General features: G+C 50.2%; 6 protein-coding genes, 1 long non-coding RNA gene and 1 pseudogene across 9 annotated transcripts; 3 read left to right on the top strand and 5 right to left on the bottom strand.

The window, feature by feature from the left end:
* Positions 1 to 17,502: 17,502 nt before the first annotated feature.
* Positions 17,503 to 79,881, bottom strand: Clip2 (CAP-Gly domain containing linker protein 2). The gene is made up of 17 exons (XM_032886362.1): positions 79,501 to 79,881; positions 62,097 to 62,287; positions 50,498 to 51,054; positions 45,852 to 45,976; positions 44,842 to 45,055; positions 44,135 to 44,332; positions 42,984 to 43,087; positions 38,034 to 38,094; positions 32,591 to 32,695; positions 30,427 to 31,362; positions 27,755 to 27,812; positions 26,689 to 26,772; positions 24,717 to 24,873; positions 22,512 to 22,671; positions 20,722 to 20,907; positions 20,357 to 20,419; positions 17,503 to 18,900 (listed from the first exon to the last, which is right to left on the bottom strand). The coding sequence occupies exons 2-17, from the start codon at positions 62,218 to 62,220 to the stop codon at positions 18,889 to 18,891; spliced, it is 3,144 nt and encodes a 1,047-aa protein (XP_032742253.1). The 5' UTR covers positions 62,221 to 62,287; positions 79,501 to 79,881; the 3' UTR covers positions 17,503 to 18,888.
* Positions 79,882 to 85,898: 6,017 nt separating this feature from the next.
* LOC116885917 (syncytin-A) lies at positions 85,899 to 87,755 on the bottom strand. Its single transcript, XM_032887230.1, has one exon. The coding sequence runs from the start codon at positions 87,753 to 87,755 to the stop codon at positions 85,899 to 85,901; it is 1,857 nt and encodes a 618-aa protein (XP_032743121.1).
* A 7,627-nt stretch (positions 87,756 to 95,382) lies between these two features.
* LOC116885915 lies at positions 95,383 to 96,379 on the top strand (annotated as a pseudogene).
* Positions 96,380 to 102,586: 6,207 nt separating this feature from the next.
* Positions 102,587 to 104,526, top strand: LOC116885632. Its single transcript, XR_004386028.1, has 2 exons — positions 102,587 to 102,673; positions 103,125 to 104,526. It is a non-coding gene; the product is annotated as an uncharacterized LOC116885632 (long non-coding RNA).
* Positions 104,527 to 109,684: 5,158 nt separating this feature from the next.
* Rfc2 (replication factor C subunit 2) lies at positions 109,685 to 122,683 on the top strand. Its single transcript, XM_032887021.1, has 11 exons — positions 109,685 to 109,828; positions 112,665 to 112,734; positions 113,518 to 113,559; positions 113,963 to 114,069; positions 115,306 to 115,407; positions 115,545 to 115,645; positions 117,544 to 117,701; positions 118,294 to 118,359; positions 119,514 to 119,594; positions 121,149 to 121,262; positions 122,115 to 122,683. The coding sequence occupies exons 1-11, from the start codon at positions 109,731 to 109,733 to the stop codon at positions 122,223 to 122,225; spliced, it is 1,050 nt and encodes a 349-aa protein (XP_032742912.1). The 5' UTR covers positions 109,685 to 109,730; the 3' UTR covers positions 122,226 to 122,683.
* A 5,118-nt stretch (positions 122,684 to 127,801) lies between these two features.
* Positions 127,802 to 134,577, bottom strand: Lat2 (linker for activation of T cells family member 2). 2 transcript variants are annotated; one of them, XM_032887059.1, is made up of 11 exons: positions 134,002 to 134,577; positions 133,375 to 133,414; positions 131,691 to 131,734; positions 131,484 to 131,544; positions 131,280 to 131,311; positions 131,000 to 131,035; positions 130,886 to 130,916; positions 129,759 to 129,814; positions 128,579 to 128,638; positions 128,257 to 128,328; positions 127,802 to 127,884 (listed from the first exon to the last, which is right to left on the bottom strand). In XM_032887059.1, exons 1-11 carry the CDS (start codon positions 134,099 to 134,101, stop codon positions 127,802 to 127,804), a joined length of 615 nt encoding a protein of 204 aa, XP_032742950.1. In that variant the 5' UTR covers positions 134,102 to 134,577. The 2 variants fall into 2 exon arrangements, with proteins under 2 accessions (XP_032742950.1, XP_032742951.1); XM_032887060.1 differs by lacking the exon at positions 131,000 to 131,035.
* A 10,272-nt stretch (positions 134,578 to 144,849) lies between these two features.
* Eif4h (eukaryotic translation initiation factor 4H) lies at positions 144,850 to 161,312 on the bottom strand. 2 transcript variants are annotated; one of them, XM_032886527.1, is made up of 7 exons: positions 161,192 to 161,312; positions 152,007 to 152,194; positions 150,868 to 150,932; positions 150,685 to 150,781; positions 149,721 to 149,780; positions 147,063 to 147,200; positions 144,850 to 146,622 (listed from the first exon to the last, which is right to left on the bottom strand). In XM_032886527.1, the coding sequence occupies exons 1-7, from the start codon at positions 161,248 to 161,250 to the stop codon at positions 146,483 to 146,485; spliced, it is 747 nt and encodes a 248-aa protein (XP_032742418.1). In that variant the 5' UTR covers positions 161,251 to 161,312; the 3' UTR covers positions 144,850 to 146,482. The 2 variants fall into 2 exon arrangements, with proteins under 2 accessions (XP_032742418.1, XP_032742419.1); XM_032886528.1 differs by lacking the exon at positions 149,721 to 149,780 and having other exon boundaries at positions 146,317 to 146,622.
* Positions 161,313 to 182,013: 20,701 nt separating this feature from the next.
* Limk1 (LIM domain kinase 1) lies at positions 182,014 to 215,759 on the bottom strand. The gene is given in 17 exon segments (XM_032886820.1): positions 182,014 to 183,343; positions 183,453 to 183,610; positions 183,935 to 183,990; positions 186,015 to 186,171; positions 188,694 to 188,759; positions 189,027 to 189,086; positions 190,294 to 190,425; positions 191,381 to 191,467; positions 191,987 to 192,170; positions 195,098 to 195,264; positions 195,384 to 195,489; positions 196,384 to 196,406; positions 196,408 to 196,591; positions 198,948 to 199,057; positions 199,276 to 199,414; positions 213,713 to 213,809; positions 215,510 to 215,759. Coding segments are annotated over 17 exon segments (1,944 nt in total). The 5' UTR covers positions 215,565 to 215,759; the 3' UTR covers positions 182,014 to 183,180.
* Between the last annotated feature and the right edge of the window lie 6,803 nt (positions 215,760 to 222,562).

Below are 222,562 nucleotides of genomic sequence, written 5' to 3'. Positions count from 1 at the left end.
TGACACCCCCGGTGGTCGTTTCATTTTGTTTTTGTTTTTTGTTTTTTTTTTTTTTTTGGTTCTTTTTTTGGGAGCTGGGGACCGAACCCAGGGCCTTGCGCTTCCTAGGCAAGCGCTCTACCACTGAGCTAAATCCCCAACCTCATTTTGTTATTTTGAGTTAGGATCTCACTAGGTAGCCCAGGCTAGCTTCAAAATTACTAGATAGCCAAAGATAGCCTCGGACTCTTTACTTTCCTCAGTCTGTCTTTCAAGTCCTAAGACCATCATGCCTGGTTTTCTAATAATCTTTGGTGGTTTTTGTTTTTGTTTTTTTGACAAAGACCTCACTATATAGACCAGGCTGGCCTTGAACTCAGAGATCTGTCTGCCTTTCTCTCCAGAGTGCTGCCATAAAGCCCCAGGCCTCTACCCTTCTTCAGTGAGGAGCTGGGACAGTGCTGGGAAGGATATCGGAACCTCGCGCATGCTACGCAGGTGCCTTACCAACTGAGCCACACTTCCTGCCCCACTTACAGATGGTCAGTGTTCCAGGTCTGGGTCAGGCTGGTCTCTACCTGGAGATCTAAGATCCTCTGAAAGCCAATCTTAAAGTGCCTTTTCTTCTCTTAGCCAGGAGGATGCAGCCCTGTTTCAGCGGAGGCATTGTGCTTGAATTTAGGTCAGGTCTATTTTAATTCTACTGAGGACTCAGGTCGACTGCCTGCCGGGCTGAGGAGGAGTGTCGGCTGAGCTGCCGAGGGTATGGGGAAGATGGGTAAACAAAGGGAGGAGAAAAGGGACAGGGACTCAGAATCCCCACCCCATTGGGGCTCCTTCACGTTCTCTCTCCTTAGTCTGGTGTGGAGGAAGCAGTCACGAGACTGGGGAGTCCACTTAGTTGGCAAAGTGCTTGCCTAGAATTCATGAAGCCCTGCATCCTGTAGCCCCAGTATGGCATAAACCAGGCACGGTGAAGCAAACTGACAGTCCTAGTACTCAGAAGTTGGAGGTAAGACAATCAGAAATTCAGGGTCATCCTTGGCTACAAAGTCAGTTTTGAGACCAGCCTGAACTAAGTGAGACCCTGTTTCAATTTTAAAAAAAGACAGGGGGTTGGGGATTTAGCTCAGTGGTAGAGCGCTTGCCTAGGAAGCGCAAGGCCCTGGGTTCGGTCCCCAGCTCCAAAAAAAAAAAGAAAAAAAAAAAAAAAAAAAGACAGGCTATAAACCAGGCATAGTAGTAGCCTAGACCTGTAATCCCAGCACTCAGGGAGGTAGCAGGAGTTCAAGTTCATTTTTAGCTACACAGCAAGTTTGATATCAACCTGAGGACATGACACCCTGTCTCAATAAAACATCAAAAATAATACAGACTAAAGCAAGGGCTGGTGTGAAAAGCTTGGAATGGCTGAGGCAGGAGGATGGCCAGACTCTGTCCTGAGATGGCATATTAACTAACAGCACGGGGTTGGGGATTTAGCTCAGTGGTAGAGCGCTTGCCTAGCAAGCTCAAGGCCCTGGGTTCGGTCCCCAGCTCTGGAAAAAAAAAAAAAAAAAAAGAAAGAAAAGAAAGAAACTAACAGCACATACAACCCAGAACTGATTGCTACCCTCTGGCTGTGTGACCCAGTTTAGCTACAAAACCTCTCTGTGCACCACTGTTGTCCTCGGTTGTAAGATAGATTAAAATAGGGCCTTTCTCACAGGGTATTAGACACTCAATGATGTAAGCGTGGACCATGGGCCCTGGCTGGGAGTCGGACAGGGTAAACAAGAGTGTTCAGGAGAGGACTGCGGTTTTGTGGTCCTCCCCCTCCCCTCCTCCTCCCCCTCCCTTCTCTTTCCTCTCCTCCCCCTCCTCCTACTCCCGAGTGCCTGGCACTGCCTGCAGCCTCTCCTCAGCCTTGTCTAGGCCCTCATTGAGATTCTTAGCTGCTTGAGTAAACAGAACCCTTGTAAATTGCCAGGTCTAGTGATTGATCCCCTAAATGGGCGTTTATTGGAACCAGAGAAGCTATGCACATGCCTTGCTTTATAATTCATTGAGTTTGGGTCGGGAGGTCGCTTCAAGACAGGGTTCCTCTGTGTAGCCCTGGCTGTCCCGAAACTTGCTCTGTAGACCAAGCTGGCCTGGGACCCACAGAGATCCACCTGCCTCTGCCTCCCCAGTGCTGGTGGAGTTGCTGCCACCACCACTCACTGATTTATAATTTGTAAGTAGCCTCCCTCAACACCCCCGCCGCCTCCCTCTACCCCCCCCCCGCCTCCTTCTAACTCCCCCCGCTGCCTCCCTCTACCCCCTCCCCCACCACTGCCTCGGTCAACCTCCTCCCCCGCCTCCTTCATCCCCCCCCCTCCCCTTGTGACTTTAAGGAGGGGCTGGGTGGGAGGTCGGTGGGAGGGCCCAGAGTCCCATCTCTTTTGCTTGGTTCAACCACCTCTGTGAGGTAGGGCGTCTGGCAGGAACACAGACACAGCCCGTGCCGTTAGTCTTTAGACCCTAGAGTATTCTCCACAGTAGCAGAGTTGGTAACCAGAGCCTCATTCGATCCTGGGTGATTCATGGAGACAAAACCAAGTCTGGATAATCACCGGAGGGGTGTGGGGTGTGTGTGGCTCAGCAGATAAAGTACTCAGCTGGCTTGCACGAGTCCTTAGATTCCACCTCAGCACCGTGTAGATTTAGCATGGTTGTGCTCACCTCAGGAAGTGGAGGCAGAGAGGTTAGAGGTTCAAGGCGATCCTCAGCTCCAGGGAGTTGAAGGCCAGCCTGTGCTCTATGGGACCCTGTCTCAATACCCGCTTGACAGGACTGAGAGATGGCTCAGCCATTTGGAGCATGCAGTGTTCTTCCGGGGGACCCCCGAGGTTCCCAACGCCCACAGTGGGTGGCTCACCACCGCCTGCATCTTCAGCTCCAAGGGATCTGACAGGCTCCCTTTCGACCTCCACAAGCTCCTGCATGTTCATGGTCCATATACATACACTCCAGTACAAACACATAAATAGTAAGTAAAGAAGTCTTAAAAATTAGCGCGTTGGGGTTGGGGATTTAGCTTAGTGGTAGAGCACTTGCCTAGCAAGCGAAAGGCCCTGGGTTCGGTCCTCAGCTCAAAAAAAAAAAAAAAAAAAAAAAATTAGCGCGTTGCTGGGTAGTGGTGGTCCATGCCTTTAATCGCAGCACTTGGGAGGCAGAGGCCAGCTTGAGCTACAGAGTGAGTTTTGGGACAGCTTGGGCTGTCTCAGAAACACAAAAACAAACAAACAAACAAACAAACAAACCAGCTTGTCTCAGAGGCCTAAGGAAGCACCCGTGCCCCAGTACTTAAGAGCCGCCGAGGCTCAGTGGGAAAGACCGGACATCTCACTTGTTCCAGGTCGATCGAGGCAGCAAGGGTGCCTCTGTGGGGCAGGCTCTCAGTCAGAGCGAGGCTGCATGAACAGAATAAAAGTAGCTATTGTTGGGGATGTCAGGAGAGGTGGCTAATGGACCAGGAGACTCCATAGGTTACACACAGAGGAGAGACAGTCAGAAGCGACTTTCAAAACCTTTGTTCGGTGTGTCAAAAGGTTGCTCCCCAGGAGCTAGAGGGAGCAGGACTGTACTGAAGTCCCAGGCTATTAGAACTAGGGGTTCCTCTCCCCACGGACAGGACCCTGGTCCCAGGAGCCTGGATCTTCCACAGGAACGTGTCTGGAAGGCTCACTTCAATCCCAAAGTTAACTTCTTCTTCCTGCTATTTTTAATGTAGCTACCTCGTTAACATGCAAATGAGCATCTCTAGTCTTTGCATAATTTCCCCCAATTAACATTTACGAGGAACCAAAGAAGGCAGGCAGATACCCCCTAACCCCTCCCCCCCCAGAGTGGTCCTCACTCCTCGAGTACAGGCTCCGCAAGCAAGGAACATGGTCCCTTTGTTCCAGAACTCTGACACCGGCGGAGACCTGTTGAGATCAATCGAACACGCGAGTGTGTGGCCTTTTACCTCGTTGTGAATTCACAGGGCACGAGGGACATATGCGGTATCGTGACTTAGGAGATGTGCGCAGTTCTGGGATTTAGAAATCTCCCGGTCTGGGAAAGTGGAGAGGCTGGGGAGATGGCTCAGTGGTTTAGAGTGGCTTCTTGTTCTTGTAGAGTTTGGCTCCCAGCACCCAGTAGGGGTGCTAACAACTGTCTCTTAATCCCGCTCCAGGGGATCTGATGCCCTCTGCTGTCTTTCTCTGGCAACTGCACACACATGCACATTACACGCAATACACATACAACCGTAAATAAATCTTTTTTTTTTTTTTTTTTTTTTTTTTTGCGTGGGGCAACTGCGCTATAAAGAAACCCTTTCTGCACTTCTGCACTCCAGGTCTGCGTCACAACCTGCCCCCTACAGGAATCTTACCCAGAGTTCCAGTTTTTCTAAGATGCTTCACTCCTCAATCTACCAGGCAATGGACTCTCTCCTCCCAGGATGCTCTGGTTTTCCAAGCTGGTCCATGAAGTCATCAAAAGCATATAAAACCCCTCCATAATGTTCCTTCCTGTTCTCTGGTCCCTTCTGTGACCTGACAGGAATCTGGGCACACAGAAGCAGCAATCTCCAAATGTCTCGTTTTGAAATAGATAATAGGACCCCTGAATACAGACTCCCTCTCTGCTCTTTAGTTACCCAGCATCCCTCAGGCCCCATGGAATATCTGCCTCTCAAATATCCTAAGAACAGGATGTAAATTCTCTTTAACATAGTGTTGGGGACGAACCTAGGGTCTTATGCACAATGGGCCACGCCCCAGCCCCTCACTGGGGATCCTAGGCAGAGGCTCTACCAATGAGCCACGCCCCCAGCCTCTCACTGGGGGATTCTAGGCAGGGGCTCTACCACTGAGCCACGCCCCCAGCCCCTCACTGGGGGATTCTAGGCAGGGGCTCTACCACTGAGCCACGCCCCCAGCCCCTCACTGGGGGATTCTAGGCAGGGGCTCTACCACTGAGCCACGCCCCCAGCCCCTCACTGAGGGATTCTAGGCAGGGGCTCTATTGCTGAGTTATACCCTTAGCCTCTCCCTTGTAAAAATTTTTTGAGATGAGGTCCATGCTTTGAACTTTCTGTTCTCTGCCTCTGCCTATTAGGTAGCTGAGATAACAAGCCTGGGCTACCCCTTGAGTTGTTTGTTTGTTTTTTTTAAAAAAATAATCTTCCTACATAGCTCAGGTTAAAAAAAAATTCTTTGGATCCTCCTGCCTCAGCCTCCCAATACTGGGATTACAGTCTGGCTTCCAAATCTGCGTGTTCATAGAAGACCGTCTCCTGGTCAGTAAAATGTAACTGTTTTATATGTGAGAACTCTGGAATATTCTTTTTCTCGTGTTTTTCATTTTGCCACCTAAAATATAGGTGTGATGGCTGGAGTGCCACCTTTTATTGTGGACTTTGAGGTGAACTCAGTTTGAAAGAAACATACAAATATGGGGGGACATATAAGACCATTCTCTCTCTCTCTTAGGGTCCTCTAGAGTAACAGAATATATAGAATATATATGATTTATTAGAATAACTTACAGACTGCTGTTCAGCTAATCAGACTTGGGCTAAAGATGAACAGAAAGCCCAAGAATGCAGCAGTTGCTCAGTCTGTGAGGCCGGAGGTCTCAGCTGGTTTTCGGTGTGCATTGGAATCCTGAGGAAGACGTCTCCAATGCCTGGGAAGGAATGGACCAGCCGGCCAGGCAAGAGCAAACAAAAAGCAAAAGCTTCCTTCTTCCAGGTTCTTAGATAGGCTTCGAGCAGAAGGTGTGGCGCAGATTAAATCTGCATTAAAGTTGTGTCTTCCTGCCTCAGATATCTGGATTAAAGGTGTGTGTTACCTCAGAGAGCTGGATTAGAACTGGATCTTCCTGCGTCAAATCAAGCAGGAGTCCCTCACGGGTGTGCCCTCCATTTTTGGGTTTGAGTTCCTTCCAGATGTATTCAGGTTGGCAAACAAGAACAGACGTCACACCCTCTCCTTCTTGTGTGTGCATGTGCATGAGTGTGTGTGTGAGTGTGTGTGTGAGTGAGTGTGTGTGAGTAAGAGAGTGTGAGTGTGTGAGTGTGTATGTGTGAGTGTGTGTGTGTGTATGTGTGTGAGTGTGGGGTGAGTGTGTGAGTGTGTGAGTGTGTGTGTGAGTGTGTGACTGTGTATGAGTATGTGTATGAGTGTGTATGAGTGTGTGTGAGTGTGTGAGTGTGAGTGTGTGTGGGGAGTGTGTGTGACTGTGTGAGTATGTGTGTGTATGCGCGTTCCATGGTTAGAGAACAACTTACTGGCATTTTTCTTCAACCACATAGGTTCTGAGATCAGAGTCGGTCACGCGGGTAGGTGGCAAGAACCTTAACTGCAGAGTTACCTCTCTGTGCCCCATCTTGTGTTATGATACAGGGCTTCATAACAGATATAGGGACTGGAAGGATGACTTGGGGATTAAGAGCACTTGCTGCTGGGTTGGGGATTTAGCTCAGTGGTAGAGCGCTTGCCTAGAAAGCACAAGGCCCTGGGTTCTGTCCTCAGTTCAGGGGCGGGGGGAGCATTTGCTGCTCTCGCAGGGGACCTGAGTTTCCTTCCCATCTTCCCATCACCCAGATCACGGTTCACAACCACCTGTAACTCCCAGTACATCTCAGTTCCCGGGGCTCTGACGCCCCCTGTTGGCCTTCATGGATACTTGCATGACACAGTACTCATACAGACAGGCGTGCACACGTGTGTGTATATAAATAAAAATAGAGAGAATGTTTGCCGGACATAGTGGCACACTATGTCCTAGCACTCAGGAGGCAGAGACAGGAGGATCTCTGTGAGTTCTAGGCCAACTTGGTCCACAAAATGGGTTTCAAACAGCCAGAGTTCTGTTACACAGAGAACTCTTGTTTCAAAAAAACCAACCAACCAAAAAATTATATAAAAATAAAAATAAAAAAATATATAGCAATATATGGATATACATATATACATGTATATATACACATATCTGCAAGTATGTATAAACATATATATATACCTATGGATATATGTGTAATAGAAATGTTAAGCATGTGTGTAAATATATATGTGAACATAATACAAAATGTAAGATAAAAATAATATATATATATATATATATACACACACACACATATGAGTTTTTTAAAGAGGCCGTTTGAACTGCGGTGTTTGTTTTTTCTGGTCACGTCCACTTCCCTGTTCTACATTTTGTTTTGAAAGTTTTACAACTTTACTTTTTCACACATACTCTCTTGATCTGGGGACGGCTTTTGCTTACGTGGGAGGTGGGAATCTATTTCCATTCTTTTCCCATATGGACACCTAATTGTCCTTCGACGATGATTCGAGGAGTCCAAAACAAAATAGAAGGTGTTTTAGAATAAATTGACGAAAGATCTCGAAGGCTCGAGACCTTGATATCTAGCACTGTAAAATTAACTTAGGAATTTGCATTTATTATAATTAAAAAACACCCACTTCGCCAGGCACAGGAGCTCACATTCAAAATTCCAACAGCGTTCAGATGGCTGAGAAGGATGTCATGAGTTCAAGGCCAACCTGGGTTATGGAGTGAGAGACCCTGTCTCAGAAAGCCAGCCATGGGAGCCAGGCATGGCACTGGGGTGCACATCTTTAATCTCAGCGCTTGGGAGGCCAAGACAGGCAGATTTCTGTGAGTTCGAGGCCAGCCTGGTCTATATAGCAAGTCATAGGACAGCCAGAGCTACATAGTGAGAGTCTGTCTCAAAATGACTGGAAGGCCCTGTAGAGGGCTCGCAGTTAAGAGTTCTTGGGGTTCTTGAAGAGAACGCAGGTTTGGACCTCAGCGCTCATGATCAGTGTCTCACTGATGCCTGTAACTCCAGCTCCAGGGCATCCAGCACCCTCTACTGGGCTGCATGGGCATCAGCACCCACCTGTACATATACACGAACATGTGCATGAATAGAAATAAAGTAAACCTTTAAAATAGGGATATTAGATCGAGAAATGAGGGTTGGAGAGATGGCTCGGCACTTAAGAGAGTGTACCAAAGGGACTGAATTCAGTCCCCAGCACCCGCAGTGGTGGCTCACAATCACCTGCACCTCTAATTCTAAGAGATTCAGTGTATTCTCTTGAATTCGACTGTATCTGCACATATCCACACAGAGACACATTGTATTAGTCAGGGTTCTCTAGAGTAACAGAACTTACAGAACTAACCTCTCTATCTGCATCTGCATCTGCATCTACATCTGCATCTGCATCTACATGCAACTCTCTTTGACATAGTCTTAGAGACTTTGGGACTGAACCTAGGGCCTTACATTGGATGGACCATGCCTAAGTGCCTCACTGGGGGATTCTAGGCAGGAGCTCTACCACTGTGCCACGCCCCCAGCCCCTCACTGGGGGATTCTAGGCAGGGGCTCTACCACTGAGCCACGCCCCCAGCCCCTCACTGGGGGATTCTAGGCAGGGGCTCTACCACTGAGCCACGCCCCTAACCCCTCATTGGGGGCTATATATGCTCCCAGCAAAAGGTCAGACCCAGGTTAGAGGTGAGTTTTCTCGGTTCAAGTGATTGATTTAATCTGCATTAAAGGTATGTTGTTTCCTAGCTCAAAAGGTGTGGATTAAAGGTGCATCTCCCTACTGCAAAGATCTTGATTATGTGATTACTTCAAGTTAAGCAAAACTCTCACAGGCTTACTCTCCATTTCTGCTTTTTAGTTAATTCCAAGTTAACAACCGAGAGTAACCATCACACACAACAGCAACAACAACAGCAACAACAACAATAATAAGTTTTTTCGAGAGAGGGTCTCTCTGTATAGCCCTAGTTGTCCTGAAACTCACTCTGTAGACCAGGCTGGACTCAAACTCACAGAGATCCACCTGCTTCTGCCTCCAAGTGCTGGGGTTAAAGGTGTGCGTCACCACCACCCAGCTTCTCTTTTCTTCTTTTTATGTTCATGTGTGTGTGGAATGCTGTGTATGTGTGTATGTTTGAATGTGTATGGGGTCCATGTCTGTGCGTGTGCGTGTGTGTGTGTGTGCGTGTGTGTGTGTGTGTGTGTGTGTGAGAGAGAGAGAGAGAGAGAGAGAGAGAGAGAGAGAATGAACCCATCATGCGTGCCTGCATACAGACACCCGAGGTTGACGTTTGGAATTTCCTTGACTCCTCTTCCACCTAATTCTTTGAGGCAGGGTCTCTTGGTCCAACCCAGAATTCACCAGTATGGCCCCTTTCAATACCCAGGTTGCTCTGTGAATCTTCTCTCTCAGCCATCTGAGGGAAGAATTACAGGTGAGCCTCCACACCAACCCAGCATTTATGTAGGTTCTGGGATCTCCGCCCACTTCTTTTTTGCTTCTAAGGCACATACTTTCACTCCTAAGTCAACCCCCCAACCTTTGTTTTGTTTCTTGGAGACAGAGTCTCAGGGAGCCCATGCTGGCCTGAAACTCTCTATGAAGCCCACACTAGCCTTGAAGTCCTGCTCTTCCTGTTTCTGCCTATAAAGTGTTGGGGTCGAAGCTGTGTCACATCACACTAAGCTTGCAAATTGGTTTGGGAGTTTTGCTTGCTGTATTTATTGTTTAGTATATGTGTGTGGTGTATGTATATGTTCGTGTGTGTACTGTACATGTATGTACCTACATGTGTATATCATATACATGCATGTGGAGGTCAGAGGTGGATATCACGTATCTTTCTTGGTCACATCCAACCTTAGTTTTGGAGGTTCACCAAATTGGCTAGGCTGGCTGACCAGCGATCACCCAGAGTCCTCCTGTCTCCCCCTCCCTAGCGATGGGATTACAAGTGCATGGTGTCACGTCTGAACTTTTTTTTAATTTTTATTATATATAAGTACACTGTAGCTGTCTTCAGACACACCAGAAGAGGGCATCGGATCCCATTACAGATGGTTGTGAGCCACCATGTGGTTGCTGGGATTTGAACTCAGGACCTCTGGAAGAGCAGTCAGTGCTCTTAACCACTGAGCCATCTCTCCAGCCCTGAACTTTTTTTTTAATGTGGGCACCAGGATCAACCTCAGGTCCCACGCTTTTAGAACAAGTCCTCCACAGACGAAACCATATCCCCAGCCCCATTTCTGTTTATTTTTTGAGACACGGTCTTGCCATCCCTGCCTGGTCTCGAACTTGTGATCTTCCTGTCTTCCCCAAATCGGTGCTGGGATTACAGGTGTGCTCCATAGCACCCAGTCTCCGAACGCTTTGCTCAACAATCGGCATTGGCTCAACAATAGGCAGATCCTATTCCCAACGATGAAAGGTGACTATTTGCCCAGAAACACCCCACTACCTCTGGCGGAACAGATGGGGTGCAGCTGGGTGGTGGCTAAGGCGCGAGGAGTTTCTTTTGTCAGTGATGAGAATGTTCTAGAATCATTGCAATAAGTGTACAACTTGTGGTTTATAATAAAACCCTTTGAATTTCTTACTTCCAGTAGGTGAATATGTGATATAAATACATTATCTAAACTAAACAAAACAACAAAAAACAAAGCAAAACGAAAACAAAAAAAGAGAAGAACAACAACAAAAAGTAGGTGCCTTTGTTTTGAGTTGCTTTAGGTAGGATCTCCTGATCTCCTGTATCCCAGACTGACCTCCCCCATCCACAGATCACCACCATGCCTGTTCATGCATTGCTGGGGATGGAACCCCAGGTTGTGCGCACGTTGGGCAAGCGCTCTACCCACTGAGCTCAGTCCCAGGAGTTTTCTTTCCACAGAGAAGAGGAGGAGAGCAGATGAAAGAGACAAGAACAATGTCAGCAAGATGAAACGGTGGAAACCGCAAGGGATCGGGGCGACGTCTGAGTCTCAATCAGCCGCACGGGGAATTAAAATTAGAAGCCAGGCAGAGAGGGACTTGAAAGTTCCTCTCGCCGGATAAAAGTGGGGAGATTTAAAATAATGATAAAATTAAGTGACAGATAAAGATGATTCTAGAAGATAGGAGATCAAAGCCTGGAGCCTGGATTAAAAGATGTTTTAAAACTATCAACGGTAAAGATTCAGGCGAGGTCTAATTGGACGCAGGAGGCCACCCAGGAGATGAAGTCTTTTTGGGGGGCCAGCCCAGGGAGGGGAGACTACCATGTTTATTTTACAAACACGGTAGGAGCTCAAAAGGCAGGAGGACTGAGAAAAACCTGTCTCGAAAGAAGAAAGCGTCAAGCCCAGGGCTGGAAGATTCTAGAAAAAAAAAAATGGCCGGAGAAATCAGGTGTGATGGTATACACCTGTCATCTCAGCCCTTGGGAGGTAGAGTCAGGAAGGTCACAAATTTCAGGTTATTCTTGAAGTTGAGGCCAGTTTTGGATGAGTGAGACCCTGTCTCAAAACAAACAAACAAACCAACAGTCAACGAAACAGCGAGAGACAGACAGACACACAGAGAGAAAGAGGTAGAGAAAGAGGCAGACAGATACAGAGACAGACACAGAGATAGACACAGAAAGAGACACACAGAGACACAGAGATAGACAGAACGAGAAAGAAACAGAGACAGGGGTTGGGGATTTAGCTCAGCGGGAGAGCACTTGCCTAGAAAGGCCAAGGCCCTGGGTTCGGTCCCCAGCCCCAAAAAAAAAAAAAAAAAAAAAAAAGAAACAGAGACAGACAGACACATGCAGAGATAGGTAGGTAGGTAGATAGATAGATAGATAGATAGATAGATAGATAGATAGATAGATAGATAGATAGATAGATAGGCAGGCAGGCAGGCAGGCAGGCAGGCAGGCAGGCAGATGGTAGATCTGATACCTCCTCAAATACATGGACAGGCAGCACTGGGCTGAGACAAGGCAGCCCTGCAGGGAGCAGTCAGAGACATTGCCTGTGGACGTGAACTTGATGTTGCAAAGGAAGAAGTCTGAGACATAATGGCTTTGCCAACAGGGCATGAAGAACACTGCAGAAAGTTTCTAAGTGTGCACTTGTGTACACATGTGTGTGTATAAGTGCATGCTTGTGTGCCCCTGTGTATGAATGTGTGTGAGTGCACAGGCAATGTATGTGGGTGTGTATGTATATGCATGTATATACACATGTAGGCAATGTTTATGGGTGTGTATGTATGTCATGTATATTCACATGTGTGCCTACATGTAACATTGTGGCTGTAAGTACACCTGCAGATGTGACTGCCCACATGTGCTTGAGCAAGAGCATGTGTAAACACATATACACATGTTTATGTGCCTGCAAGGTGTTTGTGTGTATATGCATATATAGGTATGTTTGGTTTGTATATATGTGGTAAGTGTGCTCAAGTCTATATACAAATATATATATACGAATATATATGTGCAAGTGTGTCTATGTGCATGTGAATATCCTTGCATGCATGTGTATTGTATAGGCATATGTTATGTGTGGGATGTGTGGAAATGTGCTATTATTATGTATATGTATGTTTACATGTATATGCAATGATGTGCAAGTGTATATATATATATGTACAAGTATGTATATATGTGTTAATGTGCATATATGCATGTATTAGTCAGTGTTCTCTGGTCCAGCTATGCTGGGTATGAAAGGAAAGCCCACGGATGCAGCAGTCGCTCAGTCCGTGAGGCTGGAGGTCTCAGCTGCTCTTCAGTGTACACTGGAATCCCGAAGGAACCGTCTCCAATGCCAGGGAAGGAATGGACCAGCTAACAAGGCGAGAGCAAAAAGCTTCCTTCTTCTGGGCCCTTAGATAGGCTTTGAGCAGAAGGTGTGGCCCAGATTGAAGGCATGTTTTTTCCCAACTCAAATGATCTGAGTTAAAGGCACATCTTCCTGCTTCAAGATACAGATTAAGGGGTTGGGGGATTTAGCTCAGTGGTAGAGCGCTTGCCTAGCAAGCGCAAAAGGCCCCTGGGTTCAGTCCCCAGCTCTGAAAAAAAAAAAAAAAAAAAAAAAAGATCCAGATTAAAGGTGTGTCTTTTTCTACTTCCAATTAAGCAAAAATCCCTTACAGGTGAGCCCTACATTACGGGGTTTTAGATAATTCCAGATGTAGCCACGTTGACAAGCAAGACTAGCCATCACAATGCATGTATATATAAAGTATGTGTATGTGTAGATACGCGTGCACAAGTATGGATATTTAAACACATATGTGTATAGTGTTGTGTGTGTGACCGTATTGTAAGTATCAATGTGTGAGTATTTCAGTATGTATATGTGTGCGTGTATCAGTGGGCGTCCATGTGAGTAGGTGTGCCTATGTAGGTGTGTATGTATGTACACGAGTGTGGGAAGCATGCATACATGAAAAGGCTTCTCTTGGGGGATAAAGCCTGAGTTAGAAACTCAGGACCAGGCCAGAGTGGGTAGTGGTATGGAAAGAGGTTAGCACAGGTTAAAGGGGTGTCCTGATTTGCTTTCTGTTGTAATAAAAAACTGTCCAAAATCAAATTGAAACGGAAAGGGCTTATTTGGCTCATTAAGGGAAGCTGGGGCAGGGACCCGAGGCAGGAATCGAAGCAGGGGTCGTGGAGGGATGCTGCTTCCTGGCTCTTGGCTTGCTCTTTTTTTTCTATAGCCAGACCTGCCTGCCTAGGAATGGTACCGCCCACAGTGGGCGGGGCTCTTGCACATCAATCAACAACCAAGAAAAGGCCCCTCCTGCATCCCCACATGGTCACCGGCAATCTGATGGAGGCAATTCCTCAGCTGAGGTCCCCTCTCCCCAGGTGTCTTGAGTTGGCAACTCTGTGCGACCAAGTGAGAGAGAAAGGGAGATGCGCCTGGTGTACTGAACAGTCTAGGAAATCCAGTGCGACGTGGTCCGGTGGGGCAGAGGGAAGGGCAGCTGCTGAGTGAGAGAAGGAGCTCTGAGGGTGACTCTGAGGACAGTGAAGGGGACGGCTAGCTCTGCCCTCTTGCTGTCACTTGAGAGAAAAGACAAGACACCTTTGCCCAAGGTTCCAGACAAGAGCCAGAACTCTGCGTCCTCAAGTCAACAAGGACCCCAGCGAAGACGTTTTGAGTCGCTCTCAGTGGCAGACAAGGATCTGGGTATGGGGAGCGGGATCTGAGTCCAGGGCCATCAAGTCCTACCAAAAGGGTTCCCAGAGATGGATTGAATGTCCCCTCTCCTGCTGGCTTCTGTTGCTAGGATGGATGGGTGGACAATGGGTGGACAGATGGATACCTACACAGAGGTCTGAACCAAGATTGGTGACTTCTTGGGACCACCAGGGAGTTCTAGGGCCGTGTGTGTGTGTGTGTGTGTGTGTGTGTGTGTGTGTGTGTGTGTGTGTGTGTGTGTGTGTGTGTGTGTGTGTGTGTGTTTACCTGTTGTCCTGTTCTCGTGCTGGCTTGCCAGTCAGGGTCTATGCCCTCTGAGTGCCATAGAGAAGCCGCCGAACCAGAAGGTGCAACAGCTGAGGGCGACACCTTGTGGTGGGTTCTGCGCATTACAGGTGAGGCTTACACTAAGTCTCGTATATGTATATGCGTACCTTACATATGTGCGTGCCTTACACATGTGTCATCTCCCCCTTGTCCTCTTCACTGCTCCCCACTCACCTCCTTTCTCCTTCTGCTCCTTTTCCTCTTTCTTGTCTTTTCCAACACCTTCTTCTCTCTCCTCACTTCCTTACCCTCCTTCATGCTACCCAGGCTGGCTTTACATTTACTGTGTGTGCTTGTGCTAAGACCAGGCTGTGGCCTGCTATTGGGTAAAACGTTGCTTTTTTTTTTTTTCAGGCTGTGAAAAGAGTCTCCCCAAGAGTCTCTATTTTATCACCTTTTGACTCCGTTTCTGGGGTGGAGGATAATGGCTCTGGAATGGATCTGCAGACACTGTCATCCACGCAGCATAGACTAGTATGTGACTTATTCTTGGGTGTAGAAAGCTGGGTGCGGGGCTGGAGAGATGGCTCAGTGGTTAAGAGCACCCGACTACTCTTCTAGAGATCCTGAGTTCAATTCCCAGCAACCACATGGTGGCTCACAACCATCTGTAAAGGGATCTGATGCCCTCTTCTGGTGTATCTGAAGACAGCTACAGTGTACTTATATATAATAAATGAATAAATCTTTAAAAAAAAAGAAAGAAAGCTGGGTGCGGTGGCGCACGCCTTTAATCCCAGCACTTGGGAGGCAGAGGCAGGTGGATCTCTGTAAGAGAGGCGTCCAGGACAACCAACCCACAGTGGGACCCTGTCTCAATAAGCAAGCAAACAAACAAATAAATAAATAAGTGAAATTTAGTAAGGGTGCCACCCTTCAGGTGAACGGCGACTCTGGGGGCATATGGATGATTGAAAATGTTATCAGGAAAATATTTCTTACTAAGCACACCTGGAGCCCTTAAAGTGATGGACGCCAAGCAGTGGCCCCACACCTTGTCATCTGACACCCAGTGTGTTAGGACCAATATATAGGACACCCCAGATTGGCTGGGGGGGGGTCTCAGCTCAGCTTGGTCCCTGGCTTGGGACTTGGGACTAGGAAAACATTAAATGCTACTATAAGCGAGGCTTAATAAACCATCCTAGGAGAAGCATAGGGGACAGTCATGCTGACAGCTGTGGACTATGCCCAGTTCAAGAACTTTCACGGGGGACTAAGGAACCATTCTTGGGATATTTTGACAAACGCTGTGGCTGCTTTTCCCTAAGAATTTGCCTGACACTAAACTGTAGAGTTTGGTTTTGGATTTTGGAGACAGGGTTTCCTCTGCGTAGCCTTGGCTGGCCTAGAACTCACTCTGTAGACCAGGCTGTCCTCAAACTCAAGAGATCTTCCTGTGTTGGATTAAAGGTGTGGGCCACCATGCTTGACTTAAATAGAAAAGTTTTGGATTTGGTTGTCAGGGGAAATTTTAAGACACCCTAACCAGCGACTCTGTCTCATGGGTATTAGTGATCGATACTCTGTCTTGTGGGTATTGGTGATCAATACTCTATCTCGTGGGTATTGGTGATTGATCTAATACATTAGGATTGCTATCCAGAAAGCAAACAAACTTTAAGGCAGGTCCTGTGTACCGGGAACTACCCTTAGCCCTCCAGAAATCTCCCATAACTTCCACCAAGGTCAGCTCCTCGGAAAGAGCATCTAGTTCCGGTCATCCTCAACAGCCTGTGTCAGCTCAGGTCCCACCCTGCTGACTTTCAGTCTGCTTGCTTTCCCACCAGTTTGCTTGTCTTTCTGCTCCATCCCCACCCCCAGCTCCCAGAGACAGGCTTGGCAGTTTGTTTTCCAATAAATCTTTCTTTCCACCCACGGAGAGGTCTAGTTCAGTAATTTCTCTGTGCCGTCGCTTACAGGACATATATAATTACCTTTTACAGGGGGTTACAATTAAGAGATTGCCTTGAAGGCTCAGGAGAGTCCTGTGAATGTTGTTTTACTGAATTCATTTTGAATTATGATATGGCTACAAGCTTATGGGGGTGGGCAGGGAGTGGATGTGGTGGGTTCTAATGTGAACGCCCCTGTAGGGTCATGTTTGAATCTTTCGTCCCCAGTTGGGTTGGTGGAACTGTTTGGGAAGGATTAGGAGGTGTGGCCTTGTTGGAGGAGGTGTGACTAGGGGGTGGGCTTTGAGGTTTTTTGCTGTTGTTTTTTTTTTAATTTATTATTTTTTAAGATTTTATTTTATTGTATATGAGTACTCTGCTGCTGTCTTCAGACACACCAGAAGAGGGCATCAGATCCCATTACAGATGGTTGTGAGCCACCATGTGGTTGCTGGGACTTGAACTCAGGACCTCTGGAAGAGCAGTCCGTGCTCTTAACCGCTGAGCCACCTTTCCAGCCCAGGCTTTGAGGTTTTATTTTTATTTTTATTTTTATTTTTATTTTCCGGAGCTGGGGACCAAACCCAGGACCTTGCGCTTGCTAGGCAGGTGCTCTACCACTGAGCCAAATCCCCAACCCTAGGCTTTGAGGTTTTAAAAGCCCACACCATTCCCAGTTAGCTCTTGCTTTCGGCCTTGCGTCTGTAGATCAGATGTAGGCTCTCAGCTCCTGATGCAGTCTCCTGCCTGCCTGCCTGCAGCAGTGCCTCTCACAGTGAAGGTCACACACTCATGCTTGGAAACTGTACGCCTTAATTAAACGCTTTATTCCGTAAGTTGCCTTGGTCACAGTGTTCTGTCACAGCAGTAGAGAAGTAACTAGGATAGGTCCTCGACTGAGAAAATGAAGCCCTTTCTTCCCCAAGTTGCTTTTGGCCATTTACAGCCACAGAAATGTATGACACCCACAGACTTAAAAAAAATATGCGTGTGTGCGTGTGTGTGTGTGCACGGGCGTGCATGTACACACAGGTGGAGGTCCAAGGACAATCTCAGGTGTAAAGCCTTAGGGACATAGTCCATCTCCTTTAAATCCAGCCCCTCTAAAACATCCCCTCCCCCACCTCCACTGACCGTTCACGTTTGAGTCGAAATTAGCTGCACTTGAGAGCAAAGTTGGGACCTCCCCCCTGTCCCTAAGGTGTCCAAGACAGAAGCAGGCAACAGTAGGAGTCCTGTACCTCAATCACAAGCTTTATTGTCCGAACATGGACTTGCCACACTTCCACAATTCCACTGGGGGGAGGGGGAGGGGAGGGAATGGCTGAGCCACCGCTGGGTGGCCACACCGGGTAGGCTGAGGGGGCCGTCAAAGGCCAGTGCTTATGGGGAAATGGCTTCTTGCACACCTACCAGGTGCAAGCCCACTCCAGGGTGGGGCTCAGCCCCTTCTGGTCCCTACTGTGGGAGCCTTTGGCTGTTAATTCCTAATCTGTGAGCTGCCCGATTGTGCTGGAAAGAGCGATATACTGGCTCTGCAGTTGGGCCACTAAAGCGTCAATTCTAGGCTCTAGGCTGCTGTTGTTAACGGCAAGTGCTACCCAAAAGCCAACAGGAAGCAGGGGGTTGGGCTGTGGGGCTGCTAATTCAGCTCCTCCCTAAGGACAAGAGCGTGAGCGCCACCTGCTGGTGTCTAATGGTGCTCACAGAGGCCACCTGGGCCAATCCTAAGGACTTACCATACCTGTCACCCACTGTGGTTCCCGCCCTGGGAAGTTAGAGGCGGGACCCTCTGTGGGTTGCTGGGGTCTTTGGAGTAACATGGCAGGGGTTCCCGGAAATAAAGGGAACCAGCGTGATTCCTCTCACCCAGCAAAACACCGCGTGAATGCTTTGTTTAAAGAGTTTTCTTCCTGCTCTTGGCTGTAAGCCCCCGAGCCAGTCCCAGCTCAAGGTCAAGGTAAGAAGAGTGGGTTTGCGCGCTCACCTAATACTGAAGCTGTCTGCTCAATGCTTTCTGGGCAGCAGAGGGGAGGTGGGTAACGCATACTAGCGTGGTGTCGAGGAATAAGGAACCTGTCACCCCCAAATCTTCCCTGGCTAGAGGCCCAAGCGACCTTGTACCAATGTGTTAGAGGCTCAGCATCCCCTCCCTAGTTTCTGAAGACTGAAGCCCTTCTTGGTGTGTTACGCGTCCAAGCAGGGGCCCTGCTCCACCCCTCAGGGGCCTGCAGGGGACCTGGGGACACCAGAAGGAAAGGGAGGTGGGGAAGTACCCGGGTGCCCAGACAAGCCTCGGGGGCAGCCTGCTATAGCCAAGAGAGGCCCAACTGGATCGCTTCAGCCTCCACAAATTCAAGAAGCTCCTTGGGACAAGAGAGGTCCTCCAGGGCTGGGCCCAGCTGTACCGCGCTCTGTGGAAGGCCGTGTCTGTGGGAGCCTCCTGGTCCGGCAGGGGGTTCAGGTGGGACATGTCCACGGCAGTGAGGACAATTATCGTTACAAACACAGTCTCATCTCCAAAGGGAAAGTTCTGGCTCCTGCCTGAAGGTGGCGCTGCTGGGAAGCCTGGCAGGGCTTCCGGTGTGAGTAGGGCCGGTCCGTGGTGTCCCTTGGGGGTCAGTGTTTGTCCTAGAGAGATGAAGAATGGGTTGGGGAATTTAGCTCAGTGGAAGAGCGCTTGCCTAGCAAGTGCAAGGCCCTGGGTTCAGGGAAAAAGAAAAGAAAGAAAGAAAGGGAGGGAAGGAAGGAGGGAGGGAAGGAGGGAGAGAGAGAGAGAGAAAGAAAGAAGAGTGCTGAAGAATGAATGGGCAGATGAGGGAGGGAAAACGGGGAAGAGAGCTGGGTAGAGGGTACCGCATGTGTCAAGGCCCTGTGGCAGGAAAAGCCTGGACTCTACAAGGAAATCCAGGCATCTTTGTAGAGGATGGATCTGCAGAGGTATGAAGTAATATACAAGCCTTCATTCCACATCTGGAAGTTATGATGAGCATGTTTCTTACAAGGTTGCTGGAAAAACAAACCCTCATGTGGTCTGGACAGCAGTTCCCAGGGTGGTGGCTACTCTGTCGCACCAACCCTGCCCACATCAGCCGCGCCAGCTGCCTGGTCCTCGGCTACCTGGTGAAGAAGGGCCTTCCAGATCCTTGCTCCCAAGCCTGGCCCTTGTTAAATGCAGAGCGACTGGGAAGCCGAGGGGCAAGCTGGGTTTTTCTTCACTCCAGCCTCAACTGCATGGGTCACACAGCAAGCTGGGGACACGGATGTTCCTAGATCAGGTGCTAAGTAAGTCATGAGCATTTGCAATAACATGGGTGGATGCTGAAGGAAGGTTGGGAAACTGGAACACTATGTCTCCCAAAACCAAGGGCTATGGGCATGGCTCAGCAGTAGATGACTTGCCTAGAATCCCCCAGTGAGGGGCTGGGGGCGTGGCTCAGTGGTAGAGCCCCTGCCTAGAATCCCCCAGTGAGGGGCTGGGGGCGTGGCTCAGTGGTAGAGCACCTGCCTAGAATCCCCCAGTGAGGAGCTGGGGGCGTGACTCAGTGGTAGAGCCCCTGCCTAGAATCCCCCAGTGAGGGGCTGGGGTGTGGCTCAAGAGCCTCCCAGAATCCCCAGTGAGGGGCTGGGGTGTGGCTCAGTGGTAGAGCACCTGCCTAGAATCCTCCAGTGAGGGGCTGGGGGCGTGGCTCAGTGGTAGAGCCCCTGCCTAGAATCCCCAGGGAGGGGCTGGGGGCGTGGCTCAGTGGGAGAGCCCCTGCCTAGAATCCCCCAGTCAGGGGCTGGGAGTGCTAAGGCCCTGGGTTCCATTCTCAGAACCAAGGAAAAACCAAAAACAAAACCAAACAAACAAAAGAAGAGAGAAAAAGAAAGAAAAGAAAGAAGGAAGGAAGGAAAGGAGGAAAAGCAGGACCATTCCTGCAATGGGTACACTAGTGCTAGAATCTTCCTAAGCAAGCAACCCGGCTGGGACAGGACAGACACAAACAAAGCATTCTCATCCCTTTGTATATTTAGTGACTTCCGGAGGGTTTTTCTCAGAGGCCTGCTGGCTTGGGTGACTTAGGGAAGCTGCTGGTGCACTTACCTCCTGTTTGTGGGCCTTGTCTGGCTGGTGGATACCATTGGCAGAACCGGAATTGTTGATGGTCTGTGAGGGGAGAGGAAGAGCTACTGAGCATGCGGCCAGCGTGCAGTTCCACACATAACCACAAGGGGAGCGATCTTCCCAGTGGGACCAGTCAGGCTTGGAACCAAAGTCCTTTAGCCTGGGTCTCCCAGGACAGCAATGTTTACTTCCTTTTCAGACTGGGGTTTCAAGGATGGGGCCACCCTCCTTCAGGCTGGGGATCCAATGTTGGGACATTCTCTTCTGTCAGACTGGAGTCCCCAGGATGGCGCTGCCTCCCGTTTGGGACTGGGGTTCCTGAGGCTACAGACCCGTGTGCTCACCTGAGTCCTATCTGAGCAGCCCCTCAGGGCCTCCACCAGCCTCTCCACCTGCTGGGCCTGGTCTAGTGCGTCCCGCAGGGCATCCTCCGTGCTCACTAACTGATGTTGCAGTCTCAGCAACTCGGGCGCTGAAGCTGGGTCAATGAGGGAGTAGCGTTTCTGCTCCGACAGGGACTTCTCCTTGTCCTGGAAGGGTGGAGGTGTGGGAGTGTGACCTGCTCGTATGGGTGCTAATTGGAAACTGATCAGGCCCCACCTGCCTTTTGAGTGGAGCTTGTGCCTTACTAGGACCTCCCTCCCCCAGACTTCACTTTCCAACTTTTTCAAGCTCCAGAATCTAAGACCCACCGCCCCATCCTTACCAGAGCCCTTCTGTTCTAACCCATAGTCAGCTGACACCCAGTGTTCCTCTCACTTCCAAGTCTATGTGACCCTCCCCCACTGTGTCTCCTCTCTCCCCACCATGACGGTCAGTGTCCACACACCCCACTCTGGCCTCCCACCAAAGCATTCTAAGACGCACCTGTCAGGCCCCGCCTCCTCAATGCTTGCGCTCCAGCCTGCGACTCCACACCAAGCTCAGAGCTTCTATACAGACCCCCCTGTGACTCTAGGACCCCCCCCTTCATGTACCTTCTAGATTTTCACTATGCTCTTCCAAGCGCAGGGCTGGTTGGTCAACCAGCAGGGAGCCCCAAGGTAGAAATCTGAGCTCCCCTTTATCTGGACCTGACATTTCTGGGAAACCCACCAGTCCAGGACCTCATCTCTGTGTCACAAAGCCACCGAGGCAACAAGGACCCTGGGGTGCATGTGTGCTGGCATTTAACCAGCCAGACATAATGCTGGCAGGGTAGTTAGGGCTGATGACCCCCACGCCCACGCCTAAGGGTAGATGCAAGACAGATAGAGCCCACATGGCTAAAGAGCTCTGTGTCGGATACAGGGTCTCATGTAGTCCAGGCTGGCATGGAACTAGCTGAGGGTAACCTTGAACATCTGATCTTCCTACATCCACACCCGCAGTGCTGGGGTCACAGGCACAGGCCACTGCATCTGATTTTATGTAGTGCTGGGGACAGAACCCAGGGCTTGCTTTCTTCAAGCACTCTATCCACTGAGCCACACTGCCTCAGCTCCCTAAGCATCTTTTATTAGTCTACCTTCCCCTCCACCCTGTGGATCCCCAAGAGCCCCAAAGCGTGGGAGTAAAAGAGGTCTATCCTCTTCGATCCACCCAATCCATATACCAGAGACGGCCATCTCTGGCCGGAGCATCGGGCTGTAAATGTGAAACTGAACGGGAAGGGTGGGGCCAGTTCTGTCCTCTGCTGCCAATGTGTGTCCATTCCCACTCATGGCAACTCAGCTCCAAGTCCAGTAGTTTCCCTTGGAGAAGGCCCTTTGGTACCCTGCCTTGAACCTCTCACTACTGACACAACCCCCCATACACCACTTAACAAGGAGCCCAGACTTTGGCTTCTGGTTGGACATCTCCCTGCATGGGTTTTTTTAAACCCTCTGTGCATGACTGAGTTTTGCCCTTCAGGCTCTGGACAGAGCAGACTCTTTGTGTTGGTGTTGGGGCGTCTCTGGTTGAGATGTCTAAAAAGGGGTTGCTCAGGGCCCTTCAAATGCTACATGCTTGAGAGCCTGGAGGACTGAGTTTTCAAGCCCCACGGCGACTCTAGGAGTTCGCTAGTCTCTTTGGTCCCGGAGCAGGGCAACACCCCCCCCCCCCCACCCCTGCAAACCCCTCTCCCCTGCCCCCACGCTCTGCCTGCACGTACCAGCCCGGTCAGCTTTTCACGCAGGCCCCGGATGTCATCTTTCAGTTTTTGTTCCTTTATCCGCCATTCAGCTTTGTGTACCTCACGGCTCAGGTCTCTCTCGGGCCCTGGGGAGTGCCGATTGGCTTCTAACAGCAACACCCTCAGCTCATTCAGACTCCTGGAGTGGGCAGACAGTCACAGAACCAGGGCATCAATTCTGCAACTCTGTAGTAGGAGCCACGTGGCTGGAGGTCCGTTACCACCAGGGGGCGCCAGCCACAAGGCAATGCTGACCAGAGCCAAGCAAGAAGGATGTGGCACGGGTCGGCCACACCCAAGAGGAACAGCATTTGGATGCGAGATGACCAAGAGGATTTAGCTGTTCTTAGAGCTTTTTTTTATTCGTTTGTTTTGAAGATTTATTTTTATTTTACGTATAGGGGTGTTTGTTCTTCATGCATGTCTGCGCACCGTACATAGGCTTGGTGTCCTCAGAGGCCAGAAAATTGTGTCAGACCCTTTGGAACTGGAGGTACAGATGCTTGCGAGCCACCATGTAGATGCTGGGACTCAAACTAGCATCAAATGGAGAAGCAGATCTCTCCCCAGACTCAGTAAAATATTTTAGAGGGTTTTTTTTCCCCCTTTTTCCTTTTTTTTTTTTTTTTTTCCGGAGCTGAGAACCGAACCTAGGGCCTTGCCCTTGCTAGGCAAGCGCTCTACCACTGAGCTAAATCCCCAACCCCCCCTTTTTCCTTTTTATTTTGACACAGAGTTTCATGTAGCCTGGGCTACCCTCCAACTCTCTATGCTGTACCTTGAATTCCTGACCTTCCTGAGTGTGAGGATTACAGTGTGGTGCTGGTCACAGGATTCAGATTGCCCTGCATACCAGGTAGGCTCTCTACCAAGAGAGCCGCATCCCTCAGCCTCAGGGAAACCTCTTGAATGCTGGGATCACATGCACAAGTGTGCTAGGCAGCAAGGCTGGATTTAGATATAGATGAGAATAGTATTTCAAAGTCAGAAAAGGCCAGGCAAGATGGCCCAGTGGGTCAAGGTGCTTGCCACCGAGGCTGAGGACCTAAGTTCAATCCCTGGGGCCCATCTAGTGGAAAGAGAGCTGACTCCTGCAAGGTAAGTCTTCCAGACCCCACATACATTTTGTGGCATGCACAACCTCCCATGGGCAAAACAAACAAACAAACAAACAAACAAACAAGTGCTGTTATTATTATATTTTTACAAATGAAAACAAAACAAAATAAATCTGAAAAGCATTCTGATTAGCTGGGCATGACGACTCATCCCTATGACATAGCACGTGGGGAGCTGTGGAAGGAAGACTTGGGGGATCCAAGGCAAGCCTGGGGTAGGCGTTAAGAGCTTGTCTTGAGAAGACTAAGTTAGGGCTGGAGAAATGGCTCGGTGGAGAAGGGCACTGGCTGCTCTCCCAGAGGACCTGGCTTTACCAGCTCCCCTACGGATGTTTGCAACCACCTGGAACCCCGGATCCAGGGGACCTGATATCCCCTTCTGGTGTCCACAGGCGTCTGAATACACACCATGCGGATTCAGGCACAGGCACAAAAAACCGTAAGTAAACAAATCTTTTTTTTTTTTTCTTTTTTCTTTTTTTCGGAGCTGAACTCAGGGCCTTGTGCTTGCTAGGCAAGCACTCTACCACTGAGCTAAATCCCCAACCCCAAGTAAACAAATCTTAAAAATACATACACACACAAGTTCCCTGACTAAACTTAATGACTTTTAAAGTGGGAAAGACCTCCGTAAGACCCCACCTTAGGGGAACACGCATCTCTACCACGGGCCGCCTGGAGCGTGGCGGTTAGGACCCTGAGGGGCTGGAGAGATGGCTCAGCGGTTAGGAGCACTGGATGCTCTTGCAGGAGAAGCCAGGATCGGTTCCCAGTGCCCATGGCTTGGCTCGCAACCATCTGTAATTCATAGTACCTGACGTCCTCTCCTGACCTCTTTGTGTGTGTGACCACTTGGGACACACAGACATACACGCAGGTGAAGCACTCATACACATAAAATAAGTACATCCGAAAAAGATTGAAATAATGATAGCACTAGAAATAAGTATTTAAAACGAAAGAGAGGGGTTGGGGATTTAGCTCAGTGGTAGTTTGGTCCCCAGCTCGGGGGGGGGGGGAGAAAGGACTCTGCAACCTTAGGAGTCAAGCCCCCCGGGCAACTCACCTCTCCTTCCGTAGCAACTCTTGGCTGATGTGGACCAGCTGGCCAGAGGCATCATGGGTCTTCCGAGACACAGCCTCCAGCTCTGCCTCTAGCCGCCTCTTCTCCTTCAGGAGAGAGTCTATCTTCTTCTCTCCTGATTTGCACTTGTTCTCAAGAGCTGGGGGAAAGCCGCAGGGGAAGGAGAGAGTTCAAACACAGACAGTAACGGGGGGAGTGTGGTTCAGTGTGCAGCGTGCTGGCCCCAGCAAACCAGAGGCCCCCGGTTCTAGTCCCAGCACTGCTTAAACTGGAGCGATTCCAAACAGACCCGTGGCTAAGCACTTCAGACGTGGAAGCAAGAGGATCAGGGATTCAAGGCCAGTTCTGGGACAACCTGGGTTTCAGGAGACCCTGTCTCAGACACCAATGAGAGGCTGGTCTGGCCGGGGTGGGACATGAAATGATAGGAATGCCAGCCTAAGAGGCAGGCAGTGCCAAGCCTTGTGCACAAGTCTATCATTCCAGCACCGGGGAGGCTGAGGCGGGAAGCTCATGATGAGTTCAAAGCCACAGTGGCTACATAGTGAGTTTTAGGCCAGTCTAGGCTAAAGAGACCGTGTCCCAAATAAACAACAAGAAAAAGCGTCGCCTGGGTGGTGATGTGGTTCAGTTAGTGGAGTGGTCGCCTAGCATGCACGAAGCCCTGGGTTTCCATCCCCAGCATCACGTAAACTGGGCATGGAGGTGCACACCTGTCATCTCAGCACTTGGGAGGCAGGAGGAGGATTAGATGTTTAAGGTCATCCTCAGCTACGCTGGGAATTCAGGACCTGCTGTGACCTCATGAGACTCGGCCTCAGAAAAGAGAAAAAAGAAAAAAAAAGGTAGTATCCTAGTTAGGGCTGACTGTCAGCTGGAAACAGCCTAGAACCAACAGAAAATGGAGCTGCAATTAGGTGATCATCTTTACCAAGTTGGCCTGTGGTGTGTTCGTGAGGATTGTTCTGATTGTGAATGGATGCAAATGAGCCCAGCCCACTGTGGGCGGCACCATTCCCCTGAGCAGGTGGTCCTGGGCTGTCTAACAAAGCTCAAAACACAGCAGACAGCTAACTCTCCCAAGCCAGCATCCCAGGCTCTGCGGGATGGGCATGCACAGCAGGTCGCTGGATATTTCCATGGTTATCCAGGGAAGGTAAGAACTAAAGCTAAGCCTTCACATTGGCCTTGGGAGGGTCTAGAGCCCACTGACCTTTGTGAGGTCAAGTAAATGTAACCAAGACTGGAAGAAAGAGGGGTGTGGGACCAACACCAGGAGTGGGGTAGCGGTGTCAAGGGATCTTTGAATTAGTGAGTCCCATAGTCACCAATTCCAGACTTCTGACCTCTCCTGGGCCTTCTTTGTGTATTTTGCTTTTGGCTGTGGCCCAGGTTCTATGATCTATTTCTTTTGAGACATGGTCTTATGTAGCCCAGGCTGGCCCCAAAATTTCTTCTATGATCTATTTCTTTTGAGACATGTTTTTTTTTTTTTTTTTTTTGTTTTTCTTTTTTTTTGGGCTGGGGACTGAACCCAGGGCCATGCGCTTCCTAGGCAAGCGTTGAGACATGGTCTTATGTAGCCCAGGCTGGCCCCAAAATTTCAAGGTAGCCTCGAACTTGAACTTCTTGATCCTCTTGCTTCTACCTCCTGAGTGCTGGAATTCTAGGTCCACATCCCCATGCCAGGCTCCCCGCAGTTCTTGCTATCTGTCCTAGGGATTAGGGGCTGTGTGGAAGAGGCCCGTGAGGAATTCAACTCTTCAAGAAGGCCACGGAGACAATTTGATGGCAGCTAGAGGCATGACCTCAGTTGGCTCTGGGAAAAAGGCAGTGCTCGTGTATCTCTGCCCACTCAGATCTCAAGCAGGTAGCCCAGCTCAGCTGGACCTACAGAGCCACAGTGCCAACCTACCCCAACCCCCAACCTCCGCCCCTAGGGAGGGAGACTTACCACTTACTTGGGCCCTGAGCATGTCCATCTGGGATGTCAAGGCTGCCACCTCTTTGTCCCTCTTGTTCAGCTTGTCCTGCAGGCCTAGGAGAGAAAGGAAAGATGGGGGCCCATGAACACCCAAAGGCCAGCAGTGAAGGCAAGGGGTGACCCCTCCTGGGGAAATTCTAAAAGCAGTCAAACTCAGCCTCTAGGTCTAGGTCTCATCTCCCGAGTCACCTACCCAGAGGACCCAGGAGTGTGTGGTTTAGGGAACATGGATCTCCACCTCTCTGGCTTCCTCCATCAAAGGATGGGGGTGGGAAGGAAGGAAATAAAGATAGTGTCCACAGAACCAGAAAGAGGACCCCTTGTTGAGTTGCTTCCCAAGCCCTTCAGCCCTGAGCTTCTGGTCCTCCTGCCTCTCCTTCCCAAGAGCTAGGATCACAGACATGTATCACCAGGCCCAGTTGTACGTGGTACTGGGGATGGAACCCAGGGCTTCATGCATGCCAGGCAAGCCCTGTTCCAAGGCACACCCTCAGCCCCCAATTTATATCTACTTGGAAATTTATAATATCCTGGACATAGAATTTGGATCTGATCAAGTTAGATCTGATCTCATGGGAATCCTATCTCACATGATTATTTTTTGAGACAGGGTCTCAATTTGTAGCCCAGGCTAGCCTTGAACTCAGGGCAGTCTTGCCTAAGCCTCCCTAGTATTGGGATTATAAGCATGTGTGTGGGTAGTTTATATCTAATTTTGCGGGGAGGAGGTTTGAAGCAGGGTTTCTCTGTGTAGCCCTGGTTGTCCTGAACTCATTCTGTAGACCAGGCTGGCCTCAAACTCAGATCTCCTGCCTCTGCCACCCACGCAGGAGCTGGGATTAAAGGTGGGTGGGAAGGTGGTTCATGAGACGCTGAGATCCCTGTTCTTTCGGTGATCGCACAGCACCCACTGTGGAGGGGTGACTGCACACGGCAAGCACCTCTCATGGAGACGCTCGAGGCAGACCACGTGACTCAGCTCCAACGCGGCACCCAGCTTCCCACAAAGTCTGGACTCCTACCCGAGGCTACTCACCCTCCAGAGTCTCCTTCATCCGAATCTTCTCCTCAGAAAGGTCATTGGACTTGATCACCTGAAAGGACAGTCCTGTAAGAGGACATGCCTGCCACCAGGCCACACCTCAACCTGTGAAAAGGAACCTTGGGGGGGATGCAGGGACCCAGTGTGCCAGCAGGGGGAGCAGACATACTTGAATCCCTCTCCATGAAAAAAGGGAAGCACCCAGATGGCTTCCTGTTGCCTGGTAGAAGTTCCCTGCTGCCCCTGAACTGCTATTTGGAAAGTAAGGAGCAGAGGATGAAACTTAGGACGTTTTCCGTATTAGGCAGCAGCTCTATCACTGAGCCACGCCCCCAGCCCCTCAATGGGGGATTCTAGGCAGGGGCTCTACCACTGAGCCACGCCCCCAGCCCCTCACTGGGGGATTCTAGGCAGGGGCTCTACCACTGAGCCACGCCTCTAGCTCTTTCCCTATTGACTTATAGAATGGTTTATCAACTTATTCTGCAGCTCAAGGAGGCCTGGAGATTGCGATTTTCCTGCTGCAGCCTCCTCAGTAGCTAGAATTTATGGTACTGAGTCACCAGGTCTGACTTGGCTATACCCTTGGTTAAGAAGATATTAAATAGGTGTCTTTTTTTTTTTTTTTCCTGAGATCTGCCTTGGCAATCTTTTGCAGGACACCAGCCTTGACGCTCCAATCATAAAACAAGCTCTCAATATATACAATAGAGCGTGGATGGCCCATCTAGGGGCTTCCTTAACTGCCTTCTTCACAATGCTTATTTAATAGTAAACTCAGAAGCCAAGGAAGAAGAAGTTGATTGAAAAAGAAAAATGGAGGAGCTGGTGAGACGACTCAATTGGTAAAAGGCTTGCCTTGCTACTGCTTGAGTCTGGGCCCCAGAAGCTACCTAAAAAGCTGGACACAGTGGTGCACACTTGTAATCCAAGCACCGGGAAGCAGATACTGGCTGATCCTTGGTGATGGGTGGCCAATTAGCCAACCTACCTACTTCAGGTACCCCATGTCAAAAACAAATAGATGGTACCCAAGGTTGACCTCTGACCTCCACACATATGCACCCAATATACACATGCATGTGCACACATGTGAGCATGTATGCACACACAAACACATGTATCAGCAAGGTGGAATATGGTGACACAAATCTGTAATCTTAGCACCTGAGAGTTAAAAACAAGAGGATCAAGAATTTAGGGTTAGGGGGCTGGGGAGATGGCTCAGAGGTTAAGAGCACTGACTGCTCTTCCAGAGGTCCTGAGTTCAAATCCCAGCAACCACATGGTGGCTCACAACCATCTGTAATGGGATCTGATGCCCTCTTCTGGTGTGTCTGAAGATAGCTACAGTGTACTTATATACATAAAATAAATAAATAAATCTTTTTAAAAAAACCTAGGGTTATCCTCAGCTACAGAGTGAATTTGAGGCTAGCCTGGGCTATGCAAGACCCTATCTCAGACAAACAAATAAGAAAAGGAAAAAAAAAAGAGTTTCCTCCTGAGAGAAAGGCAACTATAGAATGCTATAGCACAAGGCAGGAAGAGGTCCTTTCTTACAAGACTTGGACCTACAGACAACTGATTCCCTGAATACCACACTGCAGAGCGATATCGCGCATGGACTAATTATCACGGTCCTAGCTGACCCTTTGTAAGGCTATTTTAAATGAGTTATTGGGGGCTGGAGATGCGGCCCGACAGTTAAGAGTGGGCACTGCACTCGCAGATTACCTGGGTGTAATTCCCAGCACACAAGCCAGGTGGCGCACAGGCACTCGGAACGCTGGCTCCATGGTTTCCGAAGCCTCTGGCCACCATGGGCATTGGTGCTCACCGTGTATGGCTAAACACAATACATCTTGAAATGGACCAATGCAGGACTCAGAAATGTGGAGCTCGGAGCCGGTGAAGCATCCTTGCTGGACTTGCTACAATGGACAGGGCTCTCTATACTCCTTGACCCCCCCTCAAGGACTAATGGGACTAATGCTCATCCGGAGCAAGGATGATATAACTGGGTACTTCTAGACTTGGGACAAAGTGGGTCATGGTGGCTGGGACCTTTCTGGAAGATAAAGAGACATCTTTGAGTCCCCGGGGAGGTGTCTGATGAGACAAGGACCTGGGAGGAGCAGGTCCTTTTTGTGGGTGCTACCTGAGTACTGGGTACCAGAGAGGAAATGGGGGCTCTGAGCAGCCCGGTCAATAGACTTTGTGAACTGTTTTGTCATGCTGGGGATGGAACTCAGGACCTCGGCTAGGGTGGCAATTCTAGTGCTCTGGCACTGGGCCACACACTCAGCTCATTTTTAAAAATTAACTTTGAAATAGAATCTCACTAAGCTACTGAGGTTGGCCTCGAACTTGCCATTTGCCAAGTCTCAGCCTTCCAGTCTAAGCCAGTCAGCGTTCAGGGGCTAGCCAAATGGTGCCTTCAATGGCTCTCAAAGCCTGTGTATGAAGGGTTAAACAGGGTCCTCTTAGACTACAGTGGTCCCAAGAATCCTCATGGCTCTGATGGAGGGAGACGGAAGCTCCTCCTCTGGGCCTCCCTTGGTCAGCTCTAGGCACAAGGAAAAAGCTCCCCCAACTGGCTTGCAGAGGCCACGCCCTCCCTGTCCCTCCCCCAGCTGGGCCCCACAGAAGCGAATGCAGCCTACATGGCTGTGCTGGGCTGAGCACAGGGACTCGACAGCCTGCAGTCTATTCTCAGCCACCAGAAGCTTTTCCCGCAGCCGCTCGGCCTCCTGCCTGCTCTGGGCTTCCGCCCTCTGCAACATCTCGTAATCCAGCATCTTCTTTTCGGCCAGCGAGATCTGCTCTTTGAGGAACTCGATGGCCTGAGCCTGGCCGCGGTATTCCACATCCAGTCCCTCCAGCTCCTGTACACGTAGCTGGGCGTCACGACATTGGTCCTGGGCTTCTTGTAGCTCCAGCCGGTGCTGGCTGGCCTGCTCCTCCAGCTGTGCCCTCCAGTGCTGCTGCAGCCCGGCCAGCTCCTCCTGGGCCTCTTGCAGTTTCTGCCGCAGGCCCTCCTTTTCCTTCCCATGCATGGCCGTCTCTAAGTCGTGCTTGGCCTGCAGGTTCCCTAACTCCAGTTGGTGCTCCATTTTGATGCCCTCCACCAGGGCCTTCAGCTCACCAATCTCCTTCTGCTGGGCGCCTGGGCCAGAGTTCAGCGTGGCCTTCAGGTCTTCTAAAGATTTCTGGTGATCGGAGGCCAGAGAGTCCAGCTTGGATTTCCAGTTGTCCATGAGCCCCATGTTCTCGGTGGTGGCCTGCTGGACCTTGGCCTTGAGGTCTGCCACTTCCTGAGCGTACTTCTCGTTGGCTGCCCGGAGCTTGTCCACTTCTGTCTGGTACGTCTTTAGCATGTGCTCATACTTGTCCTGGAGCAGGGTGCTGTCCCGCTGGTGCTCCTTGCTAGCCGATAGCAGCCGCTCTCGCAGCCGCAGGGTCTCAGCGGCCTCTGGGTGGTCCGCAGGTGGTGGACCTGACTGAAGGAGGCAGTGTTGCAGCTCTTCGATCTCGCCACGCCGCAGGCTCAGCTCTTCTTCTAACTGCAGCACCCGAGACTTCTCAGCCACTGTGGTCAGCTAGCAGGAGAGAGAGACAAGTCAGTGACCATGGATCAGTGATGGGGACATGCCAGCCAGGATGGGGGGACAGTCAGATGATGGGGAGGTGCCTATCCCTAGCTGTTCTCAGGGACCCTATTGTACCCCAAATGATGGATGGGGTGAACCAAATGTCCTCATTGCTTAGGAAGCTTAGAACACACCACTGCACAAGAGAGGTTTGAGCTTAGAGGACTTTCTAGAAGCTAATAAGTTATGTGTATGCATATCTCAGCAATCCTCCTGCCTCAGCCTCCCATGCCCAGCCAGATAACCATCCTCTGACTTGCAGGTGGAGCTGTAGATCAAGGGGTCTATCTAGTGGGTGCTAAACCATCTCGTGAGTTTCCTGCACACAGCGTTCAGGCACACCAGTGCCTGTGATCATCTGGTCATGGCCGGCGTGCACATGAAGCCATGTGTCTCCAGATACCCACATGCCCTGCACAGTGCTTCGGCCACTATGCACAAACTGAGCCCTTGTCACAAGCCTCCGACTGTCTGCGGGGTGGTTTTCCTAATCAAGGCTTGCTGCCTGGTCAAATTCCTCCCAGCAGAACTAGAGGTAGGCTGGTCAGCCATTTACAAAAGGTGTGGAGAGGCCAGCGGGGCCTGGCATACGGGACATAGAACCACACCCTAGAACTGACTGGACCGTTCTCCCAAATGAGTTTCTCAGGGCCTCCCTAACACACTATATAGCTATGGCCAGACTCTGAGGCCAACATCATCCCCACCTTTGGGGATATCCCAACATATAAAGCCCCACTTCCTGAGCCTCAGGTCCTCCAGGTTGGCTCTGTTGCCACCTTAAGAGTCTCTGGCCTAGAGCATTCTGGGTCTGCCTTCCTGTCAAGGAAGCGGTGTCCACCCAAGTATGGGGCAGACCACTCCCAGAAGGCTTCTTCATGGCGGTGCACAGGAGGGAGGCACAGGGAAGGTCACAGAGACACCTGCGTTCAAGGAGCCACGAACTTGGAAGTAATCCCAGAGGACCAAGACCCCCATCCCTAAGAGCATCACTTGGCCACAATGAGCCTGACTCTAAATTTCAACTTCCTCCCAGAGGGGAGCACAGAAGGACTCGAGAAAGCAGCCATTATGATGGCAGAGGAAATGATTAAAAAAAAAAAAAAAAAAAAAGCAAAGGGGGCATGGAAGGGCCAAGGCGCTGGCTGGGTGGGTGGCAATGGTGGGCACGGTTTACCCTGTTATCCGCTAATTCTCTGAGCAGCCGCTCGGCCTGCGCCTTCTCCAATAGCAGACTCTGCTCCAGCTCCCCAATGCGCGCGTGTTCCAGCTGGGTCTGGGTCTGCTCCACCCAGGGGGGGGTGAGGGAGGGATGGCAGGGTGGACAAGGAAGGCAGGGACATGGGGAAGGGGGTACAGGGAACAGGAAGCCGGAGAAAGAAAGAAAGGGCGTGAGAAGGGAAGAGAGAGGAGAGAGAGAGGAGGCGTCATCTTCCATGAACAAGACTGAAAACAGATCAATGAGCCGGAATTGCTTAGGGAAGAGAGAGAGGTCTCAGAAGTGGGGTACATGAGGGGGCTGGGTGCCCTCCCATCATTGAGGCCTAGCTGGGCGGGGTGGTTTTCAAGGCAGAGGAGGCTGTGGGACCTTGCTAGCCTCTGGTAATGCAGTGGCCGTGGGTACCCAGTTCCTTCCCTTGTGGGATTTAAGGGTCTTTTTCTTCTTTTGTTAGGTACATTTTATTTCCTCCATGTGGGTCCCAGGGATCAAATTCTGGGCGTCAGGTTTGGCGGTAAGGCCCGTTACCTGCTGAGCCATCTCCCAAGCCCTTCTTTTTCTCTTTTTCCTTCTTTCTTTAGTCACTATACAGCTCCCAGTGGGCCTTGGATGTCCTATGTAGGCCTTGAACTCACCCATTATCCACGTGTCTCTACCTCCCGAGTGCCAGGATTTAGGATGTGTACCACTACATCTGTTTTTTTCTTTTTTCTTTTTTTCAAACAGAGTTTTTGGCTATATAACCAAGGCTGTCCTAAAACTCACTGTGTACCCCAGTCTGGCCTTTGAACTTGTAATCCTGACTCTGGACTTTCGTTTGGATTTTCCGAGACACGGATTCACTATATCGCTAATAAATACCGTACCATGCCCGGCTTGGCCTGGAACTAAGTATGTATCCAGGATGCCCTTGAACCTGCGATCCTTCTGCCTCAGCCTCCCTAGCACTGGGATGTCAGGTATGTGCCACCATGCCTGGCCAACTCAACTCACACCATCTTGATTCTCCTCAGGCCTCCTGGGTGGGGACTGGGCTAACACCCATTGCCCTTCCCAGAGCCTGGCTTGGTCCATATCCCTACCCCCTCCCCCATCCTTCCCAGATTCTGCGGAGGACGCCTGGTCTCTGGAAATACAAGGGCACTTTTGTCCCCTCTTTACAACACCCGTTTCATTGGAGAACAAAGCATGACATTCTCTGGGTGGCACAGGGCTGGCATTTGGATGGCCCATGATGGATCTCTGCAAGTAAGCAGGGCGGTGGGGAGGACACGTCCCCCTGGGGTCCTCTAGAAGACCAGACTGGAAACCAGGTTTGCCTCCTGAGAGAGGGGAGGGTGCCGCTCACCCTTAGAGAAACACAGGTTAAAGCGCTCACCACCCTGGCCCCAGCACACACACAACCCGACAGCAAGTGCGGAAGGGGTGGGCGGGGCTTAGATGGCAGGGATAACACTCAGATGCCAGCAAGAAGTGGCAGCCATGGAGACTGAAAGATCGGAGCCTAGGCTGCCCATCTGCAGCCTAGGGAGGCTTTATGAGCAATGCTGAGTTTAGTCGTGGAGACAGTAGAAGATGGGGTGACCCAGCCCAAAGGGACGAGTGTTCTGTTTGGAACAGAGTTTAGGCTTTCAATTCTGACTTTGTGTATTCATATGCATGTGGAGACCAGAGGTAGATGTCGGAAAACTGTGTGTGGGGTCCGGGGGAGTGGGGTTCAAGGCAAGGTTTCTCTGTGTAGCTCTGGCTGTCCTGGAATTTACCAGGTTGCAGACCAGGCTGTCCTCCAACTCAGAAAGAGCGAGACACCCTCCTGCTTTGCCTCCCGAGTGCTGGGATTAAGGGCGTGCACCACTCTAGTATACGTCAGATCTTAACCACACTCCACCACGCCTTCTGAGACAGGGTCTCCCTGAGCTATGTCAGCTGGCCAATCTCACCACAGGGTTAGACAGGTGTCACACCCATTTTTGTTTTGTTTTGTTTTTTTGAGACAAGATTTCTGTATGTAGCCCCAGCTATCCCAGAACTCACTCTGTAGACCAGGCTGGCCTCAAACTCAGATATCCATCTGCCTTTGCCTCGAGTGTGCAGGGATTAAAGGTATGTGCCACCATGCCTGGCTGCTACACCCTTTTGTAATGAGAGTGCTAGGAGTCTAAACTCGGGCTCTCACTGATGAGCCTCATCCTGACCCCCTAACTGGGGAGTTCTGGCCAGGTGTTCCCCTCAGTCATCTCCCCGGGTCCCCCAGTTTGAGTTTCTAGGTAAGTTATCTACTGTCGAGCCATATGCCCCAACCCTTGGTTTTAACTTTTATGTTTTTAGATTTATGTTTTTATGGGGTTGGGGATTTAGCTCAGTGGTAGAGCACTTGCCTAGCAAGCGCGAGGCCCTGGGTTCGGTCCCCAGCTCCGAAAAAAAAAGAGTAGAAAAAAAAAAGATTTATGTATTTATCTTATGTGTGTAAATGTATTTCCTGCATGTGTGTATAATACCATGTATGTGGAGGCCAGAAAAAAATCAGATCCCCTGAAACTGGAGTCACAGATGGTCGTGAAGTACCACACGGGGGCTGGGAGCAAAACTTAGGTTCTCTCTGAGAACAGCAAATGCTCTTAACCACGGAGCAATCTCTCTGGTCCCAGTTTTGACTTTTTAGGAGAAGATTTGTTTTTATTTGTGTGTGTGTGTGTGTATGTGTGTGTGTGTGTGTGTGTGCGTGCGCGAGCACACACGTGTTTCCATGGGTGCATGTGCAGGTGTCTGTGGGGGTCAGAAGAGGGGGCTACAACTCTTGTAGCTGGAGATCTGGGAGATGGTGAGCCATCTGGGATCCGAACACCCAGTTCTCGGAAGTGTTGTGAGTGTTCTTAGCCACTGAGCCATTCCTATAGCCTTCTGGTTTGTCTTTAAAGATGGTTGGGGAAAGTAGGCAAGGTGGCTACAAGCCTGTAATCCTAGAACCTACTGGCTGAGGCAGGAGAATTCTGAGTTCCAGACCAGCCCCAGGTAGTGTAAAAACCCAACCCCAACCAAGTATGTGGGGAGATAAATTGACTTTAGCATAATTCACATTCTGATTGCTCTGAATATGGTCACAGTTTAGTCTTTGTAATAATAATATAATAAGTTATAATTATAACTATAATTATAATAAAAATCAAAGCTGAATGTGACAGTCTTTCTGGCTAAACTGGCTGTGTAACACTGTCCTGTCCTGTCCCCCTGTCTCAATGCCTGCCAACCTATTGGCAGCCCCAGGACCAATCAGATTCTCTCTGAGGGATAATGTGTGGTGGCCAATCTGGCAGGCTGGAATAAGGAACAGATGTAGTAAAAGACACAGACAGACAGGCGGCAGACAGACAGGCTGACCCGGAGTTGCCAAGGGCCTGTGAGCACCTGACACCATCCTGATTGCAGCCCCTTGAACTGCCGGCCAGGGGTGGTGTGCGTGTGTGAATTTCCCCACAACTGACTGTTGCTAAGCTCTGTTGATGGGAGCAGGTGGAGAGGGCTCAGCTCTGGCAGCCCCTCTCTCCCCTCAAACCCACCCATCTGTCCCCTGCAGGGAGATTGCTGCCCTTCAGATAAGCCAGACACAACCACCTGTGCTGTCCCTCTGGCTGTAACAAAAACGCAGATCACAACAGCTTCAGGCTGGGTAATACTTGTCTTCTTTTCCCCCTTCCTTCTTTCCCTCTTTTCTTTTTAGAGTCTCATTCATCCATGTATCCAAGGCTATCCTCAAACTCACTGCATAGCCAAGGCTGGTCTTGAACTCCTGATCCTCCTGCTTCTGTCTCCTGAGGTCTGGGATTACAGGTATGCACCACCATGTCCATTTTTTTTTGTTTTTTTTTTTTTTGTTTTGTTTTTTTTTTTTTTTTTTTTTTTGCCAGCCCCACCATGTCTTCCTAATTAGTCCGCCTGGCTTAAAACTCCACTAACCAGACTAGCCTTGAATTTGCCATGTAGCCAAGGATGACTTCAATTTCTAGCCTCCTGCCTCCACCTCCCTATGGTGGGGTTACCAGCATGTGCTACCATGATTTGAACCCAGAGCTTCACGCATGCTAAGCCAGGCAATTCTACTGACTGAGCTGTATCTCCTGCCCCCTTTCACTTGTTCCCAGACAGGGTCTTGCTAAGAAGTTTGGGTTGACTTAGACTTGGTATATAGCCCGGGCCAGCCTTGGGTTTGTAACTGTCTTGCTTCAGCTACCTTAGAAAGCTAGGATGCTACCAGGCTCAGATCAACCCGAGTTGAACCCAGAAATGACCTATGGCTATGCCTTCTAAGGTCCCTCAGGAACTTGGGAAATAGTCACAAACGCAGACCACTGGGTCTTTGTTGTATTGAAATACGCTCCCCTGGAGATAGACACCTTGGGCCTGAGATCCTGTAATAGACATCTTCATCCTACAGCGGAAGAAGCTGGGGCCTGCTGAAGGGACAGGACCAGCAACACAACAGGAAGAGCTTAGCTCCCTGTCTCACCTGGCCATCCCAAAGAGTTCTTCCTTCTTTTTTTCCCAAGGATCAACAAGAGACACAACAGGAGAGGTGGCCAAGGGTGGCCTCCTGACCCCAGAGGTCTCTGCAGGTCTCAGGGGCAGGGCTAGATGCCCCCTCAGTGCCCTCTGGTCCCTAAGTCAGCGTGTGTGTTTATGAACTAAGAACAAACCCATTATATCCACACCATGTATACAGGTGGTAAAATGGTGAGATACAGGCCGGGGCAGGACCTAACAATCGCTGTTGGTTATAACCCTTGTTGGTTGGTTATACCACTGGGGGTAGTCTCTGCCTTGAGCACTCTCTGTCTCTGTCTCTCTCCCTCTCTCTGTCTGTCTGTCTTTCTCTATGTCTCTCTCTCCTTAATTCATGTAGCCCAGGCTAGCCTTTAACTTGATATATAGCTGAGGATGACCTTGAACTCGGACCACCCACCTCCCCAGTGCTATGGTAACAGACTTGTGCCACCACTCCTGGTTTACATGGTACCAGAGAGGGAACCCAGGGTTTCACAAATGCTAGGCAAGTGCTCTGAGATACAGCCCCAGCCGGTGAGCTCTAGCTCAGTTGCGTATCAAATCTTGTGATCCTAACTGCTTCTAGCCAGTCCTGTGTCTGTGCTCCCAGGAGCCTGGCTCCTATGTTGTTAGGCAAAGACCTAAAATCTGTCTTGATTCGATCTTCAACTGCCAACATAGGATCCCCTGGAACACAACCAAGCCCACTTCTAATACCAGATGTCTTAAGGCCTGCCGCTCCTCCACTCCTCCAAGGCAGGGGCTTTTGATTCTTCCCAATATTTCCATTGCAATCACCCAGGCCTCATGGCAAGGATTGGGCCCACAGTGCTAAATGAGCAGTGGAGAACTGCACTGTTACCTCCAAGTCTCCTTTGGTGATGGACTCTTCTTCTACCCGGAACTGCAGGTCTTCCACCTTCCTGCAGGGGGGAAAAGAGGCAGACGTGGGCTTTGGGGGCCAAGGATATTGCCCATAGTGCCCCTGCCAGTCCCCCAGTAGAGACTCAGTGGTAGAGCTCCTGCCTAGAATCCCCCAGTGAGGGGCTGACGGTGTGGTTCAGTGGTAGAGCCCCTGCCTAGAATCCCCCAGTGAGGGGCTGGGGCGTGGCTCAGTGGTGAGCCCCTGAGAATCCCCAGGGAGGGGCTGGGGGGGTGGCTCCCAGAGCCCTGCCTAGAATCCCCCAGGAAGGGCTGGGGCGGGCTCAGTGGTAGAGCCCTGCCCAGAATCCCCCCAGTGAGGGACTGGGGCGTGGCTCAGTGACAGAGCCTCTGCCTAACACAAGAGGTCCCTTGGCTTCACCCACAGCACACACACAAAGACATTCCCCACACACAGGGATGCCTATGCATGAAGGCAAGTAGATGTGTACCAGGCCAGTTATGGCTCAGACGATGAAGGCATCAGAAGATGTCAGGGATCAAGATTAAATCACAGACGGGGCTGTCCCCACAAAGCCAGGAACTACCTGGAATCCTGTACTTGAAGAGGGGGAGAGCTTTTGGGAAGCCTACTGTGCTGAACACAGCCTCATTCCTCTCAGGATGTCCATGGAGAACATAGGTGTACTGGCTGGTTTCGAGTGTCAACTTGACACAAGCTGGAGTTATCACAGAGAAAGGAGCCTCCCTTGAGGAAATGCCTCCATGAGACCCAGCTATTGGGCATTTTCTCAAGTAGTGATCAAGGAGGGAGGACTCAGCTACTTGTGGGTGGTGCCATCCCTGGGGTGGTAGTCTTGGGTTGTATAAGAGAGCAAGCTGAGCAAGCCAGGCAAAGCAGGCCAGTAAGTAACATCCCTGCATGGTCTCTGCATCAGCTGCTGCTTCCTGACCTGCTTAAGTTCCAGGCCTGACTTCCTTTTGTGATGAACAGCAGTGTGGAAGTGTAAGCTGAATAAACCCTTTCCTCCCCAACTTGCTTCTTGGTCCTGATGTTTTGTGCAGGAATAAAAGCCCTGACTAAGACAATAGGACAGTAGTCTGAGCCAGGTGTAGTGGTGCACAGTTCTGGGTGGTGAAGGCCAGCCTAAGCTACATGGTGACACCTTGCCTCAAGACACCAGGTCAAGACAATGGCTCTTCAACGGGCACACTCTGCCATGTGGCCCTGTCTCAGCAAACAGGGGGCTTCTACATCAGGCCAGGGGGCTTCCTCTTCATCAACTGTACTCTCTCCTCTTCCAGGGCTGCCCACAGATGTAGAAGGTCCCTAAGGCTCCCCACTGTAGGAGTCAGACACTCCCCTCAGGGACACATGTTCACCTATACACATGCTAAACAAGCAGAGGACAGGGACACGGCCCTACCTCATATTGCCATTTACAAGTGGGGTTCACTGACAGCTTATATATGTATTCCTATAAGGTACCTGGGGTGCTAAAGCAACATTATACAATGCTAGGACCTGCACCTAGGTCCTTGGTGAACACAGCTCCCGTGATGCCTTATTTTGAATTAAAAAAAAAACCTGTTTGAGCTTGTACACAATATATGTATGAATATGTGAGCGTAGGAGGCCACAGTTTGATGGTATGTCTGTGTTCTTTTTTTTTTGTTTTTTTTTTTTTTGTTTTTTGGAGCTGGGGACCGAACCCAGGGCCTTGCGCTTCCTTGGCAAGCGCTCTACCACTGAGCTAAATCCCCAAACCCGTGACTGTGTGTTTATTTGTGTATCTATGCACATAAGTGTGCATGAGGCAGGCTAGTTTGTATATGCACATGTATGTGTGTATATGCACATGTACACACGTGTGCATATACATATACACACAGAAGCCAGAAGAGGATGCTGAGAGTCTCGCCCTATCATTGTCTGCGTTATTCCCTTGAGACAGGGTGTCTTGATGAACCTGAAGCTAGACTGAAGGCCAGGGGCTCCTAGTGATCCTCCTGGCTCTGCGCCATCCCACCAACACCAGGATCACCACCAGCATGTAGCCATACCCAGCTCTACATGGGTGGCGGGGATTTGAACGTAGGTCCTCGTGCTTGTGACAGAAGCATTCTTACCCACTGAGCCATCCCGCCAGAACTACATCAGGGCAACTTCTTCGTCTATTTTACTCGCCCCTTCTTTTTGTTGTGGCGGGCTCTTGTTAGTTGGTTTAGTTCGTTTTGGGCGTGACGTACAAGATCTTACTATATACCCCTGCCTAGCCTGGAACTCTTAAGTAGACCAGGGGGTTGGGGATTTAGCTCAGTGGTAGAGCGCTTGCCTAGCAAGCGCAAGGCCCTGGGTTCGGTCCCCAGCTCCGAAAAAAAAAAGAAAAATTTAAGTAGACCAGGCTGGCCTTGAATGAACAGAGATTCACCCGCCTCTGCCTAGCCAGTGCTGGGGTGAAAGGTGTGTGCCACCATGCACAGGGTTCACCTTTCGAGGCAGGATCTCTCACTGAACCTGGCGGTCCTAACTGGATAGACTGTCTGGCCAGGGAGCTGAGGGGATCTGCAGGGCTTGCACAGCCTGTGGTGGCGGTGGCGTTACAGACCCGTGTGACCATGCCTGTCATGTTGCTAGGGGGCTGAACCCAGGCCCTGGCCCGGCGGGCACTTAGCCAACGAGCCGTCTCCCACCTCATGATGCCTTAAAAGACTTGTTTTTGTTTTCTGGCATGAGATGCATCACCATGGGAACCAGATGTGTGGGCCAGGACTGCCATCTCACGCGGATATAAATAAACCCTCATTTCCCGCAGTGAGACAGTAACTGTGGGGACTCGGCTGAATGCCCAAAACAGATGCAAATCGGGGTGTCAAGATTGGGGGCTGCTGCCAGAATTGGGGAAGGAAGGGCCATACAGAAATCCTCATCTTTTGGGAAAGACCAGCTCCAGGAGCCTGGGCCTGTGTCTCTAGTAGGAGCTGAGGGGGGGTCATGCCTGTATCTTTCCAGGGCTGTCTGAGTCTGCATCAGTGGGCTGCTGTCCCTGACCTTGGTTAAGGGCTTTTCTAGGAAATCAGGAGTGGGAGAACTCCTAATCCATCCCTGGGGCAGTCTCAAACACCAATGTATGGGCCAGCAAGATGGCTTAGCGAAGTAGTTGGTGCTGAGCCTGGTGACCTGAGTTCGATTCCCAGGACTGGCACAGTCAAAGGAACCCATGCTCCCAAATTGTTTTTTGATGCTCATGTGTATGCCTCCCCCGGACAATTAGATATAAAAAAAAAAAGGTTTTTAATTGATAGACATGCCAGGTGCAGTGATACACCCCTGTTATCCCAGCATTCAGGAGGCTGAGGCAGAAGGGTTGTGAACTGGAGGCCAGTCGGAAGTGACTAAGAAGACCCTGTCTCATGCGTAATAAAATAAAAATAAAAATGGAGACGGAGAGAAAATTCATTCAGTGAAGTCCTTGCCAGGTGTGATGGCTAAACTCAGTGGTCAACGTGACCCAGGCCTCTGGGCACGCCTCTGAGAAGTTCTCCTATCTGGATCACTGACGTGGGAGGACCCGGCCTATATTTCTGGGTCCCATCTCTTGGTGGCAGCCTGGATCAAAGGACAGGGAAGAAGAAGACTTTCGGGTTTTGCCTCACTCTTGCTGGCAAGTTCATCTATCCACTGCTGAGGCATTCTCTCATCGGAATTAGAACCTACTTCCTCAGAGTTCCCACACTGACTGAAGACCAGTGCGGCTCTCCAGGAGCCCTCAGGGACTCTACACACACACACACACACACACACACACACACACACACTCAAATATTAACTTTAAAACAAAACAAAAACTCCAAGGCCACAATTCCTGCCCAGGGATTAATATCAGCCCTGTGCAAGTTGAGTAGACACCCTAGCACTAAGCTATAGCCTAGTCTTTTCTTTAGAGGGGTAGGGTTTAGATAACAACTTGCTATGTGGATCTGCCTGGCACAAAACCTGCTATGTAGACCAGGCTATCTCCTGCCTCAGTCTCCTTAGTGCTGGGCTTATAGACCTGAGTCATTATACCTGGCCCAAGCCCTTGCTGTAGCACTCCCCATCCCTCTCCCTCTCTCCCCCTCCCCCTCCCCCTCTGACAGGGTCTCATGTAGCCCAGGCTGCTCTCAAATTCACTGTATAGCAGATCATGACTCTGAACGCCCAATCCTCCTGCTTCTACCATCTGAATGTTGAAATAACACCCCTCTGTTCATGTAGTACTGGGACTCAAACCCAGGGCTTCATGTGTCCTAGACAAACACTCTACCAACTGAGCTACATCCCCAGCCCCATTTTTCTTTTTGTATCTTTTTTTTTTTTTTTCTTTTTTTTCGGAGCTGGGGACCGAACCCAGGGCCTTGCGCTTGCTAGGCAAGCGCTCTACCACTGAGCCACGCCCCCAGCCCCTCCCTGGGGGATTCTAGGCAGGGGCTCTCCCACTGAGCCACGCCCCCAGCCCCCATTTTTTGGTATTTTTTTTTTAAAGATTTATTCATTTGGGCGCCCCCAGCCTCACTGGGCTGTCTTCAGATACACCAGAAGAGGGCATCGGATCTCTTTACAGATGGTTGTGAGCCCCATGGGGTTTGCAGGGGTATTGAACCCAGGGCCTCTGGAAGAGCAGTCAGTGCTCTTAACCACTGAGCCATCTCTCCAGCCCTGTTTTTGTTTTGTATTTTTTTATTTGAAGGCTGTTGTACTAGGTTGCCCAGGCTGAAATTGAACTCGGTACGTAGCCCAGGCTAGGCTGGAACTGCTGATCCCCCTGCTTCGGTTCCAAGTGCTAGGATTAGAGACAGGTCTGTCTCTGCTCCCATGCCCGGTTTCCCCGTGCTCCTTCATTGGGCTCGGAGAAGACTCACTCTGGCCCAGCAGATGCTCACCACGTACCTCCTCTCCTCCTCCAGCTGATTGGACAGATCCACCTTCTCCTTCCTCACGTTTTCCACCAGCAACCGTGCCCGCTGCAGCTTCTCCTCGGCTTCTGCAACATACTGACCCAGAGCAAGGCCAGGGGAGGGCCAAGTCAATTCCAAGCTCTCTTGGGGACAAGACGGAGGCAGAGGAAGGAAAGGAGTCCTAGCTCCCTTTTCCCTGATGGTCGCAACCAGGCAGGGCTAGTTATCCAGACACAAAGAGGGGACTCAGGAGGGAAGGATGCAGAGACTCCACCAGGGAAGGGGATCCTAGGCTCCTCTGAGCTTAGCTAGAAGCTGGTTATATGATGGCTTTGTTTTGTTTTAATGCTGGAGATCAAACCCAAGGCTTTGTATATGTTAGGCAGGTGCTCAATGCAAAGCCACAACCCAGCCCTCACTGGAGGATTCTAGGCAGGGGCTCTACCACTGAGTCACACCTCCAGCCCTAGATGATAATGGACTGAACCTCTGAACCTGTAAGCCAGCCCCAATTAAATGTTGTCCTTGTAAGAGTTGCCTTGGAGAAAATATATCTGCTTTTTTTTTTTTAATTAAAAAAAAGAGTGTACACATTGAAAAAAAAAAAAAGAGTTGCCTTGGTCATGGTGTCTGTTCACAGCAGTAAAACCCTAAAAGATAGGGTCTCTCAAAGGAATCCTATCTTGGAGAGAAGTCTGTTAATATGCAGGATGTTCTACAAGGAAGTACATAGTCCATCTTGTAGAGAAGCTTGTTAAACCTCAGGAAATAAAACTCAATAGTTTCAGGAAGTCCCAGAAATTGACAAGACTTACTCTGGCCCTTCCTCCTAAGCTTATATAAGCAGGGGAGAGCTCCCAAGCAGGACATGCTACCTGTTAAGAGGCTTGAATCAGGATTGGGGATTTAGCTCAGTGGTAGAGCGCTTGCCTAGTGCTTGGGTTCAGTCCCCAGCTCCGAAAAAAAAAAAAAAAAAAAAAAAAAAAAGGCTTGAATCAACTGAACTCACTAACAGAGACACTTTCTAAGCTGCTGAGCTGGTTGTAGGTTGTGCAGTACACTCGAGGTTTCCAGCTTTCATGAGTGTGTGTAGCCCTGTGGGAAGAGGTAGTCCATGCAGCCCAGAGTCTGCCAGCCACCCACCTGCTCATGCTGTGCCTTCAGCAGGGCGATTTCCTTCTCCACCTCACAGATATGACTGGTAGCCTTGGCTACTTCTGCCCTCTCCAAGTCACGCTCAGCCAGCAGCTGTTCGATGTGCTGCTGTTTCTCCTTCAGTGCCTCCTGCAGGGCTGTGGTGCCTGAGATCTTCCGGGCATAGCGTGAAGAGGTCTCTGTGAGCTGTAGAAAGCGGGCATGGGCAGGACTCAAGACATTGTATTGTATTGAAGCTCAGCTTGCTCCCTCTGGCCTCACTAACACAGTCTTGTTCCTTCCCTGTCAGTGCCCAGGATGACCTAAATCCACTGCTGATTCCCCCTCAAAGGCAACATGATGGCTAAGAGTCAGCCTTCAACAGGAACCACAGACCGAGCTCTACTGAAGTCCCTCTGCCAAACCCGAACGGCCTCCTCTTCTCTCCTTACCTAGGATCCATATGGATCCTTTGGAATAGTCTTTCTGTATCTATCCCATACTGTTTACCCAGAGAATGTAACCAAGGAAGCAGTCACGTATATAACAATAAATATAAATGGACCAATTTTTCCTATAAAGAGATCACACTCGACCATCCCCCAACCCCAGCGGAAGGATGCCTAGAATCAGAACAAGCTGGGCACCAAATAGGATGCTTGATCCTACCTTCACCCCTACATTTGAGTTCTCCAACTCCCCAGTTCTATCCTTACCAGGCCACTACGGCTCGGCCGGCCACCAACAGAGGAGGCCACAGAGCTGACAGAGCTGATGGAAGAACTGCTGGGGCTGTGGGTCAAGGCTGAGACACCCATAGCCATGCGCTTGGTCTTCTTGGCCTTGGCTGGACTGGTAGATGGGAAGCCAATTCGGATGACCTTGTGAATTGGTGCAAAGAGACCGAACTTGGGTGGGCACTGGAAGTACCTGGGGAGCAAATTAGAGCCACAGTAATGCCATCATTATTTAGAGTCTCCCCTGCTTATTAGCCCAAAAAATACAAGTGTCTCCCGGCCCTGCCAGTCAAGGGGAAAGTTCCCGAGATGGAAGAGCAAGGAATGATGGGACACACCTATACCAGCACTTGAGAGGTGGAGGCAGGAGATTAGCAGGATGGAATTGACAAAAAATGTACAGCTATGAACAGCTCTGGATACTGTTATGAAACTTATGTGTATCACATACCAAATACAGCAGCAAAATTAGGGTGGGACCTCCCAGACTGCGTTATTCTAAAAATCCACAAACTATCCTGGCTTTAACTTCAGTTGTTGCTGGACTATCCCCCAAACTGGCTCTCTCTGTGTGCCTTGCACAGAGAAGAAAAACCCTGAAGGAAGGAGAGGGGCATGGTAGTAACAGGATAAGGAGTTCAAGGCCAGCTTCTGCTACATAGCCATTTAGAAGCCACCTTGAACTACACAAGGCTCTCAGGAAAAGAGGAGGGACAGAACGTGAGAGTGCAGGACACCTGCAGCCCTTCTGCATCACTCGGGAAACACAAGGTCAGTAGAGACTGAGGCTTGGACTCTCAGTGCTTGCCTGTAACAATGAGCTCTGGCCTTAGTTCTCTTGTCAGTAAGATGATCATTCCCTCTGCCTAGCCTGACAGGCTGTTAGGAGGAAGAACATGTTCATCATGGTGTCTGGCACAGCATGCCCAGGGTTTCTCTGCCACCCTATCTCCACCCCTTCTGAAGATCCTTAAGAGAGCCCCTCGTACCTGGTGCCTGCCACTGCCCCATCGTTCTTCCCAAGGGGCTCGTCCAGCTCCACACCACACCACTCGCCTTTGGCAAAGTCCGTCTCCCCAACATATCGTACCACACCGGTCTTCGTCCCACCAACCTGTTGGCACATGGAGAGAGGCAGGTCCAGAGGATGCAGGGGACACAGGTGGAGCCTGGCAGAGGGCAGATGAGAAAGAGGAGAATGCCCACGGACGGCTGGGAGGGACATGGGTTCTAATAGGTCACATGGCTGCTACAGGGAAGGGCAGAGGCTTGGACAGAGACACAGACCTGAACTCAAACCATGCTGGTACATTGCATAAGTTTGACCAAATTACAGAACCTCTCAAAATCTTAGCACCTTCATTTACCAAAAGAATTTTCGTGATAATTAAGTACTGTATGAATGTAGCATCTGCATGATGCTAGAGCCTTGGTAAAGCACTCAGTAAAAATACAAAAGCAGTTTTCAGTGGTAGGGCCCCTACCCAGAATCCCCCAGTGAGGGGCTGGGGGCGTGGTTCAGTGGTAGAGCACCTGCCCAGAATCCCCCAGTGAGGGGCTGGGGGCGTGGCTCAGTAGTAGAGCCCCTGCCTAGAATCCCCCAGTGAGGGGCTGGGGGCGTGGCTCAGTGGTAGAGCCCCTACCCAGAATCCCCCAGTGAGGGGCTGGGGGCGTGGCTCAGTGGTAGAGCACCTGCCCAGAATCCCCCAGTGAGGGGCTGGGGGCGTGGCTCAGTGGTAGAGCCCCTACCCAGAATCCCCCAGTGAGGGGCTGGGGGCGTGGCTCAGTGGTAGAGCCCCTGCCTAGAATCCCCCAGTGAGGGGCTGGGGATGTGGCTCAGTGGTAGAGCACCTGCCTAGAATCCCCCATTGAAGATTGGGTGCATGGCTCAGTGGTAAAGAGTTTGTGTAGCATACATGAAGTCCTAGGCTTCATTCCAACACTACATTAAAAGTAGGGCTGGTGAGATGGCTTAGCAGGTTAACACCTTGCAACCCTGACAACTTGAGTTCAGTAGACAGAGAAAACTGATTTCCAAAATAGCGTTCTGACTGTAGACCCATGATATGACATTGGTATCCCCTCACCACACACACACACACACACACACACCAACATACAAACACACATATACACACACACATACACATAATACATAAGCACAATACAAACAAATGTACACACATAAACACACAGATACACACATCATGATAATGAATAAATAAAATAGAAGAGAGACTCCTGAGCCCAACTGAGGAACTAGGCTGCTGGAGAAGGAAGACTCAGTTTCCCTCCAGGATGTGGCTGCTGGTGGGTTACCCAGGTCTCCATTTCCATGAGCACGCTAGCTGCACTAACTGGAGTCAGCATATTGTATTATAAAGAGGACACGGGGGTGGGGGTGGGAGAAGAACCTGTTGGGGAGGGGTCAGAGGAGCAGGAGGTGGTCAGGAGGGGTGGGTGCTGGGGTCCATATGATCAAGACACATTGCATACACGCATGAAATTGTTGAAGGATAAATCAAAGGGTTTTTTGTTGTTTTGTTTTAGGACAGGGTCTCACTATGCAGCTCTGGATAGCTTGGAACTCACTCTGTAGACCAGGCTGGCCTCAAACTCAGAGAGAACCACTTGCCTCTGCCTCCCATGTGCTGGGGTTACAGGTGTGCGCCTCTACATTCAACCATAAAATGGATTCTTAGAGATTGGAGAGCTTGCTCACAAGATTGGTGCTCAGTTCCAAGAACTCTCATGGGAGCTCACAACCACCAGGAAAACTCCAGGCTATACATACACATAAATTAGAGGCCCTAGTACTTGCAAAATCAGGTCTGTCTGGTCTAATTTTCTGTTTATTGTGATAAAACACTGCAACAGAAAGCAATTGAGGGGAGGAGAGGGTTTACTTAGCTCACAATTCCAGGTGATAGTCTAACACTGTGGGGAAGTCAAGACAGGGAATTAAAACATCCCATCCACAGTCAAGAGCAGAGAGTGAACAAATGCACCTGTCTTTTGCTTGCTTCTTATACTCAGTTAACTTTCTCTGTTCTTATGCAGTTCAGGATTCCCCTGCCTAGGGAATGGTGCCGCCCACAGTGGGCTGGGTCTTCCTATACCAACTAATAACCAAGACAACCTGCTTCCCAGACATGTCTACATACTAGTGTGACCTGGATAATTCCTCATTTGAGACTCTCTTCCCAGCTGACTCTAGATTGTGGCAGTTAAACCAGGCTAGTAGGAAAACAAAATAAAACGAAAGTTAACTAGTAAACCACTCAACTTTCCTAATATTTTTAACACAGTTCTTCATGTTGTGGTGACTCCCAACCACAAAATTATTTTCCCTGCGACTTTGTAACTGTAATTTTGCTACTGTTATAAATTGTAATGTAAGCATCTGTATTTTCTGATGCTCTGACCTGACCCACAGGTTAAGAACTGCTACAGTATACCTTCCAACGCCCAGAAGTTTCTCTCCTCGCTCTCCCCGACCCCCTCCCCCAAACCCACCATTTCCTCTTTCAGTGGAATGATTCCGTAATCAGGCCCATCTCTCTAAATAGTAGTCTGTCTGCTGTAACTTCTGTTTTAAACTTTAAGGGTATTTTTAACTGACTCATAAGAACGTTCACACTTCAGTGATCCTCATTTTTCTTAAAACTGACAAGAGCTGTACTTACAAGTGGGGCGCTGTGTGATTTTATGTACAGGGTCCATATGTCTACAACGTGCGTTCTTCAAGTCAGAACCATTGTTCCCATTCCTTGATATAGCCATCTTTTTTGTTGTTATTGATTTTGGGGTTTTTGCATAGGCAGCCTTTGAAGACCCTTCAAGTCTTCATGATAAAATACAGACAGGGGACTTGGGCTCAGATACAGACAGGGGACTTGGGCTCAGTTGGTAGAGTGCCCAGCTAGCATGCAGGAGGTCTTAAACTCCTACCCCAGCACTGCCGCACAAGATATACATGCTGTAATCCCAGCACTGAGGAGGGAGAGGCAGGAGGATCAAGAGTTCGAGATGCACAGCAAGGCTAATCATACTACTTTGTAGCCTAGGCTAACCTCAGCCCCACTGTCCATGCCTCACTGCTCCTAACTTAATTTTCTAACACTTCTGGGCATTTTCTTATCCAGTATTCATATTTTTCTCTCGCCCAGAGCCTTCCTGCCCTCATGAATATTCATGTACAGACATGAATATGCACACAGAGACATGAATATTCATGCACACACATTTGTCTCCACAGGAATATCTGTAGTGCTATGAATATTCATGGACCTATATTCACTGGTTGTCTGAAGTGCCTTCTCCTGTTTCCCAGATGACTGACCCTACGGAAAGTTCTGGATGCCTCTATCATGAAGACTGCAGTGTTGGCCAGCAGCCTCAGGAGGGTGGAGTAGGAAGAAGCTGGAGGGAAATTAGGGCTTTGGCCTGGAGGACAGAAGTAGTCAGCCTAAGGTTCACCTAGAGCGTCCATCCTCATGCCTCTACCTCCCACAAGCTGAGATGACAGGCATGTTGGCTTATGGGGTGCTGGGGATCAAACCCTGGGGTTCTGTGTACACCAGGAAAGTGCTCTAACGACTGAGCTACAGCCCCAGTCCAAAATTGCCGTTTTGTAAAAAACTGTGATTTCTGGGTGTGGTGTCTGAGCGAGACCATCCTGCTGTGCATAGCAAGTTCCAGGTCAGCCAGGGTTACACAGTGATACCCCACCTGAAAAGAAAGAATGGGGGCTGGAGAGATGGCTCAGTGGTTAAGAGCACTGACTGTTCTTCCAGAGGTCCTGAGTTCAAATCCCAGCAACTACATGGTGACTGGAAACTGTCTGTAATGGGATTTGATGCCCTCTTCTGGTGTGTCTGAAGACAGTGACAGTGTAAATAAATCTTGAAAGAAAGAAAGACAGACAGACAGACAGACAGACAGACAGACAGACTGGCTGAACTTAAATACTGCCACCCCTTCCCCCAAAGAAGGCTGGTTAAAGGCTCGGTTCCCAGCTGGGGCACTACTGAGAGGAGATTAAATAAGGAAGGACCGGATTCGTCCATGTTAACCGACCAATGAGTTCAGAGCTGGATAGGCTGTTGGGAGGCGGGGCCTGGTCGGAGGAAGTAGTCTCTGTGGGTGTGCTGAGGTCTCACCCCTAAGCTGTGCACTCAGCCTGAGCTCAGATCCTCCCTCTCCCCCTCCCTCTCTTTCTAGAAACCACAAGGTTACTTTCTCTCTCCCTCCATGCCCTTCGGCCCTGTTGTTTCCGCTGACTACAGGTCCAAAGCAACGGAGCCAGCCAACTTTGAACCGAACTCTCTTATCCTCCTGTAAGTTCTTTTCATCTCAGGTATTATCACGGCCACAAAAAAAGCTATCACAGATGGGAACGGAGACCCAGAAAGGTTAATACACATGCCCAGGGTCACACAGCAACAAGCTGAGTCCTCTCCACTGTTATTTATTCTACGTGAGTTATTCTAATGAGTAACGTGGCCTCAGCCTGGAAGTTGTTCAAGTTCCCTTTTGGTCCCTTCCCTGCTCTGTCCCTGGGGTCCAGCTTATTCACCAGGGAATGAGGGGTAAAGAGAGTTGAGATACCCAGCCAGGTGCCACCCACACTTACCAGCACACGGTCTCCCAGGTGGAGGTCCTTGTCACCACGCTTCACAGAACCACTGTCGGAGAGGTTGGAGCCAGACTCATTGCCCGTCTTCACGGAGCTGTTGAGAACACTCTCCCGCAGGGGGATGACTCGGCCGGTGAGTGGGGGCGTGGCCGTGCCAGAATGCAGGGACAGGTTCTGGGCGGTGAGGGATTCCACTGAGTGGGCGTCACTGCCGGAGCCCTCAGCCGTGGGCTGGCGGGTCAGCTTGGAGGGCCGCGTGAAGATGCCCTGTAGAGCTGGGCACTCGAAGTAGCGCACGCCACCCACAGCTCCATCGTTCTTGCCCACCGGGTCATCCAAGACCACGCCGGCCCACTGGCCTGGCGCAAACTGTGTCTCACCCAGGTACTGCACCACGCCGGGCTTCACGCCATTCACCCACACCCTCTCGCCCACCACAAAGTCTCCCAAGAAGTCATCACCCACTTCGGCTGCCTTTGGACCTGGCTTCTCGGAGACAGTAGTGGTGGCTCCAGCCGAGGAGGGGCCCGACGCCTGCTTGTGCAGGGGAGACCCTGTGGATAAGTTAGGGAGGAGTTAGGGCTAGCCTGGGAACTAGAGGATAGACAGACAGAGCTGGAGGGAGTTGGTGATAGTTACCTTATTGGGGAACTGAGGCAGGCATGCTCAGCAGTTATGACCTGTGAAAGGTTTAGTTCCTCCAGAGAGTGAGGACTTATTTCCTTATTCTTCTGACACCCACCCAGGGGTGTCCAATGTTTGAGTTTCTCCAGGACACACTGCCACGGGCAAAGTCCACACTGGGGTGGGGGGTGGGAGTGGGCCTGACAGTGTAGAAACTTGTATGAGGCTTGGTTTCTACCCTCAGGACGTCAGAAACTAAACAGAGGTGGCTCTGTGGGTAAAGGAGCCCTAATGATTTGAATTCAGTCCCTGGGACATACGTTGGGAAGAGTCATCTTCCACAGGTTGCCCTCTGATCTCCAGTGACCTCCAGACATGTGCCACGGAACGAATGCCACCCCCCTCCCACAATAGATAAATGGATATAAAATGATTCTGTGGGGGTTGGGGATTTAGCTCGGTGGTAGAGAGCTTGCCTAGCAAGCACAAGGCCCTGGGTTCGGTCCCCAGCTCCGGAAAAAAAAAAAGAAAGAAAAAAAAATGCTGTGAAGCATGCTTGGCAGGCCTAAGCAGCTATGGGCCATGACTCCAGAGTCCTTACTGGTGACAGACCCCGTCATCGAGGACCGCACGCTACCTGTCTTTTTGCATAAAGAACAAAAAGGGGGTCCGGGGTTGTGGGGACCCAGAGCGACTATTCTTAGAAGACAGCTACCAGCTCAGCTGTCCCTACCCTCAGCTGTCCCAGCCCACAGGACCCCCAGATAATCTCTCCCGACCCCCGCCTCTCTCAAGGGTCACAGGTCCCTCCAATTGCTTCGACAGCTGCTACAACTCAGGTCTCAAGTCTGTGATGTCAACAAAGCTGCCCTGATTTATTTTTCTTTTTAGCCGTCAACCTCCTTGGTCCTCCCAGCTGCCCCTGCCTCACAGATATCAAACTCTTTTTTTTTAATTCCTCATGGAGGCAGGCAGGGAAATTTCAGCTGCCTGGGGATGGGTGAGCACAGGATACCCCTAACAGAGATAGCATCCTATCCTCCCAGCAGAGTTATTTGTAAAACACTGGCCAGGCTTGGCTAATCCCCCTCTCTAAATCAGCGTCTCAATTTCCCCATGAGACAAGCATGCGTGCGTGTACACACACACACACACACACACACACACACACACACACACACAAGGTTCTGATTTTTACTTTAATTTTTTTTTCAAGTCTGGGTTACTCCCGATAGCCCTGGCTGTCTTGGAACTGGCTTTATAGACCAGGCTGGACTCAAACTCAGAGATCCACCTGCCTCTGCCTCCCGAATCCTAGGAGGATAAAGAATCAAGGTTAAGCTATGCACAGAATCTGGAGCCAGCGCTCTACCACTGAGCTAAATCCCCAACCCCAAAAGAACATTTTTAAAATAGGTTTCAAGTTCAAACTAAACCTAGGGTGCTAATGCTTGCCTTTAATCTTTAATCCCAGCACACGGGAGGCAGACCAGACCGGGCCAACTCAAGGCCAGCCAGGTCTACCTACTGAGTTCGGGGCTAATCAGGACCACACAGTGAGACTGTCTCAAAAAACGTTCAAGTGGGGCTTTGATGCAAAGGGCTAAGGCTGAAGTGAGGAGGGAGACCGCCATGAGTCTGGTTCAACAGCGGGTGTAGGCGTGGTGTGGGGACCCAGATGGCACTGTCCCCTGCATGAAGAGGACTCGAGACTTGCCTTGTCTTGGGCAAGGGGCGAGCTTTTTCTTTTCTCTCTCTGCCTCTGTCTGTCTCTCTGTCTCTGTCTGGCTCTCTCCCTGTATGCTTGCATATGCACCACACGCCATGTGTGTGCAGAAGCTAGCGGAGGCCAGAGGAGGGTGTGAAGTCTTCAGAGCTTACTGATAGGTGGTTACGAGCTGCCAACTGTGCTAGGTTTGCTAGGACTTGAGCTCTGCAAGAGCAGCCAATGCTCTCAAGGACTGAACCCTCCGTCCAGTCCTACCCTTGCTGGCTCACACAGGCTCTCACTGGGCTTGCCAAGTATCTGACTCCCACACACTGGGATTGCAGTGGTTGTGAACCACCTCACCTGATTCTTCTTCTTTTTTTAAAGCGTATTGCATGACTGAGGCTAGCCCTGGATCTGCGACGGAGCCCAGGATAACCCTGAACTTCTGATCTTCTGCTGCCTCTCCCTCTGAAGTGCTATGATCTGGGGCATGGAACGCCATGTTTATGGAGGGATGGGAATGGAATCACGGCTTCCTCCATGCTAGGTCAACAGGGTCACATCCCAGTCAGTCCCAACCTGGTTTGTTTAACCGAAGGTTTTGAGGCTTGAATGCAGGTCCCTATGCTTTCCAAAGCAAGCCGTTCATGGTCTGAACCGTTTGCCCAGCCCTGACAGGGAGTTTCCTTACCTGCCAAGACTCAGTCAGGAGGAACCCCAGCTCAATGAGCATCTATTATCTGGCCAACCCTGCAGTCACAAGGAGGCCACAAGGGAGGACAAGCGAGGGGCAGCAAGGGGCGGGGGTAGGGGTGGAACGGCATAGCCTGAGAGATTTTCCCTGCCTACTCTGCCAAAAGGCTGGCACGGGGCCAGTGAGGTGGCTCAGTGGGTAAAGGTGCTTGCTGCCAAGACTGACCAAAATTTGATCTCAGGGCCAAAATGGTGGAGGGGGAGAACTGACCCACCCCAACCTATCCTCCAACCTCCCTTCATGGTGCACATGCACGGTGCATACCTGAGCACACACAGATATATAGATACATATCTTTTTTTTTTTCTTTTTTCCGGAGCTGGGGACCGAACCCAGGGCCTTGCGCTTGCTAGGCAAACGCTCTACCACTGAGCTAAATCCCCAACCCCTAGATACATATCTTGGTTTAAGGTACTGGAAGGACAGCTTGGCGATTAAGGGCACCGACTGCTCTCACAGAGGAGCCAAGTTGGGTTCCAGTTCCCACACTGTGTGGCTCACAACTGCCTATAACTCCAGCTGCAGAGGCTCCAACACCCTCTTCTGGACTCTGTGGGCACCTGCGCCCCTGTACACACCCACACACAGAGCAGACACATAATTCGATAAAAAAAATACTTTAAAACGTGTAATATTAATTTTTGGAGGGGGAGGGGGAAGACTCAAAGACAAGGTTTCTCTGGGTAGCCCTGGCTGTCACTCTGGAACTCACTCTGTAGACCAGGCTGGCCCTGAACTCAGAGATCCACCTGCCTCTGCCTCCAGAGAACTAGGATCAGAGGTGCGCACTGCTACAACACCCATATTAATTATTAAAAAAAATCTAGTGTGATCCTCGCCTCCCACATTCTAAGTTGGCTTTGCTCACTGAATGGTCCCTCTCCTCTTGAAGGGCTTTGATGGGATGGAAATGTGGCTCCGCCAGTAAGAGCGCATTCGTGAAGCCCATTCCCAACACCCCAGGCGTGTGATGGCACACGCCTCCTACCACAGCACTGGGGAAGTGAAAGCAGGAGGGGCAGGAATGCATGGTCATCTCTGATTATATAATGAGCTCAAGGCTAGCCTGGGCTACATGAGACACCCCTCCCCCCCACGTTTTGAGATAAGAGAAAAAGAAAAGGCGGCTGGAGAGATGGGGCTCAGTTGTTATGCACGTGTGATTGTTATACAAGCCTGAAGGCCTGACTTTGGATCCCGGAACCGCCATAAGTACAAGGTGGGCCAGGCTACCCACAAAAGGTAGAGAGGGAAGAGCCCTGGAAGAGGATGGGTGTGGTACCAGCCGTATCGATGAGCTTGGGGTTTGACCGAGAGACCCTGCCTTAATGACTACAGTGAAAGAAGAAATGAAGAAGGATCCCGCAACCACCCCAGGCCAACAAGGCACACCTGCACATACAGATGCACCCCAATGTGCACGAGCCCGTGGGCCTTACCAGAACCTACAGAGACAACACACTATAAACTCTGGGATGAATTTGACTCTGCCCTGATGGCCTTGGAGGAATGAAAAACATCCTATGCCGGGTCCTGGGCCTTCTAGGAGATGTCACTTCTCTAGACGTTCTAGTAACACAGGATGCTACCAAGTGGTATAATATTAGCTTCCAAGTTCAATTAAGAAACTCCTTACACAAAGTTAAGGGTACTTATCCTGTGGGCTTCCCCAGAGCCTTTAATCTGTTAATATGTGCCATGAACACACAAGAGGGGTTAGGAAGAAAATGAGTCTATGATGTATTATTGAATTTGCAGTCTCTACCAGTGAGAGATACTGAACCATGTGACGTGGGTCAGCCTGCCATGGACCCTACAGTTTCTTCTTGTGCTACCTAAGGGGGCCTACATATCCACCTGGGCCAACTCTAATAAACCCTCCCACGGCAGCCACCACAAGCCTCTCACTTGACATCTTCCCCCTCCTCCAACGCCAGTTTTCTTAGTTCGCACAATCTACCTGCTGGGCTCCTCAACGTCAGCCCCAGGAACTATAGGTATACCAACTCCCCCCTCGACAGACCGTCCATCCTTAGGGAGGTCCATTTCCCCCCACCGCACTCCCAGCAAGAAACACACACACATGCTCTGAAGCCCTGAGTAGTTTTCTGTTCCAAGCCCTTTCCTCTTCCCAGGGGCTCTTAAAGGTCATGAAGGAAAAAATAACGGACCTCTCTAGAATGACATCCCCCTTCAGTCGGCCTTTGGACAGTTCCCACCCCTATGGCGCCCACGGAAGGCTGAGTTTGTCCCACTACAAAGGAAGAGTCCTCTGTAGTTTGAATGCTGCCCCCCCCGCCCCGTGGCACTGAGCCAGCAAGGCTGCCTCTGTAGCCTGCTTCCCCCAAAGGTATCCTCCATCCAGAAGGGCTCAGTATCCTTCCGGAGTCGAAAGCTATTCATAAGCCCCTTCCGTTCCCCCAACTCAGAGCCGGCAGAGAGCTGGGGAACCTGAGTAGGGTTGGGGAGGGTGTAACAGGCTTCTTACCCCGAAATGAGCAGAGCCAGTTCCCCATGGAGAAGCGTCAGGCACCGGCCGGCCATAGAGCCTGGCAGGAAGGCAGGCAGGCAGGCATGCACTGGCCTTGGTCCCTGCCTCCCGGATCAATAGTGGACAGAACATCGAGTGTTCAGAGGCAGCCCTGCCCCCTGCCACATAGCCCCAGAAAAGCTCATCTTGGCTTCCCCATCCTGACGCCATTAACAAGTTTAGGATGTGGTTAGGGGAGGGAGTGGAGGAGCCAGCCTTAAAAGAATCCTCTTGACCTTGGCTGACTGAAAGTAGCAAGGGTAACAGGGAGGCCTGGTCCCCCCCAATGCCTCAGACAACATCTCAGACTAAGCACCGAAGTGATGGGCAGGGAACAGAGGAGCAAGCCTGTATCTCAGTCCCAAGGAGGGTGAGGCAGGAGGATTGCCACAGGATCTAGGCCAGGCTGGATTACACAGGGGAACGATCTCAAACACAAAAGAGGAGAGTCAGCAAGATGGCTGAAGGATTATTCAGGGGCACTTGTAGCCAAGCTTGACAACCTGAGCTCAATCCCTGGGACCTGCAGGACGGAGGGAGAAAACTCATTCTTACAAACTGTCGTCTGACCTCCACACCTGCTGGGGCACATGCGCCCGCACACATATGCATATGAAATAAATAATATAAAAATATATTTAAGGGGCTGGAGAGATGCTTCAGAGGTTAAGAGCACTGTCTGTTCTTCCAGAGGTCCTGAGTTCAATTCCCAGCAACCACATGGTGGCCCACAACCATCTGTAATGGGATCTTCTGGCCTGCAGGCATACATGCAGGCAGAATGCTATATACATAATAAATAAAATAAATCTTTTAAAAATATATTTTAGTAAATAAACATACATCTGAGGGGCTCAGAAGTAGCTCACTGGCAAGAGTGCCCGAGAATTTCCCAGTGATGGGCTCGGCTATAGAACTGTCACACTGGGTTATTCGAATGCGGTAAGATGCATATCTAACACGGCGGGTGAGAAGCACAGTCGAGGAGAGCCCTTCAAGGCTTGCCTCAGTGATAGAAGTTCAATGGCTGCCTTTGCCATACTCTCTGCTCGACAACCCCAGATCCCAGCTATCCAAAACATCTTCCAAGGGTCCTCTTAGGCACAGAATTAGAAGGAGACTCCTGAGGCTGGGGAGATGACTCAGTGGTAAAGTATTTGCCACCCACACATGAGGACCTGAGTTCAAATCCCGGGACCCATATGAAGCTGGACATGGTCATGTACTCTCAGTGCTTGGACAGTCACGTGTATGAATGAGACAGGAGAAGCCTCTGGAAGCTCATGGGCCAGCTACGCTGGTGTAAATAGGTAGATGGAAAGACAGCCAGTATCCTGGGAGTTCTAGGCCAGCTAGGACTACACAGTAAGATCCTATCTCCAAAAGAGAGAGATTCGAACACTACGGAAGCTTCATGAACACCTGCAGTCCTCTGACCTCTGCACTGCGCTGTGCGCACGGGTACCTGAACACACACACGAGATTAAAGGAGACTCCAGAGAAAGGCTGCCTTTCTCTGTAGAACCGAGTGGAGTCCACACCCAGTAGGTCCACACCCAGTAGGTACCTGGAGTCCTGAACCCCTTTTTCCTGTCCCCAGTCCAGAACAGATGCTAACACTGACCTGGGTCTTCCCAGAGCACCCTCTGGGAGCGCTCCATCCTATCGACACTCCTCTGCCTACTCCACACCCCGCCCACCTTTCCAACCACCTCTACTTGCATTCCAGGGAGCCGTTGTCGCTACCACCACCACCACCACCACCACCACCACCACCACCACCACCACCACCACCGGTGGTCTCCCCTGGGACCCTGCTGCATCCTGTGTCCTGCTTCTGGGTACCAATACAGGCCTTCCCTGCTACACATGGCGTCCATCCAGGCTGTCTCCCGTGCCAGGTCCTCTCTGCCCAAAGTTGACATCACGCCTTGGGAGGGAGCCACAGCCTAGCTTCCCAAGGCATGCGCCAACTCGCACATGGATCTCTCAAACCACCCTGGGTGTCCCCCACAGAATCCCAGTATCCCCCCTCCCAGGGAGTCCCAGGATCCCCCCACGGAGTCCCAGTATCCCTCACGGAGTCCCAGTATCCCCTGACTGGTTGATATATTTGCTTTGAGACAGGGGCTCATATGTCCCAGGCACCAGCCTCAAGGACAACCTTTAACTTTGAACCCTTTCCCTATTTCCCAACAGTCAGGATGACGGATATGCATCATGCCTGGTTTATATAGTGCTGGGAATGGAACCCAGAGCTTTGTGCGTGCTGGGTCAATACCCTACCAATCAAGCTACATTTCCAGACAATGTCTGTTTTTGAGGCAGTGTTTCCTATATTTAGTCCAGGCTAACCCTGATCCCACAATCCTCCTGCTTCAGTCTGAGTGCTGGAATGACATCATGCCCGGTACCTCCACTTTAGAGAGTGGATGGTCAGTCCCGGGGGTGAGTGGGAACCTGAAGGGCCAGCAGGAATGGGGGACAGTATTCCCTAGACCTCCCATCTAACCTCATCCCCAAATCTCTTGGCACTGACATCCCAAAGCCTGGTAGAGCCTTTGCCTAAAATCTCCCAGTGAGAGACTTGGGTGTGGCTCAGTAGTAGAGCACCTGCCTAGATACACACACACACACACACACACACATACACACACATGCATGCACACACACATGCACATGCATGCACACACACATGCACACGCACATGCACGTCCCCCTCAGGGGCTAGAGTTGTGGCTCAGTGGCGGAACACTGGTCTGGCGTGTGTGAAAGCTCTGGATTAAATACCAGACACTTGGAATAAAAGAAATTGGGTCCTCACTTGATGAGGGCCAAAGAAGAAAGACTCCAGAGGAGACAATAGGCCTTTCTCTCTGAAGGTCATGTCCTGGCCTGGGGCCAGGCTGGCGGGTACACTTCCCCAGCCACTCAGATCCATGGAGCCACCCCTGCTGGAATGAGCACAGCCTATTGGGAGCCTGTAGCTAATCTGGTCTCTTTGTACTTAAAATTTCTTTTCTTAGAAAAATATTTACTTTTTTTTTTTTTTTTTTTTTGGAGCTGGGGACCGAACCCAGGGCCTTGCACTTGCTAGGCAAGCGCTCTACCACTGAGCTAAATCCCCAACCCCAGAAAATTATTTACTTAATGTGTATGGGTGTTTTATTGCATATAAGTGTGCACACTGCATACGTGCAGTGCCTGACCAGAAAAGGGCCTTGGAGTCTCTGGAACTGGAGTTCGAGATGGTTGTTTGCCACCGTGTAAGTGCTGGGTGCCACACTTGTGTCCTCTGCAAGAGCAGCAAGAATATGTGTTCTTAACCATTGAGCTATCTGTCCAACTCCTGGAATTCTATAATGTTGGTTATGTGCATGCCTGGGGGACGGGGTGGGGCATATGTCGGGGAGTGTCATAGTTCTTGGAAGACAACTTATTGCAGTCATTTCTCTCTCTCTGCGCCACGTGGGTCCAGAGACTGAGGTCACCAGTCCAGCAATGTGGTTTTCCCAACCCTCCTATTAGTCAGCACCCTCGAGCTCCTCCCAGGAAGTGAGTGACCCGACTCAGGACAGTGGCCCTGTGGTCGCCCTGTGACAGGCAGTGAGCATGCACCCTTCGCCTGGATGACTATACATTTCCTCTCTGGCCTAGTCCTCCCCTCAGCCACACGGTCCGTGCTCACGGTGGAGATAATATACCTTGGGGCCCCTTAGGCCACACCCTATACAGTTCTTCCGGTGTTGGGAAGACACCTGAATCCCTGCCCTTCACCCCCTACTTCTGATCCCCCTGGACATGAGCTCCCACTCCATTCCACAAAGATGTGACTTTGTACATGAACATATTCATGCACATATGCACGGACATGTGTGCATGCATGCAGCAAGAGGCCAGAGGTCAGTTTGTCATAGTTTCCCATCTATTTCTGTGATAAGACATCCTGACGAACTCAACTTAAGGGAGAAAGGGTTTATTTTTAGCTCACCCTTCCGGGTCACAGTCCGTCATGGCGGAGAAGTCAAGGCAGACACTTAAACAGCTGCTCACATCACATACACGCACAGGCAAGAGCAGAGAGAAAGGAACGCCTGCGTGCTCAGTGACCCGCTGGCTTTGTCTACTTTCATATATTCACGGCTGCAAGCCAGAGAACAGTACTGTCCACTTTCAGGCTGGGTCTTCCCAGGTCAATTAACAATCAAGCCAAATAGACAAGCTCACAGGCCAACCCAACGTGGACAATTCCTCCTGAGGCTCTCCTCCCCTGTCGTCCTGGACTGTATCAAGTTGACAGCTGAAACTAACCACCACATTGGGTGTCTTGCTTTATTACTTTCCACCGCATTCTTCAGGACAGGGTCTCTCTGTTTGTCTGCCTGTCTGAATCTAGAACTGACCAATTCAGCTAGGCTGGCTGGCTGACCAGCAAGCATGGGGTTCCTCCTGTTGCACTGCAAACTCAGGCCCTCACACTTGCATGGTAAGTGCTTTACCAACCACAAAATCTTCCCAGCCCCGAGACTGATCTTTTTCTGTTCCTGGACTAGGGCTTTTATATCACTTTTCCTACCCCCTGCAAGATCACTTCCTCTGCGAGATCAGTCAGTCAGTCAGTCAGTTTGTCTGTTTCTGTCCTTCCCTCCCTCCCTCTCTCCCAGCTGGCTTCTGGAATGCCTCCCATGAAAATGAAGGGATCTGGCACCTTACAGAGGAAACTGGGCTGTACTGGACCAGCAAGCCTGTCAGGAATCTGCTGCTGGCTCACCTCACGTTGCAACTTCCTTGGCCGTTTTACCTTCTTTGGCTCGTATTTTCGGCAACACCTACCCCTCCCCAACCCCACCTCCACCCTCACCCCCCTCACCCACACCTCAAACCCAGCTTGTGAAGTCTCATCTCTACCAGGTGTCTCCAAAACTCTGAGACAACCGAATGAGGTGAATGGAGTCCTACACTTCTTGGTGGAGGGTAGCCTAAGCAGGGGCCTCGTGGAGCTGCCCCTGTGAGTTACTCATCAAAGAGAAAAGGAAGGAGCAATCAAGATTCCCACAGCAAACACTACAGAAAGTCAAATCTCCACCTGGGCATGGTGGCTCTCACCCTGTAGGATGAGGCAGGAAGAACATGCGTTCGAGGCCAGCCTGAGCTATAAGACTGAGAACCTGTCTCAAAAACTAACCAAACTATTTCTAATTCTAGCATGCTCTCTATGATACTCAGTGTTCACCGTCAACTTGACAGAACCTGGAATCTCCCGGAAGACAGGCCTCTGGGCATGTCTGTGGAATTATCACGATTTGTTTATTGGATATTGAAAGACTCATTTTAGTGGCGGGTAGGACATTCCCTGAGGAGGAAAACCTGTATGGTATGAAGTAGAGACAGCTGAGAGGCAGGAAGGAGCGTACATGCCCCTCTCTGTTTCTTGGTGTGACTAACGGTTTCAGATTCCTGTTACCTAGACTTTCCCCACCAGGAGGGAGTTCTTGAACTGTGAACCAAAGTCAGACCCTTCTCCCTCAAGTTGCCTCTGTCAGGGTACTTTATCACACTGACAGCAAAAGAAACTAAGATAACCCTCATGGTTCAGAGTTGTCCTGTTGGCATCGGGGATTTGGCTCAGATGTAGAGCACTTGTCTGTCATGCACCCTGGGTCCCAGCACAGCATAAACTGGGCATGGTGATGCACATCGGAACCCTTAGCACCTTAGAGGCAGAGGCAAGAGAATCACTGAGCGTAGCCTGGGCTACGTAATAAGTTTCTGAGCACTGAGACACGGCTACCTCTGAATTACCCAAATTCCTCTGTAAGTAGCCCCAATACATTCACTGGTTCATCATGGTGGACTCTGGTGGACTCTTTGCTCTGTGGTTGGTATCCTATCTGAGTGGGACACATGTTTGTCCTGTCTCCCCAGGAAAAGTCTCCATGCTGAGGCCCCCTTGCCTCTCTCCCTCAGCCTCACGTACCTTCTTTGGAGCCGCTCGCCGATGCCACCACAGAAGATGAGGCAGACCCGATGGAGGGCCTACCCACGGGACTGGAGTGCTTCCCCCCTCGGCCAGGGGGCTTCAGACCACTGGGCTTCTGCATGGTGATGCCACTAGGAGGGCAGATGAAGGCAGGCGCCGGTCACATCCTCTCTGCCATCCTTGGTCACCTGCGGGCAGAACACAGGAGAGATGGAGTCATAATGTTCTCTTTAGGACCTGGGAACTTGGCCGGTTGCAGTGGTCCAGAAACTGACAGAGCCCCATTGGAGGATGACGCTATTTCCTTTCTGTTCTGTTCTGTTCGAGATGGGGTACCATATAGCCCAGGCTGGCCTCAAAGTCATTAGACAGTAGAAAAAGATATTAAAATCCTGCCTCTGGGGGTTGGAGATTTAGCTCAGTGGTAGAGCGCTTGCCTAGCAAGCGCAAGGCCCTGGGTTCGGTCCCCAGCTCCGGAAGAAAAAAAAAAAAAAAGAGCAGCCAGTGCTCTTGACTGTTGAAAATCCTGCCTGTCTCCTGAGGGTGGGAAGCCAGCACACCTGATCTACTCTGGTCTAGGGATGGAACTCAGGGCTCCCTGTGCTGCACAGACACTCTACTCCTCTATTCGGTTTTTATGACACGAGGTCTCACTCTATGTCCTAGGCTGGTTCTCCTGATCTTATCCCAGCCTCCTGAGTGTGGCAGTTACAAGTGTGCTTCACCAAGCTCCACTTCGCTGCGCCATTTACGGACAGAGCTGTGATCTCTGCTTTGGGGCTGCTTGGGAGTGGCTGCAAGATGCTTCAAGAACCATCTTACAACCACCGAAGACAGCTAGCTGGTGAGCCAGGCCACCACAGAAGGCAGGGCAGAGTTCAGGCTGGCCACTGTTAACCGACTCGCTTGTTTGGCCCACACCTACTGGAAGGGAAGCGCCATTCACAAGAAAGAATCTAAAAGAAAAGAAAAAGCTGGCACTTCACTCTCGTAATCCGAACACTCAGGAGCCTGAGGCAGGGGGATTGTTGCAAGATTGGAGTCATCTGGGATACACAGAAAAACCCTGTCTCAAAAAGCCAATAAAGAGAGGAGGGGGGTGAAAGAGAAAGGGAGATAAGAGAGAAACACACACACACACACACACACACACACACACACACACACACACACACACACACGGGGTGGGGGTGGGGGATCTAATCTAGAAATCCATATAAAATTCTCTTGGCAGAAATTCTTGGGTACCTCAGAATGTCTCTCAGTCATATGTTCATCAGTCAGTGGATGTTTTAGTTAGTTGCTTGTTTTTGTAAAGTAGGGTTTATCCGAGGGTCTTTTGCATGTTGCTCAAGTGCTCTGCCACTGAGCCACACCCCCAGCCCCTCACTGGGGGATTCTAAGCAGGGGCTCTGCCATTGAGCCACACCCCAGCCCCTCACTGGGGATTCTAGGCAGGGGCTCTACCCCCGAGCCAAGGCCCCAGCCCCTCACTGGGGGATTCTAGGCAGGGGCTCTACCACTGAACCCGCCCCAGCCCCTCACCCCCAGCCCCTCACTGGGGATTCTAGGCAGGGCTCTACCACTGAGCCACGCCCCAGTCCCTCACTGGGGATTTTAAGGAAATGTTTCACTGCTGAGCCACAAGTCCCCCATCCTCTTTTCATTTTTAATTCTGAGATAGAGTCTAAGTTGCTCAGTCTGGCCTTGAGCTTATCATCCTCCTACCTCTGAGGCAGGAGGATGATCACATGCCTACATCATCAGAATGGGCTACTTGAAGTTTTTCTCCACCGACTGCACCTCACCCAGAGGACACTTGGCCCAACAAATATTGTTCCAGGTAGCCTCTTGGGACCAATGGTCCTGGAAATCCACAGCGAGCCTAGGAGAGTCTGCTGCCCTTCCGTCTATATTCTGTCTCCCCAGAGCCTCGGGCAACCTTAAATCATACCTTCCTGTCTCCTCTCTGAGAACTCATTCGCCAGTGTTTGACCCTGACTGACCCCATGACTGGAGACCCTGCGTGAGGGCATGCCTGAATCCATGAAGAGAGGACGCCAGCCTTCTAGGCCACAGGTCCCTCAGTCTCCCTACTGTTAGTAAACCAAGGACCACACACATTCTAGAACCAGGTGCGCCCCAGCCTGCCTCCAGCAACTTGGTGCTAAGAGTCAAAGTCACGTCATCACCAGGGGCCACAAGTCACATATTCTCCCTATGTAGGGGTCCTATACCCTCGTATAAAGCCAATGCCTTCCCTCTCTGCTCTTTTCTCCTCCACCCTCGTCCGAGGCAGCCTTTGTCTATCCTCACTAAATAAATCTCTCAGGTGAGGTCACTGCATGGTATGACTCTGTGGCATCCATTGGCCCTCCGATCGCTGCACAAACTCTAACACCTGCCATTCTTTTTTTTTTTTTTTTTTTTTTTTTTTTTTTTTTTTTCGGGTCTGGGGGCCGACCTCAGGGCCTTGCGCTTCCTAGGCAAAGCTCTACCACTAAGCCAAATCCCAACCACATTCTTTTTTTTTTTTTTTTTTTTTTTTTTTTTTTTTTTTTTTCCGGAGCTGGGGACCCAAAGGGCCTTGCACCCAACCCCAACTAAATCCCCTGCCATTCTTGATAACCCCAGGAAACCTACTGTGCAAGGAACCTGTCTTTCTACCACGCTGCACCCTCTACGCACAGTACTGAGACAACTGTGTGCCGCACGCCTTGCACAGATGTGACCTGGCTATGCCCAAGTCCGCTGCAGAGATAGCAGACATCTTACAAGGAGAACAGCCACAGATCAGAAAAGTTCAGAAACAGCCGAGTGTTAGGGGGACACCTGTCATCACAGCACGTAGGAGGCTGAGGCAGGAGGATGGAAGCTTTAGGCTACCCTGCGTTCCATAGGGAGGGCCTGTCTTAGCGAAAGGAAAGAAGGCTGGAGAAATGGCTCAGTCGGTACAGTACCTGCCACAGAAGCAGGAGGAGCTAACGTCAATCCCCAAAGCTCACGGTTAAAAGTCAGGCTCGAGGACTGTGGCGGTTTAAATATGAATGGAAATATGAATGGCACCCATCACTCGAATATTTGAATGCTAAGTCACCAGGGAGTGGCCCTGTTTGAGAAGGATTAGAAGGATTAGGAGGTGTGGCCTCCTTAGAGGAAGTGCGTCACTGGGGTGAAGTGGACACAGGTGAAAGGCTAAGGCAGACTCGTGAAGGAATGTTTGGCTGAAGCAGACACAGGAATACAGGATGTTCTGCTAAAGCAAGCATGTGATAGGACATGTGATGAAGGATTCTTTGCTAAAGATACACATATATTGGTCTGCCTTACATTGCATAGTTGAGCCGCATTTGTTGGGACTCCATAGAGAGAAATGCACCATAAAACTTCTGGTGGTGTACTGCAGTTTCTTGCTGCCTCTGCAGACTCGGGCTGATTGGTATCAGCTGAGACAGACACAAGGGCTCAGGTGAGACACGTGAAGGACACATGGAGGACACGTGATGATTAGAGGGCGTACTCAATAGACGGTAAAGGGGACCGAGCTACGCTTGCTTTATTGAGCTCACTGCACGACCTTGTGGGTCTCATGCCTTCCCTGATCTTTCTTTGCGATGCAGGGAGAGGCACAGCAGAGAACTTTCCCTGGTGCTCCTCCCTGGTCCCTCCTGCTGACTGGAGCTGAGGCTGAGGCCTGGCTGTCCCTGCCACTGCTGCTGATCCACATTTGCTAACCCGACTCTACCAAACTGGACTGCTGATATATCCGTAAAGTGTTTGCAAACGGATCGAGCTGCCACTGCTGATCTGTGAACTGAACGGGCGATTTCCAGACAACACAGACGGGAGTTGCTCCAAAGAACCTTTCTAAACAGGTCCACCCACCCCTCCATACCTGTCCCCGTTATCCTTTCTTTTCCATTAGTTCTGGTGGTGGGGTGACAGGCTAAAAGAGAGGCTAAAGTGTTTAAGAACCATCATTAGAAATGAGGTTTAGGAAAGGCCGGAGAGATGGCTCAGCGGTTAAGAGTACTGACTGCTCTTGCAGAGGTCCTGAGTTCAAATCCACAGCAACCACATGGTGGCTCACAACCATCTGTAATGGGATCTGATGCCCTCTTCTGGTGTGTCTGAGGACAGCGACAGTATACTCATATGCATAAAATAAATAAATAAATCTTTTTTAAAAAAAGAAAGAAGGGTTGGGGATTTAGCTCAGTGGTAGAGCGCTTATCTAGCAAGTGCAAGGCCCTGGGTTCAGTCCCCAGCTCAAAAAAAAAAAAAAAAAAAAAAAGAAAGAAATGAGGTTTAAAAGTTTAAAGTTGGGGTTGGGGATTTAGCTCAGTGGTAGAGCGCTTGCCTAGCAAGCACAAGGCCCTGGGTTTGGTCCTCAGCTCCAAAAAAAAAAAAGTTTAAAGTTATACTGGAGGGTGAGCTTTGAGGTTTCAAAAGCCTATACCAGACTGACACTCCCCCTCCCCCTCCTTCTCTTCCTCTTCCTCTCCCTCTCTCCCTCCCATCTCCCCCTCCCCCTCCCCCTCTGTGGACCTGAATGTAGTTCTTGCTACTTCTCCAGCCCCATGCCTGCCTGCCTGCCGCTATGCCTCCCACCATGGTAATGGACTAAACCTCTGAAACTGTGAGCCAACTGCAATGAAATGTTTCCTGTTATTGGAGTCAGGGCGTCTCTTCACAGCAGTACAACAGTGACCAAGTCATACATGCATTTTTTAAGCCCAGTGCTGGGAAGGCAGAGACAGGTGGATTCCCTGGAGTTCCCTGGCCAGCTAACTTGGCCTACTTGGTGATCCTCAGGGCAGTGAAAAGCCACCCACACGTGGGTGCATACATGTGCATTGGGACTACACACACACATACACACACATATACGCACGCATGCATGTGTACATGTGCACAGACACAGGCATGTTCCCACATACACACAATGTGAACAAAAGAAAGGAGAAAATAAAGGATGGATAGAGGGGGTTAGTAAAAAAGAAAAGGGAAGGAAGAAGGGAAGAAAGAGGGAGGGAAGAGAGAGAAAAGGAAGAAACAGGGGGCTGGTGAGATGGTTCAGAAGGTAAAGGAGCTTGTTGCTAAGCCTGAGGACCTGAGTTCAATTCCCAGGCCCCACACCGTGGGAGAGACCAACCCCAGCAAACAGTCCTCCACACATGCATTCAGGACACACGAGGCCCCTATACAAAGACAACAAGTAACACAGTTTTTAAAAAGAACACATACTTATAGGACCAGGATCCATAAAGACAAAATTAATTTCACAGATTCCATCCCAGTCATGGTGTTGCAGCCATGACTGAACTGGCCCCAGGGCTGCCTCTTCCCTACCTCCTAGCCTGGTGGCCCTGCCCTAAAACAACATTTCCAAGACCCTGACCTCTGGGGACAGCGCCTGCTTGCTTCAACTAACAAAGGAAAGCATGGACCAGGCAGAGAGGAACCAAGCCAGCATTCAGCCAGTCCCAGCCGCCCCAGCCAGGGGACTGGAGGGGACCGGAAAGGGGAGGGGGAGGGGAGAACGGTAGCAGGAAGAGGGGAGGAGGCAAAGGGCTGAGCTGGCCCTCTGTGACTCAGCCAGGCTCTGGGACAGAGAACTGGTAGGGGGTGGGGGAGGACTTGGGAAAGCTGTGAGATGGCGATAACTGGCCTCTGGCCACGGTGCAGCTGATGTCTCAGGCCATCAAGTGAGAGTCTCTTGGAGTGAGCCTTAGGACATGACGCCAGATGACAGTCCCAGGGGTTCCTACCTGTATGGGATACAGGTAGCAGCCACCGGACAGCACACAGTGATCCCAGCACAAGAGAGGCAGAGGAAGAAAGATTTCAAGTTCCAGGTGGACAAAACGGCCTAGCAGCTACAGACAATTGCCACCAAACCTGGTGGCCTGAGTTGGATCCCCAGGGCTCACATGGTAGAGGGGTAGAAATGACGCAGACACACGCTAAAATGTAATAAAAATGGAAGTAAAATAACAAACCAAGCTTGGTTAATAGCTGGGCTGGGAGAGGGCTTGCCTAGTATGCATGAAGTCCTGGGTTCAAGCCCCTGCACGTATAAACCAGGTTGTGCACACCTGTGATCCCAAAAGTAGGAAGGTGGAGTAGGAGGATCAGAAGTTCAGGGTTATCCTCAGCTACATAGCAAGTCTGAGGTCAGCCTGGGCTATAAAAACAATTTTAATCCCAGCACCTGGAAGGCAGGGGCAGGTGGATCTCCAAGTTTGAGGCCAGCCTGAATTAGTTCGGGACAGCCGGGGCTACATAAAACTCTGTCTCAATAAAAAAAAAAAAAAAGGAAGGAAGGAAGGAAGGAAGGAAAACTGGGGTTTAAGCATGGCTGCCTTGAGGGGTACAGGTGCCTAAGTTGGGAAACTTGTAACCCCAGGATATCCCAGATACTTGACAAGAGTTCAGGAGGCCCATGTCACGGCTCTCTGGTGACACTGGTCACACAAGCATTTTCTGGGAACTCGGGTCTAACAGAAGCAACAGGCCCCTTTGTGCTGTCCTTAACTGCCACTTACTGGAAAGAAACCCGAGCTCTGTTGCACGGTTTCCATTTCAGCTGCCTGGGGGTGACCAGCCACAGACATCAGCAGGGGACAGGGTTCAGGATTCTGACCCAGTGAATTGGTAGTGGCCTAGAGAGGGGAACATCGCCAAGTGGAGCAAGAGAAAGCCCGACTCCTATGAGGTAATACGGCCCCGGGGCAGGGAAGAGGGCATCAGGATGTGAGCACCCTGGCCCCGAATTCCGGCCAGCCGCTGGCCCTGGCTCATTCACTGGGCACCTCTGCCAGGAGACAGTCCCTTAACAGGGTGCTAACTACTCCTGACACTAGACATGTTCAGTTTCCTCTCCTTTTCAAAAAATATTTATGTCAGGGGGGTACATGCATGCCCCATGCATGAAGGATGCCCACTTGGGGCTGGGGGTTTCTCTCCTTTCACAAGAAGTCTCCAGGGGTCTCGAACTCAGGCCATCAGGCTTGGCAGCAAGCCCCTTACCTGCTGAGCCAGCTCGAACCCTTTCCTTTCCATATTTGATCTACAGCTCAAGTTGGTCTCAGGCTTTCCACCCCCCTGCCTCTTTCAGCCCAGCACTGAGATTAAGGGCCCAGGACACCATTCTCACTGCATTTGGGTCAGGGAACACGGGCAGCCTGCGGTGGGTCACCGAGAGGTCAGCGGAGTCCATGACCTCCCAGCCAAAGGCTGAGGCTGGGACAGTCCCTCCCTGTGAGTCTTGCCAACTTCCATGCAAACAAAAACCAAAGTCTAAGCTTTAAACCAGCTGTGCCTCAGGCCTGGGAGCACCGGAGAGATGGAGTCCATCTGCCTGGGTCCCTGTCCCTACCCTCCTCCCCTCTCTCTTTCCTGGTCACCAGGGTCAGCAGGATGTTGGGAACAGCCAGCCCCAAGCCTTTGTGGCTGTGTGACTACAGTCAAGCCCATGGCACAGTGTGCAAAGAACAGAGACAAGGAACCTGGTTGGGGTCTTTGGACCCCTTGATAGCGCCAAGAAGCCTGACCACTGTGTGGAGAGGGACAGCGGCAGAGACCAGCATGAGGCTCTGGGAGAGACTCCAAGCCAACATGGGGTAGCAGCTAGACACTACTGGAGATATGACTTCAGGGTGGGGAATGGATGAAGCTAGGAAGACCAAACTGCTTAAGCAACCTGAGCCGGAAAGGCAGACCAACAGCAAATGGCCCCTCAGTCGACTGCCAGCTTTGCTGGGTATTCATTTTGGTTGGTTGCTGGCTTTTTTTGTTTTGTAAGACAGGGACTCTTTAGGTAGCCTGGGCTCTCCTGAAGCTCATGTAGATCAGGCTAACCTCCAACTGACCAGATAGCTGCCTCCCCAGTGCTTGGATAAAAGGCGTGTACCACCACTCTTCTGGGGGATTTTGTTTTGTATTTTTATTTTATGTGCATTGGTGTTTTGCCTGCACGTATGTCTGTGTGAGGGCGTCAGATCCCCTGAGTTCCCGACGGTTGTGAGCCACCATGTGGGTGCTGGGAATTGAACCCAGGTCCGCTGAAAGAGCAACCAGTGCTCTAAACCCCTGAGCCATCTCTCCAGTCCACCCATCTTTTTTTTTTTTCTTCAAAAAGACACTATCTTGTGTAGTCCAGAGTAAGTTAAAACAAAACAAAACAAAACAAGCCTGTTTGATGTGCCTGAAATTCTGTTACTTCCTGGCTCTACCCCCACCCCACCCCCCAACCCTGAATGCTGGGATCACAGGCAGGGGGTTCCCTGTGGGCTTTTGTATGTAAGGTTATAGGTCAGCACACCGCTGACTTTCCTTTTCTTTATCTGGAAACAGGGCTCTGCTATGTAGCCCAGCTTGGCTTTGAACTGGATATTCTCCTGCCTCAGACTCTCCAGTGCTGCAAAGGCAGGAATATACTAAACGTTTTGGTTTGGGGACATTTTGTTTTGTTTTCAAAGACAGGGGTTCTCTGTGCAGTCCTGACTGTCCTGGAACTCACTCTGCAGAAAAGGCTGGCCTCGAACTCAGATCTGCCTGCCTCAGCCTCTGGAGCACTGGAACTAAAGGTGTGCGCCACCATGCTGGCCTGGCTTGGTTTGTTTTGTTTTGTTTTTTAACTACCTGGCAGGCCGGTGAGATGGTTCAGAGAGTAGATGCATTTGTTGTGCAAACCTGGCAACCTGAGTCCAATTCCCAGAACCCGAGCAAAGGTGGACGGAGAGAACCAATTCCACTGAGCTACTCTCTGACCTCCAAAGGTGCATTATGGTATGTATACACACTGACACGTGGGAGTACACACATGCACACACATGCTGCACGATCACACACACGTGATAATAGTAATTTGGGGGCTGGAGAGATGGCTCAGCGGTTAAGAGCACTGACTGCTCTTCCAGAGGTCCTGAGTTCAAATCCCAGCAACCACATGGTGGCTCACAATCATCTGTAATGGGATCCGATGCCCTCTTCTGGTGTGCCTAAAGACAGCAACAGTGCAATCACTCACATTATCTTTTTTTTTTTTGGTTTTTTTTCGGAGCTGGGGACCGAACCCAGGGCCTAAGCGCCCTAGGCCAGCGCCAAAAAATAAATAACCACTGAAATAAATCCCCAACCCCAATAACTACATTAAATAAAATGAATAAATCTTAAAAAAAAAACAATAATTTGGGTTATTTTAGTTAAAAACTAAGCTGGAGAGGTGGCTTCAGCAGTTAAGAGCACTGGCTGCTGTTCCAGAGGACTCAAGTTCAAATCCCAGCAACCACATGGCAGCTCACACCTGTCTGTAACTACAATTCCACAGCTTCTGACATCCTCACACAGACATATGTACAGGCAAAACACCAATATACATAAAATAAAAATACATCTAAAAAAAAAAGAGCATGGACTATTCTCAAAAGACCAAAATAACATCAAATAACTTTTTATTTTTTGCTTTTTTTTTCATCAAATAACTCTTTAAACTTAGATTTATTTCATGTAAGAGTTTTACATGTATATATGTATGTATGTATGTATGTATGTATATATATATGTATGTGCATCGTGTGTGTGTCTAGTACCCATAGAGGTCAGAAGTGGGCATTGGATCCCATGAGTCTGTTGGACGGTTGTGAACCACCATATTGGTGCTGGGAACCAAACTTGGGTCCTTAGCAAGTGCTGCAAATTCTCTAACTCTTGGGGTTGGGGATTTAGCTCAGTGGTAGGGCGCTTGCCTAGCAAGCGCAAGGCCCTGGGTTTGGTCCCCAGCTCCGAAAAAAAAAAGAAAAAAAAAAAAAAAAGATGTAATTGCCCACCTAAACATATAGAGCCCAGTACACATCCATCCCTTAAGCATATTCATAACAACCTGTAAATACACAGAGTGGAATCTTTACGTCAGCCTCCATGTTCTCTCCGTGGCTACTTTGCAGTCTCCTCCCCGTCTCTCCATTCCTGTCCCTTCCTCTTCCCTCAGACCTTTCTCCCGCCCATTCCTTCCTTCTCATCCAATGACAGGCCTCGTTCTATCTTGGACCCGCCTCACCTGTATGATGACATCATCCCACAGTTCTGGATTTGGTACCAGCAGACCACCCGGCTGTGAATGAGCAACCTGTGTCCTGCAGACCTATACCATGTGTCTCCCCCAAGGCTCTGACGTCCCCCGAGTGCAGGAGAGGTCACAGTGTGGTACAGTGGTGCTGCACACAATGAGGACCGTCTACTGTGATTTACTTCCCTGTAACAAGCTTCTGTGTCAACATCCCGAACCCTCTCCCATTCTGGCAGTGTCCTGAGCAGGCGAGGGACAGGAAGGAAGAGACACGGACGCTGGGGTCTGGTCCTGGAACAGCATGAGAGAGTCCAGGCAGACAAAGGGAGAACTAAGAGGGGGCAGCCAGGAGAAAAAGGGACTTCCCAGCAAAGCAGGTCAAGGGCACCGCCCACACATCTGAAACTAGAACCCAGTGATACCAAAGTGGGTGGGAAGAGAATGGAAGAGAGACACAAAACGCAGCGGCTCAGACATCACCAGGAAGACATCTAAATCGTACCATCTACCGTTGCTTCCAAAAAGGCAGCCTCACCCTGGCTACCACTGGAGGCAGCATGCCAGGCACCCACCACACGCAAGTGCTCTAACTCATGCCCAGGGTTTCCGCAAAGAGGCACCCAGTGCCCTTGAATGCCTTCTCCCACTTCTCACAGAGAGCAGAGGGGAAGGATCAAGCTTTTGCAAATCACATTCCCAGTCTGTATCTCAGGACCTAGGACAGCGCCAGGCTCAAAAGCTGCACACGTAATGGCTCCATTAAAGAGTCCTGAAATTAGGGTGGGAGGGGGCTGGTAGAGTCCTTGCTTAACCTACACAAAGTCCTAGTTTCCACCCCCAGGACCATCCAGGCTCAGCCTCACACATAGGTAAAAGCCTGCAACTGGTAGGTGGGTCAAGATTTCAAGTTCATCCTCCATTACACAGAGAGGTTGAGACCAACCTGGGCGAGGTGAAACCTTGTTTCAAAACAAAACAAAACAACAAAACCAAAAAACAACAAAACCTAAAAAAGGGAGTGGGGGAGGCTGGAGAGATGTCTCAGTGGTTAAGAGCACTGTCTGCTCTTACGGAAGACCTGGGCTGGATTCTCAGCATAGACACATCAGCTCACAATGTTAATTTGGCTTTCAGGGAACCTGACGCCCTCATCTGGCCTCCATGGGTACTTCACAAGTCTAGTGCACACAGGCAAAACATCCATAGATGTAAGAGAAAAAAAAAATATCACAGGGTGGATATCTTAACCTGGATCACAGGTTAAGAATACTAGTTGTTCTTCCAGAGGATCCGAATTCAATTCCCAGCAACCACATGGCAGTTAACGGCTGTCTACAATCCAGCTGCAAGTGATCTGACACCCTCACCCAGATATACATGCACATAAAATATATAATTTTTTTTTTCAAAAAAAGAAAGAAAAGGGGCTGGAGAGATGGCTCAGTGGTTAAGAGCACTGACTGCTCTTTCAGAGGTCCTGAGTTCAATTCCCAGCAACCACATGGTGGCTCACAACCATCTATAATGAGATCTGGGGTCATCTGGCCTGCAGGCACACATGCAGACAGAAAGCTGTATGATGTATACATAATAAATATTTTTTAAAGAAAGAAAGAAAGGAAAGAAGAAAATGAAATGATCCTCATCCAGGCTTCAGTGGTAGAGTATCTACTTCAAATCCCCAGAGAGAGGCTGGGGGCACAGAACAGTGGTAGTTGCCTACCCAGAGTCCTCTAGTGCAATAAGTGTGGGTCAGCTGCAGAGCACCTGCCTAATTCTGTGAGACTCTAGGGAGGAGACTAGGGTAAGGCAGGAGAGAGAGCACACAGCCCTGTATTTATGTCTTGTTAATGATTCCTCCCAGCCTCTTCTGCATCCTGCTCAGAAGACAGAGGTTCATTAACCTTTCTGGGCTCTTCTGAAGGCATCAATTACAGTTCGTGTTTCACTGTGAAGACCAGGCAGGAGGGATCAAGGAAGGGAGGCCCTGGGGCCTGGGGAAACAGAGGGATGATGGAACTAGACCCACTCACCCCCAGTCACCAGATTGTGGGAGAAGAGGGTCGTCCCTGAACCTGGGCCAGGACAGAGTTTACATAGGAGGTCACATCCTTACGTTCCTAGAGGTGAGTTACAGTGCTGAGGACTGGAGCACCATAGAGTATCTCAAGGACGATAAAGTGTCCATGGCTCTGCCTCCCCCGTCGGACTACCAGCTCCTATACATAGCCACAATCCAGTTGTCTATACACACGTGCACACACACACATACACACATGCATGCACACAACTTCATGCATCAAAAACTTGCCTGACAGATTACACCAGCTGTTCCCAGCCCCAGTCTACCACCAACTAAGCAGATGGGGGTAGCCCCCTCACTTGGTCTCTCTGGTAACCCAGGATTAAGGCAGATGCCACCAGGGGAGGGTCTATGAACAGGAACCAGCATTTACAGAAGTCACCCTGGGCCAGGCCACACTCATGAGTCAAGGAGAGATGGGACAGAAGTAAGATTAGGGTAGAGAAAATGAAACCAGAATCCAGAAAGAAACAGAAAGGGTGGGCTGCCAGCCAGCTTCCTGGTCCAGGTGGCCCCGGCTCCCTGTAATTCTTCTGTGACTAAGTCTTATTTCTCCTACTCTGAAATGTCCTTTTGGGGCCAGCAAGACCGTGAGACGGCTCAGAGGGGAAAGTACTGGCCATCGAGCCTCATGAACTCAGGTCAATTCCTGACATCAACATAGTTGCACACACACCATAAATACATTTAAGAAAATAAATAAGTGTAACTGAAGTCTCCCTTTGCTTATCTGAATGAGGCTCTGATTCCACAGGACAAAGGAAACCAGAACAGGGGCTATAAAGACGTTTCCCTTAGTAAGTTGCTTGCCGTACCAACATGAGGATCCCCAGCAACTCACGTCAAAAAGCAGCGTGTGCCTGTGCCTGCAGCACAAGAGACGGAGAGGAGCCCTGGGGCTTGACAGTTAGTCAGCCTCATTGAGTCAGTGAGGTCTAGGTTAAGTGAGCTACCCTGTCTCAAAAGATAAGGTGAAAGTCCCAGCAAGATGGCTTAGTGGGTAAAGGGGTTTGCCACCAAGTCTGGTCATCTGACTTTAATACCTGGTATCCATATGACAGAGTCAGAAAATGGATCCCAACAAGTTAACCTCTGACTTCGATATTCATCCAAGTGTATACACACCCATCCACACCCACACATTGTCCTCTGACTGCCATACACATCCAGTGTGTACACACAGCCATCCACACCCACACGGAGTAAACTGGACAGTGGCTGAGGGGACAGTGCCTGAGGAGACAGAGCTAACCCTTAGGTTCTATACGCTCATGGCCACCCAAAGGCTCGCATGCACGAAGGCATGCTAGCTGTGGATTTACGCGCCTGTAATCCCAGGACTAGGAAAGGGTAATTCAAAGTTGAGGCTAGTTTCCAGTATGCAGCAGGTTTGAAGCCAGCCTGTGCTACAAGAAATCCCTGTCTTGAAAAAACAGAGACTCCCAACAACAGGGTACTGAAGGGGCCGTCTTCTAATTCTGTGTCCCTTCCACGACAGCTGGGTTCGACTAAACATGCGGCTGCCTACAGCTTATAAAGAGAACTGAGGCGACCTTAGTGGGGGCAAACAGAGTCTCATCAGCAGATGAGAGAGAGGGAGAAGAAGAGGGAGGGAGGAAGGGAGAAAGAGGAGGGGGAGGGAGAGAGAGAGGAGCCAGTTCCATGGAATGCAAGGCCTAGGCAATTGTGTGGGCTTCAAAAGCCAGACAGTGTTTAGACTCTGTACTGAGGTGCCGGCAGGGAGTACGACTGTAATTATGCCGTAGAGAATGAGACCTTGACTTTGCAGAAGACGGTACGCCCCTTAGGCCTTAACCAATGCATGGACAAAGCACCCAGTGGTGCCTACTTGTCACCCCGGAACTCCAGAGGTAGAGGCAGGAAGATCAGCCTGGGCTACAAAGTGACTCTGAGACCAGCCTGGGCTATGATGAGACCTTGTCTAAAAATAAACAAGAGCAGAGAAAGTTCTGTGTTTCCTTTGGTACAGTGCCTGCCTAACATGTCTGAACCCCAGGTCTATCTCTCACACCACATAGCACCTGGAGGGGCAGTATACACCTGTCATCCTAGCTGTTGGGAAATGTGGGCCCAACAAGCAGAAGTTCAAGGCCAGGGCTGTATAAGTCTAAGGCAAGGCTAAGATATACGAGACCGTCTTCAATAAACAACACAAGGGCTGGAGAGGGAGTGCAGGGAGTGGCAGCACCCACGTCAGGCAGCTCGCAACAGCCTGTAACTCTAATGCCAGGCGATCTCATACCCCCTCCTGGTCTCCGTGCTGTAGCCACACACGCATGGCAGGCAGCCCCACAGATACATACAATGATAAAATTAGATCTTAAAAAGAATGCAAAGGGAACGAGCAAATGAATACATCTATTCAAAAAGCCAGAACCACTGGACACAGTGGTGGATGTTGTTAGTCCCAACACTAAGCAAGCACTTATCTGTGAGTTCAAGGCCAGACATAGAACATAGACCCCCCCCCCGTGTCTCAAAAAGGGGTTGGGGGGAGTTAGAACTAAACATTCCTGGCCCAGAGTAAGCACTTAATATGTGTTTTGTAAAAACCTGTGTAATGGCATCAATTCTCCCAAGAGCTACTAGGTAAGATGTGCAGAGTCTCTCTGGGCAAAGCAGCAAACACAGAGAAGGCAGGGTAGCAGCTGCTGTGCAGTTACTGACCAGAGAGTGACTGGAAACCACACACTGTGCCTGTCTTCTAGGTGAGGACAGGGAAGACGAGGGATAAGAGGACAATGGCTTTATTATCAATGAAGGAAGAAGGAAGGGAGAAAGAAAAGAGGAGGCCCTGGGGTGGGGTTAAGAGGTTGTGTCAAAGGGGTTGGGGATTTAGCTCAGTGGTAGAGCGCTTGCCTCGCAAGCACAAGGCCCTGGGTTCGGTCCTCAGCTCCGAAAAAAAAAAAAAATGTAAAGAGGTTGTGTCAAGGTAAAGGGCAGGCAAGGCAGGGGCAGGTAGAGCACCTGAGAGTCACTTCCTGTAGCCAAAAAAAAAAAAAATTCAACTGGTAGAGCTCCTGCCTAGAATCCCCACTGAGGGGCTGGGGATGTGGCTCAGAGGTAAAGCACCTGCCTAGAATCCCCAATGAGGGGCTGGGGATGTGGCTCAGAGGTAGAGCCCCTGCCTAGAATCCCCCAGTGAGGGGCTAGGGGCGTGGCTCAGTGGTAGAGCACCTGCCTAGAATCCCCCAATGAGGGGCTGGGGGCGTGGCTCAGTGGTAGAGCCCCTGCCTAGAATCCCCCAGGGAGGGGCTGGGGGCGTGGCTCAGTGGCAGAGCCCCTGCCTAGAATCCCCAGTGAGGGACTGGGGGCGTGGCTCAGTGGTAGAGCCCCTGCCTAGAATCCTCCAGTAAGAGGATAGGGGCATGGCTCAGCCAGAGAAGCCAGGAGGTCTTAGGGTCAATTCCCCTTGCCACCAAATACAAGTAAGTAAAGTCACAAAAACTCTGTCCTAGGACACATGGTTTTCTCAAAAGCCCTAAAAGGCAAGTCCCCTAAGTACTCCCATTTTACTGATGGGGAAACAGAGGCAGCAAGGTATGCGATCTTGCCCAAAGCCACACAGCGATTCAAGTAGCAGAGCAAGGACTTGAACCCACGATGTCCAACTCCAACATCGGAATTCCTGCTCCTTCTGCTCCTTGGGGCTCTGAGTAGGCACTTCCCACCTGAGTGCCTGGGTTAGAAGAGTGCGTGTGTATCTGGATGTACTCCTCCAAGGTTTTGCCGTTGGGGCTCCTCTATTTCTAACTCCCTTTTCATCCTGGAGCCTTCACTCCCACATACTACCCTTTTAAGTACGGCTGAAACCCAAGGGCTGGTGCTGTGCTAAGTGGGTACCTAGTGTGTGCAGGAAGGAACTGGCAAACAGGCTCTGTCTTGAACCTCACGCCCCAGTACCCTAAATCTCTGCCCATCTAAACCAGAATGCCTCTTGTCTGGAAGCTCCTGTGGGAGCCGTCACCTAGGTAAAAAGCACACCAGGAAGGGCACTGGTCTCAGGGTCTGCCTTTAGGGTCTGCCCTCCCTCCCCTGTGCCTCTTGGGGGCTCCTAGCTTCTCCACTTGCCAGGCATCAGGTTAGGCTGTGCTATGCTGTGCAGAGTAGCTCCCGTTCTGTGTACCTGCCAGGCCCTGGTGGTGCCGATTCAGGTGACAGCGACCTTATGAATGAAGGACTCATTGTTTACATTTACAACTGACACGGGGAGGAGGCCTCTGGCTCACGGCAAAGGTAAGGTGGCCCCACGTGGTGCTCTCTACCTTCTCCTCAGAGCACAGCCCTTGGCCAGCCCCACCCCCACTGTCCTCTTCTGGTCACCCTTCAAGATTAAGGCCAATTTTCTGTCTAGTTCTACAACTCTCCAGCCCCCTGCCCACTGGTAGTCCAGAAGACAGGAGAGGAACTCAGAGGCTGGGTGTGTATGCATTCCTGGGTTGTGATTTCTCTACCCCTAAGGTCTTCCTCTGCAACGACCTTTCCAGGCTCACTCGTGGCAAAGCCCAATGACTCCCCGACAAACACACAGGCCCCGCCTGAGGAATCCACGCGGGCTAGCCCTGGAGGCTCAGCCCTGCATCCTGCGTCGCCACTGCCCCTCCCTGGGGGGAGGGAAAAAAAAAATCTGCTGCCTCACCAGCCACCAGCGCCAGCTTGGGGGGGCACCCCTGCGGAAAGCCACCCTGCCTGGGCCTCCCCCTCCCCCTATCCTTTCCCAAACCAGGTTCTCCAACCAAGTTTTGCCAAGGGTACCAACCAGACGACCCCAGGTGGCAGGGCGGGGGCCTCCGTGTCTGATCCCAGATGCCAGGTCTGGAGATGAGGGTTGATGGCCGCGCCCACCAGGCTGTGCCCTCACAGAGCCTGAGTGAGAGCCTTCCTCAAGAGCCCTGCAGCTTGTCCAGCTGCCTGGACCCGCTCTTGGAAAGAGGACGCCAACAAACACACCAGAATCCCAGTCTATGGATGTGGGTACCATCTGGACGTGCAATCCAGGGGCGCCCCCAACCCCAGCAGCGGTCTGGGTTAAAGAAGTTGGGGTTCACCCCGCCCACGCCCACCAGCGGCGGCGACCCTGCCCGCTGTCCTTGCCCACGCGGCGACAATGGCTCGGTGATAGCACCCCCTTTTCTTTCCAGTGTAGGGTGCCGCCGCCCCCCGCGACTCTGCGTCCTTTGTTGCCCGCGCGCCCCCATCGCGCGCGTCCCCAGAGCGGCGCCTACCTTGGAGCTCCAGCAGCGAACAGGACCCGACACCCCTCGCTTCCTCTTGGTCCGCGCGTCCTGGGAACAAGGATGCTGTGCCGGTCCCCTCACGCCCGGCCGCTACCCTAACCGGTTCTCCGCGCTCTGAGTCCGGGCCTCGGACAGGCTCTACGGCCAGAAGGGATAGAGGGAGGGGCCGATTCTGTAAGCTCGGCCGCTGCTTGCGCGCCCCGAGGCGGAGCCGAGCCGAGCGGGGCTGAGTCGGGAAGATCCGAGCCCAACGGGGCGGAGGCGAGAGAAGCCGAGCGGAGCGGAGCCCCGTGGAGCCCTGCCAAGGTGAGCCGAGCCCAGCCGAGAGATGCCGAGCGCCAGGAGAGCTCAGCGGCCAGAGAGCGAACAAAAGGGGCCGGCGTAGCGGCGGGCGCAGGAAGGAGGGGCCGGAGCGAGGAGGAAAAGGGAGGGGGTGGGGGGAGGTTGGGGGCGGTGCCCGTAATCGTGGTCTCCCGGTTCTCAGGCAATAGTGACACGCAAAAACTGGGGAGCGGGCGGGCGGAGAAGTCTTCGGAACCTCGTCTTCCCCCACCGAGACCACCTACAACGGACTCGAACCTTGGAAATAGATTTCACTCACACGTACTAAAGCCCTAGGCGTGTATGTGTGTTCCAGTTTCTGTTTCAACCATGCATCGCTTAGGCAAATGTTCCATATTTGGAGACACAGACGCTTGGGAATGTAAGGGGGCGGGGCTGGGATCCGGAAGGCTTCAAACTAGAGTTGACTTAGGTATTGTGTTCAAAGAGGCGAGGAGGGAGATAATGAGAAGGGAGAGCTTCAGATGGACACCTGAAGGCACTTTAGCTCCACCTGACACTAGGCAGGCTGATCAGGAGGGCAAACTGGGCTACAGCTTGACTCTGTCTCAAAACAAAACGAACGGAAAAAACCTTAAGGTCTCTTCAGCATAGTAGTAGGTTAACCTCTTGACCTCAGTTTCCCCACTTTTAAGGAGGCAGGGTGTTTTAGCTCGTCAGAACCAAAGAAGTTGTGCACTGATGCCAGCAGTAAGCCAGCCATGAGGAGTTCTTGCAACGAAGAGAGCTCATGTGAAAGAGCCAACTCCTCAGGAGTGGACGGTATACAAAATAAAGAGGGAACTGTTCGAGAAAGAGCAAATTTTATGTAGCTAGATGGACAGTTTCAATGTTGAAATAGAACCCAAATCATGGCAGACTGGAAAGAATCCACCTCTTGGGTTGGTTCCTGGTTCAGACATAGAGCACCTGCCTAGAAACCCCCAGTGAGGGACTGGGGGCGTGGCTCAGTGGTAGAGCACCTGTTTAGCATTGCTGAAGCCCTTGGTTCCATTGCCATTAACTGAAAATTTGTAGCACCTGTCTGTCTTTAATCCCAGTGCTTGAGATGCTGAAACACGCAGATCTGTATTAGTTTAAGCCCAACCTGGTTGGCATAGAGAGTTCCAGACCAGCCAGGGCTACAATTTTCCTGTCTCAAAAAGAAGGAAAATCAACACCACAGATAGAAGGGTTAAAGTTCACTCTTCACCCATAGTTGTCTGTAAACCCTTCGATGTGTGTCTTAGAAAGAAAGGGTGAGGGGTTGGGGATTTAGCTCAGTGGTAGAGCGCTTGCCTAGCAAGCGCATGACCCTGGGTTCGGTCCTCAGCTCCGGAAAAAAAGAAAAAGAAAGAAAGAAAGAAAGAAAGAAAGAAAGAAAGAAAGAAAGAAAGAAAGGGTGAGGACTGGAGAGATGGCTCAGTGGTTAAGAGCACAGACTGCTCTTCCAGAGGTCCTGAGTTCAATTCCCAGTAACCACATGGTGGCTCACAACCATCTGTAGTGAGATCTGATGCCCTCTTCTGGGGTGTCTGAAAAAAAAAAAAAGAGAGAGAGAGAGAGAGCATACATTTCAGCTGGGTGTGGTGGTACATGCCTTTAATCTCAACAAGTTTGGGCCAGCATTCTGGAGTTTGAGGATAGCCTAGTCTACATAGCACGTTTCATACCGGCCAAGAGTATACAGTGAAACCCTCCCTGTCTCAAAAATAAAAGCACATATACTACTCTTGCAGGGGACATGAGTTCAGTTCCCAGCACCCACACTGGGAGGCTCACAACTGCCTGTAACACCAGTTCCAGGGGATCTGATGTTCTCTTCTTGACCTTGGGGGGTACCCTCACATATACACGCACACATGTCTACACATGTGCACATAATTAAACATAGGAAATGAAATATTAAAAAGAAATGGGGGGGTTGGGGATTTAGCTCAGTGTTAGAGCGCTTGCCTAGCAAGCACAAGGCCCTGGGTTCGGTCCCCAGCTCCGAAAAATAGAAAAGAAAAAAAAAAAAAGAAATGGGGGCCGGGGAGAAGCTCAGGTGGCAGTGTTCAATTTACGCATAGAGCCCTCAATTCAATCTCAACACAGCATCAAACAGGTGTGGTGACATATACCTAGAGTCCCAATAGGAAATGGGAGAAGAGAGATCATGAGTTCAAGGCCAGCTTTGGCTACATGACAAGTTGGAGGACAGGAGAGGCTACTTGAGTCCCTACTCAAGGGGGAAAGGGACAAGAACTTACTTGTTCAGGTCACAGGTCCCCATGTGAGGCACCTGGGCATCCTGTTTGTGCCCTCAGAGAGTAGACGAAGGAACCCCTAACTGACTGACATGCCCCCAGGTGGATCCCTAGCAAGAATCTCTCGGCGAAACACCTACTTTGGGCTATTGGAATCAGCTCCAAGAGACCCACTTGGCTACTCATGGGCAGAACCCCAAAGGATGACTGACCTTTGACCCTAGTTGTTGGCGAGCTGGTTCTAGCTGAGGAAAGATAGAGTCTTCCCTTACTGGAAGGTTTCTGCAGATACTCTATAGAATCCTAGGCTGGCACTCTGTTCATGAGAGCTACATCCCCCCAACCACACCTTATATTTATTTTTGAGACAGAGTCTAAGGTTTCCTGTGCTAGCTTTGAATTCCCTGGTCTAGTACTCAAAATCCACTTCCCAGTGCTGAGATTCCAGTCATGTGCCGTCGTGTCTGGTCCTAGCCTATAATTTTGATCTTCTGTGTGTACGTGGAGGTAGGAATGGAATCCAGGACTTCTCGAATGCTAACTAAGCGAGAGTTTTGGCACTGAGTTCTCTCCCAACCATCTTTCTGAAGGTTTGTTTGTTTGTTTTTTTGGTTTTTTGTTTTGAATTGTTTTTCCACACTGGGTTTCTCTATGTAGCCCTGGCTATCCTGGAACTCATTCTGTAGATCAAGCTGGCCTCGAACTCAGAGAACTGCCTGCCTCTGCCTTCCAAGCGCTGGGATTAAAGGCATCCCCATTATCTGATTGATTGGTTTATTTATTCGTTTTGAGATAGAGTTTACTAGGTAGCCCTGGCTGGCTTGGAACCCACTATATGCACCAGGCTGGCCTCGAACTCATGACATCAGACTGGCTCTGCCTCCCAAGTGCTGGGAGTTAAAGGCACTCACCCCATGTCTGACATGAATGATATTATTTTAATTATGTCTCCGCATGTGCTTTTGTGTGGAGGTATGTGCACTTGAGTGGGGGCACCTGTCAAGGTCAAAGGAGGGTTTAGAACTCCCCTGGGGCTGCAGTTACAGGTGATTGTCGTGATCATTCTCCTGATGTGGGTGCTGGGCACTGAACTCAGGTGCTCTGCCAAGGGCAGCAAGCACTGAGCCATCTCTCCAGCTGTCACCTCCAGTTCTTTGACGGAATATTTTCCCAGTCTCTCAATTGCTATCTTAAGCTGAGTGGAGTGGCAGCGGGAGCCAGCACTTGGGAGGCAGATGCAGGAGGATCTCTGTGAGTTCAAGGTCAGCCTGGTCTACATAATGAGTTTCAGGACAGTTGGAGATACACAGTGAAACTCTGTCTCTAAGTTAAGTAAATATATAAAATAAATAAATAAATAAAAGCAATTTCCATGGAAATTGGAAGGACATGAGAAACAGTCCTTGTGTGAAATTTCGTTTGGATGAAGACGGTAGTAGCTTCTGCGTATTGGATCAGAGGTAGCCTAGCCTTACAGTATAGCCCTCTGCATCCGGGTGGGCGTGGCGTCGCCATGGCGACGTCTGCTGAGCAGGCCGCCACCAGGCTGCTTCCAGACACTTGGACTTACCTCGTCCGGAATTCTTCCTGCCCAGGAGGAAGCCGAGCTTCTATGCCTCTGGTTGGTACTGCTGACAGGGGAAGGGAAGCTGACGTCGTCATGGGGACGCAGGGCTCTGTCAACTATCAGCTGACCCGACATGGACTTCTGAGGTCCTGGAAACTTTATTATTATTTTTTTTTTCAGTCTTCTGGGTTTCCTGAGAGATGTAAATAAAACTGCATAGTTTCGGCTTTGTGAGATAAGGTCTCGATTATGTAGCCCAGGCTGACCTCAAACTCTCCAGTCTGCAGCCTCGGACCTCGGAGTGCTGGAATGACAGGCACGCACCGTCATACTCCAGGTCTCTGAGAGCTCTTTGCCTGGGGACAGGGGGTCTCTACGCTGTCTTCTTCCTCCGGCCCTGCTCTAAGAACAGCACCAAGCCTAAGGGGACATCTGTTTAAAGATTTGTTTTTAATTATGTGTGTACCTGTATGCACCTGAGTTCAGTTTTCTCTGAGTCAGAATCAGATTCCCCGGAGCCCGAGTTACAGGCCCTGCAAGCTACCCAGTCTTGGTTGCAGTGGACCAAACTCAGATAAGCAAACACTCTTAACCATGAACCTATTTCTTTTGAGTATTTTGGGCCCTTCTGGGAATTCACACCCTTAAGGTCCTTCTATTTCCTCCCAAAACACAGCATCAGAGGCAGGTGGAATGTCACTAGTTTATGACTTTGACTAAATAAATAAATAAATAAATAAATAAATAATAAAAGCTAGAGCTAGGTGTGGTGATATATTCATGTGGTCCCAGTACTCAAGAAGCTGAGGCAGGAGCATCACTGCGAGTTTAGGTCCAGCCTGGACATTTCATTAAAAAAAAAAAAGGGGGGGGTTTGGGATTTAGCTCAGTGGTAAACGACTTGTCTTTGCAAGGGCAAGGTCCTGGGTTGCCCGAAAAAAAAGAATTAAAAAAAAAAAAAAAAAAAGAATGCTGGATAAAATATCCATGCTGTTACCTTTTTGATTGCTGTGATAAAACATCATGGCCAAAGCAACGCATAGCAGAAGGGTTTATTTGTTTTATGGTGCTAGAGAGACGAGTCTGTAACAGCGTGGGGGGGAAGCTGGGGGGAGGGGGAGTGGGAGGGGGCGCGGGGAGAGGAGCGTGCAGCAAATGGCAGATGAAGCAAAAGCAGAAGCTGAAGACTAAAATCTCCCCCGCCCCTGCCCCCCTGCCCCCCCTGCCCCCCTGCCCCCGCCCCCGCCCCTGCCCCGTCCCCCGCCCCCGACCCCCCCCCCCGCCCCCGCCCCCGGAGCTCGGACCGAACCCAGGGCCTTGCGCTCGCTAGGCAAGCGCTCTACCGCTGAGCTAAATCCCCAACCCCGAAGACTAAAATCTTGAACCACCATAAGCACAAGGCAGTGACAGTAAACTCAACGTGGCCTTCCTCTCTAAGTTCTCAAAGCTCGCCTCCAGAGGCTCCCCGCCTCCAACAAGACCACACACACCCCCAAGACCTCCAGAAATGGCTCTGCCTACTGGGAGACTCAGTATTCCACCATTGGAGCCTATGGGGGCCATTCCCCCCTAACAGGAAGGCCATGTGGCATGAGGTAAGACCACAGCCCCCTCTCGGAATAATAGAGTTTCCTTGTCAATTGAGTAAATGTAGCTTTCTAGAACAGTCTTGCTCATTTGGCTGCAGCAGAAGGAAGGGAAGTGCATTCAAGGCTGGTCCTTGTCTCTGGAACTGGGGAGCCAGCATCCAGACATATCCCTTTGGTTCAGAAGCCCATGGGGGAGGGGTGGCTGCGAGGCCTAAGGAGGGAACAGCAAACAAGGGTGTAAGCAGCTCCTACAACAAGAGGGGTTTAATCTGAGAAAAAACTTGGGAAGGGAGGTCCCCAGATCCGGGAAGCCAGAAAGATCGCTGTCTGCTAACGGAAGTTGGAGGGATTGGAGGCGGGGCTCAAAAGCTTCTGTTGCCGGAAGTGATCAGAGAGTCATGAGGATGACTGGAGTATGTAGATAATCATAAACATCGCCAATGGCCAGCCATCATCACGGGCCAAGGAGTGTGGGCATCTAGAAAAACAAGCCTAGAACGATGACTATGGTTTGGGGGACACTACCACCATTTAAGCAAAATTGATTAGTTCTTCCAAGCGTCCAGGAAGTGTGTGGCTAACACGAATGATGTTCATTTCTATAGATCGGTGGATAGACATGGGGTGGGGATTGGTTATGGTTCGTGTAGCCTCTCCCAACTAGATGGAATCCTCCTCCTGGGGTTCTTGGGGAAGTCTCTTGTACTGGGTCTCTCGATGCAGAAGGATCTTGTCCACGTGCCCTTTGGTGGTGGTGTGAATGAAAGAACTCATTCGCCGGGATACAGAATCCGTCAGGCAATTGAGAAGACAAGGCCCCAAAATGAGCACTACCAGGATAAAGAGAATGGGTCCCATGAAGGAAGTCAACCAAGAGGGCAGCCAGGGTCCCAGCCCCAGCTGCTGGATCCACGATCTCGAGCTTGGGCCAAGTTCCGATGCCCTTTCTCGAAGTTTCCTTGCCGCATACCGGACTACTCCGGACTGGTTTATGTAGAAGCAGCATTCTTCCTGGAGGAAGAGGCAGGTGCCCCCTTTCTCAGCCACAAGGAGGTCCAGAGCTCTGCGGTTTTGGAGGACGACACCCGCCAGTGAGTCTATTTGGTCTTGGAGGCTGAGGATGGACGTGGCCACTTCGTCTAGGCTGTCCGAGAGAGCCTTGGAAAGCTTTTGGAAATACATGGTTGAGGTGGCGATTCCAGCCGCGCCTAACCCGAGGGCCGAAGCAATGCCCAGACCGGCGGCAAGAGGAAGGAGATGAAGGGCTCGCTTCCGGCGAGAAGCGGGGACAGAGGAGGGAACTGTAGCAAAAAGGGGAACCATTATGCTTTGGTTGTTAGGAAGGAGTTCAATATCCGGGTATTGAAAGACAAGCGTACAGACGCCCGACCAATTGGCCGGGAGACAGATGTAAGTTGAGTTTCCACAGAGGAAGAAAACGCCGGAGGAGTTGAGACAGAAGGAGTATGTTAAAGAGATAAGATGGGAGAAGCTGTTTGGAGTGAGCTCCCCATTTTCCTGGACATTGGGTTCATTCTCCCAGATTGAATATTGTCCCGAGAGGGCTGCCCCCATGAGGGGCTGGTACTGAAAGAGTGGATAGGGGTCTTTGTGTCCCTGGAGTTTAATCTTGAAGTAGGTGGTGTCTACAGACAGGGTAATAGGGTGGCTTGCATCGTTGGGTTCGAAGAGGGTGAGATTGTAGCAGGTGCTAGACGACAGGAAGGAAGGGCAGTACCTCCAGGGGGTGGTGGGGTAGGTGTGGCAATGGATGTCATCTACCGGGCAAGGGTGGTGAGGTTTCCCTGAGTTTAGGGAAGGGGGTCCAGAAAAGCGTAAGGGGTTTCTCCATTTAAGGCCTGGCATGGCCATCAGTGGGGCAAATGCATAGCTGGTGGACAGATCAATGGACTGGTGGCTGGCAGAGGGGGAAAGCTGAAAGGTGTGGTTGCAAAGAGAGGCGGAGAGATTGCCCACGAAGGTGGCGTGTTTTGAATTCTTGAAGAAACGGGATATGCAGAGAGGGGCCTGGGCGGCGAGAATCGTCTGGGTAGACAGTGACCCCCATACGGGGCGCTGGGCAGATTCGTAGAAGCGGTCATTGGGGTATTTCACCGGGGTGAGGCGGGAAAGTATGGGAAGTATGCCTGTTATACTGGTGACCTGGAGGAAAGCAATGGCCCGCCGGTCAGGGTTGACGAAAGAGTAGTGAGGCGTCAATGGCTGGAAATTCTGGAGGCGTCTCTCAAGGTCGGTAATGGGGTAAGAGCCTGAGAGGGTCCGAGCCGAGTACATGATACGCAGTTTCATGGGTGTCTCTGTCCAAGACCTGAGTGGGGCTGGCACGGCTAGAGAGCGCTGCGTTTGGATGGACAGGCAGACCCAGCAGTTGGAAGAAAAGGAAGAGTTAGCATCCCGGAGAAGGCGTTGGGTGAGGTTTACAAGGGGCATCCAGCTGTCCGAGTAGGCAGAGGAACAAGGGAGCAGGAGGAGACAGAAAACCCAAGGACGAACCATGGCTCTTCACCAGTGGCCCACAGTGGTGGGAGGCAGGAACGCTCTCCTGAGAGTTCTAAAGGCAGGGGTAGCTTACTTAGTCCAGGAGTGATGGGAAAGTCAGGGAGGCGCCTGGTTGCGCGGTTCTACTTATGGAAGCTGGACCTATGAGAGTAGGAACACAAAGACCGGGAGGGTCATCAGACAGTTAGGAGTCTTAGAGTTAGGGTCTGGAGCCACTTTTTTTTTTAAATATTTATTTATTATAGCCACTGTAACTATTTGACACACCAGAAGAGGGATCTCATTACAGATGGTTGTGAGCCACCATGTGGTTGCTGGGATTTGAACTCAGACCTCTGGAAGAGCACAGAGTGCTTAACCACTGAGCCATCTTGCCCCTGGAGCTTTTGAGCTCAGGCAACCAGCTCCACAGATTCTCTTTGCCCTGGCTTCTATCGTGCCCCCTAGGGGTAGCCTTGGGCTACTTCGGTGGGCTACTGCTTTGGGGGCAAGCTAATGGCCTGATTGAGTTTGTAATAATTGGCTATTAATTATAGGTGTCTCTTGTGAAAGGAGAAATCCCCTCTCTTGCTAAAGGAAGGCGTGAGAATGGAGGATGTGGTGTGCGTATTTAGAGTCAATGGAGACACCAACCTTTTGGTGTGGTAGTGTCAGGACCCTGGCTAGATGGATGAGCTCCGCCTGCTTTATGGTGATGAGGGGTGGGGATTGGACCTCTAAGGTGCAATCACCTGTGGCATATCCTTAAAAAGCCCTTATGGGGGCTGGAGAGATGGCTTGGTGGTTAAGAGCACCGACTGCTCTTCCAGAGGTCCTGAGCTCAAGTCCCAGCAAGCACATGGTGGCTCACAACCATCTGTAATGAGATCTGATGCCTTCTTCTGGTGTGTCTGAAGACAGCGACAGTGTACTTACATATAATAAGTAAATAAATCTTTATTTTTTAAAAAAGCTCTTATCGATATATCAGTTAGAGGCTCTCAGCAGTAGGATCATCTGCCGGGTGGACTATAAGAATGTAGCAAGAGACAGCTTAGCGATTAAGAGCACTGACTGCTCTTCCTGAGTTCAATTCCCAGCAACCACATGGTGGCTCACAACCGTCTGTAACTGGATCCTGTGCCCTATTCTGGTGGGTCTAAAGACAGAGACAATGTACTCATGCATATACATAAAATAAATAATTCTTTAAAAAAAAGAATTTAGCAAGAAGTCAGGGGGATCAATCAAAGAGTGGGGGTCCTCTGTGAGGCTAGTCTATAGGAAGGAACGTGGATGGATTGAAAATTTTATAGCTGGGGCTGGAAGGTTGGCTCAGTGGTTAAAAGTACTAGCTGTTCTTCCAGAGGACCCAGGTTTGATTCCCAGCATCCACCTGGTGACATACAATTGTCCGAATCTCCAGTTCCAGGGAATCTAACACCCTCTTCTGGATCCCATGACCACTTCATGCACATGACACAGAAACATACATGCTGACCACACACTCATGCAAATAAAAGGTAAAATAAAATATCTTTCAAAAAAGTCTTACAGCATCAAAAAGTGATTAAAATATTTTGTATAAACAATATATATACAAGCCAGGTGGTGGTGACACACGCCTTTTGTCCCAGTACTCGGAGGCAGAAGTGGGAGGATCTCTGAGTTAGAGGCCAGCCTGATCTACAGAGTGAGTTCCGGGACAAACAAGGCTACACAGAAAATCCCTGTCTGGAAAAGCCAAATAATAAATAAACAGTGTATGTATCTGTTAAGTATAAGAGGGAGGGAGGGAAGGAGGAAGGGAAGAAGGGAAGGAGAGAGACAAAGGGAGAGAGAGAAAGAGAGTTGAGTCACTTATGAGCTCAAGGAGATTGCAGAGACAGTAATCGGTTGGTAGAGGATGAATTCAAGGGCTCCTATGTTAAAAGAGAGGCACCCCAAGGGTTTTCAAGCAAGAAGCCAGCCCTGGGCTATAAGTCTAACTGCCTACATGGACAGTCTTCATAACATTGGCTATAACAAAGACAGTACAGAAAGGATGAGAGAGGTTTGGAGAGGGGTGGATGCCCTAGGGCAGTCATGAGGGCCTCTGAGCTCTGGTAGGTTGGGAGGGTCCAGAGGCTCTGTGAGAGGGCCACAAGCAGCCCGGTAAAGAGAATTACTAAGACGCTGAAGTTGGAGATCCAAATACAAGAGTAACCTGCTAGGGCCAGAAAGGAGAGAGACTCCATTCAGCTTCAAGGGGAGGGAAGACATTGGTTACAGCTCTGAAGCTTTGAGGGATGCCATGGGAAGAGAAGGTTAGACTCGGCCCAGGATTGGGGCTAGGGAGATGGCTCAGTGGTTAAGAGCACTGACTGCTCTTGCAGAGGTCCTGAGTTCAAATCCCAGCAACCACATGGTGGCTCACAACCATCTGTAATGGGATCTGATGCCCCCTTCTGCTCTGTCTGAAGACAGCAACAGTGTACTCATATACAAAAAGTATGAGAAATGAGAGTTGGGTAGAGGACAGGTAGGATAGAGTCCTGTAAGGTTTGGGGACCACTGGATGGACAGGAGTTACTAACTAGGACTAGTTAGGCATACATCTTGGGGGCAGTAGGAGACATTGCACTTGAACATTGCAGGATGGGGATGCTGGGAGTTGGTGGGCTGTAAAGTGGAGGCTTCCAGGAGTCTGGTGCTCATAGGCCTTGGGCCTCAGGAGGAAGTGGATGCTGAGCTTGCTGACCTGGGCAGGAGCTCCTTTTGTAACTTGGAGTAGGGTGGGTAGCAATGGTAGGGGCTGGGGTAAGTCCGATCTAAGGACGAATGCAGGGCAGGCAGGACGGTGCAGAGTCCTCAGCAGGGGGTTGGGTCTGGGTGACAAAATAGCAGAAAAGAGGCTGCTCTGTGGGGGCTTTGTGAAAGAGTGAGAAGAGGCATAGAACTTGCTAGAACACTGCCTCTCCACATGGGACAACCAGGAACAACAGGAAGGAACAGGAAACGGAATGCCCAAACAGGCTAAGGGGCACTGGCCTGGGCTGCTTAGGTTTCCTAGGTATGTCCTTCTTCTCTTTTTTTTTTTTTTTTTTTTTTTTTTTAAGAAAGATTTATTCATGTTATTATACAATAAGAACAAAACTGTAGCAGCATCAGATATGCAAGAAACACGATGCTATCTTACAGATGGTTCTTGATCCACCATGTGGTTGATGATGAACTCATGACCCTGGAAGAGCAGTCGGTCACAATCAATCCCTCCATCTCTGCCTACATCCTGGAGTCCCTTAAGAGGAGGAATTCATGATGGGGTCCAGACCTCCCAACAAAAAAGAATAAGCAACATCCCTGGGCAACAAACACGAATGCAATCTGGTTTCGGGTTTTTGGATCCCTCAGGGTGATGATCAATGGGGCAGCGACCCCTGGTGGGGCAGCTCTCTGGGGGTGAATCAATCTCTCAAGCTTTGAGGTTTCTTTTTCTTTTCTTTTTTTTTTTTTTTTTTTTTTTTTAGATTTTATTTCATTTCATCCAGACCTGGTAGAAACTGCTGTCTATGGACTCACCAGAAGGGCATCATCTGGATCCCATTTTGATGGTTTGGAGCCACCCATGTGGTTGCTGGGAATTGAACTCAGGACCCAAAAAAAGCAGACAGTGCTCTCTAACCTGAGAGAGCCATCTCTCCAGCTTTGAGGTTTCTTTCTTGGTCAGATGCCCGCACCCTCATCCCCTGTAGGAGGCCCCAAAGATCAGAGAAAGGATGGACAGACAAGGAAAACAGATTCTACAGTAGAGGTCTCTAGATGGGAAAACCAGAGCGCTCCCTGCTTACAGAGCAGAGGTAGTTATGGAAGGTGGGGGGCAGGGTGGAAGGAAGGGATGGGGGATCGGAGTCAAAAGCTTCCGGTGCCAAGAGTGAATACGGAGTGGAGGAGGAAGTGAAAGGGATGCCACGTGTGTGTGGTGGCTCACACATTTACCCCTGCACTTGGGCAGAAGCAGGCAGATCTCTATGAGTTCCAGGCCAGCCTGATCTATCTGGTGAGCTCTAGGCTCTCTGGACTACATAGTGCGATCCTGTCTCATACAAAACAAAACAAAGGGGTTGGGGATTTAGCTCAGTGGTAGAGCGCTTGCCTAGCAAGCACAAGGCCTGGGGTTCGGTCCCCAGCTCCAGAAAAAAAAAAAACAAAAAACGAAAAGAGTCCTTTCCCTAGGGAGACGAAAACAACATCTACTCACTCCACATAACATCCCAAATGACAGGACTGGAAAGCAGGCCCAGTGGTTAAGAGCAAGAACTGGTGTTCTTGCAAAGGACCCAGGTTTGATTCCCGGGACCCATACAGGGGATTACAATCTCTTCTTCATTCAGGTATTTGGTGCATGGTGATACATGCACGCAAAACACTTAGACACGTGAGATAATAAAAGTAAACCTAGGGGGCTGGGGATTTAGCTCAGTGGTAGAGCGCTTACCTAGGAAGCGCAAGGCCCTGGGTTCGGTCCCCAGCTCCGAAAAAAAGAACCCAAAAAAAAATAATAATAATAATAAAAAAATAAACCTAAAAAAAAGAATCTCAGTGACCAACCGAGGTATGATTCCATCCAAGTGGAACTGCTAAGTTTATCGGGCTTACCGACAGGGCATGGGGGATCCCAACGCAGTTCCGATGGAAAGGCTTCATCCAGCATGGATGATGATGGCTCATGCGTGCCCACGTACACTGAGAGTCTTCAGCTAACTTCCCCCAGTTTATATATTCTGGCATGACCTTAGACCACACCTCCAGGCTATGTATAATGAGGGAGCATAGTTCTGTGGAAGAAATGGCTGGAATCTCAGGTGAGGGTCCAGTGGCCCTCCCCACGCCCTCCTTCAAAAAGGCAAAGTGAAGAAGGGTCAACAGGACCAGTCCTGGTACACTTGTCGCAGAAGTAAATAGGAATTCCGGAAAGAAACGCATCTCACACGGAACCTTCTGCAGGACTGATCAACCATTTAGAACTTCTTAAGTGTGTGGTGAGGTGGGAGTGTTACAGGCCAGAGCCTAATTAAAATTTATCTCGGGCTATCTTTAGCCTTACTCTTTTTAGCCGTTCCTTCCTTCGCTCCGTACCTGATCTAATATCCTTGTGACTATCAGGTGAGGCGTTTGAAATGTATGAGCTTAGCAGGCAACTAGCTTACTCAACCCAAAAGCTAAGGCTGTCTTCGGATAGCATCTCGGTAGGAGAGGTCGCCCAGCTGTGCCACTCTCATGCTTCCATCGACGTAGTTGAAAAACGGATTGGAGTTGGGAAGATGGCTGTGAAGTTCAGAGCGCTTACTGCTCTTGCAAAGGACCCAGGTTCGATTCCCAGCACCCACACGTTAGCTCACATGATAGCTGCCTATAACTTGTCCCAGGGGCATCTGATGCCCTCTTCTGGTGTCTGTGAGCCCCGGGCACACACGTGGCACACACACACGCCATACCTGCAGGCAATCACTCAAACACATAAAATTAAAAAATAAATCTGTAATGAAAAAAAAAGTGTGTTGGTTTATAAATTTCTTTGCTCTGTTTCTACAAAAAAAAACTTAATGAGATCGATGCCTCCTTGGAAGGACAGAGTTTTGAGTCGCCTAAATCTGTGTTCTCAGCCACGGTCACCACGAGAAACCATCTCGTATCCCCTTTGAACTGAGCTGTGTCTTCGTATCCACCCAGGCAGAGCTTATCTGAGGGCAATGGAGGCCACTTTATTGGAAGAACCACATTTACAACAGTGGCTCTCACCCTTCCTAATGCTGCAACCCTTCCATACAGTTCCTCATGTTGTGGTGACCTCCCAGCCATAACATTACTTTCCGTGTTACTTCATAACCATAGTCTCACCACTGTTCTGAATCGTAGGGTAAACATCTGATACGCCATCTCCAGAGGGGTCGTGACCCACAGGCTGAGAGCCAGGCTTCTCCTGTTACTCCAGGTACTTTGGCTTCACAATCGTCGCGCTGTCTCGTTTGGCCTTTCTTGGATTACCTTCGCTCTCTCCCAATCCCACCCTAACCTCATATAACACTACAGCCCCAGTGTCTGGGCCTCAGATGTTTCAGATCTACTAGGCGGTCATTGGTTCAACTGCTGTGGCATTCGGGAAGGGACTCTACAGTGCCTGATGCAGAACAGGACTAAGAAACAACAGGCCCATTGCCCTAAAGTAGCTTTACCACTTATAACTGCTCCGGCCCGTAGATGGGGCCAGCGTGTAAACGGTGGAGAGGAGACGTCCCTGCAGGTGTCATGACCCGCAGTGAAAGGACCCTTGGAGAGGCAAGAATGAAAACTCAGCTTGATTTGGCCAGGCTGGATCAAACTTAGCTTGACTACAGAAACTCTTTTGCGAAGTGCACGTGACCGTGAAGATGGCGTCACAGCTTAAAGGCCTAGAAGCTGGTGTGGCCTCTGCCTGAGACAGCACAGAGGTGAGTAGACTCTAGAGGACATGTGACATCTCCCCTAGGGTGGGCTCTAGAATTTGAGACCTGAAGGTGAAGGTCTAGGGAGGGAAGAGTCTGGGATAATCATTATGAGGAATTTGAGGAAGGACTGGCTCTACAGAGAGCAAAAGGTGACCAGGTCATTAGCAATGTCCACTCCTATTTCTCTTGGTTTTCAAGGCAGGGTCTCATGTAACCCTGGCTGGCCCAGAACTTTCTATATAGCTAAGGCTGACCTTGAATTCCTAGTTCTGCCTCTACCTGCTGAGTGTTAGGGTTTCAGGCATGTACCACCCTGCCCCGCCATTTGTTTGTTTGTTTAGACAGTCTTCCCATGTAGTTCAGGCTAGTTTCAAACTCTCGGCAAACCCCTAGCTTCATCTTCCCACACGGGATCGCAAATGTGACACACTTGTCTTTAACTAACAAACAGAAAATTGGTTTCTATTGTGTGAATGATGGAGGAGCAGGTGTTTGTATGAGAAGATTGTGTTGGCTGAGACCTGTAACAGCATCCAAGAAGGCAAAGGGCTGGCTGGGCTGCAGAAAAGATCCAAGGCCACCCAGGGAAAACTACGAGACTGTCTCAAACAGTAAATAAGGGTTGAAGGCGTGGCTCAGTGGTAGAGCACCTGCCTAGAATCCCCCAGTGAGGGGCTGGGGCGTGGCTCAGTGGTAGAGCCCCTGCCTAGAATCCCCCAGTGAGAGGCTGGGGGCGTGGCTCAGTGGTAGAGCACCTGCCTAGACTCTCCCAGTGAGGGGCTGGGGGCGTGGCTCAAGCATAGCGTACATATCTAACATGTATAAAAGCCCTAGGTTCAACCCCTAGTGGGGGGAAGACAGCATGTTGGGAATAGATTAAGACCTGGGAACACCTTTACCCAAGGTCCTCTTTTTAGGAACTAATAAGGGCTCCTAGATAAGAAACTTGAATGCACGGAAGCCTACTCTGGCCTCTGATATGGGTGTGTGCTGGCTAGTCCTAGGTCAACTTGACACAAGCTACAGTCATCTGAAAGGGGTGAACCTCAATCGAGAAAATGCTTCCATAAGATCCTGCTGTAAGGCATTTTTAAAACATTAGTTATTAATGGGGGAGGGCCCAGCCTAGGCTAGGGGTCCTGGGTTTTAAAGGCTGAGCAAGCCATGAGGAAGGAGCCATGAGGCACAAGCCAGTAAGCAGCACCCTCCATGGCCTCTGCATCAGCTCCTGCCTCCAGGTTCCTGCCTTGCTTGAGTTCCTGTCCTGACTTCCTTCAGTGATGAACAGCAACGTGGAACTGTGAACCAAATAAACCCTTTCCTCCCTGACTTGCTTTTGGATCATGGGATTTCTTTCTTTTTTTTTCTTTCTTTCTTTTTTTTTTTTTTTTTTTTTTTTTTTTTTTTGATCATGGTATTTCTTTGCAGCAATAAAAAACCTTAACTAACATTTTTGCAGTGTTTGGGTTTCTCGCCGCCAGCCAAGATGAACGATCCTTGGAAAAGCGAAACCCAAGGCTCCGCCACCTAGCCTGATTGACTGCATTGGGACGGTGGATAACAGGGAAGAATCCATTGACAAAAGATTTCCCAGTTGGATGCTGACTGGTGAAATATAAGGACCAAATCGAGAAGATGAGAGAGGTCCTGCTAAGAACATGGTCAAACTAAGACCCTTTGGTCAAACTGGGGACAGAACCCTGAGGGCCTTTTTAAAGCACTGAAAAAACGGATTTTAAAGCAGCAGCGAGACAACCTGGCCCCAACAGTCCTTTAACACGGAGCAAGCTAATTACACCATCCAGTCACCGGAGGACACCAAGACCACGGTTGAAGCAATGAAATTGGGAGTAAAGGGAATGAAGAAGGCTTACAAGGAAGTAAAAATTGACCAGATTGAGGATTTACAAGGCCAGCTGGAAGACATGATGGAAGATGCAAACGGGATCCAGGAAGCCCTGGGCCGCAGCTAAGGCACCTCAGATTGGATGAAGACGACCTCGAAGCCGAGTTGGATGCGCTGGGCGACGAGCTTCTGGCTGATGACGACGGCTCTTAACTTGGACGAAGCAGCTTCTGCACGGGCAATTCCAGAAGGCGTTCCCGCTGACACAAAAGACAAGGATGGAGTGCTGGTGAGATGAATTTGGGCTGCCACAGATTCCAGCTTCGTAGACTTGCAACATTCCAGCGTGTGATATTTAAGAAAAAAAAAAAAAAAAAAGTATCCCGGTACTAGGAAATATTTCCCAATTTGCCAGATTTAGGTTTCTTTCCTTTCTTTGGAGGAAAAGCTAATTACACTGCTCCTGTATTTTTTTTTTTTCCATTAAGGAATTCATTGCTTGGGGGAAGCTGTCTTTACTAAAATTTGAAAAAAAGAAAAAAAAAAAGAAAAAAAAAAAAAACAAAAAAACCCCAAAAAACCAAAAACAAAAAACCAATAATCTGAAATTAAACCAAGGAGATGAGACTCTAAATTCTCTGGTAGTATGATGATGTATTAATAAGATAAAGATTATTGACGGGGTTGAGACTTGATAGTATTTTCAGAACCATTGTCTATTGTGGTACTGTAGACGGCTTAAGTGATAGGTTTCGTTGTGTCATGTGAGCAAGTCATTACTCTGTCTACTGTTGGAATGAACTGTCACTACTGCATCATGAGTTACTACTTTGATCCCATGGTTCCCTCGGTAAATAGCCTGACTTGTAATGAATAATGAATATTTCTTGATATTTAAGGTATAGGACATTTATTTATACTCAATAAATATTTTTCAAAAGGAAAAAAAAAACTTAACTAAAGGTCCTAATTGCTGGGTCGCAATGGTGTACACCCTTAATCCCAGCAATGGGGAGTTAGAGTCGGGAGATCTCTGTGAGTTCAGGTTCAGCCTGCTCTACACAGTGAGTCCCCAGGACAGTCATAACTACATAAAGAGACCTTGTCTCAATCCTCTTGCCCCCCACAAAAGGCAGCAAGCAGAAATAGAGAACCCCACTTAGATCGGCTTCCTAGACTAGAACAGCTCAAGTGCAGTATGGTGATGGACAAGGGGCCCTATTGGGACCAGTCCTAGGAGACTGAGCCAGCTATCCCTCTGGCCCCTGCCGATGTCCTGGTGGCCAGCAGCATCAACTGGAGCAATGCCTCCCAGAAAATGTGTTTGTCACTGCCAGCACAGTCACGGCTTCCTCCCTTCCAAATCACACTGTGGGTGGGTGTTCAAATCCCGCTTTGTCTTCCAGCTGCACGGTAAAGTGGACAGGCTGTTGTGACCGAGGGTTACAGAAGGCACAACCAGTGTGCTGCCTTTAAGCCCCAGTGAGAGACTCCCGGGACCGAAAAAGGGGAGAGGGGGATAAATCCCGTTTGCCCAGGAAACCTCTCCCATGGTGGTTCTCCCAAAAGTTCTGCCTTCTCTCTCCTGCCCTCTAACCAGCCACAGGCTATGAGCACTGGGATCTCTCTGCCTTCCCACAACCTTTCCCACCTTTATGCCTTAGTCTTCCTCACTGCAAAATGGGAACATGGCAGTAACACACACATACACACACACACACACACACACACACACACACACACACACACAAGGGAATCTGGTGCAACAAAGAGATAACCTTTTTCTTTCAAAAGCTTTTCATATACTTACAGCCTGGTACACTGAAGTACACTGAAGTGCCCTCCCCCCTTTGTTGCTTCCCATACTTCTAACCCTTTCACACACCCCCACAGCCTGAGTTCTACCTGTTGAAGTTTCAGTTACCCACAGCCAACCACTGTAGTCCTGAATATTGAAATGGAAACTTCTGGAAATTTCAGGCATGTAATCTCAGACCTTAGTAGGCAGCGATAGGAAAAGTGAAAGTTTGAGGCTAACGTGAGCTATATAGTGAGGTTCTCTGTCTCTGTCTATCTCTCTTTGTCCTCTCTTTGTCTCTCTCTCTCTTAAACACCATACACACACACACACACACACACACACACACACACACACACACACACACCAGTTCATAAGTGTACATTTAAGTAGGATAATGGAATCTTTCACACTCCCCGACATGCATCCATCTTGCCTGGGATGTGAATCACCTCTTGGTTGAGTGTATCCATGGTGTATACCTTACCCTCCTGTTGAGTATAACTAATAGTAGCCTTCTGAGCAGCTTGATTGACGTGCAGGGTATCCACACTGTATACACAACCCTGCCCTTAGTCATTTGGTAGCTATGTGAGTTGTCAAATGGATTGCTGTCTAGTGTCTCTGAAGCTTTGGCCCCCCAGGGAAAAGGCTAGGGGCCCATCCTGATTGGTGACAGACCCCCAACTACCCACCAGTCATTTGCATATCCATGCCCTGAGAAGGGGGCAGGGGGGCTTTTTTTGTAGCACTTGTGTGGAGGTGGAACGAGAGGGTCCCTATCAGTGGACAAATGGCTGCCCTACCAGTGGGGAATCCGATCCCTGTCCCAGACAGAGGGCATAGACAGCTTGAGACACATGAAGAAAAGACAGGGGGTCCACTGAGAGGGGATACTCAGATGCTAGAAAAGCCCAGGTCTCTTTGAAGTGAGTGAACTATAAGCTCTAGGCCCCGCATTCACTCAGAGTGAGTACCACTTTCCGATGGAATTTACTTCCACTTCGCCTTGAACTTCTGTCTTTTCATGTAATTCGAGCCTCGGATCCACAGGGTATGTGCTCTCCTCCCCCGTTAGTCATTCAGTTAGTCATTCAGTCATCTGACCTACTGTGTGGTACCATAGTGTGCCTATTTCATCCTCCTTAATCCCTGCAGTGCTTAATTTAAAAACCATCCTTGGTATGTGGGTAAAAGAGAGGGAAAAAAGAATTTATGGGGTTTGGTACTATTCCTTGGGGGTCTTTTTTTCCTTCAGATTTAATGTTTTATGTGCCCTAGGTGTTCTTCTGCCTGTATATCTGTGTGAGGGTGTCAGGTCCCCTGGAACTGGAGCTACAGACAGTTGTAAAGTGCCATGTGGATGGTGGGACTTGAACTCGGGTCTTCTGGAAGACCAACCAGTGCTCTTAACTCCTGAACCATCTGCATGAGGCCTGGTCCCATTCATTACCCTTGCAGTCAGTCACCCGGCCTGTGATGGGGCTCACATCCAGGGTGAGTCGTTCCCCCCCCCCCATGCCCCCACCCCCGCCCCTTCACAGACCGCCCAGAGTTCTCTGTGAGGTGATTCTAAATTCCTCAAGCCAGCAATCAAGATGGTGTCTGTGTAGGAGACGGTGACAGGAAGTCTCTGGGATGCAGTGACCATTGCTGTCCCAGAGGCAGGACTGTCAGGGACACGTTTATAGGAGAGGGGGAAGTGAGGCTCCAGCCAGGCACGGATCCCTGGGAGAGAATGTCTATGAATTCCAGGAGCCCACACAGCTGGAAACGGCATGCTCAGAGCCCCGCTTTGGAACAACACCCACACAATTTATTCATCACCCCCAGCCCTGACAGCTACATCCTCTCCATCCTCCAAGGCGGGGTCCATGCTGACCCCTACTGCTCAACCTTGTCTCCTCCCCTTACAAAACCTAGCTCATGGCCCCCCGGGATGCGGCAGGGAAGGCAGGTGAAGAGCAGGGCTTCCAAAAGTCCCTGGTCCTCTCTCCTTCCCTGAATCCGGAACCCACAGGCACGGACACACTAGGGGGATGGGGGCGGGGCATAGACCGCAGCAGCAGGCCTGATTCTAGCACATTCCCAGATGGTCCTTTTTAAACTGGGAACTTCCTGTTTTATTTTCCACCATTTTTTTTTTTTTTTTTTTTTTTTTTTTTAATTTTGAGTCAGAGTTAAGAGTTTGTAGCCAAGGCTGGCCTGGAACTCTCTCTCTGTAACCCAGATTAGCCTGGAACTGGAAGCGGTTCTCCTGCCTCAGCCTCTCCAGTGCAATTACAGACATGAGCCACCATGCCCAATAGTGTTTCTTTCTTTCCTCTTTTTTTTTTTCTTCCTTATTTTCATTTTATGTGCGTTGGTGTTTTGCCTGCATGTTTGTCTGTTGAGGGTGTCAGATCCTCTGGAACATCCAGTTACATACCAGTTGTGAGATGCCATGTGGGTGCTGGGAACTGGACCCGGGTCCTCTAGAAGAGCAGCCAGTAAGTACCCTTTAACCCCTGAGCCATTGCTCTAGCTCCCCAGTAGTGTTTCTGAATCTTAACTTCCTTTGCCATGAGTCAGCAACAGGAACAAAATGTTTTCAGGTTACCAACTCTGTGAGGCCAGTTTGAACACAAGGGAGATTTGGAATACTTTTTAATTTGGACCAAGGTTGAAATGAGAAGCAAGGCTGGAGAGATGGCTCAGCAGTTCAGAGTATTGGCTGCTCTTGCAGAGGACCTGAGTTGCGTTCCTGGCACCCAGCTTGCGACAACCTGTAATTCCACCTCAAGGTGATTCAATGCTTCCTGCTGTTCTTGGGCACCTGCACTCACATGGTATCCACGCACGCACATGTATAAAAATAAAAATAAGGGGGCTGAGAGATGGCTCAGTGGTTAGGAGCACTGACTGCTCTTCCAGAGGTCCTGAGTTCAAATCCCAGCAACCACATGGTGGCTCACAACCATCTGTAATGGGACAAGATGCCCTCTTCTGGTGTGTCTGAAGACAGCTCAGTGTACTTATCTTATATATAATAAATAAATAAATAAATCTTTAAAAAATAAAAAAATAAATCTTTTTAAAAAAAATAGGGCATGGTAGCATAGCATACACATAATCCAGGTTCTCAGCAGACAGAAATGGAAGAATCATGAGTTCAAAGCCAGCCTGAGGGGTTGGGGATTTAGCTCAGTGGTAGGCGCTTGCCTAGGAAGCGCAAGGCCCTGGGTTGGTCCCCAGCTCGAAAAAAAAAAGAACCAAAAAAAAAAAAAAAAAAAAAAAAAGCCAGCCTGAGCTTTACTGAGATCTTGTCTACAAAAAGAAAGGAAAAGGAAGTTCCAGCACGTGGGACCTGCAGGCAGGAAGTTCAGAAGGTTCAAGGTTCAAGGTCATCCTCAACTACTTACGAAGTCAGCCTGGGCTACTTTGAGAAAGAGCCATTCTAAACATCCTCCCTACCCCTCTAGTTATAAGTATTCTGACTTGATTATACGACGACAGAAAGATTAATGAAAGTCAGCCAGGCAGTGGTAGCACACGGATTTAATCCCAGCACTCGGGAGGCAGAGGCAGGCGGATCTCTGAGTTCCAGCCTGGTCTACAGAGTGAGTTCCAGGATGGCCAGCATTACCCAGAGAAATCCTGTCTCATGAAACCGAAATAAGTAAGTGGATGGATGGATAGATGGATAGACAGATGAACAGACAGACAGACGGATGGACGGATGGATGGAGTGTGGTGGCTCATAATCTAAGCACTTGCAAAGCCGAGGCAGGGGTATTGCCCCAAGTTGGAGGAAAGCCTGAGCTACGTGGAGACCCTGTCCCTAAGATAAACCAGAACTGCCCTGCACAGTGGTCCACACCTTTAGTTCCTGGATTTGGAAGGCAGAGATAAGTGGGTCTGGAGGCTGCACAGGGAACCTGTATCAAAAACAAAAACAAGGGCTTGGAGAGATGAGTCAGCAGCTAAGAGCACTGATTACTTCTCCCGAGCTTGGTTCCCAGCACCTACATGGTGGCTCACAACTGTCTGTAACTCCAGTTCCAGGGGATTCACCGCTGTCTTCTGGGTTCCAAAAGGGCTGTATTTATGCAGTACCTAGACAAAACACTTCCACACATAAAATAAGCAAATATAAAAAAACAAAGGTAAGGGGCTGGGGATTTAGCTCAGTGGTAGAGCGCTTACCTAGGAAGCGCAAGGCCCTGGGTTCGGTCCCCAGCTCCGAAGAAAAAAAAAAACAAAGGTAAGGTCCGGAAGTAAGGTCAGTGGGTAGAGGGCTTGTGGATCGCCAGCACCCCATAAGTGGGAGTACAGGTGAGTGCCTCAAATTTCAGCACCGGAGAGATGGAGGCAAGAAGAACTTAAGCTCAAGGTCTTTAACAGATCTGAGTTCCGAGCCAGCTTGGACTACATGGCATTCAGTAAAAAAAAAAATAAATGAATTAATTAATTAATCAATTAATTAATTCTAAAAATAAAAAGTTTTTAAAGGAATAGAAAAACAAACTGACCAACGAAAAGGAAACAAGAGATTGTTGTGCTCCTCTGGAAGCAGACCTATGAACAAAGCTTGGTTTTCTAATTCCAGGAAATGGCCAAGAAATACAGAAACTACTATAAAAATCTCCCGCCTCTGGGCTCTCTGACTGCGGATGAAAAGTCCCTCAGAAATCCCATACGGGAGGCGACAGCAACCAAAATATTAAACCACCTCTGTTCCCTACCAGCTGGCTGGACCGCGTTTCTTCCCTTCTAAGCTTGGCCTAGAAACTCATATTTTATTCATGAAAATTGAGGCCCTGGGAGGCCTTGGCATAAACAGGATGTAAATATTTGCAGGCGGTTGAGGGAGAGGTGATATTTGAGCAGGGGATGTCCGAAGCTGCCATGCGTGGGACAATGCTTACTTGGGGACCCGCCCACCTCCACCTCGGCTATAGGTTGCAAGTGGAGACCTGAACAGATAAATGTCCGGGTCTTCATTCTTGGGGTGTTTGGAGCTCAGGTTTGGGATTCCAGTGTCCTTGAAGTGAGATTCGGAATACTCTTTTAATCTCTCTTGCATTCTGCCTCCCTAACCCCTAGGAACTCCGCTCTTCTTCCCTGAGCTGATTCAGTTCTTATTGCGGTCTCATCCCCACCCTCAGTAGCTGCCCTTGGAGTACCTACCTAGGCGAATAAGAGTGGGGACAATGGAGGCGTTAGGGTGAGGGCAGGGGCGCTGAACCGTACCCCGCCCCTTTCTTACTTTTTTTTTCTTCCTTTTTTCCCCCTAGGTTTTATGAAGCCCAGAGTTTCCCAGAACTCACTGTGAGGGGAAAGATGATGTTGAACTCCTGATCCTTCTACCTCCATGTCCCAAGTACTCAGATTATAGACTCTGGCCACCATGCCTCTGTTTATGGCTACCTCACACGCAACTGGGCCAGCTGGAATGGCTTAACCTGAATTCTTGTGTTCACCATGGCAGCCTGCGGAAATTCCAGCACAAAGTCCCCAAGGTCTCACTGTGAGCAGGGAGTGACACCTAAGGGATGGCCAGCCCCAGACCTATGTTTGCAGCTCTGCTTCACGGGGTTTGCCTGTCCCAGGTTAACTTGGCCTGACTGGGAATTTCCTGAGGGAAAAACTGGTGGCCTGGGAGGAGGAGGAGGAGGCTTGCCTGCCTCCCGAAAGACTTCCCCTCTGCACCATATCTGAATCACCTCTCCCTCAGTCTCCTGCGGAGACACATTCCCCTGTAACTACCATAACTAGGTCACAAGGTAGCTTTGGGCTTTCTGTCCCAGCTTCCAAAAAGGAACTGCTCAACAGGGACATCATCCCTGATGTCAATTGGAGAAGAAGTTGCCACGTGAACTTTATGTGAGAAACGGGAAACTGAGCCAAGAGGGCAAAGTTCCTGGCCTGAGCCTGCCAGTGTACAGGTTCCCACATACCGTCCACCCTCTCCACTGTCGTCTAGCCGAAGGCACCAGAAAGGGGAGGGTCACCCAGGGCTGCCCATAGCCCAGGCTGCACAGGAAGCTGACCCTGTTTTTCAGACAGGGTCTCCTGTAGTCCAGGCTGGATCCCTCACTCTCTGTAAACTTAAAAGGGCGTGGAATTTTCTATCCTCCTGACTCTAGAGTCCTGGGATTAGACTCAGCACCAATCACGCCCAGTTTATACTGTGTTAAGGACGGAAACTCAGGGCTTTGTGCATGGTAAGCAGGCACTCCGCCAACTGGGTACAGCCCCATCTCCAGTTTAGAGACTGAACTCCCCATAATCCTCTGTGCCCTGGGTTTTCCCTTTTGCCTTTGCTGTTGTTTGAGGTCTTATGTCATGGTAATCCTTCTGTCTCAGCCTTCTGTCGTACCTGGCTTGGGACACCTCTGTTTTGAAGAAGGATCTAATTTTAATTTTTGAGTCATGGTCTCAGGTAGTCTTGGATGGCCTTAAAATCACTATGTAGCTGAGGATGACCTGATCTTTCTGTCCCTACGTCCCCTAATATTAAGACAACAGGCATGTATCACTATGGGTGGCTTTGATGCATTGCTGGGCATGAAAATCAACATGTGTTAGGCCAACGGTCTACCTACTATCTACTACCGTCACCCCACTATCTATCTACTCAACAACCCCTCCCACCGATGTCTTTAAAATAAACTTTCTGCGGGTATATATGTGTGAATATGCATGTTGTGAGTGTGCATGTGTGTGTAAGAGTGTATGCATGTGTGTGAGAATGTGTGTATGAGTGTGCACGTGTGTGTAAGAGTGTGTGCATTCGTGTGAGAGATTGTGTGTATGAGTGAACGTGTGTGTGAGAATGTGTGTATGAGTGTGCATGTGTGTGTAAGAGTGTGTGCATGTGTGTGTGAGAGATTGTGTGTATGAGTGAACATGTAGGTGAGGATACGTATGTGCGCATGCGTGTGCGTGCGTGTCACACAGCAACTACAGCAAGCGTGTGGAAGTCAGAGAACGACTTGCAGGGGTCAGTCATCTCGTCCCATGTGTTGTCCTGGAGGCTGAGGTGAGGCCATCTGTTACCTGCTGAGCAGCCTCTCTGGCCCTCTCATTGTTTTGGTTTGTTACTTTATGGGTGTGAATCTCTTACACGCATGTATGCATGGAGACCACATGCATGCTTGGTGCCTGTGGAAGCCAGAGAGAGAGCCAGTTCCCCTGGATGCCTGCAAGCCACCATGTGGGAAAAGATAGAATTGAAAACCAATTCCCGAACGGAAATCTTCCACGTTTCCATAGCCCCTTCAACTCAACGGGACAGGCTGCAAGTCTCAGTCTTGGTTAAAGGCTTGGCTATAAGCCCAGCTATGAGTGTGTTTTTTGTTGTTTGAGGATCAAACTCGGAGCTTCATTAAGAGGCAAACACTGAACGGTTGAGCCATGAAATCCACAGACTTTTCCATCTTTTCGATATTTATTTGCGAGGTTGGGAATTTAGCTCAGTGGTAGAGCGATTGCCTAGCAAGCGCAAGGCCCTGGGTTCGGTCCCCAGCTCTGAAAAAAAGAAAAGAAAAAAATATTTATTTGCATTACATTTATTTCTGTGTAAGTGTGCGTAGTTGTGGGGTCACATCTCTCCTTCCACAGAGTGGGTTCATGGGCTCAAACTCCATTCCTCAGGCTTGGGGGAAAGTGCCTTTATCGAACCAGCTCGCTCTCGCCCTCTCTCCTCTCCCACCCACCCCCAGATGTGGCTAAGTTGCCCAGGCTGGCTTTGAACTTGCCATCCTCCTCCTGTCTTAGCCTCTTCAGTAGCTGGGACATCATCGATGTGGGCCACCATGCCCCTGACTATGAGTCCTCTGCGTTAACTGTGTCTTCCCCTTCGAGCTCAGCCCTCCGCCTGCTTGCTCTGTCACAGTAACCAAGGAATTGCACTCAGCCTAACTCAGGAAACTGAGACAGGGGAATCACAATTTTGAAGCCTCCTTGGACTACATAGTAAGACCTACTTGCAAATAAATAAATAAACAAACAAACAAATTAAATAAAACACAAAAGGCACCAAAATTGAAGTCTGGGGTCTGGAAAAGTGCGAAAGCTTACATATTGACACGCTGTACATAACCAGCTAGGTATGAGGAAGACATTACTTCCTCTGAGACGTAGCCTTCTTGGAATGCACACCCTCAGGGTAGCACAGAAGGTAGCGAGCCTGTGCGTGGGTGTGTGCGTGTGTACATGCCGGGACAGGCCAGGACTTGGCCAAAGGGCGTACTTTGAATTCTTCAGATAATGAAGCCCACACACGGAGATCACTGGGATTAGAGAGAACAGACACAAACATGTAGGCCTAGGTATTGGGGGTGTGGCTCCTGGATTACAAGGTTAGCCTAGGATCCATAAAGCCCTGGATTTGATCCTCAGCAGGATTTTTGGGGGAAGACATGAAGATCTTTCCCTGTCAGGGCCGGCAGACAGATGGCTTTGTTTTTAGTAACTAAAGACATCAATCATCAATCTTCCTATTCTACTACTGATGGATACTTATTTCCTGTTCCCCTGAACCATTTAAACAAACATTGTAGTACACATATCTATGTCATGTGTGTAAGCATTTATTTTCATTTTATTTAGTGTGTGTGTGTATGTGCACGCGCGCACGTGCGTTCGTGTGCTGTATGTGTATATCCCATGTATGCTTGTGCCATAGCACACAGTGCTAGCCAGAGGATAGCTTGCAGGAGTCAGCTCTCTCTTTCCAATCGTGAGTCCTGAGAATTGAACTTGGGTCCATCGGGCTTGTTGGCAAGCACCTTGACCCACTGAGCCATCTTACCAACCCTCAGGCAAACATTTCTGTGAGAGGGTTCCCTAGACGCAAAACTCTGAGTGAAGAAGTAAAAACTTTTTTTTTAAAGGTTTGTTTATTTATTATATATAAGTACACTGTAGTTGTCTTCAGACACACCAGAAGAGGGCATCAGATCTCATTATGGATGGCCGTGAGCCACCATGTGGTTGCTGGGATTTGAACTCAGGACCTCTGGAAGAGCAGTCAGTGCTCTTAACCACTGAGCTGTCTCTCCAGCCCAAGTACAAACTTCTAAAGCATCATTAGAACCTCACAAGGTCAGGCTGGAGGGATCGCTCAATAGTTAAGCGCACTGGCTGCTCTTCCAAGGGAGCAGATCTGGTTCGTAACATCTATATGCCAGCCCACAATTGTCCGTCACCCCAATCTTGGGGCGCTAATGCCCTTTTCTGGACTCCACAGACACCTGACATTCGTAGTATACTTAGATGCATACAGACAAAGCATCCATATATGGGATTGGGGATTTAGCTCAGTGGTAGAGCGCTTGCCTAGCGAGCGCAAGGCCCTGGGTTCGGTCCCCAGCTCAAAAAAAAAAAAAAAAAATCCATATACATAAAATAGGAAGTAGAAACCTCTTAGGAAGGAAGGAAGGAAGGAAGGAAGGAAGGAAGGAAGAGAAACAGACAGGTTCTTCTCCAGAAACCACTGAGCTTTGCTGAGAAGGGGTTGGGGAGTCAGTAGTTAGGTAGGTCCTACAAAAAAAGAAATTAAATACAAACACTCCAAGTAGTGATGCCTGCTATAGGCAGGACAAGTCTGAAGCTGAGGTCAGGCTGCACTGGCCTCTTAGTCTTGAGATCAAAAACTAAAACCAGTCCGAGGATGCTTGCCTAGGATGCTTGAAGTCCTAGGTTCCAACCCCTGCAATGCATAAACTGGGCGTGGTGATGCATGTCTTCAATCCCAGCATTCCAGAGGTAGAGGCAGGGGGTTCAGAAGTTCAAGACCAGAGTGTTGCAATGCTTTTAGTCCCAGCATTTGGGAAGCAGAAGCAGGTGGATATCTGTGAGTTCGAGACCAGCCTGGTCTGCATAATGAGTTCCAGGACAATCAGGGCTACAGAGTGAGACTCTGTCTTGAAACAAGGAAGAAAACACACACACACACACACACACACACACACACACACACACACACACACACAGAGAGAGAGAGAGAGAGAGAGAGAGAGAGAGAGAGAGAGAGAGAGAGTCTCTCATCAATCATTTGCAGAGGGATTCATGAGACACATCTTGTCCAAGCTGGGTGCAACTGGTCCCTTGTTGTTCTGCGGATGACGTGGTCCCAGTGGTGTCAGCAGGGACATGCTCACTGAGGAAATGTCAACAGACCAAAAACAAAAGTAAAGACAGACCACAGCTCAATGATAGGCCTGTGCAGTACAGGGACTGACAGACCACCCACAGCTGAGGTCTTAAAGGTCACCCCACATCCAGGGACATAAAATGTGTCCTCTCTGCCCGTCTGTGAAAGTGCCGTCCTTGTTTTCTTATTACTAAAGAGGAAGCAAGAAGGCAAACCATGGCCGGAAGTGGTGGCGCAGCCTTTGATCTCAGCATTCCAAGGACAGGAGCAGGGGGATCTCTGCCAGTTCAAATCCAGCCTGGTCTACACATCCAGGTCAGCCAGGGAGAGACAATGTCTCAGCTACAATAACAAAAAGCAAGGCAGGAGATTCAAAACTGCTAAGCTAATGTTTAACTAAAGAGTTCAAATGCAAACCTCTGTGCTTACGAGAGGCACTTGGTGGAATGTGTCTAGGCAGGCAGACTATGGAAATAAGCAGTTTGCTGAGGTTGCTAACCATGGGGCAAACCTGCTTGGAAATCACCAGCCTTAAACCTTGAAAATGCCACCTTGGGAGAAAACATCTTTTTCTTTTCTTGTTGATACTGGTGGTGGAACCCAGGGCTTCTGACACAGGCCCTATTATTTGAGGCAGAATCTCATACCTTAGGTCTGCCTCCGTCTCCCAAGCGCTGAAGCTACAAGGTATTGTCAGGTCAGCTTTTTTGTTGTCTTGTTGAGACAGAGTCTCCCCTATGTAGGCCCAGCCTGCCCTAGAACTCACTCTCCTGCTGCCTGTCTTGTTAATGTAAGAATGACAGGTATGTACCACTCTGCCTGGCGAGAAAGTATCTTTAGTTTTGTTGTTGATATTTTATTTCATTTTTTTTTGGATTTTTGTGAGAAGCTCTCACTAGGTAGCTCTGGCTGGCCTTGAACTTACAAAGATCCACGTGCCTCTGCTCCCAAGTGCTGGAATTAAAGACCTAGAAATTAATCTCTTTAAAAAAAATACTTATTTTAGTCAGGCAGTGGTGATGCACACGTTCGATCCTAGCACTCAAGAGGCAGAGGCAGGCAGATGTCTGAGCTTGAGAACAGCCTCAGCTACAAGAGTGAGTTCCAGGACAGGCAGGGCTACACAGGAAACCCCGTCTCAAAAAAAACAAGTAATTTAATTATGTGTATTCATGTGTATCTGTGTTGGTATGGGCACGTGAGTGCAGATGTTCTCAGAGTCCAGAAGAGGGTGTTCGATCCGCTGGAGCTAGAGTTACAAAGGTTTGTGAGCGGCCTGATGTGGGTGCTGCAAACCAAACTCAGGTTCTGGACAAGAACGGTATGGGCTCTCCACCAGGGAGCCTCTCTCCAGACCTGGTCTACAAATTCCAGGGCAACCAAGGGCTACATAGAGAAACACTGTTTCTAAAAAAAAAAAAAAAAAAAAAAAAAAAACAAAACGAAACAAAACCTAAGGAAGTAAAAAGAAAACAAAACGAAATGAAATAGAGTACAATTAAATAAGATACAATAAAATGTCTCTCTTTCCCCGCCTCTCAAACGCGAGCTCCTGTGGCCACTGCGACCTCTAGCGGCCAGGGGATGGCTACGCTGTGCTCTCTGCGCAAGCGCAGGAAGAGACCGCTTCCCCAAACACGCACTTCCGCTTGCTCTCAGCGTTGCCCGGAAACCTGGGTCCAGACTTCCGTGGAAGCGTCATGGGGCGGAGCTTCGGGTGGCGGGAAGAGCAGGCACCGGAATGGAGGTACAGGAGAGCGGCAGTGGCTCGGCTGAGAGTGGGACGCAGGATCCCTCGCCTGTCCCCAGCAAGACCGCCGGCCACTACGAGCTGCCGTGGTGAGCCTGCAGCCATAGTAACACTCGCGTAGAGGGATGGCAAGTGAGGGCGGGCTCAGTAACTCCAGGAACCCGGCTTCGGCCTGGGTCTAGGGGGGCACACCGAAGGTGCAGAAGTCCCCCAGAACCACCCCAGAAGGTTCAGGTCCCCAGGAACGCAGATTTTCCTTTTTCTTCTTGGAAAATCTGCTAGGTTTGTTTTTCTTTCTTTTTTTTTTTTTTTTTTTTAGACCGTGCCTTTTTTAACCCAGGCTGGACTCGAACTCACTACATAGCAAAGGACGACTTTAAACGTTGATCCTGGGGCGACAGGCATGCATTATTTCCGTAAAGCAGAGCATCGTGCGTGCTAAGCTAGCACTCTACCGACTGAGGCCCATTCACAGCCCTGGGTTTCACTGTGCAGCCCAAGCTGGCTTTGAACCTTCTGCAGTCCTCCTGCCTCAGCTTCCCAAGTGCTGGAATGGCAGGTGTGAGCCACCAGGCACCTGTTAGGTCATCATTAGCGGCATAGTGGTTTGAGACCAGCGATTAGAGTACTTGAAAAACTGAGTTTAGTCCCTGGATTCTACATTTTGGAAGGAGAGAACTGATTCCCAAAGTTGTTCTCTGATCTCCACAAATAATAAACGTGTATGGATATATACTTAAAACATAAAGCATTAAGGAGGCTGGAGATGGTGGATCTCTTGAGTTCGAGGATCAGGAGTTCCAGTCTGGCAAGGACTGTGTGAAACTGGAGAGAGAGAAAGGAAAGAAAACAATAAAAAAAAAAAAAAAAGAGCAAAGGAAACTCTGATGGTCAGATCATGGTTAATCTACATCCGTACGCAGAGCTAGAAAAACGTCCTTTTGGCTTTCAACATTGACTGTTTATTTAAAAAGCAGAACTTAGTGGTCAGGAGCTTGAGCTAGACAGATCATGAGTTCCAGGCCATCAGGAGATGTGATCCAGTTGATAGGGTGCTTCCTGTCAAATGGAGACCCACATTTCCATCCCCAGCCCCTCGTGGTCTGGGCCTAGCGATACATGACTATGATCTTGGAACTGCAGAGCTAGGGGCTGAATAATTGGAATTCAAGGTCATCCTTTATAACATAGTGAGTTTTAGGCTAGCCTGGGCTACACGAGACCCTGTCTATGAATAACTAGATTCTAAATAGGCATAGATGTTTTAAATTTGTGCTCTCAAGCACTGGGCTCTCTCCTGCCTCAAGGGAACAGTATTTTAATGAAGTGACCAAGAGTTATTTCCCTAAGACCCAGGCTTCCCGGTCATAGTCCCAGACCACCGCCTGCTGCTAGAGAGGGAGGGGAGTAGGCCACCTGGAGCAATAGCACATCTGGCCTGTCACCACAGACTCCCTGAAGATAGTCTCCTCATTTGGTATAATAAAGGGGTGCACCTGGGTCCATTGCTGCCCACCTGCCAGCCCCTGCAGATGGTTGTCAAGTGTGCACCAGGGCTGGCGAGCCAGAAAGCACAGCTTACGCTGGTTCCCTCTGCTCTGTGGAGTGGCCAGGAGGAGCCAGGTCATACAAAAGTTCTGCTGTTATCTTTTCTCAGTTAAGCCTTTCTTTTCACACTTCTTTACTGGGGGGAAGACCTCTAGTATTCTACCGTTCTACCGTGTGGGTCCCAGGGATCAAACCCAGGTGGTCAGGCCTATCAGCAAGCACTTTGATCCACTGACACACACACCCCCTCCGGAGCTGGGGACCGAACCCAGGGCTTTGCGCTTGCTAGGCAAACACTCTACCACCGAGCTAAATCCCCAACCCCCACTGACCCGTCTTGCTGGCTCCTTTCGTGGTTTTGGGTTAGCTGTTGGTTGGTTGGTTTTTGTTTGTTTAAGGTTCTCTTTAAGTGTGTGAGCGGTTTGTCCGTGTGTCTGTATGGGACAATGTATGCGGGCAGACATGAAGAGGCCAGAAGAGGGCATTGGATCCCTTGGAGTTAGAGTTCCAGGAGGTTGTGACTCACTGTGTGGATGCTAGAAGTCCAACCTGGGTGTTCTGCAGCAGCAAACACTCTTAACCACTGAGTCATCTCTCTAGCTATTATTTTTGTCTTTTAAACTTATTGAAAGTGTCTCATTTAGCCTAGACTGGCCTTGTACTTGTTATAGATTTCTGAACCTCCTGTCTCCACCTCCAAGATACCTGGGATTGCCACCCCGCCTGGCGTGACTACTTACATTTATTTTCTTTTTTCTTTTTTCTTTTTTTCGGAGCTGGGGACCGAACCCAGGGCCTTGCGCTTGCTAGGCAAGTGCTCGACCACTGAGCCAAATCCCCAACCCCTATTTATTTATTTTTCTGTGCATTGGTGGTTTGCCTGCATGTGTGTCTGTGTGAGGACCTCAGTCTGTGGAACTGGAGTCACAGGCAGTTGTGAGCTTCCGTGTAGGTGCAGGGAAGGAATTGAACCTAGGTCCTCCGAAACAGCAGCCAGTGCTTTCCGCCTCTGAACCATCTCTCCAGGACATGATTATCTATTCATTTTGTGAGTGTGCGCGCCATACGTCCAAGTCCCACAGCGTGTGGAAGACATCAGTTCCCTTCCTGGGCCATCTTGGTTCTGGAGATTGAAATAAGGCTGACTAGCTTTGCCGAGAGTGACTTTATGTGCACTCTTGCTGGTTTCTTATTTCTTCTTGAAGTAGTTTATGTACGTGACAGAGGCTGGCCAGGAACTCAGAGTCCTCCCGACTCTGCCTCTGTGTGTTGGCATTACCCACAGCCCCGCCCTGCCAGAGTTTGGGTTGTCCTTTCCTGCCCTTTCTTCTGTGTACTGTAGGATAACCATGTCAATATTTGCTTTTTCCTTAACAGGGTTGAAAAATACAGACCAGTGAAGCTCAATGAAATAGTGGGAAATGAAGACACTGTGAGCAGGCTGGAGGTAAGGGTGCCGGGAAAACACACACACACACACACACACACACGCACACACACACATACACACGCACGCATGCACGCACACCCGACATCGCATCATGGATCCAGTAAGCTAGTGGGGATTGGAGGAAGGTTGCTGAGATGGTGAAGGAGAGGTTACTTTAACTCTTCCTCTCAGGGATGACATAGACCTGATGAATAGAACTTAAGCAAAGAAGGGTTGATTTCACCTTGGCTCACAGTCTGAGGGAAACAGTCCGTCATGGTGGGGAAGACATGGCAACAGGAGTGTGAGACATTGGTCACACAGCATCCACCTTCAGGAAACAGGTGCTCAGCTCCTTTTCATTGGGTGCCACCCACATTTAGGGCGGGTCTTCTTACCTCAGTAGAACTCAACTTGTTAGCCTTCGCAAATGCCTTTATTTGCTAAGCCATCTCTCTTTGTTTGTTTATTTGTTTTGGGGAGTTTTGCTTTTTGGTTGGTTTTGTTGTTGTTTTTGTTTTTTGAGACAAGATGTCACTAGGTAGTCCTGGCTGGCCCAGAACTTTCTGTGTAGACCAGGCTGGCTTCTAACTCAGAGAGCTCTGCCTGCCTCTGCTTCCCAAGTGCTGGGATTAAGGGTGTGTGCCACTACACCCCAGCTATTTATTTGTTTTTGAGATAGAATTTTGGTTTGTAGCCTGAACTGGCCTTGAGTCCCTGATCCTCATGCCTCAACCTCCCTGGTGCTGAGACTAGAGGCAGGCACCACTACGCCTAACTTAATGAACCTCTTTTACACAGGTCTTTGCAAGAGAAGGCAATGTACCCAATATCATCATCGCTGTGAGTACTCAGAACCTTCCCTGAGGGCATCTTGTAGCCCATGTCCATTCCCTGTCAGGAGAGGCCACTGGTCCCTGGCTGGGTTGTTAGGGAATCAGGGGAGCAAGCACCAAGAGTGGGGAGTTTCGGGGGCAGCGGGACCTACGTGGGACTCCATTTTTAGTTAATTTTTATGTGTGTGGGTATTTTGCCTGCATCCTTTTGTGCGCCCTGTGCATGCCCGGTACCCTGAGATGGTGGTGGAGGCCCTGGAACTGAAGTGCCAGTCAGTTTTGGGCCCTGGGAATGGAACCCAGGTCCTCTGCACAAGCAGCCAGTGAGTGGGTGTTCTTAACTGCCGAGCTGTCTCACCAGTCCTTGGGTCCTTCTTGCCTAAAGTACTTAGGGGAGCTCTTACCCACAGGGCCCTCCGGGAACTGGCAAGACAACCAGCATCCTCTGCTTGGCGAGAGCGCTGCTGGGCCCGGCCCTGAAGGATGCAGTTCTGGAACTCAATGCGTCCAATGACAGGTACAGTGGGAGCACTTGCTTCGCCCGCCCCACATTTAACAGGGATCACTGTCGTGCGTGTCTGGCTATCTGAGGAGTACCTGCAGGCTTCCTTGTTTTGATGAAAATGTTCAAAAAGTACTCTCTCCTTAAAATGTGTTTGTACTGCTGCTTGCTTATTGGGGGAGGGGCACGTGCATGTAGAGCCCAGAGAACAACTGATGGGAGTCGGTTCTCTCCTTCCACTGTGAGTCCTGAGGGTTACACTCAGGTTGTGGAGGTCAGCAGCACGTGCCTCTACTCACTGAGCCATCTCCCCGACACTGATGTGGTGCGTGTGCGCCTGTGTGTGTGCGTTCGTGCGTGTGTGCATTCGTGCTGTGGCACGTGTGTGAAGGTCAGAGCACAATCTCGTGGAATCAGTTTTCTTCTACCTTTATGCAGGTTCTGGGGATTGAACTCCGGTTGTCAGTCTGACTTGGTGTGCTGGCAGGCGCCTTTACCCACAGTGCCATCTCACCGGCCCTGAAACCACTTTTTTTTTTTTTTCTTTTCTTTTTTTTTTTTCGGAGCTGGGGACCGAACCCAGGGCCTTGCGCTTGCTAGGCAAGCACTCTACCACTGAGCTAAATTCCCAACCCCCTTGAAACCACTTTTAAGCGTTCACTCCAGTCATGTTAATAAGTTTGTGTTACTGTGCAACGGCTTTCTGACCTTGTAAAACTGAAACTGCCCTCAAGCGCTCCCCATTTCCCTTCTGCAGCCCCGGCAGCCATAGCCCACCTCCTGGTCTGTGTATTTGACTGTTAGTTCATGTTCCCAAGTTAAAATAAGGTCCTGGAGTCAGTCACTCAGGGCCATCAGGAGGATTTATGAACATGGTGCTCTTGTAGAGATGCAGAATTCCCTTCCCGCCCCATCACCTTGCATCAGCTCACAACTGCTTGGAGCTCCAGCTCCAGGCGCCTTCTTCTGGCCTCTACAGGCTCCCCCTGCCTGCCGAGTGTCCACAAAGACATTAACAAGTAAATTGGGCCACCAAGATTGGCTCAGTGGGTAAACACTCTCACTGTGCAAACCTGAGAGCATATATGGTTCAGTCCATAGAACTCAAGAGTGGAAGGTGAGATCTGGGTCTTGAAAGTTGTCTCTGACCCCTCCCAACCACCCAACCAACCCCCCCACACACACACACACACAAGGGCCCCTCCATCATGATAATAAAAAGTTTGTGACACATGCACTCTCCTGTTTCAGGGGCATCGATGTGGTGAGGAATAAAATCAAAATGTTCGCCCAGCAGAAAGTCACCCTTCCCAAGGGCCGACACAAGATCATCATTCTGGATGAGGCAGACAGGTATGGGCTAGAGATGGGGTTCCCCAAGTCAATCAGTCTGGCCTCAGAGTTTCAGTCCTCCATCCCAGAACAGCAGGGATGATGGGGCCATCATGCCCCCAGACCTGGCACCAACCTCTCCCTTATGCTCGCCTCAGCATGACGGACGGTGCCCAGCAGGCCCTCAGGAGAACCATGGAAATCTACTCCAAGACGACCCGCTTCGCTCTGGCTTGTAACGCTTCAGACAAAATCATAGGTGAGCGGGCATCCTGGGCAATGGCGCCCAGCAAGGCTCCCTCTCTATGTTTGCTTTTTCATTTGGTTCTGGTTTTGATTGTGTCTGTCTGTCTGGATGTATGTGTCCTGAAATTAGGGTTCCAGGCAGTTGTGAGCCACTTGATACAGGGGTGGGAGTGGGGGTGGGGTGGGTCTTCACTGTGTGCGGTTTTGTGTGTGTGTGTGTGTGTGTGTGTGTGTGTGTGTGTGTGTGTGTGTATCTGTGTGTGTGTATTGCACGTGTGTGTGTGAGTGTGTGTGTATCTGTGTGTGTTTTGCACGTGTGTGTGTGTATGTGAGTGTGCCTGCTACATTGTGTGTGGAGGTCAGGACAACTTTAAGGATGCTGTTAATCTCCTACCAGGAACTTAACGTGGGCTGTCGGGTTTGGCAGGGGCCAGGCTACCTTGCTGGCCCTATTTTTATTTATTTATTTATTTTTTTTTATTTATTTATTTTTTTCGGAGCTGGGGACCGAACCCAGGGCCTTGCGCTTGCTAGGCAAGCACTCTACCACTGAGCTAAATCCCCAACCCCCCTATTTTTATTTTTTATGGTACTGCAGTGCAACCCAGGGGTTTTAGACATGTACCCTACTGCCTGTGCCCTATGCACTTTTATTTTGAGACCCGGTCTTCCTAAATTGCCCAGGCTGGTATTGCATTCACCCTACAGCCCAGGGATGCCTTGAACCTGCAGTCCTCCTGCCTCAGCATCCTGTGTAGTTGGAGGACAGGCCCGTGCCACACAGCCTGTCTTGAACATTCTCTAGGTGTTTTGTGTGCTGGGGTCCTTGGCATTGACTCTGCGTTGGGCTTTGTTGCTGCTGGCATGGCCAGACCTCTGCCTCACTGAAGTGTCTTCCTGTGGTACCTCTGGTCTGTCGCCCTGTCTGTCAGGCGGGTGTCATATCCTCTTGCCATATACTACACGCACCCTGGGCCACCGTGTTGTGTGTTACCCCTCTCATTCCTGTGCTGCTGACGCCCAGCACTGGGGGCTTTTCTGTCCGACTTCCCGCTCTTCCCACACACGTGTTTACCACACGCCTTTCCCGCTGGTCATGGCTGCCTAGAGGGGTGGAATGCTTACTGTTAGCAGGACTCATCCATCCTGTCCCACTTGCCCCTCCTTTTATTCAAAGATTACATTCACATGTGTGTGCACATGCTCAGGAGTGTGTATAAGGGCATGTGCTTACCTGTAGATGTCAGAGGCCAATGGAAGTCAGTTATCATCTATGTGGGTCTCAAACTTGCACTCAGGTTGTCTGTCAGTCTTGCTAGCTCCCCACCCCCACCCCATCCTTTTACTTTGGTGATGTTGGTGGTGTTTGAGTCAGAGTCTCAAGCAGCACAGGTTGGCCTTGAACTGACCTTGTACCTGAGGCTGACCTTGAACTCATGCTTCTGTCTCTACCTCCCTATGTAATCCCAAGTGTTGGGATTACAAAATGGCACCCTCTTGCCTTGTTCCCTTGTGGAACTTTAAAGAATTTGTTGGAGTTCCATTCTCTCCTGGCCTGACCAGACTGTGATCTTCCCTGAAGAGCCCACCTATTCCACACTGTGGTCCCAGTGATTCCGCAGGTCCTAATTTCTTGTGTGTGTGTGCGTGTGCTGAAGCCTACGTTCCCTCCAGAAGCAGGACCTGACCTGCTTCTTTGAAGCAGTTAAAGGCCGGCATTTATTGGGGAATGGGAACACACATATCTGTGCACACACCCAGAAGAGGACCCTGCAGAGCAGGGAGCAGGACTCGGAAGAATGGAAACCCGGCCTCTTTGCTTCTTATCTGAGAGTCTGACGCCTGGCTGAGCTGCGTTCTGACGGGCAGCCAGCCTTGCCAGGGAGCCCTCACTCTGCCGTCTCTGTCCAGAGCCCATCCAGTCCCGCTGTGCGGTGCTCCGCTACACCAAGCTCACCGATGCGCAGGTCCTCAGCAGGCTCATGAATGTCATCGAGAAGGAAAAAGTGCCATACACAGATGACGGCCTGGAAGCCATCATTTTCACAGCCCAGGGAGACATGCGCCAGGTTGGTGTTGACCGCCGCTCTCTGTCTCAGTTAGGATCTCTATCGCTGCGATGAAACTCCATGACCAGAAAGCAAGCTGGGGAGGAAAGGGTTAATTCAGCTTACACTTCCACATTGCTGTTCATCACCAAGAAGTCGGGGCAGGAACTCACACAGGGCAGGAACCTGCAGGCAGGAGCTGATGCAGAGGCCACGGAGGGTGCTGCTTACTGGCTTGCTCAGCCTGCTTTCTTATGGCACCCAGGACCTCCACCAGGATGGCCCCACCCACAATGGGCTGCCCTCCACCCGTCAGTCACTAATTAGGAAATTGCCCTGTAGCTGCATCTTATGGAGGCATTTTCCATACTGAAGGTCCCTCCTTTCAGGTGACTCTAGCTTGTGTCGCAAGCTGACATGAGACAAGTTAGCACATTGCTCTTAAAAGTTGACGTTTGAGAACAAGTGTTGTGCCAAGTCTGGGTAAAATGAACATTGAGGGCCCAGCGCCCTGCAGGGGGTGAGGTGCCGAGGGGCGGGTGTCAGGTCTCTGAGAGGCAGGACAGGGAAAGACATCATAGTCGCCCTTGGTATGTCCCTTGTCTCCTTGCAGGCACTGAACAACTTGCAGTCCACCTTCTCAGGATTTGGCTATATCAACAGTGAGAATGTATTCAAGGTACCAGGGCTGGGAGAGGGCTAGCCTGCAGCAGAATGGACCTGCACACCCTTGGGTGGATGTAGGGCTAGGCATGGTAATCCATACCTGTGGTTCCAGCATCTACAGAGTAAGACCTGTCTCAGAAAGAGAGGGAAGGGGAGGAGAGGCCTGGACGTGTGTATCTGACTTAATAGAGTGCTCGCCTGCTTCCACACCCAGCACCGCGTAAACTAGGCATCCCATGTAATAAGAGCATTCAAGACGACTGAGGCACTGTCTTGTGCCCAAAGGAAGGTGCCGGGCACTCATGGCTGGGTGACATGGGCTCCTGGCAGAGTTGGGTCCTTGCCTTGTTTGTTTCCACCCCAGCTTTGTCTCTTATACCCAGGAGACCAGTGGGAAGGCTCCACTGTAGGCAGTGAAGATGATCCAGGCTAGCCAGTGTGTTACCTGATCCCTTACCTCCCCTTACCTGTTGTGGACTGGGCTCTGATGGCTTGTCTAAAGTCACTTGTCTTCCCTGAGCCATCTCTCCAACATTTTTTCTTTTCTCTCTTTTCTTTTTGAACCAGAGTCTTTTTTTTTTTTTTAAAGATTTATTCATTTATTATATATAAGTACACTGTAGCTGTCTTCAGACACACCAGAAGAGTGCATCGGATCTCTTTACAGATGGTTGTGAGCCACCATGTGGTTGCTAGGAATTGAACTCAGGACCTCTGGAAGAGTAGTCGGGTGCTCTTAAGCGCTGAGCCATCTCTCCAGCCCTTGAACCAGAGTCTTTAGCCCAAACTCTGTCCTCAGGCTGGCCTCGAACTTCTGATCCTACTGCCTCTGTCTCCCTCATGCTGGAATCACAAGCGTGTGCCACCGTCCCCAGCTCATTCACTTATTTAGAGTTGGGTCCCTATATGTGGCCCAGACTGGCCTTGAATTTGAGTTCTAAGTTTTGGGGTTATAGGCATGTGCCACCATGCCCAACACCATGCCTTTAATGCCACCCAAGCAGAGAGTTTTCTGGGATGCTTTGTGGTTCGTTCACTTTGGATATCAGGAGTTTAACTGTGTTGGGAGCTGTCTTTTTGGGGATGTCTTTGGTAGTGAGAAGGGTGTTCCCAAATCCCATTCCAGGTGAAAACTAGTCTGGGGCCTCGATGTTGTGTCTCCTTCAGGTCTGTGACGAGCCCCACCCGCTGCTGGTGAAGGAGATGATCCAGCACTGTGTGGACGCCAACATCGATGAGGCCTACAAGGTGAGTCTCCTCCTCCTTCCCCCCATCTCCACGGTAACTTGTGTCTCTTCAGCCGGGTGGAGGGGCCCATGCTGGCTCCGGGACTCTGTGTCACTCCCCTTAACAAACCACTCTGAGCTTCGAGGAGCTTTGCTTTGCTCATCCGCCAGCCAGAACCAGGCAGAAGCAGCTCCACAGGCCGGCTTAACTGGACTCAGTTGGGAAAAGGGCTGCCCGGCCTGGCAGGAAAGCATGAAGAGCCCAGGGTGGTGGAGGGTGTGGCTTTACTTTTTTTAATAGGCATGACTATTTTGCCTTCATATAGTCTGCTCACCACATGTGTGTCCGGTACCCTTGTAGTCCAGAAGAGGTCATCTGGTCCCCAAGACCGGAGTTACAATTGTGAGCTGTCCCATGGGTGCTAGGAATTAACCCAGAGTCCCAAAAGAGCAGCCAATGATCTTAACCACTGAGCCATCTCTCCAGCCCCCATGAGCTCGCTGCCTCACATCTTGATGGATCAGGAAGCTTGTGCCTGCTGCCTAGCTCCACCTCCTAAATGCACAGCCTCCCAGAACAGCGCCATAGCAGGGCACCAAGTGATAGTTCACCCTCAACCGTGAAACTGATTCATAGAGGCTGATTCCTTGCCCCAGGCCACACTGCAGGCAGTAGACCTGTAGGGAGCATCATGACCCACTGGAGTCACACCCTCCACAAGAGGATCCTCAGCCTGCGACACAGAAAGAGCAGTCAACACCTCCAGTGATGCCACATTGTCCTGGGTGGGGGAACATGGCACATCCTGCTCTGTCTTCCTGAGAATCATGTTGAGGGCCAACCAGGATCCTAGCAGTCCTCCATCTGTTATCTGGAAGAGGAGGGATCAGGAAGGGTTTAGTGTGGCTGAAGGGCCTGGTTCTCTGAGCAGATGCCAGTGAGTATGGATGACTTCAAATCTATAGGTGTCAGGGACCCAAGTGTCCCGCTCCCAGTCAGATAGGGAAACTGACCAGGGTCAGGCAGGGAGACTGAGGTTAAGCCAGAGACTGATTACTGAAGGAGGAACACAGCTGACCCTAATCCCTGATGCTATCCCTCTATCCCTGTCTAACCCTAGCACTACTAGAATCCATTCCAAGGTCCCAAGACAATGTCTAGACACAACCCCAGGCTAGGGAAAGTGAGCAGAAGGTGAGGGACTAATGAAATACTGCCCTGCTTTGGTGGTCTGGTCCCACCATGCACGGGCTTCTTTCTGACCGAGCTGGGAGAGCTAGCTGGTGAGGGGTGGATCCCACCTGGAAGGCTCTGGATAGAGACCTGATCTAGGTGAGACATCAGACCATCTTGCCTGTAGTCAGCGGGAAAGCGATCAGAGGGCTGGGTGACCCAAGGCATCCATGGGGCCCACTAACAGCTCTCTGTAAGGTTCAGGTAATCCTCAAAGCCTCATGGGTCATCTGAGCCTAACTGTTAGCCATGGGGTGACAGGCTCAGACCACCACAGGTCCGATTCTGTCTCCCTGTCTGGGAAGCTCACGGTGTTCAGAGCCTGCTGGGTCTTCTGTCTAGATTCTTGCTCACCTCTGGCACCTGGGCTACTCGCCAGAAGATGTCATCGGCAATATTTTCCGCGTGTGTAAAACCTTCCCAATGGCCGAATACTTGAAACTGGAGTTCATCAAGGTTAGTCAGAGCTCAGGAATACCTTTTGAATCGGGTGGCTTTTTGCTTTGTGGTGGTGGTGTTTTTATAGTTGGGGTCTCATAGTATGCCCTAAGCTGGGCTTAAGGGCAGGTGCCACCATACTGCCTTGGGCTGGCTTCCTCACTGCATAGCGCCTTCCAGATCTGCTGGGACGTGTACCCTGGCCCTTATCACTGAGCAGTATTCTGTGTGACTGTCACCATCACTTGTTCTCCAGGAAGGGCGTTGGGGTTTCTGTGGCTAAGGTCACAGTGCTTGGCCGTACATGGGCCCCCACACCTCCCAGCCAAGATCTTGTTCCACTCGGTGCGTTCCCAGGCGCTAGACCACGGACTTGGGCAAGTTACACTGAACTGTTTAAGAATTGGACTGCAGCTAGCCTAGTTGGGAGAGTGCCCACCTCGAATGTGCAGAGAGCCCTGAGGTCGATCAATCTGCAGCGCTGCATAAGACGGGTGCTGCTAGGCATGGTGTGCACCTTTAGTGCTGCATGGTGAGACTGTATTCCACAGTAACCATGACTGGGCATCCTTTGCCCAGCTCAGCACTGTGGAGGTGGAGGCCGGAGAATCAGTACCCCTCAGCTACATAGGGAGTTTGAAACCAGCCTGGGCTCTGAGACCTTAGCAGGCTGGGCCTGTAGCTTAGTGCTGGAAGCTCCAGGTTTGGCCCTCAAGCTTGGAACACCCTTACAACTTGAGTGAAGGAAGTAGATCCAGCCTGTTATCATGCTGCATTTGAGGTCCTTTTATCTGTTTTGAACCAACCACTAGTTAGCTGGGAAGGGGCGGCCTGTGCCGCTTACCTCGGTGCTCTTGGCTTGTCTTCCAGGAGATTGGATACACTCACATGAAAGTGGCGGAAGGAGTGAACTCCCTGCTGCAGATGGCTGGGCTCCTGGCCAGGCTGTGTCAGAAGACCATGGCTCCGGTGGCCAGCTGACTTGAGACGCCCTTCACTGATGGAATTAGGAGAATCCTTGTCGCCGAGACACTGATGTTCCAGCTTTCCACTTGTGGGAGTCGTGCCTTAGCCTTTGCTAGAACCTGCTCTGTGTTTTTCTTCTGTGAGAATAGGGTCTCTTGTAGCCCAGGCTGACATTGAACTCCTGACCTCTCTCCCAGCTCTGCCTGCCGAGTACTGGGATCACAGGTGTGTGTCCTGCTTGCTTCATGCAGGACGATGGCGGAGCCCACAGCTTGTGCTTGTCAGATGAACACCCTGCCAGCTGGGCGACAGTGAGAGCCTGAGCTCTGGAAGATTTCCTCATGGCTACCGATACACGTCTGCTCTTCAGTGTGTGAATATGGCCTCAGGCCCTGGACATGGGCATGGTGGGAAAGCTCTGACCTCCTCAGTCTTGTTGTAGCTGATAAAGCCTTTGGATGTTTGTCTTTGAACGCTTAATTGCTTGAGGCCTTGGGGAAAACCAGCATCTTGCCTGTTGTACCCCAATAGTAAAAAGTGTGCCCGGGGCCAGCGAGACTGCAGTAGATAAAAGTGCTGGCCACACTTGAGTTCCACCCCAGAACCCACAGGAGGAGGAGGAGAAGTGACTCCACAAAGACCTTCTCTGGGGAGCCAGTGTACTGTAGCACACCCTTAATCCCAGCACTCAGGAGGTGGGGCAGGCGATCTCTAAGCTCAAGGCCATTCAGTACTACAGATAGAGAGACCTGTCCTGTCTCAAAACAAAAAAGATGTCTTCCGGGTCCTGTACACATGCACAGATAAGTAAAATTATAAAAATTTTTAAAAATTAAATTAAGCCAGGCACAGTAGCACTAGCACACACCATAATTTTTTTTTACAATTTATTAATGTGTATGAGTGATTTTTTTTTTCCCGGAGCTGGGGACCGAACCCAGGGCCTTGCGCTTCCTAGGCAAGCGCTCTACCACTGAGCTAAATCCCCAACCCCATGAGTGATTTTTTTAAAAAAAGATTTATTCATTTATTATATATAAGTACACTGTAGCTGTCTTCAGACACACCAGAAGAGGGCATCGGATCTCTTTACAGATGGTTGTGAGCCACCATGTGGTTGCTGGGAATTGAACTCAGGATCTCTGGAAGAGCAGTCGGGTGTTCTTAACCACTGAGCCATCTCTCCAGCCCATGATTTTTGTTTTAAAAGATTGATCTATTTTTATTTTATGTGTGGGTCTTTTGCCAGCATGAATGCCTGCTCTCTGCACACATGCAGTGTTTAAGACGACCAGAAGAGGGCACTGGGTCCCTGGAATGGGAGCTACAGTCAGCTGTGAGCCTGCATGTGGGTGCTGGGAACGGAACCTCAGTCTTCTGCAAGAGCAGGCCGAGCGGCTTAGCCGTCTCCCCAGTTCTGAGCACCCACAATGCCAAGCACTCAGGCTAACTTCAAAGCTAGCCCTTGCTGTGGGGAGTCCAGGCCAGTCTGGGAGCTAAGACCATCTCGTTTTTCGGTGTCTAACGGTTGAGTTCTGGGTGTTCCTTCTGATATAATAGCTTACAGCCTTAATTTTTTTTCCCAGTGAGTTTATGGTGTCCAGGGAAAGGGCTGGACATGAAGTGTGTAGCCCGTTCCTCTCTGGGCTTTAGGGTCACTTCTACTAAGACTCTTAAGCCAGGCAGTGGTAGGACACACCTTTAATCCTAACACTCTGGAGGCAGAGGCAGGCAAATCTCTTGAGTTCTAGGCTAGCCTGGTCTACAGAGTGAGTTCCAGGACAGCCAGAGCTATATAGAGAAACTTTGTCTTTTTTTTTTTTTTTTTTTTTTTTTTTAAGATTTATTTATTTAATGTATATGACACTGTCACTGTCTTGGACACACCAGAAGAGGGCATCAGATCTCATTACAGATGGCTATGAGTTGCTGGGAATTGAACTCAGGATCTCTGGAAGCAGCAGCCAGTGCTCTTAACCACTGAGCCATCTCTCCAGCCCCCGAAACCTTGTCTTAAAAAACAAAACCCACCTTGCTCTTCATTTCCAGGAAGGGTCTTTACCAGAGCCAGGTGTGGTGGCACAGGCCTGTACCCAACACCTAGGGTGCTGAGGCAAAGGGGTACCGTGAGTTCAGTGCCAGCCGCCTGGGTTACAGTGAGACTGAGTAACAGAAGGGTCCTGGCAAGATGGCGGCTTAGTGGTAAAGGCACTTGCCTGGTAGCCTGAGATGCATCCCTGGAGCTCTTTTGAGGGCAGAAGGGGAGCCAGCTCCATAGAACTGACCTCTGACTGTGCGTGCTCACACACACACACACACACACACACACACACACACACACACACACACACACACACACACGCATGCTAATAAAGCGGGGGAAGTGGCTTGGCTGGTAAAGTGCTGTGCAAACCTCCACCTGATTTTTAGAGTCCCCCAAATCCAAGTATCAAGCCAGGCACGGGGCCAAATGCCTGTGATCTTAGCGCTGGCAAGTCAGACGGCATCCCCGGGGCTCGCTGGGCCGGCAGGCTCACAAGCTCAACGCCAGACACTTGTTCAGAAAGCAGGGGAGATGAGATGGCTCGGCAGTCGAACTGCTCATACAGAGGAGCCTATGTGGGTCCCTAGCACTCCCGTGGGGCAGCTGACAACAGTGCCTGCAGGCACCCACACATGGAATGTGTCAGTTTTTAAACTGAAGGCCAGCTGCGGTGCCACCTTCCGTCCCCGTGTCCAGGAAGCAGAAGCAGACACCTCATTAGGGCCAGCCTGCTTTATACAGCAAGTTCCAGGCCAGCCAGGGGCTACACAGTGTGACTGTTAAACTAATGGAGAGGAACAGCAGATTCCTAGGAACACACAGGAAAAGGTGTCTAAACAAAGGCATGTGCGCTGTGCCTGCTCTTACACACGGGGTTTCCTGAGGTTTGATGAGGGGGTGGTTTTATTTCTTTATCACTGGCCCACAAGGTCCCCCCCGCAGGAATGGAAAATCAGAACAAACTGGAGCCTCGTAAGAAACCAAGGCAATCTCAGATTACCCCACACCCCATCCTTCTGCTAAGGCTAGTACATTTAATGCTCTGAAACGGGGAGTCCCCTGACATTAACAACATTAAATACGGCTCCAGCAACTTAAGTTAACTACCGGAAAAGTCATGGTAACAGTTCCAGAAATCAACATTCATAAGTAGTTTGAGGTTCAAACAAGGAAAGGAAAAAAAAAAAAAAAAAAAAACCACCCTACGAAGTCAGGTGTGGTGGTATAACGTGATCCCAGCACAAGGGCTGAGGCTGGAGGATTGCAAGTTTGACATTAGCCTGAACAATTTAGACCCTGCAGCCAAAACAAAACCCCACAAGTGCCAGTGTTGGGCCGCATTTTAGATGTGGGACTGGGGATGCATCCTGCCTCAGGTCCTGGGCCTCCAGTCAGCACAGTCAATATCCCCTGTGCACTTGCTTTGCCCCCAAGAAGTCCGGGGCATCACAGCCCTGGTGATTCCAATGTCTCCCAGGCAGCGTCAGGCAGTTCTGGTGCCCCTCCCAGGAGCAGCCACAGTCAGGGCTTTATACAGCAGGCAGTAAACCGTCGGCTCCTGATCCTCAGGCCCTTCAACAGAAAGGAGAGTTTGGGGGCTGGAGAGACGGCTCAGGTCGTAAAATATTTGCTACATGATCATGAGGGCCTGAGTTCAATTTGCAGAGCCCACTTAAAAAGACGGGTGTGGTGGTTCACGCCTATAATCTCAGCACTTCATAGGTAGAGGCAGGAGGATCGCTGTGAGTTCAGAGCCAGCGTGGTCTACATTATCAAGCCAGTGCTACATAGAATCTATCTCAAAACAAAGAAAGAGGGTTGAGGATTTAGCTCAGCGGTAGAGCGCTTGCCTAGGGAGCGCAAGGCCCTGAGTTCGGGTCCCCAGCTCCGGACGAAAAAGAAAGAAAGAAAGAAAGAAAGAAAGAAAGAAAGAAAGAAAGAAAGAAAGAAAGAAAGAAAGAAAGAAAGAAAGAAAGAAAGAAAGAAAGAAAGAAAGAAAGAAAGAAAGAAAGAAAGAAAGAAAGAAAGAAAGAAAGAAAGAAAGAAAGAAAGAAAGAAAGAAAGAAAGAAAGGAAAGAAAGAAAGAAAGGAAGGAAGGAAGGAAGGAAGGAAAGAAAGAAAAAGAAAGAAGGAAAGAAAGAAAGAGAAAGAAAGAAAAGCTCGTCAGGTGAGGCAGCGCACACCTGCAATCCCAGCATTCCAAGGGGAAAGCAGGAGGAACCAAGGGAACAAGACCCAGTTTCATTTCCTTCCCCTGTCATTCAAGAACCCCTGTGCTGGCTCTGACTAGCTGGCCTCCAACGTCTACTAGAGGCTGACATCTTGCTTCTCCTACCTCCCTATCTACTCTTCTGGAATGTTCTTCCCAGTGAGGAGGAATAGAGAGCCTTTGTCTTGTTTAAATTTCTCTTTTTTTTTTTTTTTTTTTTTTTTTCGAGCTGGGACTGAACCCAGGGCCTTGCGCTTGCTAGGCAAGCGCTCTACCACTGAGCTAAATCTCCAACCCCTTGTTTAAATTTCAAAGCCCTGTCTCTCCTATCCCAAGTCATCCCCCTTTCCCCTGTCTGTTTATCACCCGGGAACATATTACATTTTTGGTTTGGGGAATTTCTTGAAACAGGGTCTCACTATGCAGCCCAGCCTGGCCTAGAACTCAATAGATCTGCCTGCCTCTGCCTCCCAAGGGCTAGGATTAAAGGTGTGTGCCACCATGTCTGGTATATTAAATTTTCTTATCTGTTTTATTATTCCTCTGATCTCTGATCGCTTCGTTTTCTTCCAGCCTTTCTGTTCCGTCTAGTGTGCACACACACTGTGTGTGTGTGTGTGTGTGTGTGTGTGTGATGTGCACCCATGTATGCGTGCATATGACTATGTATGACTACGTGGAGGTCAGAAGTCAACTTTGAGTATCTTTCTCTATCCTTGGCCCCTGGAGCTCACGGTTTCTGCCGGGCTGGGTGGTCAGTGAGTCCCGAGACCCACCTACCTCCCCAGTTTACAACCCGATCTCTGGCTTCAAACTCATGTAGCCCAGACTGTCTCTGAACTCCTGATCCTCCTGCCTCCGCCTCCTAAGTGCCTGGAATCTCCGTGCTGAGACTGCTTCCAGGCACTCAGGAGGTGGGGTCACGCGTCACCACGCCTGGCTCCTTTACTTTACATTTTAATTTTTTTGTTGTGTTTTCAGTGCTGAAGATGGAACCAGGACTTCACGTATGCCCACCATCACTACTGACGAACCACGCCTCCATCCCCAATTGGTGGATTGTTCTAGTACTGAGACATCTCTGCTAGATGCCTCCAGCACCCTGGACCACATGTATGCTTCTATATACCGGGAGAGCCTACCTCTTCCGAGTCCCCCAGTCTCACAGAAAGTGGACCGGATGGACTTTAGTAAGCATCTCCTTTCTGGTTCTAATGGTTGGTGAGGGGCCCTCACTCCATCCATCACTCCACTGCGGGCGGCCCCTCCCTTGAGCACAGGCCCCTCCCTTGCTCTGAGCGGCTAGAGGACACACTGTACCTTCCTTCGGATTCTCTTCTAGATTTTCTCCGCCGTGGCCACATCCCCATTCACGTAATCTGGTTCCTCATCCGGGCTTCCTGATGGGGACGTGCGTGCACCTGTGGACCACGACAGGTCGTTTGCTGGGGCTGTTGGCAGGCGTACATCAATGATGTTCCCCAGCCAGGGTTGCTCAGGAACCCAGACCCCACAAATGACACAGGGCAAGTGTCAGACTGGTCATAGAGGACGCATGGTGTCTGACTGTTTTGTTTGGGTTTGTTGTTGTTTGTTGTCTGTTTGTTTGTTTGCTCCAAGACTGAGTGACCAAGCTCTGGAGATCCATCTGCTGGCAAAGGGAGCTCTGGTGGCGAGCAAGGCTTTCGTAGCCTTGGGTTCAATGAAAGCTGCACTATGAAGTGTGCCAGACCAGACGGAGGGAAACCCACCCAGGCCCACCAACCCTCCTGGATCAGCCAGTTACCACATACCCATAGTCCTCTTGGATTCTCGCCACTGAAGGATGGATACCGAGTTCTGGTAATCCTCGGATTCCTCAGTACCTGAGGGAGGTTTCAGGAACATTCTGAGTTAAGTCCAAAGAGCCAGGGCCCAGCGCTCTTCCCCTGAGGATGACCCCAGTCAAGGCGGATAATCCCTGGAGAGCTCCTTCCCCTGTGAGGGGTCTCCTGTCAGGACTTTGGGTGAACTTGACCCAAAGGCACCAGAGACTTAAGACTCTTGGGGACCTTCTTATTCGTTAAGGTGGGCCTAGCGCCCTGAGCCCACCTTTCTCGGGAGGGACAGCTTTACCTGACTCGGGGGTGCTGGGCTTGCAGATGAGCACATTCTCGTAGGAGTTGGAATCATTGTCTGTCAACAGAAGGGAGCTGGCAGGAGTCCTTGCCTGCAAGCCCCCGATGTCCCTTCCCCCCACTGCTCCCCCCCCCAGGGCTTTGTTATTCTCGTAGACCAGTTTTGAAAAACATTTACTTATGCATTTTATGTAATAAGTTTTGTTTATACGAACATCTGCACACTGCTCACAAAAAGATGGTATCGATCCCATTACAGACAGCTGTGAGCCGCCATGTGGTTGCTGGGAATTGAACTCATGACCTATGGAAGAGCAGTCGGTGCTCTTAACTGCTGAGCCATCTCTCCAGCCCCTTAGAGCAGTTTTTGTTGTTGTTGTTGTTGTTTTGTGTGTACACTGACTGCAAGTGTGGGTGTGGTCGGACCGGTAGAGGCTGGAAGATAACTCTGGGTGTCCTGCCTCAGGGGCTATCTTGTTTGTTTGTTGTCAGGATGTTTTGTTTGTTTTGCTAGACGGGGTTTCTCCATGTAACAACCCTAACTTTCCTGAAACTTTGTAGACCAGGCTGGCCTCGAACTCACAGAGATTCATTTGCCTCTGCCTCCCAGCAGGAGACCCTTTCTTACAAAACAAGAACAAAGGTTGGGCACCCCCAGGATCCTCAAGGTTAAAGGGAGCTCTGACTTCCGCCACTCACAAGTAGTCCTGAGGCTGCCGCATGTGTTCCCCACACCCACACAAGTAAATATTTCTTAAAAGATGTTTAAAAAAAAAATAAAGAGAGGAGAAAGTGAACTCCTTGGTGAGCGACCACGGCCCACTCCAGCGGGAGCTGAGGACCCAGGCGGAAGGTCCTGGTCCTCCCTCCTCCTTCCTCTCCTCAGTACCAGAAGTGTCCACGACCAAAGGCTCCAGCATCCTCCAAGCTCGCGCTGCCTTATCTGTCGTCAGGTGCCCGCGTCCTCAGATGCTCCCACCCACAGCTCCGCCTCTGCTTCCTGTCCTGTCTCTCCCTCCCTCTGCTCTGTCCCTTCCTCTGTGTGAGCCGCTGACCGGCTTCCTGCCGCCCCACCCACCTAGGCCTGTAGCAGGATCCCTCCATCTCTCAGCCTCTCGGCAGACCCATCTAGACCTAGGGGCTGCTTCCTCTTCTACCCCACCCCATCTCCACCTTACCTTCTAGGGGCTTCTGGAAACATCCCCAGTTGTAGTAGTCCGTGGGGATGGGATCTCTGGGAAAAACAAAACAAAATGGAGTACAGGTTGCTGGGCAGGTCTGTCAGGAGGGGGCGCTAAGGAGAAGCCATGAGGAGGTCTCCTCCAATCCGCTAGAGATGCTTCCCAGAGAGCCCCTTACTACTCTGGGACTAAAGGACGGTCAGCCTGGCTAGGACATTTTCAACAAGTCCCCACCTGGGCCATGATTTTCCCTATTCGTGACAAGAGGAGACATTCTAGGGGTCATTTCTTTTTTGGGGTTACATGGTTTTGAATCAGACCTTTCTGCCTCAGCCTCCCAAGTGCTGGGATGGCTGGGAGGGCAGACCTGTACCACTACATATAACTCTTTCTCTCTTCCTCCCTGTGTGTATGTATGCATGTATGTATGTATGCATGCATGTATGCATGCATGCATATATGTATCATCTATATATCTCTCTTTTCTCTATAAATTTATATTTTCTTATACATCATGTGCATGTATGTGCATGGTCACATATGCACATGCACAAGGGTGTCCCAGCACATGTGGATGTCAGAGGACAACTCTTGGGAGTCAGTGCTTTCCGTCAACCATGTGGGTCCCCAGAGGTGTCAGGCTTTAAGGGAAGAGCTAGTGTTCTACCAACCCCTACCTTATAGATAAACAGCCTCTGTCTCTCAAGCCGACCTCAAACTCACTATTCAGATCAGGATGGCCTCGAACGAACTCCTGATCTCCTCCCCAAGTGCCGGGATTACTTCATGCACGCTAGGCAGGCACTCTGTACCCCAGACCCAGCCCCAGCCCTTTTCTAGAGGGAGGGAGCCACATGTAGCCCACCCTGGCTGTGATCCCCCTGCCTCAGCCTCCTGAGTCCTGAAATGACAGCGAGTGAGTGCCATCATGTCTGCTTTGTGACCTGCCCTTCACCAAATGAACAGGATGGGCGCCCACCTCTCCCTCCCAGGTACTCAGTTTTTTATAATCAGCCACACAAGGCCAGGGTCACCAAGTTGAAGGGCTACCCGGATTCACTGAATGCCTCAGAAAGAAGTTTGGGAGAGAGACCCAGAAACAGGGATGCCCAAGGGCCACTCACACATAGGCAGCATCAGACTCCCGTCTGCTTCCTGGAAGAGGCCAGAGAGAAGACATAAGACAAGCTAAGCTCGCTCGGGGCTGCGGCCCATCCCCTCCCCGTGGTGCTACCCACCTTTGTAGAAGTTCTGGTACCTAGGGGACTCAGGACCTGGAAGAAAGGCTAGGCTAGGCTGTCTTCCCTCCGGGTCCTGCCCCAACCCAACACAGGCTCTGCAGCTCAAGCAAGGGCCTAGCCTAGGCTTTGGATGGCCATACCTTTGTACACGTTCTGCCTTTCTTATTAAAGCCAATTCCGTCAACCCCCAGCCTCAGCTCCCTCTGGAGCCTCCCAAGCCAGTACTTGTCCCCCTGTCCCAGCCCCAGTCAGGCCATTCCTGCCTGCTGTCACTTACCCTCCAGGTGGGAGAAAAGCAGCTTGTTCTTCCTGCAAGGATGGGGCGGGGGCACTGAGAGGACACCCTGGGGAGGAGATAGCCCCTCTGACCCTCTCAACAGGCCAGCCCTCTGCAGCTTGGGGACAGAATGAGGTCTAGCCCCTGCTCTGCCAGATGGGGTTCTCCAGTTCTCGGCCCATGCACAACCGAATGTCTTCCTACCTCTCAAATGACTTGTTTGAGGCTGCGTCCATCTGGAGTCCTGTCCGCACCGGCCTGGCCACTGTGGAGGGAAGCAGAAACAGAATATTGGCCAGGCACTCACCCAGCTCGGCCTTCGCCTGGTATATCAGGCTGGCCTCAGGGCAAGGGACCTTGATATGGGAAGTCCCAGCCCCAAACCAAACCCATGATGCTTCAAGGACTCACGGGAGTACGTCTGAGACGAGGCTACGCTCTGTTCATTTTCTTGCCTGCGAATACACAAGGGTATGGTGAGCCAGGCTCTGACACTCCTCAGGCAACGACTCGGAGAGAGGACGGAGAGCCAGATAGGGACAAGGAACACAGAAGATGGAGGAGCAGAGCCCAGGAATGTATGTGTCTGCACCCAAGGCAAGAGGATCAGTGTGAGTTTGAGGTCAGCCTGGGCTACAGAGTAAGCTCTACGCTAGCCAGTGCTACTGAGTAAGACCCGGCCTCAAAACCGAAAAGGAGAAAAAAACAAATATGCAAGCTTTAGCCATCGCTCAGGGTGGTCAGAGATGGAAGATTCTGTTTTCAGATCTCACTGTGGTTTTTCAGTTGCAAAAGGAAATGAGGAAGGGGGTGGGTGGGTGGGTGATGGGGGTGACATGGCCTATTGGGGTGTGCACGTGAGAGCTGTATGAGAATGTGGAAAGTACGTGCAGTTAGTAGAGGGGTAGAGAGTGGTCAGCTGGCTTCCTCCCTCACTTCTCTCTCTCTCTCTCTCTCTCTCTCTCTCTCTCTCTCTCTCTCTCTCTCTCTCTCTCTCTCTCTCAGACCTGACTGGCCTGGAACTTACTATGTGGACCAGGCTAGCTTGAACACAGAAATCTATCTGCTTCTGCCTTCTGAGTGCTGAGATTAAAGGAATATGCCACCATGCCTGCCTCTTGCCTTTCTTTTTCTGTTGGGCATTGAACTCACAACCCTGAGCATACTCCTCAGCGAGCGCTACACACACCAGAGCCATGCCCCAGCTCCTCACTGAGGGATTCTAGGCAGGGGCTCTACCACTGAGCCACGCCCCCAGCCCCTCACTGGGGGATTCTAGCAAGGGCTCTACCACTGAGCCACACCCCTAGCCCCTCACTGGGGGATTCTAGGTCATGCTGTATGACTGAGTCACGGTCCCTTTGAAAATTATTCTTTAATGTGTATGGGTATTTTGCCCATGAATATGTCTGTCCACCACATGTATGTATGCTTGGTGCCTGAGGAGGTTAGAAGAGGGCATTGGATCTCCTGCAAGATGAACTAAAGACAGTTGACAGTTGTAAACCATTATGTGGGTGCTAGGCTCAAACCCAGATTCTTTGGAAGAGCATCCACTGTGCCATCTCTCCAGCCCTGCTTTTTAATTTAAAAACTTCATTTGCATTTATTATTTACATGTGTGTAGTGATGTGGTAGGCAGTCTGATTGCCTTGTGGGTCTCAGGGAGGATCAAACTCAGGTCATCAGGCTTTGCTATCAGTCATTCTTACTGGCCGAGCCATCTTGCGGTCTGCTACTTTTTAAATTTTGAGACAAGGTCTCACTGAATTGCCAGGCTGGCCTTGAACTCCGTCTGTGGCCCAGGCAGGGTCTGGAATATCTGCGGGGGGGATAGGCGGGGCCCAGCCTCTCTTAAGTGTTTTTTTAGATTCTGCTTTCGCTCTGCCTGGAGTGAAGGTGTCTGTTTCCACTATGGCTGCCCTGTGATGCCACATTCCCTCAGATAGCTCCTGGACGCTTTCTTTTCCTCCATGGAAGCTAGGCATCCGTTTAGAGCCTGCCATGGAGCAGGCATGAGTGAGGGCACGGATTGGGTTCCTCAGGGGGCCCCCCACCCCAGGGTGCTCGAATACGCCAAGCTGGGGCAACTCACTGGTTCCTCTGCTCGTAGATTTTCTCATTTCTCTTCACCCCTGCAAGAACAGAAATGGCGTAGCTAGTGTCCCTGAACTCAGGGGGTGCAGTGGGGGAGGGCTGAAGTCTGGAAACCCCCCCCCTCTTTGTAACTGCACCAGGCCCTTGGCAAGGCCCTTCCAGCTGCCTGTCACTGAGAGGGTTCTTGTCAGCTGGGTGTGGTGGCACAGGTCTGTGATCCCAGGGCTCAGGAAGCTGAGGCCAGAGGGCAGGAACATTTGAGGCTAGCCTGGGCTACAGTGTGTGACAGTCTGAAAGAGAAAGAATTATAAGGAAGAAGGAAGGAGGGAGAGGAAGGAGGGGACGGAGGGAGGGAGAGGGCTGGAGCAGGAGGCAGGAAGGAAACGAGAGAGGGAAGGAAAGAAAAGAACTTAATCCCCTTTTGTGGGATGAGGATGACTTGAAAAAGAGGGTGCCCAGGTAGCCCAGCTTCCCTTCTCTCATCCTGGCCTGAGTGACCCCCCATGATCCAGCAGAACCAGTGTCCTCGGGACCATCTAGGGGCCACCATCTGGTCCTGGGTACTCACCCTCCTGACGTCCCCCTCACAGCCAGGTCCAGTCACAGAGGCCTGTGAGACACTTACCTGGGCGGGAGCACTGGACACACAGCCAAGCTGTGGTCCCCAAGAGCAGCAGCAGCAACAGTCCTGACAGTGGCCACAGCAGCTCCAACTCGGCATTCATGTTGGCTTGGGGAGGGCGCTGCAAAGCTGCATTGGAGATCTGTAAGGCAGTGACTCCCTGGTGTCACCCACCCAGCGTCTCGGTTTCTGATCTCTCTGGTCCCCGGCTCCAGCAATGTTGATGGAACCAACCATGTCTCCCATGTGACCCTAACCAGCGCACTAACTACCAGAACAGTGCACTAGAAGGTTCTGAGAGCGCTAGACGGCACCGAGAAATTGTGTAAAACCCTAAGCATCCATCCCCAGTCCATCTGGCCCTGAGAGACAGGCTCTTTAGTTCACAGGTGGAGAGACTGAGGCCGAGAAGCGCTCGCTCACGGTGGCTTTGCAGAAAGGGAGGGTTCAACACTCAGTCCTCGCCCTAGCATAGGGGTTTACACCTGTAATCCCAGTAACTCCAGAGGGTGAAGCAGGGGGATGGCCACTCTTTCCAGGCCAGCCTGGGACAACATAGTGAGTTCAGGCTAGCCTGGGCTAAAGGCTGAGACTCTATCAAAATACAACAAAAATAAGGTGGAGGGGCTGGAAAGAGAGCTCAACAGTTAAGAGTGCTTGCTGTCGGGTTGGGGATTTAGCTCAGTGGTAGAGCGCTGCCTAGCAAGTGCAAGGCCCTGTTCGGGTCCCCAGCTCTGGAAAAAAAAAAGAAGAAAGAAAAAAAAAAAAAAAAAAAAAAAAAAAAAGAGTGCTTGCTGTTCTTCCAGAGGATTCCCATTGGGCAGCTCACAGCTCATGACCACACACACACACACACACACACACACACACACACACACACACACACACACACTTCTCTACCCTTACTCATCCTGTTGCTGTAGGCCAATGAACTCCTCCTCTGTGGTGCTCCTCTCCGCCCCCAGGAAGACCTAGGTATTTCCTTTTCTCCACCATCCAAGAACCCCAGATCCTAGCAGCACCTTTAATCCCCACACTTGGGAGGCTGAGGCAGGCAGATCTCTGAGTTCAAGGCCAGGCTGGCCTACAGAATGAGTTCCAGGACAGCTAGGACTACACAGAGAAACCTTGTCTCAAACAAACAAACAAACAAACAAACAAACAAAGAACAAAAAAACAACACCAAGAGAACCTAGATTCTGGGGCTGGGATTTAGCTCAGCGGCAGAGCGCTTACCTAGGAAGCGCAAGGCCCTGGTTCGGTCCCCAGCTCCGAAAAAAAAGAACCAAAAAAAAAAAAAAAAAAAAAAAAAAAAAAAAGAGAACCTAGATTCTGCCTGTGGTGAGAGCTGGAGGATGCCCGTCATCCTCTCAGAGGAGAGAACCCTGAGACAGTCCCAGCTGTGGGACAGCACTCGAGGACTTTCAGAGTGAAGCTGGTCTTTGGGAGACGAAAGGGTGGGCCTGTGTAGAGGGATGTCTGGCGTGAGGAGGCTGCCAGTCCTCGGTTAGCCCAGGGCCACAAACAAGGCAGCGGTTATCCAAGCCTTGGTGAAGCCCCGAAGCCTGGTGAATGAGTGAAGGTACACCCTTCTCTACTGGGCTTATGGAATCAACTATTGCAACTATGAGAAGACTCGGCTCCCTAGCATGGGCAAGGGAAACAGTTGAGGAAAAGAGTCCTGTGTAAGGACTGTGAATGACTAAGTGGCTGGCCACTCTATCAGCACATGGTCCCACCTCAAGCTAGAGAAAGTGTGGCTAAGCAGTAGAGCCCTGCCTAGAATCCCCCAGTGAGGGGTTGGGGGCGTGGCTCAGTGGTAGAGCCCCTGCCTAGAATCCCCAGTGAGGGGCTGGGGGCATGGCTCAGTGGTAGAGCCTCTGCCTAGAATCCCCCAGTAAGGAGCTGGGGGCGTGGCTCAGTGGTAGAGCCCCTGCCTAGAATCCCCCAGTGAGGGGCTGGGGGTGTGGCTCAGTGGTAGAGCCCCTGCCTAGAATCCCCCAGTGAGGGGCTGGGGGCGTGGCTCAGTGGTAGAGCCCCTGCCTAGAATCCCCCAGTGAGGGGCTAGGAGTGTAGCCTTTGCTTAGGACATTGACTGTCTATCAAAGAAACTCATAAACTGAACATTAGCAACCTGTGGGTCGTGACCCTTCGAAAGGTCACCAGGGGGTCAGATTATGTCAGATATTTATTACGATTCATAGCATTAGCAAAATTGTGGTTATGAAGTAGCCATGGAAATAATGTTATGGTTGGGGGTTACCACAGCATGAAGAACTCAAAGGGCTGCAGCATTAGGAAGGTTGAGAACCACTGGTTTAGGACGTCAAGAAACAGAGCCAGGAGGACTGGGAGATCAAGGCTAGTTCTGAGTACGAAGTACAACCGTGTGTGTGTGTGTGTGTGTGTGTGTGTGTGTGTGTGTGTGTGTGTGTGTGTTTAAGGGAGAGAGGGATGTATGTATACAGAGAGAGGGATAGAGAGGAGGAAGAGAAGGTATGAGCAAGGGATAGAAGGATGGTGGGAAAAGGAGCGGGAATCAATTCATGCTGTCTCGCTCCCATGCTCCTATAATCCCAGGATGTGTGAGGCAGAGGCAGATCAGGAGTTCGAGACTCCTCGATGGGGGGAAAACAAGAGCAGGAGACTTGGACATCACATACGGAGGAGCAGGTTACACACAATCCAGCACTTGTCCAGCTCAGCTCACTTAGGACCCCAGGAGCAAGCTTGGCATTCAAGGCCGCAGGAGCTGGCCCGCTGACTTCTATTTCCTCCCTAAGGGCACCCCACGCCTGTGGAAGAAGGACCAGCCTCCATCCAAGAGCCCTGGGCTGGAGAGCGACCATGTGCTACTAGACCTGTTGTCCGGGGATAAGCCGGGCTCCGGAAGCCCTCAGGCCCCAGGACAGAGTGGGTCAGGACATCTATATCTCTAACCGGCCACGCAGGGGAGTTTGTCACGAGGTCTGTCATGGAGAGATGACAAACACAGCATAGGGTTAGCCACGTGGGTTGCTTCCGTGACGCCTGTCCTAGTCACAGTTCTTAGCCATGTGACATGGGAAGGGACTTGGCCTGCAGCAAAGACTGAGGGATTATATTATTCTGCCTGGTGACGTCTAGAGGGACGTGTGGATTCCCTCTACTGACCCCAGTGGGGTCTGAGGGGTTACTGAAGTAGATACGCCTGACCTAGTGGAGCAGGCCAGGAACCCTAGCAGCACAAGAGGCTGAAGCAGGGATATTGGGAATTCCAAGGTCTATTTGGGCTATTTTGCAAGTTCAAATCCAACGAGACTCTGCCACAAAACATTTAAAGAGGCCTGGGGGGGGGGAGCATTCTAGGACGTTTGCTTAGAATCTCCCAGGGGTGTGGCTTAGTGAGAGCAACTGCCTAGAATCTAGCAGCCTGAGGCTGCGGACACGACTAGGAGTACCTGTCTGCCTAGAATCACCCAGTAAAGAAGATAGACAGTTACGGAGGGAGGCAAGGGCAAGGCACTGGGCTCCATTCCCAGCATGGGGGGTGGGCAAGCTGGGGGAGGGTGGGCTGGAGAGATGGCTCAGAGATCAAGAGCGCAGACGCTCTCCCAGAGGACTTAGGTTTGACTCTCAACGCCCACATGGCAGCTCACGACCATCTATAACTCCAGCTCCAGGGGACCCAACCCTGTCCCAGTCTTTGTGTGCACCAGGCATGAATGGGGTATACACGTGTACGTGCAAGCAAAGTGCTCACACACATACATTGTGGTTTGGAGACCGGGGGTCACTGTGTAGCCCTGATGGGTCTAACACCTCACTGCATAGACCAAGCTGGCCTGGAATTCACAGAATCTGGCTTGCGCCTGCCTCCCAGGCTGCATCGTCATATTCCAACTTACTTAAATATTTTAAATAATTAAAAAAAAAAAGGTTGCTGGAGGGGAGAGAGAGAGAGAGAGAGAGAGAGAGAGAGAGAGAGAGAGAGAGAGGAAACACACTTCCTCAATGGTAAGATGCCCGTGCTCCTGTGGGTAACCCCTCACTCACATCTTGTAATGAAACTACATGAAGCTAATGAAACTCATTGGGCCACTACCCCCATCCCCAACCCCCAAGGAAAGAACATGAGATCAGAAGGGGATTAGTTGGGAGAGCAGGGACCAGTGGGAATCACAAGAGAGGTGATTTTGGGGTGAACATGGTCAAGGCACGTGCCGTATGGAAAGGTCATAAGCCTATTAGTCTGCATAATTAATGCAGACTAATAAAAAAAGGTTCTGAATGGGGGCTGGTGAGATAGCTTGCAGGTAGAAGGCGCTTGCCTCCAAGTCTGATGATCTGAGTTCGATCCCCAGGACCCACATGGTGGTTGATAAGAAGTAACTCTTGCAAGTTATTCTCTGGCCTACACTGTGCCACACAGGCGCCCATCCATGCATACAGTAATTTAAAATGTATTAAAATATTGAGAAAAAAAAAGAGCAGGTGTGAGTGCATGGGGTGCTTCTTGGACAGGGTCTGGGGCTTGCTTCGCACTTGGGGACCCCTCCAAGCCTGTTTTCTTCCCAGGGAGCAAATGGAGGTTCAGAGAGGTGCATACTGTGTCCCAAAGAAACACCGGAAAAGATAGAAACCCAGCGCAGGCGCGGTGAATTCCCTTCATCCCATCGGATGCTCTTTACCCTGAAGGACAGCAGGCAGGCTGAGGGTGTGGGGGACAGAGGCTGGGGTTGCAGGAGGGGCAGCCCAGCAGTCTCAAAGGGCCCCAAGGGGCCAGGCAGGGCTAGCTGTGGGTGTGGGGGGGACCGCCACAGCTCTGTGGCTCCGTGGGCCAAAATAGCTCAAAGGGAAGTGGGCAGTTTTCATATGAACAAAGCTTGCCTCTGAGGGCTGCATCAGAGCTTCTAACCTCAATGGCCCTTAGTGATCACTGCAGTCAAAAGGCTCATCCTTTGGGGAGCAGAGGCCACGAGGGTCCGCTTGGACGAGGCACACAGGACGCACCTCACACCTGGGATGGCTTTATTCATGGGGTGCTACTCTGAGGCCCGTGGTCTTAGCTGGATAACATTTCTGTAGTGTTTGTTTCCTTTGAGGCAGGGCCTCACAATGGAGCACAGCCTGGCCTTGAACTCACCACCCTTCTACTGCAGGATTCCTAATGCCGTGATTACAGGAGCATATAAAACCCAGGCTGACCAAATAATCAGGCTTTGAATGAGGTGGAAAGAAGACTGAACAAACCTATTGGAGCCAGGGGCCAGGAAGGTTGTTCGCGTCTATGTGAGTATGCCCGCGTGCCGAGGTCTGGCAGACCCCTGCCAACCTGGGCCACCCGTTCAGAACCAGAACCAAGGAGCCCAACAGTGCTACAAGGATTATCCGTCAGAAGGTACAAGCCAGCTCAGGCCTGGATGGACTTCTGGGGATAGCAACTTCCCCCTGGGTGGGACAGGGACTGGGCACAGTTCCCCCAAAGCATCCCAGGCCTGTGGCATTAGCCAATCCTCCATGGATGGGAGAGCCTCACATCTCTGGCTTTTGGCTGGCCCTTCCCATTGTTAGTGACAGAACCACCCTAGGGGGCTCCTTGGGGGTCACAGAGGCTAGGGGTTTGGATAGACAATGATAGATAAGCAGGCGCCTGGAGCTCCCGAGACAGACTTTCCAAGAGGGCCACAGGGCAAGGCCGGGGCAGGAGGTACCAGGTGTCTTGGCTTCCCTTCAGTCTATTGCTAAGGGTCTTGGGGGCTGCAGTGCAAGGGACACCTGCTCAGCAGAGTACCCCTGGAGAAGACATACCTGAGAATGAGGGCTCCTCACCATGGCCACTTCATCCTGTGCCCGCACACCTGCCCAGGCTGATGCCAACAGCACCACTGACTCTGGCGAGCAGCAGGCAAGGCCGTTGGCTTCCTGTCACTACTGAATCATCCCTCTACATCCGCCTCGGCCAGACTACTAGGGTGGTTAATGACAAAGGGGGTGGGGCAAAGACAGAAAAAGAGAGAGAGAGAAGAGCAGGGCACGGTGGTGCACGTCGTTAAATGCCTGCACTTGGGAAACAGAAGCAGGCAGGTCTCTGAGTTTGAGGCCAGCATGGTCTATATAGTTAGTTCCAGCCAGAACAACTGCACAGTGAGTCCCTGTCTCAAAAAAAGAAAAAAGAAAAAAAAAACCTCACTGGATAATGGCACTTTCCACCAAGCTGGACAACTTGAGTTCTATCACCTGAAACCATGTAGTGAGAGAAAATTGATACCGGCTAGGTCTCCCGATGCACGTGGACATATATGCACACACAGGCATATGTGCAACATGCATGTGCGCAAGCACGCACAGACATATATGCACACACACACACCCATGGGGGTGGAGAGGCAGAAAAGAAAACAGAAACAGACAGGAGAAATGGGAAGTGAGAGAAGGGCACGGAAGGACTGAAAAGCCCAGCACGCACAGCACATGCCCCGGCACAGAACCGGGTTACACGGAACATGGGGAAGGGAGGTGCACAGTGAGGGACAGGGGAGAGTCAACATGGACACACAGAAGTGGACAGGACAGATGGAAAGGTTGGAGGGACACACACGGACACACACACACACACACACACACACACACACCAGTCAGACACCACAGATGGGGAGACGCAGGTCAGGAGAGGATCATGAAGAGGGAGAGCCAGATGTGTAGACAGACAACCACGGGGAAGAGGAAACGAGAGTCATCCCAGCATCCACAGGCATTGGAGAGACGGAGACTAGAGTCGAATCCCATGGAACTATTACTTTAGGGCAGATAAAAAGATGAGGCACATGGGAGACAGGGAGACGGGCACAAAGATGGCAGACGGGACAAAGGACCATTGTTTCAGAGACAGCTGGATAGGCAGACAAGCTGCCTCTGTGTGCGTGTCTGTGGGTGCTGGTGGTGGAAGTCGAGAAGTCAGTCCTGGTGTCTTCCGCTTTGTTCTCTCGAGAGTCTCTGTGGCCCTGGCTGTCCTGAGACTCACTCTGGAGACCAGGCTGGCCTTGAACTCGGAGCTCTATGCTGGCTCTGTGTCATCTACTTTTTAGAAACAAAACTACTGCCTGTCTTTTTTTTTTTTTTTTAAACTATTCTTTTTTTTTAAACTATTCTTTTCTTTTTTTTAGATTTTATTTATTATTATGTATAAGTACACTGTCACTGTCTTCAGACACACCAGAAGAAGGTATCAGATCTCATTACAGATGGTTGTGAACCACCATGTGGTTGCTGGGAATTGAACTCAGGACCTCTGGAAGAGCAGTCGGTGCTCTTAACCACTGAGCCATCTCTCCAGCCCCGACTGCCTGTCTTTATTACATTTTTTTTTTTTTTTTGGTGTGTACGTGGACATGTGTGTCACCGAACCATGTGGAAATCAGAAGATAACCTGAAGTTGGTTTTTTTTTTTTTAAGATTTATTATTTATTATATATAAGTACACTGTAGCTGTCTTTAGACACACCAGAAGAGGGCATCAGATCCTATTACAGATGGTTGTGAAACACACCATGTGGTTGCTGGGAATTGAACTCAGGACCTCTGGAAGAGCAGTCAGTGCTCTTAACCACTGAGCCATCTCTCTAGCCCCTGAAGTTGGTTCTTTTTTTTTTTTTTTTTTTTTTTTTTTTCTTTTTTTCGGAGCTGGGGACCGAATCTAGGGCCTTGCGCTTAGGCAAGCGCCTACCACTGAGCTAAATCCCCAACCCCTGAAGTTGGTTCTTATTCTACCACGTGGGTCTCAGGGATTGAGCTCAGACTGTGTTGACTCTATTCACTGAGCCATCTTGCCACGTCATGGTTTTAATTTTCCCATCTTTTTTGGATCTCACTATGTAGTCATGGCTGGCCTGGGAACCCAGAGATCCACCTGCTTCTTCCCAAGTGTTGGGACTGTACCTAGCTTCCACCTTAACTGTTCCCTCTTGGCCTGAGAATCACCATGTTACTCTGTCTGTCTGGCCCTGTAAGCTCTGGTCATGTCCCCAATGCCCTCAAAGCTGAGATTACAGGTGTTTGTGCCCAGCTTCACTAAGGCCCGGGATCCAAGCTCAGGTGCCTGGGGCTTTTGTGAGCTTTAGTAACCGAGCCACCCCTCCCCCACCTCAGCCCAGACTACTTCTCAGCTGGGATTATCACTGCCTGAGACTCAGGGAGGCTCCTGGTGTGGGCAAGGAAGGAGATTGGCAGGCACCTCTGCCCCAAGTGACAAGGTTCATCCACTCACTCAGTGCACCCTGGAACTTGGAAAAGGTCAACACACATGTTCCACCTGCTGGGGACATCAAGGCAGGAGGCAAGATGATTCTCCCATGCAACCTGCTGTGTGGGTTTAGTGTATCGGTAGTCCTGGGCCCCACTCATCTGGGCGGTTCTTCCCAGTCTTTGTGCCTCCAGCCTGCTGCTGCCACCCTGTGGTGAAGCAAAGTAGCACAGCCACGGTGCTATTACCAGGAGACTCGGTGACCTTTGAAGCCAGCTCCCTTAGAAATCTGTGCCAGCCGAAGGTGGTGTGTCAGATGCATTCCGCACAAAAGACTGTTTCTTCTCCATGGGGTCAGGTCGGGAGGCAGGCACCTCTTAAGGCAAAGTTAGTGCTCACATGGTTGACCTCCTCACACTTTCCTAACAATTCCGCATTCGCTGACCTTTCACAGTAGCACACAGCAGTCGAACCTCATTCAGTTCTGGAGGGATCCAGTTCCTCTCAGATGCCTGGCATAGCCACTTGTAACCTCAGTCTTACGCCCTCTTCTGGACGTTTTTTAGGGACACACACACACACACACACACAGACACACACCATCCAAAAGAACCAAAACTGAACAGAAAGGCTCTGCTCAACTGGGTTAGGTTGCTTAGGGTCCATCTCCCACACAGCACACAGCTAGATGTGGAGGCACACCCCACCCCTAGAGCGCTCTAATGTTTCATTTTTAGACTGCCTCTTGGCTATGCAGTTCAGGATGGGCCTTGAACTTGTAACCCTTCTGCCTCAGTCCTTACAATAGCTAGAATTAGAGGCACTTCTGGTGTTTTGCAAGCATGAATGTCAACACTTACATGCCTGGAGGCAGGAGGCTGGCGTCAGACTTGTAGAACTAGATGAAGTTACGCGCTGTGAGCTACTGTGTAGGTCCTGGAAGGTCAGTGAATTTTTTTTTTTCCTTTTCTTTTTTTTGGAGCTGGGGACCGAACCCAGGGCCTTGCGCTTCCTAGGCAAGCGCTGTACCACTGAGCTAAATCCCCAACCCCCAGTGAATGCTTTTAACTGATAAGCCTGATCTCAAGCCCCAAACCATTTGTAGCCCTGGCTGTCCTGAACTTGCTCTGTAGATCAGGCTGGTCTTGATCTCAGAGACCTGCCTGCCTCTGCCTCCTGAGTGCTGGGATTAAAGGCGTGCACCTCTACACACAGCTTCAGTAGGGAGTTTATTCTTGATCTCTTTACAGATGGTTGTGAGCCACCATGTGGTTGCTGGGATTTGAACTCAGGACCTCTAGCATGCTCTTAACCACTGAGCCATCTCTCCAGACCAACATCTACCTTTATGCATTATCTGATGTTTGAGAGCTGAGGATGTGCAAACTTAGATTAGCAAGGATGGAGTAGGCTCCCTTCATGGAACAGCGGCTGCTCTTGAAGACAATCCAGGGTTCAAATCCTAGTACCCACATGAGGGACGGACACACACACAGTCAGCTCCACCATACCCAACATTGCCTAGCCACCATGAGCACCCACATAATACAAAGAAAAATCCTGCCCCCAAAGTCATCAATCTCTGGAGAGACAATCTGGCTAACAAAATGAATCCTGAAGGAAGAACACTTCAGGATGCAGTTTTCTGTTTGGTTTAGTCTTAACGCCACAGAGGCTGGCGTGTTGCTGACTTGTAGTGTTTTCATGTAACACATAGGCCTTCTGTTCAAAGCCCAGGACCAAACAAAACCAAACATGGAATCCCACAAAAGCAGAGAAACCAGGAACCAAATGTCTGAACTCTCTACATTGATGCACATGGTCCAAACACTGAAGAAGGTCCTCTCTGTTCGGATATTCTGCTAGGGCCACCGAGGTAGTAAGTTCCTCCATTTTAGAGGTGTGGTATCTTGAACTCAAGTGCTCTGCCTGTCTGCCCCCATAGGACTGAAGGTGGGCCCTATGCCCGGCACAACCATTTTATGTATAAGGTGTTTTACCTGCAAAGGTACTCACAGGCATGAATGAGGGCACCAGACCTCCTGGACTGGAGTTACAGACGCTTGAGTTGCCGTGTGGGTTTAATCCGGGTTCTCTGGAAGAGCAGCAACTGGTGCCACCTCTAGCTCCTCAAAGGCCCTCTCACCACAGCTCACACAGCTGGCTAGCCTGGCTGTTGAGCAAGCCCAGGTGACTTGTCTCCATCCCCTGGGTGCCGGGTATGCGTATGCACCACACGGATGTGGGACATGCTTGCACAGTAAACGCTTGCCCTTTAAGTGCCGAGACGACTTTCTTCTTCAGAGGCTCCAAGAATCAGGCTTCTGCAAACTGGGCCATGCAACACACCATGGAGTACAACTCAGTGGCACAGGGTTGTGTAGCAGGACCATGGTTTGACCATATAACATGCCACCCGAATTACTTTTAAATGCTTCTCAGTAGCACTCCCTTTTCTTTTTTTCTTTTTCTTTTTTTTTTTTTTTCTTTTTTTCGGAGCTGGGGACCAAACCCAGGGCCTTGCGCTAGGCAAGTGCTCTACCACTGAGCTAAATCCCCAACTCCACCTCAGTAGCACTCCCAAAGTTCAAAACTCAACTTCACAAGTGGCCAGAAAGACAAGCAGTAAGTGTTATGTAAGGTTCTCTTTTATTTAAAAGATCATTCACAAAATACCATATCCATAGACTCACTTTCTGTCATAGAACTGAATGTGTTAAGTGTTTGGAATTCCATTCTTACAGAGTCAGCTGGGCGCCCAGCAGTGTGGATGGACGTGCCTGTTCTGTCTTTTCCGCATTGGAGATGGATTAGATCATCTGAAAGCATCAGCTTTGATTACAACCACGCAATGCATGTCTGTCTTAAGTTAGGTATTGGTGTTACACAAATGGTTCTTATCTCAGAAGCAGAGAAGATGGCAGGCGAGGGAAGGAGTGAGAGTTCTGTAAATTGCCGAGACCTTGCGACAAAGACAATCATGAGCCAAGGGGTGGCTGGCAGGAAGCTGCTGGCTAACGAGCAAGCTGCGCACCTCAGCCCTTCTTTCCCAAGGCTCTAGTGGCTGGCTGACCCCTACCTGCTCCGACTGGAACAGATGGAGACTCGGTGCCAAATCACTTTCCATTTGTTCACACACAGCTGTTCGAGCTAAAGCAAAGCCTGATTGATCCCCTTGCTCTCAAGTGAGCGCTCAGCACTGTCTGTGGGAGCAGGGTCTGCCCCACAGAGCAAGCAGCAAGCCTAGAGGTTTCTAGACACCCAGGTACTGAGGTTCTCAACAGCTGTGCAACCGATCAGAGAAAGTGCCAGACTCTAGGCCTTGAGCTGTGGTGGGGAGCAGCCTTTTGGGCTAAGCGCCCTGGAGCAGACAGACACAAGGGAAAGAGCGCAGACTCAGTGCAGGCACAGCTGCCCGGTGCAGCTCCAGCACCACCCCTGCTTCCTACAGGCCTCGGCTGCAGGAAGCGGATTGAGCTGCAGCGGGTTGCACCCCCAAGGGGCCTCCACGGCCCAGGAAGAGCAGGGAATGAGCTTCCACTTGGTCTTAGAGCGAGCAGGAGCAAAGCCACATGGCCACTGGCACCCAGAGCCACCAGAGCAGAATGTCCCAATTCCCTGCACCCTTCTGGCCTCACTGTTTGACAGGAGCCTGCTATACCTGAACAGGCTGCTTGGGGCAGGTGACTGACCCCAAACCGCAGCCTCTCGGGACCAGAAGGCAGTTTCCTTGTTTTAAAGCAAGATGCCTCCAATTCTGTGTGCTCATCCCAGCTGGATACCTACCAACAGGCCACCACAGCCGCCTAGCTAGTGGCCCCAGCTCTTTCCCAGAAGCCACAGCAACACAGAACTCGACATGCAGATTGGAGAGAAGCTCTGAGAAAAAGCAGAGGACAGCACACCCGGAGCGTGGCCAGGGCGCGGAAAGGAAAGAAAGAAAGCAAAGGATGAGGCACCTCAGCCCACCTTCCACACGTGACCGACATCCACACGGCGTGGGAAGGAGCAGGGAGAGGCCAGGAGTGAGAGGGGAGAGAAAGAAAACAGAAAGAAAGCACAAAACAGGCACTAGATAGATACAGCAAAGCCAAGAATGTACTAGAAACCACTTGTTAACAGCTGACATGCACTCGCAAGCTCTGTGTTCCCGCTGTAAGGAGGACAGTGCCAGGCGGGAATGGGGCCTGCAGGGCGACTGCCTGCCACCAGGCTGTGCTCTTGCTCCAGCTCCCCCACACCCCATTCCCTCCCAACCTAAGCTCATTCTTGCTCCTTCTGAACCACTTCCTCTCTGGGCCTGGCTCCCCCGAAGATGGCTGAGTTGGGGTTGGCTACTTGATTGAGGGGTGTTGCCACTGTCCGAGGTTTAAGCTGCAGCCGCGGTCTCTGTGCTCGTTCCTCTGGAAGACAGAAAACACAGGTTATAGAAAATGGGCTCCAGGGGCTGGGGATTTAGCTCAGTGGTAGAGCGCTTTACCTAGGAAGGCAAGGCCCTGGGTTCGGTCCCCAGCTCCGAAAAAAAAGAACCAAAAAAAAAAAAAAAAAAAAGAAAATGGGCTCCATGCCTTTGTGACGGCTTCATTTAGTCCAGGCTGGCCTCAAACTTGATATGTAGCTGAGGATGACACTGAGCTCTGGATCCTCCTGCCTTTACCCATTGCTCTCCAAGTGCCAAGATTATGGGCTACTATATTATGATAAGACCTATCTAATTTCAATATTGCCTTACAAATTTGATGACTGACAACCGAGGCCAGCCTACTATTCAGACCAGGGTCAATGCAGAGCAAGAAGGAAGGTTTAAAGGAGCAGACAATGAGTCCCAAGGATGCTGCCTTACCTTCTGTGGGTTCTCTGAAGTCCATGTTGGAGCCACGCAGAGGAGGGCCATCTCGAAAGCGACTCCCCATTGGAGGGCCTGCTCGCCGGTCCCCAGGGCGACTGCCCCCCCTACCCCCTAAGAAGTCATCCCTGTAGCCTAGGAAAGAAGACACTGAGTCAAAAACATTGTCACATAAACAGAGACACACAATCTTCTATGAATTGATTCTTCAATGTGATATGTGTCTGGAATCTGGAATCAAAATGAAAGTGTACAAACCCCTCTGCATTGCAGGGAGATAACACATCTGGGAATGGACCCAGGCCTTGTACCAGGGAAGCATTCTGTTGCCAAGCAATGCCCAGCCTTACTGGGGTACTGGTGGATTCAAGGCAACCACTCCATTCCACTTGTCTCTGCTGAGGTGTGGACCACACAATACCAATCAGAGAGGGTACCTTGCACCCACAGTATAAACTGCAGCTTACTCAAGAGATGCCGAATTCTGAGCAAACGGAAGGCTTTTCTCAGAGGCAGGACCGCTGCAGATGTTAGGCCAGCCAAGATCACATAGGAAGCCTCATTAAAAACAGAAAACACTGGGGTTGGGGATTTAGCTCAGCGGTAGAGCACTTGCCTAGGAAGCGCAAGGCCCTGGGTTCGGCCCCCAACCCCGAAAAAAAAAAAAAAAAAAAAAGGAAAAAAGAAAAAAGGGCTGGAGAGATGGCTCAGCGGTTAAGAGCACCCGACTGTTCTTCCATAGGACATGAGTTCAATTCCCAGCAACCACAGGGTGGCTCACAACCATCTGTAAAGAGATCCGAAGCCCTCTTCTGGTGTATCTGAAGACAGCTACAGTGTACTTATATATAATAAATAAATAAAATCTTAAAAAACAAAAACAAAAACAAAAAAAAACAAAAGAACCCCAGAAAACACAATGACGGTGGCCAGGCCAGAGATGACCTAGCCGTCCACCCACCCACCCATCCATTCATTAAGAGCCTGTTATTCTCAGGCCACACTACACACCAGGTGGCTCACAACTCCTGTCACCTCCAGCTCTAGCGGATAAAGACGGTCTCCACGGGATCACATGTGGTACCATGAACTTATAACCCCATAACTCGGTGAACTGTTAAGCTCTGGCCAGTGAGAACAGGTATCAAAAATAAACCAAGAGATGAGAGGGCTCTGCAAGGCAAGGTGCTTCCTGACTACACTGGAAGGAGACTTCCTCTGAAAACTGTCACCCACACACACACCCTTCCCCCCATGTACGCGCGCACGCAGATGCCTTTAATCCCCCTGCTCAGGAGGAAGATGAACTGTGTTTGGGGCCAGCCTGGGCTATAATGTGTTCCAGGCAAGCAAAGGATACATGGTAGGCTCTTATCTAAACAAAACCAAAAACCAGAGCAGCACATATAGAGCACAAGAATACATCCAGACAACCGTCTGCACCCTTCATTTGAATTCCCCCTTTGTAGTGGAAATTTTACTGCCTCCAACTACTTTTCAAGTTGTTTAAGTCAGGGCCTTACTTCGTGACTCAATCTGACTGCACTTGAGATGTTCCACGTCAGTTCTCTGAGCACTGAATTATAGGTTAGGTCATTTTAAGATGCCCTCCCTCTCCCACACGTGTGGGAGCCAAGCACACACTGGTACACATATACACAGCAGAGAAGCACTCACACACAGAAACCGTAAGCGAAGCCCCTAAGCACCGGGAAGGTTATGCAGGAGACAAGCTCATCCAGGGACTGACTTCTAGGAAGCACACCATGAAAACCCCTGTTCTTTACACTGGTGGGAGAGGGATGTGTGGTGTGGGACTTAAACTCAGGACCTCTCCCCACGTGATTTGCTGCTGAGCTACCTATTCCTACTCCAGCCCCACGGGGACATTTCCACCTCCTCTCTTCTCTGTATTTCCCTCTATTTAAAAAAGAGGAAAAGGCCCCACTCCTTTAGAACACTGTCAGAATACTTAAGTCAGATCCACAGGTGTCTTAGAGGGCATCACCCTGGCAGCTGCCTCTGGGACCCAAGGGTGGTAAGGCAAGGGTTCCCACTGCATTCTTGGCTGAAACAAGGCAACTGGGAAAGGCTCTGGCCCTAGAATTAGGTCTCTCCAGGACCTGAGGCCCTAAGGAGCTGCTTCCTTGCTGGGCTGGCTGAGACATATGCTGCACGTTTTAGTCAGAGACCAGCTCATACATAAAATTACAGACTTACTGCTCACTGCTACTGTACTTTTATGAGCAAGTTCATTTCTGACTGCTCTAGCCTGTGCCTCTCATCCCTACTGATGCAGATATCCTCTGACCAACCTATCTTACCCTGAAGTGAAGAAGCAGAGCTCCATGCCCTTCGAGAGAAACACTGGCCACCAGGACCCATACTGGAGAGGTTTCCTCGGCAGCTCTGGAGCCTCTAAGTTATTTCCAAAATCACTGCTATCTCTTTCTGTACTGTATACAAACCTAAGAGTTGTCCTGGCTATAGCCCCAGCAACAGGCTCAGAGGAGAGCAAAAGGAGGGGCCTGACTTCTCTGCCCAGCCCTGAGGCTTAGCATGGAGACTTTTTGGGAGGAACTAAAAGCCTGTCTAGGTTGAACGCTCCTGAGAGACAAGGGAGCGAGGGAAGAGTGGAATGTTAAATACTGATACCAGAGCTGAAGTCATCCCGGGAATCCCATCCACCTCTCGGTTCTCGAGAGCCACCCATTCCTGAGGACACACACACAAAAAGACAAAGTTGAGGTCTGTGCTCATTACTCTTGTCATCACGACACAAACAATCATTTAACAAGAGGGAACCTCCAGTGAGAAACTGTCTTCCCCAGACTGGCCTGATCCCCTGTGAGCATGTCTAAGGGGGCAGGTGAGCCCGGGGTTGTGTAAGGAAGCAAACTGAGCATGCCCGGGAGCAGCACTCCCCAGTGTTCTCTGCCTAAGCTTCCCTAGACAAGGGACTGCAGCCAAATAAATGCTTTCTCCCCAAGGTGCTTTCAGTCCCAGCAAGAGGAACCTCTCTAGCCCAAGGCCATGGCTGGACAGCTTCATGTCAGCTCAACACAAGTTAGAGTCACGAGTGGAGGGAACTTCAATTATGAAAATGCCTTCATAAGTCTGGGATGTAGGGGGCTGGAGAGATGGCTCAGTGGTTAAGAGCACTGACTGCTCTTCCAGAGGTCCTGAGTTCAAACCCCAGCAACCACATGGTGGCTCACAGCCATCTATAAGATGATGCTCTCTTCTGGTGTGTCTGAAGACAGCTACAGAAAGAAAGCAGGCCGAGTCAGTCATGGCAAGCAAGCCAATAAGCATCACCCTCCGTGGCCTCTGCATCAGCTTCGCCTCCAGGTTCCTGCCCTGACTTCCTTCAATGGTGAACACTGACATAAAGTATAAGCCCAATAAACAATAAATCCTTTCCTCCACGCTGCTTTTAGTCATGCCGTTTCATCGCAACAATAGAAACTCTAACGTCACTTCAGAAATAAGACAAAACCTAAGCTCTCAGGGACCTATCAGGGCTCTGAGCCAGTGCTCGATAAATGACACACGGGGCAGCGGGGCAGCAAGCAGTGTGCACACAGCAAGTTCTGTCCAGTTTAAAACAGCTCATCACCTCTGTCATCAGGTCCGCCTTTCCTGAACCCAAAGCCACCTTTGTCTTGTTTTCTGCCTTCTGCAATGTCCACACGAAGTGACCGGTCACCCAAGAGCTGAGGACAAGGAGAAGACAGTTATGTATCAGCAGGAGCACATACCTCAGGCTGCTGCCAGAGCAAGGGAAGTTGAGGGCACTTACTGCACCGTCGTAGGTCAGAGCCTCCTTCAGGGAATCCACCTCATCAAATTCTACATAGCAGAACCCTGGAAGAAAACAGAAGCCATACTGAACACACATACACCCTGGACTCTAGGCTGGCTGGGATCTTACCAGCATCAGCAGGAACCCCAGAACATCCTAGTGTGCTCCCACCCCAATAAAGTCTGATGTAACCAGGCTGGTCCCAAACCAGCTAAGTAACTAAGGGCGACCAGAACTTCCGATCCTGCTGCCCCATCTCGCAAGTGCTGGACTGTGGGCCCACACCACCGGGCCTGGTTATGTAACGCTAGGGAAGGAGCCCAGAGCCGTGACCACGCTAGGCAAGCCCCCCTGCCAGCGAGGCCGCATTCCGAGCCGTCCATTATATCCCATCAGGCGGAGACCGCTAACTCAACGGCACCGAAACAGCAGCACTGCTTAAGCTGCTTCCTTCTTTTCCTCCCCAAACAGGCTCCTTCCACAGGGAGCCTGGCGCCTCTGAGCTTGTGTCCTGACTAGATAACAATTACCAATAAAATGAGCCAGGGAGGGAGAGCTCTCCAGACCTGGAGACGGCTTGCTCGTTCAGAGCATTTGCTGCTCTTACAGAGGACCAGGATCCACTTCTCAGCACCCATACAGTGGTGCACAACTATCTATTTGTAAACCCAGACCCAGGCAGCCTAATGGGCTCACACACGGCTCCTATACGACCATGCATGTATGTAAAACATCCATATACAAATACGATGTAAATAAATCTACTTAAAAGTCATTTTTAGGGATGCACAAACACATGGGGGATTTTTTTTGGTTTTGTTTTAAAGAAGTCCTTAGCTTTATTACGTGCTTTCCCCAAGACAGCTCCCCCTCCTCCCGTACCTGCAGACATACTGCATGAACATTGGGCGGGCAAACCTGGCATACGCCATATCCCATTACACCACATCAAGTACAAAACCTGGCTTCCCCCAGGGTCTGCAGAACGGAACTAAAGGCCGGCCAGCAGATGCCGATCTCTGCTGTGTGGACCAGGCTCACACAGGACACTCCGCTTTTGGCTTAGCCAACACATTTTCACTCATGCCTCCCCCACCTAACCTTCCCCATCACCCACAATAAACACCCCAGCTTACCTTTAAATTTGTCTGTGTCTTTGTCTCTGACTAGCCGCACACTCCGTATGCTGAGATCCTTAAAGATAGCATCTATGTCACCCTGAACTGTGTTAAAAGGGAGATTTCCTACGTAAGCTGTGTAGGGGGGCTCTGTGGGTAGCTCCTTCTGGCTTCGGGACCCATGGCCACCAGCACTGCCGCGGGACCTAAAAGGAGAGATGCAGAAGAGTTTAGGGTTCCTGATCCATAAGAGTAACCCACCAATTGTGACCTCTGTCACACTGTCTGCCCAGCATCCTTGCTTTATCATTTTGGTGACAGAAATAGCCATATAAACACTACACAAGATGGTCCAAACACCACATGGCCTATGACACTGGCTCCCTTGCTGGGCTGGAATCTGTACCGGCAATGCTTTGTGGTAAAACCTAGGTCAATACTCTCCATTCATAATCACACAAGAAATATGGAAGCACTCAGTACAGGAGTTCAAGACTAGCCATAGCTTCATAAGAGCCCGTCTTTGGGGGGTGAAGGGGAGGACTAAACTCCATCTGGGTGCAGTGCTTGCCGTGTATGCATGAGGACCCGAGTGTGCATCTCTGGACCTTACAGCCATCCAGCCTAGCTGAACAGTAAGTTCCAGGTTGTGTGACAACCTGTTTCAAAGACTGAGGAAGACACCTGACAGTGACCTCTGACCTAACATGCACACAAATGAACAAAAAAGAGAAAAAGCCAAGGAGGCAAATGCCAGTAACCAGGAAGTCAAAGCAGGAGTGAAGTTACCCTCATATATAAAACAAAAAACCAAAATGGGCTAGCCAGAAGGGATGAGGAAAACCCTTTTAGCCCCATTGACACTATTCTCGTGCTCTCATCTCCCAGAGCACCCACTGACTATTTCCAGTAAGCCACTTTGGGATGGACCGTGGACATGTAAGCCATTTGAGTATCTGAAAACTGCCATTTACTAAACCTGTCAGCACGGCACAGGAGCTGAGCCGCAGTGACACAAAGTGGAGCACTCCTGCAGACAATGTTGTGCCAGTGCCACAGGCAGAACACCTTACCACACGCTACTGATCCTTGTTATTCTGACTGACCTTCTAATAACCTGTCAGAAGGTTCACCTAGCTGTGACGCTGTGTGGGTGGCACACACAGCAAGGATATGCTAGATACAAGGATGTGACTCACCCACATCAGGGCAGGAGAGTGCAAGCTCTCACCACAGTACTCCCAATTCCGTGTGACTGTAAGCACTGTTTATTTCTGGAAAAGTGAGCTCATGAGTACACACAGGTATTATGAATAAGGTTTAGCAATTGAATACCTATGTGGAAGCAAGACCAAGCCCAGGAGTAGTCTCTCCCTAAGTCTGTGGGGCCTAAAAGGATGTAGTTAAAACAGTGGGAAGAGATTGCTCAGTGGTTAAGAGCACTGACTGCTCTGCCACAGGTCCTGAGTTCAATTCCCAGCAACTACGTGGTGGCCCACAACCATCTGTAATGGGATCGATGCTCTCTTCTGGTGTGTCTGAACACACATACAATGTACAGTATATAGATAAAATAATTGTAAGAAAAGACAACGGGATTCTGCTGGCCATGATGGCCCACACCTTTAATTCTGAGTTCCAGGAAGCCAGACTAAAAAGAAACCCTTGCCTAAAACAAACAAAAACAAAAACAAAACTGTGGTGGGATTCACTTCAGAGCCAAAGACAAGGGGCAATGCCTGCTTTTGGGAAGACAGAAAGCTTAGCTGTCAGTCAAATAGCAAGGAAAAAAAAATCCTGTGGAAGTGCCAAACAGCCAGGATTCAGAGCCCTGATGAAACAAGCCAGCACTCTTCTCAGAGGTAGCATTAACCACGCATAAGTATGTTCTTAGCAGGGCCTGGGCTACGTGGTAAAAACCTGTCTAGAGTAGGACCTCTGCCAATCCCTTTTCTGTACAGCAGTGGTTGTTTTCCTGTATGAAGTTCAGGCTGGCCAATCCTCCAGCCTGGATGATCATACACAGCACACTTCCATTTTGCTTGTTACTTTATAAAAGTTTGAAAGATCAGTTTCATAAATGAATTTAATTGACTATAAACCACTTCATAACTACCAAGTGCCATATAAAATTTAATAACAATCACAGAGCACTCAAGGTTCAGCTGCCACACCTGAGGTCATGATCTGAACCAGGCACTTGGGACAACACAAGGAAGAACAGAAACTGGGAACCCAAAGCACAGAGCCCAGCCCCTCTCCTGCAAGCTCAAGCCTACATTCTCAGACTCCTGGCTCTACCACACATGTCACCAAGCCATGGCTCTGTCCAATAACCTAGTGGTCGAACTAAGAGCAGCCTAGACATTCGTGACACAAAAGAAATGTTTCAAATTATAATCCAGGAACTCTAACTTTCAGCTGCCAAGTGTGACCCAAATCCTTTAGGCTGTCAAGTTTTTCACCCCAACCAAATGGTGGACTGTCTGGAGGTCAGAGCAAGGATCATGGAAGGCCAAGCCCCATACATGCCCTCTAGCAAGAATCTGGAAAAACAAAAACCCAAAAAACAAAAAACCCAAAAAAACAAAAACCAAAAAAAACCCCAAAAAACAAAAAACAAACAAACAAAACAAAAAATAAAAAACCAAACCACTAGAGACAGAAATCGTCTACATCATTAGGAACCTGAGTTCAATTTTGTAGACCGGGGAATCAGACTCAAAGACATGGAGGTTTCAACCAGCCCAGAGGAGGAGTGACTAAGAAGAAACCATCAGGTCCAGCACCCAGTGAAGGGCCTGGCTAGCAAGCTTGAAGTCATGGATGCTGCCCTGAGTACCACACGCATCCAAAGAAACCAATGAAAGAAGCAGAGATTAGTGGAGGCTGGATACAGTCAAGTAAATGAAACAGAATCAAATTGGCCCAACTGTCCTGGTGGCACAGGCCTGGGATCCCAGTCACAGACACAGAATCTCAAATGAAGCCAGCCCCAGCAAGACTGTCAACAAAATAATAACCCAAAGTTAAAAGAAAAAAAAAGCGCAAGGCCCTGGGTTCGGTCCCCAGCTCCGAAAAAAAGAACCAATTTAAAAAAAAAAAAAAGAAAAAAAAAAAAGGGGTGTGTGTGTGTGTGTGAAGGATAGATCTCTGCTTCTTTCATATTTGTGCAATATGGACAAATCCCTAAGCTCCACCATGTCTATAATCTTAGTATTAAAGTCACACAAGCAGTAGACAGGAGCATCAGGAGTTCAAGGTCATCCTTGGTTAGGTGGGTAAATATGGAAACTCAGTCTCATAATTAAATATGCCACGTGTGTTGGCACACCCCGTTCCCCAGCACCGATGAGGCAGAGACAGGCAGATGGGAGTTCAGATTTTTGTGTGTTCATAACAGCTGGGTCTATATAGTGAGCTCCTATCTCACTAGTCTCCTTTGCCCAAGTCTTCATTTATTTTTGGTGATTCATATAAACCACACACACACACACACACACACTTCTAAGAAGACTGGGTGTGCTGACAGTGGTGGCACACACAGAGAGGCAGGTGGATCTCTGAGGCCAGAGTGGAAAACAGCCAAGGCTACACAGACAAACCCAGACTCACAAAACAAAAGGACTGGGTACATTAGCACCCACCTCCTATCCCAGTCAGGGCTACACATCACAAAAAGCCAACAAATACAACTCTCACCTTTCTTCCTGCCTTCCCTTAAAGACAAGCCCCGTTACTCTGACTAGCCCTGCATAGGTTCTGATGGTCCCCAACACTCCACACTTAGCTAAACCTTACAGTCTATACTCATCCTGAAGCTGGGGTTGCACACATACACAGCACCCAAAGTGGATGATGCCCACCCTACCATGCAGCTGGGGGTTCGGGGGTGGGGGTGGGGTGGAAGTTCGGATTATGCCACTCCTGCAACTGGAGTGCTTGAGGTTGGAGCAGGGTGATCAGAAGTTCAAGGTCATGCTCATGCCTAGGTTACATACCGATCTCAGGCGAATCATTTTAAGAGGGGGTTGGGGAGGAGAAAGACTTGTCTATCAACAAGAGTGGGACCACCTCCCACTACTGATGGGTTGGAAACCTTGATACTAGACTGATTTCAGACATCATTGCATTTAGGGGACACTGTGTAAAGAGGCGTGTCAGCATCTGCAATTACAGACTGTTACTAAATTTCAAAATCCCAAACGCATCTGGGATGGTGAGTCAAACCTTTAATCCAAGCACCAGGGAGGCAGAGGCAGGATCTGTCTGAGTTTGAGGTCTGTATCTACATAGTGAGTTTCAGAGCAGCCAAGGCCACACAGAGAAACTCTCAAAACAAAAAACAAAACCAAACAACACATTAACAACAAAAATCAACCAAATATATGTTCCATAGGAATACCCTGGGAAGAATCCATTCAGCTTACAGGAGTGTTCTGAATGCTAGCACTGAGAGGCCTGAGAACAGCCTCCTGGATGTCCTTCCTCAGGTGTCAACCACAGCAGCACACTCAAGATGACAGCCTGGTGCCTCTTTACTGTTTCTGAGACAAGTCCACACATCTTAGGCTGGCTTCTAGCTATTTAGCTACATGGCAGAGGCCCTTGAGTTTCTGACACTTCTGCCTCTCCCTCCCAAGTGCTGGGATTAGACACACACACCAGGTGATTTACCTGGTGCTGGGGATGGAACCTGGGCTTCATACATGCCAGGTGCACTCCTAAATGAGCTGCACCCCCAGCTCCCACACAAAAATTCCTTATCAGTTATTTGTAACTACTCATTTATGTCACTGATAATTACACTAATTATAAAGAAAATTTAAGGCCGGTGATGGAGCAGCTGGCTAAGAGCATTTGTTGCTCTTGCAGAGAACCAGGGCTCCATTTCAGCATCCACAGCTATCATAATGGGGTTCCAGGGAATTGAACACTTTCTTCTGATCTGACACCAGCACATGCACACACAGACAAGTCATTCCTAACACTTAATCAATCTAGTGAGGCCCTGGGAAGGCAGAGCCATGGCCACAGAATGAGATCCTGTCAAGAAAGTAAAGCCTCCTGGAGACCAGGCTGGCTTCAAACTTAAGAGAGCTCCACCTGCCAAGCGCTGGGTTTAAAGGCATTTGCCACTACCACCATGCCCAGCCAAGAAATTACATTTTTCCCTCTAGTCCTTATTGTCTGTTTTGGAGCCAGAGTCTAACCATGTTGTCCAAAGTCATCCTTTTAGTTCAGAATACAGAGCAGCTAGGACAGACAGCTCATGTCACCACATCAAGCCCAGGAATACTTCAATTCGTACTTTCAACAATTTCTAGCAGACACATTTCAACAATCTCAGTCCCTGAGGCTGACATTCGTTCTATCTAATTCTCCTGCTTGATGGCTTCTAATTAGGCGCCCAGAAGCCTTTGTTGCAAATGTAAAATGTTACGAAAATGTTTCAAATGTAAAACCACTTCTTGCATTTTATATGGTTAATGACCAACAAAACCAGAAACTCTGGGCTGGAGAGCTGAGAGGGTTATGAGCACCTCTTCCAGAGGACCTGGGTTTGATTCCAAGCAGTCACATTTGTCTGTGGTTTCAGCTGTAAGGGATCTGGTATCTTCTTTCTGGCCACTGTATGTACACACATGATACAGAAACATACACTTTCACAAGAATACTCACATACATGAAATTAAAAACCCAGACCCAGGGGCTGGGGATTTAGCTCAGTGGTAGAGCACTTGCCTAGCAAGTGCAAGGCCTTGGGTTCGGTCCTCAGCTCCGGGAAAAAACAAAACAAAACAAAACAAAAAAACCCAGACCCAAACAACAAAATTGGAGTTCCCAAAAGACAATTTAGGAGCTGGCCTGATGGTGCGCACCCACCATTCCTGGAAGCATGGTAGCACTGAAGAGCAAGAGGTAAGTTGTGGCTAGCACTGTCTACACATTGGTTTCCAGGCTAGCCAGGGAGCCACAGAACAAGACCAACCTGGATGTATTGTTGCCCACCTTTAATGTTAGCGCTGCTCCAGGACAGCCAGGACTAAAAATACTGTCTCAAAAAACAAAACAAAACAACCCCATAAAACAAAGTCCATTTAAGAGTCAGTACAATCAACTCCCGAGGATTTGGAACTGTGTTTTGATTTGCTTGAGAACAATGCAGTTCCTGGCCCTTGGTCCAGGCTGAGGATGGATCCGCACATGGGTAGGCTTGAGGAGAAAGCCAAGTTCTTAGTCCTCACTTCCTGACAACTGCAGGACCACAACACATCTACAAAACAGGTTTGTGTCCTTCCAAAGAGGCATGTGACTAGAATCCCAGAAATTGGGAGGACAGAGACTGAGGCAAGAGCTCTGGAACATTGTAAAAAGTTTGAAGCCAACTAGGCCACACAATGAGATGATCTTGAGGCTTTAATAAAAGCTTTTGGAGAATATATAACTCCGAAAGCCAGGCTTAGGCCATAGCTATCGCCCCATGCTCTGGACCAGAGGAGAGGACCTCACACAAATGATTAAGAAGGGCCTCCCAATATGTGCTGAGGCACCTATAAGGTTTAAGTGCTGCACAGCACAAATATAACTGCTGATAGAACATTACTAACACAGCAATTTAAAGATCAAAGATATCTAGTCACCTCTTCTACCATCCTGTACATCTCAGAGTGGAGAACAGGCCCTGGTTCAGTATTCAGTTGAGCAGGTGAGGGGAACAAATGGCTACAAAACAAAAATTCCACGCAAAACAAGCCAGCAGAAGCGGATCTGCTCTTCTGTAAGACATAAAATACTCAGTAATAATCTTGTTTTCACTTGGAATCCTCCTGCCTCAGGCTCCAGAGAGACCATCTCAAAAAACAAACATCCAACATCCCCTCACACACAAGACAAAGAGAAAGGGAGCACCTGTGTGCGATGAGCCATACCTGTAACCAAGCACCGAAAGGCAGACAGAGAGTGTTAGCTCAAAGTCATCCTACCTAGTGAGTGTACCACAGGGTGGCTCATAACTCACCCCAGACATGCCTCTTTAGACACCAGGAAAGGAGACACATGCGGGCAAAACCCTCCTATCAATAAATGAGTAAACAGTACAAAGTCACTGAGAAACGTACTTCCATGTGACAAGAAGCCAGCCAAAGGGCCTGGCACAGTGGTGCAGGCCTTTAAATCCAGTGCTTGAAGGTAGAGGCAGGCAAATCTGTTTTTCAAGGTCAGCCAGGGCTACCTACATAGTGAGATCCTATCCCCAAAAGAGAAACAGAACAAAGCCAGCTTGAAAATTTCAGTTCAAAGAGGTGTTAATAAGTAAAGGGACTTTCAAAACAGCTTTAAGGGATGCTTTAAGAGTGTTAAGACTCTCAAATTAGCTTTGAGAGAACATCTGAGCGGATGGCTAACATTTTCATCTGCCTGTAAGTATTTCAAATGAGTTGCATTTTGAGAGATTTGAATTTGTTTACTTCTGATGTTTTAAAATTATTCAGAGGTCTCAACTGTGGCACGTGCTAAGTCAAAGGCAGTTTTCTTCCCCTTTGAGATTTAAAACTTGAGTTTCTCATGCCCCAACCTCTATAGCACTAGGATCTGGGGAGGAAAAAAGAACTCTTGAGTACATTTACTTTTTTCAAACTAGTAGAGAAAAACCCAACCCAACCCAACCCAACCCAACCCAAACTGAGCAAGATGGCTCAGGCCTCTAATCCCACCACTGGGAAGGCAGAGGTGGGTTCAGCTCCAGGCCAGCCTGATCTACATGGTGTGTTCTAAGTTGGCCAGAATTACATACCCATTAAAGACCCTATCTTATTTAAAAAATAAAAAAATAAAAAAAAATTCCAACAGCAAGTTAGTACAAACCTATACCTAGAAAGCTATCCCCAAGGGCATTCATGGTAACACTTCACCTAACACCTATTTGTATTTTTATTAGCAAATAAAATGTGTGGCTCCACCTTACCCTGAACTTCTTCCTTAAGGAAGCATGAATAGTACCCAGTACACTACTGCAACCAAACAAGAAGGTGACTCATTTTCAACCCCGGGTATTTAATGATGATCATTCTTCACCTAACAAAAGACACTTTGGGGGCAGCCACTCTGGAAACCTAACACCTCAGTAAAACTACAGTGATATTCTCTGGGCAAGTCACCTTTTCTGTAAAAAGGATAAAGGCCAAGTGTGTCCTTGAGAAATAAGACGCTTAAACTGACTGTCCCATAAAACTCCTATAAGCGTCTTTCTTTTCTTGAAGCAAGTGGCTGCCGCTTGTTTATTTCTATTGTTTGGCAGGAGACCGAACCCAAGACTTCGGACATGCTAGACAATCGCTCTATCACTGAGCCACAACCCCAGCTGGTAACGTGTTATTTAAAAGTGAACAAAATACCCGACGCTGGTTTTTTGGAATTATGCACCAAGAGCTTTCTATTCATCAGTAAAGGATTGGGGGAGGTTGGAGGATTGGTTTTAAAGTAAGTTGTCTGTATCTGACCAGAATCAGAACGAAGCGAAAGCGATTCTCCAGGTCAGGGAAGAAACTAGGAAGAAATCAACAATTTCCGCCAGCAGACACGTAGTATCTGTCAATAAGGCATTCTAAACGCCAAGGAGGCTGAGAGAAAGAGACACGCACACTCCCCACTACGGTGTATTTGTTTTGGTTGAGGTCCGCGCTCCCTGTCTCTCTCGGTGGATCCGACGGTCCCAGGATCCAGATGCCAATTGGAAGGGAAATCACCCCTCTCGCGGCCCGCGGGCTTCACGTAGAAGCAACCCAGGGGCCCGGCCGAGCAGCAGGGACCCTGGAGAGGGACAGGCCGCCGCCGCCCGCTTCCGTGCTGCAGCCCAGCCCGGAGCGCGCTGAGGATAAAGCTGGACGCGGGCGCTGGTTTCCCCGGGAAACCCTCCGGCGTCGCTGCGGTCTAACTTTCGGAGCGAGGCCTCGCAATGTGCGGCGCTGGGGCCGGCGCGGAGCCGAGGGAGGGATGTGCGCCGCGAGCAAGCTAGAGCCCGGCAGCCTAACCGTCGCCAGCCGCTCCCGGAGCGCGCCATTTCCAGGCCTCTCCTCGGGCCTGGTCAGGCCGCTTCCCGCCGCCCGTCTCGAGTGAGCGCGGCAAGGCCGTCCCCTTCGAACCTCCCGGCACTCCGCCCGGCGGAGCCGCCAGCCTGCCAAACCGCGCCCCGCCCGCCTCACCCTCTACCGCCGCCGAAGCTGCTGTAGGCCCGATCGTCGTAGGTATCGAAGTCCGCCATTTGCCGTCTCCGCTCCTTGAGGAACCAGCGGGCCAGCGAGGAAGGACCCCGCAATATAACTCCTCCTCCCCCCTCCCGCCCCGCTACCGGGGCTGTCCGCCGCGCTGCCTGATCGCAAATCGCACGCACGCATGCGCGCGCCGCCGCGCCCGGCCTTGGGCCGACGGGGCCCGCTGCTGGCCCCGGCGCGCTCTGCGGCCCACGTGGTGGGGCGGCCAGCCCCCGGAGCGCCGCGCGCACGCTCTGCCCTCCGAGGCCCATTGTGTGCTAGCTTGAAGGTTTCACGCGTGGTTGCCTCTTACTGTCCTTGCCCCGCCCTGCCCTGTGGTCACCTACCTCTCTGGCATTGTCTGTCACCCTGCACGCTGCTTTCTAATGATCACTAGATTCAGTTTGGGTTTTGTGGAGCCCATGCTGGGCCGGAGCTGGAGCGCTGGAGCTGAGGATGACCTTGAACCCCTGGTTTTTTGCTCTCTCCACTTCCCAAGGGCTAGGATGACAGTGTGCCACTATGTTGGGCTCTCTGGTATCACCTTAGATTTATTAAGGTGCTCTAGGTCTGCCCCACTTGGTCCCACTTGGACACAGTTCTTCGGGACAAATGTCGCTGGGTAAAGCTTAAACGAAGACAACGTGTTCTAGGTAGAGATCCCTAGATGACCAAGGGCAGAAGAAGGCTTGTAAGTGAAAATGTGTGTGTTTGTGTGTGTGTGTGTGTGTGTGTGTGTGTGTGTGTGTGTACAAGATGAGATGAAGGGAAATATCTTTGTTTTTTAAAACTGCTACAAACTGGACATGGTGGTAATATCTGTAATCCCTATTCTAGGGAGACCCAGACTAGTAGATCAAGACTGTAATTAGAGGTCAATCTGGCCAAAATAATGATGGTGCACACCTTTAGTTCCTGTATTCAGGAGGCAGAGACAAGTGGATCTCTGAGTTCAAGGCCACCTTGATCACATATGGAATTTCAAGCCAGCCAGGGCTATGTGGAAAGATCCTGTCTCACAAAACTAAAATAAAATAAATCTTAAAGACAAAACAAATTGTATTCTTTGTCTGGGTATTGGGGAGGGGTGGTGAAGATGAGGATATAGACTGTTTGCAGTTGAATGAATAAGAGATTAGATACGTTTTACTTTTGCAGAAGTCTCTGTTCTGAAACTTTGAAGGTGTTCAGGGCAGCTCAGGGAGTGAGGATGTGTGATCCCCCGGATTCACATGGTGGCAGGAGAGAACTGATACCAAGTTGTCCTCCGACCTCCACACAAGAACTGGGGTGTGATCTCTCTCTTCATGTTTTGCTTGCACTGTCTTTTACATTTATAGCACACACACACACACACACACACACACACACACACACACACACACACTAGTAAGGACTAGGTATTTAGACTCTATCTCAAAAAAAAAATCAACCAAGGTGGACAGCTCCAGAGAAATGACTCCTAACCCAGGCAGTGTTAGCAACGGCCTTTAATCCCAGCATTCTGGAGGCAGAGGTAGGTGGATCTATGAGTCTGAGGCCAGCCTCCTCTACAGAGTGAGTTCCAGGACAGCCAGGGATACAGAGAAACATTGTCTTGAAAAACCAAGGAGAAGGAGAACCTCTGAATGTTAACAAAACAAAACAAAACCCAGGGGCTGGAGAGGTTAAGAACATTGTCTACTGTTCCAGAGGACTTCAATTCCTAGCACCCACCCAATCCCATTGCAGCCCCAAATGGTAACTTAGCTTCAGGGGGATCTGACAACCTCTTGTAGCCTCAGAGTACCAGGCACACATGAGGTACACAGACATACATGCAAGGAAGACATCCACACATACAAAATAAAATAACCACAAGAAGCCCAGCCATGGGCTGGAGGAATGGCTCAGCGGTTAAGAGCACTGACTGCTCTTCCGGAGGTCCTGAGTTCAATTCCCAGCATCCACATGGTGGCTTACAACCATCTGTAATGAGATCTGATGCCCTCTTCTGGTGTGTCTGAAGACAGCTACAGTGTACTTAAAAATAAATAAATAATAATCAAAAAGCTCATCGAGAATCCTGATTTGCACTGCATCTTCTCAAAGTAGCAAGGATGGCCACCACGTGAGAATAAGTGATTCTAGGGCTTTCTGGGGTTTCTGATGGAGATTACAATATTTTTGGGTGTTCCAAGGTATAGTAGTTGCAATTTAAAAGAACCCTGTAGGGGTTGGGGATTTAGCTCAGTGGTAGAGCGCTTGCCTAGCAAGCACAAGGCCCTGAGTTCAGTCCCCAGCTCCGAAAAAAAGAAAAACTAATAAATAAATAAATAAATAAATAAATAAATAAATAAATAAAAGAACCCTGTAGAAATCAAGGGTGGCATTAGGATATCAATCAGGAGGCTCAAAGGGCAATTGGTTTAGGTTTGAGGCCAGCCTGGACTACAGATTGAATTCCAGTCAGCCTGGGCTACAAAGGGAGCCCTGTCTTACCAAACTGAGGTAGATAAAGTAACAATTATAAATACCACGTGGATTTAATTTTCTGCATATAATTGCTTAGCTTATGGGGTAGGGCACTGGAGGGTAGCGCAGGTGTTCTGCTGGGGAGTAAACGCCTTTCAGGAGTGGATTTTCTCTTTTTCCCATTTGGGACCCTGGGATCTGACTCAAGTCCCTTTGTACACTGAGCCACTCTGCTTGCCCTCAGAGAATTTTCTTTTCGAAGCCGTCAATATTGAGTGTTGAACCAAGAACCTTAGACTTTGGGAACATTCTAGCCCGGAGGCACATCTTCAGGCTTTTATTATCTTCTGCTGTTTTTATTGTTTGCTTGTTTGGACCTAGGGGTGTAGACCTGGATTTTTTGGGGGGAAGAATTAGTTTTCAGAACAGGGTTTCTCTGTGTAGCCCTGGCTGTCCTGGAATTCACTCTAGACCAGGCTGGACTCAAACTCAGAGATCCATTTGCCTCTGCCTCCAGAGTGCTGGGATTACAGGCATGCAGCCCCATTTCTGACTATTTATCTAATAAATTAATCCATTTATTGTGTGTGAGGGGAAGTAGTGAACATGTCAAAGTGTACGTATGGTTAGAGGACAATTTTCAGAACTCAGTTTTTTTTCCTTCTTGTGGTGTGGACCCTGGGGACTGAACTCGGGTCAGGCTTGGTGACAAGTGCTTTTCCCTGCTGAGACATCTTATTGGTCTTTGCTTCTAGTGTTGCTTGGTTTGTTTGTTTTGATACAGGGTTCTGTGTAGCCCTGGCTGACCTGAAACTCACTCCATAGACCAGGCTGGCCTCGAACTCGAGATCTGCCTGCCGGCCTCCACCTCTGGAGTGCTAGGATTAACAGATTAACAGCATACAGCCTACACCACCACTGCCTGGCTTATTGTCTTAATGTTTTTTAAAAAATTGCAATTTTTATTAGTTTTTAAAATTTACTGGCACATGTGTGTGTGTGGGGAGAGAGAGAGAGAGAGAGAGAGAGAGAGAGAGAGAGAGAGAGAGAACACAGAACAAGTCTGTCCTTTCACACTACAGAGTCAGGCTCTCTCTCTCTCTCTCTCTCTCTCTCTCTCTCTCTCTCTCTCTCTCTCGATGTTGCAAAGGCCTTCTCTGCCTCTCGTCTTACCACAGCGATGCTGGGATTACAGATTCGTGACACCTGCCATGTTACACGGATTCCAGGGATGGAACCCAGGTCATCCATCAGGTTTGGTGGAAAGCACCATTACCCAGTGAGTCATGTCTCGGGCCCTCAGGTATAGTTTGCTTGTCAGTTGTTGTCTGGTGAAGCTAGCTACTCTAATCATTCACTGCACAGTGATGGGCCTGCCCACACTGAACCATGTAGCTGATTCCCAATGGTCCTATAGGCTTAGAACGAAGCCTGAAAAACTCCTATCACCTGAGGATGCTGTCCCTGTGGTACCCGAACTCATGCCTCCTGTTTGTGGAGAGGCTGTAAGTGAACCAACCATGGTTCAAAAACCAAAGTGCTGTGTGTGGGGCTAGGATGTGGCTTGTTAGAGTGCTGATCTAGCATGCTAGGAGCCTTAGTGAGGTAGGACCATCTGAACTTGGAGATGTGGGCTATGTGTCAAAGAAAACAGTGTAACAAACTACTCTCGGATACATAGTAGCTCACAGATGAAGCCAAACTCCTGTCCTTGGTCATTGTGTAGCTATTGCCTCTGAACTGAGGGAGGAAGAGAGGGGAGGAAGCCTTCAAAGATTCCCGGAAGCTCCTGAAACTTAGAACTTTTGCAAGCCCGCCCCACTGGCCAGATTATGTTCAGTTGCAACAGCAGTCGCAATTGCTGGGGAGAGAAGATTCTGGACAAGGCGAGCTGCCTGCGGGTTTTTCAGGAAGCTTCCATGATGTAGCTTTTGTGAGTCATCCATGCAGAGGAGGGAGTGGCTTTTTGGTGATAGGCTGCCTTTGAGTCCCCTATGATCCATTAAGTAACCCTTCACTATAGCCAGTATTCTTGTTAACTTTATTTTCCTTTTTTTTTTTTTTTTTTGGAGCTGAGGACCAAACCCAGGGCAAGCGCTCTACCACTGAGCTAAATCCCCAACCCCTATTTTCTTTTTTATGTGTATGGGTATTTTGCCTGCATGGTATGTCTGTGTGTCATGTGTGTACAGTGACCTCAGACGCCAGCCGCGGGGGTTGGACTCCTTGGGACTGGAGTTACAGATGGTGGTGAGCTGCCATGGGCTCCTCTGGAAGAGCAGTCAGTGATTTTAACTGCCGAGCCATCTCTCCAGCCCCCTTCTTCAGCATTTTAAAACTTTCAGTAAAATTTGTTTGTGTATGGGAGAGGGGCAGATACAAAGGTCAGACAAGGTCCCTCTGTCCTGCTCTGTCACTTTCTGGCTCATTCTCTCTCCTTTTTTTTCTTTTCTTTTTTTTTCGGAGCTGGGGACCGAACCCAGGGCCTTGTGTTTGCTAGGCAAGCGCTCTACCACTGAGCTAAATCCCCAACCGCTCATTTTCTTGAGACAGGCTCTTTCAGTTAACCTGGAGCTAGTCTGTCACTAGAGACCCTTCTGCCTCTGCTGCCCCTCGGCCCCCAATGGTAGAGCTACAGCATGCTCTGACATGCCTGGCCTTTTAGCCGGATGCAGACAATTTGAACATCAGTCAGATCCTCCTGACTGGGCAGCCAGAGTTCTTATCCACTGGGACCTTTCTCCAGCCTATTTTGTCCTAATTTTAGAGTGTGTATATAAACAGGAGTTTCCTGTGAAACGTGTCTTGGTGTTCGGCCAACAGCATTCTCATACATCTTGTTTACCAGGTCTCTCAATTGCATCTAGAGAATGAGCAACGCACACACCACTCAGCGTGTGTAAGAGCTCTCTGTGGAAGATGAGGACATTCACCAGGGTTTCTCAGACTGCACTGTGTGACTCTACCAGCTGGGTGACCCCACATTACTTTTTAGTATTTCTGCTGGGTTTTTATTTGAAGTTACATTGTGTGTGTGTGTGTGTGTGTGTGTGTGTGTGTGTGTGAGAGAGAGAGAGAGAGAGAGAGAGAGAGAGACAGACAGACAGAAAGGAAGACAGAGAGAGAGAGAGAGAGAGAGAGAGAGAGAGAGAGAGAGAGAGAGACACCAGGGACAGGGAGGGACATGGACATGGACAGGGACAAGAAGAGGGACAGGGACAAGGGGAACTACAACATTCATATGGAGGTCAAAGGACAACTTGTGAGAGTTGGTTCTCTCTTTCCACCATGTGGGAACAAACTCAGGTCTTCAAGCTTGGTATCAACCATCTTTACCTGCTGAGCCTCTCACTGGCCCTTTGTGTATTTTTTTTTTCTTTTGTTCGGAGCTGGGGACCGAACCCAGGGCCTTGCACTTGTTAGGCAAGCGCTCTACCACTGAGCTAAATCATCAACCCCCCCTTTGTGTATTTCAAAATTCTGAAATGTTTGTATTTTGTTGCTATAGATGCTATTGTAACCTAAAACAATCCGAAATAGGATTTGCTTCATCTTCAAGACAGCCCCTTCTAAGACTCTAGTGATTCTAGCTGGGCAGTGGTGGCATACACCTTTAATCCCACTTGGGAGGCCAAGACAGGCGAATCTCTGAGTTTGAGGCCAGCCTGGTTTACAGATCACGTTTCAGGATGACCAGGGATACACAGAGGAACCCTGTAGTGTCCTCAACACTCCTGAGGTAGAAAGTAGAATTAGGAAGATCAGAAGATTCAAGGGGCTGGAGAGATGGCTCAGAGGTTAAGAGCACTGACTGCTCTTCCAGGGGTCCTAAGTTCAATTCCCAGCAACCACATGGTGACTCACGACCATCTGTAATGGGATCCGATGCCCTCTTCTGGTGTGTCTGAGGACAGCTACAGTGTACTCATAAATAAAATAAATAAGAAGATTCAAGATTATCCTTGGGGATGGAGAGATGTCAGTGGTTAGGAGCACTGTCTGCTCTTCTAGAGGTCCTGAGTTCAATTCCTAGCAACCACATGGTGGCTCACAACCATCTGTAACAGATTCTGGTGTATCTGAAGACAGCTACAATGTACTCATATACATTAAATAAATAAAATATTTTAAAAAAAAGATTATCCTTGATTAGGAAGTAAGTTTGAGGCTAGCCTGGGCTACATCGAATCAGATTTTAAAAATCAAGTCAGGCGTGATAGCACATCCCTTAATCCCAGCACCTGGGAGGCAGAGCCATCAGGATCACTGAGGCCTGGCTGGTCTAACCTTGAACTTTGTCAGTACCTCAGGCTAGCTTCAAAAGTCCCTCTGCTTCGGCCTTCCCAGTTCTGGAAGGTGTGCACAGCCAGCTATGCCCAGCCCTCAGCCTTCATGGGGTCACTGGGCCACTCTGTGTAATGGTGGGGACCTCAGAGGCAACAATTAGGTCCAGGCTCCATCTTAGGGTGACTCTGTGAGGCTGTGGGCCAAGAAAACCACCCATGTGCCATATCTTTTTTTTTTCTTTTCTTTTTTTCAGAGCTGGGGACTGAACCCAGGGCCTTGCGCTTGCTAGGCAAGCGCTCTACCACTGAGCTAAATCCCCAACCCCCATGTGCCATATCTTAAGCTCTTTGACTATACACAACAAACAAACAACCCCCCCTAACAGCAATAAAAGTCACCCCAAAGCCCCCAAACATTAAAGTGCCTCCAGGCCTGACAACCAGAGTTGATCCTTGGAACCCATGCGGGAGAAAAGACATGACTTCAACAATTTATCCTCTGACTGCCACACGTGCACTGCGGCTTATGTGCTACCACACCCATAAACAGATAAGTGGTATGGGCTGGAGAGAGATGGCTCAGGGGTTAGGAACACTGGCTGCTCTTCCTAGAGGTCCTGAGTTCAATTCCCAGCAACCACATGGTGGCCCAGAACCATCTGTAATGTGATCTGATGCCCTCTTCTGGCCTGTGGGCATACATGCAAATAGAACACTATACATGATAGATAGATAGCTGATAGATAGATAGATAATAGATAATAGATAGATAGCTAAATCTTTAAAAATAATTGAAAGCATTACATTTTATTTATTTATTTATTTATTTATTTATTTATTTATTTATTTATTTTTTCGGAGCTGGGGACCGAACCCAGGGCCTTGCACTTCCTAGGCAAGCGCTCTACCACTGAGCTAAATCCCCAACCCCGCACATTTTATTTTTAAGACTAGGTCTCTCTTTTATGTAGCCCTGGGTTGCCCTAAGACTCACTATGTAGATTGGGTTGGCCTCAGAACTCACAGAGATCCACCTGCCTCTACCTCCTGAGGTTAACCAGATCACAAAGTCTTTGCCTGGACAGCCTGAAGACCTGAGTTCCACCCCCTGATAAAAGGAGGAGCTTTGGGGCATGCGTTGTAAGCCCATCATTGGGGAGTCAGACAGGTGGGTCCCTGGGGGTTTGTCTGACCTACTTGGTAAGACCCAGGACAGTGAGAGATCTGGTCTCACAAGGTAAATGGGGGACTGGGGGAGATGGCACAGTGGTTATGAGTGTCTCCTGCTCTTACAGAGGACTCAAATTGGGTGGTTCACAACAACCTGTTACTTTAGCTCCAGGATATCCAGCGCCCTCTTCTGGCTTCTCCATATACCTGCACTCACATGGGCATACCCACAAAGAGACACATAAGTGAAAAAGAAATCTTTCTAATATTTTTTCTAATTAAAAAATATTTATTTACTTTATGTATACGAGAACTCTACCTGCATGTACATGTGCCTGCCAGAAGAGGGCATCAGACCCCAGTGTAGATGGTCGTGAGTTACCATGTGCTTGCTGGGAATTGAACTCAGGATCATCTGAAAGAGTATACAGTGCCCTGAACTGCTGAGCCATCTCTCCAGCCCAATTTTTAGAGATTCTTATCTGTTTTACCTGCACTTATGACTGTATTGGGGGTGTCAGATCCTAAGGAACTGGGTGGGAATTGAACCTGGGTCCACCAGCCAGTGCTTTTAACCACAGAGCCATCTCTCCAGTCCAAAATAAATCTTAGAAACTACAAAGGTGGACACTCCCTGAGGAAAGACACCTGAGGCCAACTTCTGATATCCACACATGTAAAGCCGCACGCACATACAGACACAAACTCAGTGGTCATTTATATCAATTAGACTCCATATTTATTTAGAGCAGGGAGTGCTGGCTATTTCAGGTCACGGAATTGGCTCTGGGTGGGATGACCTGCATTCCAGCCCTGCCCTTTGCCAGCCTCACAGGTTCCTGCCGGAGGTCAAGGTGGCAGGATGTGGTAGCCTAGATTCCTTGGAACCCAAAGCTGCTGTCTGAGTGGGTTGGCTGGGCTGTACGACACACCCTACGGGAGCCTAGGGCTCTGTATTATGCCTAGAGGGCAGGGTCCACCCAGAAGGATCAATAACACTTAGATTGAGAGGACTTCAGACTTTTCTTTTGGTCCACTTTCCACTCTGATCCTCTATTTCTGCCTTCCAGGTGCCTGCACCACCATTCCTGGCCTGACCCAGATATTTAAAAAAATTCTTATAACTTATTTATGTATACAAACATGTTTTACAGAGCACATGTGAAACGTAGAGAAAATACCTGAGGGAATTGGTTCTCTCCTTCCAGAGATTGAACTCAGGTCTCCAGGCACCTTTAACCACTGAGCCCTATCTCCTGGGCCCTGATATAATTTACTTGCCATTAATTTCTCTCTGTCTCCCTCTCTCTGACCCTCTCTTCCTTTCTTTTTTTAAAAACATTTATTTATTTTATGTATATGAGTACACTGCAGCTGTCTTTAGACACACCAGAAGAGGACACTAGATCCCATTAATTAATTAAAATTAATTTTTAATTTTGAACAGGATACCAAGTAGCCCAGCTGGCTTTGAACTTCTTATCTCCCTGTCTCTATCTCCTAAATGCTGTGCATTTATTTATTTATTTATTTATTTATTTATTTATTTATTTATTTATTTTTCTTTTTTCTTTTTCTCAGAGCTGGGGACCAAACCCAGGGCCTTGCGCTTGCTGGGCAAGCGCTCTACCACTAAGCTAAATCCCCAACCCCTGGGCATTTATTTATTATATATAAGTACACTGTAGCCGTTTTCAGACACACCAGAAGAGGGCATCAGACCCCATTACAGATGGTTGTGAGCCACCATGTGGTTGCTGGGAATTGAACTCAGGACCTCTGGAAGAGCAGTCAGTGCTCCTAACCACTGAGCCATCTCTCCAGCCCTTTCATTATGTTTTACTAATGGGCTTCAAACTCCCATACTGCAAGTATGGCCTTCTGAGCAGCCATTGCTCTCGAGGGGGCTTCCTAGACTCTGGTGACCTGTTCCAAGCTGGGATGTAGTGCCCTCGCTGGCTCCTAGTGGAGGTTTGGCAGTGAGTCCTGTAAACATCACTTGGAGTCCAGGGTTGGGGAGGGACAGTAGGAGGATGCAGAGGCAGTGTTCTAAGAACCAAACATAAGAAAACAGCAGCACAGACAAGCAGTGTCTAGAGGAGTTTTGTAAGTTGCATGTCTAGAGTCCCAGCTACGAGGGAGGTGGAAGGAAGAGGATTGAACATTTGAGGCAGTGAAACTCTAGCTCAAAAACCGAGTTGGGATGTAGCACAATGGTAGAGCCCCTGCCTAGCCCAGGGAGGGGCTGGGGGCGTGGCTCAGTGGTAGATCCCCTGCCTAGAATCCCCCAGTGAGGGGCTGGGGGCGTGGCTCAGTGGTAGAGCCCTGCCTAGAATCCCCCAGTGAGGGGCTGGGGGCGTGGCTCAGTGGCAGAGCCCCTGCCTAGAATTCCCCAGTGAGGGACTGGGGTGTGGCTCAGTGGTAGAGCCCCTGCCTAGAATCCCCCAGTGAGGGGCTGGGGGCGTGGCTCAGTGGTAGAGCCCCTGCCTAGAATTCCCCAGTGAGGGACTGGGGTGTGGCACAAGTTATAGAGCACTTGCCTAAAAAAAAAATCCCTGTTGTAGGTTTGGGGACATGCCTTAGTGGTAGAGTGCCTGCTTAGGAGGAAGGGAGGGAAGAAGGGAGAGAGAGAGAGAAAGAGAGAGAGAGAGAGAGAGAGAGAGAGAGAGAGAGAGAGAGAGAGAATGAGTAAGAGAGGGATTAAAACAATTTAAATTCCATTATTCTCCCTAGGAGCTACTACAAAATTTTCTTTGTTTTGTTTTCCTGAGACAGTGTTTCACTGTGTAGCCCTGGCTGTCCTAGAACGTCACTCTGTATCTTGGGATCAAGAGATGATGGTTTAGTAGTTGAGAGCAATTGTTGCTCTTTTGTATCTTTAAATTTATCTGTATCACTTTTTGCCTGCACGAACCAAAGAGTCCAGGTTAGGGTGTCAGACCTCCTGAAACTAAAGATGGTCGCAGGCCAGCAGGTGGGTGCTGGGATTCGAACCTGGATCCTCTGAAAGATCGGCCAGCGCTCTCTCCAACCCTGAAACTGTTGCTCCTGCAGAAACTCTTGGCTTGATTCCCAGTACCCATATGATGGAACCACCATCCATAATTCTAGTTCTAGGGGATCTGATGCCTTCTTCTAAGCTCCTCAGGCACCGAATATACACACATAGTACATATACATACCTGCATACACTTGTGCACGAAACATGAAATTATTAATTTTTTGTGTGTATGTGCATCTGTTGTGTGGGTTCATCTGTGTGCAGGAGGTTGTGCAGACCAGAGGAAGTGGATGCCCTGGAGTTGGAGTTACAGGTGGTTATGAGCTACCTGAGGTGGGTGACTGGGAATTGAACTCAGGTCCATCTGAAAGCGCAGTGCCTGCTCTTAACCTCTAAGCCATCTCTCCAGACCCGAGTTTTGGTTCTTGCCATGTCTTAGTGTTTTCTGTAGCTATAACAAAATACCTGAGGCTGAATGCTTAATGAACAAAGGATTTATTTTGCTCAGAATTGTGGAGCTTCAGGTGTTGGACCCATCATGGCTCAGCTCTGGTGACAGTACCTGGTGTCAGAAAAGCAGGAGCACATGCAAAGGTGGCCAGAGTAGGAGAGGGACAGAGTGGGTGCCAGACTCACCTGTAACAGCTGTCCTCTCAGGAACTGCTCTAATGTCATGAACCTTTCACTGATATCTTTCAAGGGAGATGCCTCCGAGACTTGATTATCTTCCACTAGGCCCTAGTCCTTAAAGGTTGTACTGCTCTGCTGGACATGGTAGGCCATGTCTATCATCATAGCTTTCAACAGGTAGGGTTAGAGGGCTCTGGTGGGAGGCGGAGACAGAAGGATCTCTGTAGCCAGGGCCATGTAGTAAGACTTTGTCCCAGGCGGGGTGGGGGGGGGCGGGTGGAGTGGGGAGGGGGTGGGGGGATGGGAGGAGGCTGAGGTTGGAGGATCTTAAGTTCAAGGGCGCCCTGGGTCAAACAGTGACATACACCCTATAAACTAACAAACCAAACATAAAAATGTACCCAGAGGGCCAGGGCGGTGCTGGCACACACCTTTAATCCCAACACCGAGGCAGAGGCATGTAGATCTCTGGGTTCAAGGCCAGCCTGGTCTACAGAGTGAATTCTAGGAGAGCCAGGGCTACACAGAGAAACTCTGATACAAACAAAACAAAGCAAAACAAAACAAAACAAAGGTTTTGTGAGGCGGGAGATTGGTTTGGCTCTTCTAGAGGACGCAGGTTCCATTTCCAGCCACCACGTGGCAGCTGATAACCATCTGCAACTCGGGCTCCAAGGGATCTGATGCCCTCTTCTGGTCTCTGCGGGAACTGCAGGCACTTACGTGTATGCAAGCAAAACACACATATACAAAGTAAAAAAAAATCTTTTTTCTTTTTTGACACAGTGTTTCACTATGTAGCCTTGGGTAACCTGGCGTTTGCTATGTGGCCCAATCTGGCTTCAGACTCAGAGATTCATCTACCCCTGTTTCTGGAGAGAGTGGTTAAGATAAATGGCTTACCTTTTTTTAAAAAAAGATTTATTTATTTATTATATATAAGTACACTGTAGCTGTCCTCAGACACACCAGAAGAGGGCATCAGATCTCATTACAGATGGTTGTGAGCCACCATATGGTGGCTGGGATTTGAACTCAGGAAGAGCAGTCAGTGCTCCTAACCACTGAGCTATCTCTCCAGCCCGGCTTACCTTTTTATAAACTTCAGACATATTACTTTTGTCATTGGGAGAGGGCACACTTTGTCACATCATGCATATGAACATTAGAGGGCAACTTACAGGAGTTGGTTCTCTCTTTCCACCCTGTGTCTCAGGGATCAAACTCAGGCTTGGCAGCAGGCTCCATCCTGAACCATCTCGCTCGACCAAGTACCCATTACTGTATTAACTCAGCTAATCAGCACATATTCCAATCTCACTCCTTATGCCTCGTTCTATCCATCATGAATCCCTCAGGATAATGGAGTCAGAATACCTAGGAGTGACGAGTGTTCTCTGTATGCCTGGTCTTCAGGACCTCCAGGAAAAGATGGTGGCGTCCATTTGTAATCTCGGCAGTCAGGAAGCTGAGGCAGGAGGGCCCCATCTTCCAGGCCACAATTTGAGTCCCTGTCTTAAAATGAACAAACCGACCAATCCAGAACCCAGCGTGTTTTATGTGCTCAGATATCTGAAGGGAGCTACAGTCATGCTGGCCTGTGTGTTGTAAAGTGTTGGGCATGAGGCCAAATGCTTGCTGTCTGTAGAGCGATTCAAAGGATTCCTGGAAAACCCGAAGGAAGTGTGTCCTCTCTTCTCTCCATCTTCCAGGATCGCCTAAGGGCTTGCTAGCGTGAGAAGTTGGGTGGGAGGGAGCGGTGAGACAAATAGGCTCTCCAAAGTGAGGTTGTGAAATTGTCTTCGAGCTTGAACCACTGCGACTGTGCCAAGGTAAGTCTCTCTCTCTCCCTGTCTCTCTCTCTCTCTCTCTCTCTCTCTCTCTCTCTCTCTCCCTCCCTCTCTCTCTCTCTCTCTCTCCCTCCCCTCCTTCCTCCTCTCTCTCTCCTTCCTTTTCTCCCCCCTTCTCTCTCTCACTTCCTCCTCCCCTCCCTCCTTACTTCCTTTTAGCTTAGCTTACGTAAAGCAGGTTATTAACAGAAAATAATCTGAGCGGTCCTGTTCATAGAGAGCGGTCATGATGACCCCCTTCCCCCACCTCCTACAAGTGCTGTCAGAGGGGATGGGGGTGACATTCTCAATCCCTCCAATCTTCATCCCTGATTGAAGCAAGACCTCTGAGGGCTGCCTGGGCTCCAGGTCCAGAGGGCTTGGTCCTGTTTCCTCCTGTGGCCCAGGGTTTGACACGCAGGGTGATGGTGGTGATGCTAAGTTCCTTGCATCACTGAACCACATCCTGGGCAGCCTCCGTGGCTGGGTAAGGAGCGCACTCACCTCGGTCAATCTCTTCCTTCCGTCCACCAGTCATTCGGCAGACGGGTTTCCTTGCCAGAAAGATTGGTAACATGGACAAAGGTATCACTGAAGGACGCAAGGTTGTGGTAGACGCCAAATACATTCTCTTCTTCAGCAACTTGAGAGCCCAGGCTGGTTGATGACTCTGTCTTTTCCTTTCCCGTGCAAGGTGTCATTTCTGTGCGCTGCTTTCAGACTCCTCCACTGGAAAGATAATCTGATAGCCCATTCTTCCTGCACACACACTAAACAGGATCTTATTCTGCGACCTTGGCTGGCCTAGAACTTGGTATGTAAACAACTTGAACTCACAGAGATCTGCCTCCTTCCACCTCCACACCTGACTCTCTTTCTTTCCCTTCCTTCTAGTTCTTCTTTTAAAAGATTATTTTATGGGACTGGAGAGATGGCTCAGCGGTTAAGAGCACTGACTGCTCTTCCAGAGGTCCTGAGTTCAAATCCCAGCAACTACATGGTGGCTCACAACCATCTGTAACGGGATCTGGTGCCCTCTTCTGGTGTGTCTGAGGACAGCTATGGTGTACTTATATATAATAAATAAATAAATCTTTAAAGAATTATTTTATGTGGATGAGTGTTTTGCCTGCTTGTGTATCTGTGCGTGCCTCGTACCCACGTAGGTCAGATGAGAGCATCAGAGTCCTTAGAGCTGGCGTTACAGACGATTGTGAACTGCCATGTGGGTGCTGGGAACTGAACCAGTGTCCTTTGCAAGAGCATCAGGTGTTCTTAGCCACTGAATCATCTCTCCAGACCCCCTTCTATTGTGTGTGTGTGTGTGTGTGTTTGCGTGTGCACGCACAAACACCTGTGTGTGTCTACATGGAGGTCAGAGGCTGAGTTTGGGTGGGGAGTTAATTCTCTCCTTACACTGTGAGTCCTGGGAATTGAACTCAGGTCAGCAGAGTAAGATACTACTGTGCCCCCCGCTGCCCCTCCATACTGAAAATTGAACCTAGAGTCTCCTCAGGTATGCAAAGTAGGAACTCTACCCATGAGCCACCCCTCATCCCTTCACTGGGGGATTCTAGGCAGGGGCTCTACCACTGAGCCACACCCCCAGCCCCTCACTGGGGGATTCTAGGCAGGTGCTCTACCACTGAGCCACACCCCCAGCCCCTCACTGGGGGATTCTAGGCAGGGGCTCTACCACTGAGCCACACCCCCAGCCTCTCACTGGGGAATTCTAGGCAGGTGCTCTACCACTGAGCCACGCCCCCAGCCCCTCACTGGGGGATTCTAGGCAGGGGCTCTACCACTGAGCCACGCCCCCAGCCCCTCACTGGGGGATTCTAGGCAGGTGCTCTACCACTGAGTCACACCCCCAGCCCCTCACTGGGGGATTCTAGGCAGGGGCTTACCATTGAGCCATACCCCTCATTGTGAGATTTTAAGCAAATGGTTTATCATTGAGTTACTGAGAGTCTAGATAAGATCTCTACTGTTGAGTACAGCCCTCACCCTCTCTTTACATTTTGAAGAAAAGTCACACCGAGTTATGTAGGTTGGTCTTGAACCAACTCTGTACCCACAAAAGGAGCTTTGAACTTGTGATCCTCCTTCCTGAGTGGTTAACATAACAAGACTTCACCACCAAGCTTGGTTTGTGCAGGATACTTCTCACTGTGTTAGCAGAACTAGACAAGGTGCCTTCAATTAGTTCAAGTCATAGGCAGGGAAGGGAGGGCTCACACTAACTCTATCAGTTATCTACTAGCTCATAATTAGTCATTCTAGGGACTAGAGAGATGGCTCAGTGTTGTTGTAAAATTAAAATAAATTCTGTCTTTTACCTGGTACTAGGTCTGGCACCGTAGTGCCCCAAGATGTCTGGTAGATACCTTCATCTCAGTCAGCAAAGCCTCTTACCCGCCTATCCCATATCACACTGCCGATGGCTTCTCTCTGAGTCTGGCAGCAATCTCTCTACCTATCTAGTTCCCAAGGCAGGTTGCCACCATGCCAGAAATATACATCCCAATTCCGTGGCGGCCTAGTGTCTCCAGCCACCACATACTCTTTTGAACTTACATTGCCACATGAAAGAACACACATCACAATAACCTCTGATCCAACTGACAATATAAAATTTGTTCATCTAGACACACAAAGCCCTGTGCACATCCATCCCTTAAGAATATTCATAACAGGGGCTGGGGATTTAGCTCAGCGGTAGAGCGCTTACCTAGGAAGCACAAGGCCCTGGGTTCGGTCCCCAGCTCTGAAAAAAAGAACCAAAAAAAAAAAAAAGAATATTCATAACAACCTGTAAATGTACAGAGAGGAATCTTAACACCTGCCTCCATGTTCTCCGCTGCTTCTCTCCTTCCTTGTTCCAGTCTCCTCCTCTCTTTAAAACTTTTCTCCTGCCCATCCTTCCTTCTCATTCAGTGACAGGTCTCATTCTATCTTGTACCTGCCTTCACCTGCGTAATGACACCATCCCACAGCTCAGCAATTAGGAGCACTGGCTACCATTGCAAAAGACCCTGTATCAGTTCCTAGCACCCACATGGTGGTTCTGCCTGTAACCTCAGTTATAGGGGATCCGATGCCCTTATCTAGCATTTCATACAAAGCATGCACACAGGTGTATGTGCAGGCAGAACACCTGTATATACAAAATAATCTTTAAAAATTTCTTTCAAAACGCATGATTCTAAAAGCTAGTGATCTCAAGTGCCTGTCTCATGTAGTTCTGACAGAATGGAGTGCAAGGACCACTCATCTACACAGATGTGGTTTTAAGTTTTTTCTTTTTTTTTTTTTTTTAAAATATTTACTATGTATCCATCATATCACACAGCGTTCTGCCTGCATGTATGCTTGCGGGCCAGAAGAGGCACGGGATCTCATTATAAATGGTTGTGAGCCACCATGTGGTTGCTGGGATTTGAACTCAGGACCTCTGGAAGAACAGACAGTGCTCTTAACCCCTGAGCCATCTCTCCAGCATGGCTTTAAGTCTTAGTCTTAATGTGATCACAGTCCACCACAGGCTGAGGGGCCTGCATGCATCACTTGCTTGGCAATTTGAGCTCTGTGGGATAGCTCCTTCCTCCTTTCCTTTGTGCCTTCCTTCTTCTTGTTTTGGTTTCAAGACAGGGTTTCTCTGTGTAGCTCTGTTTGTCTTAGAATTCACTCTGTAGACCAGGCTGGCCCTGAACTCAAGATCAGCCTGCCTCTGCCTCTTGAGTGCTGGGGATTAAAGGTGTGAGTACTGCCCAGCTTCAAGTAATTTTTAAAGATAGGCTCTTATGAAACTCGGGCTAGCCTCGAACTGTGTAGCTGAGGATAACCTTGAACTTCTGACCCTCATCCTCTGCCACCTCCTGTGCATGAGCAATGCAGGTTTAAATCACCATGACCAGATTATGGGATTTGGGGATCAAAATCCAAGGCTTCCTCTGTGCTAGGGTAGCACTCTATCAACTGAGGTACATTTTCCCCCCTCGTATTTGAAATGGGGTGCCATGTAGCTCTGTCTGGCTGCTGACTATGCAGATGAAGATGACCTTGAACTCCTGAGCTTCCTGCTCCTACCTCCCATGCTTCATTGCTGGATTACTCAGGTCTTCCCTAAAGTAAATCATTCCTTCCTTAGGGTGATTTTGCCAACTGGGCTTGCTAATTTTATGTTAATTCAACTTAGAGGAGGGAACTCCAATTGAGAAAATGCCTTCATTAAAGTCGGCTGTAGGCAAGCCTGTAGAACAGTCTGCATTTTCCCCTTATTTATTAATTAGTTAATTTATGTATTAATTTACTTCTATTTCATGTGCATTTCGTGTTTCGCTTGCATTCATGTCTGTGTGAGGGTGTTGGATCTTTTGGAACTGGAGTTAGACAGTTGTGAGCCGCCATGTGGGTGCTGGGAATTGAACTCAGGTCCACTGGAGAGCAGCTGGTACTCTTAACTGCTGAGCCATCTCTCCAGCCCAAGCATTTTCTTAATCAGCAATGGTTGTGTTTCACCATAGTAACAGGAGCCCAAAGAAAGACACCAAGCATTTGGTCACAGCAATAGTCAACATGATGATTACATCTTATGACCTGTTGCCCAGGATGGAAGTGATGGGCACTGACTTTGAAGGCATCATTCTGCAAAGCATGAAGGGGACTGGTGAGGTGGCTCAGCATGGAACGGTGAGGGCCACCAAGTCTGACAATTTGAGTTGGATCCCTACGATGGAAAGAACTAACCCTTGAAAGTTGTCTCCATGTGAATAGCATGGCACAGGTATATTATATATACCCATACCCTCATACCCAACTCCACCTCTTATTAAATAAACAAACATTTAGATGCCAGGTGGTGGCAGTGGCAGACACCTTTAATCTCAGCACTTGGGAAGCAGAGGCAGGCAGATCTCTGAGTTCAAGGCTAGCCTGGTCTACAGGTGAGTTCTAGTACAGTCAGGCAACACAGAGAAACCTTGTTTCTTCTTCTTCTTCCTTCTTCTTCTTCTTCTTCTTCTTCTTCTTCTTCTTCTTCTTCTTCTTCTTCTTCTTCTTCTTCTTCTTCTTCTTCTTCTTCTTCTTCCTCTTCTTCTTAGATTTATTTATTTTACATATGTGAGTACACTGTCGCTGTCTTCAGACACACCAGAAGACGGCATCCGATCCCATTACAGATGGTTGTGAGCCACCATGTGGTTGCTGGGAATTGAACTCAGGACCTCTGGAAAAGCAGTCAGTGCTCTTACCTGCTGAGCCATCTCTCCAGCCCAGAAACCTTGTTTCAAAACACATATGTGCACGTACACACACACACACACACACACACACACACACACACACACACACTTGTACCGTTTAGATGTGTGAATAAAGGCACACACGTTCCTTGACCTGATGGTGGCAGTTAGAGAGAGGAGAGTTTGTATCTCCTCCCAACTTGTTTGAGAGTCTCATTTGTCCTTGTGTATGGTTCTCAAACTCCTGGAATTCTCCTGTCTCTCCTTCCCATCTTGCTGCAGGAATACTGGGATTGCATGCACACACGCATGCGTGCTCACTCTCTCCCCTGCACTCACGATTTGAATTCAGAGTCTCATGCTTTTTGCAGCAAGCACTTCCCCAATGAACCATCTTCCAAGCCCCAGTGTCCACTTTTTAGCTTTTTACGATGTTTCAACCTTTTTCCCTATAGAAATAATTCCCTGTATTAAATGCCCTATGTCTGAGACACCTTTTAAAAAAGTCTCACTAGCTAGTTCTGGCTACCCTGGAACTTGTTATGTGAAGTAGCAGGCCGGCCTCAGATTCAGAGCTCTGCCTGCCTCTGCTTCCCACGTGCTGACATTAAGGTGTGCACCATCACAAAGGCCTGGTTTTGAGAGCTTTACTCTGTAAGTCCTAGTCGCCCTGGTGCTTGTTACACTGCCAAGAATGGCCTCATACTCGGAGAAATCCTCCTGCCTCTGACTCCCCAAGTGCTAGGAGTATAAGCAAGTGCCACCATGTCTACTTTATGTATGTGGACGTTTTGCTTGCATGTATGTATGCTTGGAACCTTTGGAAGCCAGAATTGTGTCAGATACCCTGGGACTGGAGTCACATGACTGCCACCATGTGGGTACTGGGAAATCAAACATGGGTCCTCCAGAAGGGCAGCCAGTGCTCTTGATTGCTAAGCCATCCTTCTAGACATCCCTCGCTCCCAGGTCCGGTTTTAGCATGTTTTTAACTTTTTAAATCTTATGTGTATGGATGTTTTGCAGGCACATATATCTGTGGACCTCTTGGGTACCTGAACTCCAGGGAATGGAGCGACAGATAGTTATGATTTATGTGGGTGCTGGGAACCAAACCCAGGTCCTCTGGAAGAGCAGTCAAAGCTCCTAACTGCTGAGCCCAGGTTTTCTTAACCAAGAGTCAGTCAGCCCTGGCTGACCTCAAACTCCATGTAGCTGAGGACTGCCTTCAACTCCTGAACTTCTGTCTCATGGCTGGGATTACATGCATGTGCTAGCATGGTGGTTAGGGGGTCAAACCTAGGGCTTTCTGCATGCTAAGCATACACGTTACCAATTAAACTACATCCCCTGACATTTTCCTCCAACTCCCTCCCCCCATAGGATCTCTATCTCTAGTTGAAATTGGCCTTAAATTCAGACAGCCTGCAATTCTCCTGCCTCAGCTCCCAAGTACTGACATTGTATGCTTGTACCAGTTCACCCAGATCCAGCCTAGCTTCTAAAAACCTTGCATGTGCACACCTTGCCTGGAACCTCGCCAGCAGGCTTTTAAAACAAATATTTTAAAATTTTGTTTTGCCTACATGTATACATATATGGTGTGTGCAGAGGCTAGAAGAGGGTGTCACTCAGAACTGGTCACAGTTAGAAGCTACTACATGGGTGCTGGGAATTGAACCTGGGTCTTCTGCAAGAACAGTAACTACTCTTAATTGAATGAACCGTCTCTCCAGCCTTCGAAGATGTGTGTGTGTGTGTGTGTGTGTGTGTGTGTGTGTGTGTGTGTGTGTGCATCTGCCCATATGAACACAAGTGCAGGGCCAGCAGAGGCCAGAAGAAGGTGGCTGCCCCTATGACATCTGTAAGCTGCCTGCCGTGGAACCCAGGAACTGAATTCTAGTTCCTTTCAAGAGCCACTGAGCTGTCTCTCCAACCCACCCCACACTAGGATCCCCACCCTGCCACTGCAGACAGGGTTTCTCTGTGCAGTCCTGGAACTCGCTCCGTAGACCTGGCCTAGAATTCACAGGTACCCGCCTGCCTCTGTCTCCGAACGCTCCAGAGGTGTGGGCCACACACCCAGCCCCATATGAGGTTTCTGAATCTCTCGCTCGCCCCGTTGGAGCCCTCAGACACACACGCGGATGCAAGCCCCGCGTGGGGAGCACAGAATTGATTTTATTGAGTTTGGGTTCATTCCTATCACAGTCACTGGGCCGAGGCAAGCAGGCCTTGCCTCTTTCAGTCCTGGTCCCGCGGGGGTTCAGATTCTCTTCCATGTTCAAAGTGCACTGAGAAAGCTTCACAGTTTTAATACGTCCCTAGGTGTTCAACTGAAGCAGAGTGAGGAGATGGCCCTCCCACCCCCACCCACCTAAAACAAAACAACAAAACAAAACCACCCCCCCAACCCCCCCAGCAGCTGCTGCTACAGCCGTTATGAAAAAATAATACAAACTCTTCTTAAAAAATAGATCACACAGAAAGAACTCAGAGGGCAGATGCACCCAGGGAGGGGGTGGGGCTGCTCCAGCCACGGGGAGAGGCCCAGGAAGGGTGCTGAGATGAACCGGGAGGGCTGGGGTGCTGGTGGATGGCTACCTCATTCCCTCTGCCCAGCCTCTGTGGTGTGGGCTGGACCCTCCCTGTCAGCTGTGTTCCCAGGCATCATCCGCCCTCTCCCCTGAGGGCTCCTGGCTCATCCTGAGGACTGGTACCTATTTCTTACTAAAGTGGCTTTGATCAAGAAATGAGATGGACACGGAGCAAGAGCAAGGGCCACTGCCTGGCCACATGGGACTGGACCTCTCTCTCTCTCTGCTTTGGGATTTAGATCCCTGTCAATACCTGATGCTACCTAGATTTTCCCCAAGGGATCCTGGACTGCCCTTGGGTTCCCGGGCACATAGCCTCTCCCTTGGCCTTACAAGGCTCACTTCTAAAGCTGCCTTCTGGCCCAGCCTTGCTGGGAAGAGCTGCCAGCAGGTGCGCTGTGCAGACGGCTGCAGGCATCGCATGGAATGGGCTCAGCTTCCCCAACCCTCGAGCTCATGCAAAGACAAGTGAGGGGGTGGCTCCACACAATGGGAGGTAAGGCAGGGCGATGTGACCAACCACGTGTGTGTGCAGCCTTGTGACTTGGGGGGCCAGAGGCAGAGAGAGGCTGGGGGGGCACCCTGCATGAGGGGAAAAGGCAGGTCTGGGGGTACGGATATGGTCACCACTGCCCCAGCTGAGGGCTCCATGCCTAGGCCACCCCCTGCTGAGGAATCTGGTGAGGGTCAATTCTCCAGAGGTGGGGATGAAGATGGTGGGCCCACTGGGCTCAGTCAGGGACCTCGGGGTGGGCGGGTAGTGAGCTCTCGCCCCGCCGGTAGGTCTCCCAGAAGCCCCGCTCCAGTTGTTCCAGTTGTGGGCCCAGTGGCAGGTGACCAGCCAAGTGCATGCGAAGTGTTTCTAGCCATTGTTCCAGCTTTACAAAAGAGGGCCTGGGGTGACAGGTAAGCATCAGGGGATGGTGAGACTGGCTCTCCCAAAGACCCACCCATCCCAAGGCCGCTTCAGGCCAGAGTCCTATTCCTCCTCCCCACAACTCACCTCTTCTCAGGATCCAGGTCACAGCAGCGCACAGTGATGGGGAAGAAACTTGGGGGACAGTTTGGTGGACAGTAGCGGTCCAGGAAACCCCTTACATTGAGGCCAAAGTCCATAGTGCGGGGCAGATAGTCAGGGTCTGCATTCACACGCCCGATAATCTGTTCAGTACAGAGCCCACTGGTTAGTGTGGGACCTCTGAGTCCCCTGGTTAGTGTGGGACCTCTGAGTCCCCTGGTTAGTGTGGGACCTCTGACCCCACCAGTTAGTGTGGGACCTCTGAGCCTAGGGGTTCTGGAAGCCTGCCAAATGCTTTGAAGACAGTTCAGATAGGAATGGCCAGGGACTAAACTGTACCCCACTGATGTCAGGCTCTGGCTTTGGGGAGCCATGTTCTCAGAGCCTGAGGCCCCTGTGGAGAGCCTTGCCCCACGATGGGGCAAGGGAGGATTGGAGACTGAAGTCTGGGCACAAGGGCTGCCTACCTCACAGAGGACAATTCCAAAGGAAAACACGTCCACCTTTTCATCGTAACTACGACCTAAAGAGAGAGCAAATATCAGCAGGGATGCAGGACTGAGAGTGGTGACACAGGCAGGAAAAGCAATTTCTGAGTCCAAGAGCTCGGAGGCACCAGGGGCGTGTCTCAGCTGGCAGGCAGCTCCAGCATGCATGAAGCCCTGGACTCCATCCCCAGCAAGGCAAAAACAGGCTGTGGTGGTGCACAGCTGTGATTCCGGTACATAGGTGGAGGCAGGAGGACCACAAATTGGAAGGCCACTCTTGGCTACCAAGTCAGTTTGAGGCCAACCTGAACTATGAGACCCTTTCTCAAAGCAAAACAGAACCATCCCCAATCAAACCTTAAACCACTGTGTCTGATACGATGCGGGGATCTCTGAGGGGCAAAGCAGTTTTAATCCCGCTTGGCTACAACCTGCTGCATGACTCTGGTCACATCGTAACCAGATAAATCCCTGTAACACACAGGCGTTATTTCATTGGGAGAGCGGTCTTGGAGTGGAATGGGGTGCAGTGGAAGAGGGAGGGCTTAGAATTGGAAACACTGAGGAAAAAAATTAGGGAAAAAGTGTTTGAGGTAGTTAGCGTCTCAGGAGGAGGCATTCCTGGTTCTGCCTGGGGCCCCTGTGCGATCTAAAACGCCTCTTTTCATTCTTTTAGATTTCTCACTTTATGTGCATGAATGTTTTGTCTACATGTGTGTATGTGTAGCACATGTGTGCTTGGTCTGTGGAGGCCAGAAGGCACGAGATCTTCTGGAAATGGAGTCACAGATGGTTAGGAGCCGCCGTGTGGGTGCTGGGAACTGGACCTCTGCAGAGCGGCAGAGTGGGTGCTCTTAACAGCTGAGCCACCACAGCCTGCCTGCTTTGTTTCTTGACAGGGTCTCAGTTGGTAGCCCTGGCTGGCCTAGAACTCACAGAGATCCACCTGCTTCAGTCCTCTCAAGTGCTAGGATAAAAGATACACGACCAACATATGCCAATTTTCTTGGTGTTTTTACATAGGGTCTCACTCTAGCCAAGCTAGCCTGGAACTCACCATGTGGCCCAAACCGGCCTTGAACTCACAGCAATCCTCCTGCTTCCATCATCCACATACTAGGATGACAGGTATGTGCTGGCTTATGTACTGTAGGAGACGGAACCCAGGACTTCCTGTATGTCAGGCAGTTAACTAGCCACACCTCTAGACAAATAAACACTTTCCCCCTCCAAGACAGGGTTTCTTTGTGTAGCCTTGGCTGTCTGTAGACCAGGCTGGCTTCGAACTCACAGAGATCTGCCTGTCTCTCTCAAGGGCTGGGATTAAAGGTCTTTTAAAAAAACACAAAAGCCTTGACTGCCGGTCATGGCATACGAGAGCATGGAGCGGAGGCAGGAGGATCTCTGAACTCAAAGCCAACCTGCTCTACAGAGTGAGTTCTAGGACAACCAGGGCTACACAGAGAAACTCTGTCTGGGAAAAAAAAAAAAAAAGACAAAGTTTGGCAGCAATGGTGGTGCAGAGTTTAATCCCAGCACTCAGAGGGGAGAGGCAGGTGAATCTCTGAGTTTGAAGCCAGCCTGGTCTACACAATGACTTCCAGGTAGCCAGAGCTACATAGCAAAGAGGGGCTATCTCAAACAAAACAGAATGAAACACAGCACATACATGATCAAAACGAGATAAAGGCAGACAAGCCAGTAGTGCTCCCTTACAGTCCCAGTACTCTGGGCCAGAACACTGATCTAGCCCTGGATTCTGACCCACAGACAGAGCGAGGTGACTCACTCCTGTAACCCTACCACTCTGGAGGCAGAGGCACGAGGTCATCCTGGGCTAAATCATGAGTTGGAGGCTAAGGGTGTTAAATGAGACGTGACCTTTCAAAGAAGAAAAGGGCCTGCTATATGGGTCACCTGACGATTTTTGAGGACCCGCCCGAGGGAAGACAACTGCCTCCTACAAGGTGCTTCCCGAGGTGCAAGTGTGCACGCACACACAGTATGAAAACCACACCCAACACCTCCTCTGCCTGGGACCCCTAGAGCCAGCACTCACCGTTGATCATCTCTGGCGCCATCCAGTAGGGGTTACCCACCACTGTGTACCGTTTCTTGCGGTCCGGCTTCTTAAGGCTACGCAAGTCTTCAGACTGACCCTTCTCATCGATCATGAGTCGAGCCAGCCCAAAGTCAGCCACCACCACGTTCCTGTTCTGGAAATTTTACAAGGCAGGCTGAGCCTGGGTCCTCTCTCTGTCTGCTTCTATTTAGGACCCTTTCCCTCTAATCCCATACAGGGCACAGAGAATATACCCCGGTACCAGGGACCTGTGTCGGGGAGGGTACCTCCCTCTGTCCCAGCTCTCTGCTAACAGAGCTGCCTAAAACTTCTGGAGATTCCAGTGAGGGGCTAGAGGTGTGACTCAGGGGTTGAAAGCTTGCCTAGAACCCCCCAGTGCGGGGCTGGAAGCATGGTTTATAGGTAGAATGCCTGGTTGGAATTGTCCAGTAAGGGATTAGAGTATGCTCAATAGTAGAATCCTGCCTTAGAATTTCCCAGCAAGGGGCTGGAGAGGTGGCTCAGCGGTTAAGAGCACTGACTGCTCTTCCAGAGGTCCTGAGTTCAATTCCCAGCAACCACATGGTGGCTCACAACCACCTGTAATGCGATCTGATGCTCTCTTCTGGTGTGTCTGAAAACAGTGACATGAAATAAATCTTAAAAAAAAAAAAAAAAAAAAAGGGGTTGGGGATTTAGCTCAGTGGGAGGGCGCTTGCCTAGGAAGCGCAAGGCCCTGGGTTCGGGCCCCAGCCCCAAAAAAAAAAAAAAAAAAGAGTTTCCCAGTGAGGAATTGGAGCACGGGCGGGCGGGCATTAGAACACCTGCCTAGCATCCCAGTGAGAGCCGATGGTGTCTGGTGTGCCTCAGTGGTAGAGACTGCTTAGTTTCCACATCTCAGATTCCATCTCTAGAACTGAGAGACTCAAAACCAGAGGTGCCGGAGGCCCAGCAGGCAGTACCGACCTGAGGTCAGATGTGGCTGTGTGTGGCTGTGTGTTCAGTCTCTTCCCTACTGTCCTTGTGACACTTTCTGCAGGTGACTGCCTGTGACTAGATGGGCACCTGAGGGGCCTTCCCTTTGGGGCGAGCCTGGTCCTCTTGGTTCCCGACTTCTCTCCTTTCCCAGGTGTTCCTCATCTTCATACAGAGTAGGTGACACTGAGGCTGTTAAAAGGGGGCAGGCCACCAAGGATCTAGACACCAAGGCCGAGCAGGATCCACAGAGGACTTGTTCAGCTCACTTTCATGCCACCAACGGCCAGAGTTTTGTGGCTCACCCTCAAAACCACAGTGTGATGTTTTCTATGTTGCCGGGACAGCCACAGCAGTTAGTACCATCTTCTGTGTAGGATTCTCGGTAGGCTGACAGGGCTTAGAGGACACTAGGGACCTAAAATATCAACTCTAAAGTACTGGGTTTCTTTATAGTTCTGTGTTGACTGGTTGGATGGTTTAGACACCTTAGGCAACACTGTTGTGTGTGTGTGTGTGTGTGTGTGTGTGTGTGTGTGTGTGTGTGTGTGTGTGTGTGTGTGTGTGTGTGAGATGGTATTGGGAGTTGAACCCAGGTCTTCATGCAGGCTAGGCAAAGACTGCACTGCTGAGTAATGCCAGCTTTTCTCACTGGGGGATTCTAGGCAGGGGCTCTACCACTGAGCCCCGCCCCCAGCCCCTCACTGGAGGATTCTAGGCAGGGGCTCTACCACTGAGCCCTGCCCCCAGCCCCTCACTGGGGGATTCTAGGCAGGGGCTCTACCACTGAGCCACGCCCCCAGCCCCTCACTGGGGGATTCTAGGCAGGGGCTCTACCACTGAGCCACGCCCCCAGCCCCTCACTGGGGGATTCTAGGCAGGGGCTCTACCACTGAGCCCCGCCCCCAGCCCCTCACTGGAGGATTCTAGGCAGGGGCTCTACCACTGAGCCACACCCCCAGCCTCTCACTGGGGGATTCTAGGCAGGGGCTCTACCACTGAGCCACGCCCCCAGCCCCTCCTGGGGGATTCTGGGTGCATGCTTTCCTCACCCATGCTGCCAGGACTTTCTTCACTTTATAATTTGAGACACGGCATTGCTAAGTTGTCCAGGCTGGCCCTGACAACTAATTGTGGGTCTGTAGCTCATGTAGGACTCAATCCCACCTTCACCGTCCTCAGTTCAGATGCTGACTGCAGTAGTTATTATGGGAGCAGGACTCTAGGCACCTGCTCCCCAGTTTGGCCCAGTTCCTCTGCTTTCTGCAGAACACCTGGGGACCCCTTAAACACCAACCTGTAAACTTGGGGCTGACTGCTCTTGGTCTCACTGAAATGCCCATGCCAAGGCTCCTCTTCCAGATGCCCCTGCCCACACGCTGATCTGCAGTTATTGCCGCTGCTTGGGTAGCCTGGGCTACCTCTGCTGGCATCTGTGAATGCTGCAGTGAAAGCTGGGGCTTTGCATTTTGAATCAGTTCTCCCTTCTCTGACCTGTTAAGCCCTTGTGCTGCTTGAGTCTGAGGATGCTGCCACGTTATAAATGGCAGAGCCAGGACTGTAACCCAGGTCTGCCCACCTCTTGCGCTGGTCCCGGTCACCTGACCTCTAGTTCCACAGAAGTCCTGAGAGGAGCAGCTCACAGGTCCCTTCTTTCTCCAGCACACCCAGCTGCCCAGGGTGCTGGGCCCCACTGCTCACCTCACGGACCAGACAGTTGTGGGAGTTGAGGTCTCGGTGGATGATGTTCATCGAATGGAGGTAGGCCTGAGGGAACGGAATGAGGGTGTCAGTGGTGTTTAGCTAACAGACTCCACCTCAGCCCCCAGCCTCTGGAAGCTCCTTGCTTCCTACCCATCTTGTAAGCGGATGGACTCTAGGCATCTGCTCTATCGCTGAGCTTTACCTTGAGCCTTCACTGGGGGATTCTAGATAGTCACCCACGTGGCTGCCCCTTCAGAGCTGCCCCGCAGGTTCTGCTCCCACACTCCTCGTGGCTTAGTGGGTCACCTGAGTGGGTGGCAGGTCACTTACCATCCCTGATGCAATGTCCTTGGCAAAGCTGACCCTCTGACTCCACGGGTACTGGCTGTCCTAGGGACAGGGAAAAATGGCTAGGATAGAGCATGGTAAGTGGTAGGTTGGGGGATGGCACTGGCCCTTGTTTGATTTTTTTTTTTGAGACAAGATGTCCTATGTAGCCCAGGCTAGCCTTTAATTTTCTAGTTTCCTGTTTTTATAGACCCTAAAGGCATCTTTTTTTTTTTTTTTTTTTTTTGTTTTTTTTTTTTGGGGTTGGGGCCCGAACCCAGGGCCTTGCGCTTCCTAGGTAAGCGCTCTACCGCTGAGCTAAATCCCCAGCCCCTGGCATCTTTTAACAGAACTGATTTCACACACTAAGGATTCGCACAAGTTCTGCTGCAGCTCTCAAACTAGCTATTCTGAGCAGCGACCCATGTGATCATTACTCTGTCTGGTGTTGATTTATGTCTCCAGGGCAGACAGTATAAACTACGACCTATGAGTCCATTATAGCACATAGGGTGGTAACCTATTAAACCTTCTGAATACTTTTAAATAAATGTATTCTTTCTGCCTTCTTCTCTTCTGGGGTATGTGTGTATTCGCTTTGTGTGTATGCATGTACATGTTATAAGTGGGTGGGGGCCAAAGATAAGTGTCAGGTGTCTTCCTTAATTTCCTTCTACCATTAAACATTTTTATTTATTACATCTGTGTGTGTGTGTGTGTGTGTGTGTGTGTGTGTATAAGGGTGTGCACAGCCATAGCATGTGTGTCACATATGACGACTTTTAGGCATTTGCTGGTCCTGGAGTCTGAACTGTCAAGGCTTGGTAGCCGACTTTTTTTTTTTTTTTTTTTTTTTGGTTCTTTTTTTCGAACCCAGGGCTTTGTGCTTCCTAGGCAAGCGCTCTACCACTGAGCTAAATCCCCAACCCCCATGGTAGCCGACTTCTTTACTCTGAGCCATCTTGTTGGTCCTTCTACCTTATTTTTTGAGGGAATGTCTCACTGAAGCCAGAGCTCATGGGTGTGGACAAGCTGGCCGGCCACTGGTCCCTGAGGATCCTGCCTCTAGCTCCTCAGTGATGGGATCACATCGTCCTGGCTGGCACGGAACTTGCTTTATAGATGAGGCTGGCTTTGAACTCATAAGTACCACCTGTTTTTCTCGTGCTGGGATTAAGAGGTTTATGCAGTGCTGGGGATGGAAACTAAAGCCTCCAGTATGAGGCCAGCGCTCTACCAACCTGTCACACCCCAGCCCCAGCCGGCTCACCATGCTCTTGATGATGCCCCGCAAGGTGCCACCCTTGATGTACTCGGTGATGAAGTTCAGCCGCTTGTCCTTGTACAGCACGCCGATGAACTTGAGCACGTTAGGGTGCTCTAGGCATCTCATGACCTTCACCTGGAGGAACATACAGGCTGGGCCTGGACCTTCCCCCCCAGCTCTACCCTGCCCAAACAGAAGGGCACCCAGTCTCCTCTCACACAGCAAGCCACTGTGTCTTCTATTTAAGAGTGCCCCTCAAGCCCAGTGGTGGTGGTGGTGATGATGGTGGCAGTGGTGGTGGTGGCACTGGCTACGGCGCACATCTTTACTCCCAGCACTCAGGAGACAGAGACAGGCAGATCTCTGAGTTCAAGGACAGCCTGATCTACAGAGTAAATTCCAGGATGGTCAGGGCTACAGAGAAACCCTGTCTTGAAAAACCAAAATCAAACCAAACCAAACCAACCAACCTAACAACACAACAACAACAACAACAACAACAACAACAACAACAACAAAAGAAAACAAAAACTTTCACATCTCAGGCTGGTCTTGAACTCGCTATGTAGCCATGGAGGTCCTTGGCTGAACCTTGGCTTGAACTCCTGATCCTCACACCACCGTCTCCCAGGCATGTAACCAATGTCAGTTTTGGCATTAGAACCCAGGGCTTTGATAAGCAAGCATCTACCAACCTGCACCCCCAACCCATAGCTATTCCGACTTTTGTAGCTTTGAGTCAATGTCTCACATGGCCCAGGCTAGCCTAGAACTCTCTATGTAGTTGAGGAAAACCTTGAACTCTCATCTTCTTGCTTCCATCTTCCAAGTGCTGGGATTACAGACGTGTATTATAACGCCCGGTACGTGTGTGTGGTGCTGGGGACTGAATCTGGGGTCTCAAGCATGCTAGGCGGTCGATCTACTAACTGAGCCACACCTATGGCTCAGGCTGCCCTGTCCCCAGTGAGGCCTGAACCCTCTCACCTCTTTCACGCAAGTAGTGTGCTGCACGCATGCTCCTGGGATGGGACCCCCTGCCACCCATTCTCATTGGGGAGGGGAGCGGACATGTGGCCTCTCCACTGACCTCCTTGAGGAATGTCCTCTGGGTCTCCTCGTCAAACCGGATGAGTTCCTTCATCACCATCACCTCGCCCGTTTCTCGATGTGTCACCTATGTTGGAGATACGGAGGTACAAAACTCTAGGCCCAGGGGGACACAGTAATGCACGCCTCTAACCCCAGCCACTTGGGAGGCAGAGGCAGGAGGAGCTCATGTCCAAGGCCAGCCTGGAGTATCTAGTGAGTGTGAGGCTAGCCTGGGCAACTTAGTGAGACCTTGTCCTGCTACGTTATAAAGCCAGGCATGCTGGTGGATGAGTGAAATCCCAGTACGTGGGGGTGGCAGTCATCAGAAGATCAGGAGTTCAAGGTCATCCTCAGCTACATAGAGAGTTCAAGGCCAGCCTGAGCTACAAGAGACTTTGTCCTTAAAGACAAACCACAAAGTTCTGAGTCTATCCGTGTGAAGTCTCTTCCCTCTCAATAGTTCAGGGAAGCCCAGGAAAAGGAGTGGTAATCTTGGGCTGAGCGTATAGACTCTAGATGGTCCCTGTGTTAGATTCAGAGGGGGGCAGTGTGAGGCAAGAGTTGGTCTGAAGTGTCACCCAGCCTCCCCTCCCCATTTGCATACCTTGATGGCCTGGCCGAAACAGCCCTTGCCCAACACCTCCCCATGGATGAGGTCAGACGGCCGGAAGATGCGGTGTGGTCGGCAAACCACTCGGAGGGATTCGGAGCGACCCAGGTCCTTGCGCTGGGAGGCTGGTGAGACTAGTGAGCCGGCACCCGGGGACGTGTCAATACTGCAGCTCCTCCTGGGAAAGATACACGGGGCCCAGTGCCATGGGGAGGTGGCACCCGGCTGAGACACTGCCCCGACTCCTCTTCGCAAGAGCACCCCATTAACTAGCTGCTGCTCATCCCCCATCCTGGGAGTAGGTGGGATAGCCTGGTGTCTTGGGGGTAGCCACAGTTCGTTAGAAGGTGCCCATGGCCTCCTCTGCTTAGTGGCCCAGGCTCAGATATCCTGCCTGAAATGTCCGACACACTGCAGTGCACAGCTATCCCTGCATACCGCCTAAGTTCTGGACAAACTGGGAGGAGGGAATACATGCCCTTGGCAGTACAACCTCTTATAACAGTGGTGGCACACACCTTTAATCCCAGCATTTTGGAGGCAGAAGCAAGTGGATCTCCAAGTTCAAGTCCAATCTGGTCTACAGAGGAAGTTACAGAACAGCCAGGTCTACACAGAGAAACCCTGTCTCCAGGGCAAAAAAAGAAAGGAAGGAAGGAAGGAAGGAAGGAAGGGATGAAGGAAGGAAGGAAGGAAATGCGACTGTCATCCCAGAAGAAAAGCCCTTCAAAAGGCTTCTCTAAGAATCCTGGAGAGGTCCCAGTAGAAGTGGGACAAGGGACAGGCTACCTCTGACTCCTCGTGTCCCTCCTTTTGCTTCTTCAAGCTCAAAGACAGAGGACTCATGGCTCCTGATCCCTGGATCACTGCAGCAGACCATGGGCCAACTCTGACTTGACATCTTATATCAACTCCTTCACCTTGGACCACAGTAGTCTTTGTGAAACATACCATTGTGTGGTGACAACCAGTCAGAGGAAGTAGGCATGGAAAGATGTCCAAAGCCTCCTGGATATCTAATGCCCTGGAGTTAGCCTGTCACCCCAATGTTCCCATCATCCCAGGCCGATCACTGGCTACTACATGAAGTCAAGATGCTAGTCTGTCCTGTTATCTCTATGGCTTCAAATGAGCCTTCACTATTAAGGTATTAATGAGAGAGGAAGAGGGGAGGTAGAAGAGGAGGAGGAGGAGGAAGAGGAGGAGGAGAAGAACTAGAAACCGCTGGGTATGCTCAAGCATACTTCCAATTCCCAGTATTTAAGAGATGGAGGCACAAAAATCACAAGTTCAAAGCTAGCCTGGGCTATGTATGAAGGAAAACTAAAATAAACTAAAAATCATTCAAACAAGCCAAGAAATGGGGGATGGGGGAAAGGGAGTGCCAGAAACCACTGTAATGTGTTGTAGTTTCTCGTGTATTTTCTGTGTGTGCTGTATGCATGCCTTCGTGTGAGTGTGCATGCATATTTGTGTGCGAGCATGTGGAGGCCGGCCCTATGCTGACATCCGGGTATTTTCCTCGGTCACTCTCCGCCTTACTACTTTTTAGACTTGTTATCTTTACTTATCTGCATGTGTTTGTATCTGTGTTTGTGAGTGTAAGGACAACGAGAAGCCGTGGAGGCCAGATAAGGGACATCAGATCCCTAGGAACAGGCACACAAAGTGGGTGCCAGGAACCAGACTCTGGTCCTTTGCAATGTACACATTTTTAAGTATTTTTTTTTCCCTCTGAGACATGGTCTCACTATGTAGACCAGGCTGGCCTGGAACTCAGAGATCCTCTGCTCCCTGAGTGCTGGGATTAAAGGCGTGCTCTTAGCTTTTAACTGCTGGTCCGGCCTCCTTCCGGCATCCTTTCGAGCCAGAGTCCCTTGACTGAACCCTGCACTGGAGCTACAGATGGTGCTGCTGGGGGTCTGAACGGAGGTCTTCACGCTGGCCTGGCAAGTGTTCCTACCCTGGAGCCGTCTACCCTGCACCGACTCTTTGTATCCCCACCGAGGAACAGGACTAGAAAAGGAAGGAATGGAAGGATAGCAAGAGCACATGAGCAGTGTAGAATCCGGGCTACATATTTATAACCATGACTGACGGCACGACAGCATATTGTTGCCGAGTCAATGACATGACTAGAATTTGTACCAGTTTTATCTATATTAATGCAACTATTGTTTAAAATTTCAAGAGTTGGCACACTAAAGTGATAAAATAGGGTTTTTTGGGACTTATTTATTTATTTATTTATTTATTTATTTATTTATTTATTTTGGTTCTTTTTTTTCGGAGCTGGGGACCGAACCCAGGGCCTTGTGCTTCCTAGGCAAGCGCTCTACCACTGAGCTAAATCCCCAACCCCTTATTTTTTTAATAAGTAGTATCTCATGTAGCCCAGGCTAGCCTCCAACTTACTAGCTAGCCAAGGATGAACTTGAACTTCTGATCCTCCTGTTTCTACCTCCTGAGTGCCGGGTTCACAAGTGCGTGCCACCGCCTGGACGATGTGGTGCTAGGGACAGAAACCGGAATTTTGTGTGCACTAGGTGAGAACTCTGACCACTGACCTAGAGTCGGCCTTAAAATACGCTTTATCTGCGCCTGCTCCTCACTGGCACAGAAAACAGTCTGTCACGCCTCGGAAGTAAACTTTAAAATTAGCAGTGGGTAAAGGCACTTGCCACCAAGCCTGACGACCTGAATCTGACCAGTACACAGGCACTGAGGTGTCCTCGGGCCCATCTTGGTCCCTCCCCTCCCCCACAGAGTAAATGAGTAAATCAGTGTAAAATAAAAGATGTGGGCCTGCCCCGGAAGGTCTCTGTAACGTCCAGCTGAGGGCGCTGTTTGCTTGCTGTTTCCTTTCTCACCCTCACAGCCATTATGACCCCTACACTGGAGTTGAAGGGATGAATCAGTAGGAAGCCTGGAGAGAAGAGCACTGGCCGATCTTACGGAGCACGGGGCTCGGTTCCCAGAACCCACATGGCGGCTCACACCTTCCAGCTGCAGAGGATCCTTGAGGCCGCCAGGCAGGCCTGTGGTGCTAGACATACATGCAGGCAAGACACCGTGTAAGAGGAGCTGAGGAACAGGTTGACTTACAAGACAGGTTTCTGCCGGGCAGAGCTGCCTGCCTGTCCGCTGGGAGTGTGTACCGGGGAGGCCAGGGGGCTGGGATCCGACACTGGCCCATGGCCCAGTGAGTCATGGGGGTCGTGCTCGAGGGTCAGCTGGAGCAGGCGACTGGTCTCCTGGATCAGCAAGTCGATCTGGGGACAGGTGTGGACAGGTAAGTCTTCTGAGGTGGCAACAGAGCTCAGGGGTGAAGCTTCTATTTCTACCATTCCATCCTGCCCAGCCTCGGATCTGTCTGATTCTGTGGTCCTACCTCATCCAGCGGCACATTCCGGATGGGCGTGCCGTTGATTTCCAAGATCCTGTCTCCTACGTGGATGGAATTCTTCACGTCTGGGCTCATGCAGCCCGGGTCCACTCTAGGGATAAAGGCATGGTTAGACGAGTTCCCCTACGACCTGTGCCCCTGAGCCCCAAGAGAAAACCAAAAGCCAAGGGTATCAGGTGTGGGGTGGGGAGGAACGATGCCACCTGAGGTGGAAATCGCAGAATACTGTGGTTTAGTTGTTACCTATAACAAAATAAAAGACTTTACTCGGGCGTTTTGCCTGCGTGTACATCTATGTACCACATGCATGCATGCCTGGTGGCCTGGAGGTGTCTGGAGCTGGAAGGTTGTCAGCTGCCAGGTGGTTGCTGGGAACCGAACCCTGGTCCTCTGCAAGAACAGCCAGTGCTCTTAACCGCTGAGCCATCTCTCCAGCTCCAGTTCTGTCTTACTATTACATCTATTAACTATGTCAACCACAGGCCTCACTATGGCGCCTTCATACACTACGTAGTGCATTTGATCACACTCCCCTCCACCCCTCCTGTTCCCCTCCCACTCCCATGGATCCCCTTCTTCTTTCAGGTCTGTTCCTTTGTCGGTGTGTGTGTGTGTGTGTGTGTGTGTGTGTGTCTGTAAATCAGAAGATAGTTGGTTTTCCTTGTGGGACCTGGGAATGAAACTCAATATGTCAGTCAGCCTTGGTGGCAAGCATCTTTCTCTGACAAGCCATGTTGACAGCCCCTAGTTTTTGTAAAAATAGGTTCTGGGGGAGCGATCTCAGTTCCTCCTGCTTCTAGTACCTGGATGTTCTGGGCCTGAATAACCTGACTCAGTGACTACAGACAGAGCCCTCCGAACCGTGAGCTAAGACCAATCTCTCCCCACTCAGGTTGCTCGTGTCAGGTATCCTGTCCCAGCAGAAGAGAGCTAATAGAACCAGGTCGCTACAACAGGGCCCCACCCAACGTGGCAGCCCACTCACCCTTGGACTCGGACGGTGTGCGAGATGCTCCGTGCCACATCCTGGTGGGCCGTGAGGGGGGTCGATGGAGACAGACAGGCCTCGTTTGCCATGAGCAGAGGCTGGGATAGACACGAGGGTGACTGTGTGGGGCAGGTGGGAGCCGGGTGAGTCAGGGAGGATCTGTTCGATGACTGGAGTTACCACAGTCTGGTAGTAGCACTGCCCGCTATGAGGGTCATTGGTGGTGCCAATCCAAAGAGAAAGGAAGAAGAGAGCATCAGGGGAGAAGTCAGGAATGCTGCTCTGTAGCCCACAGCAAGCTGGTGGGACACAGGGCAGGACTGGGCATGCCCAGTTGTCTCAGCATCCCTAACTCTGGTTCTGTTATTCAAGTTAATCATTTTTTTTTTTCCTTTTCTTTTTTTCGGAGCTGGGGACCGAACCCAGGGCCTTGCGCTTGCTAGGCAAGCGCTCTACCACTGAGCTAAATCCCCAACCCCTAATCATTTTTTTTTTTACATTTATTTTTGTGTGTGTTTGCTCAATGAGATGTATGCTAATATATATGGGGACTAAAAAACAATTTGCGGAAATCAGTTTTCTCCTTCCGTCATGGTCCTGGGGATTAAACTAAGGTTGTAAAGCTTAGTGGTTAATGCCTTTACCTGCCGAGCCATCTCATCAGACTGTTACTTCTTTTAATTACATTTATTATTTTTGTGTGTGTGTATATGGGCTTAGGGGTGAGGGGACTACACATGCCACGGAGAGAGTATGGAGGTCAGAGGACAATTTGTGAGTCAGTTCTCTCCTTCCACCCTGTGGGTCCTGGGGATGGAATTCAGGTTCGTTAGACTTGGCAGCAAGCGCCTTTACCCACTGAGCCATCTCACTGGCCCCATTTTGGCTCTGTCTATCCGGTGATACTGTCAGATGGCCAAGATAAGGCGAGGCCCTAGCGGATACGTCTCCTTAGGGAGGAAGTCATTAAAAACCCATTTGGGATCGGGTCTGCTGTTCTCGAATCCAGCTTTGCTGGTGTTTCCTAAGAGAGAATCTGTCTGGTTTTGTCTCTGGCTCTGGGGAGAAGGACTCGAAGTCCTTGGAACAGGGGGATCTTTGTTATTTATGAGCCCTCTGGAGGACACTTGAGTCTATGCAAATGAATCACATCAGGGCTGGTCCCACAGTTACTGACCCTGACTGAAGGCTTGGGGCTTCTGGCCAGCCTGGATTCCCAGGAGCAGGCTAGAGACCAAGGCCTTAAACAAAACCTAAGTGGAATCCCTGGAGGCGTGGCCTCAGTGGCATCCCAGTTAGTAAACCTAAGATGGGCTGGGAGAGGTGGAAGGTGCCCTCGCTTGGTGCGGCTGTGACCCGCAGCACCATGTGGAGTTCTGTGAGTTGATTACACAGCACACCCTCAAACCTGGGGTCACTGGACTGGAAGGCAGTTGCTTGAAGTGTGTGAGGGCCTGGGGATGCCTGAGTGCGCAGCTGGTGTCTGCAGCAGGAACTGACCTGCTGGGGATGGTATCTGTAGCTTGTGGGATCTGTGCCAGCTCTGTGGCTAGAGACACAGTAACACTGCAGAAGCAGAAGGAAGGGAGCTGGTGTCGGGGCACTTTTGGTTTCAGTCATTGTCTGTCTGTCTGTCTATCTTCTTTCTTTCTTTCATACTCAGAACTGAACATAGAGCCTTACTAATGACATGGAAGCCCTCTACTGCTGAGTCACACTCTAGCCCTCACTGGGGGATTCTAGGCAGGGGCTCTACCACTGAGCCACGCCCCCAGCCCCTCACTGGGGGATTCTAGGCAGGGGCTCTACCACTGAGCCACGCCCCCAGCCCCTCACTGGGGATTCTAGGCAGGGGCTCTACCACTGAGCCACGCCCCAGCCCCTCCTGGGGGATTCTAGGCAGGGGCTCTACCACTGAGCCACGCCCCAGCCCCCTCACTGGGGGATTCTAGGCAGGGGCTCTACCACTGAGCCACGCCCCCAGCCCCTCACTGGGGGATTCTAGGCAGGGGCTCTACCACTGAGCCACGCCCCAGCCCCTCACTGGGGGATTCTAGGCAGGGGCTCTACCACTGAGCCACGCCCCAGCCCCTCACTGGGGGATTCTAGGCAGGGGCTCTACCACTGAGCCACGCCCCAGCCCCTCACTGGGGGATTCTAGGCAGGGGCTCTACCACTGAGCCACGCCCCAGCCCCTCTGGGGATTCTAGGCAGGGGCTCTACCACTGAGCCATGCCCCAACCCCCTCACTGGGGATTCTAGGTAGGGGATCTACCACTGAGCCACGCCTCAGCCCCTCCCTGGAGGATTCTCTGGCACTGGCCTCCTGAAAAGCGGGGGTGACAGGCACTGTAATTCCTGTCATGTCTACATGGAGGCAGGGAGCAATGGCACTTACCCTCTCCCGTTTAACCAGGTGGAACCTGGTACTGTGCCTGTACTGTTCTGGCTTGGAACTCACTATGAGTAGTATAGCTTTTATGGTTCCATAACAGCCTGTGTATGGGCAGCCTTCGTGACAGGTGCAGGCCCCTAGGCTTGAAGAGGCCCACAGTACTCACCAGTACAGCTTGGAGTGCTCCACCAGTGTGTAGGTGTCCCCATCACCGATGAAGTTTCCACAGGCAAGGCAGATGAAGCACTCGGGGTGATACTTCAGCTCCCCGGCCACCTGTAGTGGTGGGGACACCAAAGCTTAGTGGTGCCCGCTGTCCCCACAGTCATCACCATTCTCCTCTTAGGGGGAGGGCAGGGCAACCCAGCTGGACAGGAAGAGGACTGGAAAGTCTGGACAGATGAAGGGATGGGCTCAGGACGCACAGGGGACGATGGCGGGGAGAGAATTCACACTCGCCTCAAGAGGCGGGCAGGTAGGGGAAAGTGGCTCACCATGACCAGCCCTTTGGTGATGTGTTCGGAGCACCCGTGGCAAGACTCGCCATAGCGGGCCCAGTAGTCCTTCTTGCAGAAGAGCTGTCCATCCTTCTCGTAGTACTGGTGTGAAAGGGAGGTGCTACACTCGCAGCACCTGGGAGAGAGGGGCGGGGCTGAGGGTGGCCACCACCACCTCTGCACAGCTCTCTTTGGTTTTGTTTTAATTTAAAAAACAGTTTCTGCTCATGCGCGTATGCCTGCTTTGTCTGTATGTGCGTCGTGTGTGCATGGTCCCTGTGGAGGCCAGAGGACACCAGACGCCTTGGAGCTGGAATTGATGATGCAGATGCACGGGTAAACCCTTGGCTGCTCTGCAAAAGCAGCAAGGATTCTTGACCCTGGAGCCATCTTCCCAGTTGCCGTGTATAGGTATTTAATTTTGGATTTTGCTTTTAAAAAATCAAAATAAAGTAAGGGTTGAGGGTGTACTTCTGTTGGTAGAGAGCCTGCCTAGCATACATAAAGCCCTGTCTCAAAAAACAAAACAAGGGCTGGAGGAATGGCTCAGCGGTTAAGAGCACTGACTGCTTTTCCAGAGGCCCTGAGTTGAAATCCCAGCAACCACATGGTGGCTCACAACCATCTGTAATGGGATCTGATGCCCTCTTCTGGTGTGTCTGAAGACAGCAACAGTGTACTCATATACATTAAATAAATAAATCTTTAAAACAAAACAAAACAAAACAAAGGAACAAACAAACAAACCAAAACCAAGAGGCTGGAGAGTTAGCTCAGTGGTTAGAGCACTGACTGCTCTTCCAGAGGTCCTGAGTTCAATTCCCAGCAACCACAAGGTGGCTCACAACCATCTGTAATGAGATCTGATGCCCTCTTCTGGCCTGCAGGTGTACATGCAGATAGGGCACTCATACATAAAATAGATTAAAAAGTCTTAAAAAAGAGAACAACAACAACAACAAAAAGCCAGAAACAAAATAAAGAGAAAGGTAGCCAGGACAGAGGCAAAGGTAGGGCTGTAATTTCAGCAGTTGGGAAGCTGAGGTGGGACCTCAGAGGTGCAGCTGGCACAGGCTACATAGTGAGACCCTGTCTCACACATGAAGAATTACACTGGGCAGGTGGTACTAACCTGCCATCCCAGCACCCAGGATCCACTGCAGGGCAATTAGGAGTTCAAGGTCATATGGTTACGTACTTTATAGTATAGAGTTCCAGGCCAGAACGGAACATGAAATACTATCTCGAAAGTAAAAGGAGGAAGGGCTGGAGAGGTGGCTCAGTGGTTAAGAGCACTGAATGCTCTTCCAGAGGTCCTGAGTTCATGTCCTACCCCTCACATGGTGGCTCACAACTATATTTATAACACACGTTCTAGGAGAGCTGACATCCTCTCTTCTGGCCTTTGTGGGTGCCAGGCGTGCGCACGCACACACATATGCAAGCAAAAACACTCATACACATAAAATAAAACAGACACTAAAAACGATGAAGAAAAGGAATGTGAGCTTGAGGCCAGCCCGGGTTACACGACAAGTTCCAGAATAAGCTGGGCTATATAGTAAGAGTCGTCCTCCAATCTAATTAGTTAGCTAAATTCAAAAAAAGAAAGACATTTAAAAGCAGTTGTACCTTGTGAACAGAGATAGCCTATATTGAAGTCCAGAGCTTAGACTGTGAGACTGGGCATAGCATTAGACCAACATCTGCTTTTTTGTTTGTTTTTTTTTTTTTTTTTTTTTTTTTCGAGCTGACTGAACCAGGGGCCTTGCGCATGGGCAAGCGCTCTACCACTGAGCTAAATCCCCAACCCTGTTTTTTTTTTTTTTTTTTTTTTTTTTAATTACTAATGGTTGGGCACAGTGGAGCACACCTTTGACTTCAACACTCAGAGGCAGCCACAGGTGGAACTCTGGTCTACATAGCCTGTTCCTGGCTACCCAGAGTTACACGGTAGGACGCTACTCGCTTACAATATTACAGTGTTCGAGCAGGTGTGAGCCTCAGTGTACAGGGGGAGGCCATAGGATGACTCTGGGGAATCAGCTCTCTCCTTGGACTCTTACAGAAGTTCCGGGAACCGAACTCAGTTCGTCAGGCTTGTGTGGCAAGCCTCTTCACCAGCTGAGCCATCTTGCTTCATCCCTTACAACCTTTTACTTTCTTAGGTTTTGGAGAATGGTCTCTCTCTCTCTCTAGCCCTGGCTGTTCCTCTTTATGTAGAGCATGCTGGCCTTGAACTCACAGAGGTCTGCCTGCTTCTTTCTCCTTAGTACTGGGAGTAAAGGTATCACTGTGCCCAGCTCCTTCTATAGCTTTTTCCATGCACAGCCTGTACAACCATCTATTTCCGTTCTGCCACGATAGGCTAAAGGAGCTGCCTACCTTCTAGTCTCAGAATGAGAGCAGCTTCTCATCTGGGCCCCTGTTTCCTCTCATGCAAAGAAGATGGCTCAGAAGGAAGGTGACTTGCTCTTGGTCACCAGCCAAATGGAGGAACAGAGCCCAGGAACAGAGAGAGCATGAAACAAACCACAGGCCTCCCACTAATGGACCCGCTGGCTTTCTCCCGAACTCTCCTCCACAGCCCAGGGCTCTGTCACCCTTAAAGCAGGGGACCTGAATTGCCAGTACCTTCTGCTTTAGCACTTGGGAGGCAGAGGTAGGGGGATGCATGGGGATTCAAGACCAGCCTGCAGGCCAGTCAGGGCACTGAAGGAAAACACCAGCTCAAAACAAACACTCAAATAAAAAACCCAACAAGACAAAATCCCTCAGGGGAGACGAGCTATAAAGGCCCCAAGCTGCCCAGGTTCCCACCTACAAGCACAGGCCCTGTAGAGCTAACCTTGTCTCATGGAGCTAGGTAGGGATTGGGTTCAGGATGCAGAAGAGACACCGCCAGTGAAGATGCAGGATGCTGTAGCTTTCCAAAGCTCAGCAGCCCTCAGGCCTTCGTAAGGACATCCCTATCATTACATCCATATCCCTGTCTTCCCTCAGCCCAGGGGCAGCAAAGCCAGCAGTCCCTCTTAGCCTAAGAGAGAACCCAGGAGGCTGGGGTCGGGGCTGAAGGACAGATGGAGAGGAATGGTGTCTTTGCCTTTAAAACAGGTGCCCAACTTCTGGTCCAAGCATCCCGGTGGATGGGGACTCTCCGGTGAGCCTGAGCTGGCTCTAGGGTTCTTTGTGCCTAGATATGCCTGAGTCACATGGGCCCAGGAGGAGCTGGACTGTCCTGTCCTGGGTACCAAGGCAGGAGAGATTAGGTGGGTGAGACTGTTTGTCCCCCCACCCCCCACCCCAGTGGCTTGCTAGAACTATAACTGAGAAGAAGACAGGAAGGACAGCTAGACACCGGCTGGCTGGCAGGACACTGTCTCTTTAAGAAGATCCTAGCTTGTTTCCCATTGTCTGGGTGTCCGGCCTGCAGGGAGGGGCTCAGGCCGGGGAGCACAAAATGTCAGAGTTCAGTTGAAACTGGGTGGAGTGGTGTTCCCAGGAAAGGGGCCTGATGAGGTGTCCCCCTGGGGGAGTCAGAGAACAGCAGAGGCGGGGACAGTGAGTGCAGGGCAGGAGGCATGACGTCATGCCTACTCTCCCAACTCCCCTGGCAACAGCCCAGGGCAGAGTAGGGGAGGGGCTTGGCACTGCTGGGAGGCTGCCGCAGGGGAAGGAGTCTCTGAACGTGGGACCCCGGTGTAGCCCTCTTAGGGGCCTTAAACCTGATAAAAGATGCCACAGATGGGGCCTCACAGTGCAAAGAGGCAGTGCAGACCCTGTTCTTTCAGGAAGGCCCGCAGTCCTACACGATCAGTGACTTGCTTCCTGTCCACGCCTGGGTCACAGGAGTGTCACAGGGGTCTGCCCATCACTCCCCTGTGTCATGCTGCAGGAAGCGGGGCTGCTGCGTGCCTGTTCCCCTTATGGGTGTGGACGTAGGAGCAGCCACAACCCACCCTGGATGAGAAAGCTCTTAAGTTCATCTAGTAGGAAACTCCCTGGCTCCTCCTCCACCCACTCATTCATCACTCCTGCTGGGGAGCGAGCCGAGCTGAGCCCAGCCGCAGCCACTGCAGCAGAACAACCTGACCATGACTCGCTCACCAGCTCTGCTCAGCACATCCCCTACCAGGTCACTACTTCCTTGAAGCCTCTCCCAGCCGGCACTGCAGAGCAGCAGCACAAACGATCTGCAAACACACCCGCCGGAGGGGTCTGATCCCACCGGGCACCCTTAGTACTGCTTAGGCACTCTCTGCTGTCTGTGACTCTGTCCGCTCCCTCTGTCCCCTGCCCCCTTCGCTCTCTATTGACAGAGGGCCTCACAGAGCAAAGGCTGGCCTTCTTGAACTCGCTATATAGCAGAAGATGACCCTGAACTCCTGGATGGTACTTCTACTGCGAGTGCTGTGTCTTCTAGCCAGTTTATACACTGCTGGCGATGGAACCCAAGGACTCATGCACACTAGGCAAGCACTCTGACTGAACTACCTCCCCAGATCAACCTTGAGCTTCCCGTCCTCCTGCCTCTACCGCTCCAGTGCTGGGATGACAGGTGCTTGGTTAGATCCCACCCTGGGAGAGAAAGCTCTTAAGTTCATCTAGTAGGAAACTCCCTAAGCTAAGGCTTCATTCGGCTCAGGTTGTGTGGTCATGACAGGGGGTGGTGGCTGGCCCTGGGCTTCAACAGACCTTTGCTGATGGAAGGCACAAGGGAACTTCAGACCTTGCCCAGTCCCTCAATCCTCAGTCCATATCCAGACAGGGGCCAGGGAAGGGAGGAGAGCAAACACCCGGCTTGGTTCTCTACAAAGCGCATTGAGATGCGCTGGGCATGTGGCTGAGTTGATAGAGTCCCTGTCTCACATCACAAAGCCCTGGTTCCTACTCCCGGCCACAGTGGTGGTGCCTGCCTGTAATAGCAGGACTTGGGAGGTGGAGGCAGGAGAATCAGGAGTTTGAGGTCATTCTGGGCTACCTAGCCAGTGTGACGTCAGCCTTGCATATATGAGATCCTATCTCAAAAAGAGTCCTCCATATCAAGAGAGGTAGGTACGTCAGGTAGATGGGGCCTAGGGCTGGTGCCAGAGCCAGCTAGGTAAAATTTCTGAGGAGACTGTCCCATGGTTTTCTCTAGCAGAGCCAGGCTGGAGCAGGACAGGAGAGGACCCTAGGGAGGACGGAACAGATGAGGGGCTCTATGGCAAGGGACACTGTCACAGTGACAGGTATAAGGGTCCTCCCTCCTCATTCTACGACACCGGGGGGGGGGGGGGGGAAGACTGAGCAGTTGGGGTGTGGGGGACAGCGTCACTAGGAGAAGGTACCAGAGGGTCCAACAGCTCAGTAGCAGCCTGCTCTCCTCATGGCCGGCAGATTTCACTAAAGAGTTTCAGTTCTGCCCCACAGCAATCCCCAGATAGGTCTGCTCTTTAGTTCCCCCCAACCTCCAGCCCCAGTCTCTTAGCCCAGGACAGGTGGGGAGGCGCTTTCTACTCACTTAGCCCCACGGAGGCAGCGGGTCCTTCTCAGGGCCAAAGCTGGCTGCATTCTCTGCAGCTATGTCTGGAGACTCTGGAGGCCTGTAGGAGCCCATGGGTGGCCTGGCCAAGGCTTCCCCATCCTACTGTGGGGACTCAGGATTGGAGGTTGCAGGGGGTAGGGCCTGTGTGGCCACACCACGGGGAGGAGGCAGAAGTGCGGCTGAGGAAGGCCTCTTTCTCAGATTGCGACAGGAAGCAGCCAGTGTCTTTGGCTTGGGCTTTGGTCACAGAAGAGGGAGAGAGATCTCTACTCAGGCAGAGGTCAGCAAGGAGTGGTCCTTGCTCTGACTGAAGGTAGAGAGGTAGGCAGGAAGGGATCTAAGCCCTGACTATAGGTAGGAAGTCGGAAAACGCGGGATCTAGGTTAGGACTACAGTGGACAAGTGTTGAAGGAGTGGTTAAACTATGACTCCAGGTAAAAGGCAGGGAGAAAGGATCTGGGCTGTGACCCTAGAAGAGAGAGCTAGGCTCGGACAATGAAAGGAGGTGGGAAGGGAGGGAACTAGGCTTTGAGTCTGTGGCAAGGCAGCAGGGAAGGTATGAGGGGCTCTGACTGCGCAGGAAGAAGGGATGTGGGCGAGCACAATTAGGGAGGTGAAGGGTCTAGGCTCTACCCCACTTCTCTACTCCTAGCCTCTGGATCTGGAGAAAGTCCCCGGTATCTGATGTGCTCCTTAGCCTCTTCCTGGACAAAAGCACTGAGTGCTTGGGCCTCTCTAGGGACAAGGACAGGCCCCAGAGCAGCTGTCTCTTCCGGTGCCATCCCCAAGGGAACAGAGGCCAACTTCCCGTGGTCAGCTCAGCCTCCTTACGGGGGAGGTTCCTTGAATGGGAGCTTTCTCCCAGCTGAGGCTCCCCGTCAGGCTACAGCCCATTCACCATTCCTGGCTCAGGGCTACCCCACCCAGCCTCTAGGGAGATTACCCAGGCTACCAGAGCTCTAGGAATTGTGCACCAAGGAAGGCTCCTGGGAAAAGGACCCTGCAGGCATGGCACAGCACACAGAGGCTGGGCCCAGGAAACTTTGGACCCCTGGCCTGGCTCTGATCTTCTGGGGGTGGGGTGGGGGGAGCAGAGCCACCAGGAAGTGTGGCAGTGGGGCACAGACAGGGTCCTCTGTGATGATGAAGCCCAGTGCCTTTGTACTGTCAACAGAGCATCTCCAGCTAACATGCGTCCTGGGACACCTGTCACAGTATCTATGGCCTTCCCTGTTATGTCAGCTTAGGATTTCCTCCAGACCAGGGGCAGAGACACTGCAGTGGGACTCAGAGCCTGGATCAGAGGACTCAGAAAAAAATGCACAGCCCAGGGAACCTTCTGCAGGTCCTTCCAGGTCCCTGGGCCAGCGCTTCTCAGCCTTCCTAACACTGCGGCCTTTTTAGTACAGTTCCTCATGTTGGGCTGACTCTCAACCATAAAATCGTCACCGGCGCTACATCGGAACTGTAATTTTGCTACTGTTGTCCATCGTAACATAAATATTTGGTACGCAGGATATCTGATATGTGACTTCCAAAAGGGTTGTGACCCGCACGCAGGTGGCGTACCTCTGCCCTCGACAGACACTGATGTAGCCGGAAGGCTGGGACATAGTACACTGACAGGGCTTTTGCCTGGTACTCACAAGGCCCTGGGTTCAATGCCCAGTACTCACTGCTGCCTCCCGTCTCCATCCCTCCCACCAAGGTTGGTGAGAAGGCTCAGCAGGGAAAGATGCCCACGAACAAGCATAACGACCTGAATTTGGTCCTTGGGTCCCACCCACATGGGGGAAGGACAGAATAATAAACTCCCAGTTGTCCTCTAATCTCCACACATACATAATAAATAAAAATGTAAACAAATAAAAAAAAGTTTCCTGTTAGCGCTGGAGAAAGAACAGGCCAGGCAAGTGGGCTATTACTGAGTGACAGCCCCAGAGCCCCCAACTCCCTTGCACATAAACATTAGCACTTGGACATTTAGCAGAGTGCTTGCCTAGCAAGCCCAAGGCTCTGGGTTTGGTCCCGAGCACCATGAGGAACAAAAGCCCACAAGGCTGGATGATTCTCTGCCAGCCCCGTGTGTCGGTCCCGCAGTGCGGTTTGCTGATTCCTGGGACACCTCCACCACGCTCAGTGCCTCTGAACATATGAGTTCCTCCCTCGCTTCCTGCCACTCTGTGCCTTCACTGTCACTTCCTTGGAATGCTATCTCTGGTCTCTTCTCTGGTCTGCTTTCCTGCTAGAAGGCAGGAGCCTGTATCTGGGAGGGGCAGGACAGCGCCGTGAGCACACACTGGTTACATAGTGCAGGCTCTGCAGTCAGGCTACGTGGAGTCCTGGGACACGTAGATGACCTCTGCGTCTGTTTCCTCATAAGTCAAACTGCTTCAATACGCAGCACTCTGGCTCGCAGGTTGTCCCGAGGGGGCCTGGATAGGACAGGGGCTTGGGAAGAGCTGACTCAGGATCCCCAGGGTGTTCCACAGGGAAGAGCACATGGTAAGGCATGGAAGGCAGGGCATGTGACAACTCATGATGTCACCTCCCCGACCTGGTGGTGGAGAAGCAGGCTGTCCAGTCTTGTCACACACATCCCTCTGGTCTAAGTAGCTTTAAAGAGGACAAAGGAACAAAGGTCCCAATGTCACTAAGAGGTTCAAGCCATTGGAAGGTGGCCTCAGATGTCCTGCGGAGTTAGGCTTACTGCCTGTCTGCCACATGCTCTGGACAGCTGTGATCTTCCTCTGAGCTGTCTTCCTGTTAGTGGGCTAGGATAGGGGAGGTAGGGATGTAGGCTCTGACTGCAGGTGAGGAAGGAGGGATCTGGGCTCTGACTCTGATATGGGAGCAGGAGGTCTCACTGCCCTTCCCATTGAGGCTCTTGTGTCCCTCCACCTCAGAGAGAGTTGAACATATTCTCTCTCTGCAGCCCCAAGCTGGATCTTAACCTTCTCTAGGTAGCACGGAGTGGGCCATTCAAAGCCAGGGCCCCTGCAATCTGTCCCTTGCCTCTATTTTGGAATACAACATAGGGGGCTACCCTCGGGGGTCTCTCGTGCCTTCCTTCCCTGCTAGTCACAGGGTCCCCTAAAGAGAATTTCCTGATTCCTTTTGGCCCCATTTTAAATCTAACTGCTACTCAAGTGACAGGCGTAACTAACCTGCCCCCAAAACTACTGACAATGGACACCCTCTCCCTAGTATGGACCTGCTGCTCATCAGAGCCCATTCAACTCTGCAATATAACGTGCAAGAGATGGTCAGATCCCACCTCAGGCAGTGACAACCTTCGCTTAAGAGCTGGCTGTGGCTGAATCTCTATTTCTCACACGAAATTAGGCAAATACCGTATGCTGGAGGACGGTTATGCTAGGCTGGATTAATACTAAAGAATGCTTGAGGACTGGAGAGATGGCTCAATGGGTAAGATCTTGCTTTGCCAAGCATGAGGACCCGAGTTCAAATCCCTAGCACCCACGTGAGACTAGGAACAATGGTGCTTATCCATAGCCCAGTCCTGAGGGGTGGGCATTGGAGGACCTCAGGGGTTCACTGGCTGGCCAACCTAGATGCAATGGTAAGCTCTGGATTCAGAGAGAGACTTGGTCTCTAAAGATAAGCTGGAGGGGGGCTGGAGAGATGGCTCAGCTGTTAAGAGCACTGACTGCTCTTCCAGAGGTCCTGAGTTCAAATCACAGCAACCACATGGTGGCTCACAACCATCTGTAATGAGATCTGATGCCCTCTTCTGATGTGTCTGAGGACAGCTACAGTGTACTCATATAAATAAAATAAACAAATCTTTAAAAAAAAAAAGATACGCTGGAGGGCTGGAAAGATGGATCAGGGTATAAAGGCAACTGCCACCAAGCCTGGTAACCTGAGTTCGATTCCCAATACTTACGATGGTGGGAAGAGAGAACTCATCCCCACAAGCTAACCTCTGATAACAAGTTATTCACATATATAGCATGGTGCACGTATGTGCAGACAGGTGCACGCACGCACACACACACACACACACATACACATACACACACAGAGTGGGGGGGAAAGGAGAGGAGAGAGAGAAGAGAGAGAGAGGAGAGAGAGGAGAGAGAGGGAGAGAGAGAGAGAGAGAAAGAGAGAGAGAGGAGAGAGAAGGAGGGAGAGAGAAGGGGGGAGGGAGGGAGGAAGGGGGGGGGAGGAGGGAGAGGGAGAGAGAGAGACAGAGGGAGAGAGAGAGAAAGAGAGAGAGAGAGAGAGAGAGAGAGAGAGAGAGAGAGAGAGAGAGGAGAGGGAGAGGGGAGAGAGGGAGAGGGGAGAGAGGGGAGAGAGGGGAGAGAGGGGAGAGGAGAGGGAGGGAGAGGGAGAGGGAGAGGGAGAGGGAGAGGGAGAGGGAGAGGGGAGAGAGAGAGAGAGAGAGAGAGAGAGAGAGAGAATGCTTGCAGCTGGGTGTTGTAGTATACCCCTATAACCCTAGCACTGGGCATGGAAAACCAAATTTGGGCCAGGTCTAGGCTACACACCAAGACTCTCATCTCAGAAATCCAAAAGTTGGGGATGAGCTTGGTGCTATATTGTCTAGCTTGTGCTAAGGCTCTGGGATCAGGTCGAAAGCACTGGAGAGGAAGGAAGGAAGGGAAGGGAGATGGTAAGGAGGGAGGGAGGGGAGAGGGAGGGGAGAGGGAGGGAAGGGAGCTGGCGAGAGCGCATGCTTGATAGTGGGGGGATCTGATCTACTACTACAAATACAGCTTCAGATGTTTGAGATCACAAGGGCTTTGTGTGACTTTGGATTATGGAATATTTGCCTATGTACAATGTGGGATCTTGGGAATGGGACCCAAGTCTAAATAAACAGCCGATTAATTTATGTTTCAGATAGGACTTACCCACATATCCAGAGACATTTTCTTTTACAATTTTGATTTTGCATGTATACATATTTGTGCAACAATGTGTGCTTAGTGCCCACAGAGGCCGGAAGAGGCTATCTGTAAAAGGGTGTCAGGTCCTGGACCCTATAACTGGAGTTATAGATGGTTGTGAACTACCACACTGGCCCTTGGAATTGAACCTATGGCCTCTCTGGAAGAGCAGCTAGTGCTTGTAACTGAGTCATCTCGCCGATTTCTTCGAAGGAAATTTTATGTAATGATCTTTTTTAGAGACGTATTTTTCAGTGTGTTCACACGTGAGTGTAGTACATGCAGAGGCCACAAGAGGGCAGTGGATTCCCTGGAGCTGGAATTACAGGTAGGTAGGTGGCTATGAGCTACCCCAACAACCTAACACCAGTGCAGGGGAGATCACACTCTGGTCCTCTGCAAAGGCAACAAGCACTCTTAACTGCCAAGCCATTTCTAGCCTGACCCACAATATTTGAAAGTGTACCTGTGCTTTGACTGTGACTTGTCATAATCGGTCCAGCTTGGAACTTTCTACTGGTGGCATCATGTTGATATTTACATTTTGGGGATGTTATGAAAATTTTGAGACAGTGTCTTGTGTAGCCTAGGTTGGTCTTGAACTCCCTATGTAGCTCAAGACGACCTTGAACTCTTGAGTCTCCTCTGATTCCACCTCGAGAGTTCTGGAACTATAAGCATGCAATCACACCTGTCTTGCACTGTGTTGAGATTGAACCCAGAGCTTTGTGCATGCTAAGCAAACACTCTACCAACTGACCTTCAGCTGCAGCCCTGATTTGGGGGTATTAGGGATTAAGGATGTGCAATTTGTGCTTTTCAAAGATCACCCCTCCCCCCCAGCATGTGCTCATGGTTGTATGTACATATGAGAAGGCCCTAGGTCAAGCTTCTCTAACAGCCAGTCACTATGTTATCAGAGTCAGGATCTACCAGTGAGGCCTGGGTCTGGCTGGCTGCTAAGCTGGCTGACCAGGGAACCCCAAGGATTGGTGTGTCTCCACTTGTTGTGTAAGAGTTCCCTCAGAGAGTGAAAAAAAAAATCCATCCTACAGGGAGCTCCTGAAGCAGAAAGGTAAACAACTCAAAATAGCTTCAGGAAGTCCCTGAAACCGACCAGATTCAGTAGGTCCCTCTCTGTCAAAGGAAGCAATAAAAGCCAAGAGTCTTTCTCTGGAGGGCAGCAGGGCTAAGCTGCAAAGAGAGCTTTTAGATCAGACCAGTCGCCTGGAGGAAGCAGAAGTCAGCCAGGCTGCCAGGAAGAAGTTAAGACCAATTACCTCAGGGAAAGGCCACTCTAATGTGATGAGGCTGCCTGCAGGCTGGGCAGTGTGTTCCAGGTTCCCAGCTTTGTGAGCTGTCACCCACGCTGGGCTTTGGTGATGCAGCTGTCTTTAAGTCACTACTATAAGTAACCCCTTACCAAGATTCCTGGAAGTAACCCCTATAAAACTCATTGATTCAAAAAGTTGGACTTTGGTGGTACTTGCCTCTGTCTGTAATGAATTCCCTATCTGTGGTGAGTAGACACCAGGATAGGTTTTGTCACATGCCACCATGTCCCCAGTGCTGGGATTATATGGCTACACTCATAGGTTCTGGGGGTCGAACTCAGGTCCTGAGGCAAATACTTTTACCAGCTGAGTTGACTCCCCAACCCCATGTAACCCCTTCCGTATCACAGAGCCTCCCTCCTCAGTCACAATCCTAAATCAGGCTAATGAGTCAGACCCCTGAATTACTATGACAGTCTCGTCCTGCCAAGTTGTGCCATCTGCCCACTGAGATGACAATCTTCAACAAACAGCACGCTCCCCAGCTGTCTGTGCCTCTCTATTGTCTCCAGAACGGCCTAATCCTGGCATTCAATGCCCACGACCAACTCCCTGTGAACTTGGGTCTCCTAACTGCGTTATCCATTGGCTTACCGTGTCTCATCACCGCCAGTCCCCATGGCCTCGACTCTCTGGGTCAAGAACGGCCCTCTGTGGGTCAAGATCCCTTCATGGGCCTCTCTGACTTTCCTCTGAGCGTATGCTTTGAGTCCCAAAATGTGCTATCTGTTTCTCTTCTGCCCTTAGAGTGGGCACTGTGTATTCTTTCTCCTTCCTGGTCATGTGACTTCAGGCAGAAGAATGACCCTCTCTGTGCCCCAATTTGTCCTTGGGAGACACATACAACTAACTGCCAATGGCATAAAACGTTCAGATCCTCCTAAGTATTAGAAAAGGATGCCTCAGACAGGGGCCATGTAGCTCAGGGTAGCTTTGAACTTGTGACGTATCACAAGGTTGCTTTGTGGACCTTGTGGGTGCCAACTGTTTTACTAAGTCTCTGACCATAGTCTTGGTCTGTGCAGAATCTGGAGGTCAGGCTATTTTCACTGTTTTTTTTTTTTTTTTTTTTTTTTTTTTTTTTTTTCGGAGCTGGGGACTGAACCCAGAGCCTTGCGCTTCCTAGGCAAGCGCCTACCACTGAGCTAAATCCCCAACCCCGTCAGGGCTATTTTCATTGGCTGACACATCTTTAGGGGCAACTATGGCCTAGGGACAGTGGCTAGGATTCCCTTTGGACCTGATGTGCCTTTCCCTCCCTACCATGGATTCCTCGTGGCGAATTCCACTAGCCTCCAACTGAAAAACAGAATCACTTCTGAGGGCTAGGGAGATGGCAGGGCTGGTGGGAAAGTTTGTCACACGAGCATGAGGACTAAAGCCCATATTCCCAGAATCCATTAAAAAAAAAAAAAAAAAAGCCAGACACACCAGACACACAGCATCTGTAACTGTAGCTCTGAGGTTGGAGGGGGCAGTGAGGAGACGGAAAGATCCCTGATCTCACTACTTAGGCAAATCAGTGAACTCCAGGTTTGGCAGGAGACTCTGACTCCAAAAATACAGTGGAGGGCACTTGAGGAAGCCACCTGCTGTCCACCTCTGCCTCCCCATACACGTATGTGCACCCCACACATGCACATGCACATATACACAATTACACCTGAACATGTGTGGACTCTTTTATAATCCCACAGAGTGTGACTATTAACACGGTGCACCATGTTACCTTAAATATAAGTTCTCTAAGGAAGATTTTTGTTTGCTTCTTTGAGACGGAGTCACATGTAGCCCAGGCTATCCCTGAACTCATTACTCATCTGAGGAAGACCTTAAGACTTCCGATCTTCCTGCTTCCATCTCCTGAGTGCTGGGCTTACAGACATGTGTCACATGTCTGGTTCATGTGGTGCTGGGGAATCGAACCTAGGACCTCATGAATGCTAGGTAAGCCCTCTTCCGACAGACAGTCTCGTCCCTAAGTGGGATTGAAAGTCTGCTACACAAGCTGAGACGTGATGGCACACACCTGCAGTCTTAGCCCCTGCGTAGGCTGAGGCAGGCGAAATGGAGCTCAGCTGTTTCAGGCCAGGCTTGCGCTACAAGACCCTGTTTCAAGAACATATCTAGGAGAGCGGGGGTGAAAGGTGGGTGCTCGCTGGAGAAGCCTGGCAGCTTGAGTTTGACCCCTCAACTCTGTATGACCAGCCGGAAGTACTGGGAAGCGTCCATCATCTTCCAACTTCCAGAAGGGAGGAGGAGATGAGAGAATCCGCCTCAGCCGGAAGCTCCCAGACCGGCTGGTCCGAATTAGCAGCTCAGCAGCAGAGAACACCCAGAAAGCCTCAAGGTGGAGGGAAAGAACCAGCTCCCAATATCTGTCCTCTGACCTCCACACGTGCGACCTCCACATGTGCTCATGAAATGCACACGTCGCCCCTCAACATAATGACGACAGCAACAACAGATATATACATGCGTGCATATATGCACACATGCACATATACGCCCCCTGAACAAGCTCCTTATTGTGAGAAAGGAAAACGGAGGCCACCGACCCATTGCAGATAACAGGCAAGGACAGCAATGGGAGAAACATCCGGGTCACAGGCAGGCTTTGCTGAGGCACCACCTACCCTCCAGCCAGCCCGTCTTACCTGAAGCAGTCCGCATGCCAGTCAGCATTCAGGGCCTGGAGGTACTGGCCGTCATAGATACTCTGGCCACAGCTCGCACACACAGGCAACTCGCTTCCTGCAAAGGACGGAGACCAAGTCAGGAGCTATTCTTAAGAGTGAAGTCGGGGTTGGGGATTTAGCTCAGTGGTAGAGCGCTTGCCTAGGAAGCGCAAGGCGCGCAAGGCCCTGGGTTCGATCCCCAGCTCCGGAAAAAAAAAAAAAAAAAAAAAAAAAAAAAAAAAAGAGTGAAGTCTGCCAGTGGTCTAGCCTGCTCTGCTCACACACTGAGCCTTTCTACACAGGGTGAGTATTCACTCTGCCAAGCAAGAAGATAAAAGATATATGTCTTAGAGTCCTGCTTGGACATGAAGTCACCAAGCCTATCCGAGCCCATCTGGAACACATAGAGGAGAACAGAGGTGTTCCCTTCAACGACAGCCAAGTATAAAAAGGGTGAAAAATAAAACAGAATTTAGAAACAAGGTGGAGAACGGCACTCTGGTGACAGCTTTTTCTGCTTGCTTGCCTGCAGTGTGGAAAGGAGCAGTGGACTGGCAGAGCTCAGCTGGTCCATCTTAGGCTAAAGTAGCAAGGTCACCAACTACAACGTGATAGCCCTCGTTGAACCGTGATGAGGGGTCAGGGCTGGAATGCCAGGCCCTCTGACAGTTCCTTAAGGCAGCCACTACACATGCTTAGTCATCCCCAGGACCTTGCACCCCTAGAGCTGGTGGGCCCTGCAAAATTCCCTTGGCCTGCTCCTCTCTAGTCTATAGACTATGAGATCTCAGCCCCAGAGAGGGGACCTCTCTTTATCACACACAGCCAGGTTCCAAAGTCTCTGCTTTCTCTTCTTCAAGTATCCAAGCATGCAAAGTGGTGTGTTGTTAAGTACAGGGTGGGCCTGTGCCCCACACAGGGTTTCAGGGATGTGGGAGAGTGGGAGACAACGCAGGAGCGGTCAGATCCTGCCTTTGACCAGACGAACCTATTGTGGGGGCTTTGAAAAAGAAACCTAGGGGAGATCCCAGTCTTTGATTCAGGCTGAAGGAATCCTAGAGGCCTTTGAACCCCAACTGTAGTGCGGCTCTAGACCTGCAGCCTCTCAGTGAGGGAGACGAGGCTGAAAGAGGCTAGGACTCTAGCCAAGACTGCTTAAATACTAGGATTGGTGCAGGGAAAAGGGGGAGGTCACGGTATGATGGTAGTTAATGGTGGTGTACCGCTGCAGTATTCGGTCACCAAACCAGGATGCATAGCTCTCTTGTGCCCCACCGCCCCCGCCACTAGTTCCCCAATTCACTTAGTCCGGAAACTGCACAGATGGGGAAACTGAGTCCCTGGATGTTAGTGACTGGTTCAAGGTCAGAAAGCCCCATAAACGTGGGTCTGCATCTCAGATCCAAGGTTGCTGCAGTTTAGTTCTGCTGGGTCAGGCTTTATCAAAGGGCGCCCCCCCACCCCCATCCCTGGTCGCCGGTGGAGATCGAGACCTGGGGGACAGAGAACTAAGGACTAAGGTAGGTGCTGGATGAACAGTAACCTGGGAGATGGGTAAGAGCGAATAGGATATGAGAGGAGGGGATTCCTCCATACTCGAGAGAGTCGTTCATCCCGGGGCCGAGGAAGAGAGAAAGAGGGTGGGAGGGTGACAGAGAACGGCCTGCGGGCTTCGGAAGGGCAGGCGCGTCCCTAGGAGGCAGGGGCGCGGCCTCGCCTCTGCGGGCGCCCCTCAGATACTCCCGACCCCCGACCCCGACCCCCAGCCTGGCGCACCTTCCTCTCCCATACGTTCTTCCCTCCAGGTGCAACAAAGTAGCGTCAACCTCATGCACTCGGCGGGGGGCGGGGACCGCCGGCAACCGGCGGGGCACTGGAGAGCTGGGGCCGGGCCCGCGAGCTCGCCCGCCGCCGGCCCGAGAAGGCGGGAGGCGGGGAGCGCGGGGCCGGAGCCGAGCGCTCCGCTCCGGCTTCGGCGATGATGCTCCGCTGCACTCCCACACCAGGCTTGGAGAACACCGGCTCCGCGTTGCCGCTGCTACAGAAGCGCGGAGGGGCGGGCCGGGGCGGGCCTGCGAGCTGCGGCAGGGGCGGGGCGCGCGCGCGACGCGGCCGGCTGGAACTGCCCCTGCGCGGCTCCGCCCCCACAGCAGTAGCCTCGCCCCTCAGAGACAGACCCGCCCTCTGCCGGGTGACAAGAGGTCTGGGGGCTCTGCCTGTAGGAACTGTCATTGGGCAGCTCCGCCCCTCACGGAGATAACCACGCCCATCAAGCGACAATCCCGCCCCGGAGCGGTAACCACGTCTTCTCAGCTGCAGCCACGCCCTCTCCAGGCCACTTTAAGGGACTGCCAGATGCGGCATTGACAGAATTGTCCCCGCTTGGAACCGCACCGCCGCGAAAGAAGCCACGCCCCCTAATAACAGCCACGCCCTCGGGGGGGTATTCGGCTGGGTCTGCGAACAGCGGAAAGGGTGGGTCTTGCGTGGCGCTGAAGGCCGAAGCTGCCTCTGCGTGGCTCCTCCTCTTCGGCGGAAGCCATGCGGGTCTACGAAGGCAGTTTCGCCCGCGGCCGCACAGCTGGGCCGGCGGAGCGTGCCAGGCCACGCCCACAGCAAACCCGCCCCTAACTCCGCCCCTTCCTCCCCTCCTCTACCTTTCATTCATCATCCGCTCTACTTAGGCGCCGGGCGGCCGGTTTGTGAGCTCCAAAGGAGCTGCCCAGCGGTCATCTCTGGAGAAGACGATCACAATCCTCCCGGAGCCTCTCTGGTCCAATGCAGACCCTGGTGGTCAGGGTGGGCGTGAGGGGAGAGTGGGGAGTCAGCTGGGTAGGAGGCAGGATACAAAAAGGATAGAAATGTATTATACAGCTTAGTCTGTAAGAGTGCTTGCCTAGCATGCTAGAAGCCTGGGCTTCTATCTTCAGCCCCACATAAAAACAGCACAGGGTGCACATAAATCCCAGCATTCATCCTAGCACTCTGGATGTGGAGGTGGAAAGAACAGAAGTCCAAAACCAAAAATTAAAACACAAAACAAGGAAACTATGGACTTGAGGACAAAAGAGCCCCTTATCCCAGATTCTAATTGAAATTCTTTCATTAGCCGAGAATCAAGAATTCCAACACAATCAAGACCATTTGCTTAAGGGCTTTCTCTCCCGATTGTAATCGTGCAATTTCATAGGCTCCTCTCCTCTTTACAATAAAAGAACACGTTCTAAGCCCCTTGTACAGTCTTAATACGACCTGATATTACTTTGTCAGATTAAAATTGCATCCAAGGCACCCCCAGAACCAGCCTATAATTTCACATATTAGAAAGAGAAGTCTGGAAGGACTCAGTGGCTCAGGCCTTTTTGATTCTAGTACTGGAGAGGCAGAGGCAGGTAAATATGAGTTGGAGGCCAGCCTAGGGAGTTCCAGGAAAGCCCAGGGCTACATAGAGACCTATCTTGAAACAAAACAACAAATGAATCAGAAACAGTGTGGTGAATGAGGTATCCCCAACATTTCAGACTTAGAGGATCAACGGTTCGAGGGTAATGTCAGCTACACAGCAAGTTTGAGGTCAACCTGGCCTATATGAAACTATGTCGTATGAAATACAAATAAACGGGAGAAAATGATATTTTTCTTAGCAACTTTTTGGTATGTCATGAGAGCCATCCAACTATTACATATGCCTATTGCCAACGCCCCTCAAGAAAGCCCTTGTAAGTCTTACTTCACCTGAGCCTCTCTCTTTCCCTCAACCCTTGTCTTAGTTGGTATTATGTTTGCTGAAATGAAGCACCATGACCAAAAACAAATTAGGAAGGGTTTATTCGGCTTACACGTCCACATCACTGTTCATATTGGAAGAAGTCAGGGTAGGAACTCAAGCAGGGTAGGAACCTGGAGACGGGAGCTGATGCAGAAGCCAATGACTGCTGCTTACTGGCATACTAAGTCTGCTTTCCTATAGAACCCAGGATTGCCAACCCAGGGGAGGCACCACCTACAATGGGCTGGGCCCTCCCCCATCAATCACTTATTAAGAAAATGCCCTACAGGTTTGCCTACAGGCCAACTTAATGGAGGCATTTTCTCAGTTGGGGTTCCTTCCTCTCAGATGACTCTAGCCTGTGTCAAACTGAGTAAAACTAGCTAGTATAACTCTCATGGTTAAAGCAGACTAAAACTGTCTCTCTCTTTTTTTTTTTTTTCCCCCCTCGGAGCTGGGGACCGAACCCAGGGCCTTGTGCTTTCTAGGCAAGCGCTCTACCACTGAGCTAAATCCCCAACCCCTAAAACTGTCTCTTAATGAACTGTGGTTCTTCTCTGAGGAGCTCATAATCGTGTACTTGGGTGTGCTTTCTTCCTTCCCTGAGCATCTTTCTAAGTTTTTAATTTTTATTTTTTATTTATTTATTTATTTTTTGGGTTCTTTTTTTCGGAGCTGGGGACCGAACCCAGGGCCTTGCACTTCCTAGGCAAGTGCTCTACCACTGAGCTAAAGCCCCAACCTTAATTTTTATTTTAAACTTTAAGTCTTACGTTATTTGTTGTGAGTCTGGAGAGATGGTTAAGCAGTTAAGAGCACTGGCTGCTCTTCCAGAGGTCTTGAGTTCAATTCCCAGCGACCACATCTGTAATGGGATCTGATGCCCTCTTCTGGTGTGTCTGAAGACAGATCACTCTTTTACATAAAAATTAATAAATATAAAACGTAAAATTTATAAAATATAAAGCCATCTGGTCCTGGTCTTTTCTTTGTTGGATTTTTTTTAAGGCTGATTCAAATCCTTACTCATCTTTGATCTGTTCAGATTGTCTGTGATACATTTTTATTTAGCATGTGTGTGTGTGTGTGTGTGTGTGTGTGTGTGTGTGTGTGTGTCTCACAGGGATGGAGATTAGAGGACAACTTGCAGAGTTGCTCTGTCCTTTTTCTACACGAGTCCTTGGGATAGAACTCAGGTTTTCAGGCCTGACATTAAGTGGACACTTTGCTTCCTGAGCCATTTTTCACCAAACCCTATTTTTTTCCTTTCTTCTGGTGTGTGTGAGCACACGCATATGCCAGTGTATGCACCTGGAGGTCGGAGGATAACTACTACAAGTCTTGGGGATCGAACTTAGGTTGTCAGTCTTGGAGGCAAGCCTCTTTATCCACTTCGTCAACTCATTGGCCCTTTATTTTGATTTTGTTAAACTCCGACAGTGTTTCACACTGCTTTGAACTGAATTTTTTTTTTATGCACCAAAGCCACAGATCCCAGTTTCGTCTGACTGGAGATCTCTGAAAAGGATGTCTCTGTCCTCCACCTGTGAGTGTAGAGCTGTGTTTTTGCCTCACCACTTTGAAAGTGGCATCCATCTAACACTGACCTGCCCAAGCTATGCAGGTTTGAATATTCAGGAGCTGGGAGAGGGGCAACTTCTCCGAAGCTGTCACAGGGTGCTGAGAGCCAGCCCCAAGTTAGCCACAGTTCAGGGGAAAACAGCTGAAGAGAGTTTTGCTGAATCAAGTGACCAAAGATATTAGGCTATTTGAACCAGTACTGGAAAGTCAGAGAGCATCCTGCATAGGTGTGGAAATTTTAGATTGCTGGACTTAGGCAGGGACAACCCTATCGCCTAGTGACGTGTCCTAAGGAGGCACTGAGGGTCTAAAAGGCTGTACAGCCACCTTAGACAGGGGCTGATACAGAGATGGCTCTGTCAGTAAAGTGTTTGCTGAACTAGCACAAGGACCAGATTTGGTTCCTCAGAATTCACATTAAAACCAAAAAGCTAAAAGGTTGGGCTTTTTTTTTTGTACCTGAGGTTTGGTGGCCAGCCAGTTTAGCTGAATTGGTGAACTCCAGGTTCAGTGAGAAGCTCTACCTCAAAAACAAACAAGCAAACAAACAAAGTGGAGAGTAGTTGAAAAAGACACCTGATATCAACCTCTGACCTCTGTGTGTGTGCAAGCGTGTGCACGCATGTGTATACACACATGCACACTACACAAACATATTCACACATACACACACTCATACACCTGTATACACAAACACTCAAACACATACACACATTCATACACAAACATACACACACATAGCACACTCATAACTCACATACATAACACACTCACACATTCACAAACACACACTCACACATACACATATGCACACACACATACACACACACACACACACACACACACACACACACACTGGCCTTTGATTTGGTATTAGATCCCCACGGTCAGGAATGATAGCTAGGTGGCTTGCTATTAGGACTAGAGTTCGGTTTCCAGCATCCAATTTGGGTGACTCTCAACATCCTGTAACTCCAGTCTGAGGGGATCTGACATCTTTTCTGGTTTCCGTGGGCACTTTCATGCACATACCCATGTATACAGACACACAGAAATACATATAACAACAACAACAACAACAACAACAACAACAAAATCATGTCTGTCTTGGTTAGGGTTTTGTTGCTGTGAAAAGACACCATGACCACAGCAACTCTTAGAAAGGCAAACATTTCGTTGGGGCTGGCTTACATTCAGAGGTTCAGTCCATTACCATCATGGCAGGAAGCATGGTGGCATGAAGGCAGACATGGTGCTGGAGAGGCAGCTCTACATCAGAACTGGCAAGCAGTAGGAAGAGTAGTAGGTGAGCGGCTAGGCCTGGCTTCTGAGGCCTCAAAGCCCAATCCCTAGTGACTTCCTTCAACAAAGCCACGCCTACTCCAACAAGGCCACACCTCCTAATCATGCCACTCCCTCTTGGCACCTGTGGGGGTCATTTTCATTCAAACCGCCACAGTGTCCTAGCAGTAAACAAGAGGTGCACTTTTGGTTTGGTAGCAACTTGTGTAATTAAAAAATATTATTTGCTATAAGGTATTTATCGACTCTTGTGTATATGTATGCACAGCGCGTTTCAGTGGAGGTCCTCCACAGCGTGCTTGTGGAGGTCGAAGGAGAACTTTATGGTCAGATCCTGCCTTCCATCCTTACAGGGGTTCTCGAACTGAACTGAGGTTGTCGGACCCACAGTCAATCATAGACACTGAGCCAAGCTTCTAATTCCTCACAGGGGAGTCCAGGCAAGCACTCTATGACTCTTTGTATCTCGAGACGGGGCATTAGCCAAGTAGCTCAAGTTGGCTTTGGAGTTATAATCCTCCTATTTTTTGTTTTGTTTTTGTTTTGTTTTGTTTTACTTAAATCTGTGTGAGGGTGCAGGATCCCCTGGAACTGGAGTTACAGACAGTTGTAAGCTGCCAGGTGGGTGCTGGGAATTGAACCTGGGGCCTCTGGAAGAGTGGTCAGGGCTCTTAACCATTGAGTTCTTATCTCTCCACTCCCCATGATCCTCCTTCTGGGATCATAGATCACTCCCTCAACCCTCTCACCTCTGACCATAAAGTTGATTTGATTGAGACAGGCAGGGTCTCATGTAGCCCAGGCTGGCCTCAAACTTGAAACATAACTGAAGATCATATTGATCTTCTGATTGGCCTTTCTCTACCTTCTGAGCACCACAATTACAGGTATGGGCCACCTGTAAATCTTTTTGCCCGTCCCTGTCCGATTTGGTTATTAGGGCAGCGGTAGCTTTTTCAAATGGGTTTAGAGACGTTCTATTTTAATTTTTTTTTCCTTTTTGGAGGAGGCTCAGGAGTATGGGTGTTAAGGCTTTAGAAGTTTGGCAGAGTTCTCCACTGAAGCCATCTGCTCCTGGTCTTTTCTTTGTTGGATTTTTTTCTAAGGCTGATTCAAATCCTTACTCATCTTCGATCTGTTCAGATTGTCTGTGATTCTTAGTAGGTTGGGTGTTTGTAGAAATGTACTTATGTTATCTAGTTTACCCCCATTTGTTGGCCTACAGTTTTTCTTCTTCCTTACAACAATGTTCTTCATTTTCCTCTGCTGACCGTGACGGGGCCTTAGAGATGCTCAGTGTATTGCTTAGTTTTTAGTCTCCATGGCAGAATACCTTCCGGGAGCATAAGTAGGGGGAGGATTTCGTTTGGCTCATGGCTGGTGGGGATACGGTTCATCATGATGGGGAAGGCATGATGGCTGGTGCAGCCTCATTCATGGTGGCTGGAAAATCGAGAAGCTGGTCACATGATGGCAATGGACAGAAAGCAAACATGAGATCGGAAGCAGGCCCAGGGTAGAGCCCCCAAGGCCATCCTCTAGCACCGTATGCCTGCTAGGTAAGGCCCAACTTCTCAAAGGTTCCATAACTTCCTAAAGCAATGCTACCAGCTGGGACCAGGTATTCAAACACGCGAGCCTGTGTTCACATTCAAACCATGACCGTAAGCAAATGCTCTACCACTGGGCTACATGTCCACCCCCTCATGGAGGGATTCTAGCCTGGTGTTCTACTGTTGAGCCAAGCTTCTAATTCCTCACTGGGGAGTCTAGGCAAGCATTCTATTAGTGAGCGCTAGACTTAGCTCTTTGTATCTTGAGACAGGACCTTAACAATGTATGTTGGCCTTGAAGTTATGATTCTCTCTCCAACCATCCATCCATCCATCCATCCATCCATCCATCCATCCATCTACCTACCTATCTCTCATTGATATTTTGCTTGCATGTAAATCTGTGTGAGGGTATAGGATCACTTGGACCTGGAGTTATAGACAGTTGCAAACTGCCATGTGGATGCCAGGAATTGAACCTGGGTCCTTTGGAAGAACAGTCATTGCTTTTTTTTTTTTTTTTTTTTTCCGGAGCTGGGGACCCGAACCCAGGGCCTTGCACTTCCTAGGCAAGCGCTCTACCACTGAGCTAAATCCCCAATCCCCAGTCATTCATTGCTTTTA

Source organism: Rattus rattus, chromosome 16, assembly GCF_011064425.1.
Source record: "Rattus rattus isolate New Zealand chromosome 16, Rrattus_CSIRO_v1, whole genome shotgun sequence".
Lineage (NCBI taxonomy): Eukaryota > Metazoa > Chordata > Mammalia > Rodentia > Muridae > Rattus > Rattus rattus.
Note: the sequence above shows the minus strand (reverse complement) of the source record. Positions and strands in the feature narration are given on the sequence as shown.

Coding starts and splice junctions, on each gene's coding strand:
- Clip2 (XM_032886362.1), bottom strand. CDS start 62,220: ATGCAGAAGCCCAGTGGTCTGAAGCCCCCTGGCCGAGGGGGGAAGCAC. Junction 32,696..38,033: donor TCACCAAAGGAGACTTGGAG/GTAACAGTGCAG, acceptor TGGGTGGAGCAG/ACCCAGACCCAGCTGGAACA. Junction 31,363..32,590: donor GAGAATTAGCGGATAACAGG/GTAAACCGTGCC, acceptor CTCTCCTGCTAG/CTGACCACAGTGGCTGAGAA.
- LOC116885917 (XM_032887230.1), bottom strand. CDS start 87,755: ATGGTTCGTCCTTGGGTTTTCTGTCTCCTCCTGCTCCCTTGTTCCTCT.
- Rfc2 (XM_032887021.1), top strand. CDS start 109,731: ATGGAGGTACAGGAGAGCGGCAGTGGCTCGGCTGAGAGTGGGACGCAG. Junction 112,735..113,517: donor ACACTGTGAGCAGGCTGGAG/GTAAGGGTGCCG, acceptor TCTTTTACACAG/GTCTTTGCAAGAGAAGGCAA. Junction 115,646..117,543: donor CGCTTCAGACAAAATCATAG/GTGAGCGGGCAT, acceptor GTCTCTGTCCAG/AGCCCATCCAGTCCCGCTGT.
- Lat2 (XM_032887059.1), bottom strand. CDS start 134,101: ATGAATGCCGAGTTGGAGCTGCTGTGGCCACTGTCAGGACTGTTGCTG. Junction 131,312..131,483: donor TCAAACAAGTCATTTGAGAG/GTAGGAAGACAT, acceptor CCATCCTTGCAG/GAAGAACAAGCTGCTTTTCT. Junction 127,885..128,256: donor AGAATCCAAGAGGACTATGG/GTATGTGGTAAC, acceptor CGTGGTCCACAG/GTGCACGCACGTCCCCATCA.
- Eif4h (XM_032886527.1), bottom strand. CDS start 161,250: ATGGCGGACTTCGATACCTACGACGATCGGGCCTACAGCAGCTTCGGC. Junction 152,195..161,191: donor AGCTTCGGCGGCGGTAGAGG/GTGAGGCGGGCG, acceptor CTCTCCTTTTAG/GTCCCGCGGCAGTGCTGGTG. Junction 150,933..152,006: donor AGACACAGACAAATTTAAAG/GTAAGCTGGGGT, acceptor GTTTTCTTCCAG/GGTTCTGCTATGTAGAATTT.